The sequence below is a fragment of the Rhipicephalus microplus genome, unplaced genomic scaffold (assembly GCF_043290135.1).
Source record: "Rhipicephalus microplus isolate Deutch F79 unplaced genomic scaffold, USDA_Rmic scaffold_41, whole genome shotgun sequence".
Taxonomy (NCBI): domain Eukaryota; kingdom Metazoa; phylum Arthropoda; class Arachnida; order Ixodida; family Ixodidae; genus Rhipicephalus; species Rhipicephalus microplus.
Genome location: NW_027464614.1, coordinates 1,303,587 through 1,591,944, shown reverse-complemented (window position 1 = coordinate 1,591,944; position 288,358 = coordinate 1,303,587). Strand labels below are relative to the sequence as shown.

The 288,358-nt window shown below is 45.8% G+C and overlaps 2 protein-coding genes and 1 long non-coding RNA gene across 3 annotated transcripts; 2 read left to right on the top strand and 1 right to left on the bottom strand.

Annotated features, from left to right (window-relative positions):
• The first annotated feature begins 43,028 nt into the window (after positions 1 to 43,028).
• On the top strand, positions 43,029 to 59,414 carry LOC119186023 (uncharacterized). The gene is made up of 5 exons (XM_075884616.1): positions 43,029 to 43,154; positions 50,183 to 50,215; positions 56,767 to 56,876; positions 57,132 to 57,167; positions 59,338 to 59,414. Exons 1-5 carry the CDS (start codon positions 43,072 to 43,074, stop codon positions 59,412 to 59,414), a joined length of 339 nt encoding a protein of 112 aa, XP_075740731.1. The 5' UTR covers positions 43,029 to 43,071.
• Positions 59,415 to 128,208: 68,794 nt separating this feature from the next.
• On the bottom strand, positions 128,209 to 256,286 carry LOC142787005 (uncharacterized). The gene is made up of 3 exons (XR_012889212.1): positions 255,883 to 256,286; positions 130,980 to 131,212; positions 128,209 to 128,235 (listed from the first exon to the last, which is right to left on the bottom strand). It is a non-coding gene; the product is annotated as an uncharacterized LOC142787005 (long non-coding RNA).
• A 22,311-nt stretch (positions 256,287 to 278,597) lies between these two features.
• On the top strand, positions 278,598 to 280,142 carry LOC142786998 (uncharacterized). The gene is made up of 3 exons (XM_075884615.1): positions 278,598 to 278,796; positions 279,434 to 279,441; positions 279,759 to 280,142. Exons 1-3 carry the CDS (start codon positions 278,643 to 278,645, stop codon positions 279,984 to 279,986), a joined length of 390 nt encoding a protein of 129 aa, XP_075740730.1. The 5' UTR covers positions 278,598 to 278,642; the 3' UTR covers positions 279,987 to 280,142.
• The last annotated feature ends 8,216 nt before the right edge of the window (positions 280,143 to 288,358 follow it).

Genomic DNA, 288,358 nt, shown 5'->3' with positions numbered 1-288,358 from the left:
AGTGTTTTATAACTGCAAGAATCGCATAGGCTTCTGCTGTGAAAATGCTTGTATTTACTGAAGAACGCCGACATATGAATAAAATGAACTGGCGGCTGCGTAGTGATTTGATTTGATTGATTTGTGGGGTTTAACGTCCCAAAACCACCTTTGATTATGAGAGACGCCGTAGTGGAGGGCTCCGGAAATTTTGACCACCTGGGGTTCTTTAACGTGCACCCAAATCTGAGTACACGGGCCTACAACATTTCCGCCTCCATCGGAAATGCAGCCGCCGCAGCCGGGAATCGAACCCGCGACCTGCGGGTCAGCAGCCGAGTACCTTAGCCACTAGACTGGCGGCTGCGTATGACACACAAGTGTGAGATTTAGATGCATCCGTAAAGAACTCGGGACAGGTGCACTTGTGTTACAGTCCAAGAAGGTATGTTCGGATATGTTTAATAGGTACATGTTTCGTGACTTCCATGAATGACACATAAAAATCTATTACTCTCCACTGCCCAGGCGGGAGATTTGCTGAGGGGGCTGCCAGATGCTGCTCGAAGAGCGGCACACCCGTTTCTTCCGTCAGGTCCCTCACACGAAGTGTGTTGGGCTGTCGTAGCGAAGAGCGGTTGTGAAAAAGAGTTGAGGAAGACACGTTATTGACTATGGGGTTTGAGATGGTGATCCTTGTTTGCATTCACCTTTATGAAACATACAAATGATATGTAGGACCTCTGCAGATGAAGTGACCAGTCATTCGACTCAGCGTAGAGGCTTTCTATGGGACTATAGTGCGAAAAGCACCCGTAGTTAGGCGGATGCCTAGATGACGGACAGGATCAAGCATTTGTAAGGCACTTTCTGTTACAAACTGATAGATTATTGCCCCCGTAATCTAAGCGATTGCGAATGAGGATTTTGTACAAATCAATCTGGCACTTTTTATCACCACCACATGTGCATTGTGACATTTTAGGATAATAATTGTTTTTGTGAATTTATTTTTCAAACGCTTAATGTGTGTTATGAATGTCAGTTTGCTATACACGATTAAGCTTAAGAATTTGTACTCCGTCTTCATAGAGAAATGCTGACCATCAAGGTGGATGTCTGGGTCAGCACAAAGGCCTCGCTTCAGAAATAACAGGACGCAAGTACTTTTTTGAGCATTAAAGCTGAAACCATTCTGAACTGACCATGTTGTGATCTTGCCCAGAACTAGTTGCACCTGTCACTCACACATTCAAAGATTGCATTACTTAAAACCTATTTGCATCGTCGACAAATGCGCAATAGAATATATTTCGTGGAATGCAAAGACGCAAGGAACTTATCTTCATAATAAAAAGAGTGAAACTAAGCACACCACCCTGTGGCAAACCTGTATTTTGTACAAATGTTTGGGACAACACGTTGGCCACCCGAACACGAAATGTCCGGTTGGACAAGTAACTTTCGATTATGGTGAACAATCTACCGTGCACACCAAGGTGATGCAGGTCTTTTAATATACCAAAGCGCCATGTCGTGTCATAAGCTTTTTTCATATTGAGGAAGACTGATAGAAAATATTCATTGTGGACAAAAGCGTCTCGGATCTCGGCCGTGATACGTACCAGGTGTTCACTGGTGGATCTGCCTTCTCGAAACCCTCACTGGTACGGCTCAAGTAGTTGTTTGTTTCAACGAAGTGTATATATCATCTTCTCAAAAAGTTTACATATGCAACTTGTCAATGCCATGGGCCTGTAATTCACCTCTGAAGATAGGCACTTGCCCTGTTTCAAAATGGGTATAATGATGGCTTCTATCCAGGAAGCAGGTATCGCACCTGAACACCATTTAACATTGTAAAAGGAAAGTATGGTGCTCTTTGTTTCAGCAGGTAGGTTTCTAAACATTTCGTGAAATACACGAACGGAACCAGGGGCAGACGTGTCGCAGCAGTTTAGAGATGCCTATAGCTCAGGTAAACAATACGGTTCACTATAAGCTTCGTAATTAGTACATTCTTGCTCTAGCTTCTGCTTTTCCATTCTTGTTTTATAGCGTTGGAAGGCCTCAGAATATTGCAAAGTGCTGGACACGTGTTGGAAGTGTTCGCCCCGAAAGTTTGCCTGATCTTCCAAACTCTTGCTTTGTGCGTTCACCAGTGGGAGCGAATATGTCTATATTCTGATAATTCTACTGACCTTGCTCCAGGCTTTACCCTCGTGTGCATAGGAAGTGATACCCGCTAGAAAATTTTGCCAAGTTTCCCGTCTGCATTGTTGCCGCGTCCTCCCACCTTCAGACTTTATAGTTTAAAAGTTAGTGAGGTGTTCTGCTGTTGGTTGCGCACCAACCTACAGGCTTTGTTTTGTTTCTTGCGCGCGTTTCGACAATCGTTATTCCACCATGACACAAGTCGTTTTCCAGACTTCTCATTTGATTGTGGAATGCGTTTTGTTGCATAGTCGATCAGAAAAGCTGTAGTGTTGTCAACTGCAGCTTCTATGTTTAAGGTACACAGGTCAGTTTACCTTAACACAGTGAGGTTTCTAAACTGTTCCCAGTCGGCTGCCTCCCTCTACCATTAAGTATCTAGTGAAGGACATGAATTTGCTATTGGTGTGCTTAGAATTATTGGGAAGTGGTCACGTCCATATGGATTCCTTATAGCTTCCCAATTAGGGAGGGAAAGAAGAGACGGAGATGCAATGCTGAGTATTCGACCATTCCAGCGACTGTAGGCGGCGCGACGGTACGTCGAAATGGTGGACGAGACGGTGATGTCGCGAGCGTGCACGTGAGCGTCGCAAAGCGTGAAGAAGCGTTCATTGGTTCATAACTTCTGAGACACCGAACAACTGCGTCGCAAATTTTTACCGTGTGACAGCTTCAGAGCATGGCTGCATGGCGCCGCCTGCGTCGTCGTAATGGCCGAACTGAAGAGAATGTTCTATTTGCGAGTTTGTAATACATTGGGACATTCGATTAAAAAAAAAACACGCAGCGGAAGAAAAAAGAAATTGTTCAATCAGGCGACCTCATGCATCCAACGGCAGTAAACCCAGAGACTCTTATGTGGATTAAAGTCCCCAAGTATTAGATGCAATTCTCGTAGCTCGTCTATTAAGAACTGTCATTCATGTTTTAGATGCGGAAGCATCTGATACTCGCGCCTTGTAGTGCGCCGTCTGCGCCGTCCGCACCGCTTCTCGAACATTCGACAGCTGACAGCGCATGCGCCGTCGCGCCGTCGCCATCTGTGCCGCGCGCGCGCTTCTCCTTCGAGAACATTCAACAGCTGACAGTGCATGGGCCGTCGCGCTGTATATATACTCAAGGTCGGCGCTCGCTCGCTCAGTTGCCGCTCGTCGGTTGGTTTGTACGGCGCGTCGACGTCCAAGGTCGCGGTGAAATGAATTCCAACGAATCCACAAACACAATGATCGACGTCCCTTCGACCAGCGCCGTCCTTTCGCATACGTGTGTACGTGTTCACTCATTTGACACCCCCTCCTACAACCACGTTAACCAATTTAGCCATCGACCCAAGTAAGTCGCAATTTAACACCCCATTTCACAACCACGTTAACCAATTTAGCCATCGACCCAAGTAAGTCGCACTTTAACACCCCGTTAACCAATTATATGCTACGCATCCGCCTCAGTGTTCTCCCGAAGGAAGCTGCGGGCAATTTTTTTTTTGTAAATTGCGGTGTTGAGGTATGTAGACAGAACGAATTGTGGTGAGTTTATTGAAGATAACGGCTCAAATAGCCACTGCCTCAAGGAAAGTGTGAAGAGGCACATGTCTGCATGCTGTTCTTTGGTTAGCAGTAACAGCTACACTACTCGATAATGCCATTGCATCATCTCAATCCCTTCAAAAAATGGTATAATTTCATAAAAAAATTGCACGTTTTTCTTTCAAGTGGGTCTCTTGTACACACAGCACCTATGAATGGAGTTTGTGGAGCAGTTCCCGTAGGACATCGAGGTTTAGAAGAAGGCCTCGAATATTCCACTGCAGTATTTGTGTCGGCATGATTAGCACAGGACGGTGCTGTGTGTATTTTAATAGGTTTAGTGTACTACAGGGTTCAAGAGGCAGGACTATCGTCCGGCCCCATTATTGGCTTTTTTGTTTTTTTGGCACGGTCCAGAGAACCGCGCCAGTGTTGCTGCACTAGAGGTACCATTTTTGTTTTCGTTGCCTCCTGAGAGGCACTGGAAGGCCGCACGTGTGGGTCTTTAGTTTGAGTTTGGGGCTTCACCTAGTGTAACAAGGCCTTACGACCCGATGGCCCTGGAGTCGCCGGCCCCTGTTCAAAAGTTAGCGGAGTAGACTTAAAGAGGTGGTGACACCAAATTTGCGTAATGCATGTTCTTTGTTGTAAGCGTTTCCTTCAATTCCGGGAAGCATGATACACACACTATTTTTGCTGAACTGTTTATTATTGCTCTACTCATGTGGACCACTTTCACGCCGACCCACAATGCGCATGCTGGAGTGTTAAAACCCAACACCCGCCTATCCCACCACTACTACTGTCATGGAATGCTTCGTTCGTCGGTACGTTCCTGTCTCGCTTGGCAGTGCCGAAAGAATCCCACTCCAAGTCCTCCAGCTCCACTACAACCCTCATTTGTCCTGCCCGACCGTTTGACCGTGTTGATATCGATCTGAATGGAGCTCTTCCGATTACACCGGCTGGAAATTGCTGGGTAATCGTGGCTAATAATCACCTTCCGTGCTACGCAGAAACTTCCCCACTCTCTTCTGCGTCAGCGAGTGACGTCGGTCGTTTTATATTGGATCAGATCATTTTACGTCACGGTGCACCACGTGAACTCCTGATTGACGGAGGGCGTGTGTTTTTGTCGGACGCCGTTTAATCGCTTCTCAAGGAATGCCAAGTCATTCATCGCACCACCTCCGCGTATCATCCTCAAACTAATGACATTACGGAACGATTCAACCGTACATTAGGAGATATGCTGTCAATGCACGTCGCAACCGATCACTCCAACTGGGACAGTATTCTCCCTTTTGTAACATGCGCGCCTAATACTTTTGTCCAGGCAACCACTGGTTTCTCTCCACACTTCCTCCTTTATAGTTGCGAGCCCTCTTGCACGCTAGATGCCATCCTTCCTTACTGCCTGGATGTTGCTGAGTCGACGACGATGTCACAAGCTGCTAAATACGCGGAAGAGTGTCCTCATCTTGCCCGCTCCCTCACAAGTGCTGAATAGCAACACCAGAAGCACCACTACGATAGCCCGACGCCTCCGGCTTCTTATGCATCGGATGACCTTGTTTGGCTTCGCATCCCTTCAACCAGTCCTGGTCTCTCAACGAAACTGAAGTACAAGTATAGCGGCCCTTACCGTGTGGTTAAACAAACTTTACCCGTCAATTACATCGTGGAGCCGCTTGAGAAGCCCAATTATCAACAACGCTGTTGACTTTAGACCGTCCAAATATACCATCTAAAACCGTATTACGATCCCTCTATTGTCTCCTGCCCATGAGTCGCCAGGATGGCTTTTTTCAGGAGAGGAGGAAAATGTAATGAAGAAGATGAGTGCTACTCAGAAAGGCAGGGTGTATCACTCAGTTTGGAAGAAGACGATGTTTTGTTGTCTGGGTACTCAGGCTGGTTCCACCATTACCACTTGACTTGTCGTGACCACTGTCCTGTTTTATAAAAGAGTGCCGCTTTAAAACGCCTCATTTTAATGGGAATAACCTACCTAAGGCCTAGAAACAACCTAAAAGCATGTGTTTCAGACTTTAGAATCGCCAAGTCTCACCGCTTCAATGCTTGCGCGGCTTAGTGATAGCTTCGCCTAATATTTACAGAGGAATTATCCTGTTTCAAATTTTATTAAAATCTAATGCTCAAATATCTTGTTTGCTGGAAACCTTCATTTTGTTCGATATATTAGTAAATGCGGTATAGAACGTTAAAGGAATTTATGCACACTTTTTAAGCGAATTGTGGAGTTAAAGTTGGCATCACAGAACAGCTTCACCATAATACAATAAAGCCTGCATATACTAACACACCACGATTTATATTCTTATTTGTTTTCCCGCTTCGCAGTAAGGGAGTGGGAAAGGTTGTAGGCGAGGAATTATAGGTATCGTTCTTAATTACAAGTCAGCATCTTCATACTCAGGCAGTTCAGCGGCAGTGCACGAACCGGACGCAACGTAACAAATCTGCTTTCGCAGGCGGACGCGGGTCGCGTCGCCACCACTTTGGTCATCGTGGTCCTGCGCCTGCGCATGGAGTTTCACGTGACCTGGACGTTTCACGTGACCTGGACCTGAAAAACGCTTAAAAAGACGGCATCGCCGAGTGGACCACGCAGTTCGGCGGCAGTGCACGAACCGGACGCAACGTAACAAATCTGCTTTCGCAGGTGGACGCGGGTCGCGTCGCCACCACTTTGGTCATCGTGGTCCTGCGCCTGCGCTTGGAGTTTTACGTAACCTGGACGTGAGTGGACCACGCAGTTCAGCGGCAGTGCACGAACCGGACGCAGCACGGACGCGGGTCGCGTCGCCACCACTTTGGTCATCGTGGTTCTGCGCCTGCGCATGGAGTTTCACGTGACCTGGACGTTTCACGTGACCTGGACCTGAAAAACGCTTAAAAAGACGGCATCGCCGAGTGGACCACGCAGTTCGGCGGCAGTGCACGAACCGGACGCAACGAAACAAATCTTCTGCTTTCGCAGGTGAGAAACGGTGTTACTCACGTCTAAGTTTGTTCCTGTGCCTGTGCACTGCTGCCGAACACAGCGTGAAGTGTATTTGCTTTGAGGGAAGTGTTCTTGGTTTGCTATGGGAAAGGATTCCGCTAAAAGTGCGGGGAAAGACGCGGAAAAGAACGCAGCAGATGTAAAGGATTTAAAAGAGCTGTCGAAGGCATTTGAAAATTTCAAATGCGATTTTAGAAGTGAGATTCGGGAAATTAAAGACTGGATAGCCTTTTGCTCTGACACCTGCAGTGAGGTGGAAGATGTACCCACTGAAATTAAGAACATGAGAGCTTAAATGCAAGAGCTCATAAGACAAAACAGGGAATTGAAAGCGAAAAATAAGAGACTGTCACAAAAATGCGATGAGCTCAAACAATATCAGTGCCTAAACAATCTTGAGATAAAGGGTGCGCCGGTCGGGAATGATCCAGTGGATGTTGTAAGAAAGATAAGCGAAGCTGTCGGCACGGCAGTTGATCTGTCTGATATTGACGCATGCCACTGGATTCCCACTCCTAAGCCTGGTGTGAAGAAAATATTCGTTCGTTTTGTAAAAAGAACAAAACGTGACGACATACTGGCGAAATGTAGGAAGAGGCTCGATAGTTCTATGCTTGGGGATGACAAAAAAACGCCCATTTTTGTAAAAGAGCATTTGACGCAGAAGGGCAAGGCATTGCTTGCAGCGGCAATACAAAAAAAGAAAGAAGCCGCGTGGAAATTTGTCTGGACATCCGGTGGCGAAATCCTTGCACGCGAAAATGAAGGATCGCGAGCGATACACATTGCGGATGAGACAACCTGGCTAAAATTAGAAATTAATGTGACATATGTCATAACAAATTGAAAAACATTCCACTATGACTGATCTTGTAAATAACCAAAAGTATTACAGTGTTGAAGACTTTAATAGGGCATTTCCATCCGGAAAAGGCTTGTTTAAAGCATTGCATATAAATTGTAGAAGCATAAAAAGAAAGGTCGACGACATTGCTAATTTTATATGGTCTATAGCTATCGGATTTGATGTGCTAGTTTTCTCCGAGACATGGATTACTTTTAAAGAAGATGCGCCGTTCTTTCCAGGCTATAGTCATGAACTTCTCTGTCGTAACCAGAAAAAGGTGGAGGTCTTGCTATTTATTTTAAGGATACGCTTTCGAGTGAACTGCTTGATAAGTATACTGTTATGAATGATGATGTTGAATGCATTACAATGTGTGTTAGCCCATTCATAGTAATTGGCGTATATAGGCCACCACCTGGCCACAAAAAAATTTTATTGAGTTTCTTAATGTTGTGTTATCCACTGTTCGCAGGAATACTCCTTGCATAGTTATGGGTGACATGAACTTTGACCTCTGTTCCAATGATCCTTATGCCAAAGATTTTGAAGCGCTCTTACTTACATACGGAAGTACAAATTTTATACGTTTACCTACTAGGATTATATCAACAAGTGCTACGCTCCTTGGTATATGCGCCTCAAATTTAAGTTCACAGAATATAAAATCCGGGGTATTTGCGTATGACATAAGTGATCATATGCCCATCTTCTTTCTTACACGAGTTACTTCTCAAATTGGTCAGAAAACAGAGACATCTTTCCACCGAAATAAAAACAGCAAAACTCAGGAACATTTTTTTCAGCTAGTTCAGAACATAGATTGGACCACTGTTTATAGACAAGAAAATCCTGATGATGCTTATAACACATTCATGACGTTATTTAGTACTAGCTATGATGCGGCATTTCCACTTCAGAAGCGCTCACGTGGCAGAAATAAGAAATGCAGAAAGCCTTGGATAAATCGTGATCTTTACCGGCGCATAAAAATAAAGAATAAATTGTATCATGATTTCATCCGTTTGCGGAACACAGACGCCTTAGCTGAGTACAAGAAATATAGAAACGTTTTCAATTCAGAAATACGGATCGCTAAACAGAACTACTATGAAAGATTATTTTAAAGCATTTACAATGACCAGAGGAAGCTATGGGAGGTCATAAATGGGCTTACGAACAGAAAAAAGGGTTGTAATAGGACACAGGACCTAACAATTAATGGTCAGATTTTCAGTGGTGAAAGCCGGGCCAATGCCATGAATGAACATTTCATAAATGTGGGTTCCTTCATTTTAACGGATGAAAAGCGAGATAATGCTTCAACTCCTGATAAATCTCCTTTGCCGTATTCTATTTTTCTCGCACCCACAGATCCGGTTGAAGTAGAAAGATCAATTAGAAAAAAACTTAAAAACAATGTTGCATCAGGGATCGATGAGATAGGTTCTGTTGAGTTAAAAATGGTGTCACCATTGATATCTAAAGTCTTGGCCTATATTATCAACCTCACCCTCACTAACGGTGTATTTCCAGAGCAGGTAAAAGTCGCAAAAGTCACTACAGTACATAAAGGTGGTGATATCTATACTTTAGCGAACTATCGACCTATATCCGTGTTTCCAACAATATCAAAAATATTTGAAGGGGTTATTTATGATAGACTTGCATCCTTTTTTGATAAGCACCAAATAATAACAAAAAGTCAGTATGGTTTTCAAAAAAATAAATCAACAGAACAAACTCTACTGTAAATCAAAGATAAGATAATCGAAAATATGGAAAACAAAGATTATACTCTTGGGCTCTTCCTCGATCTTCAAAAGGCATTTGACTCGATACAATTCAAATCATTGATTCATAAATTATCAAGTTATGGGGTGCGTGGAGTTGCACTACAACTGTTTAAAAGTTACCTAGAAGATCGTTATCAATATGTAAAACTGAATAACACTATTTCTGCAAAGATAAAGTTGAACCAAGGAGTCCCCCAAGGGTCTATACTGGGGCCATTATTGTTCCTTGTCTATATAAATGATATTGTCGATATACCTCATTCTCCTGAACTTATAATGTACGCTGACGATACGTATGTTTTCTTTTCATCAGACAATCTAGTATCACTTGAGGTCAGTGTAAATAACTATCTAAGCAATCTTTCAATTTGGTTAAGGCAAAATGGACTGCGCTTGAATGCAAAAAAAACAACCTATATGATATTCCGACCTATAAACAAACCTATTAGTAACATAGCTGTAAAATTCGAAGGAAACTGCACCGCACATGTTAGGGAACAAAAGTTTCTTGGTGTATGGTTTCAGGAGGAATTAAACTGGAATACACATGTAAATCATCTGATCACCGCATTAGCGCGAATAGTTGGTTGTTTTTTAGAACAATGCACCTAATCCCATTGAGGTTAAAAATAAGTATGTACTATGCACTCTTCCATTCTAAAGTAAGTTATGGGATGTTAGTCTGGGGAACGACATCACAAGGAAATTACCATAAGTTAATAACTATACAAAAGAAAATATAGCGCTGCTTTGAAAATTACAGGGGGAATCTACAAGACTTGCGCACTGCTCCACTATTCATTAAACATTCCATACTCAGAACTGATCAATTATATCATTTTAAATTACTTCAGTTAATACAAAAGACTAAGCTATATGAAGAAAGTTGCACCGAAAGACCACACTACAGTATGCGAAAACAAAAGGAACGAGCTCCTAGAACAACAACCAAGTATAGAAAACAAAGTATTGCTTACCAGGTACCTTAGAATATAAATACCATTGCAGATCAATTGAACTTTAGGGCTAGTAGTGCGACTTTCAAGAAACAAATAAAGAACTTATTCATAACCACGGGTCTACACTATCAAAACTACGTAATGGAGTCTCATGCCTCTGCAAATGCTTGAATTGTTCATAAACTTCTATGTCAGTTATACGAATGTATACAGCGGAATTCATTGTATCGGCATGCATTTTGTGTCTGTTTTTGAGTTGTTTCATTGATATTGTTTAGTTGTGAATTATAATGAGAGTGACCTCTAATTCTTAAAATGTGCTATGTAAACTTCTTATACTATTTATGTTTGAATTTTGTGTTTACAATTTCAGGTTGCTTGAAACCAATGTATTGAATATATATATTGTTTAAGCTTTGCACTGTCACGGACTGCGGAGGGACAAGGGCCTTTGTCAGGCTGTTCGCCTTTAGCCCTTGGCCCCTGCAGTGAGCTCTGTATCCGGCTTACTGTAAATAAAAATACTACTACTACTACTACTACTACTCACCATGCCTCTTTGGATGCTGCACAAGGCAACAACGTCCGACGTCTTTTCTCTGCAGTTGGTCGTGTTGATTACCGCCTGCTTTGCGAAAACAAACCAGATCATTCTTTTTACGGCTGTCGTTAAGTTTACCAAGAAAACTGAGAAGCGTGCACCTATACTATACGATAGCCAAGACGACAAGGAATCATGGGAGAAAGCATGCAATGGCAAGCGGTCGTTTCTTGTTTCTACTCGCTCTGCGTGGGGTCCTCCTAATCATACCACTCCCTTTGGTAATACATCCGGGAAGAGAAAAAAAGCTTTCTTGTGGTACGTCTCGCGGCCCAAAATCCCATATGATGATGATGATGCCCCATATATATGGTTCACACCCACTGTGGGTGAAGAAACAAAAACTTTGATAGCAGCGATTACATAATATTTTATATATAATGCATTATGCATAAGTTGGTTAGAACACAATATTTTACTGATTCAGATATTGCCGGTCGGAACCACCCTGGTTCGATCAAGAATATTTCTACAGCGGAACTGATATTCCTGTGACAACGACTTAGTGAAGGGGCTCCCAAGGAGTGAATATTGAAAATAATAAAATCCAATATATTATATCACGTGTACTGGTTATTCCTGCCTAATTTAGTCATGATTTTTTCATAGCGTTGAAGTTGTACCACTGACGTGTTCGAAAAGACAAGTTCGAAATAAGTGATGATCTGATAAATGTGAATTTGGTATAGTCTGGCTCGACTGTGGCGTAATTTATCCACAAAGATATGTCATCTCTGAGAAGTGTATGGGAGTGATTGCTCTGAATTTTATGCTTTGGCAGTGTCCTGTGGCTGTGACACACAAAACTGTGGTCATCTGTGGTAAGAGTGTTACCCACAGCAGAAGGAGAACTGGAAACGACGGATTGCGCGCGAGAGCGAGACGAACGTGAAGCGCATGAGCTTCGGAACCCGGACGAGTTCCGTACTGGAGGTTGTTATATACCTAGCTTATAGTGTGAGTATAGCGGAAAAAAATTCTTGCTTATTCAGCAGGTGAAACGAGAACTGACGCACCAAAGAGCCCATGTGATGATGATGGTGCTCCTGAGAAAATAACGCATCTATCGGGGGAGGAATACGAAGTAAAGAATCACTGGGCTTGAGTTTTCTAGCGCTGCTGTTTTTTCGCCAATTTTGTAAGTTTTCTTACTCGTCTTCTGCATCTTACTGCCAAGATTTGGCCACCACCTTCGCGGTGCACAAGGCGCCACATCTCCAAGGCGCTGAAGCCTTATGTTAGGCTGCCACGACGTCCGAAAGCTTCGGCTACTGGTGGCGGCTATTCTTCTCGGCGCCATTCAAATGAAGCCGAAGTGATGAATGCGTTCGAACAGCTAGATAATCCCGTGTTTCACGGACCCGATGAGGACTGTGACGGCCCCTCGACGACACCTAACGCCGACGACGAGTGTGTTACTACGAAGAAGGGCGCGAACAGATAATCAAGAGGATTACAGAGATGCAACCATCATCGACTCCGCAGAAATGAACCGTGATGTAGAAGCAGAAGACAGGCCTTTGACAACAGTCACGTACAAGAAAGCCCGACCAGTGGGAATACCCGTAATTTTCAAGCTGACAGACACTAGCGCTTCGTTCTGGAAAGTCAATTCGAACAATTTGGCCAGTGAAGTAGTATCTGCTGCTAAAGAGAAAGTGGAGTCGTTTCGTGTCAACAGAAATGGCAACTTCTCCGTAAGTGTCTCTACAGTTACTGCATCCTCCAGACTTCTTGAGTTAACACATGTTGCTGTTCTTGAAGTGACACCGTACATACCGCAGTCGTATGTGAGGAACCTAGGAAATATTAGACAAGTACCAGTGCAATACAGTGAAGATCAACTGCTTGAATATTTAAGAGACAGTGGTGTAATCTCAGTCATGAGACAGTCTAAATGGCTCCGTCGTCTAGATGGCTCAGCATAGCCACATTTTCTCAGCAGTGTAATTCTTGAGTTCTCCCCCGACAAGCCACTGCCGCCTCGTATTCTCCTAGGCTTCACAAGTCATCCGGTGGAAGTGTACCTACAGCCCACTACACGATGTTACAACTGTCAACGATACGGACATGTTGCCAAATCGTGCCATGGACAACTTCGCTGCAAAATCTCTGCAGTAGCACATAATTACAAAGAATGCACATGTAAGAATCATCCGAAAAGTGCCAATCGCAATGGAGGCCACGTATCGTCATATGCTGGTTGTTCGAAACACCTGGCAGCTACTCGACTGAAGCGACAAGAAATTTTACTTGGAAGAGCTCCAAAAAAGGGATCGCCTTGTCCGTACCCTGCAACTGTGCATCCACTCTCTTTGACTTTAAAATCACAAAATAGTACATCACTACTGTCGTATGCGACGGTAACCAAGCGTGCTTCAGCTCAGAAAAACAAAAGTACAGCCAAAACTAACCGTAGAGGACGATCATCAAGCGTTCAAAGGCAGACAAGCGACAGCAGGACACCGAAACCGTCAGCAACTCAGGATAACCAAGCGTCTTCACCTTTCACCTCGCCAAAACCAAAGACCCAACAGCAACGTGCACTGAAAACAAGTGATGTGGATATGGTTATGTCGATGCTCTTCCTTGCTTTGAAGGCAATCCTGCGTGTATTTCCACAGGCCAATGACTTAGTGAGCACAGTCCTTTCAATAAAGCCTCTAGCAGTACAATAAAAAATTGTTGTATAGCAAAATGGCTATACAAATGAACAACTGTTTCCGCAACACAGCTGTGTTTCAGTGGAATGCGAATGGCCTTAGGTCCAAAAGCGCAGATTTTAGGAAGCTGGTTGCTCAATATAGCTTCCCCGTTCTGTGTCTAAATGAAACCAGCGTTTGCCCTGACCTTAGGATTTCTAACTATGTCACATATGCATGAAAAAGAAATCCAGGCTTGAGCAGGGCACTGTTATGCGTACGGCACGACATACCCTCTTTTGTTTTATACTCGTCGGAATCGGACGTGCCAGAATTTGTAGGGTGCAAAATTCAGTTCCAGAAACTTACCATCACCGTAATTTGTGTTTATTTGCAACCATCGACACGCATCTCCCAATCGTCTCTGGTTCATTTGTTCGGTAAGGCCCAGGGACCTGCCCTCGTCTGTGGAGATTTCAATGCGCACAATACCACCTGGGGCAGTACTCATACCGATTCACGTGGGAGAACACTCGAAAAAGCAATTGACTGATGTGGTCTTGCTGTACTGAATGATGGATCAGTAACGTTTTTAAAAAGTAATAATTATGCCAGCTGTCTAGATTTTGGTATAGCTCCTCCTGACATTGCACGAGATATGAACTGGTGTACAGACCTCGAAACACGAGGGAGTGATCATTACGCAGTTCGTATGCAACACCCGAGAATGCAAGTGCAAACGACCACATTGATTTCAAATCTAACTGACTGGAAACAATTTCGTCAACATACTGGACGTGACTTCATGGAAGTCAATGAATTGGATACATTTACGTCCTACATTAAAAGCAGTTACTCCCGTGCGACAAGGTTTACAGCTCTCCCAGCAGGCCATTCCAGTGTAGATGCAGACTATGAGCGCCTACGAGTAATTAGAAGGCAAGCAGAACATCGCTATTGCCGCACTGGGAGGCTTGAAGATTGTAAGAGGAATCAGGCCACACACCCAATCTAACCGACACATGCAAAAGTTAGGTCGGAAAAATTGGAATGATTTCTGCAATTCAGTGACCCCAATTACTCCACTTCCGAAAATCCAAAAATCTTGCAAACAACCACTGCTCTAAGTCACCCAGTATCTCAGCGAAACCCATTCAGAGCATTGGCCATATCTTTTGGATTATCCGAACATGATGTTTGTAATAGGTTTTGCACAATGCTGACTGGAACTGGGCAATTGGTTCACTGCTGCACTGCCTAGTTCTGTAGAGCAGCAAATCCAGGATGCATACACTTTATCACATGCTCAACTGGATAACACGTATTCTCTACTAGAGTTGCGCACTGCTCTATCACTAACCCGCGTAAGACCGGCCACTGGTCCCGACAATGTATCGTACAGTGTTCTGAGAAATCTAGGACCCAACGGCATTCCAGTTCTTCTGCGGATATATAACGACATGTGGACGAAGGCGTACGTTCCATTGTGTTGGAAGGTCGCGAGAATCGTCCCACTACTGAAGCCCGGTAAATCACCGCTTTCGCTTGACTCATTCCGACCGGTCAGCCTCACTAGCTCTGTACCTAAAGTAATAGAAGAAATGGTTGACAGAAGATTAAAGCGGCGGATTGAAGCTAACAACTCACTTCCAGAACAGATGGTTGGCTTCAGACGACGGCGATGCACCATGGACTGCGTCTTCAACCTCGTTACATTTGTAGAACATGAGATGAGCTGTGGAAACATGGCTGTTGCGGCGTTCATAGATATTAAGAAGGTGCTCAACTCTGTGAGCCACTTTTCTGTGCTTCACGGGCTTACCTCGGGGTTTACGGTCGTATCCTTCAATGAATCGCCAACTTCCTATGTAACAAACAAATATACATTTCAACCAATAACGAAGACAGCGATCGCTTCAACATGAGCAGAGGTGTACCCCAAGGAAGCGTTCTAAGTCCGCTTCTTTTCAATGCTGCAACTGCATGTCTTGCAGAATTACTGCCCGAAGCCTTGAACATATCCATGTATGCAGACGACATATGCATATGGACGTCTCACAAATCACTGGAAGTGATCGAACATCGGCTTCAACAAGTACTAGACGCAATAAGTGATTACCTCAAAGAGCGAGGCATGCAGATTTCTCACGCCAAATCTGTGGTTCTGCCATTCACGAGAAAAAGACTGAAAAACTTGAAGCTTTTTGTGGATGGCCAAAGAATCGAAATCACAAGACAGCATTGCTTTCTTGGCGTTACCTTAGATAGCCAACTCATATGGAGTCAGCATATTGCTGATCTAGAAAATCAAGTGAACAGCACCATAAATGTTATACGTGGCATCGCGGGAACGAAATGGGGCGGTACTTCAGCGTCTCTCCTTCATGTCCATTGTGCACTAATCTGACAAAAAATTGCCTACTCTGCGCCAGTTCTCCAAAACATCTCTCAGACGTCGCTACACCGACTTCAGCTGTTACAAGCACGAAGCTTACGCATACGTCTGGGGGTTCCACAGGCAACAACAAGTTCTTTGATACTGGCAGAGGCAAGAGAACCCAACTTTACAATAATTAGAAATATGGAGACATGTCGGCACCTCTTTCGTCTAGTCACGCAACACCCTTCCCATCCGCTCATATCCAACGTCGTGAACTATGCTGGAGCACAAATACAGCATGTGTACCAACACTACATTTCCCGGCTTCCTGTGTCGACAGATTGGCCACTGGACTAAAACTACTCTCCATGGCTCCTTGAGCTATCAACTATTGAGACGTCAATAGAAGGACTTCGCAGCAAACTTGAAGTGCCAATCGTTGCCGCTCAGCAGTTGGCATCACATTATCTGTTTGACAGGTACCAAGGATACACTCACGTGTGTACACTGACGGTTCCGTCACCAAAGAGACAGTGACATCAGCATTCATAATTCCGGAATTGCACGAAGAATGTGCATGTCGGTTGGGCCACCTCTCTTCTTCAACAACGTTGGAGCTCGTAGCGATTTTGCTAGCCATAAGCTTTATTAAACTATCAAGGACACCAAGAAAATGGGTGGTAATTACAGACTCTCTGGAAGCACTGGCATGTGTGGAAAGTGCCACTTCAAGACACATTGATGTGCGCATAGTATACGCTATACTAAAAGAGCTCTCAGAAGCTACGAAGTTGAATCATCTAGTGGCATTTAAGTAGGTTCCCAGTTACTGCGGAATTAGGGGAAATAAAATGGCGGATGAGTTGGCGAAAACTACTCATAACTCTACTCAAACCTGCCTCATTCCGGTATCTCAATAGTAAGTAAATAGAATTTTAAGAACAACAAAACGTGAATTATGCCTGTCTACCTGGTTCACAGACAAAACAAAGGAATCAATCCTGTATTCTGTTGATCCTAATCTTGAATACCAATTCGACCGTGACCTCCCAAAACGTATCGACACACTCATTCATCGCCTACGACTCAGAACTGCTTACACAAAGCACTTCCCACTTTGTATTTATCCTGCAACATCGCCAGCATGTTCACGCGGCCCCGACGATGAAGATATCTGTCACCTTTGTTCGACTGTCCAAAACACGACACACACCAAAGGCGACTAAAGCAAGAACTGCATAGGTTTGATCCTGAGCGACCATTCGGGTTGAATAAAATACTAGATTCATGGCCATTCAAAACAAACGGCAAAGCAATGAAGGTGCTGCAGCCGTTTTTCGAAGAAACGAATATTTGTGACGAATACTGAGTGGACCAAAGTTCAAAGTGAGCGTGTGGTTTTCGTGTTTGTTCTGCCCATATAGGAAAACTTTTGCCTTCTCTCTCTTTCTCTCTCTCTCTTTCTCTCTCTCTCTCTCTCTCTCTCTCTCTATATATATATATATATATATATATATATATATATATATTTATATATATATAGTGAAGGTATGGGATATGGCACAACGGGAGCGTTGTCAACAAGGATAAATATATTTATTTCCCAACAGTTTCGGGAGGGGTCCTCCCTTCATCAGGGGATGAGTTATACTGACATGAACTTTCAAGCTTTGTTGCTCCCGCGTCCCTCTCCCCTTGAAAGATGTTTGCGAGAGTGAGAGGGAACTGAAAAAGGAAAGATTGATTGATTGATATTTGGGGTTTAACGTCCCAAAACCACTATATGATTATGAGAGACGCCGTAGTGGAGGGCTCCGGAAATTTAGACCACCTGGGGTTCTTTAACGTGCACCCAAATCTGAGCACACGGGCCTACTAAAAAGGAAAGAAAAGACAAAAAAGGAAAAAAAAGAGGAAGAACCACTGTCAACACTGAGAACGAAAGCAACTGTACGTCCACATACGGTTCCTATCACGTGCTGTTCAGTTCTTGACGTGTGTCGGGCCACCCGAGATTGTCGCCGCGGTGGCGGCAGGGTCCGTGACAGCGTGCATAAAGAAAGGGTTTCCCCTCATTGGGTCGGTCGGCGTGCGGCGGACGTAAAGAAAGGTTTTCCCTTTAATGGGTCGGTCGGCTCTTTTACCTTTAATCTTCGTCCGTTTCTCTTCAGTGGTCATCAAGTGGTAGGCGAACGTAAACACTTTGTATGTGCATGTGGAAAAAAGGAAGAAAAAAACAGAAGAAAAACAAAAACAAGAAAGGACAGTGTACACGTACGAGTCAGTCAGAAAAAAGCATGGTCTCCAGCTATCGATCTTTGTCACCAATTTCCTCCTGGCTTACTTCTCGGAGGCAGTTGAGTTTTTCGGGGTCCTCATTGATGCCGGCTACTAATGTTCAAAATTTGAAAATAAAATATGCCTCACGCTGTTCGCGCCCGCGTCTGTTTGAGAAACTACACTGCAAAAGAGTTACGCTGATATTTTCAAAACTGTGGTTTGGCAGGCGCCGATGTCTAGATAAAGGTAGCTTCAGCAGTGAAGTGGCGTGGTACCGGTGATTATTGAACCGCAGCCGAAATGGCGTGTCTGTTTGGCCGATATATTCTTGCCCGCAGATGTTGCAATGTAGCATGTATATTACGTTACTGGAGTCACAATTAAGGTTTTCATTTATGCAGAATTTGAAATCCGAGAAGTTCGCTCTGGATTTACGTGTTGTGACCATCTGTGGGCATACCTTGCATCGAGCTTTTCTGCAGGGATAGCACCCTGATTGAAATTTGGAGGTGTTTGTCTTTGCTCTGACAAGAATGTCCTTCAGATTTTTATCCCTGCGTTACACCACGAGAGGTGGCTTCGCGAAAATAGAAGTTAGTCGTTTGCTTTGCCTGATTATGTTTAAATGGCGGCAAAGTATGTTGTTAATTCGTGGCGCTGATGAGGAGTAAGTTAGTACAAGGTTCGTTTGGGAAGGCATTTTAGACACTCTGTTTGGTCCCTTAAATATATCATTCTATAATATAGAACGGAGACAGTCAAAACTGTTATCCTAGACCAGGTAGGAGCGTAGGCCTAGCTATCAAAATCAGCGACAGTCCGGGCCGAGCGTCTCGTGCTTAGCACTGACAATGTGTGTGCCGAGATTTGCATGACCCACTACAATCATCATTACATATTTCCCCCTCGCTGAAGATGGTGCCAAGTAAGTGTTCTAAGGTGTCGTGAGGACAAGTGGTTCGTGATATGGTTTGAGGCGATTCACATGTACGATTTCGCGGCCTCGGCGACGCAGGTCCACAGTGGCCGTGAGGGGTTCGATGAGGCAGTTAACAGCGGAAGTTTGTTCTATGACGCGATAAGGTCCATGGTACCTGCTGACAAACTCTGTAGAGGTACCAGGAGCAGCACTGGGGGCACCCACAGCCAAACAAGAGAGTTGGGCGAAAATTGGTAGTTGGACCGTCCATCGTCGTGACGAAACTTCTGTAGCCCTTGTTCTTGTGTAGTAAGGGTGCGAGCTAATTGCCGACATTCTTCCGCATACCGCGCGGCTTCGGAAAGTGGTGTGCCTTCGGATGAGTCGGGTCGGTAGGGGAGAATGGTGTCAATTGGAGATGATGGTTCTCGACCATAAAGTAAAAAGAATGGAGAAAAGCCTGTCGTCGCTTGAGGTGCCGTGTTGTAAGCGTACGTTACGTAAGGAAGGATAAGATCCCAGTTGGTGTGGTCGGAGGCGACATACATAGAAAGCATGTCGCCAAGAGTACGGTTGAAACGCTCGGTCAAGCCATTTGTTTGTGGGCGATATGCGGTAGTACAGCGGTGAATTACATGGCATTCTGCAAGAAGTTCTCGAATAACATCCGCGAGAAAGACGCGGCCTCGGTCGCTCAAAAGTTCACGTGGAGCGCCATGACGCAGAACAAAACGTTGCAGCAGGAAAGACGCAACGTCACGTGCCGTCGCGGTTGGTAGAGCGGCCGTTTCTGCATATCTCGTGAGATGGTCGATCGCTACAATAATCCAGCGATTCCCAGCTGATGTATATGGTAGAGGACCATAAAGGTCTATTCCAACCCGGTCGAATGGTCGCACTGGGCACGGTAACGGCTGCATTGGTGCAGTAGGACGGCTAGGAACGTGCTTGCGGCGTTGGCACTCTGTGCAAGATCGAATGTACTTTTGAACGAATGTGTACATGCCGCGCCAATAAAACCGAAAACGTAGCCTGGCGTAGGTTTTAAACAAACCGGCGTGCGCACACTGCGGATCAGCATGGAAAGCAGCACATATGCTGGCGCGGAGATGCCTGGGTATGACGAGTAGCCATTTGCGACCGTCAGGGTGGTAGTTGCGGCGATAAAGTATTCCATCACGGATGGCGAAGTGAGAGGCTTGTCGGTGTAGCGCTCGAGATGGTGGGTGGGCGAGTTTTTCAGGTAGGTAATCCATCAGAGACGCAATCCACGAATCTTTGCGCTGCTCCGCAGCCATGTTGATGGGCCCTGATAGTGGAAGGAAGTTGTCTTGGATGGAGACACTCGCAATATCAGTAGAAACAGGCGAACGCGAAAGAGCGTCGGCATCGGCGTGCTTCTGGCCTGAGCGATAAATGACGCGGATGTCGTACTCTTGGAGCCGTAAAGCCCATCGTGCCAAGCGTCCTGAGGGATCTTTGAGGGAGGATAACCAGCAGAGCGCGTGGTGGTCGGTAACAACATCGAAAGGGCGGCCGTACAGATAAGGCCGAAATTTTGTAATGGCCCAGATAATCGCTAGGCATTCTTTCTCAGTTACCGAATAATTTGCTTCTGTTCTTGTAAGAGTGCGGCTCGCGTACGCAACAACATATTCTTGGTAACCAGGCTTTCGTTGGGCGAGTACAGCGCCAAGACCGACACCGCTAGCATCTGTGTGGATTTCTGTGGGAGCGCTTGAATCGAAATGACGCAGTATGGGTGGTGTTGTAAGCAGTTCACGGAGCTTCGCAAAGGCATTGTCGCAAGCTGGAGACCACGCAGATAGATTGCGGTCTCCCTGAAGTAGGTCTGTCAGACGCGCCATGATCGAGGCGAAATCTCGGACGAAGCGGCGGAAGTATGAGCAAAGCCCAATGAAACTACGCAGCTGCTTGAGAGACGTGGGCCTCGGGAACTCGCGAACAGCACGTAGCTTAGCGGGGTCAGGAAGAACGCCATCCTTCGACACGACGTGTCCGAGAATGGTCAGCTTGCGCGCTCCAAAGTGACACTTCTTCAAGTTGAGTTGGAGGCCGGCTGCAGAGAGGCAGCGTAGAACCTGTTCCAAGCGACGAAGGTGCGTGGAAAAATCGGGTGAGAATACCACTACATCGTCTAAGTAGCACAAACACGTGTTCCATTTGAGGCCTCGTAGGATAGTGTCCATCATGCGCTCGAATGTTGCCGGCGCATTGCATAGCCCGAATGGCATCACGTTAAATTCGTATAAGCCGTCTGGTGTAACAAATGCTGTTTTCGGCCTATCATCCGGATTCATGGGCACTTGCCAGTACCCAGAGCGTAGATCAAGGGAGGAAAAGAACTCTGCGCCTTGTAATGAGTCGAGGGCGTCATCAATTCGAGGCAAAGGATAAACATCCTTTCGTGTTATTTTGTTTAGGCGACGATAATCTACGCAAAAGCGTATCTTGCCATCCTTCTTTTTAACTAAAACAACCGGCGACGCCCAAGGACTGTTTGACAGTTGAACGACGCCTCGCTTTAGCATGTCACCTACTTGTTCATCGATGATACGGCGTTCAGTTGGCGAAACACGGTATGGTCGCTGCCGTAGTGGTGGGTGATTACCTGTGTCGATCTGGTGGCATACGGTAGATGTGCGACCTAAAGTAGCGCTGTGACTGTCAAAAGATGGTCGAAACTTGTCAAGGAGGCTCAAAAGCTCACACCTCTGTTGTGGGTTTAGGCCTTCGTCGATGACACGGTTGAAAATGTCAGTAGTGGAAGGGTCATTCGCGGAACTACAGGAGAGGGCGCTGACTTCCGATGATTCATCAGGAACGTCAAGTGTAGCGATGGTTTCGAATGATTCTATCGAACCAATACATTCGCCTCGAAGTAGCGTAATCGTGAATGGGAACGGATTCTTCACAGGCACGTTGGTCGCACCACCTTGAAGAGTAACGAGAGCGGTTGGGAGCGGTGATAGGTGGCGATGAACGAAAGCAGCGGAAGGCGTGAAGAATGCGGTAGCGTCGACGACGGTGGAACACGACACAGGTGCGAAGACAGTAGCGCGTGAAGGGATTTGGGTGTCGTCACTAATGACCAACTTCGCGTCGGAAGGGCGATCGTGCACTGGTAGCGCATCACCAAGGGGACAAAAGGCGACTTCGGCACGGGCGCAATCAATGACGGCTTGGTGATGGGAGAGAAAATCCCAACCTAAAATGATGTCATGAGAACAGTGCGGGAGTACTACGAACTGAACTGTGTAGGGCACTCCTTGAATTACAAGTCTGGCAGTACACGCGGCCACAGGCTGCACAGGCTGTGCAGTGGCAGTATGAAGACATGAACCCAAGTAAGGTGTTGTCACTTTTCGAATTGAACGGCAAACTTTTTCGGCGATGACAGAAATTGCGGCACCAGTATCAATAAGGGCAAGTACGGGTACACCTTCAAGGACGGCATTAATTACATTCGGCGGCGAACGAAGAGGGCTTGTGCTTTGCGACGAGGACGCAGTTCTTGCCTCGGGCACTGCGTCATTTAGTTTTCCGCGTCGATTGTAGGGGGGGCGTCGGCGCATCGGGGAGGGCGAGCGTCGACGTGGAGAAGGAGATCGGCGATCAGGAGCTGGTCGGTGGCTTGGACGAGGAGCGTACAATTCGGGGTCTGGGGTGTATTGAGTGTACGTGTAATCGTTTTCGTATGGACGTAGGTTTTCACGTGAGTGGAGTGGGCGGCGGCGGCACAGACGTGCGACGTGCCCAGGTAGACCACACGAAAAGCAGATCGGTCGGTTGTCGGCAGTGCGCCATGGATTAGGGACTCGGCGAATTGGAGGTCGTGGCGGCTGGGCGGCATAAACAGGAGCAGGCTGTGGAGGCGGCGCTTGGAACGTCCGTGGTCGTGGTCGTGCTGCTGCTTCGGCGTACGTCAATGGTGCATTGACTGGTGGCACCAGCTGTGGAGGAAGGACCTCAGACACTTGATCTCGTATAATAGTCCGTAGAGTAGGGCTAAGCGGTGCACTGCGCTCCGGTAGGCCAGAGATGAGCGAGAGTTGGCGGGCAACTTCTTCGCGCACGAAATCTTTGATGTGCGAGAGGAGGACGGGGTCTTGCGAGAGTTAAGCCGGACATCGATTCCTGATGTGGGACAGCACGGCGGGTGACGAGACGTTGCCGGCGGAGCTCATCATAGCTTTGGCAGAGCTTGGTAACTTGGGCGACAGTAGCAGGGCTTTTTGAAATGAGCATCTGGAAAGCGTCCTCGTCAATACCCTTAAAAATATGCTTGATGCGGTCAACCTCTGTCATGTTCACGTCGACGCGCTTGCACAAGTCAATGACGTCTTCTATGTAACTTGTAAAGTTCTCACCAGGCAGTTGAGATCTCGACTGAAGGCGCTGCTCCGCACGAAGTTTGCGGACAGAAGGACGACCAAATACTTCGCTGAACTTTGCTTTGAATACTGCCCAGGTGGGAACGTCGGTCTCATGGTTCCGAAGCCTTAAGTGGGCAATGCCACTGAGGTAAATGCCGACAGTGACCCGTCTCGTGGCTTCGTCCCATTTGTTCAAGACACTCACGAGTTCGTAAGTAGCCAGCCAGTCGTCGACGTCGTGGTCGTCAGTGCCGCTGAATATGGGAGGATCCCGCTGACGGACCGCGCCGGAGCACACGATGGCCTGGGAAGCCATAGGAGGAGGGCTTGTGGCAGATGCAGTGGTCATGACAGCAGGTAGAGTCCGGCTTCGCAACTCCAGGATTGCAAGGAGACCCAGCAAACTCCACCAATTATAATATAGAACGGAGACAGTCAAAACTGTTATCCGAGACCAGGTAGGAGCGTAGGCCTAGCTATCAAAATCAGCGACAGTCCGGGCCGAGCGTCTCGTGCTTAGCACTGACAATGTGTGTGCCGAGATTTGCATGACCCACTACAATCATCATTAAAATTCCTGTTCATGTGGCGAGCACGTAAAATGGCATCGTCAATAATGTCTTCCGGACAATTTTGTTTCAATAAGGAATGCTTTAGGTGTTCCGCGTGTCTGTCCAATTCCCGCTTATCGGTGCATATTCTTCGATACCGGTAGACCTGAGAATATGGAATACCCGTTTTGCAATGCTTTGGGTGGCTGCTGTTGAAATGTAGGCACATTTGACGGTCTGTAGGCTTTTTGTAAAGGTTTGTTGACAAGCGGTCATTTTTGACCGTGACAGTGACGTCCAAAAGTTAATGCTAGTTTTAGAAATTTTGTGCGTGAATTTTATTGATGGCTGGCACTTGCTAAAATTCTCTATGAATCGGAAAAGACTTCCCTCATCATGGTTCCATATCATAAAAATATCGTCTAAGTATCTTCTGTAGTAGAAAGGTTTCAAGGTACGTCGCTCAATGAATGGGATTTCAAGTGAAGCCATAAAGGTGCTCGCAAAGTTTGGGGTCATTTTCGTGCCCATTGCAGTGCCAGTGACCTGAAGAAAATGCTTGCCATTGAACTCAAATGGTTATAGTTTAGTACAAGTTCAAGAAGTGTAAACAGTACCTCGCCACTTACACTGGTTGATGAGTCAGATTTTACATATTCAGAAACCATAGCCGCTATTCCGTCATGGTGGGGTATGTTGGTGTACAGTGAGCAGACGTCCATAGTCACCAGAAAACTGCCGCCTGGGATGTCGAGACTTCAAGTTTCGCAGATGAAGTGGTTTGTGTCCTTTAGGGAATAGGGAATTTTTGGGGGAATGTTTTTTATTAAGGAATTGATGAATTCTGATATATTTTCTGTTGATGTGCTGTTACTGGATACTATCGGACGTCCCGGATTGCCTGCTTTATCTATTTTGGGGAGCAAATAGAATCGACCGGGAACAGAATGGGCCGGTAACATTGCTTTTAACATTTTGCCGGTAATTTTCTTGTCCCGGCGGAGATTCTTTAAGGTTATTTTATCTCCCTTTCGAATTCGGAAGTCGGGTCCGTTGGAAGTTCTTTGTAGAATTTTGTGTCTGATAGATGTCGTTCCCCTTCCTTTAAGTAGTCCGACGTGTTTAGAATTACTATGCAGCCCCCTTTATCAGCCGGTTTGATAGTAATTCCGGCATTTTTTCGTAGTTCATCAAGTGCCCTTCGTTCTGACTTTGATATGTTGTTTCGAAATGGCCGACTTGGACAATCTTGTCAAAGCAAAGACAAACACCTCCAAATTTCAATCAGGGTGCCATCCCTGCGGAAAAGCTCAATGCAAGCTATGCCCACAGAAGGTCACAACACGTGAATCCAAAGAGAACTTCTCGGATTTCAACATCTGCATAACTCAAAGCCTTAATTGTGACTCCAGTAACGTAATATACATGCTACATTGCAACATCTGAGGACAAGAATATATCAGCCAAACAGACACGCCGATTCGGCTGCGGTTCAGTAATCACCGCTACCATGCCACTTCACTGCCGAAGCTACTTTATCTAGACATCTGCACCTGCCAAACCACAGTTTTGAAAATATCAGCGAAACTCTTTTGCAGTCTGGTTTCTCAAATAGACGCGAGCGCGAACAGCGTCAGGCATATTTTATTTTCAAATTTCGAACATTAGCAGCCGGCATCAACGAGGACCCCGGAAAACTCAACTGCCTCCGAGAAGTAAGCCCGGAGGAAATTGGCGACAAAGATCGATAGCTGAGAATGATAGCTGAGAGAATGACTCGTACGTGTACACTGTCCTTGCTTGTTTTTGTTTTTCTTCCTTTTTTTCTTCCTTTTTTCTCCACATGCACATACAAAGTGTTTACAATCGCCTACCACTTGATGACCATTGAAGAGAAACGAACGAAGAGAAAAGGTAAATGAGCCGACCGACCCATTAAAGGGAAAACCTTTCTTTACGCCCCCCGCACGCCGACTGACCCGTTAAGGGGAAACCCTTTCTTTACGCACGCCATCATGGACCCTGCCGCAACCGCGGCGACAATCTTGGGGGGCCCGACACACGTCGAGAACTGAACAGCACGTGATAAGAACCGTATGTGGACATACACAGACAGTTGCTTTCGTTCTCAGTGTTGACAGTGGTTCTTCCTCTTTCTTTTTTTCTTTTTCGTCTTTTTTCTTCCCCATTTTTTGTTTTTTTTTCTTTTCTTTTTTTAGTTCCCTGTCACTCTCGCAAACATCTTTCAAGGCGAGAGGGACGCGGCAGCAACAAAGTTTAGAAGTTCATGTCAGTATAACTCATCCCCTGATGAAGGGAGGACCCCTCCCGAAACTGTTGGGAAATAAATATATTTATCCTTGTTGACAACGCTCCCGTTGTGCCATATCCCATACTTTCACGAAGACTAACTGGACCATTGAAATATTACTCTCACTATATATATATATATATATATACGAGATATAACAGACAGTAATGCCAAGGAATGTACAGGGGAAGTTATTAGAACCAATGGAATGTAACTAAGAAGAAAGAAAAGTGGATAAAAAAATAACCAGCCGTGAGCAGGAATCGAACCTACGACCTTCGAATAACGCGTTCGATGCTCTAACCACTGAGCTACCACAGTGGCCTTCCCTCCATCCACTTTTTTGGGTTTATATGTGAATTTAGAAGTAGGAGTGACAGTCAGCGCCGTGGGTTCGATTCCTGCCCACGGCTGGTTACTTTTTCATCCACTTTTCTTTCTTCTTATTTACATTCCATTGGTTCTAATAACTTCCCCTGTACATTCATTGGCATTACTGTCTGTTATATCTCATTATTATTGTGTTAAAACACGGAAAAAACGAGCCCTTGGGTATACACTTCTTTCCCTTATTTTATTGAACGAGGGTCTCGTACTGGCAGACTTGGTGTGTTTAGGTTGTATAAAGAAGGACAATTAACCAGCTGCCCGCTCATATTAAGCTCACGTGCTACGTGACGCCAAACATGCGCATATGAGTGTTTTCACACTCGTCGTTTGGCTTATAGATGGCGCTGACTGTCACTCCTACTTCTAAATTCACATATAAACCCAAAAAAGTGGATGAAGGAAAGGACGCTGTGGTAGCTCAGTGGTAGAGCATCGAACGCGTTATTCGAAGGTCGTAGGTTCGATACCTGCCCACGGCTGGTTATTTTTTCATCCACTTTTTTTTCTACTTATTTACATTCCATTGGTTCTAATAACTTCCCCTGTACATTCTTTGGCATTACTGTCTGTTATATCTCATTAATATTGTGTTAAAACACGAAAAAAACAAGCCCTTGGGTATACACTTCTTTCCCTTATTTCATTGAACGAGGGTCTCGTACTGGCAGACTTGGTGTGTTTAGGTTGTATAAAGAGGGACAATTAACCAGCTGCCCGCTCACAATAGGTTCACGTGCTACGTGACGCCAAAAATGCGCGTAAAATTGTTTCCACACTCGTCGTTTGGCTTATAGATGGCGCTGACTGTCACTCCTACTTCTAAATTCACAAATAAACCCAAAAAAGTGAACGGAGGGAAGGCCGCTGTGGTAGCTCAGTGGTTAGAGCATCGAACGCGTTATTCGAAGGTCGTAGGTTCGATTCCTGCCCACAGCTGGTTATTTTTTCATCCACTTTTCTTTCTTCTTATTTACATTCCATTTGTTCTAATAACTTCCCGTGTACATTCCTTTGCATTACTGTCTGTTATATCTCATTAATATTGTGTTAAAACACGGAAAAAACGAGCCCTACGGTATACACTTCTTTCCCCTATTTTATTGAACGAGGGTCTCGTACTGGCAGACTTCGTGTGTTTAGGTTGTATAAAGAGGGACAATTAACCAGCTGCCCGCTCACAATAGGTTGACGTGCTACGTGACGCCAAACATGCGCATAAGAGTGTTTTCACACTTGTCGTTTGGCTTATAGATGGCGCTGACTGTCTCTCCTACTTCTAAATTCAAATATAAACCCAAAAAAGTGGATGAAGGGAACGCCGCTGTGGTAGCTCAGTGGTTAGAGCATCGAACGCGTTATTCGAAGGTCGTAGGTTCAATTCCTTCCCATGGCTGGTTATTTTTTCATCCACCTTTCTTTCTTCTTATTTACATTCCATTGGTTCTAATAACTTCCCTTGTACATTCCTTGGCATTACTGTCTGTTATATCTCATAATAATGTGTTAAAACACGGAAAAAACGGGCCATTGGGTATACACTTCTTTCCCTTATTTCATTTAACGAGGGTCTCGTACTGGCAGACTTGGTGTGCTTAGGTTGTATAAAGAGGGACAATTACCCAGCTGCCCGCTCACAATAGGTTCACGTGCTACGTGACGCCAAACATGCGCATAAGAGTGTTTCCACACTCGTCGTTTGGCTTATAGATGGCGCTGACTGTCACTCCTACTTCTAAATTCACATATAAACCCAAAAAAGTGGATGGACGTAAAGCCGCTGTGGTAGCTCAATGGTTAGAGCATTGAACGCGTTATTCGAAGGTCGTAGGTTCGATTCCTGCCCACAGCTGGTTTTTTTCATCCACTTTTCTTTCTTCTTATTTACATTCCATTGGTTCTATTAACTTCCCGTGTACATTCCTTGGCATTACTGTCTGTTATATCTCATTATTATTGTGTTAAAACACGGAAAAAACGAGCCCTTGGGTATACACTTCTTTCCCTTATTTTATTGAACGAGGGTCTCGTACTGGCAGACTTGGTGTGTTTAGGTTGTATAAAGAGAGACAATTAACCAGCTGCCCGCTCACAATAGACTCACGTGCTACGTGACGCCAAACATGCGCATAAGAGTGTTTTGACACTCGTCGTTTGGCTTATAGATGGCACTGATTGTCACTCCTACTTCTAAATTCACATGTAAACCCAAAAAAGTGGATGGAGGGAAGACCGCTGAGGTAGCTCAGTGGTTCGAGCATCGAACGCGTTATTCAAAGGTCGTAGGTTCGATTCCTGCTCACGGCTGGTTATTTTTTCATCCACTTTTCTTTTTTCTTACTTACATTCCATTGGTTCTAATAACTTCCCCAGTACATTTCATGGCATTACAGTCTGTTATATCTTATAATTATTGTGTTAAAACACGGAAAAACGAGCCCTTGGGTATACACTTCTTTCCCTTATTTCATTGAACGAGGGTCTCGTACTGGTAGACTTGATGTGTTTAGGTTGTATAAAGAGGGACAATTACCCACCTGCCCGCTCATAATAAGTTCACGTGCTACGCGACGCCAAACATGCGCATAAGAGTGTTTTCACACTCGTCGTTTGGCTTATAGATGGCGCCGACTGTCACTGCTACTTCTAAGTTCACATATAAACCCAAAAATTCAACGGAGGGGAGGCCGCTGTGGTAGCTCAGTGGTTAGAGCATCGAACACGTTATTTGAAGGTCGTAGGTTCGAATCCTGCCCACGGCTGGTTATCTTTTCATCCACTTTTCTTTCTTCTTATTTACAATCCATTGGTTCTATTAACTTCTCGTGTACATTCCTTGGCATTACTGTCTGTTATATCTCATTAATATTGTGTTAAAACACGGAAAAAAGGGGCCCTTGGGTATACACTTTTTTCCCTTATTTCATTTAACGAGGGTCTCGTACTGGCAGACTTGGTGTGTTTAGGTTGTATAAAGAGGGACAATTAACCAGCTGCCCGCTCACAATAGGTTCACGTGCTACGTGACGCCAAACATGCGCATAAGAGTGTTTCCACACTCGTCGTTTGGCTTATAGATGGCGCTGACTGTCACTCCTACTTCTAAATTCACATATAAACCCAAAAAAGTGAATGGACGGAAAGCCGCTGTGGTAGCTCAGTGGTTAGAGCATTGAACGCGTTATTCGAAGGTCGTAGGTTCAATTCCTGCCCACAGCTGGTTTTTTTTTCATCCACTTTTCTTTCTTCTTATTTACATTCCATTGGTTCTAGTAACTTCCCGTGTACATTCTTTGGCATTACTGTCTGTTATATCTCATTAATATTGTGTTAAAACACGGAAAAAACGAGCCCTTGGGTATAGACTTCTTTCCCTTATTTTATTGAACGAGGGTCTCGTACTGGCAGACTTGATGTGTTTAGGTTGTATAAAGAGGGACAATTACCCACCTGCCCGCTCATAATAAGTTCACGTGCTACGCGACGCCAAACATGCGCATAAGAGTGTTTTCACACTCGTCGTTTGGCTTATAGATGGCGCTGATTGTCACTCCTACTTCTAAATTCACATATAAACCCAAAAAAGTGAATGGAGGGAAGACCGCTGTGGTAGCTCAGTGGTTCGAGCATCGAACGCGTTATTCAAAGGTCGTAGGTTCGATTCCTGCTCACGGCTGGTTATTTTTTCATCCACTTTTCTTTTTTCTTACTTACATTCCATTGGTTCTAATAACTTCCCCAGTACATTTCTTGGCATTACTGTCTGTTATATCATATTAATATTGTGTTAAAACACGGAAAAAACGAGCCCTTGGGTATACACTTCTTTCCCTTATTTCATTGAACGAGGGTCTCGTACTGGTAGACTTGATGTGTTTAGGTTGTATAAAGAGGGACAATTAACCAGCTGCCCGCTCATAATAAGTTCACGTGCTACGCGACGCTAAACATGCGCATAAGAGTGTTTTCGCACTCGTCGTTTGGCTTATAGATGGCGCCGACTGTCACTGCTACTTTTAAGTTCACATATAAACCCAAAAATTGAACGGAGGGGAGGCCGCTGTGGTAACTCAGTGGTTAGAGCATCGAACGCGTTATTTGAAGGTCGTAGGTTCGAATCCTGCCCACGGCTGGTTATTTTTTCATCCACTTTTTTTTCTTCTTATTTACAATCCATTGGTTCCATTAACGTCCCCTGTACATTCCTTGGCATTACTGTCTGTTATTTCTCATTATTATTGTGTTAAAACACGGAAAAAACGAGCCCTTGGGTATACACTTCTTCCCTTATTTCAATGAACGAGGGTCTCGTACTGGCAGACTAGGTGTGTTTAGGTTGTATAAAGAGGTACAATTACCCAGCTGCCCGCTCATAATAAGTTCACGTGCTACGTGACGCCAAACATATGTAAACAGTGTTTTCACACTCGTCGTTTGGCCTATAGATGGCGCTGACTGTCACTCCTACTTCTAAATTCACATATAAACCCCAAAAAAGTGGATGGAGGGAAGGCCGCTGCGGTAGCTCAGTGGTTAGAGCATCGAACGCGTTATTCGAAGGTCGTAGGTTCGATTCCTGCCCACGGCTGGTTACTTTTTTATCCGCTTTTCTTTCTTCTTATTTACATTCCATTGGTTCTAATAACTTCCCCTGTACATTCCTTGTCATTACTGTCTGTTATATCTCATTAATATTGTGTTAAAACACGGAAAAACGAGCCCTTGTGTATACACTTCCTTCCCTTATGTATATATATATATATATATATATATATATATATATATGACGCATTCACAAGGTGATTCTAGGAGAAGCCGACGAAGAGGAAGTGCGCGTGCATTAGAATAAACGCATGGCATCTGGACCATCTTAAGATAGAATTTGAGAATATTTATCCCTCTAACGCAAAGCAAATGCCATTTCAATATTTAAATGATCGGCTGCAGGATTACTTGGCGCATGTGAACTTGAACAACATAATTGCGACTGATGCATCCGTATCAAATGAAAAGGCTGGGGCAGGTATCTTCTCACGTTCTCATGACTGGTCCTTTTCCGTTAGACTCCCAGATTAGACACCAATATTCATGGCAGAATTATTTGCTATTGTACTGGCACTACGGAAACTTCCTTCGGGCTAATCGGAAGCAGTCGTAATTACAGATTCTTTTTCAGTATGTGCTGCTCTGTCTTCAGGAGCCAACTTAACACTTATGCACATGTTTCGACAACTCATACCGACAAACTTAAAAAAACTGCAGCTCTTATGGGTACCAGGTCATCGTGGTATATATCTCAATGAGATGGCGGATGCACTAGCGACAGTATCTCTTAGCGGTCCCATTATCCCGATTTTGCCTGATACGGCTTACGCGACAGCAATAAGGTTTAGAAACCTCTGTTTGCGTGAATACGACTGCTACTCATTGGATAAATATCGAGATTTCGCACATCTAAGATGCCGCTGGAATAGACAGTGGTGTGCAACACGGCACTTGGAAGTTACTTTTACAAGATTGCGTTGCGGAATTCCTCAACTGAATTATTATTTGCATAAAGTTGGTCTAAAGGCGTCACCTTTATGTCAGACTTGCGAAGAAATGGAAACGATAGATCACTTCTTTTTGTTCTGTCGCCGGTATTCTCATCAGCGGAAAAGATACCTGGTAGCTCCACTTGAAAAATTGGGATTAGAATTAAATGTGGCAGTAATTTTGTCGTTTGGCAGCATTAAATTCGGTTATAGCCACAGGGACGTCTGCTCTGCGGTATTTGAATACATAATTGAAACAAAGCGATTGCCATGTTAATCTGCTTATATATATATATATATATATATATATATATATATATATATATATATATATATATATATATATATATCATTTTAGACCCACCATTACCTCTGTCTCAAATCGCATCTGATGGCCTGCATCGCTCCCTGCTCAGATATACTCCTTTTTCGATTTTCGGCTTTTCTTTCTATATATATATTTTTTTTCAGCCCAAAATTACGTTTTCTTTGAAAAACCATTAGCCTTTTAGTTAAGATCCTGCCGCCCGGTTCTTGGCCGATCCCCCTTTGTGGGTGTGCGCCAGAGTGTCAAGGATCATCATCATCATCATCATCATCTGGACCACGACGTGTCTCCATTTTGTAGCGTCACACAAGCCGACAGGACCAACCTCATCAACGTGCCATGGCTAAGCCAAAGCCCCCGCTCAACATACAGAAGTTCAAGGGAACATCAGAAGACGTCCCCATCGACAAGTGGCTTCTTCTTTTCGACATGAAGGCAGCCGAGGCATCATGGACTCACCGCGATCGGGTCACTCACTTCAACGAATACATTGAAGGGGAAGCGTTCAAGTGGTACCTGGCAGAGATTTTTGGCAACGGCGAGACAACTTGGGGCGATATCAAGCGTGACATGCAAGCCCGCTTTGCTTCGACTGACGGAGATGCCTTCCGTCTCTTCATTCACTACCGACTGAAAGGAGGGCAGACCATCAAGGACTACTACGACGAGAAAATGTGACTGGGTTCCTTGACTGACCTGAAAGAGTGCCACATCATTTCTGGACTGACTGATGGTGTTCCTCCTGATGTGGAACTGGCGCTCGCCGGACTGTCTTTCAACCCGTCATTAGAGTGGCTCACCGCTGCTCAACGGGTCGAGACATCTTTAAAACGGGTGAGAGGAGTTTCCTTTACTCGTAACGCTAGTATCGCATCAAGAGCTCCACGTCTCTTCAGCAGATCGCAGCAACCGACAATAACTCTTCAACCGCGTGCCCCGCAAAACGAATGTAGATACTGCTCAGCTGCTGGTTTCCCACGACAGTTTCACTGGCACAACGAATGTCCGCGTCGCGGCAATGTGTCCGCTATTGATACTGAACAGGGAAACGAGGAAGGCGACCCAGAGTTTCATTAGTACACTTCAGTGCTCTCATCAACGGAAAGCCAGTAAATGCAATTCTCGATACAGGAGCAACAATTACTTGTATCAGCGAGGATGTGTACAAACAGCTAAAGCTTCAGTTGATGAGAGACTCCAGCATCATGGTCCAGCAAGTTGCATCAAGCATTCGAACTTAGGGTCGCGTAAACATTCAGTTACAAATTGGGAACGTCATCAAGAAAGTTTATGCACATGTGCTGCGAGGCATGAGAACGCCATTAATTCTTGGCCTAGACAGCGCTTCATACTTCAATATTTCTGTAAATCTGGAAAGCAAGTCAGTGACACAAGCACTTGAGAATATGAATCTTCCGCATCACAATGAAAAGAGAACCATTCAAGCCCCGGTGATGCGAACCCCGACTTCAGAAAACTTATCAGAGCATGAGTCTGTGGCGCTCGACTCTCTTTTAAGCAAGTATGACGAGATATTTTCGAAATCTCAGACAGATATTGGGTGCATCTCTACTGAGAAACATAGGATCGCACTTACCAATGCTGTCCTTATTCGTCGAGCACCATACCGATGTTCACAGGCAGACAAAGTGGAGATCAACAAACAGGTTAACGCTCTCCTCAAGCAAGGTGTTGTGAGGCCTTCATTATCGCCCTACGCCGCACCTGTCGTTTTAGCAGAAAAGAAAGGTGAAGGACGCACTCGTCTATGTATTGACTACCGGAAACTCAATGCCATAACGGTGCCCGACTTTCAACCAATTCCACGTATAGATGATATTCTTGACCACTTAGGAAAGGCGGAGTTTTTCACTACGTTGGACGTAACGTCGGGATACTGGCATGTGCAAATGCATCCTGACGATGTTCAGAAAACAGCATTTGTCACGTCTGATGGTCATTTTGAGTGGTTGGTAATGCCGTTTGTGTTGAAGAACGCTCCAGCTACATTTGAAAGAGCCATGAAATCAATAATAGCGAAACATCAGCTCACCAATGTTATTAATTACTTTGACGATGTGGTCGTATACTCAGAGACATTTAATGATCATATACGACACCTTGAGGCGCTATTGAAAGCTCTCAAAACCGAGAACGTAAAACTCAAACGAAAAAAGTGCCAATTTGCACGCTGCAGCATTGAATACTTGGGCCACAAAATTTCACAAGGAACAGTGACACCTAAGCAAAGTAATGTGGCTGCCATACTCAAATTTCCTACACCAAAACGAGAAAAAGATCTCCAGCGTTTTCTGGGCACTGTAAACACCTACCGTCAGTACATCCCCCACTTCAGCGATATCGCTCTTCCACTCACAAAACTACTCCACAAAGGCAGCAAGTGGGTGTGGACAGAAGCATGCGAGCAAGCCTTTCGTGAACTGAAGGAGCGGATAACTGAAGAACCTGGGCTTCGCATATACGACCCTTCGAGACCATGTACTGTGTACTGTGACGCATCTGGCGAAGGCATCGGTGCAGTGCTGAAACAACCTGATGACAAAGGCAAAGAACATCCTGTTGCTTACTATTCCCGCAAACTACTTAAGCACGAGGTGAACTATGCTATTACAGAAAGAGAATGTCTTGCCATTGTAGATGCCATTGATAAATGGCATTGCTACCTTCATGGAAAGTCATTCACTGTTGTAACAGATCACTCTGCACTCCAGTGGCTGAAGAATGTTAAAAATCCTCAAGGTCGTCTCTTCCGGTGGTCTTTGAAACTGTCAATGTATGATGTGAACATCAAACATCAAAAGGGCACAAGTAATGTCGAAGCAGATGCGCTCTCCAGAGCCCCAATAGTTAATCTTCTATCACACGACGACCTTCAGCGATGCAACAATGAGCGTCCAAAAGGAACGCACTCATTGGAAAATAACATCATCATCGTTAAAAGAAAAGGACTACGGAAAATATACGTGCCCCATGAACTACGCCCAACCATTCTGAAGAATGCACATCAACATTTTGGGCATGTCGGAGTGAAAAAGACGCTATCACTCCTGTCTCCGCAATATTATTGGCCGCATATGGTAACCGATGTTCCCACTTACATTCGGCATTGTGATACATGCCAGAGATGCAAGAAGACGAAAACAAAAAAGTTTGGGACGCTTGAATCACTGCCTCCAGCTGAAGAGCCCTTCGACCTCTTTGCAATAGACACCATAGGAGGATTTTCTGGATATGGCTCGTCAAAAAGGTTTATACACTTGGTTATTGATCATGCGACTCGCTACGTATGGGCGTTTGCTCATAAAAGTGAGAACAGTGACGCCTACATTTCATGCTTAAAAACAATTTTTTCTTCTGGAAAACCACGGAAGCTCCTTTCAGACCGTGGAACAGGATTTACCGCAGGAAAATTCAAGCAGTTTTTAAAACATAATCGTATACACCAACTATTCACCTCATCTCATCATCCACAATGCAACGGCATGAACGAGCGGACAAACCAGACTATCGTAACGAGACTTAAATGTAAGATCAATGACGAACCACAGAAGTCTTGGACTAAGCTGCTTCCGGAGGTAATTGACGAATACAACAGAACACCCCACGAAGTGCCGGCTACGCACCTTCCTTTCATATGTATGGAATTCCATCTTATCCTACTGTACTGGAACAACGAAAAGAAACCGTCGAAGAAGCGCGAAAAACTGCAGTTACCAATTCTATCGCCTACCATAATAAGAACAAAGTCATTTATGATAGAAAATTTCTTCCGATGGAGTTCCAAGTCGGTGACTTTGTCCTTTACGAGACACCATGGCATCCCAACAACGGCAAACTGAGTTCTGTTATGGAAGGACCCTACAAGATTCTACGCAAGGTCTCAACAGTGAACTATGGGATCAACCGCTCCGTGCTACCCTTACGTAGAAACTCTGACATTGTGCATGTTAGCAAACTGCGGCGTTATTTTGAACCTTCTGAACTGAGACTTTCTCGAGGGGAGGGGGAAGTGTGACGCATTCACAAGGTGATTCCAGGAGAAGCCGACGAAGAGGAAGTGCGCGTGCATTAGAATAAACGCATGGCATCTGGACCACGACGTGTCTCCATTTTGTAGCGTCACATATCTATATATATATATATATATAGTTCATGTGGTACAGTATATATGCTATTGTTTTTTATACTTATATTTGTACCAATCAAGTGGAAAGGGGTAGCCGTCACCAAGTAACTGTGTGACAAAACCTCCTTCGTTTATTTTCCATTTCAATGAAAAAACGCATCTATGATTCACTTCAAAAACGCCCTCTTCTTTTTATCGTTCTCTGATGGCTCACACCCAATGTAGGAGATCAGCCGAGTACTAAATGAAGTTGTGCTGCATTTTCTTCAGTATATTACTCATGCAAGCTAAAATTAACTAATATTGCGAATTTTAGTACGAACTATTATTGATGAGATAGCCCTCAATGACGACAGTGTATCTCTCGCATTGGTTGAGGGGGACAGGTGAGCGTCGATAAGGTGCCATGCGGCTGGACAGCGCTGCCACGAAGCGATGTAAATTGGTGGTTGACAGGGGCGCAAGCTCCATCGGTGTTGAAATTTCCCCATGAAATTCAAGCACGTTTCCTTGTGTTCTGCAGGCGCTATTCAAATCAGAGAACAACATGCATCGACGCTGCAGTGCCGATGGTATTATCAATGTCATTAGCTCGAGACATTTCGTCGCTTGGCGACACTGCATTCGTCTAAAGCAACAGTATTTTGCTGCTCCGCTCAATTTGAATATATATTTGAAAAAAAAGTTCCTGGCAGAGCTCAGTTTTTTTCTTGTCGGAGTTCCTTTTGCCGAAAACATTCTTCTTGCAACAAATTTTCTCCAGATCATTAACACCAATCAAGTTATTATTTATGGCACACACTGACTCTCATAGCCTTAGCACTGGTTTCATTATTATATTCATTTATTTTATGTTCGGCTCCCATATTCGCCTAACGTCGTCCTCATTTTTAACCTCCTGCTAACTGTTTCTTGTCCTATCCGCTATAGTGGGTGACATCCTCGAATGAAATATCATTCCTCATATGCATAGCCTTCATCCTGATTACCAAGGCCATAGAAGAAGAAAGGACTACCCACGCGCAGCGGGCACCACGGACCACGGTTTGCCACGTTACCTCCCTCAATTTTTACTTGCATAGATCAGGCATATTGAATTCCCCTATGTGCATTTACTGTAATCAAGAGGAAACGATCAGTCATTTTTTATTACATTGTTGCCGTTTCGATTTATTGAGGCAAAGCATACTAGCACCACCTCTTCAAAGACTGGGCTTGCAACTATCACAACCTGATCTTCTTTCATTTGGAGCCTCCACACTGGGTTTCAGCCATAGGGATGTTTTATTCGCCGTTCAAGAATACATCACTGCGACTAAACGATTTTCTTGCTAAATTGCTGTCTCACTATTTTTCTTTTTTTTTCTGCAAACTTGATATCGGTATTTCAAATCAAAATTAAGTTACAAAAAAATTGTAGGAATGACGCAATGCTGAAAGTTTAGGGCAAATTCACCTTATAATCAGCCAATCCCCTTCTTTGGGTACGAGCCATTTGCAAAGGGAAACAACAACAACAACAACAACACGGTTTGAGGGGTTCGCCATTTCGTCCTCAGTGAAGCCCTGATGTGCTGCCAGGCTGCCCCCTTTGCTCTGCTGCTCGACGAAACGCCCGTGACGCTGCCTAAACACTGCCTCGCCCGTCGTTCTCACAGGTGAGCTGGCAAATTCTTGAGCGACTAGCTACGCGTCGACGTACTTTGACAGCGAAGGAATGCACAGGAGCAGCACTTACTCAAAGTTTTGTTAACTCCACGCAATCTCATCGATGCAATAAAGCCTCTGATTGTTAGTCAGTGCTGCTACCATGTGTTCCTGCATGCGCTACGTGGAACTTGCACTGCTTATTTGATTTGCATTGTGAGACAAACGAAACTCGATTCTTGAGATAGTACCACTCCAACGCCACCTGTGATTGGGAGGCTCAGTGGTCTTGATCTTCTTTAGATGAAGAGATAACTCCAAAGAAACACTTGCTACGCCTGTAGCTCCACCCAAATCGCTACCAAGCTAAGGTCGCTAGGTGCTTGAATTGTTCTTTACTTGTCATGAAATCCTAGGGTAAAAAATGGTGGAGCTTCATACAGCATGCGCAGTTCCCGCGCCATGGTTTTTCGTAGCTAACGGTGGCGAAACATTAAAACCAGCTTGTGCCTGTGCTGCTGGTATTTTTTTCACATAAACGTGCCCCGCTGTCTGCTAATTGAGGTGTTTTTTATGTTGTCACGGCGAAACAAATCCAGCGCGAAATAAACGAGCTCAAGAGAAACCTACACTTATTGCTCCTACTTCTAGGTGAGAATTTAGTCAATTTTTTTCCATCAATATGTGTGAGTTCCTAGATGAGTTGGGGCCAAATGGTATGGAATTGTGAAAAAATATATTTATTTTCATTCGTTTGAGCACCCATTTTGCCTCTTGCGGGGTATATCTATACTACGATCACATTCTTTGCTTTCGCATAAAATATTACGGGCTTGAGTAGGATGCTCTGTTGCCATTTCAAGATAGGTACCTTTACGAAATAAGGGAGCTTCTATAATAAAAAAGTGGATTTATTTTACAATTTAGGGCAAGGAAACGTTTACCGTTTACATGAGTTTAACACCCATTTTAGATATGTAATCAGTGTTATAGTAAGTTGCACAGTTCCAGTTTTGTACCACGACAACGTCTAAGAGAGATTTTTTAACACACTTTCTTTGTCGTTAAACGTTTAAAGTGGTTACCATCACTCGTTCAAATTACTCCTCATAAACTCTAGAAGGTAAGTAAATATTAAGCAAGCGTACATAATGCATTTCAATCAACAATAAAACTTGCTCTTTCAGAAGTCATAAAATGTTCAGCACATAAAAATTGCTAATTTAAGGTTCATAAAAAGTATATAAGTGATATCACGTTTTGCAAAAAACAACTGAACTCTCCACATCTTGAAGAATGTGCGAAAAACTCCATCCCAATCAGGAGTACAAAAAACATGACGACCTATCTTATGAGGCTTCTAAAAATGTTATGTCGAAGAAAAAAACAACCGTGACGTGCTTTAGGTGTAGAAATGAAAGATCATCTATGTTGTGAATATATGCTTTTTAAACTAATTTCTTCCATCGTGCTCCGGGGCTTGAGCCATTGTTATTTTGAGTATCTGACATTTCTCCTCACGGTAAATGCAATAGCACGCACCCAGGTGACGATTCTTACGGTACTCTAGTCTGTCAGCCTTTTTTTTCTTTCCTTTCAAAGACGATATTCTTTCTTCGGACATCTGAACGCCAAAATTTCGGTCTGTCTGTTGGTGTCTGTGCAACAATTCATCCAGCCGGCGAAAGCTTAACCTTGTGCTCAAAGCCCACACATCTTGATCTGGTGGCTGTGATCATACTTCCGAACATTGTCAATCTAAAAGCAAGTATTACGCATATTTGAAACATGACATGAATACCTATATGATAGAAAGTGTGACTTTTCATTTAGAAAATGCATAGGTGCGTGATTCGAAAGACCGAAATGTTTAATACGTCGCGCTGACAATGTGACGCCATTAACAAAGAGGGAGTTTCCTACGCTTCCTACAAAAAAAAACAAAAAATTCAGGGGCTCAACCAAGACGAGGCAATGTTTCACCTACCAGTGGCTCTGCATACTAAAAAAAAGAGGAGCTTTTGTTTCTTCAAATAGCGCCTCCAGACAGAAGACTATCGTTTTTGGGCGTCCTTTGCAACTAAGCATGGAAATACGCGGCCATTTTTCTTAAGAGCCACCTTGTGCTTTTTAAAATAATTTTAATCGATTTTACTTTAGGTACAGCCTTGATTTTTTTGTCGTGAATGTAAACCGAGGCTTGTAAAAACAAATTGCATTCTAAATCTAAAAACTAATAGTATTCTGAAAGGTAAATCTATGCTAAATTGCCAACTGGCCTTACGTGACATTTTTTTTGTTGTAAAAAATGCAAAAAAAAACAATTCTTTGGCAAACACTTGCATTTATTAGGTAGCATCTCCCCTTTAGTACTTTTTTTTCTGCGTAATGATGTTGCGCTGACACTGCGTTTAGCGTCATCGCGAAAGTTAGGTATGGTACTTGATGTTGTTTACGTGTGGTAAATGGCACTACGTCATCGCTTTTTTTTAACGGTAGCTAAATCGCCGAAGCAGGCTCTTGAAAAGAATTTTGTACCTGCAAAACAATCTGTTGTTGCCTGTTGTACTTGTTCATGAGCTTCTGCGTTCATATTAAACAAATTAACAAGGATGTTGTTGCATGAGCCTTCACTGGATATAGAGATAACGCTAAGGACTACTCAAGCCAGATCAGCTCCAACACCAAAGTATACCGCTATTCATACTGAAATTGATCTAAATGAAGAAATATGAGCGCTCGCGAAGAACCTGGTGGTCCAGTGGAACATGCTAGATGTTTTCTGTCTAAACTTAAAACTTGGACAGATTGAAGCTTGGAAAAGTCTTAAGAACACTGCCTGGGTTAAGGCTAGGGCAAGGCTTGGGCAAGTCAGCGCCTGTCCTTCCTTCTGTCATCATACGAACGCAAGAGGACGCTCAACTTGCTACTTCAATAGCAGAAAGCGACAGCGTAATCGTGCGCCGTTGCTACAGCATTCTCTCTCGGTAGCGTCGCGCTGCTTCAAAATAATCGCTTTGACGTTCCCGCTAGGAAAGAACCGTCTGTGCTGTAACATTAGCTGTTTCCAACAATGCAACATGCCTACTGCCAACTACCATTGCGAATTGCGGACTACACCATATTTCTCTCTTTCGCGAACCAGCGAAGGGTCCACCACGCATTGTGAGAGATGAACGTTTATATAGAGTCTATGCCAATTAGGGCATCTTTCTAATTAGCGATTTCAACGATCGACAGTTTCTCCAAACAGGTTCTCGGTGTCAAACATGCTGGAGGCGTTGGGAATGCTCGCGAATGTAATTACCGAAACGTTTTTACAATTCAACTAAATTATTGACCAAACCAAAATTTTAAAAATATGCATTTTTGAAATGACTCTAAACATTTATTTTGATCTTCTGCAACATTTACAACACGAATCTTCCCACAAGCCAAACATTTTTTCACTTCGGCGAATATTACGGCGGCTTTGGCAGTTTTAATTTTATTATGGAATGAAATTTACCGCAGTGATGCGGAAACAACAAAACTTGGCATTGGCAGAGTCAGCTCGAAAAGGAATGAAACTGGGTTTCGTAATTTAAAGAGTAATGATGTTTTTGGTAAACACCCTTAACACGCCAATACCACGCCTGAAACGCGATTCCCACGTTGCGAGGCTTGCTCGACGTTAGCATACGCAGTGGCGTAGACAGAAGGTAGCACACCAGACCCGGGTGCCCCCCCGCCTCCTCTTATCTGTTTGTTTTTTTCGCAATGGCATCGAGAACGAAAGATGACCATTTCAATAGGGTGCCCCTCTCACGAAATATTTGTGCTTAAGGCCCTCAGGAAATTCTACCCATTTCAGAGACTGCGATAGCAAGTTATGCAGTTCCCTTGCAAACTTCTCTTCACATTTACAATCATGAGAATGTTGTCGGATTCGTATCAAGACTAAATCAAGGCTAACCAATATCAAACTGAGCAGCCGCTTGCCTGTTCGTAAAGCGCTAGAGAATCCTGAAATGTCACCGCTTCAGCGTTTTCCTACCCAGGAAACTGTAAGGTTCTCAATGAGGTTTTCCTTACGGATGCAGCCTTTAGGGCGCTACCGGCGATACTTCACTGTTTGTGTTCACTATACTAAAGTGTGACCAAACAACCAGAAATGAAAACTAAAAGATTTCTCGCTTTTCAGCACATGGTAACGCTGAATACTACTTCAACTGATGTCACTAAGCAACAAAGCATGCCTTCTATTCGTAGTTTACATTCAGGAGAAGAGGCTGAGAGATAAGCATTGCACACTCTTCTGGTTCCCGTGGTACTTCGACAGCAGGCAGTGAGTTACTGCGAATAACGCGAGCAATGTGGGCAAACCCAGATTTTTGTACTCAGTGTAATCGTGTTGTAGTTGAGCACCGTCCTCCAGGAAATAATCTCGGCCATGCATGTCTGAGCGTCGCGTAACTTGCGTGATCGGTGACCACTTTGCATGTTCTGTAGCACTGTCCACATATCCACAGCGATTATGTGTTACTCGTTTTTGCCGTTTTTATTTTACACGCGCAGTATTGACCTGAGAGGGAGAGGTAGGCTTCAACACGGTGACCATGACTGCTGGATCTGTGGTCAGGTTCCCGGTGTTCTCCTCTGGCGAAACCACCACCGATACTGTGAGCCCCAGCGCATACACGTGAGTGATCTTGCAGAGTTTTCTACTTCACCGCAGGGACGAGCTAGCCGCGATCAACCGCCTATGTTTGACGTGGCAAACTGTGTGATAAAAGGCCTGAGGTTAACTACATGGATCATGTTTACAAAACTGCCTTAGTTTCGTGACCTGTAAAACTACGGCTGTATTGAGAATTGAGTTGCTTCATAATTAGATACCGTTTGTTTTGTTCTTTTTCCACTTTCTCTACGTACAGCTGTGTGCAGATGCTTGTTTTTTTAGCCAATTGCGCTACGAGAATATTTTTTCACCACCTCATCAGGCACAATTTTGTCAAAGTTCATACCAAGCCCACAAGTGTTACATCGTTACTCGTGCGTCAAAGCAGGCGAACATTTCAAGGGCAAACGTAGGAACACTGACCACACGAAACATGGCAGCCGTTTTATTTTTTACATTGAGTCCACTAATCAAGCTGAAGGAAAGAAGTGTTAATTTTAGTGGTTCGTATTCTTTGTTACATAAATAACTTTGAAAACAACCTATTGTCACAATGCAGAAACAGCAGCAGTCGAATACAGAAAACTCACTTTAATTGTACCAGAACACTGGCAAAACTGATCGGAAGAGAACCTCGTCTTCTTCTCTCTCTGCGCGTGTTCTTCATTGTTCTCTTGCTGCTGCATATTAAATGTGGCATTTGCCTCCCTCCAGAGAGCAGCGTCCCGATGCTCTTCTACAAAAGACGGTGTAGTATATGTATGGTGAAAATCAGTCCGAAAAGTAGGGCTTCATTTGCACGTGCACAATTTCTAGTTTTTGCTGGCGAGTTGTCGAGGGGCTGTCAGGAACGACCACGTAATTAACGTCGCTCAGGTGTTGTAAAACTGTGTATGGGCCAAAATACTTCTTTAGCAATTTTTCAGACAGTCCCCAGTGGCGGATAGGACTCCATACCCAGACTTTGTCACCGGCCCGATAGACGACATGTCGGTGTCGCAGATTATAACGTTGGACGTCGTAATTTTGCTGCTGGGTGATTCGGACGCGCGCAAGCTGCCTGGCTTCTTCTGCTCGTTGGGTAAAAGATACAGCTTCCAAATCGATGTCATCGCAGTCGTGCAGTAACATGGCGTCAAGCATCCTCGTCACTTCACGGCCATGAAGGAGACGGAATGGCGTTCTTCGTGTAGTTTCTTGCTGCGCTGTATTAGAGGCGAACGTGATGTACGGTAGAATGTCGTCCCAGTTTTTGTGATCCACGTCGGCGTACATACTCAACATGTCGGCAATAGTCTTGTTGAGGCGTTCTGTTAAGCCGTTGGTTTGTGGATGATAGGAAGTGGTTTTCAAATGGGCTGTTCCACTGAGCTTAAGCACTGTCTTCAGAAGCGCTGCCGTGAAAGCGGCACCTCGATCCGTTATTATGATTGTCGGAGCACCGTGCCTCAGGACGATATTTTCTACGAAGAATCGTGTGGTTTCAACGGCAGTGCCACTTGACAAAGCCTTTGTTTCCGCGTAGCGCGTAAGATAATCAGTGGCGACAATTACCCACTTGTTGCCAGCATGGGAAGTCGGATATGGTCCAAGGAGATCCATTCTAATTTGGGCAAAAGGTACCGTGGGCAAGTGAATTGGTTGTAATAGTTCAGCTGGTTTCAACGGTGGCGATTTTCGTCGTTGGCAATCGAGGCACGTGCACACGTAATGCTTCACAATAGCTGGAAGTCTTGGCCAGTAGTATTTCTGTTGGATTCTGACCAATGTGCGTGTGTATCCGAGGTGACCAGACGTTGGCTCATCGTGGCAAGCACAAAGTATCTCCTCACGAATTGACGTCGGAACGACAAGTAGGTGGGTGCTTCCTCTGGGAGAAAAGTTCTACTTATAGAGAACAGCACTACGTAAGCAGAATGATGGCAGGCTCCTTGAAAATTTTCTAGGGACGGTTGTTGTCCGGCCATTCAAAAATTCAGTGAGGGGAAGCAACTCACTGTCTTCTTTCTGCTTGCATGAAATCGCAGTGGTGTCGACGACTCCTACAAACGGAATGCTGTCATCTTCTGTGTCATCGTCGCGCTTTATCGGTGACCTTGATAAGCAATCGGCGTCAACGTGCTGCTGTCCGGACTTATACACGACCGTCATATAAAACTCTTGAAGGCGTAAGCTCCACCGTACGAACCGACCAGACAGGTCTTTCAAGTTGGTCAGCCAGCAGAGGGAATTATGGTCGCTGACTACGTGGAAGGAACGACCATATAGAGGTACGGACGAAACTTCATAACCGCCCATACGACAGCAAGACACTCTTTTTCCGTTGTGGAGTAGTTGGACTCGGCGCGGGAAAGCGTACTACTAGCAAATGCGATCACACGCTCGGCTGAGTCTTGCCACTGGACAAGTACAGCGCCTAAACCCACGTTGCTGGCATCTGTGTGGACCATGGTAGGAGCATCCTCATCAAAGTGAGCAAGCACAGGCGCAGTCTGCAGGCGTTGTCGGAGATCATCAAATGCCACCTGCCACCTGTTGATCGTCGCCCCATGTGAACGAAACGTCTTCTCTTGCGAGTCATGTTAACGGCGAGGCTATGTGGGAGAAATTGGCAATAAACCTTCCGTAGTGTGCGCATAGGCCAAGGAAACGCCTGACTGCTTTCTTGTCTTTTGGCACCGGAAATTTTCTGACGGCTGCAATCTTATCGGGATCAGGTGGAACACCTTCATGGCTCACCCCATGGCCTAAAAATTGGAGCTCCTTTGAACCGAAATGACAATTCTCGTGTTTCAGTGTCAGGCCGGCAGACCTTATTGCCCTGAATACTGATAGCAGCCTGCTCAGGTGTTCCTCAAATGTTTTAGAAAAAGCAATGACGTCGTCCAGATAGACCAGACATGTCTGCCGCTTAATGCCTGACAGAACGGTATTCATCAGTGTCTCTGAAATGTTGCGGGGGCTGAGCACAATCCAAATGGCAAGACTTTAAATTCATAAGGTCCGTGAGGCGTTACAAAAGCCGTTTTTCTCTATCTCGCTCGTCGACTGTAACTAGCAAGGACGACGATACAGCATGATGGCCAGAACAAGAAGAACGATCGCTTTATTCAGTCACTGATTATATAGGCGCACGATAGCACACCGTGAGTATCTGCACATGTCACAATAACGTAGCGTTCATACCTCAGCCTGTCGAGTGAATCATCGATGCGCGGTAATGGGTATACGTCTTTCTTTGTCACTCGGTTCAGCTTGCGGTAGTCGACACAAAATCGCAAGCTTCCGTCTTTCTTTTTAAACAGCACTACCGGCAATGCCCAAGGACTTCGTGACGGCTAGATGACGCCATCATCGAGCATTTTCTTCACTTGTTCCTGGATTGCTTCACGCTCTTTCGGTGCTACGTGGTATGGGTTCTGTCGTATTGGCCTTGCCGTCTCCTCCGTTATTATCCGATGCTTCGTCAGTGGCGTTTGACTGACCCTTCAGGTCGATGAAAAACAGTCTTTGAACGAGTGAAGAAGATCTACTAGACGCTGTCTCTGCGCTGGTGACTAATCCGTGCTTACGTCACTAGGTGGTGGGGCTGACGTGGCTTGCGGCTCGTCCTGTTGTACTACACAGCACTTGCGGATTTCGGTGATCTCATCGAAGTAGGCAACTGTAGTGCCTTGTGTAATGTGTCGTCGCTCGTTGGTAAAATTCGTCAACAGAACCTCTGCTTCACCACTCGCACAACATTGACGATACTTCCGGCAATTCCAACACCGTGAGAAAGTAGAAGCGTCAATACTTGTTCAGCGATTCCTTCTCCGGTATTCTGCTCGCTGCACGTAACTGAAACAAGGCGGCACGATAACGGAGGTACGTTCACATCGTCAATGACTCGCAGGGATTTTTCGGTGTAGCCCTGCGCTTTGATCTGCTGAAAAGGTCAGTACACAGTCCGGAATATTGATGAAGGCACCATATTCACGCAAGAAATCCATCCCCAAGATTGCCTGTTTGCAACACACAGAAAGAATAACAAAAGTTGCGACGAAGGATGAATCCCCTATCTTCATTCTTGCGGTGCACTTTCCGATAGGTAGGAGTAGCTGCCCTCCAGCTCCTCTAATCTTCGGTCCTGTCCATTTCATTCTAACCTTCCTGAGCGTGTCTGCCAGACTCTTACTCATTATTGAGAAGTCCGTGCCAGTGTCGACCAATGCCATGACGTCATGTCCGTCAATCGTAATTGCAACTTCGGCAGTAACAACCCCATCTTTCGTCGATTCATTGAAAATGTGTCTCTTTTCGCTCGGCAGTATTGGGGGGTTTTCAGCACTTCGACGATTTGCAACCTTCCCCCCTGAGGTCACTGCTTTTAGTTTCCCCGGCGCGATTTGATGATTTGATTTGATTTGGGGGGTTTCACATCCCAAAACCACCATATGATTATGAGAGACGCCGTAGTGAAGGGCTCCGGAAATTTCGACCACCTGGCGTTCTTTAACGTGCGCTTAAATCTGAGAACATGGGCCTACAACATTTCCGCCTTCATCGTAAATGCAGCCACCGCAGCTGGGAATCGAGCCCGCGACCTGCGGGTCAGCAGCCGAGTACCTTAGCCACTAGACCACCGCGGTGGGGCAGTTTCTCCGGCGCGAACTAGGAGATCTCTCTCTTGGCATGTCAGTGGTGCTCCGTCTAGAGGATGGACAATAACGCCCAGGAGAGGGTGAGCGTGACCGAAACCCAGGAGCAACGTCCCGCGGGGTCATGACACTCGTGTTGACGTCAACGTCAGGTGTTCCGTTGAAATGGCGCCGAGGAACAGTGAAAGAAAACTTTTGGTACCCTGCGGCGCGATACGGGCAATACAGGACGATGTGGCCTGCTTCTCCAGAGGGAAAGCACAGGGTTCTATGATCAGGGGTACGTCAGATGTCAGTTTTGCGAAGTGGTGGCCGCCTTGGCATCGAAGTTTCTCTGTAGTAACAAGGTGCTGTCGGCGGATGTTGCTGGTGGTACTGATGTGGTGTCGGCACGTTCGCTGGCTGTCGGCGGACTACGTCTGCATAGCTTGCCCTGGGAGTGCTCGTGTTCGGCTCAGGAAGCGAGAGCGCTTGCATGATCTCTTGGCGTACAACTTCTGTTACTGAGGCAATCGCGCAGTCAATCAGTCTGGCTACGAGCTTCTCGACTTCTTTTTGTACAATTTCTCGTATTACTTGGCGCAAAGAACCTTCGTCGGGTGTTGTTGCTGTGGTTGTGGCTGCCACGCTGATCGGTGCACTGTGGGTTGGGCGGTCATACTGGCGATAACGCAGATGCAGTGCGCGTTCGATAGACGTCGCCTCCTTGGAGAAAGAATCCACACTTGTAGGCGGGTTTCGTACGAGACCAGCGAAGAGCTGCTCCTTAACGCCCCGCATAAAGTGGCTAACATTCTTCACTTCGGGCATATTTGGATCTGCTCGATGAAATAGCCGCGCCATGTCCTCAACAAACATCATAATGGATTCATTTGGTTTCGGAATTCGTGACTCGAGGAGACGCTGTGCGATTTCTTGTCTTTCAGTGCTCGCGAACGTGTCTAGGAACTTCTGCCGGAACTCGTCCAAAGACGACCACACGCGATTCGTGAACCATGTTCGGGCTCCGTCTTGAAGCGGAAAATAAACGTAGCCCAATTTCTGTGTGGTGTTCTATCCGTTACCATTCGCTATGTGCTCGAATTCCTCGAGCCAGTCATGCGCATCCTCATATGCGTTTCCGTGGAAGTAACCCCAAGTCGAGGGTTCAAAACAGTCACCTGTGTCGTGCTTGGGCTGGACATGTTGGGGCCAGTGCTTCCAGGCGCCGTCATGCTTTCTGGCACAGTCACGCTTTCCGGCAATGGACCAAACTGCCGGCTGAGGCCTAACAGGCGCCGGCTGCTGCGGTGAACGGTGGTGTCGATGCGCGGAAGTCTTTCTGGACTAGATGCGGGGCTGTTGTCAGGCGTCCCGAACATTTACCCAGCGCCTCCACTAGTGTCACAATGCTGAAACAGCAGCAGTCGAATACAGGAAACTCACTTTAATTGTACCAGAACACTGGCAAAACTGATCAGAAGAGAACCTCGTCTTCTTCTCTCTCTGCGCATTTTCTTCGTTGTTCTCTTGGTGCTGCATATTCAATGTGGCACTATGATGACTAGGAAAGTAAAGGGAATGTTATCAGAAGTAATTGTAATGCAATTGTGAAGGAAAAGTGGACAAAAATGCAACTTGCCATCAGCTGGATCCAAACATGCGACCTTCAAATGGCGCGTTCGATGATCCACCACATAGCCATGACGGTGGTTATCCTCCCGTCCTCTTTAAAAGGCATGCATGTGCGGTAAAAGGAGGAGCGTCAGTCAGCGCCGCCGGTAACCATTACGGCTAGTGGGGGACACCTTCTCTGCCTGTTGGTGTCACGTTGCACGTGATAGTATTACGAGCAGACAGCTGACTATATTAATCTCACGCATCCTACCGGAATGAATCAGAGTTTTAAGAATGGCTCCTTGGTGCTTTTGTGTGTTAGTTCTCACTAAATTGTTAAGGCTGGCCCTTCATGTTCATAATTGCGGTGTGGTTGTCACACTAAAGATTCTGTCCCCGTACATCAAAGGCAGGAATCATAGAAGTAGTGGGGCACCCAGTAGAAAAGAATATTTATTGGCGTTCACGTCGAGCAGGGCGACCGTTGCTGCATGTCTGGCCACAGAAAAATGTATATTTTTTGATTATTCACGTCTAAGGCTCAGAATGCACTATAAAATTATACCTAAAGTTTCTTGACAGATCGGTTCAAGAAAGCAGTAAACGAAAAATGACATCGCGCTTTACAGAAGTAATTATTCAAGATGACATGCTATACAAGAAGAGCGATAAAATTTTCCGGTCCTAATCGATGGTGATAGCACGTAGCAGGAATCGAGTTGAAATACGGCCTACGAGAATGTACGTGACATTGCTTTACTTGTACGATCATTGTATCATGAATTATATGTATTTTTTTGTTTTTTTATTCAGGAGGAACATCGCTGCCATTGCGCGAGAGACGACGTGAGTATAGATGTTAACTAGTAATGGCATGCAGATTACTGTCAATTTCATTATTTTTAAGTAGTTGTAGTTGTGGCAGCAAACTTTCCGTTAAGCGTGCGACGATACGTGCGGGAAGCACACGGTAAAATGTACGCAAAGCGAAAGTCTCGCTTGCTATCCGACCAATCACCTGCGCATTCTACGATCACACGTGCGATAGATACCAGGTTCTCCGGCGTAGCAGTGATACCCACTGCTACAGGAGGGGGGGGAACAAGTGCCAAAAAGTGTTTTATTTCTCAATACCTCTTCATAACTGTGGCCAAAGAATCTCACCAATAATAACAAAGCTTAAAATATCTATGTCTGGTTACAATTGCCGATATGCTTATAACGTAATACAGCATTCTTAGTAGCTTTAGTAACCAACGTTTAGGCGTTTCTTCTCTCAGTAAAAGTAACCATCTGTGCGTGCGGATCACTATAAATATCTGATCATTTTACCTCATTTGTGGTAATGAAATAAAAAAAAAGTGTTAGCTTATCGCCTGCTCAGTTACACGAAAGACATTTGAATTGACAGAAGCATCTTACAAAAAGAGCGTCTTAGAAAAAAGACAAGGGATGTCATTAGTGGTGCAATATTTTAATGCATTAGCTGGTATTTTGAGATAGCAAATAATTTAGAGACAATTGATACCAATTGAACGGTTAAGTGTGCCAAGTATCACCAGCTTTCTCAAACATTAACGTAGCGAGGATTTCAGGGGAAGTTTGTGGCCATGATTGATTGATATTATGGATTGATGGCAATGAATGAAATTATCGTGCCTAACGTTCAAAATGTGCATCAAAATGTGAATTATTTCGAAGTTAGGTGAGGTGACAGCACATTACAGACCCAAAACAACAGCAAGGCAATCATCACCAATATCATTTTTTTGTTTTTGTGTTAAAAGTTCTTGCCTGCCAAGCCGCCTTTGCTTTCTGCTGTGCTGCCGTGTCAGCCAAGTACTGTCGAGGCAGGCCAAGTGTGCTTGGCCTTGCATTGTGTGGTGCACTCGTAAAATTCCAAAGGAGTTCAGCACAATCACGCGGACTATATCGCCATCATTAAACCTAAGCGGAGCATCGAGAGGACAAATTTTCAGTGTTTGCTGGCCGAGGAAAACAATTTTTGGGGCACGCACTCCCGTATATCCGTATTACCTGTATTCTCAAAAATTTATGAAAAATGTATAAATACGCGCCTTATGAAATATCTTCAGAAGTACAATATCTTATCACCGCATCAATATGGTTTTCGCAAAAATAAAACCACGGAAGAGGCACTAATTGATGTAAAAAGCCGCATAATAGAAAATATTGAAAATAAAATGTTCACGTTAGGTGTCTTCCTTGACTTGCGTAAAGCGTTCGATTCTGTTGACCATAATATCTTACTGTTGAAATTAAGCCGCTATGGAATTCGTGGAATAGTCTCTGATTTATTTAAAAGCTATTTATCATCCAGACAACAATTTGTTAGCATAGACAGTAAAAAGTCAGACTATTTAAGCGTAAAGAAAGGAGTTCCGCAGGGGTCCATTTTAGGCCCCGTGCTTTTCCTTTTATATATAAATGATATTACAGAGGTTCAGTATACACCCGAAATTAAAATGTTCGCTGACGACACAAGTATATTTTTCACAGGCTCCACCATTCAGGAAGTAGAAGCTTCGACAAATGTATATCTCTCGAAACTTTCAGGCTGGCTAACAAAAAACAAACTAAAATTAAACACACAAAAAACAAAATTTATTATGTTCAGGCCCATTAACAAGCACATCAGTGATAATATAGTAATCTTGTTTGACAATCAGCGACTCGAACAAGTCAGCACACAAAAATTCCTTGGAGTCTGGTTTCATGAGCACTTAACATGGACACCGCACGTAAATAGTCTCTTGGTAGATCTAGCTCGTTCTGTAGGGTGCTTGAGTAAAATTGCTTTCCTCCTCCCTTCATGGTTATGTAAATCATTATATTATAGCTTGTTTTACTCCAAACTTCTATACGGAATGCTTGTATGGGGAACAACAACTAAGACCAATTACGATCGAATATTAATCTTGCAAAAGCGCGCGCTCCGTGTAATAGAAAAATATAAAGGTCACCCCAAGGACTTAGACACTCAGCCGCTTTTTCTTAAACATGGAATTCTATCTGCTAGGAAAGTATATAATCTTAAACTGATGCAACACATCCACAAACATAAACTACAGGATTCCTTTCCACGCACTGTATCAACAACATATGGCTTCAGAAATTCTACCCGCAAAACTAAGAAAACACGCACGAACTATGGCAAGCAGGCTATTGATTATAAGATCATACAATTGCTAAACCTTCACGAATCGAATATAGACTTTACTCTGAAAACTAAACAATTTAAATGTCATCATAAATCCTTTCTTCTTTTGACTAAAGACATAGTAGATCCATAGGCTTTTATATTTAGGAATACTTGTATACTGAGTTGATTTTTTTCTTACTGTGAACAATGATACTTAAACAGAATCGTTTAATACCAAAATTGTTTCCTGTTTATGTAAAACATATTCTGAATGTATATCATGTAGAAATAAGCTGTGTAACTAAATAAGATATGTATAATGTCACTTATTTGTATATGTATGTTACTGATGTGTGAATATGTGTAATATGGCACTGATGCAGACTGTATCAGGAGGTCAAGACCTCGTCAGGCTATTTAGCCTTTAGTCTTTGCCTCCCGCAGGGAAGTTTTTGTATTTTTTTCCTGCAAATAAACTTCAAACTTCAAACTTCAAACACAAAAATTCCACTTATTAGGGCTCTAAGTTTTCCCATGGGGGTATTGAACTAGTAATTCTGGATGAACTAGTTTCAGATAATTTGGCTTAACAGCCTCAATAATTGGTGCTGGAAGGTGGTCTTTATTGACGTTTACCATTCGACTGGGTTTTGTTGAATTCACACAAAGTTTCGGCGTCCTTCGGGCAAAAGCCTTGATGCCGGTACACATGGTATCCTTTGATGCCATGTGAAAGTACGTGGCCCAGACAGCCTTTCGCATTTCCCCCAAGCTGGCTCTGTCTCATGTACTGGCCAAACGGTAATAGCATTGATGCTTGCACTGACCACACCACTAAGATGTCCCAGGCTATATATACATTTCCCGACAAAAAGCTTGATGCTTCTGCTTTCTTTCGTTTTCGTAGTGCTGGGCTCATTTTCTTATGAATGTGCTAAATGCCATACACTGTAGCTTGCACATTGTAACCTCTCCATATAGCTATGATGCTTCAACTACAAGCAATATTTTTCTATGTACAGAATAGTGGCGTGGCAGGCCGCCGCAGAAGTTTTAAGATATGTTGTTTTTAGAGAAAAGAAAACGCACTGAAACAAGCAAACGGCTTACTCTGTTTAATAATAAGCCACAGATTTCAAACAACGCGAAAAGAAAAATTGATTTTTTTTCACTATTTCAGTTTGCCCTGTCCCCTTAATAGCCGCAGAAAGGGCAGTGTACTGATACTAATGAGTCATAAGTGAACCACCCAAATCCTCGTTTCTGCAAGCGCAAAGAAATAAAAAAGAAATTGTATACTTGTGATGGACCCGAACCTGCGCCTGCAAAAAAGACGTGCGTTACTGCAGTACAGAAACGACACGTGGGCAACATGTCCCACGCTTTTCGCAACGTCGGCGCATCGATCATGATTTGCCCATTATTTGGCAATACAAGGATAATAATAAATGTAAGTTTGACAGAATGTGAGATGTATGCGAACGTCCGATTGGCGGTTGCTAGGATAATTAACGCATGTACTCTGCTGGCAGGGTTCTTGCCTGCAACACCGAGTTGGGAAACTCAGTTCCAAAGCTTCACAAAAAATGACCATGTTTTCAAACTATAACACATCGTACTAAATCACCTGATACTGGCTTTTAGTAAATTTATTTTATCAGAAAGAATGTGTAAATGGTAGCTGACGTTGCGAGGAGCAGGTGACATGGTGCTCGCGTTGGGCTCCTTTATTGCAGTGAAGCACGTCTTTGTCTACGCAGATGCTCATTTTAGTTAACCACGAGACCAGTTTTTTTGTTCACTTTACGTAGTTATACTTACGCTGACCGCAACACGGCCCGTCGTCTCCTCCCCTTTGCGGCACCGTAGGGACCAGATATTGCGGGAAAACAGCCCTTGAAGCTGCCAACTAGGCGGCACAAAAGACGAACGCCGCTGACTACTTTAAAAATTCAGAGATCCTTGCATCCCACTTTTTATGTGTTTCGGTATTTCAAAAACCCTCTTTATTCGAGGAATTTTCACAGTGCCAGGTACTGTGAATTAAGGAGTTTTTATTGTGTAAACACTCTTTTACTCTATGGACGATAATTGACCCTTTCCTAATTCATAAAAAAGATCACTAAGGAGTAGGAATCTGAAAATTTCTAAGGAATAGCAGCTTGCTATGTTGAGAAGATAATCACGTGTGTTGGCTGGTTCAGAAAAAGTACTAAACAAATGTACTTATTGAACGTAAAAGGCGATTAGCTAAAAACCTATGTGTGATAGCTCGTTGCTAGCGACTTAGCTAGGTAGTGCTATGCTAGTACCATAGCTACCGCTGTACTAGACGAGTACTATGCGAGTACTAGCTACCGCAACACTATGCGAGTACTATGTTAGTACTATGCTAGTACTTTCTACCATAGTGCTATGCTAGTGCAGCTAGCTAATACTTCGGTCCAAATAATTTCTGGGGCGTCACGGTTTAGTACCGCGATGCAGTCATATTGAGTTTGAAAACATTCTGAGATATCGAATAACAAATCAAACTGTGCTGTAATCATATAGTGTAGCATGAGTACAAAACTACAAGTAACGTTTTATTTGAAAAGCAAAGACTCATTTTCACTTGTTTCGGACACCAAATTACCCAGATTCATGAAAATCCAGTTATATATCATATATTTAGGCCAGGATGAAAGCGTTCTTGCTTGGAACCGGAGTGTCACTAGAGCGAACGTGTTGTGTTGAAAGCCTACTAACATCTTGGTTTTTGTCATAAGACGTTGGGGATCACGCTGCATTCTAAAGTAGGAGTACAACTTACGTACAAGTTTACATGACTGATAACTCGTGCAACGTTATGTTAACGTAACGTTCTTGCATAGGCAGCGGTGAACAATATTTTGGTGGGGCTGGCGCTGAGGGCCATTAGGTGATAATTGATGTATCTTTTTCGCCAAATGTTTTGCTGCATATTGGATACTACATTGCTTAAATCTTCACCTCGCGTTTAGTTTCTTGAAACAGTGGCGGTGAAATGCAACCGTGAATGCTGCAGTCACTGGTGCTTTTAAATTCACAGTTACAACATATCCCCAATGCTCTATTCGCTAATACACACCAACATACCGCTTTTTACACAATAGGAGTTTTTTACGGTTAAATTTAATCGTAATATAGCTTTGTGAATATTTTCTGCAAGTAAAATGTTGAGCGATTCCAGAGCTACCACTGCTTCTACAATTGCTACCTTGCTATTCGAAAACTGTGCAAATAGTATTTGATTCGTACTCACTTGACTCAGTCACAAAATTCACTAATCTCGGACAGCAAAAAAGGGGACACACCGATGCCGAGAGCTTTCTATTTCGGCAGCCTTGAGTTATTATTCGCTTGAATCTAAATCTCACATTGGTGCAATCGGCCTGATATAAAAATCCGACTACCAGCCCCTTTGAATGCAAAAACCACTCCTGGCGTATCTGGCTCTTTGTGGCGTGATTCGTGACGCATGGACTGCGGTTCCCCCTGAAGTCATTACAGTACATACCTTAATTCGGTCGTCATATACATTTACATGATATATGAGATGTGAATTGTCTCCTGCACTGCTTTATCATGCAGTCGGCTATCCGTTCCTCCTTTTCTCGCCTTACTATCGTGCGCGATAAACTGATCTCAATTACTTCCGTGTGCTTCCGACTGCGCAAGTCGCGATAACAACATGTAGCTGACAACCGCAAAATATTGGTAGGCCTAATACTTAGCCCTGACATTGTACACGTGTTTCTAAGAAAGAAGTGATTAGGAAGAGGTATCGCCTGTAGGAAGGGTAGCGAAGGCAAGTAGGCAAACCACTTTATTAGCCTTTGAACGCGCAGGGGCTTTTGCAATGAAGCCGAAGTGGCTGGTACTAACACTCCAATCTCGGGGCTTACCATCGCGCCATCTTATATGCTAAGCTACTGTGGCGAGTTCATCATAAATGAATCGTGAATACATAAGCAGTATATTTTTCCTTTACCTTTCTTTGCTTTTAAACCTAATGACAGATCAGTAGCTGTTGGAAATGCCGCTTGGTCATGCTTAAGAGATGCATTCAAAACTTATTTGAATAAGAACGTGCCTTTTGCGGCCACGTATGTACTTTCGAATAGCCTTAAGGTAAAAAGTTACAGACAAAGCGACAAATGAAAGTGACACTGCCAGTATAAACGAAGGCATCTTTGCAATTTCTTCTTGACAGCGTAATCGACAGAACCCGGGAACGCTTCATCGTGATCGCCATGAGCACCCTACTCTTGCTCATCAGCCTCACACTCTTCTTCATACTGTTCACGCTGCTCTCCGAGGACTGTGAGTATTGCTGTCAAAATAATGACGACCTTGCTACACGATAATGCTTAGAAGCCGGACTCACGGCAATGCATTGGAAAAGTTTTTGTAGCTTTTATTTTTCCATGGTGTCCTGACTGAAAGAGAGGAGGTACAAGTTGTACGCACGGGGTGAGTTCATGTGACAGAAATGCCATGCAATGGCAGGCAGCTCTTTCTACAAGCTCCTGGCGGTGCCCTTCTGAACTCTTCACCAACTTTCTCAAATGCATGCAGGGCGAGACTTCTTCGGCGAGGAAAAGCTGAACACTCGTGAGAGCAAGCAAAGCTCCCGTCTTCCGGGGGCGTTTCGCGCTGCTCGATATTCTATTCACGAAATGTTCCGGCTATATATGTTTAATGTAATCCTATATTTTTTATGCATTGAGTTGAAGCCTGGTCGCGTTCGAAATTAGTATGAAATAAGGGGGAAACGAATTGATCACTTCACATAGTTGGGTTCACTAATACAGCCTCGTTACTCATTCGTGCGTTCTATTCAGGATACGCTATGTTTTACTCATCCTCCAGCTTGGGTTGCTATTATGCGAAATGCCACTCTGTGCCTCTGCGTTCTCTGCATCTAGTTATCAAAATTATCTGTTACTCGAGCCAAGCTAAGTTTAATGTGATTATAGGGATTCTTACTAAATAAAAAGGTGTACATTAAAAGGTGAGCGTGGCGCGTATCATTCTGAAGGCGTGTCGACTACGCTAACTATACGTTCGTTACATTGTACATACGGTAAGCCTTTCCTAAATTACACACTAGGAACCAAAGCCCCACTTGTGGTTTTCTAGGCCGGTTTAGTGAGTGCTTTGATTCAACTTTGACGGGGTGAACGTAATTATGCATTTTCAGTATCAAACTTGCACCAGCGGTTCGATAATAAGGCTGGTTATTAATGTAATGGGTTCGATGTTCACAGCTGTAGACTCCTCCACAGAAATCTTGAAGAAGCTAACCAAATGTAAAGTAGCAAAAATAATTGTTGCCGTCGTGCCACCCACAATAAGAAGCGTTTCTAAACTTGAGCAGTCGCTTGGCAATATTGACCCGATTGTCACTCATACAAAATTTAGGCGTCTTGGCACATGACCATTAAAGAATATAGCTTGGGGATAAAGAACAGGGGCGTTCAGTCTTTGCATGCTGTTCTTAAAGTGACAATAAAGAAAGATGAACGGTTTTTCACTATTTAGCGAAATACAGTTTCACGTTCTCAAAAACGCCAGTCTTACAACAACATGACACCACTTTAGGATTCCCGCACCAAACGTTGAGACGTCATAAATTTTGAAGGCGTCTTCTGAACAATTAGGGAAATTGTCACTTGTGGGTGGGATAAACCTATCAAATGAATTTTTATAATATTTGAGCCAGCGAATTTTGCGAAAATTTGATGTCGAGCGCAGAGAGTTCAGCGCCAAATTTATAAATGAAACTTCCACCTTGATTTTCACCACTGATAATAAAATCAAGGTATTAAATTATGGGGCATTGGAGCTGCGGGATTGCAGTTCGCTGCGTCGTTGCTTCATTTGGCATTCCTTTAAAATGACTTGTGGTGCCATGAAAGTGCACTCCAAATATCAAACAAGAACAAAACAAATCGAAGGAGCAATCAAAGCTTCGGAAAAGCACTCACTACCACAGTTAAACAACTTGATGCAGTCAATTTGCTGGCACCAAGATAGTCGTGGATGAATCCCACAGACTGCCACTTATTTCGCCCAGGGCTTATGCCAGCCCCCCATCTAATCGCCTTATTCTCAATAACGTAAGACATTCGCTTTTAGTATTTGCAAGGTCAAAGTATCACTGAGAGTTCTCATTTTATTGTTTTATGCCTGCTGTTTTTTCTACTTACAGTCGCACGGTTCACAACGGTAATAAGTAAGCACATACATATTTTTATCTTTAGCCATACTGCGGTATAGCGTAAGGTGCCTTTTGTTTTTGCGCGGATGGTATTCGTAACGTGCAATGAATGCAACTACGGAGAGCGTCGTTTACTGCCAAGAACAGCAGCAGGGGTTCGCTACGAGCGCTTGCCGTGTTCTTGCCGTTGCGTCTGCCGATGCTGTTTGGCAGACGCCGAGGAATCATGCCGTTACATAGACATCGTCAGCGCATTGCTAGTATTTTGTAATGTTTATTGTTCCGGCGGTGGTCCTGTTTGTACGTCGCTGTGCTTAACCGACTACTCATTCTTTCACAGATAATATGCGGCCCACGCAGCGTGCTCAGAGAGCGCTTCTGATGACATTGCATTGCCTCGTATACCGGATACGAATGCTTCAAATGCGATCACGAAGCTTCGCACGGTGTTCCGAGCTTAACATCCGGAGGGGCCGGTTTCGGCTTCCTGCAGCAAAATCTGAGGATGCGCTGAGTGGGCCGCATCCCTCTCACGAGTTCTGTACGTTGACTTCGTTGCAGATGTACTACAAATCGCCGTGGACAGCGTTGCGCTGCCTTTGTCGGAAGAGATGGCAGTTTCATCCCAAACAATATGAACAGCTCATCGTACTAGGAGTGAAATAAAACAAGAGAACTGTTTTAAAAAACTTCCGTGTTTCATGCACGATTGTGGTTGCGCAAAATAACAAAACATATCCTAAGACTTCTGTTACGGCGGCTGTTCACGTTGTTCCGTATGAAAATTGCGACAGGACGTAATGCTGCTGCAGAAAGACTTAAGGTGAGTTGTGCACTACAGCCACCACACATTACGCAAAGGAAGCTGCAAACAACGCTGCGTGGTGTGACTGAAGGCAAGTAGGCGTATACATAATTTTAAAACCGCCAGCTTCACGTTAGAGTCTGCTGCGGATTTACACGGTGCGCCTGCGCCTCCGAAGATGTAGAATTTTCTCGCCTCAGATGTTTACTCTTTCCAGATTCTAACGAAACCATCCCGTAAGTTTCCACTTATTGTGGCGTAGCATGCTCTATAGAGCTTGTAGGTTTAGCTAACCGCATAAGCTCCTATTGAAAACCAGCGCGTATGTCAGTATCCGCGCAGCCAAACTGACAGCGCTGTATACGGCACTACGCAGCTGTCGGCAGCCGCTGAGAAAATGATCGGCGGAGGACTAATACCCCTGTCACACGTGCACCCACAAAGACTGTTTCACTCCCGCGTCCTTACGACATAGAAGAGGTCTGTGTGACACGGCCACCATTACGCCAACGAAGGTAAACGGAGCTTTTCACAAAGGGCGTTCAACGATCTCCCTTTGCAGCAGAACGAGGTACTGTCGTCCCCAGTATCTCAAGGTATGAAACAAATTTCGAGCGCCGGGTTGCCACACTGAGCACAATAACTCATTTCGGCAATATGAAACTGTTTTTTGTTGGAGTACTTATTCATGACGTGTTTGTTTTCATTTATATAGGCTCGCTGGAGTGCAGCTATTCTCCACCCCGACGCCCTCCACACCGTGCCTCGCCAGTAGGGCTGGGCGCTACCATTTAAAAATATTTCATCCACGTGTGCGGTTGCTGTCGTCGCCGTGTTAAGTTTGCCCGTGAGAGGAACGACTGGCAGCGCTGCATTATCGTCAACTGCTTCGACGGCTGCAGGATTGGGTAATGGGATCCGACCTCATTCAAAAGCAACTTAGAGTGCGCTCGCGATAGCAGAAAACACACTTTCATATACACGGGCTATAAAAAACACTATTCGTCGAGAACGGTGCACTGTAAACAAACGTAGCGTTGGGCGCAAGGTGGCCAGCGCCGCTGCCTGTATCGCTACATTTAGCAAATGCATTTTCATTTGAAAGTTTAATTTTTGTTCGCTTCAGACCTACTCAATATTGTATTTTTGTAAAAGTTACATACCAAAAATCCACAAAAAAGCATTGAGAGATGAAATCCGGACACTTCTGCGAAAATCCAACAGCACTGGCTGAGCCCCTTCACGGAAACTATAACAACCTTGTCATTGCTGTGTGACACACACTCCCACAATGCAATCTCCGTCAAACTCGCTAGGGGAGATTTACGTTGACGGAGTTTAACAAAGTTCAGTGGTGGCCGTGTGACAGGGGTATAACTCGTAAAATATTCGGAACGGGATACCGAGCATATATTTCATAACAGTTGCGGCGTTTATTCGCATACAACTGGGCAGTCGGCCTGTAAAATTTTGACGTCGATAGTGTTTTCTCCACATTACAAGACCGCCAAGGGATTTAAGCACATGCGCTGAGAGCTCACCGACCGCTAAACCCTCAAGGTTTGTAAATAAGGCAGATTTTCCCTTCATCTGCTTACTTCGGGTTTCAGTAGTTCAGAAACAACCGAAAACAACCTCATTCACAAAACACACCACACACACAGCTGCTCTCAAAACCCCACCCCCACCCCATGTGTTGGTTCGCCCTCTATTTTCTACGAGGCGACTCGGCAATGCTGGCATACCGATTGATTGATTGATTGATTGATTGATTTGTGGGGTTTAACGTCCCAAAACCACCATATGATTATGAGAGACGCCGTAGTGGAGGGCTCCGGAAATTTCGACCACCTGGGGTTCTTTAACGTGCACCCAAATCTGAGCACACGGGCATACAACATTTCCGCCTCCATCGGAAATGCGGCCGCCGCAGCCGGGTTTCGAACCCGCGCCCTGCGGGTCAGCAGCCGATTACCTTAGCCACTAGGCCACCGCGGCGGGGCAATGCTGGCATACCGGTAGGGTGGTTAGAATTGGGAGGTGTGAAAAGCTCCATGGTGGTTCCCACTCGCGAACCTGTAGCGGTGGCGCTGTAGTCAGAGGCGCTGCCAGCTTTCTTCGTTGCAACGCACCCGCGATGGTCATTTCGTCGTTTTAGCCAGTACGAAAGTTTTATCAAAGTGAATATCAAACAGCAATTTCACAAATTATGAATGCATGCACCTTCCGCTGAACGAACGTTCCATCAGAGCGATGTTTTCGACGGAGCATCGTTCCGACAGCACCACTCTTTATATGCTTGGTGAAACCAAAACGGTTTTCTTTTTTGTAACTTGGAACTACGTCCTAACGGAGTAAAAAAAAGCTTACTCTAGTGGAGCGAGGTATCTTTTGCGATACTAGTTTTTCAACATTGCCTTGTGCTAACCCGCGATAGATTGTGACAAATTTGCAGCTAAATCTGCCTAGACAGTGCGACTTACCGGGTGCAGTTACGCATTGCCATGTTCTCAATGCTTGACTTGAGGCAATATTCTGAAACGTGTAGAAACTGAGACATTTAGTTTCATAACTGCAAGAAAATTTATTACAATAAGCCGCTAATGGACATTTTTTACGTGACAGAACGCTTGAACTGTTTGATTTTTTCTCGCTTTTTACTTGATTCAGACCTTTAAAAAAGAACTCTCGTCGCGCAGAATGATCTGACCACTGCTTTGTTCAATTTTTTGCAATGTTCAATGCAACCAATTTCTTGAAACTGCTTAGAGATCGTGGAAGACTGGCTACTAAATTAGAATGCAGGCGCACTGTGCAGCACACATGTGTCAACTTGGTTTCCATAGTCTCTACCAGGTTTTACCGAGACTATGACAGATACAGAAGTCTCTTTAGATCCCAATGTCTAGTCGCCTGCCTAGGCAGCTTGTCGAGTCATTCTGGTGATCCTCCGACACACTAGGATTATCGGGCCACTTCTTTGCTGCTGCGTAGTCCGATGAAGCAGCATTTCGTCCTTTTTCTTCTTTAGGCAATTTCTTCGATATATATTTGGGCAAGCTTAGATCCAAATCCCTAGTCGCCTGCCTTGGCAGCTTGTCGAGTCATTTGGGCGATCCTCCAACGTACTAGGAATACCGGGCCACTTCTTTGCTGGTACGTAGTCCGATGAAGCAGCATTTTGTCCTTTTGGTTCTTTAGGCAAACTCTTCGATATATATTTGGGCAGGCTTGAGAATAAGGTGGGTACCACATCATTTCTTAAAATAGTCTTGTCACGCTGCATTCTTGCTTTCTTTCACAATATGCACAAATTCTCGCGCGCTGAATATAAAAACCAAGCGAGAAGACACAATTTTCAGGTAAATAATTCTACTTATCGAAAAGCAATGCCCGTGGTGTTAAGAGCACCACAAAGCGTTGAATATCCTCACTTTCCTATAAATAAATCTATTTATCAAAAAGCAATGCTCGTGGTGATAACAGCGCCACAAAGCGTTTAATTTTCTCACTTTCCGATGCCGTACACGCATGCACACAAGTTATTTCTGCCCTTAAATAAAGTCAGAAAATTTACCGTGCGTCAAAATGTTTTTTGCTGACTGCAGAATTTTCCTGGAGCGCTTTGTCCACCCTTGCAATGGTGCGCTTCTATTTTGCTCACCTGTCTTTGCATGCCAGAGCGCACAAAAAAGGTAAAATTTTTCAGCCAACGATCTGTATACCGCGTTGCATCCAGGCACAAAACAAGTCCACAGTGTTTTTTTTTCTTCTTTGTAGGCGCCCTTTAGTCATTTAAGTCCAAATATAACAAAGTCGTCGCATCATGCAGAACACAAACGATGCTGAGAAGCACACACAGCGAGTCACCAGCAGCCTCCCCCGGCATACACTTGCAGCCGACTCCGCCGCCCTAGCAGCAGTACCTACGATCGCCACGCTAAATCAAGGCCTAGCGGAGATCTCGCGCACCGCGGCGCCGCTCGGCAAGGGAAAGACGGCTCGCTTTTCACACCTCCCTATTCCAGCTACCCTAATACCGGTGCCTCCGTGGTGGCCTTGACTATAGTGTACTAGAATATGGGGGAGTGTGTTCGGGAAGGAGCCGCGGCTGATACAGCTGGTATCGACGGCCGCGAGTTGGCACCACCTTAGCATGGGCTGTCACCTCACGCTTTGACTTTTATGCACTTCTGTGCTTTGATATTAGTAATAGCAGGGGTTTAACGTCCCAAACTACCATATGATTAGGAGAGACGCCGTAGAGGAGTGCTCCGGAAATTTGACCACCTTGGGTGTTTAAGCTGCACCTAAATCTAGGTACACGCACCTCAGTATTTAGGATATCAACTCATGTCACGCTCGGCGCCGTATAGTTGTCCACCGATGCCCGTGTCTATAACCACTATCGCACGAAAAAAAAAACTAGTACCAAGGACACAGTTGGGCTCAAACCCCAGTACACTGCGTGCCAACCCAGCATTCTACCACTGAGCCACACCGGCACTTAAGACGTGATCGCAAACTTGTATCAGGAAAGAAAGCGCGTTATTATGAGTAATAAAGCGTTTTATAACAGCAAAAGAACAACAAGGCGTCACACAATGTGAATATCTTAATAAGCGGGTCGTCCAACCCATTACAAAAGCTTCTTCTTGATCACGTATTAACAGTGGCGAATACCCACTTCAGGCATGGTTCCTCATGGTCGTCAGACACTGCATGAACAATTGGCCCAGAATTCCTATCAAGGGTTTAGCGCATACCGCGCTTCTCCGAACAATGACAAAAAATAGCATAGCGAATGGTGGCGCACTACCCAGAAATTATTATTAATGCAGTAGTGCGTACCGAGCAAGTGTTCTTGCAGCAGTTGCCCAATGAGCCTTTAAAAAGGCTCCGCAACGCCGCTCTTCTGGCTTTCGCTGTGACTGTGCTGCGGCTTCCGCGCAGGACGAGCGTTTTTTTCTCCGCGGTGTATTTTAGATGCGGAGCATCTAATACTCGAGGCTTGTAGTGCGGCGCCGTCCGCAAGCTTCCTCCTCCTTCTTCCACCATCTGTGCATCCCTTCCTCCTCTACACACCGCGCGCGCTTCACTCCACCATCTGTGCACCCTGCCTCCTCTACACACCGCGTTCGACATCTACAATTCTCCTGATTCTCCAGTGGACGCGCATGCGCCGTCGCGCTTCGAGAACATTCAACAGCTGACAGGGCATGCGCCGTCGCGCTGTATATATACTCAAGGTCGGCGCTCGCTCGCTCAGTTGCCGCTCGTCGGTTGGTTTGTACGGCGCGTCTACGTCCAAGGTCGCGGTGAAATGAATTCCAACGAATCCACAAACACAATGATCGACGTCCGTTCGACCAGCGCCACCCTTTCGCATATGTGTGTACGTGTTCACTCATTTAACACCCCCTCCTACAACCACGTTAACCAATTTAGCCATCGACCCAAGTAAGTCGCAATTTAACACCCCATTTCACAACCACGTTAACCAATTTAGCCATCGACCCAAGTAAGTCGCACTTTAACACCCCGTTAACCAATTATATGCTCCGCATCCTCCTCAGTGTTCCCCCGAGGGAAGCTGCGGGCAATTTTTTTTCTCTAAGGTGTTTTTTTTTCTTCGCGGTGCATCAAAGTTCAGCTTAGAGAGCACGATTCTTTTTTGAAATCCTTGAAAGCACTGCAGCTCGCGGTTCAGTGCAGAGAGAGCAGTTGATATCCTCTTTTTCAGGATACTGAAGTGGGTTTTTGATCTAACAATCAATTAAGTAGTGAGTGGACGGAAGCTTTTCTCAGAAGAAAATAAGGAGAACAATGTGTCAGCCAGCCTTCAGTTTTGCTGCACGATAAAAAGTTTGCTTTTTTAGATTATGTTCCGAGATACTCTCTCTTCTTTTACTCTGTGTTCTCGAGGTGCCACGGGTGTACTTTTTGCCTGCACACGCATGCGTTGTTTTTTGATTGCCTGCTTATATATTCAATTTCTAATAAATCGTTTAGTTGCGACAAAGCGTTTCTCCTCTCTTCGTTTCTGTTATTCGTGCCCTTGAACTGACAGTTATACCATGCTTATCCACCTAGCCCATAGCTTTCGTTTCTGACCTTTTCTATATGAGTAACGCAACAATTTCTCTGCCCATCTATTTATTTCATATTCCCTAGGCTGTCTTCAAATCTTATTTTGCTCTCAGCTTGCCCTTCTATAAACTTGTCCACCCCATATCGCCATTTACAACCTAGTTTGTCGTCTTCGCATGAGCGCTGAACGCGAGGCACTCCACGGTGCTTTTATTTATATAAATTTCTGATTGCACCTCTGACCTCATTCACACCACTCAGCTAGCAAAAGTAAGCCCCGGAACTATTGCACCTTTCGCCAGACCTCGAAGCGGCCCCCTCGTACCTATTTTATGGACATTACACTCTGTGCTAAATTCTTGCAGCATAACTCATTCCGTTTGCTGATGAGGGTTTTCGTGAGCCTCCATAACCCTCAATCACCTATGTGCTGATGTACTTGTATTCGCTCACCCTAAGTATTTTCGGACCTGTATAGACACTACTAATAGGATCATTGAATACCAATTCACACTAAATAATCAGCGTACCTAGCGTAAACTGCTGGAAACACTTCCATTTTTTATTAGACAGGTTCATTTTTCAGCCATCAATAAATGTAGAGGCGTGTTCTAAGAGCTGCACAGCACTTGATAAATGCAAATTGTAAAAATCAGTGCATCAATTTTTGTTCCCACTACCAGTAAGGTTTATGTAATCGTAACCTACAGAAGCTACCGAAAAGACGTCTTTACATCGGCACAAATACTGGTCGTCTGAGAAAACTATACAGAAAGCTGCAAATCATCTGCATATGTTAAGAGTATGAAGAAGTTGCTTTTTTGTCTACCACAACGTTCTTACGAGACTAACAAATACACTGCAAAATGATGCGTCCTATAACATTGTCCTACCACTGATAGTAGGACAGTGATAATCTCCATCGCATCGGACGCCGACCGATGTTCTTTGTGACCGACTGAGCTGGGCGTGTGTGCTGGCAGTTGTGGTTATTCGTGCGTAAACGATGCGTCTATAGTCTAATCCCGCACCAGTGTTTTTCTTTTCTTATTCGGGATTTCTCACGTCTACCGCAGTGGTAGATTAGTTACTGCGCTTGGACTGCTGAGCCGAAGAGCACGGGTTTGAAATGACATAACCGCCACAAATACCCAAAAAGGAACGGCATTATTTCAAAATTTTGAGAACTGCTTTTTTGGAACGGGGGGAAGAGGGGGGAGCATGGGGATGACTCCAGCATGGATGGGCAAATTGATATGGCTGTACCATTAAGATCCGGTTGGCGGCTAGCGCCACCTAGCCGTAATTCTTAGTGAACCAAAACTAGATTTATCTTTTTTTTTCCTTTAAATGGTGAACTTATGGACGGGTACTTTGTAGGGAAGGATTTAATTTCCACTCGTGTCTTGATTGTAGCCACCAATCAGTTAACCTCCTTTTAGTTACTTATACTCGCTTAAAGCCTATTTTGCCCTCCCTCTCCCTAAAACCCAGTATTTTGAAGAAGTCTGCACCATAATTCTGAACTATAAGGTGAAGCTCTTTACCGAACATTATCAAGTGTTCGGCAGTTTCCCCCTTTTCTACACATGCACTGCATACCGTGTCTACCCCTTCGTATTCAGCCCGATAGACGTCAGACTCTGCCCAGACAGCGCTGCGAAAAACGCTGCCACCAGCGCCCCGCCCCCATTGCCACGCCGGCCATAATTAAGTAGTGCACAGAGAGCCATCCGCTAGCGAACGTGCATAGGCCCTTCTCTTTTGTTGTCCGTGAGGCGCGGTTTTCTGAAAATCAAGGACCTGGCAAGCTTCTTCCATCAATGGTCCAAGCTCGCTTCATAGAAGTGGGAAGGGCATCAAAACGAAATCTGAGCAGAATGCAAAATATGTTTAATTTACTTCGGCGTGCTGCACTTGGCAATTCCAATGATTGATTGATTGATTGATTTGTGGGGTTTAACGTCCCAATACCACCATATGATTATGGGAGACGCCGTAGTGGAGGGCTCCGGAAATTTCCGCCACCTGAGGTTCTTTTAACGTGCACTCAAATCTGAGCACACAGACCTACAACATTTCCGCCTCCATCGGAAATGCAGCCGCCGCAGTCGGGATTCGATCGCACGACCTGCGGGTCAGCAGCCGAGTACCTTAGCTACTAGACCACCGCAGCGGGGCACCTGGCAATTCAAGTGCAAGCAGGCATTGCAAGACATCGAGTTCGAGGCAAGCTCTAAACTTGGGCATACACATGATGGTAAAGTGGTGAAGTGCATACGAAAAAAATCCATGTGATCAGTGGTACGAAGATCGCTTTATCTGGTACGAACGGCCGTGGTGATTTTCGTTTTGCAGTTGCAATCTCCATCAATTTGACGCTTGCTGTGTATTTAGGTGTTTTATTACGCATGCTCGAAATGCAGCTGTTGACAGTTGTCTTCCGTTTCTGTGTACTGCAAATGGGGATACTTGCATGTCCGCTTTCTCAGTGCACATCGTCATCATCATGATCATCATCAGCCTGACTACGTCCACTGCAGAACAAAGGCCTCTCCCATGCTCCGCCAGTTAACCTGGTCCTGTACTTGCTGCTGCCAATTTATACCCGCAATCTTCCCAATCTCGTCTGCCCACCTAACCTTCTGTCTCCCCCTAACACGCTTCCCTTCTCTGGAAATCCACTTAGTTACCCTTAATGACCAGCGGTTATCCTGTCTACGCGCTACATGCCCGGCCCATGTCCATTTCCTCTTCTTTATTTCAACTATGATATCCTTAACCCCCGTTTGTCCCCTAATCCACTCTGCTCTCTTCTTGTCTCTTAAGGTTACACCTACCATTTTTCTTTCCATTGATCGCTGCGTCGTCCTCAATTTAAGCTGAACCCTCTTTGTAAGTCTCCAGGTTTCTGCTCCGTAGCTAAGTACCGGCAAGATACAGCTGTTATATACCTTCCTCTTGAGGGATAGTGGCAATCTACCTGTCATAATTTGAGAGTGCTTGCCGAATGTACTCCACCCCAATCTTATTCTTCTAGTTACTTCAACCTCGTAGTTAGGCTCTGCGGTTATTACCTGCCCCAAGTAGACCTAGTCTTTTACAACTTCAAGTGCACTATTACCTATCTCGAAGCGCTGCTCCTTTCCGAGGTTGTTGTACATTACTTTCGTTTTCTGCAGATTAATTTTAAGACCCACCTTTCTGCTCTCCTTGTCTAACTCCGTAATCATGAGTTGCAATTCATCCCCTGAGTTACTCAGCAATGCGATGTGATCGGTGAAGCGCAGGTTACTAAGGTACTCTCCATTAACTCTTATCCCTAACTGTTTCCATTCTAGGCTTCTGAAAACCTCCTGTAAGCACGCGGTAAATAGCATTGGGGAGATTGTGTCCCCCTGCCTCACACCCTTCTTGATTGATATTCTGTTGCTTTCTTTATGAAGCACTATGGTAGCAGTTGATCCCCTGTAGATTTCTTCCAGAATGTTTATATATACTGCATCTACGCCCTGATTCTGCAGTGTGTGCATGACGGTTGATATTTCCACTGAATTAAATACCTTCTCGTAATCTATGAAGGCTATGTATAGTGGTTGGTTATACTCTGAGCATTTCTCTATTATCAGATTGATAGTATGAAGGCTATGTATAGTGGTTGGGGGCACGGCACCGCAAGAAAAACGGCGCACTCAAATATGCTGCTTTTCCAGGCGATGCTCTCCTGTGTCCTGCCCTGCTTCAACTTGGATTCGACTTCAAATGCTTGGATTAATAGCCGAATAAATATACTGGCGCCTGCAGCATTGGATCTACCCGTGCAGCCAAGTTTATTCGACAACGCGAGCCTCGCCAAGCAACCCTGGTCGTACACTGACGCGTCCATTGGGATGTGCACCGCAGCGAACACATATATACGCCCACCGAGACCAACCTTCCTTGGGCACGGCACCGCAGCGAAAACGGCGCACTCAAATATGCTGCTTTTCCAGGTTAGCAATTTCGCTAATGCTTCATGTTGCAAAAGCAATGACTACTGTCTTGTTGCGTTGTCGTGCCCACCTGAACTTTGCAGTGCTATGAAACGAGTGTTATCTTGCCTGACAAATGTGCACTCAGCGTACTTAAGGTTGTTGCTTGTGTTTTCGGGTGACGTCGAGTTAAATCCCGGGCCTGGAGCCAAAATGGAAAATATGTTGAGTAGTGTTTTGTCGACTGTACAGCGCATAGAAGCTGATTTGAAAGGCATATCGGAGAGAGTGTCAGTACTCGAAGGTAATACGGGTTCTCCTACATTTGAGCCCAAATCGGATAGTGCGGTACTCGAAACATTGCGTCGAATTGAAGCTACTCAAACTGCTTTACTTGAGGAGGTCAGGGGCATAAAACAAGGCCATATAAACACGAACGCTGAGGTAAAGCTTCTTTCAAAAAGGGTGTCGAAGCTGGAAGGTAGTCTACACTCCTCACATACCACAGATGCCACTTCGAGTTCCGCTATGTCCTCCATCTCTAAGAAACTCGTGGAAATCACATCCCGACGTGATGACACGGAAAACAAACTCAGGCGCTGTAACTTGCTATTTTTTGGAATAGAAGATGATGAAAACGATGACTGGAATGCATCTGAGCAGAAGGTGATTAAATTTTGCTCGGAGAAACTACAGAAGAATACAAGTGCCGCGCAATTTGAACGAGTTCACAGACTTGGTCGCTTTACTGTTGGCAAATACCGGCCTATAATAGCAAAATTTGCTTTTTTCAAAGATAAGCAGAGCGTTCTTGCTTCAGCTCATAAACTAAAGGGATCGACATTTTCAGTACACGAGGATTTCTCTTTACCCACGCTACAAGCCAGAAGAAAGCTAATCGAATTTGCCAAAAGTGAAAACAAGCCCTACAAGCTCGTCTTTGATCGCCTGCGCATGGGCGATAAAACGTACATATATGATAGTGCTACTCACGCAGTCAAGCTGTCTGCTAGATAGCTGAGACATAGGCGTGCGCATGTCTCTAGAGAAATTCGGAGTAAATCTGCACCGGCTGTGTGTGTTTCCTTTACTAACATTCGCAGTTTACTGCACAAGCGTGATCTCATTTGTTCATTCTTAGAAGATAGCCTAACTGATGTCCTCCTGCTCACTGAAACGTGGCTTACTCAGGATGTTGATGACAGTGAAATTCTTCACAGGAATGCCGAATATAACGTCTTCCGACGTGATCGTCAAAGCAAACGTGGGGGAGGTGTCCTTATTGTTATAAAAAAATCTATACCTACTTTTGTCATTGATACAAACTCAAACTTAGAAATTGTCTGGGTCACATGCACGATTTGTGTCACTAAAATACTAGTAGGCGTATGTTACCGTCCTCCCGATTCTGAACCATCATTTATAGATCAACTTCGCAGCAGCACCACATTAGCTATTGAGAAATGCCGCACTAATAATGTCTATCTGTTTGGTGACTTCAATTTACCACAAATTGATTGGATCAATTGTTCATCCACTTCAAAAATGTCTCTCGACTTTGTGAATTTTGCCCTTGATTTTAATTTCGCTCAAATAATCAACCAGCCAACACGGGGCAATAATATTTTGGATTTATTACTTACCTCGGATCCTGATAATGTAGGTGAAATCTCTTGCTTTGAAGGGTTTAGTGACCATAAGCTCATTCAATTATCAATAAACATTCCTCTCAAAGTTGCGGGTAAAACTACAAAAGTTATTAGAGACTACAGTAAGGCCAATTATAGTTGTATGAATTCTGACTTGGAAGAATTCTATCACAGCACATTCTTGCCCTCATTGTCAAGTCGTACCGTCGACGATAATTGGTCATTGTTTAGAGAGGAGATTACCTTATTAGTCGACAAATACGTCCCTGAAATTGCCATATCTAATGATAAAAGAAACCCATGGTTTAACAAATATTTGCGAACTTTGAGAAATCAAAAAAAAAAGGCTGTATAGGACCGCGATGCACGCTTGCAGTGCCTCTGCTTGGAATTCATATAAGGAATGTCTTAAAAGTTATACTTCGGCGTTATTCACTGCTAAACACAAGTATTTTATACATGACCTACCATCATTATTAAAATGCAATCCCAGAAAATTTTGGCAACAATTATCACCTGCTTCTGCTGTGACAGATATTACTTTGAAAGGCAAAAATCAATTACCTCTCCCAAGAGACCAGTGTGCGATTGCATTTAACACATTTTTTTCTTCTGTTTTCACACGGGAAGATCATTCTAGCATTCCTGAGTTTCCGGAACTTGATTACCCTTTCATGGCACCCATAGATATTAACATTGAGGGCATCACTAAACTAATCAGCAACCTCAAAGTTTCTACTTCTAGTGGTCTAGCAGATATCAATTCAAAGATACTAAAAAATACAATTCCCATGTCCTCTCAAATATTATTTCACATTTTTAGACAGTCTTTGTGTACCGGTCAGCTTTCTAGGGACTGGAAAGTCGCAAAAGTTATTCCCATATTTAAAGCAGGATGTAAAGATCAGGTTGAAAATTATCGTCCCATCTCGTTAACCTCTATCAGCTGTAAATTACTTGAACATATCATTGCTTCTCACATTTACAGTCATCTTGAATCAAACAATTTTTTTAGTTCCACCCAACATGGCTTTAGGAAAGGTTTCTCTTGCGATACGCAACTACTTGAATTCACGACAGATCTACAGACTAACTTAGACATGAACACACAGACAGATTGCGCTTTTCTCGATTTTTCGAAGGCCTTTGACCGTGTCGCCCATTGTCGTCTGATTTCCAAACTGTCTTCTCTTAAATTGGACTGCTTAACGCTATCATGGCTTCAAAATTTTCTTTCATTTCGTGAACAGCTCACATTTGCAAATGATTCTCAATCAGATATCGCAGAAGTCACTTCAGGAGTGCCGCAGGGTAGCGTCCTTGGTCCTCTACTCTTTTTAATCTTCATCAACGATCTGCCGATTAACATTTCATCCCGTATACGCCTTTTTGCGGACGACTGTGTCATTTATCGAACCATAACATCTCCCTCTGATCATCAGGCCCTTCAAGGTGACCTAGACCTCGTTTGCAGTTGGTGTGATAAGTGGTTAATGAGCTTGAACACTTCAAAATGTAAAATAATGTCGGTTTCCCGAAAAACCTTGATTTCCACTTTTTCATACAAAATTAAAAATAGTGAACTATCTCGAACCACATCATACAAATATCTAGGGGTTATTATTTTCTCTAAACTTTCATGGTCTTCCCACATAACTTCCATTTGTTCCAAGGCATCCAAAACACTAGGTTATTTACGTCGAAATCTCCATTGCTCCACATCGAGCGTCCGCAAATTAGCCTATTTAACATTCGTACGTCCACAGTTAGAATATGCCTCACCAGTTTGGTCACCTTATCAAAACTATTTAATACAGATGATCGAGGCCATTCAAAACAGGGCAGCCCGCTTCATCACTCAGAACTACCAATGTCACAGCAGTGTATCTCAAATTAAACGCGAGATTGGTTTACAACCATTGGATATCCGCCGCAAGATAGCCCTCCTTGTATTGTTTCACAAGTACATTAATAGCAGAAATCAATGCGCTTTCCCTCTACACACACCGGATCGCATGTCTGCACGCATGCGAAATCAGCGCAGCTCTAAGCGTATTTTTGGCAGAACACGCGCGTTCAACTTATCTGCTTTGCCACAGGCAATCTCACTTTGGAATGATCTTCCCAACGAGATAGTTTCAGTCACTAACAACAACGCGTTCCGCGAGAAACTACTCTCTCATTACATCTAGCATCATTTCATAGACATTTGTATGGAGGTGCATATACTTGGTGACTATATTTTCATTGTTCTATTACTGTGATTAGTGTCGCTGTTATGTTGCATTTATTTGTATATTTGAACTGTATACGTTCTCATTTTTATTTCTTTTTTTCTGTAAGCCCCCCTTACCCTATGCTCTAACGAGAGCCTGTAAGGTATGTTAAATAAATAAAAATAAATAAAATGTGTTCAATTGTTGAGTAGCCTGTTCGAAATCCTGCTTGTTCCTTTGGTTGATTGAATTCTAATGTTTTCTTTACTCCGTTAGCAATTACCTTTGTATATAGCTTGTATACTACAGAGAGCAAGCTGATCGGCCTGTAATTCTTCAAGTCCTTGTCATCTCCTTTCTTATGTATTAAGATGATGTTAGCGTTCTTCCAAGACTCTGATACCCTTCCCGTCAGGAGACACCTTGTAATCAGGGTGGCTAGTTTTTCTAACACAATCTGTCCTCCATCTTTCAGCAGATCTGATGTTACCTGATCCTCACCAGCAGCTTTGCCTCTTGGCATACTCTCCAAAGCTTTTCTGACTTCTTCTATTATCACTGGTGGGGTGTCATCTGGGTTACTGCTAGTTCTTATAGTGTTAAGGTCGTGGTTGTCTCGGCTATTGTACAGATCTCTGTAAAACTCTTCCACTATTTTAACTATCCTATCTATATTGGTAATTATTTTGCCTTCTTTGTCCCTTAGTGCATACATCCGACTTTTGCCTATCCCAAGCTTCTTCTTCACTGCTTTGACGCCTCCTCCGATTTGCAGAGCGTGTTCAATTCTCTCCATGTTATACCTTCTTACATCGCATACTTTACGCCTATTATTCAACTTTGAAAGCTCTGCCAGTTCTATTTTGTATGTTGTACTTGACACTTTCATGCTTTGACGCTTCTTAATTAGGTTCTTCGTTTTCTGGGAAAGCTTGCCAGTGTCCTGTCTAACTACCCTGCCTCCAACTTCCACTGCACACTCCGTAATGATACTCGTTAGATTATCAATCATAGTATCTACGCTAAGGTTGGTTTCCTCACTAAGAGCCGAATACCTGTTCTGCAGCAACACTCTGAATTCCTGTACATTCCCTCTCAGTGATAGCTCCTTGATTGGCTTCTTGCGTATCATTTTCTGTCGTTGCTTCTTCAAGTCTAGGCGAATTCGAGAACGTACCATTCTACGGTCACTGCATCTTACCTTGCCAACCCTTCCACATCCTGCACGACTCCTGGGTGTGCAGTCATAATAAAGTCTATTTCGTTCTTATTTTCGCCATTAGGGCTCCTCCATGTCCACTTGCGGTTTTCTTGTTTTCGGTAGAAAGTATTCAAAATCCGCAAATTATTGCGTTCTGCGAATTCTACTAGTAGCTCTCCTCTGGCATTTCTAGTGCCGATGCCATAATCTCCTACCGCCTGGTCTCCAGTCTGCTTTTTCCCTACCTTTGCATTAAAGTCGCCCATCACTTTAGTATACTGTGTTTTTACCTTGATCATTGCCGATTCCACGTCTTCATAGTAGCTTTCAACTGAAGCGTCATCATGGCTGAATTTAGGCGCGTAAGCCTGTACTACCTTCATCTTGTATCTTTTATTCAGTTTATTACAATACCTACCACCCTTTCATTATTGCCATAGTATTCCTCTATGTTGCCAGCTATGTATCTGTGAAGTAGGAACCCCACTCCTCTTCTGTTTGCCAAGCCCCGATAGCAAAGGACGTGCCCATTTTGTGGCACAGTATAGGCCTCATCTGTCCTCCTAGCCTCACTGAGCCCTATTATATCCCACTTAACACCCTCTAGCTCCTCGAATAGTACAGCTAGACTTCTCTCACTAGATAAGGTTCTAGCGTTAAACGTTGCCAAGTTCCGGTTCCAAATGCGGCCTGTAGTCCAGACTTTCTTAGCTCCCTCCGCTGCGTTGCAGATCTGACCACCGCCATGGTCAGTTGCTTCGCAGCTGCTGGGAACTGAGGGCCGTCAGTTATTTGACGTATGCATGTGGGAGGTAGTGGCCAGATACTGCACCAGGGTGGCCAATCCTTCTATGGTGAGGCAGTGCGTTCCCGGCGGTGGTTACCGGTGAGGCCGCACCCCAGGCCTCTTAATGCAGTTCCATCAACACCCGGATTTTTTTTCCGGTTAGGAACTGCGCGGCACCGGGATTTGAACCACGGACCTCTTGCATGCGAGGCGGATGCTCTAACCACTACGCCATCGCCGCACCCGGATTGTTATGTTCTAAATGTAGGTTTCAGCGGTGTGTCAGTCAATTTTGTGGTTATTTTTATAAAAATGTTTTAATGAAATGAGATTTATGCTGATTACCCCCTTAATTAAGGGTCTAGAGAGTACGGAGTTGGGCCTCCGATTACCCTATGAGGTGCTGTTTATTGATATATTAAGTGGACAAAATTTAAATTCGTTTGTGAGGTGATGTTACCAAATAAATATTTTAGTGATTAGGATTAATTTTTGTCACGAAATAGTTCCGGTACTATTACTCCTGTCCTGATGAAACCTGAGCAGCGACAGGTCTACAATTAGGGCTTTGCACTGTATGAGTTAGAAGTTTCCCGGTAGGTTATTAGCAAAGTTAAGAGCGATCGTAAGGGAAAAAAAACACGTGGTTCGACTTTGATCGGACGGGCGTACCTTTCTCCCGAGCAGTGAGCCACCCACCTTCTCTGAGCGAGGGAAAACGCGGGCGCCACACGTTTATTAGCGGTTTTCGCTATATTCTTTCTAGCTCTGTATCTTCCGGTTACCTTAAGCTATCAAAACTATTTTTACACGAAAAAAACGGTCTGTTGTGTTCTAAAAGAAGATATTAGCTATTTTTCGGTGGCGTTTGTAGCTTCTTTTGAAAAGTAGTTTTAATGAAATGAGCTTTTTGCCGATTACCACCTTAATTAAGGGCCTAGAGTGTACGGAATTGGGCCTCCTGGTAGCCTATGGGGTGAAGTTTATTATTATATTAAGCGGACAAAATTTAAATGCGTTTGCGAGGTGATATTACGAATTTAATCTTTTTAGTGATTAGGCTTCATTTTGATTGCGGAACAACTCTGGAACTGTGAAACCTAGCCTGATCAAACTTCAGTAGCGTCAGGTCTACCCTAAGGACTTTCAACTTCATAAGTAAGAAGTTTTCCGGTGGAATATTAACAAAGCTACAAGCGATCGTAAAAAACACGTGGTCTGACTGTTGTTGTTTTCACAGATTCACACTGTTTTCCGCTCCTAAAATTTAAAATTTTCGTTTGTAGTAGCAGTATTTGTAGCGGTTGAACTCCTTGTATCTTCACAAACAAATAGACACCACTCTGACCCTTCTAGAACCAAAATTGCTAACGTTATAGGCAGATATGTGCAGAGCTCACTTACACGTGCTGCTGACGCGGCCAACGAAAGGCAAAACCGATGCCTCCGGATAGCTCGGTAATCCCAGAGACCAACGGCAAAAAAAGAAAGAAAATAAACAAAAAAAACTGTTTGTGGTCTTGATTATTTTGCGATTTACGTGTATGACGCACGTGTTCGCATTTCCTAGTTAAAGCCGTTACTTAAAGCATTTAAAGCCCTAGTGTGCGTAATGCTGTGCGGTGGCGACAACTTCAGAATATCGGTGTTCGCAGGTTGCGCAATGTTTATCGCGGCCGGGCGTCACCTTCTTGTTCAGCTTCATATTCAAAGTTACCACGATTCTCTGTCTAGGCTACTCAAAACAATAGCAGGAGACCTACATTGTCACACGTACTCAAGCGAATGAATGTGGAGAAGGCAAATGTGCGCTTATCTAAGACGACGTGAACATGCATGTTCGCAACGGCATGTATTTAGTGCTATAGCCATTCTGCTTTGCCATAGCTGCGGAAAACAGTAAAACTGAAGTCATCTACGTTCGTGGCAATTCCCAACACGCAACAGTAGCGTCAACTGGAGTCTCTTTTGTAGAGCGCAGAGCTGTTGCGTCTGTTCTTGTTTTCGCCATCGTTTAGGCAAGTGAACTAGCAAGCACTTCATGGCGCTTTGGTAACGCGTCCAACTAGCGGACAGAAACTCGTAGCTCTTTTTCTGTGTGTTCAATACTGAAATACATCCAATATTTAGCTCAATCGTTGTTTCGTACGCTGTAGTTGCACATGGTTGCGCAGCAAACTGTGCAAGGGAGACAGGCTTTGCACTACTCAAAACAGCGTCTACAGGTGGGGCTTCGTGTCCGCAAAACTCCAGAGTCGGGCGTCTTTAAGTCTTAATTGGCTAGCAATACTCCCGTACTGGCCTCAAACAGTAAAGATCTACGCCGAGTATAATTATGGATCCTTTCCATTGCAATTTCCTGCTCAAAATTCGACAGATATCTAGTGCCGACTTGTTAATAATACCAGTTCTCCACATGTCGGTCTCCATTTCCTTCACCTTCTTCTTAAGCGATAGTTCTTTTCGTTGTTGTTGTTGTTATTGTTGTTGTTGTTGTTGTTGTTGTTGTTTTGTTGATGTTGTTCGGCCCCCAGCTGTTTCCTAAGTATTTACTCGTGTTTTCTGGTTCGCTTCTTCTGTTTTGTATCGACATTCCTTATGTACAAATAGCTGGCAACCTTCCTAGGCCAATGCTCCCCCGCCATTTCTCTCAATTGCTTCTCAAATTTTATCTTGCTCCTAGCTTCCTTGCCCTTGAATGATGTCAATGCGATGTCACTTTGTACTCCCTTACTTTGGTGTATTCCTGTGAGCTCCTGAAGCAAGCCCACCTATTCCACGTTTCTTAATTTCTGGTCTTGCTTGAACTTCTCATGTCATGCACAAGACCACATTGCCCGTCAAACCAGGAACCATGACCCCTTTCTAAATTCTTCTCCAAACATCATACCTATTGTAATTCAACAATGCCCTATTTTTTATCACCGCTGCATTCCTGTTGCCTTTAATCATTACGTATATTTAGTGTCTCTTAGGTACTCATTCCCATTGCTTATCCATGCACCCAGATATTTGTATTTTCTGTTATCTCCAGAAATCCTTTCCCAAAGATCACTACCTTCATTATCTATAGGAATCATGACTGCGGATTTTTTTACCGAATCTAAAGTCTCATAGTCTCTCCCAATACCTCAGATGGCCATCAATTTTTGCAAATTTTCCTTGTTGTCTGCCATTAGCACTATATCATCAGCGTACATCAATGCTGGTAGCGCCTGTTCAATGAGTTTTCCTTGTTTGACAAAACAGAGTTTGAATCCAAGTCCACTCCCCTCTTATTTGGCATCTAATCCTTGTAGGTACAACATGAATAACAAGGATGACAGCGGACAACCCTGCCTAAGCCCCTGGTTTATCTCTGTGGGCCTGGATACCTGTTTTTCTCACTTTATACCTACCTCGTTCTTTTATAAATATCCTTTAAAAGATTAGTGACTACATCTTCCACGGCTAGTGTGTCCAGTATTCCCCACGAGTCCTTTTGAAAGAAGCTATCGTAGGCCCTCCTGATATCCGAAAATGCTTGCCACAGGGGCCTATGTTCCTTTTCTTCTATTTCGATGCACTGCGTCAGTGAAAACAGATTGTCTTCCAACCTCCTGTACTTCCGAAACCAACTCTGCAGTTACCCCATGTCACAAAACGAGCGCTCAAAAAGGGCGCGCTGCCAAATTCTCGCGACGAAGCGCCGGAGAGACGCCTCAAGGTCAACGTTAAAAAAAAGAAAACAAGCATCCAAGGACTCCCCGGGCGCGCGTCTCTCTTCCCTCGGAAGCATAGATTCACCGACGAACCTCCTCGCATCGGCGGCCGAGCAAGCCCTAGGAAGTTCTCGATGGAAAGGGGCGTGGTGATGCAGGGTTGCGTCATCTGTCTCGCGCTTTCCTTAGCCTTCTCTACGTATCCCGTCGACGAAATGATCAGTTTTCTGGAATCTCACGGGGAAGGTATTTAACCGAGCAGCAGAGATGGGAGATCATGAGAAGAAGAAAGTACGTGCCAGAGTGCATAGGGTGTTCCACCGGGTAATCGGCGAAGGTTTTGTCCTCAGTGACAAAGCAGGAGAAGAAGGAATATTGCTCCAGAGTGCGTAGGGTGTTCCGCCTTGTCGGCGAAGCCTTTTGTCCTCAGTGACAAAGGAGGAGAAGAGAGGATTTCCACCTGAGTGGTGAAGACTCGAGCTACAGGCAAGAGTGTGTGTCTACTGCCAGCGAGCGAAGACGCGTGGCAACAGCTGCACGTGGGGAGCCGACGTGTTACCGGCGAAGAAGTTTGGTGCTTGGAGAGCGGCCAATTGATGACGCGAGGTTTCCTGGAAGAGAAACTTCGGAGGCAGAGGAACCACAGCAACGCTGGACATTGAGTGAGTGATTCTCGGAAGAATATTATTCAGACTTTTATTCCGAGGGCTTTGGACTGAATAAGTTTTGGAACTCCTTAGTCTTTAAGTGTCTTGGTTGTTCGATGCATGCGACTGCATTGTAGTGCGTATTGTTGTTTGTGTCTGTTGTTTCGAGTGTGGCTGATTGTACTGTGTAGTAATTTGTTTTATTGGTGACATATCGTATTCAACTAGTGTCGAGTCTGCATAGTGGCGTATCGTTTGGACCTGCCATAATTGAGAATATAATTTTGTTTTGTTTATCAACTCTCGGCTCTGACTTGTTCTTTGGGCCACAGCCGGCATCCGCTGGCGCACCAAATAGGACCACTTCTAAATTGTCCATGCTTTCGTGGTGCGGTTCGGGGGGCCGATACTTCGGCCCTTGGGATTAGCCCGGTGATCGCCTCCCTAATTAACGGGACCTGTGACACCGCAGCACCCCCTCTTCATCTGTCCGTGACTGCAGTCTTTCCTTTACAATCTGCATCACCTGCCTGTAGACCACTGGTGTCACTGTTATAGGATGGTAATCGTTTATGTCAGCTGTCCACCTTTCCTTTATACATCACGCTTATCTGGCTAAGTTCCCATTCATCGGGGACGTCGCCATCGATAATTGTTTTGCTCGCTGCCTCTTTTAAAGTCTGCTTAGACTTGGGACCCAATGCATTTATCAGTATGATTGAGATTCCTAGAGTTTCCTAATTTACACTAGAGAATATTCGGGCGCTAGTGTCTATGGCAGCTGCAACACACGGCGCTTCAGCGAGCATGGGAATGATGGGTAGTACACACATTTGTCTAATATTCATACTTCTGGCCTGCTTTTGGCTCCGTGTGTGTTCGTGTGGCTTGGAGCTGTTTTCTTACGAAACAACTATTAGCAGATGTTCAGGGGTTGCGCTTCACCATTTTATTTTTCTATACTTACTCTCCAAATCGGCTCACGAAGCTCATAAGGACTCAATCTTCCTTTCAAAACAAAACCGAAACACAGCAATAAACGAAGTCGCAAGTACGATTCGCCGCCAGTAAGTACGGACTAGGCAAACATTTGTACTACTCATCATTTCCATGGTTGCTGAATGAAAGTGGACAGTGCCCTCTAGTTAATTTTAGGAAACTCTATGGCCATCCGGGCCTGTTGATGTACTACTAGGGACACCCTTTTAGCCCTTTCCCACTCTCGTTGTGAAAATGGTGCCACTGCGCCACTTGATCTATCCTTGGCTATTAAGGTGCATAAGGCACCTTATTGAAATCTTTGTTGAAATAATGCAAGAAAGTGCGCCACTGCCTCGCTGAGCGAGGAAATACCTCTCTCTTTGCGCTGAAGATGCATCACTGCATATGTACATTTATTAGGCGAAACAAATCCACGGCATTCATGCATCGTTGAACTGCCGTAACAAGAAGGATGTCGACAAAGAGCAGCAAAAAGTAGTGCACCTTTTACATACTGATTTCCTGAATCTTCATAAAACGACTTTACTTGTGGCACAGAAACCCTTCAAGTCTATTTGAAGCATTGACGTGACTGGCGCTTCGGTAAATGGAGCAGTGGGAAACCCATGCACGGGAATCGCTGGGTGTCTGGGCTGCGCTCTTCAAGAAATTTCACGGTAGCGCAACTGTCATACTTCTCCTTCGGGAGAACGTTGTACCAAGACCTTTGACGGTTTCGCTTCTGGAAATGGTGCAAGTAAACATTCCTCGTTACATTATTTTTAGCACCCGAACCCGTATTTACTACCTGAAGGAAGGGGATTCACCAGGCCCGATTTCAATGTGCCAGAAGCAGAAAGCAATACCTAATAAAACAAAAAACAATGAGGTAAGCTTTTTATAATATATTGACTTGTTTAAAATAGCACTAACAACGACAGGCACGGAAGTTTAAGCAGCAATAGCAAAATCAACAAATAGCTATTACCGAATCACCTTTTCTGTACATGAACAGCCTTCTCTGCTTCGGCCAATCGTGGTGGAAAAAGTCCGTGTTACCGAATTACTTGCGCAATGCCACTGCGCTGAGATAGTAAAGATTTAGCAGGTAAATATGAAAATATAAACTATACGTTATTGATGGTCCTCCTACTTGAAAGCAGTTTCGTTGACCGCAGGGTGCAGGTAAAGTAATCGAAAAACACAGACGTGAGTCACGCGTATACAATACTGAAATTCTTCGAGGAATCTCGATGGTAATTTGGCGCTGCTAACGAGCAGTGATGTGATATCGGCCAATGCAGCGACCCTCCTCATAGTGTTTAGCAGCTTGGGTAACTGCCTCGTCTCACTCACAAAAGCGAGGCACGGAAAAATTGCGCATAACGTACCGAGGGAATCATATCCCTATAGCAGGAATTAGGGACAGATTGCAGTATTTTGAGCGTGCGTTACAGGGGCAAGTGTGCAGTCCCAGTCATAGTAATTGGCAGTGACATATAATGTATACCCCAGTATCGAATAAATGATTCAAGCCATTCATTTCATGATCGTAAGCCGCGGCCACGGTGTTCTGTTGCAAGACGCTATATTACCCTAAATTGCCTTACGACGTCCTACAGAAATGCACATTCTTTGGTCGACAAGCGGTTATCGAGGTGCGCCGTGCCGTATATTTACATGGTGGGAAATGAGAGGCAACATTACTAGCAGGAGCACATTGCAATAGTAAAGTTTCTGCCTAGCTTTCGAAGTGATTGATGGGAGCAACCATCTAGCAGTTGGTAGTACAAATCGTATGCCCATATATACATATCCTACGCAGTCCAATGGATGAAAAGCACAAGGCAGTGTTTGAAACCCAGTGAGTTCATGGTAAGGATGATTCTAGCACCACTGCAAGGCGAGTTATGAGCACGCGTAGCAGCGTGAAGTGGTAAATTCAAAGTGAACAATAGCGAAGCCGCAAAAAGGTGTAGCTATTTATTGGCCTGGCATGTGCGCACTGTGGGTCGTTACGTTGTGGAGCGTATGTGTCTGAACGTTGATATAATAAAACAAATTCATTTGGATCTACTGGAGAGATAGTCGCGTTGATTCAAAAGCCACCACGTGTAATGAACTCGTGTGCTTGACAGCTTCTTCCTAGGAAAAGCGACGTTGAATTAATTGATTGATATATGGGTTTTAACGTCCCAAAACCACCATAAGATTATGAGAGACGCCATAGTGGAGAGCTCCGGAAATTTTGACCATCTGGGGTTCTTTAACGTGCACCCAAATCTGTGCGCACGGGCCTACAACATTTCCGCCTGCATCGGAAATGCAGCTGCCGCAGCTGGGATTCGATCCCGCGACCTGCGGGTCACCAGCCGAGTACTTTAGCCACTAGACCACCACAGCGGTGCGGACGTTGAATGAAGCAATACTACTCCTGAAAGGGCCAGTCAAGAGGCTCTGCCGGAGCGCGCAGGAAAAGCTCACGCATGTTTCATACTTCTGACCAACCTTTTTCTACACCCAGTGACGTCAACTCCGCAATCGGCGACGTTGACTAAGTTACTGTTTATTCATGCCTGGTTTAGACCAATCGAGGAGCTGCGTGCTACATCACGTCACTGATCACTGAGTTGACGTCACTGCGCGTTGAAGAAGGTTGGTCACGCGCAGGTAAAATGCACGAGTTTATCCTGCACGTTTCGGAGCCTATTGACTGGCCCTTCAATACAAACAACTCAGGGTTCTTTGATTTGTTCCAGAAGCACCGTATTTTTCGGTGTATAAGTCGCGGTTTTTTTCTGAATTTTTCGTCGGTGCGACTTATACAACGGTGCGACTTATATACAGTCTAAATCGGATCAGATGCCGTGAATTAGGGCCGTTTCACATGACACAAAAGTAGCGATTTTCAGTCCGTGAATTCGCTCGCAGCGAAAAAAAGGCGCCAGTTCGCTCCCACCGCAGCGGTCCGTGGCGAGCTTCCAACATGTTGGAAGTTTTCGCTCTGATCGCAGCGGCGGGAGCGATTTTTGTTCGGGACCCGTCGAAATAGGGCCAGGCCCGTCAAGCCGTCGAAATAGCGTCGACGTGTTTGTTTTAGCAAAGATTGGAAAGTGCTCTTCGTTACCGTTCATAGAAGCTTAATAATATCGTAACGTACAGATTTTTATATTTGAAACATTCCAGTGTCTGCCACAACAAACGGTGGCAAGAAACGTTTCTCGCCGCTCCAGTCGCAGAGCGAATATCGTGGACCGTTCGCGGTCTATGTCAAACGAAACCGCCATTAGCGGCGGCTGCGAATAGAGTGATTGAAGCGAACGGAACGATTTTTTTTTTTCGCTGCAATTGCGGCATGTGAAATAGCCTTAAGGCGGCCTGGACATTGCGGCCACGCTTTCTCCGTCGGGCAGTTCGCCGTGCGCTCCCTTTTGTCATGCACGGAAACCACATTTCAGAAAAAAATAAAAAGAGTGGTAAATTACCTCCCTAGAAATAATAGTGCTTATATAGTTTTGCACAGAAAATAAATAATCATTGAGGGGCGAAAAAAAGTAGAGGTACTTAACGAAATTATAAATAATGGAAGGCAAGTTCGCATTTCGGACAAGAGCCGCTGGAGCCGCTTCGGTTGCCATCACTTCCGCCCGCTCGCCCGCCGCAGCAGTCGCACTTGCTGCCATTGTGCATGGTCAGGTGTTCTGTGGCATGGTAGCATAGGCGTAGCGGCGTTGTTGCAGCGTCCTCGTTAACCATGGCGCCACATGGAAAGCAAAGTCGGCGAAGTTTTGATGCGAAGTTCAAGCTGCGTGCAGTTGAATTTGCAGAACAACACGGAAATCGTGCTGCAGGAAGAGAATTCGATGTCGCCGAAAAAGTAATCCGGGACTGGCGCAAGGCTCACAGCGTCCTCCGGACAATGAAGTCTACTAAGAAGGCCAACCGCGGCAAGAAGGCACGCTGGCCGGACCTTGAGCGTAGCCTGCGAACGTGGGTGCTACAACAGCGAGCCGAAGGGAGAGGCCTGTCTACAGTGCAGCTGCGCCTGAAGGCGAAGGCTTTGGCAGCGGAGACCAACACTGAGGGATTCAGTGGTGGTCCATCGTGGTGTTTCCGCTTTATGCGGCGGAATCAGCTCGTCATGCGAGCCCGGACTACAGTGAGCCAGAAGCTACCCGACGACTTTCAAGCGCAGCTGGAACGCTTCAGCTCATTTGTGAGGGAGGAAATTGCAAAGAAGAACGTCAGCGCGAGCCACATCGTCAACATGGATGAAGTGCCGTTGACCTTCGACATCCCGCTCGGGAGAAGTGTTGCCGAGAAAGGCCAGAAAACTGTGACGGTGAGGACAACTGGCCACGAAAAGTCTCACTTCACCGTTGTGCTCGCCTGCTGCGCAGACGGCACCAAGTTGCCTCCCATGCTCATATTTAAACGGAAAACCTTGCCGAAGGACATTTTCCCTCCCACGGTGGTGGTTCAGGCGAACGCGAAGGGTTGGATGGACGAAGAAACAATGGGCGTGTGGCTTGACCGCTGTTTTTCACGTCGACCCGACGGATTCTTTCACGTGAAGCCAGGAATGCTGGTGATGGACAGTATGCGGGCTCATATCACCGACATCGTAAAAAAAAAGATCAGTTCGAAGAATTGTGTGCCTGTTATCATTCCCGGCGGCATGACCAAGTTGCTTCAGCCGCTCGACATATCCGTCAACCGCAGCTTCAAGGCCGTTCTGCGACGTTTGTGGGAGTCATGGATGTCGGAGGGAGAGCATAGCTTCACTAAAACGGGTCGCATGAGACGCGCTGAGTTTGGCGAAGTGGCGAAATGGGTGAGCGAAGCTTGGCATTCCATTTCTGACAAAACAATTGTGGCGGGCTTTCGCAAGGCCGGGTTGATCCCCGGCGTGGCCGATGTTGAGTCCGATTCGAGCGAGTCGGAGGACGACAGTGACGAGCCAGCAGTGCTACAACCCGAAATAGCCGCCCTGTTTGTGAGCGACTCGGAGGAAGAGGACTTCGATGGTTTTGACTTGTCGGAATAATAAAAATACTTCTGACTGGAAATATTGTTTTTATGTTTGTTGGAAGGCGCTCGCACGCGTCTGCCAACAGCTGGAAACTTGCAAAAGCGGCGGCCGCCTCAAGCATGCATTTTCGCAATGCTTTCTCACGACGCGACACTCGGCCGGATAAGCAGGTGCGACTTATACACCGGTGCGACTTATATATGTTTTTTTTTCGGAAAAACTGCCATTTTGAGGGGGGTGCGACTTATACAAGGGTGCGACTTATAGACCGAAAAATACGGCATATTGTTGACAGGGAGTGAGGGCGCATCCTAGAGGCACATACACCGCGGGGACACAAAAGGTGGTTCAAAGAGAGATACGCCACCGCATTGAAAAGATGAGTGGGACAGAGCATCTGCATCAGAAAGTTTGCGTATGGAGAGGCAAATGACGTGGTTGTCGTGTTTTAGCATGTTGCCCAAGTACCCAGACAACAAGCTGACCGGATGGATATATTCAATAAAGAGTGTCGACATAGCATCTGGTGGTCTGTTACAAGACCGAATGGGTGGCCGCACAATGCGGTTACAAACCACCATGCGGAGCTTCCTTCTGGCTCGTTAGATAGCTAGGCGCTCCTTCTTTTGCAAAGAAATAGTTGGCTTCGGTTTTGATCAGCGCAATAATGGCATAAATAATGGTTTACTCGTCAACATCACGCTTACGCTGGGCGAGCACAGCGCTGAGTTGCACTTCATTACTTCATTATAGGTGTACCAGCGAGGGCTGCAAGAAGGCGTGAGCCCCCCCCCCCTCTTTACACAGTGCTCACTGCTGTTGGCTGCACGTTACGGAAGCAACGTTGGAAAGCAACCGTAATCACTCACCTATTTTTTACGAGAGAATATTACAATATAGTGAAATTTCTGCAACATTTTTGCTGTGACGCTTTTTCTTGAAGGCTCTCGCAGTGTGGCCTCCGGTGCTTTTGCGTCTTGTGCTGCAGCATTGCAGAGCAAGCCAGCGCTAAACAGGAGCCCAATAACATAGCATAATTTGTCCACGCTTTCGTTCTGCTGTGACTGGCCGATTCAGTTACAGATGCAAATGAGCAAACTCTTTATGGACTGGTCAAACCTTCTGCTGCTTAAGAAAATTTTTTTTGATCGAAAATGAATATTATCACCGCGGCTTTGTCGAAACATCTGTGAGCTGATGAATGTTACGAATCTTATTTATGTTCTAGTGTTATCTGGAAGCGTGAGAAAAGGGTTTCCGCTTTAGTCTCCGATAAATATTGCCACAGGCATGGAACGAGGTTTAGCCATGCCAATGCGAGTATGTGCCATGGTGTGAAAGAAGAAGAGGACGGTTGGTGTGCTCGTGCTCTAACGTTCGGTTCGGCTCGACGTCCAGTGCTGCTCCTGTGAACAGACGTTGTGATCGTTCTGTAATCACGTGACATTTTCTGGTGGAGGCGCGGGGTAGTGTTGTATGCACTGCAATCAGCAGCAAGGTCCCGACCCTAGTCGTGACTTGGAAGAACCAGCTGACCTACAGCGTAGCAGGCGACAACTAGACCTACCTCCTGAATTCGGACCATTTCCAAAACTCGGCAGTAATATGGCTAGTGCGTGAACGCAAACCCAAGAAACATCAACGCTGCCTCCTCCATGGTTCTTCAACGTCCCACGAACTCCGAAGCCGTTCCACGGTGACCCTTACGAGGATGTCGACGACTGGCTTGAGGACTACAACCGTTGCGACAGCGTCAACGAGTGGAACGAGCAGCGAAAGCTTCGGTATGTCTACTTTTATCTCGAGGATTCTGCGCACACTTCGTTCGAAAACCATGAAGCCTTTATGACAACCTGGCCAGAGTTTGGCAACCAGTTGCGAAATACCTTCCGAAGCTCTGACCGAAAGGAGCAAGTGGAACGGCTCCTCAATTCCCAAAACCAGCGTCCGAACGAGAGTGTTGCCATGTTCATTGAGGACATGTCGCGGCTGTTCAGGCGAGCCGACTCCTCAACGACGGAAGAGAAGAAGGTACGCCTCCAAATGCGGGGAGTGAAAGAGCAGCTGTTCGCGGGACTAGAGCAGAACCCTCCCAGCACTTTAGAGGATTTCCTCCGCGAAGCCACGACAATGGAGAGAATGCTAAGGCAGCGTTCGTACCAGTATGAGCGTCCTGGCAGTCTTTCGTCAATGTCTTCGGCCCTGCCAACACCTGACGTCACGACTGTAAAATACCTGACGAAGCTCCTGTGCAGTATTGTGCGTGAGGAGCTGCAAAAGCTGCACGTGGTGTCTTCTCCGCCCCATGTTGGTGCTCTAACGGATGTCGTTCGCGAAGAGGTCCGGCAGCTGGTCCACCTCATGACGACTCTGCGTGCAGCCGAAGTCCAACCCATGATGGCCCCGCGTCCAGCCGAAACTCTGCTATTAACGTACGCGGAAGCACTACGTATTCCGGCACCGGCTGCTGGCTATCCGTCCCGTCCGTCCACCCTGCAGACGGCACCGTCGTTCTACTCGGGACCACCGCTGTACGGCAACCCACCCCTTACACGAAAATCCAGTGTATGGCGCGCTCCCGACAACCGGCCTCTATGTTATCACTGTGGTGAACCAGGTCGCATCTACCGTGAGTGCGAGCTACAGGCACATGAGTCTTCCTGGCTTTCTTCCGGATGCTCGTCGACCCAGAGATGGTGAGCGGCCCCGTGCTATCGCCGAATACTTGGCAAGCCAACGATCCTCAACCCTGCGGTGTCGCCAATCCCGCTCACCACCTCCACGGCGTTCCACGTCACCTGGCCAACAATCGACCTTTGCGGACGTCCTTGCAGGAAGATCGCCTAGATCCACAAGCCCGCGCCGGGAAAACTAAGAACAGCGACCTCTGGGGGTGAGGCCGCTGTTGATCGACCATTACAAGACCCTCCCCCGAGTTGCCTGCCGACATCTGACGACATTCTTTCACCGACGTGTGCCATCGACGACAAACGGGTCTCTTCTCGTATCTCTATCATTGCTCGTATCTCTAACCCGTATCTACCAGAGCGGTAACTACCCGCTGACCGCTCTGGTAGATACGGGTGCCGATGATTCTGTTATAAGCGCTGACCTCGCTGCACAGCTAAGAAAGGTAACGACACCTTGGGGACATGGAACCAACCTCCGGACTGCGGGAAGTCACCTATTGACACCGCTAGGAATGTCCACTGCCCGCCTACGAATTCGTGAGTCGACGTACATTGTTTCATTCGTTGTATTGCGTGAATGCTCCCAAAACCTGATTCTCGGAATGAATTTTCTCCGCGAGCATGGAGCCATTATTAACCTTCGCTACCTGCTCATAACGTTATCTAACGACCATACAGCCCTACGAAAGGATGCAGTTGCGCCGACCACAACACTTCGAATTGCTGACGACACCATCGCACTGCTGCCGCGAGCCAGTATGTTGGTAACTGTGGAGAGCGACTGTGACAACAAGAGTAGTGGCATTGCGGAAACTAACCTCTCGGTGCTCTTGGCTCGGCAGATTTGTGTCGCGCGTGCTATCGTCAAACTGAAACATCGGAGGACTCAGCTTCTGATGACGAATTTCGGCGGCCAGTACAAACACTTGGCAAAGCGAACAGCGATCGCGAACTTTGAAGCCATTGATGACGAAGAATGTTCCACTATCGCTCCGATTGCCACTGCTGCCGAAGGTAACACTGCATTAGCCAGTACAGTTGACGTGAATTACCAGCTATCCTGTGAGCAGCAACAGCAGATACGCATGATTTTACGTACGTATAGTGATTGCTTTGCGTCCACCTCCAAAATCAAGCAGACCCCAACCATGAAGCACCGCATTATAAAGGACCCTACCGAACGGCCTGTACGACAGCACGCCTACCGCGTGTCGCAAAAAGTACAAGAGGCAATACGTTTTCAAGTGAAACAGATGCTCGACGACGACGTCATCCAACCCTCGAACAGTCCATGGGCGTCACCCGTCATACTTGTTAAAAAGAAAGACGGCACTCTTCGATTTTGCGTCGATTACCGGAAGCTCAACAAAGTGACGAAGAGAGACGTCTACCCTCTCCCACGCATAGATGATTCTCTGGATCGACTTCGACATGCCCGATATTTTTCCTCAATGAATTTACGCAGCGGCTACTGGCAGATCGAGGTCGATGAACGTGACAGGGAAAAAATAGCATTCATAACTCCCGATGGCCTTTACGAATTCAAAGTGTTGCCATTTGGATTGTGCTCTACACCGGCAACGTTCCAAAGGATGATGGACATCGTCCTGTCTGGTCTGAAGTGGGAATCCTGCCTCGTGTATTTAGACAACGTCGTTGTTTTTTCCAAAACATTTGAGCAACATTTACAACAATTTCAGTCCGTCTTCGTCGCTATTCGATCCGCAGGCCTATCGCTAAAACCGGAGAAGTGTCATTTCGGCTACGAAGAACTAAAGTTACTTGGCCACCTTATCAGTCACGATGATATTAGTCAGTCAGTAAGTCAATGAACCTTATTTACAAATTGTCCTGAGGAGCCGATTCCCCTCAAGAGGGAGGGTCGGCTGCGGGCCGCACCCACGTGGGGACAGGAAGAGCGAGCCCCTCCACCAAATTGCGAGCCCTCTGGACAGCCCGGATTTGGACCTCTCAGTCCGAGCTGGTAATTGCCGTCCTCCAGGCAGCTTCTGTGCTGAGAGGCTCGCCATCGCGCAGCGCCGCGCATTGCCAGAGCATGTGGGGTAACGTGCAACATCTCTCTTCGCAATGAGGGCATTGCGGGTTTATGCTGTCGATAAACTTGCTGTACACTAAAGGCGACGGGTAAGTACCCGTTTGCAGCATTCTTAAAGTGACTGACTGGGCCCTAGAGAGTTGCGGGTGCAGGAGCGGAAAGCTACGCCTGGCCAATTGATAATTTTTGGAAATTTCGTTAAAGGTGAGGAGCGAATCAAGCTGCCGGATGCCATCCCCAAATTTAGATGCCGATTGCCCGTCACGGTGGGACAGTTCGCGTGCTCGGGCATGGGCAAGCTCATTGGCATTGGGGATAACAGGGTGGACATCCTTGCCCATGTGGGCAGGAAACCAGGTGATGTGGCCGTCGATTTCCGTGCAATGTGGTCTTTTGGTAAGAAGATGGGCCGCCTGCTCACAGACTGACCCGGTCATGAACGCTCGTGCAGCAGCTCGAGAATCAGATAAAATGCGCGTGCGCATGGGAATCGCCACGGCCATTGCTATAGCAGCCTGCTCTGCCCTAGCCGGCGTGGTATCTCGAAGAGATGCTGCTGTGAGGATTTTACCGTGAAGGTCAGTGACCACAGCCACGAAATTGGATGTACCGGGATACTGTGTTGCGTCAACGAACGCCACAAGTTCAGGGGTGGCAGCGGCGGAACTGAGGAGCGACCTAGCCCTAGCGGCCCGGCGGCCGACATTGTAGAGAGGGTGAACATTTCTAGGAATTTGTGAGACCGTAATCTGCTCCCTCAATTTGGGTGGAAGCTGTATTTTTTTGTCTGCTACCATAGTTGGTTCGCAGCCCAGAAACTTCAGGATGCGTCTCCCAGCTTTGGAAGAGGACAGTCGTGCAGCTTGTGCTGTTTGTTGCGCTTCTGCAATCTCACTAAATGTATTATGCATACCAAGAGCCTTAAGCTTTTCCTCATTTGTGTTGTTTGGAAGGCCCAAGACCCTCTTAATGCACTTTCGAATAATCGCATCCAGTTTCCCTTGTTCTTTCCTTTCCCACCTATGCGCTGCGGCAATGTAATTAATGTGACTCATAAGAAAGGCATGGAAAAGCCTCATGAGGTTGGCCTCACAAAGCCCTCCACGCCTGTTAGACACCCGAAGTATAAGCTTGACCATGCTCTCCGCCTTTGCCGCAATACGAGTCAGAGTGTGAGAGTTACTTCCGTGCTCCTCCAGGAACATGCCTAATATCCGAATTTTATTGACACGGGGGATGGCCTGCCCTGACCGTGTGTGAATTTCGATCCTGATCTCTTCCGGCGGAAATGGAATAGTGGTGAACTTGCGTTTCTCCGGCTGTGTGTACAGGAGGAGCTCCGACTTGGCGGTCGACAAGTGCAGCCCCGTGCTATCCAAAAACTCCTCCGTGCACCTGAGGGCCTGCTGGAGGGACTCCTCAACATCTCCGTCCCTACCCCCAGTGCACCATATAGTAATATCGTCTGCATACAGCGCATGTCCGATGCGGTCGATACGAGAGAGTTCGAGCGAGAGTTTCCTCATCGGGATATTAAAAATTAGCGGCGAAATGACCGATCCTTGAGGGGTTCCCCTAGGTCCAAGGTGAAATTCCTTGGAGCAGAGGTCCCCGAGCCGAACGGTGGCAACGCGATCCCTGAGAAAAGAGCGGACGAACCCGTAAAAGCGGGCCCCCAATCCCAACTCAGAGATCGAATCCAGTATGTGAAGATGTGAGATATTATCGAAAGCTTTCTCCAGATCGAGTGCAAGAATTCCTCGGACATCTCTGGTGTCTATGTCGAGAATTTGATGTTTAATCATTTTCATAATGCCCTGCGTAGAGAGCACGGGACGAAAGCCAATGAGATTGAAAGGGAAGAGCTCGTTTTGTTCAATGTGATGGGAGATTCGGTTAAGGATTGCATGTTCCACGACCTTACCCACGCAAGACGTGAGCGAGATCGGTCGGAGCGTGCCGAGCTCCGACCGATTCCACAGTGCCCTATTTTTATTCACTAGTGCATTCCTGTTACCTTTAGTCGTTACGTATATTTCGTGTTCCTTTAGGTACTCGGTCCCATTGCTTATCCATACACCCAGATATTTGTATTTATCTGTACTATCTAGCGTGACCTCCTGTGTCCTAAGCTCACTACTTTCATTATCATTAAAAATTAATTATGACTGCGGATTTTTTCTTACTGAATCTGAAATCTAACCTATTTCCCTCATTACCACAGATGTCCATCAATATCTGCAAATCTTCCTTGTTGTCAGCCATTAGCACTATATAATCTGTGTACATCATTGCTGGTAGTGCCTGTTCAAAAAGTTTTGCTTGTTTGACAAAAGAGAGGTTGAAGCCAAGTCCAGTTTCCTCTAATTTGGCCTCTAGTCTTTGTAGGTACATCATGAATAACAAGGGTGACAGAGGACACCCCTGCCTGAGCCCCCGTTTTACCTCTGCAGGCTTGAATACCTGTTTTTTCCACTTCTTAACTACCTTGTTACTTTTATAGATATCCTTTAAAAGATTAGTGACTCCATCTTCCACACAAAGTGTGTCCAGTATTCCCCACAAGTCCTCTTGAACCACGCTATCGTACGCTCCCTTGATATCCAAAAATGCTAGCCACAGGGGCCTCTGTTTCTATTCTGCTATATCGATGCACTGCGTCAGTGAGAACAGATTGTCTTCTAACCTCCTCTGTTTCGAAAACCCATTCTGCAGTTTCCCAAACACCCCCTCATCTTCTATCCATGGCGGCAGTCTTTCCTTTGTAATCTGCATCGCCAGCCTGTAGACCACTGATGTCACTGTTATAGGACAGTAGTTGTTTATGTCATATTTGTCTCCCTTTCCCTTATAGATCACGCTCATCCTACTTAGTTTCCATCCATCGGGGACTTCACCTTCGTTTATTATTTTGCTCAATGCATCTCTCAAAGTCTGCTTAGACTTCGGACCCAATGTCTTTATCAGCATAATTGGAATGCCATCTGGGCCTGTTGATGTGCTACTAGGAACCCTCTGCCTAGCTTTTCCCACTCTCGTTGTGAAAATGAAGCCATTGCACCACTTGATTCATCCTTGTCTATTGTGGTGCATAAGCCACTTTGTTGAAAATTTTCTGTCACCCTTGTTCTTATATGTTCAATAGCTTCGTCCCCTTCTAGCCTAGCACCTTGAGCTGTAGTTATAAACCTATATTCTGGGCTCATCTTATTTCTTATAGAGTATAGATGGTTCTAAAATTTCACAGCTGCCTTTCTATCCTTTTTATTTAATTCTGCCAGCCACTGAGCGCCCTTTCTTCTAATCTTTCCATTGATCAGAAGGTATTCTTCCTTTTTACATCTTAGAAAGATTCCCATTTTATTTCAACATCATCTGTCACTTCACCCCGCTGCTTAGCATGTTTGTGTTCCCTAGAAGATATCAAATTATGCCTTTCACACATATCCATGTTCATTTTGCCTGTTAGGTCGGTATACACATTTATATTGCAACAGCTCGAACATCGCCGAAGACGCTGCCACAATTCGCGTTCGTAAAAGCCGCCAAGCAAGTAGCAAGAAAGCCGCGCCATGGAACGCCGTCCTGCACGCGCCACGATGCTACGCCACGGGACCGGCACGAGACTCGAGGGGCAGAGGAAGAGACCGACGAAGTTGGAGTCAGCGAGCAAGAGGCATTCTAGGCTGACCATTTTTAGCTTTGAGTTTACGGGCACAAGTTCGCCCATTATAAAAAGTTTATATAGTACCAGGTGCTATAAATATTCGTAACAATCTGGTGGAGGTGCTGGGTATGATTCCAAGCCCACCACAGGCAAGAGAGAGAAGCCCAGATCCCAGAAGATTGGAGCCAGCAGAATTGACACCTGTGCACCAACGCACGATTCGCCGACTACGTGGTGAGCAGCCCGAGTTTGGCCCCCTAATTGACCCATCAAGACCTGTCGAGACCTCAAGCACAAGCGTCACTGCGATGGCCACCCAGTCGATGCCATCTCCATCTCACCTCATTGTGGATTCGCCACGTACACCAGAGGTCTTCCACGGTGAGACCTTAGAAGATGCCGAGGACTGGCTTGAAGGCTTCGAGCGCGTTGCACAACTGAATGGTTGGGACGAAGCCCGTAAACTTCGTTACGTTTACGTCGCCCTGCAAGATTCGGCACCTACGTGGTTTGAGGACCACGAAGCGTCCTGGCTGTCATGGGACGACTTCCGACGAGAGCTAATCGCAACCTATGCGAACACGGATCGCAAAGAGAAGGCAGAGGCTGCTATTCAGGCAAGGAACCAACGGAATAACGAGAGAGTGGCCACGTACATAGAAGACATGTCGCGGCTCTTCCGCCGACCCGACCAAAACATTGCCGAGGAGAAGTTGCGGCACCTAATGCGCGGAGTAAAAGAAGAGATTTTTGCAGGCCTGGTGCGTAATCCAGCGCGAACTGTGGCGGAGTTCCGTTCCGAGGCAACGACCATGGAAAGGACACTACAACAACGTGCGCGACTGTACAACAGAGACTTCGGCGTCTCTTCAGTCAGGGCGGAATCAACAACCCTCCCCACCAACGTTGATGCCCTCCGGGAAATGGTGAGGGCTATTGTTAAGGAGGAGCTCCAGAAACTGCAACTCCCCCAAAGTCCTCCAGCGATGCCATCAATCGCAGACGTTGTACGTGAAGAAGGGCGACAAGCAATTATTCAACCACAGCCTCAGGTGCCACACCACACGCAACCGGAACCTCAGCCTCAGCTGCCGTACGCGTAAGTCGTACGGCAAGACATGAGACGCCCGAGCTTTGCGCAAGCTCCCGTTATGCCACCGACCTTTCCTCGCAGTATGCCACCGCCGATGCCAGAAGCGAGACCCCGCAAATGTGATGTATGGCGCACAGCAGACCGGTGGCCCCTCTGCTACCACTGTGGGGAGGCAGGTCATCTTTATCGGACATGCCACTACCGTCGGGTCGGGCTACGTGGCTTCCCAGGGAATGCACCCTGCCCTCGTAACGGTGAGCGCCTTTGCGAAATCGAAGAATATTTATCTTCGCGCTATGCATATCCAAACACTCAGCGACATGAATCGCGGTCGATTGCACCAATGCGCCATAGGTCGCCGAGTCCACACCCATCATCTACTTTCCCGAGGCGTCGTTCACCAAGCCCTCGACAGGAAAACTAGAACCAGCGACCTGTAGAGGCAGGGCCGCTGATTTTCGGAAAACTGAAAACCCTCCATCGCTAAGCGGATCAGACGACGACACTGACACAATGACGGACAAGCGCAGTAATGGTGACGTGACATCCGATCTACAAGTCAGAATCGACGACATCGAAACCATAGCGTTAATAGACACAGGTGCAGACAACTCAGTAATAAGTAGCACGCTCGCAAAGAAGCTGGAGAAAGTGCTCACTCATTAGACCGGACCACAGATACGCACCGCCGGAGGGCATTTAGTCAGCCACATAGGAATGTGCACAGCGAGAGTGGGAATAAGAGGCCATGTGTACGTCTGCAGTTTTATTGTTCTCCCCGAATGTTCCCGTGAGGCAAATCTGGGCATGGACTTCCTGCAAGCGAACAGTGCCATCATCGACTTGCAGAAATCCCAAGTTTCTTTCTCTACAGAGAACGCTGTTGCCGTGTGTCATGCAGAGCAACCAATTGTTTCGTCTCTGCGTATTGTGGATGAAGGTGTAACTGTGCCGCCACGTAGCAGCGTGACAGTTTCTGTGAAAAGCGACGTTTTTCGTGAATATGCCAGACTAGCTGATGGAAATATCGAACTGCTACTCACAAAAGGGATACGCGTGGCGAGAGTCCTAGTGAACCTGCGGAACGGATACACTGATGTGCTATTGACTAACCTTACCAACGAGGTACAGCATGTGGCGAAGGGAACAGCCATAGCATCACTTCACGACTACGTACAAGTCTCAGATGTTTGCACCTTAGGAAAAGTACCCACAACGCCCTCAACAGTGGACAGTGTCCTCGAGAAAATAGATATTGACCGAGAGCTTTCATCTCTGCAGAAAGACCAGATTGTGGAGTTGATCAAGGAATTCGCAGAGTGTTTTTCCTCTTCATCGAAAGTCGGACGTACACCTGTAGCAAAGCACCGCATTGTAATCGAAGGGCATGTTAGACCAGTATGTCGGCATCCATACCGAGTAGCCCCAAAAGAAAGGGAGACGATAAAGAAGCAAGTACAGGAGATGCTCGATGACGATGTCATACAGCCCTCCAAAAGCCAATGGGCATCGCCGGTAGTACTGGTGAGGAAGAAGGACAACACCATGCGGTTCTGTGTTGATTACAAAAAACTCAACCTCGTCACGAAGCGAGACGTGTACCCACTCCCACGAGTCAACGATACGTTGGATAAACTGCGCAATGCTCACTTTTTTTTCATCGTTGGATCTAAAAACTGGGTACTGGCAAATAGAAGTCGACGAACGAGATCGAGAAAAGACGGCGTTTGTGACACCCGACGGACTCTACGAGTTCAAAGTACTCCCACTTGGTTTGTGTTCTGCTCCCGCTAACTTCCAGAGGATGATGGACACTGTGCTCTCCGGCCTCAAATGGCAGTTATGTCTTGTCTATCTTGATGACGTGGTAATTTTTCCACTACGTTTGAGCAGCACGTACAGAGATTGAGAACGGTACTGGACGCTATTCGTATGGCTGCACTTACGATCAAACCCGAAAAGTGCCACTTTGATTCCGGGAGCTTCGGTTCCTCGGGCACATTGTCAGTTCTCACGGTGTCTGCCTAGATCCGGATAAAATTACTGCGGTTGAAAATTTCCCAAGGCCAAGAGACAAAAAAGCTATGCAACGTTTACTGGGGCTTTCTGCCTACTATAGGCGCTTCGTTGAAAACTTCTCTAAGATTGCGGAACCACTGACACGGCTTACAAAGGAAGGTGTACCATTTATCTGGCACCAAGAGCAAGAAGACGCCTTCTCTGAGTTACGACGGCGTTTGCAGTCACCTCCCATACTCGCTCATTTGGACGAAGATGCCAAAACAGACATTTATACGAACGCCAGCAACGTTGGCCTCGGTGCTATTCTTTTTCAATGGCATAACGGGGAAGAAAAAGTTATTGCTTATGCAAGTCGCACTTTTTCGAAAGCTGAGTATAATTATTCAGCTACGGAAAAGGAATGTCTCGCAGTTATATGGGCCATAAGTAATTTCCGTCCATATTTATACGGTAGACCATTCCGAGCCATCATTGACCATCATTCATTGTGCTGGCTTGCGAACCTCAAGGATCCTTCCGGAAGACTTGCTAGATGGAGCCTGCGTCTACAAGAATATGACATCACCGTAGTCTACAAGTCTGGCCACAAGCACAATTACGCGGACTTCTTGTCACGAGCACCAGTCCAGACCTCGTCTCCTGAGCATGAACAAGACTCCGCATTTCTTGGAGCTGTGAATGTGTCGGAGGTGGCTCATGATCAGCGAATGGACCCAGAATTACTTCTGCTCATTCAATACTTAGAGGGGCAGCAAGTCGAAGTACCGCGAGTTTTCGTCCATGGACTACGTTCCTACGCAACAACATTCTCTACAAGAGAAACTTTCAACAAACCATTGAAACGTTCCTACTGCTGATACCATCATCACTGCGAGCGGAAATTTTAGAAGCGTGTCATGATGACCCATCGGCAGGTCACTTAGGCATTAGTAGGACTTTGGCAAGAATCCGCCAGAGATATTACTGGCCAAAATTGATGGATTCAGTACAGCATTAGGTAAGATCATGTCGAGAATGCCAAAGACGCAAAGTACCACCCCTAAAACCAGCAGGTCTTTTGAAACCGATAGAGTCACCGAAAATCCCGTTTGAGCAGGTCGGAATGGATTTGCTAGGACCATTTCCTATGTCATCGTTTGGAAAGCGCTGGGTAGTTGTAGCAACCGACTGCATGACCCGGTATGACGAGACGTCATCTCTCACAAAAGGAACGGCAAATGAAGTGGCTCAGTTTTTTGTGACCCAGATAGTGCTGTGACATGGCGCACCTAAAGTCCTTATAACTGACAAAGGAACTGCGTTCACTGCCAGGCTAGTACAGTCTGTCATGAAGCTAACGCACACCGACCACAGAAGAACTACCGCATACCATCCGCAAACTAACGGGTTAACTGAAAGGCTGAACAGGACGCTTGCTGACATGATCGCGATGTATGTGGACGTCGAGCATCGGACTTGCGACACCATATTACCGTATGCTACATTTGCATACAATACCGCAGTACAAGAGACAACCCACTTCACGCCATTTCAACTTGTTTATGGTCGGACAGTAATAACAACATTAGACGCGTTGCTGCCTGTCAACAGCACGAATGAAGAGGACCCTGACATAAGCGAATATGTAGAAAGGGCAGAAGAGGCGCGACAACTAGCACGGAACCACATCATTCAACAGCAGGACGTCGACGCGCACCGTTATAATCTAAGACGAAGGGATGTTCAGTACTCCCCTGGAGACCAAGTGTGGGTCTGGACGCCTGTACGTGCACGTGGCCTATCAGAAAAGCTTATGCGGCGCTATTTTGGCCCTTACAGAGTTCTTCGTCAGCTTGGCCCATTGAACTACGAAGTGATCCCTGAAGGTCAAGTATGCACAACACGATGCCGGAATCACCCGGAAGTTGTACATGTAGTACGGATGAAACCGTACTACGACAGGAACTCAACAAGTGAACTGACTCACGTCGTCTAACACAAAGACCAGTCCTATTGTTTAGAAACTGTCAGCCGGCTCTATGCATCGGGGCGATGCGTTCTAGGAGGGGGACTAATGCCACAGCTCGAACATCGCAGAAGACGCTGCCACAATTCGCGTTCGTGAAAGCCGCCAAGCAAGTAGCAAGAAAGCCGCGCCATGGAACGCCGCCCTGCACGCGCCACGATGCTACGTTACGGGACCGGCACGAGACTCGAGGGGCAGAGGCAGAGACCGACGAAGTTGGAGTCGGCGAGCAAGAGGCATTCTAGGCTGACCATTTTTAGCTTTGAGTTTACGGGCACAAGTTCGCCCTAAATAAAGAGTTTATATAGTACCAGGTGCTCTAATTATTCGTAACAATATCTTCTATGTGCGCATTCATATCTTTTAATATAATTATCTCGCACTCTTCGCCTAATTCCTCAATGTTCTTTGATATACACTTCACCATTGCCTGGCTTTCCTCTCTGGCCTTTGCTCCCGTCCACAAGTACACAAATCCAAAGAGTGTCATTTGCCCTGCCACTATCACTTTAAGGCATAAATGTTCCTTGCACTCCTGCTTGACCCTTTGCCAGTTTCTCCTTTTATGAATGAATGCCCTAATACCACCCCCTTTCTGCTGCCTTCTGTTCTATTATAATATTCTCACGCGTAGTCCGGATTGTTAGGAGCTTGTTCCATGTCCCTGAGATGTAATTCTACAAAACCGTACACCATTGGCCTCTCCTCATATAGCTGTTCTATCTCTTTCTACTTCAGCCTGTTTCTGCCACCCTGCATGTTAATATAACCTGTGTCTGAATTGGCTCGGCCCTCGTGGCTACGTCTATTTCTGCCCCAGACTCTACCTATCTTAAATACTGGTGCCACTTTAGAATCGTATGTGTCTATGCCACATGTAAAAGAGTCCCCCTCGCCGTTTTTCTCATTACTAACTATCCTGCAGCCGAAAGAGCCCTCGTGGCCCACCCCCCCGCCCCTCAAAAAAAAGAAGCTACTGCGCGTCCTGCAAGTCGCCAACCCACCTCATGACATAGCCACCCATTGGAGTGAATTCTGTCTCGTTGAAAACCACCACCTCAAAGCCTTTCTCTTGACTCATCCGCCATATTACTTGGTTTGCATGGACAACCACTCTTTGCAGATTGTGGTCACGCACTGGTACCTCCAGTATCATGCATATCACTACCTGTACATAAGGAGAAGCGGCGCGCATGTCATCAAACCGATTCGTCAGCTTGGTTGCTGGTCCTGCCGTATCTTCATTTAAGACATCGTTTAAACCACCGGAAATTGTCGCGAGGTTTCGTCTATCAGCTGTAATTTTGAGCTTTGCGCTCGCTTGCCTCATGACTGCTTGCAGCTTGCGTCCTGGGAACGTCCCTACTGCAACCCTCTTGTCACCTCTTACCCTCTCTTTGATTGCTTCTGAGCATCCATTTAAATTCGAGTCCCAGGCGATTATCACATGCTGTGACTTTTCAGCTGCAGTGTCCTGCACCTGGGGGTACTTGCACATGTGACGCCGGCTGCTTTGTCCCCTCCCAGCCTCATCACTGCTTCGCTGAAGCTGGGTCTTGCGACCATTGACTGGCTGAACCTGCTTTTTCTAAACTTGCTTGCTCTTTTTTCTCTGCCGTTCTGGTTGCTGGTGCCCTACTGTTCTCTCCGTCAGCCGCTCCTTTGTTCACCTCTGCTAGTGCTTCCTCGGCGGACTTCAGCCTTTCTCCCATAACCCTCGTTCTCTCTTGCTTTGTCGCCAACGCAGTCTCCAGCTCGGTGATTCTCATCAGCAGTTCACTCTGGGCAACCATCATTTTCGCTATGCGGACTCCCTGTCTGCGCTTCACCAGTCTTCAACTTCACGTACAAACAACTGCACGCGCCCCCACGCGGCTTCTCCTTGGAGGCTTCAGTGCGCTCCGTAGGTGACGCTACGGCTACCCACTACCAGCAGGTTTGAATCTGGGCTCGGGGGCAACAGTTCGGGGGCAACGATGAAAGCCATACTACGCCCGACATAAAAATTGCAAACAATACCTTAAACCAGGCGTTTTCAAACGTTCAGGCCTTGGGGAACCCTATCAGCTTTTACCAGAGTGCCGCGGAGCCCCTAAAGTTTTTTGAGCATGAAGACAATCCAAAGCAAAGAGAGGGGGGAGGGCATCAATGCCTTTCGACACGTGCAACCGCAATCGCTGCGCCCATTTCAACCTGTTTGTTTTTTTTCATGATATCGCAGTCCACTTCCGTTGATCTAGAACTCCCGATAATGTATAAAATAGTGATTTCCATGTGAGTCAAATAAGATGCCCCCCGACCCTGAATAATATTATTGGGGAGTATCATGCCCCAAAACCACGATATGATTATGGAAGACGCGGTAGAGGAGGCTTCGGGAGATGTTAAACACCTCGTGTTCTTGAACGTGCACCGACGTCGCACAGTACATCCCTATCATTTTGTCTCCATCGAAATGTGACTGCCACAGCCGAGATCGAACCGGCGACCTTCGGGTCAGCAGACGAGCACTGTATTGATGTGGATGCCAACCGTATACTCAGCATGCTTCAGACGCCACGGAGTGTGAGCGATGGATTGATGTAAAGGAAGCGCTGGATATACAGAGGCCTCTTTTTTTTCCAAACAAAAAAATGAGACATGCCAGTAGCACAACGAAACGATCATTGACCAGTACATCGGTCGTAAATTTATAAGCCTAAATACCAGTCAGCTGGCCCGAAGCAAAGCTTTTTACGGGTATCAAAGGGCTGTTTTCTTGTTTGGGATACGAAACCAGCACAGAAATGTGGAAAATCACCAAGTATAAAAACAGTGCCATGTGATCACCGACTCACACCATAATCCACAAATAAAGCACCAAGGTGCCCGTCGGTGTAGTTTGAACTAAAACACGGCTCATGAGTATGGAATTATCAGCACTCCACGCGTTTGGTCACCACGGTTTCCCAAATCTTGCAAGAGTCACAGTGCCCACTAAACACGACGAGTTGTTACTGCTGCTTCCACGTGGCTCTCTCATTACCCGCTGGCGCCCAACCTGCAGATGTGGCGCACGATGGCTTAGCCAGTGAGACGAAATGCATTGAAAATTTGCTTGTCTACACAAATACATTACTTACTCTTGGGGCTAACACAAAGGCTACCTTCAATCTGACCGCTCGTGGAACCCTAATATCACCTGAATTGAGGCACTAAGATGAGCTAGGTGGTTTACATTCACTTTTTAAATGCTTATTAGTGCACTTTTTACCCGGACGAATACAGGTGTAAGACGGGACGCGCGCAGCATTCATGTTTAATACCACAGTTATAAGCCTTTAAGAATCAATGCATCCTCACGAAGTGAGTACTGATGATGAAGCGAAGCAGGGTCTTAAAGTCCATAATGTCTACGTTGATATCACTGACTGGACAAACAGATGAACGTGCAGACAATAGTTATAGAATCGTTGCGTGACAATGACTGATGAGGGTTGTCAGTGTGCATATACTGCACTGAATGCAGCCTGCTAATTTTAAGCTAATAAGTAAATGTAAATTTACTTAAACATGACTACAGCATAAAGAACTAACCTCCCGTCGTCACCTTTAACATGCTGTTTGATGAAGTTAAGCGCATCATCCAGGAACTGCATGCACACATCTTCTGACCACAGTCCCTGCGACAGAAAAAGAAGTAACAGAAAAATTCTATAAAACATCTCGAAATCAAAGCACCAATACTTGTTCATTAGGCGAATAATAAGAATGAAGAATCCAATACTTTTACAATTGTGTAAGCAAATTGTTTTAGTTGCTAGCATTAAATACCCTAATTATTAGAAATTGTTCCACCGTCAGTACATGGCGTTCAAAAGGTACAGTTATGACAAGCTCCGGCTAACGTAATGTATATAACAGTAGCAGAATATTCTTTGACCTCTTATAAGGCAAAATGAAAACAGAGCTGGAAAAACGATGGTTCCGAATAAGCCACGGGAAGCAAAACGCACGTTGCATGGCAAGAAACGTACGCATTGTTGTTCGTTTTGCTTTCCTGCCGACGGACAGCACAAAGGAGCAAAAAAAACAGAAATCGAGAGTTATGCGATGGATTTTGTGTGTGTGTTTAGGATACACAAATATATGTGCCAGATGCGAGCTGCTCATATGAAAACTGTCTTTTTCGATATAGTCATTCAAATATTTTTTAATAAATACCATGACAGTCAGTTTAATCTTTCTTTAGAAAACTCATGTGTTGTGTTCTGGGTTTCAGTTTGGGACTGACATGTGAGGATGCCAGGGGGCGCCGCTCTGGCATCCAGGATTTCAAGGGGACTGTAAAATAAAACCAGTGTGTGTTGGGTAACCGTGGAGTGAGGTTGTTGTGCTTCTCTTCGCCGTTTCGCGCCAACCCGCGTGTTCGGGCTGGTCGGCGTCCCCGCCGGCCGCGTACGTCTTCGTCGGCCGTCTTCTTCTTCTGCTTCGTCGGGACCGGCGAGCCCCCAACACAGCATCATGCTATATTATTTCAGCAACGTAAATCTTAGTAGAAACATGAACTATGGAGTTCGTGCATTTTAATTTTTTAAACACACCTTCTGAATATTTGAAAGAAAAATACGAGATTAGATCTCTGCCACATCTGTTTGAGAGACAATGAAGAGTGTCACTCACAGTTACTGCTGCTACAATAATGAGAGTGACGCGCAGTCATATTTATAGAATTGGAAGTCACGTTCGCTTTTGCAGAACAGGTGTATTCTCATGAGTCAACAGTCGAAAAAACACGTCTTACAGCATTCAGCAGCACTATCATGCTTGCACAGTTCTTTTATTCATGCCATCTACGTCAGCATAGTATTTCTAATCAAAGTGGATGATTGGGTCAGTTGGTGATTCATGATTAGTAGATACTGCCGAGTAGAGCACACAGACAAATAACAGATGGGGACAAGCGCAGACGATCAACTTAAGGCTTATTTTTCGCATACTACATATACGAGTTGAAAACAGTAAGAGCAAAAGAAAAACAAGAACAGTTAACCATTAACAAACAACAAAGATTATACACTCAAGGAACAACCCAGGTGAAAATTTCCAGCTGGCTTTCGGCTGGGAGCTGCTGGTTTCTGGTGGAACCTGCAACTAACCTGTTGGTTTTATGCTGGTTGTATTGGTTCCAGCAGTGGTTGTATTGGTTCCACCTACCTAATACAAATTCTGCACAATAGAAAAATTGTGTTATTTATTTATAGGTAAAAGTTAACAAAATAGTAGTCCTATAAAACATATATTATCATCACGAATTAGCGCTGTAGTTTAGTACGGAACACACGTTACGCCCTTGTCGTGACTTGTCTATCTTTCCATTTTTGTGTTTAATGTGTTAGTTGCAAGTTTCCTCTCGAATCTGTGTGATATTAACATGTAATAGTTTATTCTTAAGTCAGTTTTACCTGTAAAAAGTGTGGCAAGTGAATACCAGCCTTGTTGAGCTGTTCTCGGTGCTGTGAAATATGGTGTCTTGATTTCTTGAGTGCAGATTGAGGCCCAGCGTGTTTCTCAGCCCTCCACCTTCTATACAAGTAAGTTGCATTATTATTTCAAATATATGTAAAGCATGCATATGCCGAATGTTCTTGTGCTTTATTAAGCTCACTGTCATTGTACATTGGTGTTTGCAATGTTAATGAATGCACGTATGCATGCCGGTCAGTGTAAGCCATGTTTCTTTGTCTCCGTGTAAGTATCTATTAAGAAAGTTCTTAATTTTAGTTTGCTGAGTGAACTAATGGGGTTGTAGAGATGTAAAAGTTAATTCACTTGATATGTATATCCTCACGCGCACTGCTTCCCGCGGTGTTAAGTAGCATTTTTTAAAGATTGATATATGCATTTCCGATATGCACGGAGAACAAAACCTTTTATTTTGTTAAGGATTGCCTTCATCATTTGGCTGCCCTCCACAACACAGGCATCTGGGGTGTGGATCAAGGTTCCTTTTAGATTTCCACCAAGAACGATTTCAAACATGGAGCATGAGCCAAAGCTGGCAGACAACCCTTTTGTAGTGTAAATACATTTTTGAAAATAAAGATGATTGATCAACGATTGTATGTTATGTGCATATTTATTGCACTTTTGAAAAGCAGCACCTTCAGAACTACATGATCTTGGTGGGAACCAACTTAATCTACTCATTGGTATCACTGTAACTCGTATTATGAACTCATATTACTAAGTATTACAAAAATGAAAAGCGACGATTGTTCAGCTGTGATGGTACTAACTTCCAGTTAGAAACAGGTCAGATTTAGCTGGTCTAATTGAGCTGTAATAAAGCTTGCAGCTGATAGTATACAGCACGAATTAGGCTTATTACCAGCTTTGCCTGCTCAGCTCCACGTCTGCGAGTTACAAGTTGGCCGTCTGTTTTCAGAACTGTGCTGGAAACTCCAGCTAGTGGTTTCATCAGCTGCTGGTTCCATCACCTACTCGGAATGCACTAATAAACCAGCACTGCTGGATCCAATAGCCTACCAGAAGAAGATTTTCACCTGGAAAGACAGACGATTAGATTCATTGCTCATGCGCACCATTTTCCAGCCAACTTTTTATTTTTCTTTTTCTCATTTTAATTATATGTATGTGGTATATATATGTGAAAATTAAGTGTTCAGTTGACAAACTGCGCATCTCCCCGTCTGCTTGTCGTCCGTGTTCTCTACCGCAAAGTATACATCGATTATGTTTCATGTCTACTCGACCGAATGAAAGCTACTGCTATTAACAAGCTAAAGCAGAGTTGATGCTATCTATCTGTCTGTCTGTCTGTCCATCTGTCCGTCCGTCCGTCCGTCCGTCCATCTGTCTGTCTGTCTGTCTGTCTGTCCATTCATCTGCCTGTTTGTCTAAAGGTGCCTATGTTGAAGCCTATCCTAAAAAACGATATATGTGAAAAGATCTATTTCACGTTCGGAGGCTCTCTGAAGGCGAAACCGATAAAAACAAAAAGAGCAAACTTAACAGCAAAAGTTGCCAACTGTTCGAGTTGAACCAACTCCCATGCAGGAATGTGTTGTTTCAAAAAATTCAAGCTAACTTGAAGTATTCAGCATTTCTTTCCTCGTATATTCATAAAGCTATCTCATAAGACAGTGAAACGCGAGTTGGTTTACAAAAGCTGGAGATGCTAACAGCTACTGCAACCTGTCAACTTTTAAAAAGAACTGACAGGTTTAGGGCAGTGTGGAGTGGACAAGCACTTATATTTAAACAATCCCAAACAGATTACTGTCTGTTGTAACCACATATATTTCAACCATTTCTTGCCGAGCCAGTGTACATCTTTAGTTTTACCTTCGCACTAAGTTTCAAAAGTATATAGTAATAATAATAGGTAGTTACAGTGATGAAAGCGACATTTTGCTTTTTGGAGCAGATTCTGGAGGGAAAAAGGGTGCTTTTAATCAGGCTCAAGTGTCTTAGCAGCAGAAAAAAATGCAACAGCTTAGGGTTGCTATTGGTATTTTTGGAGCAGTTGTATGTTCGTAATGACTCCAGAAGTCTAAAACACCACTTAACCATCAATTCAATGCTTATATTTATTATTAAATGTTCCATATGCTAGTATGCAGCTAGTATACAAGCATTATAGTTGGCACAAATCATGGGTGGGAGAAAGCGTTCAGGAGACTTCGAACTTTACTTGTGTTCAGGCTGGGGAGGACACCCCTTGCAAGGGTCCCACTAGAGATTTAGCTTTAGCACGTAATATAATTGACTCGACAGTTAAGTATAGCACAATCAACTTTTTAAAAGACTTTTTATCTTTTGCTGCATACCTGTGTTAAATGCTCTTCAGCTGTGTGAACAGCTGTGTGACCCCATGCCCGTTTTTTTAATTTCGTTTGAAAGCCTGATTTAATTTTTATGTAAATAAATATACAGCCCATATTAAAGATATGAATTGGACACCATGGCCTGATATGTGTCACCCCTTGAGATTTTTCTCGATTTATGCCACTGAGTAGCTTACTAGGATGATATTGTATACAGCTTGCTTTCCGTTTCGCTTAGGCTCACACGATGATCCCTTGTTTCAACTTCATTTTTTTTTAGTTTGCCAACACCATTTTGAAGCAGGTTCGGAATAGTTACTAGCAAATATTGCACTTCGAAGCAGCATGGAGCACCACTTCCATCACTGCAGTCACAGCTTAGAGGGCTTAGCGGAATAGCGTTATCTAAACGCGCATGTGTCATACGCTAAATGACACGTAGCCTTAAGGGTGCGCCCACTATATTTCATATAAAGCATTAACAACTTTTGTTGGTTGACATAGTACAGGACAATGTTTTTCAGTGCCCCTCAAGTAACCACAAATATCCAGTAGGCGGACGACGGGACACTCGTTTCGGATATTCCAAACATTCATCAGATGTCAATGGATGTACACAGTAAGTATGATGGACATACATGATATGTACAAAGGTAACAAATTTGTACGCTCGCTTGTCATCCATCTAGGACAGCCAACACAAACATTGACAGGCCGTTCAAGAATATATATATATATATATATATATATATATATATCAATGCCATCTGACTGTCGGATGTTTGTGTACAGTGACACTACATCCATTGTCACCTAGATACTATTGTTAGAAACATCGTTGACAGGCTGTTCAAATATATATATATACATATACACACATCAATGCCATCTGACTGTGGGGTGTTCGTGTATAGTGACACTACATCCATTGTCACCAAGATACTATTGTTAGGAACGTCAAGTCTGGTGATTTCACGAAGAAAGTGGCTAGTGTCCAAGCGTCGCAAGCTAGAGCGGGGTGCAGTAACTGGGACAATTACTACACATTCACTATTACCGGCAACACCAATAGATATCAACTGGAATGTTGAAACCGTGCCTCCGAGTGTAATTAATCTTTCTTCAGCGCAGCTATCTGCCACCGAAATCAGACTACTTTCAAAACGCCTCATGTCCTGTCTCGCTAGTGGAAAGAATTGCAGTTGTATTAAGATTTGGTTTACTTCGCCAGAAATATGCACCTACAGGAGTACTTCGATGACCATGAACCGAGTCCAACAGCATTCCCTGGTTCTCCAGCAAAAACTTGATCACTACCTGAGCAGCGGGACAGACACCTAGATATGTATATATCTACAGTACAGAAAGACATCATATCAGCTTGTTCAAAAACACGGCGCTATAGAAACAATCTCTCCTCGGAAGAGCGTAAGTCTTTGGAGTTACTAAGCCGTCGAGCGAATTTAGTAATTAAGCCTGCGAATAAGGGTGGTGCGATAATAATATTAAATAAAACTGAGTACCTGAGAGAAGGCTATCGGTTTCTCGAGGACAAGAACTTCTATGCTGAACTTGAAGACGACTGCACTCAATTATTCGAGTCAAAAATAATCTATGAACTTAATTCGCTTCGTAAGAACGGAAAAGGCATGGCTGATATGTTCATGGCACTGCAATCAATTCAGCATACTCCAGGCCGCATTTACTTGTTTCCTAAAATACACAAAGCCAACCAACCTGGTCATCCTATTGTTTCAAGCAACAGACACAGCAACAGAAAAATTGTCAAGTGCACTAGACTTCATTCTTAAGGATATTGTTCCAACTATCCCTTCATACAATAAAGACACTGACCACTTTCTCCGTCAAATCAGCAGACTCGAGGTTCCTAACGTTAGTATCCTTGTGACAATAGATGTAGGGTCACTATACACAAACATCCCACAGTCAGATGGCATTGATGCATCAGTCGCAGCTTTCAAGAAGGCCAGTGTGCCTGTGTGCTTAGATGAGGACATGCTGTCATGTTTTCTGCAGTTGATACTCAGCCACAATAACTTTGAGTTCGATAATAAGGACTTTCTCCAAAGAACAGCACAGATATGTGTAAAAAATGGCTCCTAGTTAAGCAAATATTTTTATGGCATTCATTGAAGAACCCTTTCTTGCAAGCAGATCATTGAATGAAGCCTCTCATCTACAAAAGATTCTTGAAGGATATATTCATGATTTGGCATCACAGAAAGGAAAGTCTGCTGTCAGTCATAGATGAATTAAATTCAACTCACTCATCAATCTCGTTTACACACACCTACTCCAAATCAACTATAAACTTTCTCGATGTTACTGGTCAAACGATGGAGAAACAGATTTGCACGAACCTATACCAAAAACGAATGGATCGCCATCAGTATCTTCATTTTAAGAGTAGCCATCCGCATCACTACAAGAGAGCCATTCCATACTCGCAAGCACACCAATACCGCCGAATTTGTTCAGACGTGTTAGATTTCTAAGGTCATGCCAATGATCTTAAAATGGCTCTTGTGGCTGTTGCAAATGGAGTCTACCCGGTCTCTTGTGGTAGCATTGTGTAACCGGGTGGAGGAAACGAACGCTGACAAAAAGAGAATTCGAAAAACAAACAGGTTTATGGCATTATTTACACTTATTTACAGCAAAGAAAGGTTAGAGGTTTCACAAACCACGAGCACGGTGGTTGAACTGGTACACAGTTCAGAGCCCCGTCCAGCACTCACTGGCGTCGTTTTAAGCCCTTTTGGGCTCCTCCTCTCCGACTGGAACACCAATCACACACAGAACAGGTCAGGGGGACGAGCACGCACGGCCCATGCGAACGTCCAATATTGAGTCGTGATCACTGCACTGCAAGGTGGCGCCTTCGGGGCTCTTCCTCGCCGTGTGTGTGTCACTAGTCGAAAGGTCCCACGCTAATGACAGCATACATCAAAGGGTCCGCCAATCTGTTTGCTCAATTACCGGGGCCATTTGCGGCGGCCGCCACGATCTCTTCCAAGGAAGATGCTGTCTTTGTTGTCCGTTCTCGAACAGTTTACGGCGTCATGACGACACGATGGGTGGAGAAAACGAATGCTGACAAAAAGAGAATACGAAAAACAAACAGGTTTATGGCACTGTTTACACTTATTTACAGCAAAGAAAAGTTAGAGGTTTCACAAACCATGAGCGTGGTGGTTGAACTGGTACAGAGTTCAGAGCCCCATTTAGCCCTCTGTGCCATCGTTTTAAGCCCTGCTGGGCTCCTCCTCTCCGACTGGAACACCAATCACACACACACAACAGGTGAGGAGAACGAGCATGCACGGCCCACATGAACGTCCAATATTGAGTCGTGATCTCTGCACTGCAAGGTGGCGCCTGCGGGGCTCTTCCTCGTCGTGTGTGTGTCGCTAGTCGAGAGGTCCCACGCTAATGACAGCATACGTCAAAGGGTTCGCCAATCTGTTCGCTCAATTACTGGGGCGATTTGAGGCGGCCACCACGATCTCTTTCAAGGAAGATGCTGTCTTTGTTGTCCTTTCTCCAACAGTTTACGGCGCCGTGACGACACGACGTCTCACCCTCCAGCCAGCAGGGACAATGCCTGGCGGGCATAGGCAGCCGGCCGGTCGGCTACTTGATTGAGGATTAAAAGAGCGCCGCTCCCCATCAGCTCTGACGCCGGTCACAACAGCTTCCTTCTCGCCAGATGAGTAGCTGAGGGCATCAGTCACCGCTGCTGCTCGAAGGTACGATAAAAGAGTCCGTAGTTGAAAGTCGGGAACTGGCCTTCGCTTGCCGCATGGTCTGGGTGATTGCCGAAATCTTCGACAGCGTCTGGCAGACTGGGTGCCGAAGGGGTTGAGAGCCCCACCAGTAGACTGAATTACGCACATTGGCGTCTGCCCAGATGAATTGCCGGGGCAAACCTAACAGCTCCTTCGCTGCCCAAAAAATCTCGACTGGCCAGCGCTCCCAACCGCTGGGCACGAAGAGAATGGCTGGTGACGAGGAAGATGGCCTGGTTTTGACCCTCCAGCAGCGAACTCGTAACTAACTCCCAAACCAGCTCACAATAATTGACAACAGCAAGGCGAACCACACAACACAATACCATGCTGCAGTCAAGCACATTGGACCCACTTAAAACCCTCCAGGCTTCTCAAGAAACACAAACAAATGAAAAACCTGTACACTAAAATTTTGAGACAATTTGGTGCCGCAAAAGTTACAACAATCTGGACGTGGAGATGCTTACCAAAGATGGAACAAATTGCCATGCGAGAAAAGCACACGAAGGCAAATGCAATTTGGCCCTATATAACCATGAGTATGCTCTTTCAAAACTAGCTTCCTACCATCCTTGCTACTAAGTTATAACTTTCATCCGCTGACTTATCACTAACTTAAAAAAACACAACCAACTACTTGAGTTTTACTTGAATGCTGCCAGATCTTATACACAAGGTATCTGGGCGCCCTTTTTTTCCCTCTCATTATAAACTTGCAAGGCGTAGTCGAGAGTACCTACTTTTAGGACACCCTGACACCAAGGAAAACTCAGTCGTAACAGATTAAACTGCGTCCTATAAATCCTAGAATTGTATCTCAAGCCTCAGAATTTGAAGAATGCAATGCTCTCAGCTCAAGTCATCATTAGATCCTTATAAGCAATCACTAAAAGAACAAAATGAAGGGAATAAACCTCTCATACGACACACTCATTTGTTGAATGTAGCTTCATGTCAGCCTATGTTTTTAAAGCACATGACTTCGCTGTGCGCCCGAGCACGACATCATACTATCATACAAAGAGCAATATCGTATCAACACACACCTAATCATAGGTCATTTCGCTATAACCTATAGCGAACATCACTTCAAGTTTAGGGGGCATACCAAATCTTCATCCCTGACCTACATGCTTTTAGCTCAAAGAAAACTAATTTCACGCAGTCGGCAGACTGATGCGGGCCACTGCTTCCATATAAAAACTAAACTAAAAACACTTACAATACTTTTAAAAAATCTAGAAGGGAAAAACTGCTGCTACACGAACTAGCCGGGGAGAAGACAAAGGAATACTACTTTAAAACCAAAAGTAAGCAAATAAACATGCTTCTAAGAAAATTTCCTTGGTCGCACCCTCCAGCTTATAGTTGTCCCTCACTTCCATCGCACACGCGGCGGTCGAGGTCTTGGCGGATTTTCAGAACGCCCGGCACTACAACGTGCACGTCCTACAAGCTGAAGAGCGCAGTCACGCATCATTCGCAATTGCTGTGGGCTTCTGTCAATCTGGCGGAGGGAACCCAAGCAATGCAAGGGAAAGAGTGACGGTGTTCTCTTTGGTCTAGCTCCTGTGCGGACCGATGATCTACCCATTCTTCTTTCGCCCGGCTCACCCCTACCCTTTTCTTCCTTTGCTTAGTCGCGCGCGTACGCTTCAATTTTTTATGACAACGCTTGTGACCAATCGTTTTCTCGCAACTAGGAAATTGGTCTCGAGTTGCGTAATCGGTGGTTTTACAGGTCAAGGGTGCTTCTGAACCACGTGCCCTACTACTTTGGCACTTTGATTTCTCGGCTGTGTTGGCTTGTTGGGCCAGTTCACCTGTACTGAACCTGTATTCGCCCGCGCACTGAAACGTGCAGTCGATAGAAATGAAGTACCGATGACTTTACACGGGAATGCATTCGCGAAAAACCCACTTTTCTATTTCTTTTCGTCCAGCGGCTCGGACACATGCAGAGCAGCTTGGACGCCGATGCGAAACGCCTCGTTTTGCGTGCTACGCTCAAATTTTTCGAACTTTCCTCAACACGCGTAGTGACTTTTGTCTTGCTCACGGCTCTCTGACATCTCTTGCGTCTGCGTCACTTTTTACATCTGGTTTCCAAGCCTCCCGATCGCATCTTACACTCATGAACCCTCTGACAGCTTTTGTCAGCTGTCTCAGTCGCACAGTCTAAAAGATTTTCGACCAAATCATCTTTATTCTCACCCTCTAGACTTGCAGACTGGTTAACACACTTAGGAACAATGCAGCTGCTTTCCTTCGAAAAATCTTGCTCGCAATCTTGGGAGCTGTCTGCAACTGCACTGATACCATTCTCTACTTTCGCTGCTTCTTCTGAGCTTTCTCCGGTGTCCTTGACTACTTCCACCTTGTCTGCAAGATCCACTGTCGTGACAAACAAAGTTGAGCTCTGTACCAGCTTTTCTACAGCTATCTTAGCTGTTTCGCTAGCATATAACTAGTGCAGCACTTCGTCACACTCCCTCTGGCCTTCGGCGGTCTCTCTCGTTATAGCAGCATTTTCCGCAGCTCTCACATTCGGTTGATCTGCGAACGTGCTGCGCTCTTCACACGTGCTAGCCTTCTCTTATGCTCTGGACTGCACCTCACTCATTGGATCATAGCACTTCTCCTGCACTACAGTTGCGGATGGCTGAAAATTCCGCCGCATTGCTTCAATTTTACCTTCCAGAAGTTTATTATCCAAGTCGCGTGCTTGATCACGCTCTTTTCTATCCCTTCTTTCCTTTTTATCTCATTCCTTTTCCTCTCTTTCTTTCTCCTTTTTTGTTCCATTCTTTCCGTTTCTTCTTTTTCTCGTTTCTTATTTTGTTTCTCCAACCTTTTCAAGCTTTTAACAGGTATCCAATATCCTTCTCACTGGCGTTTTGCAAAGTTAGCTCTAAAGTTTGTGACCTGCCCATTCCTTCCTTAATCTTAATACCCAGGTCATTACATAACTACAAAAGTTCATGTTTTAGCAGTGCGTATACCTCCATGATTGCCATTTGTCTTTGGTCTTGCCTCTCGCACAAATAGAGGTGATCCCTAAAACACACTCAGAACTCAGACTAGGTGATCTTCCTAACTTCGAATCAAACAATCTAGTTTATACTAAACTCACACAATGAAACCTGGACAGTTAAAGCAAAGACCAAGCACTCACCTCAACACAGCACCATGTCGCGAGGTTCGTCTCACCGCTGCCAACCAGTTGTTGCGAATGGGAGTCTACCCGGTATTTTGTGGTGTAACGTGGTAGAGGAAATGAACGCTGACAAAAGAGGATACGAAAAACTAACAGGTTTATTGCGCTATTTACACTTATTTACAGCAAAGAAAGGTTAGGGGTTTCACAAATTAAGAGGGTGGTAGTTGAACTGGTACATAGTTCAGAGCATCGTCCAGCCCGCTGCGGCGTCGTTTTAAGCCCTGGTGGGCTTCTTCTCTCCGAGTGGAACACCAATCACACACAGAACAGGTCAGGGGGACCCGCATGCACGGCCCACGTGAACGTCTAATATTGAGTCGTGATCACTGCACTGCAAGGTGGCACCTGCGAGGCTCTTCCACATCGTGTGTGTGCTGCTAGTCGAGAGGTCCCAAGCGAGAGGTCCCAAGCTCCTGACAGCATACATCAAAGGGTCCATCAATCTGTTCGCTCAATCAGCGGGGCGATTTGCAGCGGCTGCCACGGTCTGTTTCAAGGAAGATGCTGTCTTTGTTTTCCTCTCTCGAACGATTTACGGCGACGTGGCAACACGACATCTCACCCTCCGGCTAGCAGGGACAATGCCTGGCGGGCATAGGCAGCCGGCCAGTCGGCTACTTGATTGAGGATTAAAACAGCGCCGCTCCCCGTCAGCTGTGGCGCCGGTCACAACAGCTTCCCCCTCGCCAGATGAGTCGCCAAGGGCATCAGTCACCGCTGCTGCTCGAAGGGACGACGAAAGGGTCCGTAGTTGAAAGTCAGGAACTCGTCTTCGCTTGATGCATGGTCTGCATAATTGCCGAAAACTTCGACAGCGTCTGGCAGACTTGCCGCCGAAGGGGTTGAGAGTCTCCCCAGTAGACCGGCGGCTTACGCACAATAGAGTGTGCCCAGACGAATTGCCGGGCCAAACGTAACATGCAAAAGAGTACCCAGAGAGAATTATCGATGATGCTATCAGCCGGGCGTGTAGTTTAGATAGGAACAAAATTTTGTCGGGCTCGAAACCACGCCATTCAAAAAACCAAACTAACCTTGTCGTGACATACTCATTCATAGTACCACACCTCAATAATATCTTTTTAAAACATTTGAACATTGCACAGCATAGTGGGCGACTATCTTCAATTTTCACGGAGCCGCCGCGAGTGGTCTATCGCCGCGAAAAGAACATAAAAGACATTCTAGTTGGAGCTGAGACGACCGAATCTGAAAGCAGAGAATCGGGTTGTAAGCCATGCGGAAAACCATGCTGCCAAGTCTGCAAAACGGATGACCAACACATGTGTTGCCAAGGCTTTGTCCTCAAAGTTAAGGACTCACTGAATTGTGACCGCCAGAACGTGGTATATATGCTGCATAGATATGTCTGTGGCCAGCAGTATATTGGTCAGATTGGTACACGATCAGACTACGTTTCAATAACCACAAAGCCCATGCACGCACACTACGAAATCTCCTTTTAGATGCGGAAGCATCTTATACTCGCGCCTTGTAGTGCGCCGTCCGCGCCGTCCGCGCTGTCCGCACCGCTTCTCGAACATTCGACAGCTGACGCGCGCGCAGGCGCCGTCGCGCCGTCGCCCACCATCTGTGCCGCGCGCGCTTCTCCTTCGAGAACATTCGACAGCTGACAGCGCATGCGCCGTCGCGCCGTCGCCATCTGTGCCGCGCGCGCGCTTCTCCTTCGAGAACATTCAACAGCTGACAGTGCATGCGCCGTCGCGCTGTATATATACTCAAGGTCGGCGCTCGCTCGCTCAGTTGCCGCTCGTCGGTTGGTTTGTACGGCGCGTCGACGTCCAAGGTCGCGGTGAAATGAATTCCAACGAATCCACAAACACAATGATGACGTCCCTTCGACCAGCGCCGTCCTTTCGAACAAGTGTGTACGTGTTCACTCATTTAACACCCCCTCCTACAACCACGTTAACCAATTTAGCCATCGACCCAAGTAAGTCGCAATTTAACACCCCATTTCACAACCACGTTAACCAATTTAGCCATCGACCCAAGTAAGTCGCACTTTAACACCCCGTTAACCAATTATATGCTCCGCATCCTCCTCAGTGTTCCCCCGAGGGAAGCTGCGGGCAATTTTTTTCCAAGCATCTGAATTTGCCAGAACACTCATTCGATAAAATACACTCCACCCTCCTCCTGTCAGGCTTCCGGGGGACTCGTGAACGGGAACAAAGGGACATCCACAAATGTCAAACATTAACAGATGGCATCAATGAAAGCATCAGCAACCTATAGTTTCTTAAGACTTGCAGAGGAGAGATGGCACACCAATCGAGTCCGGCATAATAAATATATTATTCCTCGACATCCTCAAAGGAAGTGCCCAATAGTTATCCGGGGGAATAGACCAACCAAACATTTTCCCAAGCTCTGTTCGCATATGTATATCTTTGCTTTATTACTGTTTTCATTTATTTCAATTTTATTTATTTTTGTTACGATTTTTTACTGTTTTTTACTATATTTTACTATTTGTATTATTTTGTTTTTGATTACTGTTTTGTCTGTTTGCATTTCTCTGAGTTTCCAGAGTTGTGCTTATATCTGTCCTACAATATCACTGCTTTCATTATCTTTTGTTATTATTTGTTCCATAATGACATTTCACATTTCTTTCTATTTTTGGCCATTACATTTACCTATGTTTGCCCTATTTTTTGTAAGTGGAAGAACCCAACCAGTGCGAGCCGGTTTCAATCACAAGTGCTTCGGGGAGTGGTACAAAAGGGCTGGATACATACACGCTGTCATATTAACATATGCCTTCTAGCGAAAAATTTAGCCTGTACTTTTCAAATGGCCTTGTGTGTTTTCACCATCTTTGCCCCGAAATCTACCGCCCTCCCCCCCTCACATATGAAACATGTCAGTGTAGTCTCAACAAAATACCTGGTTCCCCTTCTTTCCTAATTGACTACAGAAAGGGCCACATCGGGGGCTCTCTCTGCAGAGTCGCCCCTTTCGCTACAAGCAATTGCCTGCCACTGAAGCTCACCAACAATGTCCCTCCACAACCTTCTAAGACGCGACCCGGAAGCCGCTCTATCCCCCCACTCTCTTTCTCCTTTCTCCCCCATTTCTTTCCTTTTTTTACATTTCTTTTTCATTTTTTTACTTTGGCTTTTTTTGGTTTGCCTCAGCGAATGAGAGGAGAATATGTTCGGCACAGCATATATCAGCATCGTAAAACAACACTAATTTGTCACCCTCTCCCATTTCCTTCTTGCACCACAATGTCGATGCGGCATGTTCGCATAGAATCGCACTTGTTCGCAAACCCTGACGAACACCGATCCACCGCTCAAAACCGTTGGAAATAAAACTAAGACAACCCCGAAGTTTCTCTCTCTCTCTCTCTCTCTATATATATATATATATATATATTGCTACGATACTGATATATATATATATAAATATATATATATATATAAGGGAAAGAAGTGTATACCTAAGGGCTCGTTTTTCCGTGTTTTAATACAATATTAATAAGATCTAACAGAGAGTAATGTCATGGGTTATACAGGGGAAGTTATTAGATCCAATGGAATGTAAATAAGAAGAAAGAAAAGGAGACGAAAAAATAACCAGCCGTGGGCAGTTTTTTCATCCACTTTTCTTTCTTCTTAATTACATTCCATTGGTTCTAATAACTTCCCCTGTACATTCCTTGGCATTACTGTCTGTTAGATCTCATATATATATATATATGTATATATATATATATATATATGTATATATATATATATATATGATGAATGGGAGACATGGCCTGGCTCATAGGCCATACTTATCCGTTTATTCCAAAGCACTTGTTCATTCTCTGCCTCTATCACAGTCACTGCCTTCTTGCGTCACAGGATTACCCCTACCGCGAAAGAATGCACAACCTACAAACTTTAAAGCATCACAAATGGAGTCTCTAAATAAAAAATATATCAGAAAATGAAGTGGTACCATGCAACACAGCAGTTTCGTGTACTTGCACAAATGCGTTCATAAGAAAGAAAGTCCAGTAATATCTAGGAGACCTCAGGGGGGGGGGGCGAGGTTGGCTGTTGCGTTGTGGAGAGCATATCCATGCCTTCAACGTGGAAAATGACGATGACACAGCCTGGATAGTAATGAAGAATGAGCAAGGCTGCGAATCCTTGTAGCATTGGAAGGTCGGATGTCTCATGCGTTGGATTCTGAGTTGTAGCTGCGACAGACGCTTTGCTTTTAGAATGCGTGATTCTTGACAGATTATGACGGCATGAAGCCTGAGTGCTGGGGGTGTGCAAGAAGTGCTTCTGTGTCCTTCTTGGCATTTTCTATGATGTTGTAGCATGTGTAATCGCAGGCGCAGAGAGCATCTGTGGTGAGGTTTCTTCATCCGGAAAAGTCTTACGTTTTGAAATAATCCTTAAATCAAATATATTATTTTTTCAGTGTTGCTCAGGTCACGAGTGTACTTCCGTTAAAGTTTTCATTCGTCGTCATCTTTTCTTGGTTTGGTGATGGCACTGTGAAAATTGCGGGTGGTCATCGATGTTGAATGAGCAGATGCTCTTGGTAGTCTCTGTGTTATTTACGAGTGGAATGTAAGCACGATTTGTGTCAAAGAAAGCAGTAGATGCCTTTTAAGTTTTATCAATGAGACTCACATTCAGTGGTGAATCCTTACGCTTTAGACTTTTGGTTGGTTCAGCTCCTGAGGATGAGATCGCAGCAAAACATGGCTTGATGTGCTTTCAATTCCGTATGTTTGTTTCTTTCCGTGACAATTGAGATAAGCGTTCCTGAAGTACAGCCACTTTCGGAATGGCAGTGGCTTGACAAGGTATGAGGCAGATATTTCAGGTTGTCTGTTGCGTATATAGCGATATCCTGAGGCGTGCCATGTGAGGGACGAGCGCCAAAAAAGCTACTTCACCCAAAACCAGGTGGTGGCTTACTTAAGCAAGACGAAGAGACAAGTACATTGGGTGCTTGAATAATGTCTTGATTTGTGTATTGTATGGAAGAGGTTAGCCTTGGCGATATTTGTGCAGATGGGAAACCAGGTAGAAGATTGCGCTTGTAGAAAAACGGCTGGGATGTCTTTCCATGAGCAGATGGCTGACTTCACCTGACGGGAACTGTAAACTTCTGCTCTGTGCTCGAATGGGTGGAGGCTGCCTATGACTGTGATTACTGAGTTTGATTTCATTATTATGGTTGGTTGTAATCGAATTTTCATTATAGTCTTGACGACACTTTTGCTGGCATTGCTGATGTTGCTGTAGAATGTCCTGCAGTGGGAGCCCTTTTTGAACATCAGCTGGTAGTCTGTAGGCTGTTGTCATACAGTTCGGGCAATCAAGATAATGCTTCACAGTTGACAGAAAGCTCTTCAGAAGCTTCTCCTACATTGTTCACTACAACGGGCTCTTGTGCCAGGCAACGTGCGAGGTTCAATGCGTCTGATCCTTCTGTTTTTCTTCGAGTGTCAAGTGTGTATGCACTGGACGGTGATGCATGAGCCCATGTGGAAGGAGTATGGCTCGACAGGGTATTTTAACGATGCGTCAGCTCCTCTATCGCGAACACGGCGTCCTTATGAGGCAACGGCTGAGTGTAAGGAGCGCTTGAAAAGCAGTGTGATGGAAAACCGGGTGGCGGATCCACGCATGCCAGATGAAGAATGAAGGGCAACAGGTGGGCGAGCAAGATCTCGTGTCGTATGCTGGAGCGACGACTTCTAAAATACCGGTTTTCGGGAAGAGAAACTTGATGGAAAGCCATGTCCCTAGACTAAAGATCGTGGACTGTGACTTCTGAGTGTGAATGTCTCCAGACGGTTAGTAATGAGGAAGTTTTTGTCATAGTCATTAAAACGGGCAATCATATCTTCTAGTAGTAGTAGTAGTAATTTATTTTATTTCTTGAAAGGCAAGAAAAAGGATACAGAAGCAAAAGGCGTTTCATACGCCTGACAAAGGCCTCTGCACCTGTAGTTCGTCACAGATGCACTTTTTTTTTTTTTTTTTTTTTTTGCAGATACAAACAAGCAACAAAAACTCTAACATGTCATGTACCACATGAGCGCTAACAAAAGAAATACAGGAATAAAAAACAAGCAACACATAATACACTTAGCATAATACAGATGCAGGAACAAAAAATGGATGCATCGTATGCCACAATGAACTACTTACTTTCTTAACATTAACATTCTTCCTACTTTTTTTACACAATATAGATTAGTGATGATAAGTTATTTCTTTTTTGATCAAAATTTCTTTAACTTGTTTTTTAAATGTCCCTAGACTGACGTCAAACTGCAAGCCATTTTGGAATTCATTTACTATTCGCGTTGATTGGTAATGCAGTGTTTGCTTTCCGTAATTTGTCCTGGTTCTCGGTAAACGCTGCAAGTTTCTTCTTGCAGGATAACGTTGGTCATTTTCTTTTTGTTTATACCACTTATTTTTGTGTACCTCTTGAAGCAGTTTAAAATAATATATTTGGTTTGCCTTTAAGATTTCATGTTTATCAAAGAGCACTGAAGTGCGCAAACGGTCTATTCTACCCTGGTAATTTTCATAACAGCGAAGTATTTTCTTTTGTAGCATTATAAGTTTGTTATAATTTTTCGCTGTTGTGGTACCCCATACTAGTACGCCGTAACAAAGTCTCGAATAGAATAGGGCACTGTACAAATTTTTCTTCAGCCACTGAGGAATGAGGGAACCAATTCTGTACAGGCATCCTACCGTTCCCGCAAGTTGCCTAACTAAATGATTAACGTGGACATTCCACGTTAAATCTTCACTGAACCATACCCCAAGAAATTTTTGATGTTTTTCTCGTTTTATGATGTTCCCGTCAAAGCTTATCTTTATGTCATATTTAACATGTTTATTTATTGGGCGAAATATGATATATGTCGTCTTCTTGGCATTTAACTGTAGCTTGTTTTGTTTAAGCCAGTTTGAGAGTGACGTCATATATTCATTTACATTTTTTTCTAGTATTTCTAAGTGATCTGATGTGAAAAATACATTTGTGTCGTCTGCATACATAATAAGCTGTGGTGAGGCGGGTATACATACAATATCATTAACATAAAGCAAAAAGAGCAAAGGACCCAGTATAGAACCCTGCGGAACTCCTTGGGTCAACTGAAGCCGACTTGATGTAGCTGTCTTCATTTGTACTAGTTGATACCGGTTATGCAAATAGTTTTGTAATAGCTTAAGGGTGACCCCACGTATGCCGTACCGTGATAGTTTCCGTAACAATATATCATAATGTATTGAATCAAAGGCTTTTTTTAAGTCCAAAAATAAACCAAGCGTAAATTTCTTATTTTCCATATTTGTAATTATTTGATCTTTAATAATCGTTAACGCTTGTTCAGTAGACTTATTTTTCTGAAAACCATACTGACATGTTGTGATGATGCCATACTTATTGAAAAAGGATAACAACCTGACGTGAATAACGCCTTCAAAAACCTTTGATAATGTCGAAAGTACTGAAACGGGTCTATAATTTGACATATTATTAATGCCACCTCCTTTGTAAATTGGGGTTACCCTTGCAACTTTTAACTGTGCCGGAAACACGCCTGTTTTTAGTACAAGATTTACTATGTAAGCAAGCGCCTCGGATATTAGCGGACATATCAACTTTAGTTCAGCTGCAGTGATTTCGTCTATACCTGGCGTCACATTGCTCTTAAGTTTTTTTATTAGGTTAGCTATCTCAGCACTGTCAGTAGGAAGCATAAAGATTGAATTCTGCATAGCTGTTGTTTCTTCGAAACACGAGTCATCTTCGCTTTCAGAAAAGCCACTGTACGCGCCCGCATTGACGAAATGACGATTTATAGCATTGGCTAGGTTCTCGCCACGCAGCACCACGTTTCCCTCTTGCATTTCTGTGATGTCATATCTTGCTTTCTTTCTCCCAGTAAGGGCATCCACTGTTTCCCAGACCCTTCTTGGGTTATCACATATGTTCTGAAATTTTTTCTGATAATATTCTCGTTTAGCCTTTTTTAAGTCTGATGTAAGTGCGTTGCGGTATTTTTTGTACTCGGCAAATGCTTCGGGTTCTCGTAGGCTTAAAAAATTTTTAAAAAGGCCATTTTTTATTTGAATACGTTTATAAAGCGAGCAGTCTATCCAAGGTTTCCGGCAAGTTTTTCTCTTTCGGAAAGAGACTTCTTTCCTAGGAAATGCCGTGTTGTAACAGTGACGTAATGCATTCAAAAAACCATTGTAGGCCTCATCAACATCTTTTATCTTATATATATCATTCCAATCTACTGCTTTGACGAGCTGAAAGAATAAGTTCTTACTTTCACTATTTATGTTGCGTCGGACGAAGGTTTCCTTCTGTTGCTTTTGGTGTTTCAATGACAAGGGTATGAAACAAAAAACTGGCAAATGATCGCTAAGATCACTTGACACGATACCGCTTATGGTCTCCGCTGGGTTCGAATTTGTAACGCATATATCGAGTAATGTTGCACTGTCCCTGGTCACTCTGGTAGGGGAGCATACATGATTTGCACAACCAAACGCAGAAAGCAGTGTCTCAAAATGTACGGCGGGCGTATCGTTTGCAGCAAGATTGATATTAATGTCCCCCATGATAACATAAGAAGTGTTGTGAAGTAATGGGGAAGATAGGAGTGTGTCTATAAACTCTAAAAAACGTGTTTTGTGCCCTTGAGGCGGCCTATAAATGACAATCGCTACAAGTTTATCAACCTTTATAGCCAGACATTCAAAATCTGTTGTGATTACCGACAGTTCTAGTTTTTCATGGGTATATTTTTCTTTTAAATAAATTGCGACTCCACCTCCTTTTCTGTCCGCGCGGCAAAGATGCTCAGATCGATATCCAGGAAAACTTGGGACATTATTATCATCGGTTAACCACGTTTCAGTGAACATAAGCATATCAAAGTTTATTGCCGCGGTGTCTAGAAAAATGCTTATGTCGTCTATTTTACTTCTAATACTCCTGGCATTCACATGTAAAGCAGAAAGGAAATTCTTATTTTGTGGATAACACGATTTTAAATCAAGAACATTGTAATACTTATGAGTTTCACTGAAAACACTCATAGTGAACAACGAAAAACAGCATTGGTACACGCAAGATACACTCAACAAACTCAGCACATTTTTTCTATGTCATCTTGACAGGTCACATTAACCACAGCAGAAGATTCATCCTTACGGGCAAGCACTCTACCACCAGAAGTCCAGACAAACTTCCATTGTTTTTCCTTTTTTCTTTGGATGGCGGCTGAAAGCAGCGCCTTGTTAGCTTGAGTTAGGTGCTCATTTACAAAAATAGCAGCCCCTGGTCTAAGACCAAGCATTGAAGTGTCTAATCTCCTCTTTCTACATTTAGCCAGAAAATCATTCCTCTTTCCACGCCTGACGAACCGAGCAAGAATGTTCTGAATTGTAGGTTTTGGCGTGCGAACCCAGTGACAAATGTCAATATCTGACGTGTCAACGGTCTCACCCACGCTATCCCCAATCTTTTGAAGAATACTGAAAGCATCACTACCAGGTGGTACGCCTTTAATCTCCAGGTTATTTGAACGCTGATACTGTTCTAGCTCATCACACTTCTTCGACAGGCGCTCATTCTCTGTCTTTAGTTTCCTGTTTTCACTAAGCAGTTTCTTCATTTCCTGCCTTACTGTCCTGATATCTTCTGCGACGTCTTTAACATCATTGCATACATCAGAACAAAAAGACACTCCCTCTTTCAGTTCCTTCATTTCTACCCGGAAATCACGTTTGAAGTTCTCAAACGCCCTGAACAGGTCACGTAACTCTTTAGAATCTGCCGTATCTTTTCCAGAGCCCTTACTTCCCATTTCCAAAATGTCATGCACAACAACAGCAAAGACGCTATGTTCGGCAGCAGTGCACTCCTATGCCAGAGAAACAAATGGGACTAGCCTCACCTGCAAAAGCAGTAGATTGAGCGTCAGAGGTACGCCTTTCTTGTGCACTGCTGCCGAACTAAGCGAGCCGCAGGATTCCGCCGTCTTTTCTACTGTTCGCCGTCACTCCCTCCGTGTCAGCTGACTTGATAGGCTCATGCGCCGAAATGGCTGCGCAGAAACGCCGAAGCGATGTCCGGGGGCCAGCGTGTCTTGCTTGTTCGTTGAAGAAACGGCAGTATTTCCACGAGGCTCGGTAGGCCGACTTGGCAGGAAATCTGCAAAAGCAGTAGATTGAGCGTCAGAGGTACGCCTTTCTTGTGCACTGCTGCCGAACTAAGCGAGCCGCAGGATTCCGCCGTCTTTTCTACTGTTCGCCGTCACTCCCTCCGTGTCAGCTGACTTGATAGGCTCATGCGCCGAAATGGCTGCGCAGAAACGCCGAAGCGATGTCCGGGGGCCAGCGTGTCTTGCTTGTTCGTTGAAGAAACGGCAGTATTTCCACGAGGCTCGGTAGGCCGACTTGGCAGGAAATCTGCAAAAGCAGTAGATTGAGCGTCAGAGGTACGCCTTTCTTGTGCACTGCTGCCGAACTCTCATCTCTTTGGTCTCTCATCTATTGCCACAATTCATCGTTATCTAATATGTATGTAAGGTAAAATTTGAATGCCTCATCAGTCACTTGGTCGCTGAAGTTTGTAACCATCTCCAATTCCGACCATGATACAGTGGTAGCGTGGAGCTCGAACAGGTCGAACCAGTCCTGTACAGGTCCATCATCTGCAAGTCCGGTGTACTTGGGGACGGGAAGGTCAGTCGATGGTTTTGTTATAATGCCGCGAACTGCATGCGCCTCAGATCACCTCTTCTGTGGTCGTTATTCATCTGACGCGTATTGCCGGTGGCTTCGTGAATGATATGAGGCTGATGAGCGGCGACCAGGTCTTCATCCCGTCAACTCGTGTGACGCTATGTCGAATGGGACACGTGGCCTGGTTCATACGCCATGTTTATTCTAAAGCACTTCCTCATCCTCGGCCTCCACTATCAGTCACTGTCTTCTTACGTCACACACACACACATATATATATATATATATATATATATATATATATATATATATATATATATATAATATCGCTTGTGTGTGTATATAGCTAGTGCGTATTCAAGAATGACCTTTCATGTGAACAATGTACCCACACAGCCTCGGAGGCCCATCTTTTTCCCACAGAAGTTTTTCTGCTGCAAATGAATTCTAAAAGAAAATAGAGTCCAAGCGGACTTTCAAGAACCATCCAATTTTTATTATCATCATATATCAAGACTAAGAAGCACATATCTCACAGGCCGCAGCCACGATTGTGAAAGGAAAGTGTGTTTGTAGTCTTCCAAGATTTCAGTGTTCAATGCCCTTACGCCTTCAAGTGCGATAACTTCTTAGGTGGCAGCAACTGCTTCTTTGTGGGTTGATTAAACTTTAAGCAAAAAGCCCAACTCCCGCTTGTTTATGGCAATGTTATTATGGTAACCGCAATACGTACATACGAACAAGCACAGGAAAATAACTGTGTGTAGCGCATGCTTTTAAAGAAGATATACAGGCACCAACAACGTGCTCGTCTAAAATCGGTTAATAGCAAGGAATATACAAGCAAATGAAGAACTGAAACATGCCACGTATTAGCAGGGCTCATACAAATGATGGGCAATAGTTAATGTGAGATTAAAATAGATAAATGTTTGATACGAGACGTAAAGAATAGATATATAACAAGTGGCCTTATCTGTTCCGTGCGAGTGAGCGTGGTTGCTGCTGCTTGCCGCGGTAATCTCTGCCAAAAACAGTGGTGAGCTCGTGCCACGTTTCGGTGCTTCTTGTAAAAAAGTCATCTATTGTAACTGCACATATTAATGTGGATGTCCACAAGAGCGAACTTGAAAAAAAAACTGCCTTCTGCGCTCGGAGCCTCGGAGACCGGCTCAGCGTACATACGTGCAATGCAACACGAACAGCTTCCTTCTTCCCGCTCCTTCCCTTTGCACAACGCTGATCAAGCAGGTTTCGGGACAATAGGCACAATGGGGCATGTTTTCTTCCAACACATCCAGAGGGGCATAGCTAGCGTAATGTGTATGTTCGAGGAATCTGAGCGACTACAGTGCACCCCTTATTCAGAAGTGTCGAATATGGTGCATGAAAGTTTGCCTACATGATGACTGCTATAACGCACTCGATCTGCATTTTCGCGATTTCACATACGATAATAATGTCACTAAATACATTGTTTCTAATGACATATGCAACATATATTGAATCAACTAGATGGTTTTGCCGCATGAAGCAAAATTATTTGGCACCCTGGAATCAAATGCATGTGCTGAAGTTTGAATGAATTTTTGAGTAGCTTTTTAATGAAATTTCATAAGATTGTCACCCGGGATTCGGCAGGTGTATATATATATATATGTGTGTGTGTGTGTGTGTATTTTTTTTCACTACACTTTAATTTTACATTAATTGAGAGCAAACACACATATTCTTGGCATGTCCTTATATGGACAGCCAGTCAACGATCAAAACTTGATGTCCAGTCGGACATCCCGATCAGACGTCCGGAAAACAGCCACACGGGACATAGATTTTCACAGTACATTCATTGGCTATCCGAGTTAGATATCCACACGGCCGGACATTTGTATTCATAATGAACAGTCAGTGGATATCCGTGGTTACTTGGGCCGCTTCGAAGTGAATTTAGTGTTGATTTGGATGTATAAACTTTTTTTGTAGCAAACTGCTGTGTAAAATGATTACGCTTGCCTTCAGGTAGCTTTAGTGAGCCAGTACTAGGCTAACTTCTCTAACATTGATTTTGAGATCACTTTGAAGAACGGTGCCAACGAATCTGCAACATAAATGTTATCGCTTTTGTTGCGTGGTTCATAATAATTTAATTTGTTGTTAGTAACATGTAATAATATTGCCGCGTGCAGGAATGTAGGCGAGCATTCTCAGCTTGTTCGCTATCACAGCTTGGCCATGTAGGCACTATCCTCTGACATTAGCAAGCTTTCGAACGGCGTATGCAAAGAATCGCACACGCTATTCATTGCAGTCACTGACATTGTGCATGCGTCATAAAGCTAACGATAATTAGCATTTGCAGTCCATCCACAAGGTGGCCGCAAAGCCCCTTTGAGATGACTTGAGCATGCGCCAGCGTTTGTAGTGAAGAAATGCTATTCTAAAGCTCATACAGCACCCACATGCAAACACTACGCCCTGGGCGCCCGCTAACTTTGCGTACACTATTAGAAAACTCCTTATAAAAGCAGTCTGTCCCCACAGATCGTTTGCAGCATGGTAAAAATATTTCCTCAATTTGCACAATTACACAAACTTTAAACTAAAACCAACATGACAGGATGTTACGTGCAAGAACTATGACGTGATTATGAAGTACGCTAAAGTGACACACTTGAAACCACCTGGGGTTATTTACTGTGCTACTGATTTAAATCTTCAGCTCTGCGCCTTCATCGAATTGCCATCTCAGCGGCCGAGATCACACCCCACGACCCTCGTGTGAGTAGTGTGACAACAGAAACCACTGTACCACTGAGACACTAAGGTATACACAAGAGCTGCTTTGCGGATTAAATTTTAGCACTGACAAAAATTTTCATAACTATGCTGTATTCAATAAAAAGTTTTTTGTTCAACGACCCACTCGGAACAGGTGAAGCAAAAGTAAAAGAAAAGGGTAAGTTGGGTTTACTTCAGTGAACACTTACTTGTGAAAATTCAAGTGGTGTGATCCATCGGAGAAGACACGGTTCGTCTTGAAATCCACGTAGCTTGCTGTAGAACCTAGCTCGCACTGAACAGAAGGGTCCACAGCTTTTACTTCTCCGGATATCACAAATGTGTGCATTCCAATCTGGCCGCGCAAGACGGTGTTGTACGAGTCACCTTCTCTCACAACATCGCCTTCCTCGGATGCCACCCATGGCTCAGCTGCGTCGGAATAAAATAATAATTTTGATTTAACACATGATCCTTCGCTTGAATCTATGTAATATCTGTAAAACAAAAAAATAGTGAGGTATCATAGTAAGTAAATTAACGTCTAAGCTCTGATTTCCTTTTCTTTTTCACGATTTGTGGTGTTTCTGCACAATGCTATATGCCTCCTTTCGATCATGTGTTCTTTCAGTTTCATGGTGATGAAAAAGTATAAACACAAAAATGGCAGATAAGCGAATGGCACTCCAGCGTGAAGTTCAGAAATTGCAAAACGTAAATGCCGACCCCCCCCCTTCTCCTAAAATATGAAAGCAATCGTACGGCTGCAGAGAAACAGCAAGGGAGAACTGACTCTACCTATGGAGTAAGTACGGGCGCTGCTTCCAATCATGGAGTCAGCACCCGTCCTGTCGCGCATTTCTTTGTCGCGTGCTCGTAAAATGGAGTGCAGGCATATTCTAAGAATGTGTGACGACCGAGCCTCGAAAAGTATTTCATCACAACAAAAATGCCACATGTTGGGTTTCATGGTGGCACCCACCATGGAACTTTACATGGAGCCATGGAGCTTTACAGCTACAAACTGCAAAATATGAAAAAATAGAAAGAAGTAGAAGTGTCGCCGCAAAGGGGACGCAATGTGAAAGCAATAAATTGAAATGCTATATGAACTAGGGCTAGTAGTGTCGATCCACCCATTCGTGTTTCGATTGAGGTGTTTCATATTTCTAGGACAGAGTAGGGTACCCGTTGCAGGCGCCTTGAAGTTCACTCATAAATCTTACTCAGCCATTTTGCAGAAGCCGGCAAAAAGCGGTGAGTGTGGCAATAGCAAGAATTTGTTTCATTGAACCATAGCAGAGGAGTTTAAAGCTGGAGTAAAAAGCCTGGTGGGTGAGCGCTCAGGCCGCCTCATTTCGTCATAAACACTTATGGCCAAGAGTCCAAATACGCGCTTCCGGGTAGGACCAGTGGCAGCCCTCCTTAGAATTTGATTGGCTAAAGAGCACCTCTCTACAGAGAAGTAACAAACACACGTTTTTTAAAAAGATGTTATTTTCGCCCTCGAAGTGGGTTCCACGACTGCAAGTGCTACTGCTAGTCCCTCGGTATGCGCTGACTTTTGTGCTCGGAAGGATAATTCGTTGACATGTTTTACCTGACGTTGACGTGCCTGGTAAACAAGAGCAGCCGCATAAAATTCCTTGGGTGTCGGCCCTACTATGTCTGTGTAGTATACACCAGTTGGGTAGCCGTGTTGTTTTTCAAGCATCCAAACCCGCGCTTGTTGCCTAGCTAATATTATCTATGTGCATGTCTATGTTAGTGGGGAGTGGAGTGACCCAGAGCACAGGGCGCCACGTTTTTGGAGTAAGTGCCTCCTCTGTAGTGCAAGTGTGTTGGATATATAAGCAGTGGAGCAGGCAGCGTACAGGGGCCGTCTGTATGAGCCCCGTGTATTGACATATAAGGTGGGCTTCCTGCACTACTTGGTAAGAGTTGAGCACACCGAAACCCTAACATTGGATGTAGCCGCCGGGAAGTCCATAGCTGCCTCAGTAGCCTTGCAGACATGGGCGTCGCTTCACCTTCCTGCTTGTTAGTGCAAAGCTATAGTATTGCGTAGAGGATCCAGATTTTCACGAAGTCATGGGTAAGCCGAAGTGTGTCCCTGCCTCGCAGGCCACCTTGCTTGTTAGAAACAACACAATTTACTCTACCTGTCTTGAGTTTCGAAACAGTAGTCTTGTTTGACGTTTGAGTGTGGTGAATGAACGGGCCGAAAATTCATATTTCCTCCACCTGCCTGACAGGAAACCCAGACAGATAGATGTGTATAGCTGAGTTGTCTTTTGTATTTGCTCTGACAAGCAGAAGGCCTGATTTGGTCGGAATCCATGAGAACCTACGATTGTTGAGATACGCTTTGACTATTGATGCGCTCCGCTGAAGGCGTTCCTGCTTTTTCCCGAGGCTCCCCTTAGTCGTTGAACCTGAGAGGTGCTAACAACGCTTGCTGATGGGTACTTTGTTTTTCGCTTCACGCCCCACATGCAGCATTCCCCCAATCTCGAAACATGAAAATAAAAGGAGGCAGAGGTGCCAGTGCTTATACTGTATGCATCAATTCTTCCAGTATTCCTATTTTCATCACTATATGTTGCTGTGGGAGCAACAATCCAAAGCTGTCATAGTAACAGTTCTTATCAAAAAGAATATTTGTTGGCAAGTGTCCCAGTGAAAAAGGGTTACCAAAAATCAAGTGAATGATAAAGACAGACACATTTGTGGCGGGAGCGTAAGTGGTAGAAGGAACACCACCACTTTCTTCCAATTTCTTTCACTTTCACATTTAGCTACAACACCACCTCACATGTGTGCATGTCTCTCACACGCTTGCATGTTTTCTTTCAAAAAAGAAAAAAATAATAAAAAATAGTACAGATAACTAGAATCGAAACTTCTGGAAACCCTCCCGCGAATTACTATGATGTTTACTTCCACAATACCATTCACCATAAATCACCAAAGTTCTTAAAAACGTTATATGGAATAGCAGAGTATATCAAACTAATTCCCATATTTTGTGAGCTCGACATATGTGGGTTTGACTTTGGGTGCGATTACTGTACTGCCTATTTGCGCACGTGCATAAATTCCGCCTTACGCTGCATGTTAGAAGGAATAACCGTAACATGAACTTTTCATCGTGTTAGGAAATACTGGACTTTCACTTGTGCTAATGATGCGGTGAAACTTGATGCCCCAGTATGTCATGCGATCCACAGAGCAGTTGTCCTTCCTCCCTTGGAGGTATTCGTGCACATCCTTCTTTGTCGGATGGACACGTAGATAGATGACGCCTCGGTGTCGGGAAGCCACCATCTGCCAGGCCGTTGTCTTGTCGTACGGTGTGCACATAAGAACACACAAGCACAACCGATGGCCGACGAAATCTGTGCGTACACTGCACAGAAAGGGCATGCATGAGTACATTGCAAAAGAATTCATGACTTTAAAAATTATTTACATGCACTACAAGAAGAAGAATTGGTGATGCCAAAGCAGTTCAAACTGTACCATTCAATGATCAGCCCACAACCAGTAACAAAAAACCAAAATTCCTGTCATAAGAAGAAAAGTTTGTACGTGAACCGCGTGAAGCCACTGCAGTCACCCAGCCAACACATCAAATGCACTTTGCCTTCTTCTGTCATGCTTGTTATCCGATAGGCAACTGTCTTTGTCTGTCGATGCCACTCTTACAGATATAATCAAATTTGTCACTAAAACTCCACCCACTAAAAACCGCTAATCCTCAACTACTGGTGCATTTTGAGATTTAGAACACTTCCCGAGAGCTGGCAGTGCTGCAAGTTCCTTCCCGCCATAACGTCGCAGAAAGGAGTGTTAAGACGGTAAAGTTAAAAAGTACATGCACAAGCTAAATGTCCCCACTTATGAAGCCCGTGAAGCGATGTTAAATTTGTTGCTTTTCTTTCGCCAACCCCCATTTTATGCAGAAACTGAAATAAAAACTTCCTTGAGACTTGACTGATCATAACCAGTTTCACTACGTTCACTGTGGCAAGGCAAAGGGCAGTGGAGTAGCCAGAGGGTAGAAGACCAGGCATGTTCCCTCCTCCCTCCAGAAATTTTTCTCTCTGTATAACAGACCCCAAAATGATACTCAACGACATTTGCCTGCCCGGCCTCCACTTTAGATGACAATTGTGCCTCTCTCCCTTCGGAAACATTATTGCTGCCTACGCCCATGCTTCATATGCGGCAACCCTCGCAAATATTCTGATAGAGCTAGGTCTCAATCAGTCTGATACAGTATCCTATAAGTTGTACGAGTCTTGTACCAGACTGATACAAAGTCTTACCAGTTCTTATAGACATTCACATCAGTCTGATACATTTTCTTACCAGTGCTACCAGTCTCATATCAGACTGATACACAGTCTTACCAGTGCTACCAGCTTTTGAATAAGGTTGATTGGTAATTTATATGGCATATATTAGTCTATATGTTTTTAGTTTTTTGTTCATTTATCGGATCTTCATAAGTTGCATTACTGTCATTTTAACGGTAATTCTTTTTTTTGAACACACTGCCCACATATATGTGATTGGTCGTTTCTGCATGTATATTAGTGTATCAGTGTTTTCTATTGAACACTTGACGACCATTGTGTGAAATATTATGATGACTCAAAGAGTGCCACTGGCAGCTTTTGGATGCATAGAATAAAATGTACAATGTTTCATGGTGGTGTATATTATAACTGAGCTTTAAATATGCAAAACAGCTTTCAGCCTAGATGAATGCTTTATTCTGTGTACAAATGCCACTGCAGGTGCCAGATAGCAACACAGTTAATGCTGACAATGATAGATGACATCTAGAAATTTCAAGATACTAGTATCCAAAGCTTATCAGATGACCGCATAAACATAACTTGAAACAATACAAACAAAACTTCTCATCACGGAGCTATATTAACATAATTTCTAAATTTTAAGTTATAGGGCCAGTAAACATTCCAAGGAAGATAACTTACTAATGAGTCAACTACTGTGAAATGAGCATGCTGATACAATAATTTTTCTAAACGGCGTGGATTCGAAAGCCTCGAGTGGTGCTGCAGTTTCTCCCTTTCACAACACAAGCCAACCCCAGCTGTCTCTCCCACATAGTGCTTTGCCTTTATTGACGAGCCACTACATTAGTGTCATAAACTATAGTGGATGAGATACTTTAAAGAAACAATGAAATGCTTCTTTGACTCATCATTATTTGACCTCATCATCAAAACTTAATGCCTCGCAAATCCACTGCCAGAAATATTTCAAAGCAACTTGAGGGGTTTTTTGCGCACTTCCACCGCTTAATTTTTTTCTCCGCGGTCCCAACAAGCTGCGCCGAAAACTACAGGGAGAAATGGCAGTAAAGAAGTGCGATATGTATGCACTCATTATGAGCTAGATTATGCTTGAAGAAACACAGCAGCTTTTTCGTGTTGTCATTCCCACATGTGAGTGTGACTATGCAATGTTAGAAGATTTTGGACAGCAGCGCCAGCATTTGGCAGCACACTGTGGCAAGAAGCACATTAGACTAAAACGCTGCTCTTGATTTATTTTGGCTATAGGCCAATAGCATGCTTTCAGTTGTTTTACACCACATACAGGCATCCAAAAATTGGAAGTAAGCACAGTCATCTATATAAAAAAAGTCTCTTGCAGCTGGAAGATTTGGCTGATATGTTGATAGCAGCATCTGTTATTCACAGGTGTGTCTTTTCACAAAGCCCAAGCGGTGGCACAGACCTGCTATATTACTTGCCTGTAATTCTCACAAGATTGATGAATCAAAAACCATGTACTAATTAAGAGTAAAGCATTTGACTGCAAAACCCACACACACAGACAGACAGACACACACACACAAGAAACTGCCTAATCACTTGAAAAGTTCTGTTGTGAAGAGAACAACAATAGAAAGGATCAAGCCAACATTTAGTTGTCCTACCTTGCTAAACTCATATTAGACTGGCTATATATGCCACAAGTTTTAAACAAGTTTGGTATATCAGCAGCATAGCAAACACATCCACCTTTCATGAGCAAATACACTGGCCACATCCTTCGGCAAAAGCACAACTTTTTTTCTCTGTTTCTCAGCAAATACCAATGTGAGATGGGTTCTTGAATAGTTTTGATGTAAGCCTCACAGACATGAGCACGCACACTGAGCCTGGCAGTTTATTGACATGCACCAGTGTAAAATACATGCCATTGTTGCATTTAAAAAGTGTCGCTCATGCCAACATTGTCGCGAGCCGCATCTGCAGTCCGGTCGCAATCGCTGAGTGAGTTTTCCTCGAAGCCGTAAGTGTCGTCGGGATCAGGATTTTCATTGCTGTCACCATGCGCACCACTCAGACTTCGCGTGTCGAAGGCCGCTACTCCAGAACATCAATTACCAGACAAAGACTGAGGAATGCTCTTGCTGAGTGTAGCTGGTTGGCCGACTACACCTCCACCGCTCCTTGTCCGAGGACTTTGCGTGTCGAAGGCCGCTACTCCAGAACATCAATTACCAGCTAAAGACTGAGGAATTCTCTTGCTGAGTGTAGCTGGTTGGCCAACTGCACCTCCACCGCTCCTTGTTCGAGGTACAACATATTGCGATCCAGGCTCCAAATAGCGTTTTTTTTTCTTTTTGATCGAGGCTGGGGTTCATCTCTCGTCGAACTTGACACCAACTTCAAATAGCGTGCTTAATGGTGTCCAGCAAACTGAGGCTGCGGGACTGATAATAAGTGAACGAGTAAAGATCAATTAGTTGATATGTAGGGTTTAACATCCCAAAACCACCATATGATTATGAGAGACGCCGTAGTGGAGGGCTCTGGAAATTTCGACCACCCGGAGTTCTTTAACTTGCACCCAAATCTGAGCACACAGGAACGGGTAAAGATCGATTACATCAACCAAGGCTTCACATTCACAACCTGCTTGCTGTGCCTTGAATGTTAAGCACGCAGCGCGGATTTCGCCGAAAACTATAACATGAGCCACGAGATTACGGTGCGAGGTCGTGAACCTTCAGAACACCTCGCGTGCTGAAGGTGTATTCTACTGTAGTCGCCACGGAGGAAGGTGGTCGTCGCCATGGTGGTCGCTGACTGCCATTATGGCTAGATGATTTTAGCGATAATGATGTGATAGATGGATAGATGAATGGATTGATATGGCTGTACCCTTCAAATTGGGCAGCGGCTAACGCCAACGCCATCTAGCCTAACCAACGCGAATATGGCGACGCAGCGCATGACCTCTGAAATTTCCGCTGCACGCCCGTCATTGCGCGTTTGCCATCTCGGAGGCTATGCACAGCGTCACAGTTTTACAATAACTGCGTTCATTGTTTATATATAATTTGCTGTGGGTTCTAAAAAACTACCCTATAAAGTTGTAAAAACATGAAGTAAATGTTTTATTGCGAATAAATATTTTTGTTTTCATAAACTAAATTGCGTTGTGTTGAGGAAGAAGTCTAGGACTCGTGATTGCATAAACTACTCGGGAGATCCAAACGGCCGATCCACAGAAGTTTGGAGATCCACAAATGTCACTGCCATCGTCATCAATAACAAGTTCGTGGCCGCCTTGGCGCATGTGTAGCGCATGTGAACATTGTTGCGTGTCCTAAATGCTCAGTATCGTGCCTGTACACTCGCAATTCTCCAAGATGTTTGGTTTCACGATGATAATTAAAAATTAATAGTCCCGGTAAGGGCATGTAAGTACATCAATCCGAAGGATACGGGCAATTTTGATCCTTACAAATGGTGCCGGGTATTCTGGAAGAATAACACACACTGCGGCCACTAACACGCTCAAGTGATTAAGTTTTACGGTAAATCCGCACCCCTTGTATTTCAATACGAAAACAAAGAGGAGTAAGCAGTCATTCTGAAGTTATTTACTGGTCATATTTTCATGGGCACCGAGGATGATGCAAGGAATACAACAGAAAAACGACCATCCATTCCGCAGACCCGATTGGGACTCCTCCGATAGCTGCAGTTTAAATGAAGTGGACAATGAGTCGTTTAAAAAGTAAGTTGCAATTGGTCACACTGCAGCTGATATACTACTTGCAGCGTAATTATTATCGACAGCCAAGTTTGGCTATCGTTGACATTGCGGCTGGTGTGCTACTGCGGCGCTATTATAATTAACAGCCAATTTTGCTCTGCGCGTGGTGCCGTGTCACACATGAAGCACCAATGCTCTGATATACTCCCCGCCCCCTTAGTAAATATATCAGAGCATCGCTGCTCCACTACTTCGCGGGTGCCGGAACGTAGTATTGAAGGTGGTAGAAAAGTTGCAGTATGCTGAAGAGCTATTTTATTTTATTCTATCGTGGTACGAGCGCAGCTTAGTCACACATTTTTGTACAACTGACTGGTTTAAATTTATTTTTGCTTGTGCGGATATACGCCCTGTTTGTGCTTGCGAACTAGCACTGACGTTTGTGTGTTGCGTTGTCTGCAGTTGTAAGAAACACGACGTCAAGCTGCTGTTAAGCAGAAGACAAAGCACGTCAGCAACCGTTTTAAGAAGCAGCAGGGAGGCCTGCTGTTTGCTGATGCTGAAAAAAAGAACAGAGAGAGAGCTTCTGAAAGAAGTGAATATATATGCGGAGGGCTCAAAATACAAAAGTATTAGAAAGAATAAGCCTACTGGAAAATGCCATTCGCAGCAAAAATTTCCAAACAGGTTTATCATTTCTTCATAAGCTGTTGTAACGCACTGCTGCTAGAGTTGTATGCAGCAGCAAGTTGCCCTATTCTTATAGCGTGCAATTTTGCTGAAAAGCAGAATGCAATGTAAGCTCATGGGTGGCAGGTATGCATGCATGTTTTTCTAATCACTTGAAAATGTGCTTTTACAACTTTCACAGTGTGATGGATATTAAAAAGAACACCACTTGGTCTAAATTTCTTGAGCCCTCCACTATGGCATCCCCTTTAATCACACCATGGTTTTGAGACTTGACATGCAACGTATCATTACACTTTAATTGCATATCTCAACTGCATGCTATGTTTATCATATATATTATTTGACCATGCACACCTAGGATGCTACCATGACAATTAAGGGTGCAATATACTTTATTTCTGCACACTCTATTTTTTCATTGCAGCAAAGAACCTTGTCCTTTGCGGGTGTTGCAGCCGCAAGCCTCAAAACAGAAACGACTAGCACCTTTGCCACCACTATGTGCTGCCACACTGGAACCACCACAGTGACCACGGACAGCCCTGAAGTAGCCCACTCAAGTGTGAGAGAGGCTGCACCGCTTATCAATTATGTGCCCACTGACAGAGAGGTATCATAAAACTCTAGTATGCTTTGTCTTGAAGATATATTGCTTTGCTTTAATGAGAAAATGTGCATTGACAAACCAATGCGTGCACATCATCTTTGACTTGTTTTATCGGTGCATCTATGCAAAGCAATTGCCGTTCCCAAGATGTTGTACAATCACACCATGGGCTTGAAAAGACGGGCCCGTTTTGTTCGTGAGGCGGCCGTTGCCATTTTTTATACAGCAGGCCTAGTCGGTAGAAGTGCTACTGGCGCAGCCTCCAATCGGTTTAAAGGGGAGGCGAAATCTCCCTCGGAGAAAGAAACATTTGCTGTGTTTTCAGGTAGGTGAAATTTTGCAATCTGACCAAAATTCATGGAAGTTGGTGGCTCCAATTTTGCATGTAATCAGCGGAGGTTTCACTGCCAACTTGTGTTATAATTACTTACTAAAGCTTCAACAATAGTTTTTGCCTACTGGAACTGGGTACTTTTATGCAAGAATACACAAACTAGATTTAAACAATATTAGAGAGGCAGACTGGTAGCACTCCTACTTATTTCCGTGCCATATTGACTCCTCTATTTAGAGTGAACATAATTGTCACTTAATAGGTGTCTGTAACTTGCTTTGTTTTTGATCGTGCAGATTTTTCCAACCATTTTTTTGAAGCACACCATTCTGATTGGAGAGGTTGAGCAAATGAAGAAGCTCCTCAATAAAGCTTTGGCAAACAAAATTAATGACTTTATGAAATGAAAAGACTAACCAAGGAATGGCACATCAAATAAAATATTTTGTTTAATTTCTGTGTTCATATTTGTGTCCTGCTTGCTCTGATGTAGTGGTGCACCTGCCAGTTGGCTAAGCACCGATTCACCTGTGGGCCTATCAGAGTGGAATGCTACGCTTATAGGCTGGTACACCAGTACCGGTACACCGATAGACTGATACACTCATAGACTGATACATTCATAGACTGATACACTCATAGACTGATACACCTATAGACTGATACACCTATAGACTGATACAACTGTCAATAACCTGATAGCCTATCAGTTTTTCTATCAGAATTTTTGCTAGGGAAGTCAGGCAGGCTCGCGATTTGCTTGAGCGATCTCAAATTGGCAAGCGCTGTGGCGCTTGTTTATATACATTTGTTATTAGGTGGTAGCACACTGCAAACGATTTGCTCGCTGACCGATTTGTGAGTAAACTTTGAAAAATGAAAATGTTCTTCGCAACCTGATAGAGGGGTGACGCGTTGTTGTTGAAATAGTTTGGCGGAGAAAATTACTCATATTTCTTTCAGCAGTGATGTTGAAACAAACCATCTAGACAGCAGGAATTTTATAGTGGATGTAGAAGGGTATGAAAGCACCCACAGTGACAGTGACGATGCACGATCAGCTGCTAATTACTCACGAAGAGCAAGTTACACTTCGTCCCTGGGTTATTGCTTGTTCACACTCGTAAGTTACTTTGATTGTATTAGGTGTATGATATCCTGGATATCAAAATAAAACAATAAAATAATTAAGCCACGAAATCAATCGAATGCAATAATTGCATGTAGCCCTATTATTGTACATATTATGGAGCGCCAACAACCTCAAGCTCAAACAGCAAATTGAAGCGGTTAGAGCTATGTAAATGTGCAGTCACAGCTACAATCTATGCCTTTTGGCTAACTTCATTCGACTTCACCGGTACCTTCTGATTGGCAGTATTGTCGACAAATTTTCGCAAAGTTGAAGAATTTACGTTGTCAAAAGCATACGCATGCATTCTTTTCAATATGCAATTTTCGATCCTATCGATCAAAGCTGCAGCATAATGGTACAGTGAATAGACCAATCTCACCAGCAAGCTTCACTATGTCACCACAACCGCAGAGCATGCTGGTAGCAGTAAGTACTCTGTACGTTCGGCTGCCTGCAACAGGTGCATCGGCAAGCTTTAACTACCGTATTTGCATAAATTGTGATAGCTGGGCTCACGTGATGCGTGCTGGGATGCAACAACAACGTCCTTAAGTAAAACAACTTGGCTTTTACGTGTTCTGAAATAATGTAAAACATCCACAGGAATGTGTGCAACAGTTAACCAAATCGGACAGAGCGGCAATTATCATGCACTTTCTAGTTCGGCGTATTTGTGAAGGCCGTGTGCATATTGCATCGTGTTTTAGCACTGCATTATTGCGGTATAACAAACTTGCCTGCGCGACCAATGAACAGGTGTAAGAAAGCAAAACTTAACGCAGTGGGCACGGAAACAGTGCGCTTTGCATGGCTTCTAACCACCGGTTTTTCATCTTGCAGAATCTGCTGATGCTCCTGATAGCGTGGTCAGCGGCAGCACACGTGTGTTCGTGGGAGATAGTGATGAAGTTGCCACCCTCGTACGGACCGGACAACAGGGTTGGCGATGAATTCTCTACAATTTCACTGAGACAGATGAACTCTACTTCGGGTTTCTAGCCGCATCGACGTCGCCAACACCTCCCGTGGTCTATTTAGGCACACGGCGCATTGATTTGCCTTTCAATGGGCACGGAAACAGTGCACTTTGCATGGCTTCTAACCACCAGTTTTTTATCATGTAGGTGTGTACAAACTTTTCTCTACGCGCTAAAAAATCGGACGACCCATATTTCGATACTGTTTCCGTGCCCAAAAGTGCTGTACGAAGTTGTATGCGACTTTTCATGCTTTTTTTGCTCCTACAATCTGAAGATGTTTAAACTAACCCGGGACCTAACAAGCGCTCTGAAAGCCTACTTGATATTGATTCATTACCAATAAATCCCGCCGAGCAGATGAAAGCGATGTTTAAACTACTCAAAGATGTACACAGCCGTTCACTCCAAAGTTCGAAAGTGCCAACCAAACTAGCTGCTGACGTTAAAGCAATTAAAAATGGGCAAAAAGACAGAGAAATAAAAATAACCGGCATACAAAAAAGACTAGACGAAGTCGAAGAAAAATCGAAAGACTTTGATCAACTTGGCAAAAGTTTATCAGAAATACAAGTGTCGATATCTGGTCAAACGCACCGAAGTAATAACTATCAAACACGCTTTGATGAGATTGAGGACAGATCTAGGCGTGACAACCTAATCTTTCATGGTATAGCTGACACTAAAGAAACCTGGAATGAAACTGAAGCTAAGCTATCAGCAGCGGTAAATGAAGTACTTGAATCTTTCTGCACAGAGTCAATTGATTGCGCACACCGACTTGGCCTGTTTGCACCTGCCAAATGCCGCCCCATAATAGCCAAATTTTCCAACTACAAGACCAGAGAAAAAGTTTTGTCACTTCGTAACCAGCTGAAACAAAAGAACATTTCAGTGACGGAAGATTTTTGTCAACGTACCCGCACTTGTCGCCAAAAACTAATTGAATTTGCAAAGAGCTATCCTGGGCGCCCGCAATCTAAACTGCGCTCTAACAAATTGCTCATAAATAATAAATGTTTCTACTACAACTTTGAACTTGATCGCAATGAAGAAATACGATCGTGTGGCAAACAATTAGGTCGCGGAGACTCCACTGGGCGAAATGCTTCACTGTAGGGAGAAAGGAGGGATAGTGGCATATCATCGCATCGTCAATCGCATCCGGTATCTGTATTCTTTGCTAACGCCAGAAGTGTTCTCAATAAATGGTATGCCCTCTCACCTATTATAGATACATGCGATGCGAAAATAGTAACTTTAACTGGAACGTGGCTTTCCGCACAAACAACAGACTCAGAAATATTTCACGAGGCAAACAACTTTATGGTATATCGCTGCGACCGCACCGAGCACAGAGGAGGAGGCGTACTACTTGCGGTCTCGAAGGACATACCATCGTCACAAATCCAAGTTAACAGTTTACTAGAAATAACCTGGGCTTTACTAACTTTGGGTAGCTGTAAACTGGTTCTAGGTACCTGCTACAGATCACCTTCCTTGCCATCTACATTTGTTAACGAACTGCACGACTCCAACGAACTGCACGACTCCAACAACATAGTAGGCTCTCGTTTCCCTTCGTTACCTATGTTTTTGACTCGGAGATTTTAACTTTCCCAACATGAAGTGGAACACAATGCCGATACGTATATCCCCCTTTTCACAGCAGAGTGAAGATTTTCTGAATACATGATCTGTTTATTGCTTGAATCAGTTAGTAACTCAAGCCACAAGAATTACAAGTAATACAGCAAGCACTCTCGACCTAATACTAGCAACGCATCCTGACATTGTCTCCGAGATTACATACTTACCAGGAATCGGTGACCACGTCTCGCTAAACTTTGTCATCAATATTAGGCCTAGTAAAAAGACTAAACAGCAGAAACACATACGATACTACCGGAAAGCTAACTTCGAAGCAATAAATAATGAGCTAACTCTATTTTACGATAATTTTGGTAGAGATTTTGAATCTCGTTCCGTTCAATCTAACTGCGATCTGTTCGCATGCACAGTCCATAAATTGATAGAGAAGTACATGCCTAATCGCACACTCATTTCCAATCCCCAAGCGTCGTGGTATTTCAGTCATCTAAAACACCTATCTAATCGGAAAAAGCGTTTCTGTCGTTTAGCTAAAAGCTCGCCTTCACCTTTGTGCTGGACAACTTACAAATCTGCTGCAAACGCCTACTTAAGAGCTCTAAAAACTGCAAACAACAACTATCTAACTAGAACACTACCTGAAACACCGAAAAATCACCCTAGAAAGTTTTGGCAAATGATTAACCCAACCACCAACAACACTATATTGCTAGAAGATTCATCTGGAAATAATATCCCCGATAACATGTGCGCATCATCTATTAATGATTCATTTTCAAGCCAGTACTCTGAATCCGCCAACATCATACTCTCTTATGCGCACCACTATAATTACATGCCCATGGATCCAGTATTTATTGAGGTAGCTGGAATATTGAAACTAATAGATAAGTTACTATTCCACTTCTCTCCTGGCTATGATGGCATTAATAACAATTTTTTTTTAAAAGCACTAACGTAGTTTGTTCAATGATACTAAGTCAAATATTTCAACAATCATTGAGTACTTGTTAACTTCCAAAGGAATGAAAAATAGGGAAGGCGGTTCTAATCTATAAATCTGGCCCCAGAAACTCACCTCTTAATTACCGACCCATATCACTAACAAGTAATTGTTGCAAATTATTAGAACATGTATTCTTCTCGAACCTTGCTAACTTTCTAGAGTCAAACTCATACTTTGCTAAAGCGCAACATGGTTTTAGAAAACAGTACTCCTGCGAGACACAGCTTGCTTCGTTTACTCATAATCTGCATCAAATCCTGGATCGATCATCTTGCGCTGACACTTTTTTGTGGATTTTAGCAAACCATTTCACAAGGTTTGCAATAAATTACTGCTCTTAAAACTAAGCTTGCTAAATATCGACACTAACGTTCTTATTTGAATAGAACATTTTCTCTCTAATCGTTTCCAATTCGTAACTGCTAACGACCACCATTCACCACTCACTGAAGTACAATATTGTGTGCCTCAAGGTTCAGTGTTGGGACCTTTATTATTTCTTGTATATATTAATGATCTAACTTCTTCAATAACTGCTAACATACATCTGTTCACAGATGACTGTGTTTTTTACCACGAAATTACCAATGTTGATGATACTAAAACACTTCAAGCTGACCTAAATATTATAGCTAATTGGTGTAATATCTGGTTAATGAAACCTAATATTAAGAAATGTAAGATAATGCACGTATCAAGAACTAACTCGAATCATAACACCTACCACCTAAACAACGTTCCTTTAGATTTCGTCTTGTCTTATAAATATCTTGGCGTGCACATCACAAATAACTTAAGTTGGACAACTCATGTAGAGTACGTGATTAACAATGCTAATCGCATGCTCGGCTACTTACGACGTAACTTCTCCAAAGCACCCTCTTCCTTGAAACTAGTACTCTATAAGTCTCTCATACGCCCCAAACTCAAATATGCATATGAGATCCCAGTCATGCTAATCTCATCACCTCTCTTGAACTAGTACAAAATAACTCTGCTAGGTTAATCCTCTCTAACTACAACAGCACTGCAAGTATGACTTCAATAAAAAATAATTTATCACTTATTTCATTGGCTCACCGGCGAAAAATTGCCCGTCTTTCACTGTTTCATAAAATTTTTTATCACCCTACACTTCATAATGACCTGATACTCCAGCCTCTGTACATCTCAAACCGTGTTGATCATCACAATAAGGTAGGAATCGCATCATGTCACAATAGGTCTTTCTTTCAGTCATTTATTCCCCACACATCTCATGATTAGAACCGCCTTCCTTCGAATGCCGCAACCGTCACTGACTTCAAACTTTTTCACGAAACATTAGCTAACAATCTATAACCAAGAAAATCTGTTACCTATGCTTATTGCTTCTGTTTTTGTATATTTGTAAATAACAATTTTTTATACAATCTGCAGAAATGGTAATATTATCTATATTTATTGTATAGTTTTATTTGTATTTATTGTATTTTTATTTGTATTTATTGCACTGTTTTATTTGTATTTTTCATGTATTTACCCACTCCCCTCTTTAATTCCTTTTTATTTATTTATTTATTTATTTACTCTCAAGGCCAAGGGCATTACAGAGAGGAGTGGGGGGTAAAACACTCTACAGGTATACAACGCAGCAGGAGTGTGATTACACATATGAAATACACATAAATAAACAAACAATAACAGAAAGGAAAAATCAAAAGGCGCGAAAAAAACATTTGCCGTACACGGGAACAACCGAGCAGAATTTACACAAAACCGCGGAATTCGCGGGGAGAAAAAAAATCAGGTAATATGGCCACTAATAGCCACCTTGAAATTGGCTGGATTAATTATTGAAGCAATGCAGGTGGGGAGGGGGTTCCAGTCCGAGCTGGTTTTAGGAATAAATGAGTTGAAATAATAGTTGGTCCGGCTGCTGGGTACGCCAACCTTGAACTGATGGTCGTTTCTTGTCGAATGATAAGTGGGAGGAAAAAGCATCGAATCTTTTAGCGTTGAATTGGCGTGATAAATTTTATGAAAAAGACAAAGTCGTGATATTTTCCTTCGAAGAGACAGATCAAGTAGGTTAAGGGAAGATTTCAAGGACGAGACGCTAGCCGTACGAAAATAGTTTGATAATATGAAGCGTGCGGAACGATTCTGGATAGCTTCGATATCATGAAGTAACGAGTTGATATGCGGGTCCCAGATCGACGACGCATACTCCAGCTTTGGCCGAACTAAACTTTTGTATAAAACGAGTTTTATATCTGCTGAAGCAAGAGCGAAATTTCGTCGTAAAAAACCGAGCATGCGGTTAGCGTCGCTTGTGATATGATCGATGTGTGTTTGCCAAGAAAGGTTATCCGAGATGTACACGCCAAGATTTTTGTAACATGACACTTTGGTTAGGGGGTCGTGGTTGAGTATGTAAGTGCACGCTGTAGTATTATGTTTATGACGTGTTACTTGCATTACTTTGCACTTATTTGTGTTCAGTTTCATTAACCATGTATCGCACCAGGTAGAAATGTTATTAAGGTCAGTTTGTAGCGCACTTTGGTCGGCGGAATCCAAAATTTCTCTGTAAATTACGCAGTCGTCCGCGAAGAGTCTAATAGTTGATGATAGTGTATTCGGCAAGTCATTAATATAAATTAAGAATAACAGGGGACCTAAGACAGAACCTTGAGGCACACCAGACGTAACAGAGCAGTGCGTGGAAGTAAAGCCATTAGCAACAACGTATTGTGTGCGGTTACTTAGAAAACACTCCAACCATTTGAGAATATTTACATCTAGATTGATTGAGTTTAATTTAGAAAGCAGTAGTTTATGACAAACGGTATCGAATGCCTTCGCGAAGTCGATAAATACGCAGTCGATAACTGAGGAATGGTCAGCGGCGCAAAATAGGTCGTTAGTGAGGCTAAGTAACTGAGTTTCACAGGAGTAATTTTTTCTGAAACCATGTTGGAATTCGCTAAAAAAGGAATTGTTTTCGAGAAAGCGGACTAAATGGCTATGGATAATGTGCTCAACAATTTTACATGGTGCACTGATGAGCGATATGGGTCTGTAATTGATGGGATTGTGAGTGTTACCTGTTTTGGGCAAAGGAACCACCTTCCCGACCATCCAATCCTGTGGTATTGTAGAAGTTTCCAGAGACTGTGAAAAAATCTTAGATAGAATTATAGCGGATAACATTTCAGCATTTTTTAAGAATTTGGGGTTAATACCATCATCTCCGGGGGAGGAAGGTTTCAGATTCCTTATCAATTTGGCAACACCGACCCAGTCTATGATTAATGGATCCATGGGTAAATAATTGCAGGCAGGGAAAGGGGACAAACAGTATGGCGTACAGGTCACAAATACCGACGAAAATACCGTATTTAAGGCTTCGCAGCACATTTCACTTGGGATCATACAGTCATCTTCAGACATCAGTTCAATTTTCTTTTCACTTTTTCCGTTGATGGTTAGCCAAAATCTACGGGGATTAGTTCTAAGCATAGAGGGGAGGGTAACTTCAAAGAAAGAACGCTTAGCCACGGCAAGCGCGTGCGCATATTCATCGGCTGATTCATTGTACGCAGCCCAATGGTCAGTTGACCTCGAGCATTTGGCTTTCCGAAAAAGGCGCTGCTTTTTATTGCGTAGTCGCTTTAGGGTCGGTGTGAACCACGGGGATTGAACGGTATTCGTTATTCTACGCAGTGGTACATAGTGGTCTACTAACTCAGACACCTTGGATTTGAACCGAAGCCAGTTTTCGTCTACAGAACGCTGATCAAAATTTTGAAACAATTCTCCGGTGAATATTTCAAGCTCCCTATTTATTGCAGCATAGTCTGCACGTTTATAGTCTCTGAATGTTTTGGAGGTTTTCTGACGTCTGGGATTCCTGTTGGGAATAGTAAAGTGGATTGCTGAATGGTCACTGAGACCAGGTATCACAGAAAGGGATGTAACATGATCTGGGTGAGTTGTGAGGACTAAGTCTAGAATAGTTGAGCTGGTAGTAGTAACACGGGTCGGGTACTTGACAAGTTGTATTAGATTGAAATCTGAGCACACACTGATAAAAGATGCGCTTTCAGACGAGCTGTAGCTAGCCTTTGGTTGGGGTAAACACCAAGAAATATCGGGCAGATTGAAGTCACCCAGAACAAAGAACACTGCAGCAGGAAATCTAATATGTATCTTATTTAAAACATCATGAAATATCTCGGAAAAGCCTGGAGAAGAGTTTGGAGGCCGATAGCAGGCACAAAGAATGCAGTCTTTGTGGTGCAGGCGAATGCACACACAAATTAATTCTAGTTCAGAAGCGACATTAACTTTGAAAGACACAAATTCATTTGATATCGCAATTAAGACGCCTCCGCCCGAACGGCTACCTCGGTCGTACCGATAAAGAACGTAGTTTTTTGCACCATGCAAAACTTCCCTGCTATCAATTTTTGCTGTCAACCAAGTTTCCGTCAGTATGATTACATCTGCCAGGCACGCATGAACAAGGGATAATATTTCGTCACGCTTGTTCATTACGCTCCTTACATTACAAAGGAGAAAGGAAATTTCCCGCTCAATAGCATCAGCTTGTGTGCGCACATCTAGCTATGTTGAAGACTGACCTTCACTTTTGTTTGGGGAACGCGATCCGGCTTGGCCCAGAATATTATGATTACTTCGGCAGTTTTGAAAGCACCCATCCTTTAGTCCAATTTCAACAACACGATCGGTAATGCTGCAATACACATAGCTCTTTTTGTCGATTACAACTTTGTTGTACTTCAGAGAAAATGGCTGGCTGGTGGCCTTCGCGAAATCCAGCAACTTTTTACGTACGATGCACGTTGCCTTACAAAAGTCCTGAGCAACTGAAATGTTGGTACCGCGTAGCTTGGACTTTTGTGAAAAAATTGACTCTTTCGTTTTAAAAGACGCAAATTGGACGATGATTGGCCGGCACTTATTTTTGACAAACGCTCCTAATCTGTGCGCGCGATTAATCGCTTCATCGGACAGTTGTATTTTGAGTTTGTCAGAAAGAATTCCCCTAATTTTATCTTCTGCTTCAGCCCACGTCTCTTCCGCACAATCAGATATTCCATAGAATACCAAATTTTCTCGTCGTGCCCTGTCTTCAAAATCATCTAGCCGTGATTGTAGTGTGGCGCTTTCATTACGTACAGCTGACGTAATCATCGCGTCCAAATTCGCTTCATCATGTAGTGCGTCAAAGGAATTTACTTTTTCTTCAACAGCGGCAAGACGCATTGTTAAGTCGGATACCTTGATGTCAAGAATTCGTTGGTTTTCTTTTACCTCATTGATAGATTCCAAGAGCTGGTCGTGCCGCTCGTCTAGGTGCTTAGTAAGACGGTTAATTGCAGACAAGACTTGGCTAGTTTCAGCGGCAGGGTCCAGTTTTGGGGGACCAGGGTTAAGCTCTACGTCGCCTGCTAGTACAACAAGTTTAACAACATACACAATGTCATAAAACTCAGACACTAAAACATGTGGGCACGGGAATAGCAGCAGGCAGATATTATCGGATTTCTTCGAATAGAGCGAGGGTACAGTACCAACCTGAACAAAAAAGCAGAAAGGGTTTTTAGCGAACATCGTCGCTGCTGCCATTCCATGCCCACTGAATTGTGGCGAAGTCGGAAGGCGGCTTAAGTAGGCCATGCTGGTTGCGGTCGATGTCCCTCTGGCGGCTTGGGCAGCGTCCCCTTGCGGAGACACGTATGGAGGCAGGCCACATGGCGCAGAATGGATCGTTGTTATCTCCAGGACCGGGCGTTTTCAGCAGCATTTGGGTGCGCCGAAGTCACGGCGCAGGCATAACGGCACGTGTGGAGAAGTGCAGCCAACTGAACAAAAAAGCAGAAAGGGTTTTTAGCGAACATCGTCGCTGCTGCCATTCCAAGCCCACTGAATTGTGGCGAAGTCGGAAGGCGGCTTAAGTAGGCCATGCTGGTTGCGGTCGATGTCCCTCTGGCGGCTTGGGCAGCGTCCCCTTGCGGAGACACGTATGGAGGCAGGCCACATGGCGCAGAATGGATCGTTGTTATCTCCAGGACCGGGCGTTTTTCAGCAGCATTTTTGGTGCGCCGAAGTCACGGCGCAGGCATAACGGCACGTGTGGAGAAGTGCAGCCAACTGAACAAAAAAGCAGAAAGGGTTTTTAGCGAACATCGTCGCTGCTGCCATTCCATGCCCACTCATTTCATGTCCTGAGGGTAATATAAATAAAATAAAGAAAAATAAAATGACATGTTCTCGATTCCCTTCGTCGAGCGACCCCGCCAGCGGAAAGAGATGCGATGCAAATTGTTTTTTTTTTTGCGCGAAACAGATATATATCTATTGTTATGGTGCACCAGCGACATGAGCAAGCATAACACTTTGGGAAGAGGATGAAGGCGCCTGTGCATTAGACGCTTGCGTGAGAAGCTATTCAGCCATATTGTTCGGCTGCCGATTCACTGTGGACGCTATACTATAAAGTTATACCTCGCCTTGTCACATTGGGTGGACGTGCTGGGTAACCGCCTTGCAACAGAACTTCGCAGCGGCCGTCGTACGAAGGGTCATTCTTTAACAATGACAGAAAGTATGGAGTCTGCATCTGCTCCTGGTGTTCCTGCAGCTGGAGATGATGCGGCGACTACATCTCCTCATGTGACCCTAATCTTCGTGCTCGAGACTCCGCGCGAGCCTGGCATGTTTAGCGGTTCTGGTGATCCGGATGAAGTGGATGTTGAAGATTGGCTGGCAGAGTACGAAAGTGTGAGTACTCAATATCGATGGGGCCCGACTCTTATGCTGGCGAACCTGTTGTTCTATCTTACAGGAACTGCGATTCGTGGTTTGAGAACCATGAAGCAGAACTTGGGAGTTGGGCAATGTGCAGGGAGAAAATGTTGGACCTGTCCGGGAAGCCTATTGGAAGAAAAATGGCCGCGAACAAAATGCTCGGGCCTAGGGCGCAGACCTCGACAGAGTCGTACGACTTAAACATAGAAGATGTGTTGGCATTGTGTCGCAAAGCCAATGCCGAGATGCTGGAGGCTGACAAGGTTGGACATATTCTTAAGGGGATTGCGGACAACGCATTCAACCTGCTCATGTGCAAAAATTATTCCACAGTGGACGCCATTACAAAGGAATGCTGGCGCTTTGAGCAAGCGAAGAGCCGGCGGATTGACAGCGTGTTTGTGAGCCTTCCGAATACGGCTGCAACGTCTTGTGAAGACCGTGCAAGGACACAGCCGCCACCTCAAGTTTCATCGGATCAGGTGACCCAAATTGTATGGCACGAACTTGAAGCCATTTTCCTTGCTCCAGCTCACACTGCTGCTGCATTTTCCTTGCTCCAGCTCACACTGCTGCAAGTGACACAACCCCACTCACTGCTAAGATGGTTCAAGCCATTGTCCGCCAAGAACTCGTCAGCATAGGTATTCCTTCAGCATGCGCTTTGCCCAGCCTGCAGTGAGCTCCATGGTGTGCACCCTCGTCCTATCACAAGCAGCAGTTTACGGCTCGATCTCACTATCCTGCTGGGTGGAGAACCTCCGACAATCGACCAATTCGCTTTCATTGCCCCCGTATCGGTCATGTCGTCTGTCACTGCAATTACCACTGCTCCTCTCTATCTCAACGTCCTCTCCCTATCAGCAGTGGCCGATGACCGATGATTAGAAACAACTTGGATTCCCATCGGCTTCCGTTATCATTTACCAATGCCCGGACAGCGTGACAGAAAAGGCCTACATGCAAACTATGGGAGAGATGGTAGCGAAAGCCTCATATCTTTTTTAAAAGTGCACGTTTCTTTTAGTTGTTTTTACCTTCTAAATAATTAGAACGAAGCAAAAGTTTGAAAAATATCTGTGATATTTAACACGGAGGCCAAGGGCTTTCCTAACACATACCGTGGTTGCTGGCCAATGCTCACAGAATTTGCCTGTTCATCAATCTTACTTCCTTTTGTGTAATAAATACTATTCGACAGAAATTCGGGGCATGCGAGCACATACAAGTGGTAAAAAAAGTAAAGCGGTTAGAGCCGATGTGTCCGTTTCTTTGGTCACTTCGTCGTAAAGTCAGACGAACAGTTACCGAAGAGCCACAGACGCTCATTTGTTCCATTCATTAATTGAGTTCGCACTGGCTTCTCTACCGAACACCTCTTCTTTGTTTCTTTTCATTCAAAGGACCAAAGTGTACCAGCAAGTGCACAGTGTGGCATTTAAACTGCACATTTTTTTACCACGCGCACACCGTTTGGCCCATGCACAGCCCTACTGCACTTAAGAAAAATAGTTCACCAAAGCTCAGCAAAGCTCACCAAAGACAGGCAATTTTCAGAAGCCCACAAACAAGAACGGCTGTATAGCACTTACGTAATAGTTCAAAAGTCACCAAAGATATTGCAATTCATTTAGCTTTAGGCCAATGTAAACGCATGCACTGTTTATGCTCACTTTCACATTCCACAGCGTGTTACGTGTATGACTGCGCGCCGTCTTCACCTCGTTCGCACGTTGACTCAACGCTTCTTCTATTGAAATGCCTGCTGCGTAGGAGAAAAATAGCAGCCACACCCTTTCCCTCTTTCATTTTAGAATGTTCTTGGTCGCTAGCGTCATCTGTGGCAGACGGTGCAACAATGCAACACTTTGCATAGCCTCCGAAACAGTGGTGTACAGTTGCAGGTCTCTAACAACTCTTGACTGACGCGCCCTTATGGGCCGCGCATGAAAAACGCTTAGCTCGTACCATCTGCCGCCGTGATAACAGTGTTGGTCGCGACCACCGCCATGCGGCGCTAGTTTAATACTGAAGCAACGCCTCCTCTAGAAAGATGCCTGAGGAATGCCTGGCGCTCCCAGCGGAGTTGGCCTGCTTTCAGTTTTAAACAAGCTCCGCACAGTGGCGCTCGCAACCGACACTATTATCACGGCGATGGACGGTACCAGCTAAGCATTTTTCATCTGCAGCCAATAGGGGCGCGTCCGTCGAGAGTTGTTCGAGACCTGCTAGTGTGCACCACTGTTTCGGAGGCTGTGCAAAGTGTTGCATTGTTGCACCGTCTGCCACAGGTGACGGTAGCGACCGAGAACATTTTCAAATTGAAGAAGGGAACGGGTGTGGCAGCTGTTTTTTTTTTCTCATGCGGCAGGAACTTTCCTAAAGGAGGCGTTTACTGAAGGCAGGCCAACTCCGCTGGGAGCGCGAGCCATTTTTTAGGCATCTTTATAGAGGAGGCGTTGGTTGGATGGACGTCATGACCATCACAGCCGTGCAGCCACGAGCTGTTTTTCAAGTTGAAACAGGAGGTGAGTAGATATCAGCGGTACTTGTATTTGTCCTTGTTCTCTCAGTGGCATATGCGAATCAGTGCTCAGGTTTACGGCGGTGAAAATAGCGCATGTGTTAAGTAGCGGGCGCTGCGTAGTCTTAGCTGTAGTCCTAGCTCGTCACGGCGAGATTGCCCATGGCGTAGTTTCTGAGGCTCTTTGATTTTCCACTTCTCGGTACCCGCGGGCTGTCAGAGCCAGCCAGAGCGCGCTCGTTTTTTTCGGGCTGCTCCATAGCCCCCGCGGCGCACTTCCGGTTGGCGTACGTTTTTCTGAGGTTGGACGGTTCTGGCGACCCGCGAGGAGCCCGAGGGTCGCCAGACGCTTTCAGGAAAATTCAGTCTTGGAAGCTTTCTGGAAGGTTTTGGGCAAGTTTCGGGCTAGCAGACGCTGAAAAGGTACGATGCGCTCTTGGTGCCATCTTTGTGAGGACTCGATGGATTGCAATGTGAGCGCTTGAGGACTGCGCCTTCGTACGCTGGAGGATAATGAATGCGTGCACTCGAGGATATTATTTCAGCTTTTTGGCGAGCTTAGCTATGTATTTCCAAGCGGACAATGCAGAAAAAAAACAACATACACACGGCGCATTGTTTTGTTTGCTGCCATGAAGGTAGAGTTTTTTTTTGTTTACGCTGGCTGTCCCAGCGTTCGATTTTGCGATCTTCGGGCAGTTTCGGGTTGTCTTGGTTTCCCCACACACCTGACTATGGCACTGTTTCCTGTTCAGACCAGAACTAGCTGACTGACCCTATGGCTAGCTCTGGCTGCCAGAGAGCTGCCTGAGGCCTGAAAATCAAAGAGCCCCACAGTCTCTTGTTACAAGTAAAAACCGGACATATTCGAAACGTTCTTTCGTACAGTGTTTGAGCACAGATTCCATTCGGCTTATTTTTCAAATTAACTATACACTGTTTTCAGGGAAAATTTGAAATTAACTGCATGGACCCGGCTCTTAAGGTCAGGTGCCCAGCTGCTAGTGGTGTTTAGGTCCGTTCGATTCGCCTGCACAACGTTAACCAGTTCACGGGGTGCTGCACTTTGCCATTCGTTTCAGCGGTGCAGCATTGACAACCTGTGAACACTGCCATTCATTTCAAAAGGTGCAGAAGAGATGCAGCATTGTTTCACGATTTTCGTGCACCTCCTACACTGATGGTACCGGCTTGGTGGAGCCGCGCGTGCAGCTGAGCAGACAACGCAGCACTTAAGCACAGACGTCGTACCCGCCTCTATGAACGCGGTGTGTTTTGCCAAGATGTTTTCGCCTCATAAAATGTCCACATGTGCAGTTTGTCATCATTCAGTGTTAGCTGAATGGTGTAAATTGAGCGAACAGAAATAAGGCCTGCACCTTTTTGGCACATCGTCATTCGTACGAGTTTCGGGGGTCGCGCTGTGCCAGCACCGCTGAACTCGCGCTGCACAATTTCTGAACTGAGCGTGCACAGCCGTGAGCCGGTTCAAATTGATGCAGGTGAATCGAACGGACCTTATGTGAACACATGCTGCGCGGCCATTTCTTGTTCGCTTCTGGCGGACTGCCTGCCGCTGACCACGATTGCATCTCGCTAATATGCGCCATGCGATTTAGCATTGACGCCGGTGCTTTGTTAGTTAATTCCAAATCATAAACTTGTCCATGTGGTCATACTTAAACGGCAAAACAGATATGAAGACTGGTGCCGAATGCGAAAAAGTCATGGGTCATCTACCATCTAATTTCAGCCGTGCCTGTATTATTTTTTCTTTTACAAAATGCATTGACGCAATAAGGTTCCTCGGTATTGTTGGGTCTACTTTAGTGGAATTGTACTTTTGGAAAAAAATAATATGATAAAATTTTTGTTTCAGCGACTTCAGGATTTCATTTATCGATATTGAGACAGTTGTCATTTCAGATGATGCCACAGTTTGAAAGTTGTGGTAAGTCAATAAGTACACTATGTTGGCGAGTGATGCTATTCTGAATGTAATGCATTTATTCATAATTTTCAGAGTGTAATCTGTCGTAAATGATCTATCGTTGCAGTATCTGGCCACTACCTCCCTCATGCATACGTCAATTAACTCACGGCTTTCAGTCCCCAGCAGCTGCGAAGCAACTGACCACAGCGGCGGTCAGATCTGCAGTGCAGCAAAGGGTGCTAAGAATCTCTGGATGCGGACAGGCCGCCATAGGAACCTGAACTTGGCAACGTTTAACGCTGGAAGCTTGTCTGGTGAGGCAAGTCTAGCTGTACTATTCGAGGAGCTAGAGGGTGTTAAATGGGGTATAACAGGGCGCCGTGAGGTTAGGACTGCTGAGGCCTATACGGTGCTACAGAATGGGCATGTTCTTTGCTATCTGAGCTTGGCTGACAGAAGAGAACTTGGAGTGGGGTTCTTAATTCACAGAAACATAGCTGGCAACATAAAGGAATACTATAGCATTAACGAAAGGGTCGTAGGTTTCATAATTAATCTCAATAAGAGATACAAGATGAAGGTGGTACAGGCTTACGCCCCTACAACCAGACATGATGATGCTTCAGTTGAAAGCTTCTATGAAGACAAGAAATCGGCAATGAATAAGGTAAAAACACAGCATACTATACTGATGGGAGACTTTAATGCAAAGGTAGGGAACAAGCAGGCTAGAAACTAGGCAGTAGAAGATTATGGCATCGGTACACGAAATGCCAGAGGAGAGCTACTATAGTAGAATTCCCAGAATGCAATAGTTTACGGATTTCGAATACTTTCTACCGAAAATGAGGAAACCGTTAAGTGGACATGGACGAGCCCTAATGACAAAAAGAAAAACGAAATAGGCTTGATAATAAGTGCAGACCTAGGCATCGTGCAGGATGTGGAAGTGGCTGGCAAGGTACGATGCAGTGACCATAGCATAGCACGGTCTCCAATTTGTCTAGGCTTGAAGAAGGAATGACAGAAACTATTACGCAAGAAGCCAATCAATGAGCTAGCACTTAGAGGGAAAGTAGAGGAATTCAGAGTTGCTTCAGAACAGGTACTCGGCTCTTATTGAGTAAAACAACCTTAGCTTAGATACCGTGAATGATAATCTGACGAGCATCATTACGGAGTGTGCAGTGGAAATTGGAGGCAGGGTAGTTAGACAGGACACTGGCAAGCTTTCCAAGGAAACGAAGAACCTAATTAAGAAGCGTCAAATCATGAAAGTGTCAAGTACAACAGACAAAATAGAACTGGCAGAGCTTTCGAAGTTGATTAATAGACGTAAAGTATGCGATGTAAGAAGGTATAATATGGAGAGAATTGAACACGCTCTGAAAAATGGAGGAAGCGTCAAAGCAGTGAAGAGGAAACTTGGGATAGGCAAAAATCGAATGTATGCACTAAGGGACAAAGAAGGCAAGATAACTACCAATATGGATAGGATAGTTAAAACAGCAAAGGATTTTTACAGAGATCTGTACAGTAACAGGGACTACCACGATCCTAATAATATAAGAACTAGCAGTAACCGAGGTGACACCCCCCCAGTACTGATAGAAGAAGTCAGAAAAGCCTTGAAGAGCATGCTAAAAGGCAAAGCTGCTGGTGAGGTTCAGGTAGCATCAGATCTGCTGAAAGATGGAGGACAGATTGTGTTACAACAACTAGCCACCCAGGTTTTACGAGGAGTCTCCTGATGGGAAGAGTACCAGAATCTTGGAAGAATGCTAACATCATCTTAATACATGAGAAAGGAGATGACAAGGACTTGAAGAATTACAGGCCGATCAGCTTGCTCTCTGTAGTATACAAGCTATTTGCAAAGGTAATTGCTAACAGAGTAAAGAAAACATTAGAATTCAGTCAACCAAAGGAACAAGCAGGATTTCCAACAGGCTACTCAACAATCGGCCACATTCACATTATCAATCAGGTAATGGAGAAATGCTCAGAATATAACCAACCACTATACATAGCCTTCATAGATTACAAGAATGCGTTTAATTTAGTAGAAACTTCAGCCGTCATGCAGACACTGCGGAATCAGCGCGTCGATGAAGTATATATAAACTTCCTGGAAGAAATCGACAGGGGATCAACTGCTACCATAATGCTTCATAAACAAAGCAGCAGAATACTAATAAAGAAGAGTGTAAGGCTGGGGGATACAATCTCCCCAATGCGATTTACCGTGTGCTTACAGGAGGTTTTCAGAGGCCTAAAATGGGAGCAGTTAGGGATCAGAGTTAATGGAGAATACCTGAGTAACCTGCACTTCGCCGATGACATTGCATTGCTGAGTAACTCAGGGGACTGATTGCAACTCATGATTAAGGAATTAAACAAGGAGGGCAGAAAGATGGGCGTTGACAATAATATGCAAAAAACAAAAGTAATGTACAACAGCCTCGGAAGAGAGCAGCACTTCGAGATAGGTAATAGTGCTCTCCAAGTTGTAAAACACCATGTGTACTTAGGGCAGGTAATAACCATGGAGCTGAACCATGAGATTGAAGTAACTAGAAGAATAAGAATGGGGCGGAGCATATTTGGCAAGCACTCTCAAATTATGACAGGTAGATTGCCACTATCCCTCAAGAGGAAGGTTTATAACAGCTGTATCTTGCCAGTACTTAGCTACGGAGCAGAAACCTGGACACTTACAGAGAGGGTTCAGTTTGAATTGAGGACCACGCAGCGAGCAGAGGAAAGAAAAATAGTAGGTGTAACCTTAAGGTACAACAAGAGAGCAGAGTGGATTAGGGATAAATGGGGGTTAAGGATATCATAGTTGAAATCAAGAAGAGGAAAGGGACATTGGCCGGGCATGTAGCGTGTAGACAGAATAATCGCTGGTCAGTAAGGGTAACTAACTGGATTCCCAGAAAAGGCAAGTGGGTTAGAGGGAGAGGAAAGGTTAGGTGGGCAGATGAGATTAAGAAGTTTGCGGGTATAAATTGGTAGCAGCAAGCACAGGGCCGAGTTAACAGGCAAAACATGGGGGAGGCCTTTGTTCTGCAGTGGACGTAGTCAGGCTGATGATGATCTATCATCAGCTGAATGTATTATTAGTTTCATATATCTGTTTTATTTTCTTGCATGGAGTGAGTTCCGCTCGTTAGACTATGTATAAATTACACAAAAACACATGATTCTTTCAGTTGTCCAACCAAATCTCTATGAAATTTACACCAAAAAATACTGTTTACAAGAAATGGGCCTAAATTATTGTTGTGTTTTGGGAATTTTATTCAAGATTTTCTACAACGAAGGCCCACTTCTGCCAGCCCAAGTACTTAGTGGAATGTCCAATGAATATTTCGATGAATTGATGCGTTTTGTTTTGGCAAGATTTTTCTTTTGTTGGCACCACAACCACTGCATATAGTAAACTTTTTCGATGCTTCTAAACATGTGTTACATTTATCAACTTTCTAATTTATGTATTGCTTTTTTTACAGGTCAGCTATTTGTTGCTAAAGAATGTCAGCAGTGCTGAATATGGTGTGCACGAAGATCTCCATCATATTGTATAATGTGATTACAAACAAGTACTGCTGGGCCACTGAGAACAATTTTTCATTTAAAAGCCTGCAAAAGTGCTGCTGCTTCTACTTGGTGAGCATCAACTGAAAAAAAAAAATAGATTGGTTTTGCTTTGCCTTTCATTTTCAATATCCTTATGACTTTTTGTTATGTCAATGCTGTGATCTTTGGTTGCTGTTCTTTACAAAGTGTTTCGATCACTAGGACCAGAGTATTGCACATACTGCATCACTGATGTTCGTTTGAAAACTTGACCTACTAATACTATTTTTTGTGTTTATATATACTGCCCTCCTGAAAAAAGCTAACTTCTGCCATCTAGAGCAAGATTAAGCATTGAAACAGTTTCACTGCCACCGCCTAAATGTTGTATTATCTTATTTCCTGTTTTACAAGCTTGCCGATTTGTGGGAGCTGGCAGCCAGAGCCCATAAATAATTTCATCGTTTAAACAGTCAGATGGATGACTAAGCGGTAGGACTGCTCAAGAATAAGCATTGAAATAAAATAGAGCATTGACAACAGAAGCTACAAGACAAAAATAACCTTCGTAAATAAAGGTGCATTGACTACCTCAGTAATGTTTATAAATATAAAGGTACGTACATACAAAAAAGAAACAGGGACACTAAACAGTGCTTCTGTGCCAATGCTGCTTCCAGAATGCTATCAGTAAAATATTACCTTTTTTCTAATTGAGAGAATATATGTTCTAGAATGTGCAAGGATAAACGGATTTCTTTATTTGTCTTCATTTAAAAATGCATATGCAGTCCAACAAGTATTTTCTTCCCGTCTGTGCAGGTGCTGTCATATTCATAGTCATGCATAACCTATTAGTTTTCCAACAAGTGTTCCTACTGTGTGTTTTGTTGAAAATTGATGAAAACAGTTGCTTATGAGGTGGCTTATTAAAAAGAGGACCCCATGATGATATTTTTTTTCTCCAATTTTCCAGATGAGACATACTCTGTTCATAAAACTTGCGCAGCTGTTCTGGACGTAACAAAAGGTTGGCTCGTGTTTGCTTCAGATCAAGAAGGTAGACCTATGCAAAAAGGCATGCCGGTACGATAGATGGCTTCAAGAGAAGCTCCAGCAACACTTCAGAATCACAAGAGCTTGGGAAATAAAAAATAGCATATTGCCTTCTATTTATTGCGTGTAAAATAAACCTGAAGCTCTAAAAATAAAATGAATAGTTTTGTTACTTCTCATGGGGGAGGAAGGGGGCATGAAAAACATACAAAAAAATTGCCGGGGCATCAAATTATAGCCAAGACAAAAAAAACTAATGAGTCAGAAATCGCATTGGGCGAAATAGTTGGCTCCCATGCCAAGAACATGCTTAGCTATTGCATGGTATTTCAACGCAGTGCCAACCATGGAAAGGGGTGTTTCCAATGATTTTCCAAGCACTGCCTTCCTTTGCTTGGCCAATGGTAGGCTTCCCAAGCACATACTTTCCTTGGCCTCCAATAACTTTCCAAGCATGGAGAGCTTGGCCACTGGTGATTTACCATGCTTGGCCCAAGCAAATTTTGCTGGTAGGGCTGAACCTCACTACCGAAAGGACAGCACCCGCTTTGCATCTGCCGCGTAGCCTTCTTCGCCAAACAACTACAGAAGGTTCAACAGCCGATCTCCGTTATCACATGGTCGTAAGTTGCGTTTGCCTCTAGGACGTCGTCAGTCGTCTCGCTCACCACAGACTCACAGGCCGTCATCCCCATTCAACCCCGCTCCTGCCTATCCGGAAAACTAAACGGTGATGCGCCCTGAGGTGACACTGCAAAATCGACCTTCTCCTCAAATCCTCTCTTGACGCGAACGACAAGACCAAGTTTGTTAGACGTTGACGTTGATGGTGTGACTATCTCTGCCCTTATAGGTAGTGGAACACACATTTCTGTAGTGAGCGCGAACCTTCGCCAACGCGTACATAAAGTGTTCACGCTTGCCGCTTCCCGCACACTTCAAGTCACTGATGGGATGACCCCTGCCATTCAAGGGTGGTGCACAGTCCGTGTGTACATTGCCGGACATTCTACATTAGTTCAGATTGCCATCATTGAAATGTGTCCTCATGACATAATACTTGGCTTGGACTTCCTGTCACATCATTCTGCGCTCATTTATTGTGCCATTGGTGCTCTTCAGCTTGAGCTGCCGCAGCTTGCCGATTTTCCAGCTGACCATTCTTCACATTTATGCTCTCGTCACCACAATCGCTTCCCTCCGCAAGCTGCTACATATGTCATTTTGTTGTGCTCACGTGATGTGCCTGATGGTGACTACCTCGTCAATCCTATTGTCTACGTACTGATGGCCCGAGACATCGCCTTTGCTCACACTGTTGTCTCCGTCACTGACAACACTGTGGTTATACCCCAACTTAACATCAGTCTCTTGACTCAAGTTATTCAGCAAGACATGCCTTTGGCCACCCTATCTCTGCTTGACAGCTGCAACGTTACTGGTTTGGACACCAATGCAACATCCCCCTGTGTTGGCCACAATTACATTCTGCCTCCTGATGAGATTAACAATAAGATTGCTCCCAATCTCACCCCAGCGGAAACCGTCGGCCTCTGTCGTCTGATAACATCCTATAGAGATATTTTCGACTTTGACCACCACACTCTCGGCCAAACAACTGCCGTGTCTCACCAGATCAACACTGGTGAAGCTAGTCCTATACGGCGGCGTCCATATCGCGTATGTCACAAGGAGCGCCAAGTAATTCAGAATGAAGTGGACAAAATGATTACTAAAGACGTCATAGAACCAGTATCCAGCCCCTGGGCCTTCCCAGTCATGCTCGTTAAGAAGAAGGATGGCAGCTGGTGCTTTTGCATGGACTATTGCCGTTTGAACAAAGTCACTCATAAAGATGCTTAACTTTAGCCTCAGATTGATCACGCCCTCGATTGCCTTCATGGTGCCCAATACTTCTCGTCTATTGACCTTTGGTCGGTCTATTGGCAAACTACCGTTGACCTCATGGATCGCGAAAAAACCGCTTTCGTTACGCTCGACGGCCTCTACCAGTTCAAGGTCATGTCGTACGGGCTATGTAATGCTCCGGCAACTTTCTAATGCATGATGGACTCCCTTCTCCGAGGATATAAGTGGTCCATCTGCTTATGTTACTTAGACGATTTCAGCCTCTTTTCACCTACCTTTGACAGCCATATCACACGTCTGACAGCCATTCTGGATGTTTTTCGAAGCGACACTCTTCAGCTCAATTCTGCAAAATGCCACTTCGGACGTTGCCAAATCACCATACTCGGCCACATTTTCAGTGCCCCCGTGTTCAACCGGATTCCGACAAGGTGCGAGTAGTACAAGAATTTCCTGAACCACGTTCAACCAAGGATGTCCGAAGTTTTGTAGGGCTATGTTCCTATTTTCGTCGATTTGTCCACAACTTTGCCGACATCGCTCAACCGCTTACTGATCTCCTAAAAAGGACGTTCCCTTCACCTGGGGCATAGACCAAGCAGACGCCTTTTTGGCTCTTATTCATCTGCTGACTACCTAAATCAGTGGTTTATTGTAAATTTCAGGGTTAAACTTACTAATGTTTGAAGTTTAAAAAGCACGACCTCAACAAAATTGTTGTCTGTTTTCGAAAAAAAACGTAATTCTATTTCCATCCAATTCCATAGAAAATGTGCCTAATTTCATTTTCATTCCATTTCTCCAAGCTCTGTCACCATTTCATTCTTATTCCATTCAGGGGTCATGAAAATGTGGAATCATTCCGGATTCATTCCCATTCCGGAGTGGCTACTCTGCAATACTGGTTTCCACTATGCGGCCATTCGTTTTTTTCTCAATAAGGGATGTCATTCAGGCTTCCTTGGTGTATATTGCCGTTACCAACACGACAAGTGGCGTCTTGTTCCAAGGTGCCGGTGGCCACACCTTCCCTGCTGACATCTCGCTTCGTCCTCAATCGGCACCTCAGCCACTCAGGGGTGCTGCCCAAGCAGTCTCGGCCAAGGATGCCGACGCAGTGAGTGCGCTGAGAGAGAAGTGCTCCATATCTTCAGACGTTACCCCAGGTTTCACATGCGGTTCGCCTGAAAGCCCTGTCCAGGTTTCCCAGACCACTGCGCGAATCTGCGTCGAGGTCAATGCCTTGAAAGCTTGGATCTTGCGATCTTCTTGCGGCCTTACCAGGGCTGCACACGACCGATGCCGCTGTCACTAGTCCCGTTAATTAGGCAGCCAATCGCCAGATCAATTCCAAGAGCTGAAGTATCAGCCCCCCGAACTGCATCATGACAGCAAGGACAATTTAGATGTCGTATTTGGTGCGCCAGCAAACGCCGGCTGTGGTCCAAAAAACGAGTATTGACCAAGAGTTGATAGCAAATAAAAATATATTCTCAAATACGGCACATCAAACAACACACAAATAGGCACATTCGGCAATAATTCAGGATGACTGCCAATTGGGCGTGTTGGTAATTGTTCATAATGAGACAAGTGCAAAAAAATACACACACTCAGATAGGACACAGACAGGCGCTTACTAGCAACTGAAATTTATTTTGAAGCGTACACTAATAAATACCACACACGCATGAACGTCATTTCCCAACTTTCCCTGTCATCATCAAAAACGTGATAATACAAAATATGCACGCGCACATAACCGGAAACACGTACCAAGAACTAAGAAAAGAAAACGTAAAAAACAAAGAAACATAAATATAAAACGTAACACAGAGAAAAACACTGGGTTACGTGACGTCCAAAAAAGCAAATTCCGCATCTGTTAGTAGAACTGACGTTTGGCTGACGCAACTGTCCCCTGCTTTTCTTATTCTATATGCTTCCATTATTTCTCTCGTCGTCCGCTTGTTGTGCCTGTCAATTATTCGTGTTTCGTAAAATTTCGGTTGGCATGTGCATTCCTTGCAGTGCATTGCTAAGTGTGAGTACGGGGCCCCATTTAGTGAACTCTCATGTTCCCGAAGGCGCACATTTACGCACCGACCCGTCTGACCAACGTATTCCTTTCCACATGTGAAAGGAGTTCCGTATACAACATCTTTCTCGCACTCAACGTACCTTCTGCCATGCTTTATGCTGCATTTTTTCAATTCCCTAGTTCCTTTCTTGATAGCTAGCCTTTCCACTGCTGGACAAATCATTGATAACTTGTTTTCGGCTGAAAAAACAACCCGCACGCCATACCTTAATGCAACTTTTTTCAATCTATGTGAAATATTGTGCAGATACGGAATCAACACTGTCCGCTCTCTTTCACCCTCAACTTGTCTCCTCTCTTGGCTTGTGCCAATGATTGCATTTTTTACTTCCCGACGATTCTTCTCACAGGCCAAAAGGATACATTCATCTTGGTAAGCGGCTCCCCTCAAGCGCTTGATCTGCGCGGAAACACTTTCATTCATTGAGTGTACGCACGATTTTATGAGGGCAGCTTTGATGCAAGAAGTTGCAATCCAATTCTTTACTATCTTCGAATGTGCCGAACGATCACCAAACTTCTTGGTCGGTAACACATCGACCTCTCACGCGCTTCGGCTGCAGAACCCACTTTCACCCAGTGGCGGTAAACACACCCTCTTCTCCTACTTGTGATACAAGCCTTCACCCTCAGCTGTAAAACCTCATCTCAACTGCTTTGCCACTAAGGCATTAGCCTTCGCTCGACGGCGGAAAAACTCTCATCACCTGCTCTAATCACGCTGGTTCAAAATGTTCTTCTCTTGATCACCACTCTCTGAACTCGCTTAAATACGTTCGTCCTAGGTTTCGGACGTTTCAGGTCGTTTCGTTCGTGTGCCGCACCTTCAGAGCTGTGAAAAGGACAGGAGCTTTCTGGTAAGGTGACGCAACTAGGCATGGCCACGCCTAGAGTGACTTAGAATATGGGGAGTGTCCAAAGCGCCGGATCCCGCGCCATGGCCGCCGAGATGGCGGGTGCGTGGCGGGTTTCTTTCCGGCCGTCCCAATCGCACGAAGAGCGCGCGTTTTATGATGTAGGCGTGTCCCGCTGCTTTCTCCGCACCGCGGCGCTTTCTCTTTCCGTCGAATCCATGGAGATTCTGTTCGGACTGGCACGGTGGATGGACGTGTTTTTTGAGCGCTCCCGATCGACTGCGCAGATAAGTGGTTTTGCATGTTTTCAGCTTGCCTTTATAAGGCAGCAGTTGAAATCTTTGTAGCACTTATTGCATTGTACGGCTTTTCTGGGGGTCAGTCACCATGTATTCACTAGTTTGAGCGTGTGTGTGTGTTTGTTTCTTTGCGTTTTTTTTCTTTTGTCGCCCCATGGGGGAGTTGCACGTACATCGAACACACAATTTTTTGTAGTATAGCTTAGAATTTCTCTTTTTCGTAGGGCAGGGATCGTGTTTTATAATTATCGAGTGAGACAAGTCATAAGGACTTGTCTCAGGAGAGTAGGCACGAGGGAGCGGCAGGCATGTGTTCGTCACTGACCAAGCCGCTGCTTTTTGTTGTGCAGTCTTTCCTGGTTGGCGCATGGCTTCTACCACAGCATGACGCATCGACTGTTCCAGTCCTGCAAGTTCAGCTGGTGCCTCCGGCGCCGATTATCGACGAGCCATGCTTTCGTCACCAACCGGATCTTGAAACCGCCTTCAAGCCCTTTCTTGGCAGGCAAGCGTCATCGACATGGTCAACACTAGACACCGACTACTTAAAGGACGGGCATCGTACGCCAGCCTTTAGTGGGCACGAGGGAGCGGCAGGCATGTGTTTCTCACTGACCAAGCCGCTGCTTTTTGTTGTGCAGGTTAGTGAAATTCCGTCACTGTACTGTAAACGTTCTTGTAACGTTTGCCTGCTGCTCTTTCCGTGCCCAAGTGTCCTTTGCGAGATGTTTTGTGAATGCGTTCTTGTAACAAAACAGTTGCTGCTTTGCGGCGATGTGGAGACGAATCCGGGGCCTAATTCGGAAGTCCTAGCAGCTATCGCCAATCTTTCCGCCAAAATGGAGTCGCGTCACGCTGACGTTTTGCAGCAATTTGCTGACCTTAAAAAGAATCAAGAAAATTTGACGCGAACGGTCTCCGAGTTAGCAACTTGGATGGACGCTCTTGAGTCAATTGTCGATACCCTTGACCGCGGACCATGTGCCGCTGACATAACAAACATTGTTTCTGCCGCTGTCCAAAGCGAAAATGCGGAATTGAAGTCAAGGATGGACGAGCTTGAAGACCGGTCCAGAAGGGACAACCTTATCTTTTATGGAATAGCTGACAATGAAACGGAGACAAGGGAGCAATCTGAAGCACACGTGTGTAACCTAGCCTCTCAGCTTGAAATTCAAAGTTCTGAACTTTCTGGTAGTATCTCGAGAGCACATAGGTTGGGCGCTTTTTCAGCCACAAAAATGCGACCCATCATCGTCAGGTTTTCTTCTTCCAAAGTGAGGGACCGCATCCTTTCACGAAAAGCCAAACTTAAAAGCTCAGGCGTGTCAGTGGGGGAGGACTTTTGCAGAACCACTCGACAGTCGCGCAAGAAGCTAATTGAATTTGGCAATGCAAGCGGTCAGCGTTTTTCACTGCGTAGCAGCAAACTTGTAATGAACAAGAAAACGTACGTATACTGCGCGGCGACCGATGAGGTTTGTGACGTCACTCCTAACCAAGTGTCGCATGCATCGAGTGGTAGCACGTCAGTGCATACTCCCCGCGCCAGTCCCCATCCATAGCTATCTTCATCGCAGCCACATGTCGAGCACGTGTCTGTACTTTTCACAAATACATGGAGCATGATGAACAAGCGGGTGCAGTTATCTTCTACAATTGATTCATGTTCAGCAGATATTATTGTTTGTACAGAGACTTGGCTGTCAGCCAAAATAAAAAACAGTGAAATATTTGAATGCGAAAAATCGTACAACATTTATCGTTACGACCGTGACGTACGTTCTGGGGGAGGTGTATTGATTGGTGTCAGCAGTGCTCTGAAATCTTATGTGGTTAATGTATCTTCCGGCCTAAAACTTATCTGTGTACGAATCTGTCTGCCAAGCCAAGATTTCATTCTCTGCGCACGTTACCGGTCGCCCACCGCCTCGCCATCGTTTTCTGACGAACTACATGATGTTTTAAACAGTGTCGTTATTAGTTACCCGAATTTGCCCTTATTTCTTTTGGGAGACTTCAACCTACCAAACATAAAGTGGCAAAGCGATATTGTAACCCTTACTCAAAATTCGTCTGAGTGTGTTGACTTCATAAACGTATGTTCTGACTTCAATCTAACCCAACTCGTACATAAACCCACACGCACTACAGCTACTTGTTCCAACACCTTAGACTTGATCCTAACAAACAAGCCAGACTTGGTTACCTCCCTTAGTTACCTTCAAGGAATAAGTGATCATTCCATGTTACACTTTAATCTAAAGGCACGTGTTTCTTCTAACAAAAGTGTTAAAACCATCCGGGATTACTCTAGAGCAGACACCAAGTCAATTACAGAAGAAAAGGAGCGATTTGTCGATGAATTCATGGCGAACTTTGAATAACGATCAATAGAAGAAAACTGGTCTGTTTTTAGAAATAAACTTTTATATTTAGCTGACCGTTACGTTCCACAAAGAAATGTCCGCTCTAATCCCCGTTCGCCATGGTTCAATGCTACACTTCGACGCTTACGCAACAAAAAGAAGCGATTGTTTCGCTCTGCCATGAGAGTAGACAGACCCAGCCGTTGGTCCGAGTATCAAAACGCTAACGCCGAATACCTCCATGAAGTTGCTAATGCAAAAAATGCTTACTTTAACGTTACTCTTCCCTCTTATGTACGAAAAAATCCACGAAAATTTTGGTCTCTTGTGAACGGTAACAAAAACAAGATAGTGCAATTAACACACTGTGGTGAACCTGTTCCAAATAATGAATGTTGCAAGCTTTTAAACGATGCATTTTGTTCAGTTTTTCTGCGCAATTTTTCGTCTTCTGTTCCAACAGCCCCTAGCCATAATTTTTTTCCTATGGACTATATTGTAATAGATTGGGTAGGAGTTAGAAAACTGATCAACAACTTGAATATGTCTTCTTCTGCGGGTCCTGATACCATAAATTCCAAAATATTGAAATGTACAGAGTTGTACTCATCACTAATTCTTTCGAAGATTTTTCATCAGTCTTTGCAGTGTTCATCCCTACCTGGCGACTGGAAAAAGGGCAAGGTGGTTCCGGTTCACAAATCAGGTAACACTAATTCACCGGAGAACTACCGTCCCATTTCATTGACAAGCATTCCATGTAAAATGTTAGAGCACATATTATATTCACATTTAGTTAGTTTTCTTGAAGAAAATTCCTTTTTCAACAACTGTCAACACGGCTTCAGGAAGATGGTGTCATGCGACACCCAGCTTTTGTCCTTTACTAACGACCTGTTTGTTAACGCTGATCAAGGTTTCGATACTGACTGCATTTTTCTTGATTTTGCGAAAGCATTTGACACTGTATCTCACGACTTACTAATTCTGAAGCTTACCAAACTCAACATTGACCCTAATGTTCTCTCTTGGATTATTGACTTTCTTTATAACCGAACCCAGTACGTAACCGCTAATGACTGCTTATCCCCCTCTTGTGCTGTAACGTCTGGCGTACCTCAAGGGTCAGTACTGGGGCCGTTGCTCTTTCTTATTTACATTAACGATCTTCCCGACTGCATCACTTTTTCAACCATTAAACTCTTTGCTGATGATTGTGTATTGTATCTCAAAATTTCTACCCCAGCTGACAACTTGAAACTTCAAACCGATCTTAACAACCTATCCGAGTGGTGCAATAAATGGCCCATGCGTCTTAACGTGTCCAAATGCAAATGCATGCGAATTTTGCGTCGCGATAATACTGCTAACACGTGCACGTATAGGCTTCATGCCGCTTCTTTATCGCACGTCGATTCATATAAATACCTCGGTCTTCATATCACAAATAATCTCTCTTGGCAGATGCATGTTGAGTATGTAACTAACAACTCTAACCGCATGCTCGGATATTTACGTCGCAATTTTTCATCTGCACCTTCATCACTAAAACTAACTCTTTACAAAACGCTAGTACGTCCGAAATTAGAATACGCATGCGCCATCTGGGATCCTTCCAAACATACTCTAATCCTCGCCCTCGAATCAATTCAAAACCGCGCAGCTCGTTTTGTATTTTCTAACTACTCCCGCCATTCTAGCGTAACTGCAATGAAGATGTCCCTAAACTTGCCTGATCTGTCGTTGCGTCGTAAATGTTCTCGGCTTTCATTTTTTCACAAAATATTTCATCACAACCCCATTTTAAAAGAACAGCTTTTCACAAACCCCTCCTACATTTCATCCCGTTTGGATCATGGTTTAAAAGTTGGTGTGCCATCTAGTCGAACTAATCTTCATTATGACTCTTTCATTCCACGAACAAGCAGGGACTGGAACCACCTTCCCGCCGCCATCGCCTCCATCACAGATGTAAATGACTTCAAGGTCATCACCCATCAAGAAGTGCTTTGAATGTATTGTTGCGCGCTTTAGTTGTGAAACCCCACTCCTTTCTGTAATGACCTCGGGCCCTGAAAGTAAATAAATGAAAAATGAAAATGAAAATGAAGGACAATTGGTGTCATAAGGACATGGTTAAAAAGACTGTAAAGTGTTCAGAATGCGGAGTGAGTTTGAAAATGAACCCAAGTGCAGAAGCAAATGGAGAAGAGGCTGACGAGAAGCATAGGCAATGTGAGGTTGAGGAAAAAAAATGGAGAAAACGATGGTTGTCCAGAGTGAACTGCTGTTGAGAATCACCAAACTGGAGACTGCGTTGGCGACTGGGCAAGAAAAAACGGGGGCAATCGGAGAAAGGCTGAAGTCCGTTGAGGAAGCACTAGCCAAAGTGAACAAAGGAGTGGCCGATGGAGAGAACAGTAGGGCACCGGCAACCAGAACGGCGGAGAAGAAAGAGCTAGCAAGTTTGGAAAAACAGGCTCAGCCGGTTCAATTGTCGCAAGATCCAGTTTCAGCGAAGTAGTGGTGGGGCTGGGAGAGGACAAAGCAGCCGGCGTCACAGGTGCAAGTAACCCCCAGGTGCAGGACGCTCCAGCTGAAAAGTCACAGCACGTGACAATCGCTGGGGACTCGAATTTATATCAAAGCGCAGAATCAATCAAAGAGAGCGTAAGAGATGACAAGAGGGTTGCAGTAGGGACGTTCCCAGGACGCAAGCTGGAAGCAGTCATAAGGGAAGCGAGCACAAAGCTCAAAACTACAGCTCATAGACGAAACCTCGTGATAATTTCAGGCGGTTTAATCTATGTTTTAAATGAAGACACGGCAGGACTAGGGACCACACTGGCGAAAGGGGTCGATGGCATGCGCGCCACTTCTCCTCTGGTACAGGTAGTGTTATGCACGATACCGGTGGTACCAGTACGTGACGTCAACCTGCTAATAGCGGTTGTCAACGCAAACCAAGAGATATGGCGGATGAGTCGAGAGAAAGGCTTTGAGGTGGTGGAAATAAACAGAGAGGTGCATAGGTTGGTGGGTTTCAACGAGACAGAACTGACTTCGACGAGCGGCTAGGTCATGAGTTAGGTTGGCGACCTGCAGGAAGCGCAGAAGCTTTTTTGGGGAGCACGCGAGCCTCTTAGGGTGCAGGATAGCTAGTAATAAGAAAAACAACCAGGGAGACTGACAGGTGGTATGAACAGATACGATTCCAAAGTGGCGCCAGTATCTAAGATAGGCAGAGTCCGGGGCAGCAATAGACATAGCCACTAGCGCTGAGCCAAGTCGACATAGGGTACATTATCATGCAGAGTGGTAGGAACAGGCTGAAGTGGGAAGAAATAGAAGAACAGCTATGAGTGCAGAGACCGATGGTATACGGTTTTGTAGAAACACATCTCAGGGACATGGAAGAACCTCCTAACAATCCGGACTACGCGTGGGAATATTGTAACAGAACAGAAGGCAGCACAAAGGTGGGTGGTATTGGGGCATTTATTCATAAAAGTAGAGACAAGAAGTGCAAGGAACATTTATAGCTAAAAGAGAAAGTGCCAGGGCAAATCAAACTCCTTGGTTTGGCGTACTTGTGGACGGGAGCAAAGGCCAGAGAGGAAAACTAGGCAACGGTAGAGTGTATATCAAAAGACAATGAGGAGTTAGGAGGAGAGTGCGAGATAATGATACTAGGAAATATGAATGCGCGCATAAGAAGATATAGATGGGTATATCGACCCAACATGCAAAATGATCATGTATACATGTGGAACACATGATTTAATCATTTCCAGAAGTACCGAGAAGTGTGAAGGGCAAAAAACAAGGGAGGTAGGAAGGCTGCAGTCGACGATAGATTACACACTGATGTCACATAGGATGTATGATAAGCACAATAGACAAGGATGAATCAAGTGGCGCAATGGCTCCATTTTCACAACGAGAGTGGGAAAGGGCTGAGAAAAGGGTTCCGTGTAGTACATCAACAGGCCCAGATGGCATTCCAATTATGCTGATAAAGACATTAGGTCCGAAGTCTAAGCAGGCTTTGAGAGAGGCAGTGAACAAAATAATAATCGATGGAGAAGTTCCCGATGTATAAAAACTTAGCAGGATGAGCATGATCTATAAAGGAAAGAGGGACAAAGCTGACATAAACAACTACCGTCCTATAACAGTGACATTAGTGGTCTACAGGCTGGCGATGCAGATTATAAAAGAAAGACTGCAGGCATGGATAGAGAATGAGGGAATGCTGGGGGAACTACAGAATAGATTTCGGAAACACAGGAGGTTGGAAGACAATCTGTCCTCCCTGACACAGTGCATCTAAATAGCAGAAAAGGAACACAGGCCCCTATGGCTAGCATTTTTGGATATCAAGGAAGCATACGATTGCGTGGTTCAAGAGGACTTGTGGGGAATTCTGGATACACTAGGTGTGGAAGATGGAGTCACTAATCTTTTAAAGGATGTCTATAAAGATAACAAGGCAGCTATAAAATGAAAAAAACAGGTATCCAAGCCTACAGAAGTAAAACGGGGTCTTAGACAGGGGTGTCCTCTGTCACCCGTGCTATTCATGATGTACCTACAAGGATTAGTGGCCAAATTAGAGGGAAGTGGACTGGGCTTCAACCTCTCTTTCGTCAAACAAGGAAAACTTATTGAACAGGCACTACCAGCATTGATATACGCATATTATATAGTGCTAATGGCTGACAACAAGGAAGATTTGCAGAGATTGATGGACATGTGCGGTAATGAGGGAGATAGGTTAAATTTCAGATTCAGTAAGGAAAAATCTGCAGTGTGATGACCTTTATTGAACCAGAGAAGTCGCAAGGAAAAATGGCCGTACGACAAGTGCGGCAAAGGCTGCTCAGGTTCTCGTGAAATCAGAGCACGGGGTTTTTCGTTCTCTTTGAAAGGCGCATATGCGTTAGTGCGTAAGCTCCTCTACAATACCCCCGGGGAGGAAGAGTAGCCATCCTGGCAACTCAGGGAGTAGGCACAATGAGGGGCTCGTAGGAGGACTTGAGACGTGTACGGTCTCGCGTCCTTGACGGCGCAAGTCTGGCGATTGTGTTGAGGGCTCGATGATGTAATTCACCAGCGATGTGGCGTCAATGACACGGTATGGACCATGAGAAGACAGGCCAGGAACGTGCGGGGGCACCCAAAGCCACACGAGGGAGCCAGTACGAAACGTAGGCGCTATGTGATGAGCGTCGCCATGTCGGGTTTTTTTGTAGACCTTGAGCCTCACTTGTCATAGACCAAGCCAACTGACGGCAGTCTTTCAGCGTATCTGGCGACTTCCAAAAGCGGGGAGCACTACTATGCATCAGGGCGGTACGGGAGTATGGTTTCGAGTGGGTGGGAAGGTTCACGTCCGTACAACAGAAAGAACGGGGGAAAACGGATAGTCGCTTGCGTCGCGGTGTTGTAAGCGAAGATAACAAAAGGTAATACAGCGTCCCAGTAGCGTTAGCGTGGTCGGAGGAGGTGTACATCCTCAGCATGTCGCCAAGTGTGCGGTTGAACCGTTCAGTGAGACCATTCGTCTGTGGATATATGCGGTAGATTTCCGGTGGATGTTGTTGCATTCAGCGAGAATAGCTTGGATGACCTCCGACAGGAACACTCGACCCCTATCAGTGAGTAATTCCCGTGGAGCCCCGTAGCGGAGAATGAAGCTGCGCAGAATGAAGAGTGCAACTTCTTGGGCGGTCGCTGCCGGTAGAGCTGCAGTCTCAGCGCAGCATGTCAGATGATCGATGCCGACAATAATCCACCGGTTTCCAGAGCGACTATATGGGAGGGAACCGTAGAGATCAATACCCACGCGGTCGAATGGGCGAGCCGGGCATGGGAGTGGCTGTAACATGCCAGTAAGGTGCCGCGGAGGTGTCTTTTTCTGTTGGCAAGTGGGGCAAGACTGAACGTATTTCTGCACAAAGCGATACATTCCATTGTTGGCGCAGCCTTTCGTAGGTTTTCAGGACACCTGCATGACCACTTTGGGGGTCTGCATGGAAATTCATGCAGATGTAAGAGCGCATAGGAGTTGGAACAGCAAGGAGCCACTTCCGACCACCAGGCATGTAGTTGCGGTGGTACAGAATGCTGTCTCGCACGGAAAAGTGGGCTGCTTGTCGGCGTAGCGCTCTCGTGGAAGGGACAGCAGATGGATCGGCAAGGTAGTCGAGTAACAATGCAAGGTATGGATCTTTGCGCTGCTCCGAAAGCATGTAAGTGATGCCTAATGGTGACAAACTGGTAAAAATGGGTGACAGAGAAGCCACATCTGGGGTTAATGGCGATCGCGAAAGTGCATCGGCATCCACATGCTTGCGACCGGAACGATATACTACACGGATGTCGTGTTCTTTCAATCGAAGTGCCCAACGTCCCAGGCGTCTGGACGGGTCTTTCAATGTGGACAGCCAACATAGAGCGTGGTGGTCTGTGACAGCGTCGAAAGGACGGTCGTAAAGGTACGAACGAAACTTCGTCAAGGCCCAGATTATGGCCAAACAGTCCTTCTCTGTCACGGAGTAATTCAATTCAGCCTTCTTGAGAGCGCGACTTGCATAGACAACCACGTATTCGTCTTGGGTGCCTTTCCGTTGTGCCGAAACCGCAGCAAGACCGATGCCACTTGCATCGGAGTGAATTTCTGTGGCAGCAGCGGGGTCGTAGTGACGAAGAATAGGTGGTGACGTCAGCAGGCGGCGCAGCTGGCGAAATGCGTCGTCACATGCAGGTGACCATGCAGATATACCTTTGCTGTTGGAAGGCAGACTCGTGAGAGGTGCGATGATGGACGCGAAGTTGCGCACAAAGCGACGAAAGTAGGAGCAGATACCGACGAAACCTTTTAGGGTTTTCAGTGATGTGGGCAGCCGGAAGTCAGCGACAGCTCGAAGCTTATCGGGATACCGAAGAACACCGTCTCATGTGATGAAATGTCCCAAGATGGTTAGTTTTCGTACTGCGAAGTGGCACTTCTTGGAGTTAAGTTGTAGGCCTGCAGAAGTTAGACACGTCTGAATCTCGTGGAGGCGAACAAGATGTGTCAGGAAATCAAATGAAAAGACTACCAGATAACACAAGCAAGTTTCCCACTTATGGGCACGCAAGATGGTATCGATCATGCGCTAAAATGTGGCAGGTGCGTTGCAGAGCCCAAATGGCATGACGTTTACCTCATATAGGCCATCTGGCGTTACAAAGGCTGTTTAGGGTGATAACATTCAGCCATTGGCACCTGCCAATACCCAGAACGCAGATCCAAGGATGTAAAGTACTCGGCGCCTTGTAAACAGTCAAGAGCATCGTCTGTTCGTGGTAGCGGGTAGACATCTTTCTTCGTAATGTTGTTTAAGCGGCAATAGTCCACGCAAAATCGAACGGTGCCATTTTTTTTTCTTTACCAGAACCGCAGGTGATGACCAAGCGCTTTGAGAAGGCTGTATGACTCCACGTTTAAGCATGTCGTCTACTTGCTCCGTAATGACGAGGTGCTCTTCAGCGGAAACGCAGTAAGGACGCTGTCGCAAAGGCGAATGTGAGCCGGTGTCAATAGTATGAGTGATAGTCGTGGTGCGGCCCAAAGCAGATTCTTGAAAGTCGAAAGAAGAGCAAAACTTGTTAAGGAGATCAACAAGTTGGCGGCGATACAAGAGGGGAAGGTCTGCGTCAATAGCATGGTCGAAGGCTGACAAATTTGATGGCTCAGACGCATGAGAGATTGCGGCAATTTGACATGGCGTTTTGTCGGGAAGAATAATATCATCAATATGGTCGACAGGTTGCACATATCCCAACGTTTCACCACAAAGTTAGCCAATGGGGTAGTTCCAGTGGTTGGTAACCAGCATTACGGTTAAAAAAGACGCAATTGTAAGAACGGCAAACGGGAGAATGATGCCCTTGCGTTCAGTAAAAAACGGAGATGGTGTAAACACGTCAGCTTGCGCCACACATGAAAGGCTTATAGGGACCGAAGCTTCCAGAGGCAAGGTGCTGTCGTCGCCAACGATGAGTTTGCTGAGCCGAGGAGACCGGTCGGGTGGTAGAAATTAACATATTGGCACAAGGAACACTTCGGCACGGGAACAATCGATGATAGCTTCATAACGTGATAAGAAATCCCAACCGAGGATAAGGTCATGAAAGCAAGATGGCAGAACAAAAAACTTTACGACGTACAAAACGTCTTCGATGACGACGCGCGCTGTACACACAGCTGAGGGATGAATGTGTTGCGCGCTAGCCGTGGACGGCACCATGCCACAGAGAGATGTGGTCACTTCAGTTTCTGACAAAATTTGGCGTTCATCACAGAAATGGCGGCCCCGGTATCAATTAACGCTAATGTGGCGACTCCCTCAACATCGACATCAACAACATTTTGCGGCGAGAACGGAGGCCTTGGGAATTGCGCACAAGTTGCAGTTCTTGCCTCCAGAACTGCACCGATTAGTTTCCCTCCTCAGGAGGTGGTCGACGACGCGTAGGCGATGGCAATCGGCGACGAGGGGATGGGAAACGAGCAGTCGATGGGCGGTGGTCCGAGCCTGAGCGCCTCTGTTCATAGGCAGACGCGGTGGCCTGCTGCGGCGCGTAGGTAGGACTTCCGAAGTATGCATTTGCAGGTGTGGGGCGACGGCGGCACAAGCATGTAATGTGGCGAGCGATGTCACAAGCGAAGCAGATAGGACGATTGTCTTGAGTGCGCCACTTATTAGATCGGCGGAAAAAGCGAGGTGGGGGCCTGTAAGCTGGAGGCGAGGCCGGAGGAGGTGGAGCCGATAAGGCGACTGAATGCGGAGGGGGCCGCGCGACCACAGCTGCGTAGCTGAGAGGTGAAGGTGGTGCAGGTGGTGCGTAGCCGACAGCTGAGAGATTGGGTGCTACTGAAGTGCATGGGTAAGGGGCCTGCACTGCAGGGAGGACATCGCAAATTTCAGTGCGTATGGCCTGCTGCAGTGTCGAAGGCAGGCTTGCGGTGGGCGTGTCGCTATGCGGCAGCAGGGAGAGCTGTCGGGCGACTTCCTCCCTGATGAAGTCTTTGATCTGGTTGGGCAGACTTTCTTGACGAACGTTGGCAGTTGCGAGTGCGACGGCCGTGATCGAATCCGGCGGTGGGACACTCTGTCGGGGGATGGAACGTTGATGGCGCAATTCATCAAAGCTCTGCCAGAGGCTTACGACGATTGCCACTGTGGTCGGGCTTTTCGCTAGCAACATCTGGAATGCGCCATCCTCGATGCCCTTGAGAATCTGCCGAATTTTCTCTTCTTCAGGCATAGATGGATTCACACGCCTACAGAGGTCAAGCACGTCCTCTATGTAACTAGTAAACGTCTCGCCAGGCTGCTGGGCTTGGTGGCAGAGGCGCTGTCAGCGTGGTGCTTGCGGACCTCTGGTCGGCCGAACGCTTCAGTCACGAGTGTCTTAAAAGAGGACCAGTTGGCGATGGCGGTTTCGCGGTTGGTAAACAAAAGTTTAGCTACGTCTGCCAAATAAAAGATAACGAGGCGAGCTTAGAGTCGTTGTCCCACTAGTTGCTGGCGCTTGCGCGTTCGTACAAGGAGAGCCAGTCTTCAACGTCTTGCTCACCACTGCCGCTGAAGATTGGTCGGTCCCGTTGGCGAGTACCACCGGGGCAGGTAGACGGGACAGCCGGTGGTGCTGGCTGGGCTGGGATAGGCTCGTTGGCGACTGCGTCAGGCATGTTTCGTGGTGGTCTCTCGGGCAACTTGCGAGAGCGGAGCTCCAGGTCTGCTTGGGGATCTGAGCAGCCTCCACCAAATGTTGATTGATTGATTTATGGGGTTTAACGTCCCAAAACCACCATTTGATTATGAGAGACGCCGTAGTGGAGGACTCCGGAAATTTTGACCACCTGGGGTTCTTTAACGTGCAGCCAAATCTGAGTACACGGGCCTACAACCTTTCCGCCTCCATCGGAAATGCAGCCGCCGCAGCCGCTCCACCAAATGTGATGACGTTTATTGAACCAGAGAAGTCACAACGATGTCGCAACAAAAAAATGGCCGTACGACAAATCTGGCGAAGGCAGCCCAAGTTCTCGTGCGGGGTTTTTCGTTCTCTTTGAAAGGCGCATACGTGTTAGTGCGTATGCTCCACTACAGCAGTCATCATTTTTAATGATAATGAAGGTAAAAAGCTTAGAATACAGGAGGTCACGCAGAGATAACAGATAAATACAAATGTCTGTGCGTATGATAAGCAATAGGGCAGGGTCCCTAAGGGAACACGAAATATGCGTGACGACTAAATGTAACAGGAATGCAGCGGTGATAAAAAACAGGGCACTGTGGAATTACAACAGGTGTGAGGTTGTGAGAGAAATATAAAAAGGGGTCATGGTTCCTGGTCTGACGTTCGGCAATGCGGTCTTGTGCATGAGATCAGAACTTCAAGCAAGGTTAGAAATTAAGCAACGTGGAATAGGTAGGCTTGCCTTAGGAGCTCAGATAATGCACCAAATCACAGAAAGAGAGAGAGAGAGAAACAATATTTGTTCACGCATCCGGCGTGCGGGAAGTCACCGGCCACGCAGGGCGTGGGTATTCCCTATTTGAAGACTATGGCTTATAGTCCTATCGTCCCAGGCCCTAGATCTTGAGGACGTTGTGCTCCGGCTAGGCATTGGATACTCGGGCTCTTCCGCTCCTGTTGTCAGGGGCGTCGGTTCCCTTCCTCGTCTGCTTTTCCAGGGCCTCCTCAAGCCGCTGGATGGCCCTTCGTTGTGTGGTTGAGTCTTGGGAGCGTATCCATGCTCCCATCTCTTCGGGATACCGGGCGTCTTGGCACTGACCATTCGCATTGTTGTCTAAGAGTACACGGTGATATGGGATGGACATCATTTGAGGGCAGGGAAGCTAGAGGCAAGATAAAATTTGAGAAGTGATTGAGAGAAATGAGGGAGGAGCATTGGGCTAGAAAGGTATTCAGCTACTAGTACATGAAAAATGTCGATGCAAAATATAAGAAGCGAACCAGAAAATTGACGGGTAAATACTTAAAAAACAGCAGGTGGCCAAACCAAAAAAAAATTATCGGTTAAGAAGGAAGTGAAGGAAATGGAATCTAAAATGTTGAGAATCGGCATGATTAAGAAGCCCGCACTAGAGATCTATCGAACTTTTTTAAAGCAGGAAATTGCCAAGAAAAGGATCCATGTTAACACTCGGGGTACTTCTCTACTGTTTGAGGTATCCGGCCAAATATTAAGGGGGTACTCCGTTCGTCCGTCCGTCCGTCCGTCCGTCCGTCCATCCATCCATCCATCCATCCATCCATCCATCCATCCATCCATCGACCCATCCATCCATCCATCCATCCATCCATCCATCCATCCATCCATCCATCCATCCATTCATCCATCCATCCATCCATCCATCCAACAATTCATCCATCCAAAAGGCTGCCTCCGGCGAAGCATCTAAGTGGCGAGAAAAAATGGTTTAGCGCTTTTGTATAACTTTGTGTTCATTTAGAAATGTTGAGTTAAGGAGTACGAGACGCAAAGTCAACGCTGGGACGTTTTATTTTCAAATAGGGTTTTTATTTTGCTGTAGATTGACGCCACCCATCTTAGAGCAGTTGAAATTGCGATGCCTCTGCAAGAGATCCGCATGTGCTCGAAACTATGCTTCAAAGTTCGCGGGCTGTATAGTAGGGGGGCAGGGCACTGGCGAAAAAGAATGAAAAATGCCAGCACGATCTGCAAGTGAGGTCAGATGAGTGCCACGTTCTATGTTTACGGATTACTTTTTACATTCGCTTGAATGGATTTTTCTTGCTATCATTGAACTAGCACTGGTTTTATTTCTCACGCTATTTCGAACATTCTCGTATACCTCCACAATGTAATCACAGCTGCGCCACGACGTGATTTTATTGCTTCTTAGAAATGGTCTTCGCTTCTTAAGCTGGTACGCCTGCCGTCCAGCCATGGTCGCCACAACTGGACGCTCCTATAGACGAGAGCGTGCCTATCTGGCACCCAGGCACCTTTGGCGGAATACCCTCGCTCCCAGATACGCCATAATTTGTTTGCAACTGCCAAGGCGCTTCTCGCTAGCATGAAATGTAGTGGCTCTGGGAGTTTGAATAGCGAAAAGCACCTGTTCACGCTGCGCCCGCATATAAAATATCATCTGGGTACCACTGGGCTGTCATCTGATGTGACAACAACCAGCGCAAGAGGAAGAGATTGCTGAGCTCTGCCTGGACCGCGCATCCCAGGAATCGTGCCGGTGCGGTGTTTCACGATTGCACAGATTTCCGTCGCTATCAGGAGGAAAAACTACGAGCCCAGTGAAGTGTACAAGTAAATATACTTATTGCGCTTATTCAAGCGCGATTCCAGCTGTTATTTGCGTGCCGTATGCCTGTGGTATGCGGCACGAAACTATTGCAGTACTCTTGCGCAGGCCGCATCTCAATAAAAGTATATACATATTACGACTCACGTGTAGATGCACGCGCGTCGCATGTTTAGTACAACTGCAATGGCCCACTATCGCGATGAAAAGAGATGTGAACGGCATGGGAAACATGGCTTTTGACTTGGCCGAACTGCGTCCTGCATTGACTGCCACTACGCAAATCTGCATGTGCTTTCGGCCGGCGTCACCGTAGCATTTTAGAACCTTGTTCTGGCTGGCAGTTTTGCACCGCGTGTGTGTTCCGAGTACCCGGCAGGACTGGCAATTGATATATATGCGGCGCATGAGAGTAACTTGGAGGCACATACTAGCGCCCAATTGACGCAGGCTTACAGCACAAATTCTGCCTTGTCACAGCCAAGGCACGCCGAAATTAACGCTATTCACGTTTCTTTCAGTCGGATAATACGTGCCTGACGAAGTTGCTTCCGCAGTCTGCAATGTACGTGCTGCAGACATTCCGGACTGTCGAAAAAGGTGTCCTAGACATTTCACACAGAATCAGCATAAATTTCTCGCACAGGAACAGCGCGAAACATGATTACAGCCACACTGGGGTTGTGAACTTTCGCGTTTCATTTGCAGAGCCTCTGCTAGCGTGGCACTTGTGGGTGTTGCTTCGCCCCGATTGCAACAGAGAGCACCACGTGCTTTTCAATATGGCAGCAAGCACTGAGCTCACTGTGTTCTGTTATATAGATGAGGCACGTTCAGTGGGCCTTCTCAACGAGGAGCAAAATGCTGTTTGGCACGCGAGTTATAAATAAACAAAATCACGGCATATGCACGGAGTGAATGATTAGCAGGGCGAAGCGTCCGTCCATGCATTCATTCGTCCATGCGTCCGTCATTTACTATTCAAGGAGGTTCTATACTATGTCTATACTAGTGGAGGTGCGCCCCGATAAGTGACACCTGTCGCCGCCTTATTGCAAAAGGAAAGACTCGGAAGCAGACGACAAAGCGCGATTTGTAGCTCTGCCCTCGCAGTCGCCTTTGGAGTTGGAGACTCTGACATGCTTTTGTAAAGCATTTAAAGATTTTACAAGGCCATGTTGACTTCATGCGCTGTTTATGGCTGCACAAATCGCTTCAAGAAGACGCCTGGAATCACTTTTAACGTGTAAGTATTCTCGCTTTGTTCGCTTGCGGTGGGCGTGTCGCTATGCGGCAGCAGGGAGAGCTGTCGGGCGACTTTCTCCCTGATGAAGTCTTTGATCTGGTTGGGCAGACTTTCTTGACGAACGTTGGCAGTTGCGAGTGCGACGGCCGTGATCGAATCCGGCGGTGGGACACTCTGTCGGGGGATGGAACGCTGATGGCGCAATTCATCAAAGCTCTGCCAGAGGCTTACGACGATTGCCACTGTGGTCGGGCTTTTCGCTAGCAACATCTGGAATGCGCCATCCTCGATGCCCTTGAGAATCTGCCGAATTTTCTCTTCTTCAGGCATAGATGAATTCACACGCCTACAGAGGTCAAGCACGTCCTCTATGTCACTAGTAAACGTCTCGCCAGGCTGCTGGGCTTGGTGGCACAGGCGCTGTCAGCGTGGTGCTTGCAGACCTCTGGTCGGCCGAACGCTTCAGTCACGAGTGTCTTAAAAGAGGAACAGTTGGCGATGACGGTTTCGCGGTTGGTAAACAAAAGCTTAGCTACGTCTGCCAAATAAAAGATAACGAGGCGAGCTTAGAGTCGTTGTCCCACTAGTTGCTGGCGCTTGCGCGTTCGTACAAGGAGAGCCAGTCTTCAACGTCTTGCTCACCAATGCCGCTGAAGATTGGTGGGTCCTGTTGGCGAGTAGCAGCGGGGCAGGTAGACGGGACAGCCCGTGGTGCTGGCTGGGCTGGGATGGGCTCGTTGGCGACTGCGTCAGGCATGTTTCGTGGTGGTCTCTCGGGCAACTTGCGAGAGCGGAGCTCCAGGTCTGCTTGGGGATCTGAGCAGCCTCCAACAAATGTGATGACGTTTATTGAACCAGAGAAGTCACAACGATGTCGCAACAAAAAATGGCCGTACGACAAATCTGGCAAAGGCGGCCCAAGTTCTCGTGCGGGGATTTTCATTCTCTTTGAAAGGCGCATACGTGTTAGTGCGTATGCTCCACTACAGCAGTCATAATTTTTAATGATAATGAAGGTAAAAAGCTTAGAATACAGGAGGTCACGCAGAGATAACAGATAAATACAAATGTCTGTGCATATGATAAGCAATAGGGCCGGGTACCTAAGGGAACACGAAATATACGTGACGACTAAATGTAACAGGAATGCAGCGGTGATAAAAAACAGGGCACTGTGGAATTACAACAGGTGTGAGGTTGTGAGAGAAATATGAAAAGGGGTCATGGTTCCTGGTCTGACGTTCGGCAATGCGGTCTTGTGCATGAGATCAGAACTTCAAGCAAGATTAGAAATTAAGCAACGTGGAATAGGTAGGCTTGCCTTAGGAGCTCACGGGAATGCACCAAATCAGAGAAAGAGAGAGAGAGAGAAACAACATTTGTTCACGCATCCGGCGTGCGGGAAGTCACCGGCCACGCAGGGCGCGGGTATTCCCAATCTGAAGACTATGGCTTATAGTCCTATCGTCCCAGGCCCTAGATCTTGAGAACGTTGTGCTCCGGCTAGGCATTGGATACTCGGGCTCCTCCGCTCCCGTTGTCCGGGGCGTCGGTTCCCTTTCTCGTCTGCTTTTCCAGGGCCTCCACAAGCCGCTGGATGGCCCTTCGTTGTGTGGTTGAGTCTTGGGAGCGTATCCATGCTCCCATCTCTTCGGGATACGGGGCGTCCTGGCACTGACCATTCGCATTGTTGTCAGAGAGTACAAGGTGATATGGGATGGACATCATTTGAGGGCAGGGAAGCTAGAGGCAAGATAAAATTTGAGAAGCGATTGAGAGAAATGAGGGAGGAGCATTGGGCTAGAAAGGTATTCAGCTACTTGTACATGAAAAGTGTCGATGCGAAATATAGGAAGCGAACCAGAAAATTGACAGGTAAATACTTAGAAAACAGCAGGTGGCCAAACCAAAAAAAAACTATCGGTTAAGAAGAAAGTGAAGGAAATGGAAACTAAAATGTTGAGAATCGGCATGATTAAGAAGCCCGCACTAGAGATCTATCGAACTTTTTTAAAGCAGGAAATTGCCAAGAAAAGGATCTATGTTAACACTCGGGGTACTTCTCTACTGTTTGAGGTATCCGGCCAAATATTAAGGGGGTACTCCGTCCGTCCGTCCATCCATCCATCCATCCATCCATCCATCCATCCATCCATCCATCGATCCACCCATCCATCCATCCATCCATCCATCCATCCATCCAACCATTCATACATCCAAAAGGCTGCCTCCGGCGAAGCATCTAAGTGGCGAGAAAAAATGATTTAGCGCTTTTGTATAACTTTGTGTTCATTTAGAAATGTTGAGTTAAGGAGTACGAGAGGCAAAGTCAACGCTGGGACGTTTTATTTTCAAATAGGGTTTTTATTTTGCTGTAGATTGGCGCCACCCATCTTAGAGCAGTTGAAATTGCGATGCGTCTGCAAGAGATCCGCATGTGCTCGAAACTATGCTTCAAAGTTCGCGCGCTGTATAGTAGGGGGGCAGGGCACTGGCGAAAAAGAATGAAAAATGCCAGCACGATCTGCAAGTGAGGTCAGATGAGTGCCACGTTCTATGTTTACGGATTACTTTTTACATTCGCTTGAATGGATTTTTCTTGCTATCATTGAACTAGCAATGGTTTTATTTCTCACGCTATTTCGAACATTTTCGTATACCTCCACAATGTAATCACAGCTGCGCCACGACGTCATTTTATTGCTTCTTAGAAATGGTCTTCGCTTCTTAAGCTGGTACGCCTGCCGTCCAGCCATGGGCGCCACAACTGGACGCTCCTATAGACGAGAGCGTGCCTATCTGGCACCCAGGCACCTTCGGCGGTATACCCTCGCTCCCAGATACGCCATAATTTGTTTGCAACTGCCAAGGCGCTTCTCGCTAGCATGAAATGTAGTGGCTCTGGGAGTTTGAATAGCGAAAAGCACCTGTTCACGCTGCGCCCGCATATAAAATATCATCTGGGTACCACTGGGCTGTCATCTGATGTGACAACAACCAGCGCAAGAGGAAGAGATTGCTGAGCTCTGCCTGGACAGCGCATCCCGGGAATCGTGCCGGTGCGGTGTTTCACGATTGCACAGATTTCCGTCGCTATCAGGAGGAAAAACTATGAGCCCAGTGAAGTGTACAAGTAAATATACTTATTGCGCTTATTCAAGCGCGATTCCAGCTGTTATTTGCGTGCCGTATGCCTGTGGTATGCGGCACGAAACTATTGCAGTACTCTTGCGCAGGCCGCATCTAAATAAAAGTATATACGTATTACGACTCACGTGTAAATGCACGCGCGTCGCATGTTTAGTACAACTGCAATGGCCCACTATCGCGATGAAAAAAAATGTGAACGGCATGGGAAACATGGCTTTTGACTTGGTCGAACTGCGTCCTGCATTGACTGCCACTAGGCAAATCTGCATGTGCTTTCGGCCGGCGTCACCGTAGCATTTTAGAGCCTTGTTCAGGCTGGCATTTTTGCACCGCGTGTGTGTTCCGAGTACCCGGCAGGACTGGCAATTGATATATATGCGGCGCATGAGAGTAACTTGGAGGCACATACTAGCGCCCAATTGACGCAGGCTTGCACCACAAAATCTGCCTTGTCACAGCCAAGGCACGCCGAAATTAACGCTATTCACGTTTCTTTCAGTCGGATAATACGTACCTGACGAAGTTGCTTCCGTAGTCTGCAATGTACGTGCTGCAGACATTCCGGACTGTCGAAAAAGATGTCCTAGACATTTCACACAGAATCAGCATAAATTTCTCGCACAGGAACAGCGCGAAACATGATTACAGCCACACTGGGGTTGTGAACTTTCGCGTTTCATTTGCAGAGCCTCTGCTAGCGTGGCACTTGTGGGTGTTGCTTCGCCCCGATTGCAACAGAGAGCACCACGTGCTTTTCAATATGGCAGCAAGCACTGAGCTCACTGTGTTCTGTTATATAGATGAGGCACGTTCAGTGGGCCTTCTCAACGAGGAGCAAAATGCTGTTTGGCACGCGAGTTATAAATAAACAAAATCACGGCATATGCACGGAGTGAATGATTAGCAGGGCGAAGCGTCCGTCCATGCATTCATTCGTCCATGCGTCCGTCATTTACTATTCAAGGAGGTTCTATACTATGTCTATACTAGTGGAGGTGCGCCCCGGTAAGTGACACCTGTCGCCGCCATATTGGAAAAGGAAAGACTCGGAAGCACACGACAAAGCGCGCTTTGTAGCTCCGCCCTCGCAGTCGCCTTTGGAGTTGGAGACTCTGACATGCTTTTGTAAAGCATTTAAAGATTTTACAAGGCCATGTTGACTTCGTGCGCTGTTTATGGCTTGTAAGAGATGGGAGGAAGATGTTGCCGGTGATGGCATCCGTATGGAGGAACTGAACGCTGACAGAGGATACGAGAAACATAACAGAGGTTTATGACATTATTTACACATATTTACAGAAAAGGTTGGGATAGTGGTTTAACAAACCACGAGCGTGGTGGTTCAACACTACATAGTTCAGAGCCAGGTTCAGAGAGCCCCGTCCAGCACTCTGCTGCTTCGTTTTATGCCCTGTCAGGCTCCTCCTCTCCGAGTCGAACACCAATCACGCACACACAGGTTAGGGGGGCGAGCATGCACGGTCCACATGAACACTGCACTGTCGTGGCGCCAGCAGGGCTGGTCCTCGTCGTGGGTGTGCCGTTAGACGAGCGTTCCCACGATCCTGGCCGCATACCTCAAAGGGTGCACTGCACAGCTCGCCCAATTAGCGGGGCGATCTGCGTGCGCTGTCCGTCGCGGTCTCTTTCAGGAAGACGCCGTCTTTGTTGGCCTCTCTCGAACGGCTAACGGCGTCTTGGCGACACGACGTCTTGGTCCTCCGGCTAGCCCGTACAATGCCTGACGATCATAGGCAGTCGGCCAGTCGGCTTGGTATTGGGGATCAAAAGGGAGCACCGCTCCTCTGTCAGCTCCGGCGCCGGCCACGCTAGCTTTGCCGTCGCCCGATGAGTCGCCGAGTCCATTAGTCACCGCTTCTGCTTGAAGCGACGACAAAAGGTCCGCTTTTGAAGGACGGGAACTCGCCTCTGCCCGCCGCCTGGTCTGGATAATCGCTCAAATACTTGACAGCGTCGGTAAGACTGGGCGCCGAAGGGATTGAGAGATGAATCCCCAGGCCAAACCTAACAGGCTGCACAAATCGCTTCAAGAAGACGCCTGGAATCACTTTTCACGTGTAAGTATTCTCGCTTTGTTCGCTGACGATCGCCCGTATTTTGTTAAATTAGAAACAATATAAAAGGTGTGCATGCGTGTAATACATGCGTATAGATTAATGAAAGGTAACTTGAAGCTTTAAATACTCGCTCACACGATGTTCTCGCTGAGTTTGAAGTTTATGGACGAAGGACTTGCAGTCTGTGGCTGCACGTATCAAACATTGGAACGAGTAGGGCGTCTGAATGTCCTTTGAATTCCAAGTTTTCTGGTGTTGTCTTACAACGCAAGACTGACTGCGTGCATGCATATTTTAGTGGCGAGTGTATATCGAATTTGGTGCATGTCTATCGAGGAATTCACAAATGTAGAGAACAATTTCATGCCGTGATTATCCGTGTTACAGGTTTCCAAAAGTCAGTGCGCTGCATTCTGCCTGGGAACGTGCTGTTCAAAGAAGTAGAGTGCTACGGACGTTGACCTCCTTGCTGTGTTGGGGGCTGGCTGGTCCCGATGAAACAGAAGAAGACGGCCGACAGAGATGTACGCGGCCGGCGGGGACGCCTACCAGCCCGAACACGCGGTTTGGCGCGAAACGCCTAAGGAAAGAACGACAACCGCACTCCATGGTTACCCAATACACACTGTTTTATTTTACAGTCGCCTTGAAACCCTGGATGCCAGAGCGGCGCCCCCTGGCATCCTCACATGTCATTCCGAAACCGAAACCCAGAACACAACAACCATCCCCTCCTCGAAAAAAGTTCACCTATACACTGTATATTTATACATGCTCGAAACATAAGTATATACAAAGTATGTACGTTAGAACACATGAAAACTCGGAGCACGGCACACCGAACTCACACACTACGAGTCCTGAAAATGCACTGACAAACAAAAAAACGTACACAACTGTTCGGAACAAGAGTTCTACATCACATAGTCTTCGAACCGACGCGGCTTCTGCCGCTTCCGCTTAGGGCGGGCCCTTTTGGGTATAGAATCAGGTGTCTCTGCACCATGGTCACTTGTGCTCTGATGTGACACATCAAAAGCAGTGTAAGATTGTGAAGGCTCTGAACGAGCGTTAAAATTCGCGGTCTCATCAGAGCTCGCAGCATGAGCTTCGGAAGAATTTGGCGGACCGAAGTCCGGTTCAACGGTCTCAGCCGTATTTGAAGGTTCGAAGTGAACCGTATGACTTGGTGTACTTGAACCAGCGACACCCACTGGTAACTCCTCCCCCCTTGAAGAAATCCCTGTACATGGAGGCCACATGTAATAATCTGATGTACAGTTGAAAGGCGCGAACGGAACGTGATGGGGAAGACTTTTAGGTGTTGAAGGCGAATCCGAATGAAAAATAACAAGGCGCGAAGCATTCCAGATGTTACCATCACTTAAGCGAAAAGAAGTGGGGCTAACCTGGCCCAAGACTTCGTAAGGACCTCGATACTTGGGGCGCTTGCCTGGCACACGAACCTTCACTAGATCGCCAGTGCGAACTTTGGACTGCTTTGCACCTCGACGGGTGTCGACATACTTTTTCATTGCTTGTTGCTGAGAAAAAACCCTGGTACGGATTTGATCAGGAGAAGACACTGCTATGTTACGAGGCAAAGAGACTATGTCGAGAGCAACTCGCGGTTGCCTACCGTGGTGAAGTTGAACAGGAGACACTCCAGTGGTGTCTTGTGGTGTGAACATGTACAAAGCTAAACATTCAGTCAAGACTTGCTTGAGGGAGTCAAGACTTGCTTGAGGGGACGGTGCTCTAATTGGGCGATCAGGATATGTTCCTGCAGAACGCGATTAAAGCGCTCGATTTGCCCATTTGATTGGGAATAGAAAACTGATGACCTCAAGTGCTGAATTCCTCGTTGTGAAAGAAAAGCCTGGAAATGTTGGGACTGAAACTGGGCACCATTGTCCGTAACTATGGCATCAGGAAAACCTCCCCGGCTGAAGATTAGAGACAGAAACTCAATGATGACCTCAGAAGTAACCGTACCTGTGAAACAAATTTCTGGCCATTTGGAATGGTAGTCGATGAGAGAAACGATAAACCGGGCATTTTGCGGAACATTATGCAAAGGACCGATGATGTCCATGCCGAGTTTCTGCCAAGGCCGATCAGGCCACTGGACTGGCTGCAACGAAGAAAATGCAGGTTTGGAAGACTTGTCAGCTGCCTGACATATATGGCAGTTGTAAACTGCATGCTCGACCTGCTTGTCTAAGGCTGGCCATCAGTACCTGTCTCGGAGATTCTGTTTGGTGCGGACAACGCCTGGATGGGCCTCATGGGCAAGCTGTATTAGCTTGTTGCAGAAAGAAGCAGGGGGAATCACGCGTTCATCGCGAAAAAGCAAGTCCTCGACACAAGACAGTTCCTGTGAAGTAAGGCGAGAATTCAGAAGCAAGAGCACATTTAGAAGGCCATCCTTCACGTAAATATTTGAGAACTTGAGACAAAGTGGAATCTGCAGCTGTAGCTGCCTGAAGCTCAGCTTTAGTATTGCAGGAAGTAACTAATGAAACAACTTCCTTATCCCGCTCTTCAGTAACTGGTATCTGAAGAGGAAGGCGCGACAGTGCATCAGCAACCACGTTATTAGAACCTTTGCAATATTGAACACCGAAATTATAATACATGAGTTTGGCACACCAACGGGAAATGCGAATGGGGCGGCGTTCTTCAGATCCTGCAGAAAGAAGAGCCACTAGTGCTTGGTGATCTGTAGGTAATGTGAAGTGCCGGCCCCACAAGTAAACATGACATCTCTCACAGGCAAAAAGACAGGCGAGAGCTTCCCGCTCTCCTACTGAATATCTGCGTTCAGCAGGGGTCAATGTACGAGATGTAAAAGCGATAGTGATCAGCTGATCACCTCTGAGTTGTTGAAACACTGCTCCCAGCGCAGCATCAGACACATCCGTCGTGATGACGATAAGAAGCTTCTCAATGAGAATACTAACAGCTGGCTTTGAGGCCAGTATTGACTTAACACGAATGAAGCTCTGCTCAGCTTCAGCTAACCAGTTAAAAGGCTGTGCTTGACGAAGTAGAGTACGCAGTGGTTCAACAACATCAGCATAGTGAGGAACAAACTTGGCATAATAACCAACAAGACCTAAAAAAGATTGAAAAGTTTTGGCATCAGTAGGCCGTGGGGCATTGACAATAGCCTGAACTTTAGATCCAACAGGTGTCAAGCCGCGGCAACTGACATTATGTCCTAGAAATTGTAACTCATTCACAGAAGAAATGCACTTGTTATTAAGTTTCATACCACATTCACTGATGCGGTTGAGAACAGTATGCAAGTTAGCATCGTGCTCTTCGCGAGTACGTCCCCACACCAAAATGTCATCCAAGTAACAAAGGGCGTCATTGCAACCCTTAAGAATAATCGACATCATTTTCTGAAACACTGCAGGGGCAGATGCAAGCCCGAAACACACGCTGCGAAACCGAAACAAGCCTTCGTGCGATACAAATGTGGTTAAGTCTCTACTGCACTCAGAAAGTTCAACTTGGTGATAAGCGGACATGAGGTCCAGCTTGTAGTAACATACCGCTCCGGAGAGCTGATGAAGCAGTTCTTCATTGTGAGGAAGTGGAAACCCGTCTACGACGATCGCCTTGTTCGGTTCTCGTAAGTCGACGCATAGTCGAAGGGATCCATCTTTTTTCTTGATGACGACCAGTGGAGAAACCCAGGCTCAATGATTCCACTGCCTTGAAGGCGAGACAGTTCCGCAGAGACTTGCTCACGGAGAAGAAGAGGAATGTGGCGCAGCTTGAGGCGCACAGGGCACACACCTGGTCGACGCATCACTTTATGCACATAACCGCACACATTCCTGGGTGAACAGGTGGTGGAATTCAGAAGGCGCGTTGGCCGGAAGATCATCTTGGACGTCGACTTGAGCACACGTCATAGACGCACCGACGATGTTGATGGACAAGGCCCTGATGGCATCACGTCCCAAAAGCAAGCTGCCATTGGCAGTTACATAAAAAGTAATGGAAGCAGTGCGACTGCGATAGGAGACCTGAGCTGTAAAATGACCTAATATATCAATCGTTTCCTTGGAGTATGTTTGTAGAACGACGTGTGAAGGCAAAAGCCGAATGTTGGAAAAATGACTATGAAAGTCAGCGGCACTGATTAAGGAGACTGAGGCACCAGTGTCCGCGAGCAATGACAAGGGCACATGGCCCAATGAAGCTACGATGCTAGGCTCGGACGTAGTGTGGAGGCCATCCACATTTAAAACAGTGACCGTATTGGTTTTTGCAGTGCTCGAAGGAGTGGACGAAGAAACTGGTTCCGGAAGATTTGCTGGACGGGAATTGCATACGGACTGAAAATGTCCGATTTTTCCGCACGCAAGACAAGTGCGGTTTCTTGCGGGACACTGCACAAAATTGGCTAAATGCCGAGCCGATCCACAACGAAAGCAATGCGCGGTTGCGCTTGGAGAAGAAAATTGCGAACGCGAGTTAGGAGCTCGGTGCTGTTCCTGAAAACCAGAATATGGCGGAATGGGGTCGCCATATTAAAGGATTTTAGTCTGTCCGGCACTCCGGTACGTTTTTGCGTATACCGGGTTGCCGGAGGGCGTAAAGCCGGATAGCGTTGAAACGAGCCTTTTGCACTTTTAGCCCGTGCCGCCCAAAATACGCCCCAAAAACGCCCGCGACGCCTTCGCGGCTGTGGCCGCCGCATGTGCGTATGCACAAAGTAGAAAGTCTTCGCAATACTGACCAAGTTTGAAAATAAAAAAAAACATTGGACAATGCCAATAAACTTTTTCGTTACAAAACGGGACTTTATGTTTGTTTTCTTTAATTGCGCTATGATTTAAACCTAACTATGAAGAAAACATCAGCATCCCGGTGATAGGCATCAGAATCGGCATCATGAGTTGCTGACACAAGTACAGTGCCTAGAATATTTGAAGTGTTATTACCGCCAAGCGGCGCGTATGGGAACCCTTGAGGCAGCTTGGCGATGTATCCGCTAGGTGGCGCGCTCTCCCGCTTACACGTCAGGCCGCCACGAGAAGCACATGTGTGCATGCTGGACTGCGTGCGTTGTGCGTGCCTTTCGTGTTGTTTTCTTCATTTAAATGATGCCTTGAGAAGCAGTGATGAGCCGACGACAGAGTGACTGTTTTGTACCCGGTTGCAAGAGCGGGTACAAGTCGTGCAAAGAAAAAGTCTCGTTGTTCGGCGTGCCCAAAGAAGCGGACGTATTTCAACAGTGGCAGCGCAACATTCCAAGAGCAGATAAGCCACTTGAGTCCAACGCAGCTGTCTGCGAGCTTCATTTCGACAAACAGTTTGTATCACGACACTTTGAACATATTATCGACGGGAAAACTGTACGCCTTGAGAGAACGCGACCGGTCCTTCTGCCTGGCGCCGTACCCACGATCTTTCCCAACGTGCCTGCCTACTTATCAAAGCCCGTTCCCAGGAAAAGAAATCCCAAGGAGAGGTTGTGCCCACCGCTTGATCTGCCAGAAAAGCGGCAACGGCTCAGCGAGGTGCTACAGCCACTGCTAGGTGAGGAGCCAGATGAGTCTGCGACAGTGCCTTCTGAGTCTCAAGTTCCTTTCAACCACAAGGACGTTGCCCTGCCGTCAGACAGCTGGGGAAAGCACGTGTTCGGTGGTGTGCCATTGAAGGTCGCGTACAGTGTGTGTTCACCGGGGCCAGACATGGGTCTCCTGTGCGCTGAGAAGCTTGTGTTGTTTACTGTGACCGACGATAGTGTGGCGAATGAAGTGTTTGTGCGCGGAGTGAAACTTGATCTGGACGAGCCTGGCGGCCCAGCTTCCGTTCTCAAGGCTGTAGATGGTATGCATGTATGTTCACGGGCAGGATTTCTTGAAGAGTTCCCGTTCGCAAGCTCTAACTCCAACTTGACAGTATGGAATGGGAGCCTGTACAACAAAAAGTGCGCAGGTACCTCACTTGAGCGGTGTGTAGCCTGCAAATATCTTCGGAGAATCCTCACCAACCAAAGGTGTCGGAGAAAAAAAACCAAGTCAAAAACAAATGTTTCTCGAAAGATGAAAACGAAAATGCAAGCTGTGCGGCGCTTGAAGGATAAAGTGAAAGCGTTAGACGAAATCATTTCGCAAATGAAAGCAGAAAATGAGAAGATTGAATAAACACTTCAAGCAAAAAAAGCATGCAAACGAAGGTGCAGCTATAACAAGAGCACATTTTAATCACTTATTCTCGAACGCCGCATGCTCGGCAAGCACCGTCACCTTCGATTTCGGCACTACAATCCATGGATCTTTGGATGAACCAGAAGCTTGATAGCGTCTGCGATTAAAATTTGGACTGAAATTGTTGCCGTGTCCACAAGTTATAGAAACCGCGATTAAAAAATAAAAGCGCGAGATCCAAAAGCGATCTGTTTCAACAAGTCACGGCAAAAAAAACATTGCTTCCTGACATTCTTAATTCACACTGGCCCAACAATAATAGCTGGCAAATGGAGATGCAATTACATATGCACGTAGCAGAATGAAGACAGTGGAATTAAACGCACGGTGCTAAATAACGGCCGATTAGCTGCGCGACAAGCAGACCACTACACGGCGAGCGGACGTGTAAGCGGGTGTCAGCGCCCCCTAGAGTTCTCTTTTCGATGCATCGCGGAGCGGCCTCAGAGCCGGCGGCGCGGTCTGCACACTTCCCCTATTCTAGACACTGTAACACAAGCGTCATGCGACTCATGCCTACTTTTCGTGTGCTCCTTTGTGGCATCGGTCGCAGCGATCCATTGATCCCGTTGAAGTGTCGGTGATTTGCTGTTGTCGTGTCTGCATCAACGATGCCGTACAGCGTATTTCACGACCAACTGCTCCTGCGAACTTTGCGATGGAACGAAATCAAAAATATGTATTTGCTTCGAACTGCACCGCGCCGTGACCTCATGATAAACGGACTTCTTGATTTGGACGGAATGGACTTTAGTACATTCTACCGCTCGTTCAGGTTCCAAAAATGAGACCTGGAAGATTTAGTGGAAGCCTTGCTGATTCCCGAAGAGGTCGTGAGCGCTTAACGGGTTCGAGTGTCTGGTCGCGAGGCGCTGTGCATGACGTTGCGGCGTCTAGCCTACCCTAGTCGTCTCTGTGAGCTGGAGCTCTTCTTTAGGCGCCACAGCTCGGTAATATCAAGTGTGGTGTCTAAAGTGTTAGCCCACATAGATTACTACTTCGGGCACCTCCTTGCGGACCTTACATTGCACAAGTGGCTCAATCTGCAATCACTGGAGCTGTTTTCTCGAGTAAGAAGGCGTGCTGTTGCGCTGCATGACTGCCTTTAGCGCTATGTTTATGCTTCGCTGCACTACATCTCTGTGTTTCGGTAGAGGTCATTAAATGTAATTCGTGCCCCGCCGTGGTGGTCTAGTGGCTAAGGTACTAAGCTGCTGACCCGCACGCAGGTCACGGGATCGAATCCCTGCAGCGGCGGCTGCATTTTCGATGGAGGCGGAAATGTTGTAGGCCCATGTGCTCAGATTTGGGTGCACGTTAAAGAACCCCAGGTGGTCGAAACTTCCGGAGCCCTCCACTACAGCGTCTCTCGTAATCATATCGTGGTTTTGGGACATTAAATCAATCAAATTTAATTCGTCATTATGAAGGGAAAATAAGGCTCTGGCTTTCTATGTTCATAGCACACCAGGCACATTAAATCGCCCCTCAACCCCACCAATGACGTAGCAACATCATCTTCTAAGTAATAATTTGCCGCATCAATTTAATACGTGAATGTGTTGTCGATTTTATTATTATTTTCTAGCGTGCTTGAAAAAAAAGCACAGGAGACATCCCTTTATTCCCAACACTATAAAGCAGTTATTTCTGTGAACCAGACACCTACTCCTTCATTATTTTGCCTCCTCATTATCATTACTGCCCCAAGAAAAACCTCATGATGTAGTCAGTGTCACAACAACTGTACTGTAACAATGCCTTATAGATCAGTTTTCTTTCTTGCTGTACCAATGCCATTTGACATTTTTCTCAGACTTTTATGCCCAACGAGACAATTTCAAATTTTATTTGTAGCTTTGTTTAATCAGTGTTCACAGAAAAACGAATTCCTTTCAAACCAAAAAATATCAGTGTTTTGTTGATGAGCAGCCTGTCTTCCAAGGTTAGCACCATTGCTCTATATAACTGGCTGTTCTGTGTCAGCAACCTACTTTTGCATGCAGTTTACTCCATTACTTCAACAGACGCAGTACCTGATGCCAACTACCAGCATAAAAGGTGTTAGTAATTACTATCATTGAATAATTATGACAGATTCACATGAACCACTTATCATTGAAAATGTGATAAGCGAAATTCATGTATGTGTCAATGAATGTTTCTTCTGTGGGAGAGAGATCTGAATTCCTGTTGCAGTGATGCTAAACATCGAGTTAGTGCCAAACACACGTCCTGTCAGGTAGAGCTACTACACCTTAAGCAGCTTCGTTTACTGCGAAAAGTTTAGCTTATACTTATTTTGATCTTGGAACGTCGTGCTATATTTTGGTCTTGGAACTTCGTGCTATGTGTTGCTTTCTGCAGCTGCCATTTCATTTTTCAGGCTGTGCACAGGAAAGGTGCTCCATTGAAGAATTGCTGGGGATTTATTGACGGAACAGCTAGACGAATTTGTCGACCATCAGCTAGACAAGAAGACTATTTTTCTGGGCACAAACGCTATCATGCTTTGAAGTTTCAGGCATTGATGTGCGCAAATGGCATAACCTGTCAGTTGGATGGCCCATTTCCAGGCCGTCGTCATGACGCTGGTATGTGAACTTTCCTCCAGTTTCTCCTGCAAAGGTACCAGACTAACTGAAATGCCCTACGGAATACTATGTTGTTAATGAAACATTTCGCTTCAAACGCATTGGCATGTCCTGGCAAGGTAGCATGCACCTCTATGATAGAAAATTCATGTAGGCTAATTTCAAAAGCATGCTACTCCGTATAATTATACCCACTTGATGCTTAACACTTCTGTTCTGGCAAGTCAATTCATCATGAAATTATGATGTACCAGCTCCAACAGACACCTTTACTTCAGACGGTACATATGTACCCGTTTGTCCATTTGTGTCTGCCCTTATTTTTTATTTAAGGGTGTTTCACTACTTAAAAATTCTAAACGAAGAACTAAACAGTGTTTTCATTGATTTGGTGTTTTAATTGAATAAATATATGGAGTTTATTCAAACTACAATAATTGCACATAACCAATGGCAAAATGTCAAAGCAACAAAGCTTGAGAAGAGCAAAAGACCAAAACTCTTATTTAAATGATTGAATTGGGAAGATACACTAATTTCACACTTTTACGGGACTACAAAGACTTCAGTCATCACCGCAATAACAAATTTTTGCTTTGAACTCTTGCGTTGCTGAAGAAAGTGTAACCTCAATTCATTACCATAACATTCATCATAAGGAATGTTATTCAAGAGCTGGTGGCAAAGTACCTCCTTTAATATTTATGTAACTTCTATGTTCATCATACAAATGAAAAAAATACTTCAAAGGCTGTATACTGCTGTATTTAAACACTCAGTTCACATAATGGTATATTTTAGTGGTCAAATATTATGACGATGTTAATTCATTAACGTGTGGATATTTGCTTGGAATTATGTGTAGTGGCACTCTACAGTTGTCTTCGAAATGGGTGCCTTTCTGTTCAACTGCTATTTGAATAGTACTCTATTCAATTAGCCATGAATTAGGTATCATCACTATCTAATGTGTATTTGTTCAATTCTACACTTCACTATGCACGCCCCTAGTTATTACCAACCTTGCAAAGACAAACGTTCAACTTGAAATGTAACTTCCTCACTAGGCTTAAAGCTGTCAAAATTTTTTATCTTTTATTGGCTTATTCTGCTCCAACCACTTCTTGCCCTTGACATTTGACAAGGTGTCTTAAAGGAGCAGTGACACAATTTTGGATGTCCTGCAAGTGACATTTTTTGATTTCTTGGTATGCGGCATAAAAGTGTACAAACATGTTTTGAGACATTTTTGCTTTCATTAGTATACAGTGTATTTAACGCTCTCTACACACTGAAGTAAGCGAACACATCCAAACTAGTTTCTTTGATTTGAAAGTTTCTATCACAGAGCAATAGGATGCCTCACTGCAATGAACATCATGTCAACTAGTCAACGCAGTTACTGAACTCTACGTTCTGAGTGCCACATAAATTGCCCAAATCATTGTCAAGGTCACGGGAAGATTTCTGTCTTATTGTTGCTAAAGTGCATTACAAGCAAATGATGGCCAAAAGGAAAGCTACAAGCCACTGCAGCGCGTGCAGTCATTTACTATCTGGAGGAATCAAAAATAGCTCCAAAGTACTAAACAAAAAATAAATGTACTTCACTGTTAACCGCGATATACTCCAAAAAGTATTTTTGTGTTTTACTACGATATTTTTGGAAAAACCTTGCTGAAAACAGTTAGACATTTTATTGAACTTTCACTTTTTGTGTTAACACTTAAATTGGCGTGATTACTTGTGTTTTTACAAACTCAATGTAGTGCGGACACATTTCTATGTAGTGTAGACACATTTCTGTGTGGTGTGGACACTCAGTGTTGAAAAATGTGCACTCATCGTGTAAGTTGTGCTATGTATAGTTGTGTTGTGCTATGTATAGCCTTAGCACAAGGCTATCTGTATAGCCTTGTGTTTGCTACTAAATGGGCGATGTCGACTTTTGTGCAAGAGGAGTAGCCGGCGCCACGCATTGGCATCAACCTCTCCTTAATACATTTATTTTTAAAAAAATACGAATCTGCTGCTAGCAAGTGACTAGTTGCTGTCTTCCAGTAACGTCAAACTGCCATGAAAAATCACTTAGAGGTCAACAGCCCTCTACCCTTTTCAATTTCACATATTCAGTCATATCTTGAGAACACAGCAGGATATATGCTGCTTCCCTCTTTGTCTCATGGTCACAGTTTTTTCTTTTTCACCTTGCCATGCTCTTCACTGTCCTGTGTCTGTAAGCGTTAACTGGACACATTACCATGATGGAGCACAGGTGTGCGGTCAAGCAGCTAGTACAGTCCAAAGGTAGCTCCACAGCTAGGGGAGTAAATCTGAAACTGGCAGTTCAGCAAGTTCTCCTTACTACACTAAATTTAGTGGGACTAGTTTAATAACACTGTTGAACCACTCATTCTTCTCTGCAAGTTCAAGTCTACTGTTTCTGTAGCAGGATACCATGACTGATTATCCCATATAATGTTCAGTATTGTTAAGCAGTTTTTTTTTTCTGGAGGTATCCTAAAGGAGACTGCCCTCTACCGCAACTTGGAGACAGTTACTCAAGGCCGCACATAGGTAATATATGGAGACCCCGCCTACCCACTTCGGCCACTGCTCTACAAGCCTTTTGGAGGTGCTTCTTTGCGTCCCCATGAGGTTAACTTCAATAAGCGCATGAGCTCAGTGCGGCAGGCCGTTGAGTGGGGCTTCGGCAGAGTCGTTGCAGACTTTGCCTTAGTTGATTTTTATAAAAGCCAGAAGATGACTCGGCAGAGGGTGGGTCGGATGTACAAAGTTGCAACATTGTTCTTAAACTGCCGTACTTGCATGTATGGCAGCCAAGTGTCTACATATTTTGATGTTACTCCGCCCACCCTCAGAGAATACCTTGTGCCATTTGAGATGCCAGCATAGCATACTGACATGAGCATACAATGGATCCTTGTGTGTTGTGCAAGGCAGTTTGCTATTTGTGCGTAGCCAAGTTTTGTTTTTTGCAGCTAGTAGAAGAGAACCAAGACGTCCGGCTCTATTTTAACTGGCTTGTTGATAACCGGGACTTAATTGACTTTCATTCTATTATCATGACAATATCTTGTACAGTCAAACTCCGCTAGAACGAACGCCGCTTCAACGAAAAATTCACTATTTTCGTCAGCAGTCCATAGGAGTCAAGGCATAAATATTGACACGTGTTTATATGAAAAATAACGATGATAGGAACGTTTTTGTAGATTCCAGCTAGTGGGTCAGGTGGTCGTTCGGGACGACAACGAAGCAGGCATCTTGCTCTACAGCTGATCCTGAATACGCTCTTTTCGCTGCCGTAAGCTGCTGTCATCTGTTGTTCGCGTTGCACTGCGACACTGGTGGAGGAGCTGGGTCGTGACGCTGCCCGATGCTTCACACTCCTAGTGGGAGCCGTTCACCCAGCCCGGACGTGCCTACTGCAACCCCTGTCCATCGATTCAGTCGTCGGCTACGAGGTATTCCTCCAGACTGCAACCCCTCGCAGAAAACCTCTACCGGACATCTCGAAATGGCCAGCACCAGCCCCCAGCCTGTACTTCTCGGCGCCAGTCCTCCCGCTCCATCCCAGGTAACTTTTTTTCAATCGCTGGAGCCTAAGCGCTTTGGTGGTGGCGCACACGAAGATGTAGAAGACTGGTTAGACCACTATGACCGTGTTGCGAAGATCAACCACTGTTCTGCCCAGGAAAAGCTCGGCCGGGCCTACTTCTATCTCGATGACAGTGCTCGTACTTGGTATGAGAACAGAGAAGGCAACCTGTCCACATGGACTAACTTTCACCAGAAGATGGTTGAAACTTTTGCTAATGTCGACAGACATGACCGTGCCCACCAACTACTAGAGCTGAGGGTCCAAAAACCCAATGAGACGGTCGCCATGTTCGCCGAAGACATGACACGTTTATTTCGGAGGGCCGACCCGCAGATGACTGAAGATAGGAAGTTGCGCTACCTCATGCGTGGCGTGAAAGAGCAGCTGTTCGCCGGACTTCTGCGCAACCCGCCAAGCACTGTAGAGAACTTCATCAAAGAAGCGTCGGCTATCGAGCGGGCCCTTCACCAACGCTGCCGACAATATGACCGCTTGTGCAGCAGCCCCCAAACTCAGGCCGCCGCTGTGACGTTTGACAGTCATAGCTCCTTACGGGACATGATTAGAGAGATAGTTCGTGAAGAATTGCAAAGGCTGCGGACTCCGGTAGTGGATACACCGATGGCATCTCTCGCTCAAGTCGTCCGTGACGAAATCCGTCAAGCATTCTCGACAGCTGATCCTGCCCCCGAACAACGTCCCATGACGTACGCCGCCGCCCTTCGAAGCTCCCCATCCGCTCCGCCTTCATACTACCCGCCACCTGCAAATGTTCCTTGGTCACCACCACAAGGGGAGACATCGTGGCGCCCATCCATCCAGCCCCCCTACGACCAGTCGTCTTCTGGCTTGCCATGGCCTTCGTCGCGTGAGGAGTCATCACGGCAACCACAGCTTCGCCGAACAGACACCTGGCGCACTGCCGACAGGCGTCCTCTCTGTTTCAACTGCGGAGGTGTAGGCCACATAGCCCGCTATTGCTGGCACCGCGCCGATCCGTCTCGCCCTCTCAGGCCGCGGTTTGACATTCGACATGCAAAAGAGTACGTATCCCGCCGTGGAGATGTCGGTTCTCAAGGACCTCCGGTACCTCGACACCCCTTCGATGGCCGCCGTAACAATGATGACGAGGCTATAACTGATTACGAGCCGGTCTTCCGACATCGACCACGCTCTCCTTCTCCTGCTCAGTCACCTTCGTTGCAGCGCCGCACTTTTGCCGACACCAGAGGAGCGAGGTCACCCAGCCCACACCGGGGAAACTGAAGGCGGCGACCTCAGGGGGTAAGGTTGCAGGCTGTCAAGACGAAGAAAAAAAGCCCCCATTACTCCCACCTCAAGACGCTGTAAAGCCGACAAGACGTAATACCGACGAAACTGTGACCCCAGGCCTTACCGTTCTTGTGGATGGACAGCAAGTCAAAGCTTTAGTCGACACCGGGGCTGACTTCTCTATTATCAGTGATGACCTTGCCGTACGTCTCAAGAAAGTAAAGACAGCGTGGACGGGACCTCACTTAAGGACGGCAGGCGGCCAATTACTGATGCCTCTCGGAATGTGCACAGCAAGGCTCGACATCGGTGGCTCTACTTTCGTGGCGACGTTCGTCGTTCTCGCTTCATGCTGTAAAGACCTGATTATCGGAATGGATTTCTTGAGAGAACATGGCGCCGTGATCAACATCCCTGACAGTGTCATCACATTTCGCAACAACAGCCCTACTTTAGTCGATTGTTCAGAGCCGAGGCATACGTCTTGTTCAGGGCCTTTGCGTCTGACGGATGACGATGTGGTCGTCCCGCCACGATCGTGTACGCTTGTTTCGGTGGCAGGGGATGAGCCGTTTGACGGCGACGGCATTGCTGACCAAATCAGCTCACTGATATTTAGCCACGGTATTTCAGTTGCTCGAGGTCTTGTCAGTGTCACTGCTGGACGCACAAACTTGCTGCTCACTAACTTCAGCACTGAGCGCCGACATCTCCCGAAGGGTACAGCCGTCGCTTACTTTGACACTACTGCAGAAATCCAAGGCAGTTTATCGGCCCTAGACGAAGCACCTCAAGAAGAATCACTACCTAATCTTGACGTTGGTACTACGTTGTCAAGGGACGAACGAACGAGACTTCTCGAGCTGCTAGCTGAATTCCAGGACTGCTTTTCATCGACATCACGGGTCGGTCGAACGCCGCTAACAAAGCATCGAATAATTACCCACGACGCAGCAAGGCCTATACACCAGAATCCTTATCGTGTGGCTCCAAAGGAACGGGAAGTGATACAGCAACAATTCGCTAAAATGCTTGAAGATGATGTGATTCAGCCATCACAGAGCCCGTGGGCATCGCCTGTAGTATTAGTAAAGAAAAAGGATGGTACCCTGCGTTTTTGCGTGGATTACAGGAAGCTGAATCAAGTGACTAAGAAAGATGTGTATCCGCTTCCTCGTATTGATGACTCCCTCGATAGGCTTCGAAACGCTCGCTACTTTTCTTCAATGGACCTAAGAAGTGGATATTGGCAGATCGAGGTAGACCCAAGAGATCGAGAAAAAACCGCTTTTGTGACGCCGGATGGTTTATATGAATTTAAAGTTCTACCGTTCGGTCTGTGCTCAGCGCCCGCTACTTTTCAAAGGCTCATGGACACCGTACTTTCAGGGTTAAAATGGAAGACCTGTTTAGTTTATCTAGACGACGTCATAGTGTTTTCCCCAACTTTTGACGAGCATCTCGAGAGGCTAGAAGTTGTTTTACGAGCCATACGCTCCGCAGGCCTTACATTGAAACCAGAGAAATGCCACTTTTGTTTTGAAGAACTGCTGTTTCTTGGTCATGTCGTCAGCTGTACCGGCGTTCGGCCTGACCCCGAAAAACTTGCAGCCGTGGCACAGTTCCCAGTACCGTCCGATAAGAAAGCTGTCAGGCGCTTTCTGGGCCTATGCGCCTACTATCGCCGGTTCATCGCCGACTTCACACGGATTGCGTCGCCGTTAACTCGCCTCACTCGAGACGACGCCACCTTTGAGTGGAATCACGAACACCAAGCAGCGTTTATTGACCTCCGCCAACGTCTTCAAACACCTCCAGTGCTTGCTCACTTCGACGAACAAGCGCCAACAATGCTTCACACTGACGCAAGCAATGTAGGCCTTGGAGCTGTGCTTGTGCAGTGGCAAGAAGACACGGAACGAGTGATCGCTTACGCAAGCAGGACGCTAACACGCGCTGAGGCCAATTATTCAACAACTGAAAAAGAATGCCTTGCCGTGGTCTGGGCAGTTATGAAATTTCGCCCGTACTTGTATGGCCGCCCTTTCAAAGTTATAAGTGACCATCATTCCCTCTGTTGGTTGACTAATTTAAGAGATCCAACCGGCCGATTAGCACGGTGGAGTCTGAAGTTACAAGAGTTTGATATGGCTGTCATACACAAGTCTGGGAAGCGCCATACGGACGCCGACTGCCTGTCTCGATCACCAGTACAGTCAGCTTCTCTTTCTGACGACGACGATATGGCCTTCCTTGGTGTTCTCGACGCGTCCACGATTGCCCAACAACAACGAAGTGACCCTAAATTGCTTGATTTGATTAATTACGTGAACGGACGTTCTTCGAGGGCACCTAAAATCTTTGCAAGGACATTATCGTCGTTTTGCTTGCGCAATGGCGTCCTCTACAAGAGAAACTTTTCGTCCATCGGAGCTCCCTATTTGCTCGTTATTCCTGCACCCCTTCGAACTGAAGTGCTCCAAGCATGTCACAATGAGCCGACGTCGGGTCATTTAGGCTACACTCGCACGTTGGCAAGAGTACAGCAGGGATACTACTGGCCACGACTCACAACAGCCGTCAAACACCACGTTCACACTTGCATCGATTGCCAGCGACGCAAGTCACCTCCAAAGAGACCCGCCGGTCAGCTGCAACCAGTTCAGGTTCCACGTACACCGTTTGAACAGATAGGAATGGATATTTTAGGACCCCTTCCTACTTCTACTGCAGGGAATCGCTGGGTTATAGTCGCAACAGACTACCTAACCAGGTATGCCGAAACAAAAGCTATCCAAAAGAGCACCGCAGTGGAAGTGGCGAGATTTTTCATAGAAAATATTGTGCTACGCCACGGTGCTCCGACTATCGTGATCACGGACCGCGGAACAGCATTTACGGCAGCTATGTTAGACCACGTCCTGATGCTTAGTGGAACGACTCACCGTAAGACCACTGCGTACCACCCGCAAACAAATGGACTAACGGAGCGCCTCAACAAGACGATTGAAGACATGCTGTCGATGTACGTGGATGTCCAACATAAGAATTGGGACGAGATTTTACCCTATATCACGTTCGCATACAATACGGCTAAACAAGAGACGACTCGCATGACTCCATTCAGCTTGGTTCACGGACGGGAGGTACGGACTATGCTGGATGCGATGTAGCCACATGAATGGGACGCTACCGACACAGGCGCTGACGTGTTCACTGAACGCGCGGAAGAAGCTAGACAGCTCGCCCGCTTACGGATCCACCAGCGACAAGACTACACTTTACTACACTTTGATCTTAGCCAAAAGGCCGAGACTACGACGCAGGCCGCTACAATGCTCGCCATAGAACTGTAACGTACAAAATCGGTGACAGAGTGTGGATTTGGACACCCGTACGAAAACGTAGACTGTCCGAAAAGCTGCTAAGGCGATATTTCGGGCCATACCGAGTATCGCGCCAGCTAAGTGACGTCACCTACGAGGTTGTCTCCGACAGTCCCCAATGCCCGAGGCGTCGCCAGCACCAGCCTGAACTTGTTCATGTAGTGCGTATGAAGCCGTATGTGAGTGTCTGACTGCACGTTAAAAAAATATCCTGTGCGTCTGAATCAGCATCGGGGCGATGCTCTTATAAGAAGGGGCAAGTGACACGTGTTTGTATGAAAAATAACGATGATAGGAACGTTTTTGTAGATTCCAGCTAGTGGGTCAGGTGGTTGATCGGGACGACAACGAAGCAGGCATCTTGCTCTACAGCTGATCCTGAATACGCTCTTTTCGCTGCCGTAAGCTGCTGTCATCTGTTGTTCGCGTTGCACTGCGACAATATCTTGTACAGTCAAACTCCGCTAGAACGAACGCCGCTTCAACGAAAAATTCACTATTTTCGTCAGCAGTCCATAGGAGTCAAGGCATAAATATTGTCGCCACTACAACCACTTTTTCTTTGATCGTACCGCTTCAACGAAATTTTACGATGCAATTCGAGGCTCAGATACTTATTGCTAATCAGTAAACCCAATCTTTAACATTTCGATGCATATTCAGAACCTGAAAATGCGTCAACGAAGTCTAAAACACATGTTGGCACCACAAGGACCGGGGCTGTTCAGCAAGCATGGGCGCCACCATTGCTCGATAGCAGTGGTAATGAGACTGCCCTGATAGTAAACTCTAGCCCTGCTTTTGCAACTGGTTTGCTTTTGAGCTGCAGACAATCCGAAGCTGAAGCTGCAAAAGGCGCCGCTCCACGATACCCTGCCTCTATCTCAGTGTTGTCGGATACTTTTGATGACGGACAGCTGCTGGTGTTAATGAGGTAATGCAACTGTTTGGTTCGTTCACTAAGGGGATTTCAGGTGTTGTTTCAGTGTGCTTTTGACCATGGCCTCGCTAGCGAACATGGGTGAAAAACATGTCGTGTCGCTGCTGGGAAAAAATAGGAAGCAGCGGGCATTTTTTTTAAATATTGAAAATAAACATTTCTTTGTTCTACTGGCTCAGATCAACTATATTTTTTTTTATTTTACTACAACTAAATTTTTTCCGTGTCCTGTCAGTTTCGTTGTAGCGGGGTTCGACTGTAGTAGCTTTGATGCCCATGTCATGACTTAAAGATAAAGAGGCTACAAAGTCTGAAAAAAAGAATAACATGAGAGTGCACAATAATTTCTTGTACTTGCAAAAACAGTCTTCCTTAACATTATCACCTTCAAAGTAGTCCCCTTCAGCATTCACACACTTCTCCATACAGTGCTATTATGGCTGGTGATAGTTTTGCAATGAGGTTTTTGGGAGGCCCTTCAGGAGATTCTTTATTTTGACTGAATCTCTTCAACTGAGCCAATGATAGGTTCTCTTTCAGCAATATTTAACTTTCACAAATAAAAATGAAAACATCAAGCGAAATTAAGCGAATAAAGTGGGTGTGATGCTCTTCTGGCTATTGCACCTATTTCTGATTGTGCTCTTGCCATTAACTTATATACAGGTACCAAAATGCTTTGTTTAATCATAGATCATGGACAGTTTTCATTGGCATAGAGCTGTACCATGTGGTCGAGTTTTTCAGTGTGACGGCAGCCCTGCAGTGCCAGAACCCAAAACCTAGTGGCTAAAAAAGGCAATAATAAGACGGCATCAGTGGATGGGTGGACGTGAGTGGGCGCCAGTTTCCGTTGACGTTTTTTCTGCTCAGCATGCACATGTATGGGCATGCCTTTTCCACTTCCATTGTTCTCACCTCCATCATCAACATTCACTAGTAACGATAGAAAAATTGAGGAATATGGAATCGTGGCATGGCAAATGATTCTCAGTTCTGTCCTGAGCTGTAATTCTGCATACAACGCTGGACTGAGCAGTGATGAGGCAGCTGGCAACGCATGTTTGGGCTACTCTGGCTGGTAACACATACGAACGCTGCGTGATTATTACCTCGCAAAGATCGTAGCTTGAAATTACCAAGTCGACGCTCACAGCTCCATGATAAATCACCCGAAGCAGCATCACAAAAACGCAGAACTCACACGAACGCGCTGTGGACAGAGCAAAACAAAGCACGTGAAGCCGTTGCCAGGCATGATGTCATCGCTGCTCGCTCGAAGTCGCTCAGTGCCTGAGGCATGACCTACGAGCTTGCTGAACACTACAAAACACTGTCGATGTCTCATGGCCTTGATTGCGCCATTGAGCCTTTGGACGCTCTTTGCGCTAAAAATAGGAATAGAATCGAATGAACGCCGCATCTCAAGTTTGACATTGGGTGGCTCTGCTCCTTTAAAATGCATTGAACAGCTTTTCCTGTAGCAACTACTGCATGAACACTTAATCTCCGGTCACCAAAGATCACCCGGAAACATTGGAAATGTTTGGATCTGTAATCGCTGACCTTAGGCCCACAGAATGTTCATCATCTTCCACACTTACTTTCCCCTGAAAGCCACTTACGCCATTCAAACACATGCATGAGACGTTTCATCTCTATAGTCCTCACTTACTATTCGACATGTTTTCATAGAAGATTTTTTAAGTTTCACAAGAAACTTGATGTTGAGCCTCAGTACAGTTTTTACATTACACTTTTTTTTTTTCAGAGCACAGTTGTATGTGTTCACTTATGGCACTGCATTCACAACTGGTGTGATCGGTGTTAAGCCCAAACTGGCCACATGGATAGAGGGTGTGTGTGGGATGATGTCAGTAAAACAGTTCTTTTGAATTCCATTCTTTTCCAGGTTCACACTTAGTCTCATTCTTTTTTTTTCGAACCTTTTATATATGAAATACTGCCCAACGTGTACAACCATTTCAAGATATGTGCATTTTTTAAACTATCACAATAAAATTGGATTGCACAGCCAGCTTACAGAGATGCTTTTTTTTCTATGGGTCAGTTCAAAAACTATAACATTTTATTTTCATTAATAGAATGTTATGTTTTAGAAGTCATCCTGTAGGGATCGTGTAGGCACGTCCTCATGTGTAGTTCGCCATCGTTCAGTGTTAGCTGAACGATGTGAATTCAGCAAACAGAAATAAAGCCTGCAACTTTTCGGCACCTCGTCATTCGTTTCCGGTGTTGCGCTGTGCCAGCACTGCTGAACTCGCACTGCACAATTTCTGAACTTTGCATGCACAGCCGTGAACCGATTTCAAGTGGTGCAGGTAAATCGAACAGACCTAGAGCTCTTGTGTTTGTTTTAGTTTGTATGGCTACCAAAGAGAGAGTTTCAGAGGCGCACATTGCAACTTTACTAGTGACGATTCCTGTGACAACATGAAATAGCTTAAACGCATACCATTACACACAGCTGCACCAACAATTCATGAGTTATAGTGCACAATGTATTATAATATTTCTGGAGCTCAGAGAAAGATAGGAGACATGACACACAATATACATAAGGTAGTCGTGCCCTGCCATGGTGGTCTAGTGGCTAAGGTACTCAGCTGCTGCCCCGCAGGTCGCGAATCGAATCCTGGCTGCGGGGGCTGCACTTTCGATGAAGACAAAAATGCTGTAGGCCCGTGTTGAGATATGGGTGCACTATAAAGAACCGCAGGTGATCGAAATTTTTAGAGCCTTCCACTACAGTGTCTCTCATATTCATGTGGTGGTTTTCGGACGTTAAACCACACATATCATATTAACATAAGGTAGTCGTAACCACTTTCTGTCCCAGACAGTGACTTCTATTGGTTGCAGGTTTGGGAAGTGTCGTTAGAGGGACTTCTTCAATACATAGCAACTTTAAGAAAATGCATACTGACTCGTTTTCAGAAATCAAACTATTGATAATATAGTTTATTCTTTTTTTCCCTGAATGAGTTCTTTGATCAACTGAAGTTGAGATGCTTGGTAAGCTGCGTTAGACCGCCTCTCTTCAAGCACTGCCACCATTTCCATTCTTCTCATTTCCATTTCAGCTTCCCTTAATCTGACGTCGTCGGCATGCCGCTGGTGTAGCAGCTTTATCTTGTCGTCGTGCTGGCGAATTTTGAGGTCCAGCTTTCTTTTGTCAATCTGGTAGCTGAGGAGGCGCATTTCCAAGTCTTGATTATACCTGGCCTCCAAAAACGCCAGTGTAGCCTCATTTTGGCTTCTCCCTGCTGCAAAAATATGTAAACAAGAAACATTGGACTTGGCATACTGAAGTACCTAAAGAGATACTGAATAAAATTTTTGCCACTGTAATTTCCAAGCAAACTGAAAGATTGGCTCCTGAAATCAATTGATACAACCCTCATTTGGCAAAAACTTTGCCTGCCTGGTCAGCCCTTCAGATTTAGGTGGAGACTCACCGCCGCCCCCCAACAGACACATACTGAAATAAAATTCTGCATACACCCTGGTTGCATTGCTGAGATTGTGGAGTATTCCTCACTTGGAAGATACGACAGTGCTTAGCTGTGCGTCAGACAAAGTGACTACATTAATCATCGAAGCTACACACATTGAAAAAAAAGGAAGGTGCTTGTGTTAGCATGGTGTCATTAAAGAAAAAAATTGAATTTCTAGAATTGCATTGTTTGTATGAATAAGTGTTCACTATGAGCGGACGAAAGCAAGAGTTGATGAACAGCTTTTTATTTTGATGTGTATGGTATATATATTTATGCACTGCAGCAAATAAAAAATAAAGATCGGGTGTGAGTTAGCGCTCATCTGTGTGCCCAGTGTGTCCCTGTTTTCTTGCACTGTTTTTTCGTTACAGTGCTTGCAAACCAAGTAGCCCCCTGACAAGCATCGACAATCTAGCATCAGCTGAAGAAGACGAGCACTCTTGCTGGGGTCTCAGTATCATATACAGTAAACGCTCGGATTTAGAAACAAAATTTTTGCAAACAACTAAGAATTACTTATGCTTTTAGGAAACCCCGTTTGTTTTTCTATCTGTTTTGTGCAAAAATGTTTCGTTTGAACATAGCTGAATAGCAAACATTTCAGCTTAACGAACTTTATTACTGCAATTCTCATTATATTTCTGAAATCAGTTCAATACATTTTTGTGTTCTACTATGCTGGCAGTGGCAGACTGAAATTCCGTAACTTTAACCAGCTCTACAATCCCTTAGAAAGTGGTAAGGCTTTATGTCTCAGCAACAAGCTATGCGACAGAAAGTGCACCAAACATTAACTCTCTGGACAGCCTTGCGACTTCTATAGTGAATAAGTTATACATGATCTATTTAATAAGCTAAGGCTGCTTTATGCTGCTGAACAATACGCCCATAAGATACGAAGTATTACTCTAGACTTCAAAGATTGACTGTTGCATCCATATTTGTACTTGAGCTCAAAACCACACTGTAGTAAAGTCAAAGTTGGTGCTGTGATTGCACAATGGCACATATTACTTTGCTGTGATGAAATTAATTCTTTCCTGGGTGCTATCATGGTAGACAAGCCCTTTAAGCTCTAGGTTCATTTGAATAGAGCGAAAACTTTGTTATGTACCTCTTAGTGGTGTGCGTCGTCGAGGGGTCTGTTCTGCTGATGCAGCCAGTTGTGCTTGTGCACTGCCTCTAGGCAGTGGCTGTGGCACATTTGTTGAAAGCTCTGAAAATGCACAAGATTGTCACGTTTATTGCTTTATATCTACTGCCGCTGAAAATGTGCACTTCAGACACTAACTGAAATTGATTTGTCACGTGAATTTTAATTGTAACCACAAAATCAGCCTATGTTTGGGGAGTCCAGTATTTCTCATTGCATAAACCACAGCTTGCTTGATGACACGTAGTGTTAGAAGGGCTGCTTCAATTGCTCCAAATTGCTCCAAAAGAGAAATGCTGCTCTGAAGTGTATTCTTTGTTACTAATTGCTTCAAACCTGCTCTGAGATGACACTGAGTATGAGAATGCTGAACTTTTACTGTTTGACCGACACACAAGTCTTAAAGAAACTAAAAAGAATCTGCCTACTACCATCCCAGTGTGTTACTAGTGTGCAGCATTATTGGCTCTGATCTCACAAGTGCGACAAGAATTGGCATATGAAGCATACAGCTCCTAGGTCTTTTTTTCTCAGCTAGACATGCAGGCTACAATGGTGAAATTTGAAAATGAGCAGGACTGCTTTTATCTGATGCCAATTATCTACTGCTTATTTGGCAACAGTTAAATGGGAGTGTGGTTATTTCTAAAATGCAGTGCTCAGCTTTTCCAGTTTGATATCATATCTGCCACACATGGTAGTATATTAAATTGCAGCTTATTGCACAGCTTATTTTGGACAATCTGCTATTGTACGATACAATTAACTTATAATGACTGTTGTCTGTTAAATATGTTTAATCAGAAATAATACTTTTGAGCTTATTCGACAATGCTCCGAACTCGTACTAATGTACGGCAAATTTAATATCTTCTAAAACACCGATAGCTGCTCTGAACTACCATTTTTTTCTGCTCCGAAAACAACTATGGCTGCTCCAAAGTATGCTCCAAAAAGTAAAAATGCACTTCCATCACTGGACATCTGATAATAATGGAAGTGTCTAAAAGATTCCTGTAAAATATGTCCAAATGGCATCGAATATTTGTGTCTCTGTATGGCCTCACATTAAGGCACATCGAATATAGTTTCTCACAAGCTGACAAAAAGTATCCATATAGTCAACAGGCAGTCATGTTTCATGAATCGTATTATGAATCATTAAATGCTGATAATCATACTGGCAGCAGTGGGATGCTCATTGCAAATACTGACTGCTTTCTTTATAAGAGAACAAACAAAACATAAAACAAGCTTAGTTGTTGAACTGCCTAATCTAAGGTTGTAGGTTGAATTCTCGGCCGCTGTGGCTTCATTTCAGTGTGTGCGAAATGCAATGGCATTCGTGTACTTAACTGAGGTTGACATAAAAGAACTGAAAGTCGTAAAGATTAATGCCGAGTACGTACATTACAACACACCTCATACTCATGTTGTGGGTTTCGCAAGCGAAATCCCACAAATTGTAGCTATTGAAAACATAACAAACAGGGATATAAAGTTAACAAAATGATGTACCTCGCAATGGTGTGCGGTTATGAGTGGCTTGGGAAGGCCCATCCGCACTTGTTGCTGGCGTGTGGCTTGCCTCATTGGCCGTGCCAGGTGTTAGCTCAGGCTCTGAAAAAATTGACCCCATCATTGTCACATACGGGACTCTTCAAAGTGATGACATAATTTTAAGTCAGCCTTTAATTGGCTTGTTACACTAGGCAACATTAGGAAAAGCAACACATTTACACCAGTATACTTGCCCAAGTATTCATCATGCTATCAGCTGTGCTCACAAGCAAAGAAAAAATCGGTAAATTTTACATGGCACATGAAAACCCACTAATAATTGCTATTAAAAACATAACAAGGAAACAACAATAATAATATACCTGGTGATGGTGTATGGCTGCCACGAACTTCTGTTGAGGGCCCATCAACAGTTGTTGCTGGCGTGTGGATCCGCTCATCAGCCATGCCAGCTGCGCTCATGTTGGGAGCTAGAAAAATTGACCCCATTATGGGCACACATGTGATTCTTCAAAGTAATGGCATAATTTCAAGTAAACCTTTAGTGGCTCATTGCATTAAGCAGGGTGACACGAAGCAACAAAACACCTGCACCAGTCGGATTGCTGAAGTATTAATAAACAACGTAGGAAAAAATATTCACCATTCTAGCGGTTGCTACTGGTGTCTGGGGAAGTTATCACAACAGAGAGCGAGGACATTTATTCATTAAAAATATCCATTCAGTGCTATGAGATGGTATGGCTGCATATGCTCAATCAACAACAGCGAATACAAAACAGTGTTATGCGGTGAGCTATATAGATGATAAGAACAATGCAGAAGATGTGGCAGATTATCACGCTGTTCACATGCTCGGGAACACTGCTGTGCAAAATAAGTGAAGGCAGTTTTATCTAACAACGGCTTTTACAGGTTTTCAAGAGTATGCTGGCAAAAATGTATATAAGTGCCTCACCAATTCTTTGTTATAGTGAATTATGTTGAAACTCGAATATTTTTACACACATTGTGCCTGAGCTGATAAGGGCCAGTCAAAATGGCAGTGGGTGTCTGGATCATCCACATCATTTGCGGTACCTTCATTCTCCCTTGCATACATGCTATGCAGCAGTGAAGCCGCTGGGGTCACTGCGTCACCTTGTACAGATGGAAAATATTAAAACACATGAAATCGAAAACCAGTGCCTCTTTAGTGATGTTAGTTACACAAGTTTCGCCCTGAAATAGGTGCATATTTGCTTTCAATCAGGCTGAACAACATGAGTGACCCTAAACGCTAGAAAGCATTGTTGCAGCACATCATTTGCAAATTTGTGAATGCAGTTACTTGATGGGACCGAGAACCAGTTGAAATGTGACTACATCCAAGCATAAATAAAAAACAAACATGAAAATAGTGACAGATTACAGCAGCCTTTTCGCATTGTAAGTAGGATTTATATTTTGAATATTTTTTTAAAAGCACCAAAAAACAGGTATGTCCAACAGCCCAGAAGAAGACCCTCGCAGCTAGATTCCTGAGTCTATTGCTGCTGTATGCAGTTGCATATTCCCATGCTGTCATGAATGCCATCATCAAAATTACAGCACGTATAACAAAGACTGCTCTATTCTGTGTTTTATTTACTAGGTAAAAGGAGTTGCACCGTGAGAAGCGGTGCTGCCTTTTGAGCAGCACCTTGTTTTGAGCAGCACCTTTTACGCAGAACCTTCTTAAGCTGCTGCGTAAGCGCATACAGTGTGCACATGCACAGTGTACTGCCTTGCTCGGACACGAACCACTATTGCGCTCACTGTTTGAGGCATGTGTTGTCACGTGCATCTGCAACCGCAAATTCACTGGAGATAGAAACAAATTATTACAAATGTTTCACAGCATTTTACTTGTTACTATTCTGTGATTAGACACTCTGACTATTAAGCTTTTCATTGTGCTAAAAAATAGGTGCCATAACAATAGGTTGTTGTTCCCTTTGAGGTAGTTAAGAAGACGGATTATCAGATAATTGAGGAGCATTCGTAGCGACCGCAATAACAGTGTCATCGTGGAATTCACTCCAAAAACTTTATCAGGTGAAAATAGCAATTATCTCGTGCATATCAACTGGAAATGAAAACTTTCAGAAAGTCACACATTGACAGATTTAAGTGTGAATAATAATGTTAACATAAATGTATCATATGGGTCAACCAATACGGAGTATATATGGCCTAAAATTGTGCAAGTGAATTTGATTGAATGATGCAGATGAGTGCCAATGTTTCAGAGCTTCCTTCTCCACACCTTATGAAACAAGAAAAAGAAAAAAAAGGTGGAGGGGATTGTAGCGAGGTTCTTACCAGATTGATTGCTTGTCTCCGCTGCTAATTCAGCAGCATAGCACTCCAGCGCGGCGATGTGGCGGTCGTCCCGACTGGCCTGCGCGGTAGGTCTGACCCGCTTAGCAGTCGACCCCGACGCAGACTCTGACGCAGTCTCTGATGCGGAAGCTGGAGTGTTTTTCGCACCGTGCTTCCGAACAGCCGACCGTGGTGGCCGATACGAATATTCGGCGGCGAGGTCAGCCACGTGCTGGAGGAGTACGTCGATTGCCGCGTATTCTTCTTCTGTTCCCGATCTAGTCAAGCAAACAATCACGTTTAGAAAGTTTGGCCACAACGTGGTGGCTTGAAGATAACGTGAAATATACGGTCTACTTACTTTTTTCTGCTTTTCACGTCATTCCGTATGAAGTGGGCCAGGAGAAGGTCTACGCGCTCTTTAACACTTCGCGAATTAGGTGTTCGCCGCAGCAGCATTGCCACTCTCTCGGTGATTGTGTGCCACCGAGAAGCATTTTCGTACGGGTTAAGTACAAGAACTTCTTCGAGTATAATTTTATCATCTGCATGCGAGTAGCGTGTACGCGGCGCCATCTTGGTAGCAGGCCTCGAAGTAGCCATCTTGTTCTTTTACGTTTCTGTTAGGCTCGACTTGACTCGGCTCAAAGGAAAGGGAAGCCGGTAATGGCAACCTTGGAAGCATCTCGGGCGTTTGGGTACAGTGTACTAGAAGGGGGCAGTGGGCTCACTCTCCGGCGGAGGGTATGCAGAGGGGTGGCTCCAAAAATGTCACACGTTTGTGGTTCTCTGGTCTCGCGAGCGGCGCCGCTGGCATCGCCATCAATGGAAGAAGTTTGGAAGGGACGTTGCGGCTGAGCATGTTGTGAGCCGGTCAAGTCCTGCAGAGCAACAGAGTTTGAGCCACGTTGTGTGGCTGTGGACATTGTTGCGCTGAGTTTTTGCCGTCAGCTTCGAGCGTTACGCACCACGCAAGATGACAGTATGCTTTACAGTGCATACTGTAACCATGCCGCGACAACGGCAAACTCACTGTTAGGTGCTTGGGTGTCTAACAGGCAACAAGTTTGTGAAGAGTAAGCAGGACATGTCATTGTTTGGCGTCCTGAAGGATAAAAACAGGCCGAAAGAATGCGGGAAGAATAAGCATAGAGCGGACAAGCTTCTGAAAGACGCCAATGCAGTTTGCGAACTCCACTTGCAACCGCGTCTGTGCATATTATCGATAGAAAAAAGTGCGCATACATCACCCATTATCCAAGCCGAGGCTGTTTTCAACTTGTTCGGCTGACCAACTTTTGTGACCGAGGAGGCCTACTTCATCCCTCAAGTCAGCTGTACAGCTTCATGAAAAAGCTCGACGATATCTTCACAGAATGTTTTTGCCAGAGTAACCTGCACTCTGATAGCATTATGAACATACTGACAATCGTTCAGCGCAGACTCTCGATTGAAGTTGGTTGCATTGGGCACGCAGCTACCCTCAAAGTGAAAGTAATTACTTTTTACGTTTTCTCACGTCTTCATTGAATTTGAAAGGACTGAACACTGACAATTAGGCAAGAAAGCGGCAGAGGGCCAAGCAGCTGAAGATGAGCCACCACACATGAAGTGAATAAGGTGTGTAAATCAGTGGCTAGATGGTGTACTTCAGTTCTTGCAAATAAGAGCTTCATGTCGGGAGCAGAAGCTTCGTGTGTAACTTTATTTAATTTTTCACTATGTCGCTCTACATATGTCTAACATTCGTGTTTCTGCATAATTTTGATTATTAATAACCCCCAGAAAACTGTTGTGCCATGTTCTACAACCGAAGCAGAACAAAAATTATTTAAGCACTACAATTTCACTTTATAATAAAGGCGCAAACCCAGCCAGCACGCCTGCATGTTAAAGCTTTTCTAGGAAGTGAATGTGCACTGTTTTTCTAATTATGTCGTGAAAGGGCGGGCATAATCTTGTTGCAAATTCTTTTTAGGTTCGGTCTACACAACATGAACCGTACGTTTGGTCAATGTATCGGACAATATAATTTGTCGGATGCATGATCCTTTTGGACGAGGTGTTATATACGAAGAAACACAATTTGGGCTGAACAAATTTAGCGCTTATCAGGAATACTCAACTAACTCAAGCACACACCCTCCGAAACCCACACACACACACAAAAAGCGTTAACTGCGTCGCACTGGAAAGAAGAATGCGCAGACTGCGCTGGCTGCCATCGGACTAATTTTCGGGAAGCTGCATCGCAAAAGAAAAGGAAAACATTGCGAAACGAGGGCACCACAAGCTCTTAATATAATCAGAGGGCAGTCAAAGCATACAAGTTTATTACAAATATCGAATAAATGCACGTTCCAACTTTTACGAGTGGCCATCGGCGAGCAGCTTCTGCAGGTGAAGCTTCCATTGAAGATGCCTGTGGCGCCATCTCTCTTATGCGACGCCAAAAGCGTCAGAGTGGCTGCGGAGTAAGCCCACTGCCCTCTTCTAGTACACTGTAATTTGGGCGTTTGAGCGTGTCCGGTAAACGCCCGTAAGGCGCGCGTGCGCAGTTCAGACCCGGAAAAACCGGTATCCGCAAACTTTTTTTTCCGTATAGCAGTGCGCCGTACAGACTAAAATCCTCTAATAAGCTCGTCCTCTCGCGCAATCGAGAGCGTTTCGGATAATGAAATCGAGGAGCCTTTTTGAAGCGCGGTAGCGGACGTTTTGCGAGGCGACCCCGGTGAAAAGCTGATGGCGGATCATATTGTCACGGGGTCGTGACGTGGCCGAAGCCAGGAAACTTCGTGTTGGGATTTAACTGTTTATTTGGGCGAACCTGTGCCCGGTAAATAGAAAGTCTAACTACAGCAGCAGTCTTGCACAGATAGCAGTCTCGGCCTGATAGCGGCGAACGCAGCGTCGGCCTTCGATCAACAACTGACAAGCGTCGAAGCGCGTCCGCATTTATACTCTTGCCGTCGAATGTTCTAGCCTTGTCGCTGGCGGTGGCGTAGGTTCCAGAACAATCTGTACCGTTCGCACAGTGGGCGTGATCTTATCGAAATGATCTACTACAGTTCGGAACCTTCTAGAAAACTGCAGGCGCGGTTTGCGCTGAGGATCCTGTGGTGTTTTGGGACGATAACAAAAACTTGGGAAATCGAACGTGGTATTGCCCCCCTCTGAAAAAAGGCATCGTCCCGATGCTTTAACTAAAGACGAAAGTACAATAATAATGCAAGAAAGTACAATAAATAAATTACGATACAACAATAATACAAAAAAACTGGTTCAGTTTGTTAACGCGCATGAAACGGCTTGAGGCGCGCAACATGGACGACTTCAGGTCGCGATCGGCGTCGTTGAGAGTTCGTGATGCCGTCGGGGACAACCTCGTAATCAGTGGGCCGAGACGTCGAACCACCCTGTACGGTCCGAAGTACCGTCGCAGAAGCTTTTCACTTAGTCCACGTCGGCGTATCGGCGTCCACACCCAAACACGTTCACCGGGCTGGTATTCCACGAAGCGTCGTCGAAGGTTGTAACGGTGGCTGTCGGTCGTCTGTTGATTCTTGATACGGAGACGCGCAAGTTGTCGGGCTTCTTCGGCGCGTTGAAGGTACTCACTCACATCGAGGTTTTCCTCATCGGTGACGTTGGGTAACATGGCATCAAGCGTCGTTGCCGGGCTCCTTCCGTAGACCAATTTGTATGAAGATATCTGCGTCGTCTCCTGCACCGCAGTGTTGTATGCGAAGGTCACATACGGAAGAATGGCGTCCCACGTCATGTGTTCGACATCGACGTACATTGACAGCATGTCGGCGATCGTTTTGTTAAGCCGCTCGGTGAGGCCGTTGGTCTGTGGGTGGTACGCTGTTGTCCGGCGGTGGTTTGTTTGGCTGTATGCCAAGATCGCTTGAGTTAAGTCGGCAGTGAATGCCGTTCCTCTGTCGGTGATAAGGACCTCCGGGGCGCCGTGACGTAGGACGAAATTTTCGACGAAGAACTTAGCTACCTCGGATGCACTGCCTTTTGGCAAGGCTTTTGTCTCGGTGTAGCGGGTGAGGTAGTCGGTAGCTACCATGATCCACTTGTTTCCGAAAGCCGACGTCGAGAACGGCCCCAGTAGGTCCATACCAATCTGCTGGAAAGGTCGGCAAGGTGGATCAATTGTCTGCAGAAGTCCCGCTGGCCTTGTCGGCGGTGTCTTGCGTCGCTGACAGTCCCGGCATGTTCTCACATAACGAGTGACGTCGGAGGTAAGGCGTGGCCAGTAGTACCTTTCTTGTATCCTCGCGAGCGTGCGAGAAACACCGAGGTGCCCTGCCGTCGGATCGTCGTGCAGGGCCTCCAGGAGTTCTGGTCTCAGAGGTGAAGGCACCACAAGGAGGCACTTCGCTCGAAGCGGTGAAAAGTTTTTCTTTTGTAGAAGACCGTTTCGTAGAAAGAACGACGCAAGTGCGCGCTTGAATACCTTCGGGACTTCGGCGGTCCTGCCTTCGAGGTATTCTATTAGGGCCTTAAGTTCCGGGTCGGCCCTCTGTCGTTCAGCGAAGTCGTCGGTAGTTATCGTTCTTAAGAAGTAGTCGTCATCCGGGTCGTCGGGTAGCGGTTGGTCGACAGGCGCACGAGAGAGACAGTCGGAGTCGGAGTGTTTTTTGCCGGACTTGTAAATGACAGTAATGTCATATTCTTGAAGTCTCAGGCTCCATCGTGCGAGGCGACCTGAAGGGTCCTTCAAGGTGGCTAGCCAACGCAATGCGTGGTGGTCGCTCACAACTTTGAAGGGTCTCCCGTAGAGGTAGGGGCGAAATTTCGACGTAGCCCAGATGATGGCGAGGCACTCCTTTTCTGTTGTCGAATAATTTGCTTCTGCTTTGGATAGCGATCGGCTGGCGTAACTAATAACCCTTTCAAGTCCGTCAGCCTTCTGCACAAGAACGGCGCCAAGACCTACGCTGCTTGCGTCAGTATGTATTTCTGTCTCGGCGAATTCGTCGAAATGGGCAAGTAACGGAGGTGTCTGGAGGCGATGTTTAAGCTCCTGGAAAGCGTGTTCCTGCGGCGTTTCCCACATAAACTCCACGTCGGCCTTGGTAAGGTTAGTGAGAGGATCGGCAATGCGGGCCAAGTTTTTCACGAACCGCCTATAATAGGCACGCAGGCCCAGAAATCGGCGCACGGCTTTCTTGTCAGTGGGCGGCCGGAAATCGGCGATGGTGGCTGTTTTCCGTGGATCGGGACGAACTCCAGACTTGCTGATAACGTGCCCCAGAAATAAGAGCTGCTCATACGCAAATCTGCACTTTTCTGGCATCAGTGTGAGTCCGGAAGTCTTGATGGCTTTAAGTACAGCTTCAAGGCGTCGAAGATGCTCGTCGAAACTCGAGGAAAACACGACGACGTCGTCCAAGTAAACAAGGCAAGTCTGCCACTTCAATCCTGCCAGTATTGTATCCATAACGCGTTGAAAAGTTGCAGGCGCTGAGCAAAAGCCGAAGGGCATCACCTTAAACTCGAAGAGGCCGTCCGGTGTTATAAACGCCGTCTTCTCATGGTCTCTTTCGTCGACTTCGATTTGCCAATAGCCAGTCTTGAGGTCCATTGACGAAAATTACTTGGCATTATGGAGCCGATCAAGTGCGTCGTCTATTCGTGGAAGAGGATACACGTCCTTTCTTGTGATTTTGTTCAGGCGGCGATAATCGGCGCAGAAACGTAGGGTCCCATCCTTTTTCTTCACTAACACCACGGGGGATGCCCATGGACTCTTGGACGGCTGGATAATGTCATCCCGCAGCATTTCATCAACTTGTCTCTTCATGGCCTCACGTTCTCGCGTCGAAACCCTGTACGGACGCTGACGGAGTGGTCTGCCATTTTCTTCGGTTATGATGCGATGTTTCTTGATTAGTGTCTGCCGAATTTTCGATGACGATGAAAAGCAATCTTCGTATTGCAGGAGCAGGGCCTTGAGCTGTTCTTGTTTATCGTTCGGATGTCTGGGATTGGCGTCGAAAGCTATGGGAGGGGCTTGGTTCCTCTGAGCAGGTTCCGCAGAATCGGCGAGGGCGAAAGCACTGGTGGCTTCGACAATTTCTTCGATGTATGCGACCGTTGTTCCTTTGTTCACATGTTTGTACTCATTGATGAAATTCGTGAGAATAACCGTTGAAATTCGTGAGCATAACCCAGCACCTCCACCAGATGTCACGGGGTCGTGACGTGGCCGAAGACAGGAAACTTCGTGTTGGGATTTAACTGTTTATTTGGGCGAACCTGTGCCCGGTAAAGAGAAAGTCTAATTACAGCAGCAGTCTTGCACAGATAGCAGTCTCGGAATGATAGCGGCGAACGCAGCGTCGGCCTTCGATCAACAACTGACAAGCGGCGAAGCGCGTCCGCATTTATACTCTTGCCGTCGAATGTTCTAGCGTTATCGCTGGCGGTGGCGTAGGTTCCAGAACAATCTGTACCGTTCGCACAGTGGGCGTGATCTTATCGAAATGATCTACTACAGTCCGGAACCTTCTAGAAAACTGCAGGCGCGGTTTGCGCTTAGGATCCTGTGGTGTTTTGGGACGATAACAAAAACTTGGGAAATCGAACGTGGCAATATCGTCCTCGAGCGCGCCGAAGCCGCACGACGCGGCGAGCGTTCAAAGAGAAGTAATGAACTCGGCGACTGGCTCACCAGGCAATATTCGTCTTTCTTGAAATTTAGCGCGTGCGAGATAATCGCACGAGACATCCTTAAAATGCTCATCGAAAAGAGCAACAGCCTTCTTGAAGACATCGCCTGACGCTGACGTCAGCGACGCGTTGGTGGCTTCCAAAGTATAAAAGAGTTTTAACCCGGCAGGGCCCAACGCGTTCAGCAGCAGGGCCTTGCGACGCTAGAGCTTGCTGGCGTCCTCCCCGGCCGCGTCTGCGTAGGCCTGAAAGACCAATTTCCAGTCCGCCCACGGAAGTGGCGGATCTCTGGGCAAATGAAAAAATAGGGGAGGTGGAATAGGAGACGCCATTTCAAGCAAGAAGAATGTACAGGTGCTGACGAGAAGAAAATGCCACCAGTACACTGTTTGAAGACGAAGGCAGAGGCGGCGTAGCTGAATGAAGAAGAAATGAAGCGACGCAGCACACAGCAGCCACCTTGCTGGGAACAAAGAGCGTCTAGGGTTGTCAGGGTAGGTCCGTTACAAGCAAGAAAACGACGAACACGGAGAACGAAACGGGTTCTTACAGGTCCTCGTCGCCATTGCTGTATTGGGGGCTGGCTGGTCCCGACGAAGCAGAAGAAGAAGACGGCCGACGAAGACGTACCAGCCCGAACACGCGGGTTTGCGTGAAACGCCGAAGGAACAACAACCGCACTCCAAGGTTACCCAACACACACCGATTTTATTTTACAGTCGCCTTGAAACCCTGGATTAGGGAGCCTACATGAACGGCCGTTTTACGGTGATGTCAGCCTTTGACCCACTACATGCCGCCAACGCACCGCCGCCCACCAAAACACAATGTTGCCAGACAGCAACGCCGCGCTTTCGCCCCATTTTGGTGCCCGCACTGCGTCTACGCCCGGTTGCGTTTAGTTCTCAATAATACGGCGTCGAACATTGCGGTAGCGTGTTAAACGGTGCCAGTGAAGCCTTAGAATGCCTGGATGCTGCGTACCGCTCTGCACTAACCACAACAGAAAGGGGGTGCGAATGTTCCGCTTCCCAGCGAGCCCTGGCCGACGACCACTATGGCTGGCTCAAGTGAAGCGAGACGGCTGGGAGCACACCAGTGCGTCTCGTATTTGCTCTGTGAGTACTGCGTACTTCGTTCACTGTTTTTTCCTGCGGCACACGTATATGTGTTTCGCGGTGTTCGCGAATGAGTAGATAACCGAAGTTGTCGTTGCTGCGTCCACTCATTGCGAGTAGGAAGCCCACAAACGGGACGCGTCCGCACGTTCGTACGGAGACGCGCTCGCTAGTCTGAGCTGTTGCCACGCTTGCGTTCGTGTCAGCGTAACCTCAGTATTATGTCACAAGTGTTTGTGTGTGGGCTGCGAATTTCTTCGTGCGCTCACTTTGAGAACTGGGTCTCTTACACGGTTGGCTCCTTTTTGTTGCGCCGTACTTCGCGTTGCTGGAGGAAGCGGCGGCTGGCTCCAAAATGGCGGCGCACAGAAAACAATGCTGAATTTGGTGGAAGCTGGCAACAGCGTGCCCCGTTGCCCGCTGGTTTTGGCTGAGTTTCTTGAAGGCACTTGTTAAGATGTCTCCACCCTAAAAACGGCCGTTCATGTAGGCTCCCTACCCTGGATGCCAGAGCGGCGCCCCCTGGCATCCTCACATGTCATTCCGAAACCGAAACCCAGAACAAAACGCTCCTCTGTTCTATTCACTCCGAAGAATTCTGCTTCGACAGAACGGAGCAGACAACCAGACGGCGGCCTGGCAGTGCACCTTTGATTTTTTCTATTTTTATTTTTTTTTCTTTCCGAGCGCATCTGCAAAAACCTGTTCGTTTCAACCTCCTTGACGCTGCTTCAATAGAATGTAGTCACAAAAATAAGCAATTGCGTCTGAAACAAGATGAGACACCTTTGAAATCCGTTGTATCTTGCCGACGAAACCGAAACCAAAACACCGACAGACGAGAAAGAGACTGAGAGAGAGAAAGAGAGAAAATACTTTATTCACAGGATCTTGCGTGGGGTAGGTTACGGCCTGACAGGGCGCGGTCTATCCTTCTGAAGTTCTAGTCTATGCAGCCCTTGAAACACTGGGCCAAGAACTCGAGGGTGGAACCTCACCCAACAGAGGAAACTTGGGGTCCCACGCCTCACGCTTGCGGGTCAGAATGAGTGAGTCGCGTTATATCAAACATCGAGCTGCCTCGTTTTTAGGCTCTGAAGGCTGCGCTTGCCATGACAACACACGTCGCGAACAGACGTTGATAGATATTATGCATAACTTACGTCACTGCAATCGTTCTTATAAACGGTGCATTTGGGGTACGTCTCCTGGAGTTGGTCGGTTGCACGCGACATCGATGCTTCGGTTTTGGTTCCGCCTATAAGTTAATGAGAATTCGATTAATTTAGAAAAGCTACTGGTGACTACCAGTTTACTTAATTACCTGTCTTTTCTAACTTTAGTTTTGATTACTTCAACTTCCTTATATATATTTTCTGGTAATCTGCCGACACACACACAAAAGCACATATATGAAAGAGGCGAGCAAATGTTGCGTTCCCCTCGATCTTGAGTATCTGCAGGCACATTTCTTAAAGCTCAAATATATACTACAACCCTTTTGTACCGCAATAGTGCGCCAGAAAGCTCGATATGCGAAGCATCCCTCGACAACAGATTGATCTGAAAGCGTGCAGCTGACAATGGATGCATAAAATCATTTGTTTTATAAACATGAAGAGGCATTCATTCGTTGGTGTAACCAGAAAGTGGTTTCCATCTCATTTTTTTTATCGTCGAACTTAAAACTGACGCGCGCTGGCCGCCGGCGGCTTCACTTGCTCCCGTTGGCGGCGGCCGGGACTGCCACTCCAGAGGTTCTATATAACGTCCTTGCTACTATCACACTACAGCACGCATCAGATGAACAAACGCGTTGCCGGGCCCACTCTTATAATTTACTTCGTGGATATGCTGGCTGCTCTCAATAAAAGGACGACCGACTAAGTGAGCCTATAAATAGCTTCATTTCTAAAAGCAATGAAACTACGTTGTGCTACGCGTCGCAGCTGTGATTACGTCAGCGCGCCTGTTATAATTCTCTAAACGGTGTTACAATCTAAATCAGGGGTAGTTCCACGAAAGGAGCAAGAAAGTGACACATTTATTTGCGTGTAACCCGTGTTTGGAGATAGCTTGTGGATTGGGCTGTCAGTTTGTATTAAATGTGGAGCACTTTACAGTCGCACCTACTCGCGAATGCGACTTCGGTGGCGCCGCCGGCACCACTCACTGCGCTGCGCACACTGGCGTCTCGTGCCCAAGTTTTTTTGTCTATCTGACGTGCAAAAGGGGGCACGCACCAGCATGACTATTCCTGAAATTAAATGGAATAAACAAGACCTGACGTCACTTTCTCTAAGAGGAGAAAACTACAGCACTGATATACCAATAATTGTATAAACGGTAACCAGTGGGCAATTTAATTAATAGGTTACTACTGTTGAATAAAACATTTGTTTTTTTCTTCAAAATTTTCTTTCCTATATGCAGAATGCCAGCGACGCATGCACGCAAGGTAACCACACGAACGCTGCAGCATGAGTGTGTTTCGAAGAAATAACACCCACTGGAGATGAACAGTCTCTGAGCCGACCAAACTCGGCGCTCAGCATCGGCAACTGTCTTGCTCTCTTCTCGCAACGTGCCGACGCCGCCGATTCCGACGCGACAGCCACGCTCTTAAAGCATACAACGCTTGGCACTCACTCCCGAGGCTTCCCCAGTTTCTCTTTCCAACTACCTTCCGTCGCGCCGCAGAAGCAGGAGACAGGGAGGCGGTCTAGATTACGTCTAGACTGAACGTCACCGGCTCTGCGATGACCACGGGCTGGTTACAGGCACGCTTTGGTCACTTATGGTCGCCCATTCAGAGTGTGAGTACGGTGGGTATGTTGAGAATGTAAGAACGAACATCGAAATCTTTTGCTTGATGTAGAAGAACGCCGCACGCGTTCAGAGTTCCGTGTATCTGGCATGAAACACTACGCTTTACATAGCAGTGACAATTCACACTTTTTATTCTCCAGTAGTTTACCTCGACCAATACTTGGTTTTCTGAAAGAGGCCGTTCGGCCGCATGTGCGACCCTTTGATTTGAATGCAGTAGAGATCACTGTAAATGAACAAGCCCCTGATATTGCCATTGTGCTACCAAAATATAATCAAAATACAGATGACGAAAAAAGGAGGCGATGACAAGGCGAGCATTTTCATGGTGAAGAACGCAGAAGTAAATGTAGGGCAGCTAATCGTAGCCTTTCAGAATATTTCGGCAAAATTACTTATCACATCAAAGAGGCATGATCAGCGTACTTCATTATCTAGAGCGTAAGTGGCACTCGGTTGACCACCTGAAAATATCCGTACGCGATAAAATAGAAAAACGATTTTTAACGATAGGAGGGCCATATGATTCAACGACAATAACTAGCCTAGTGTTCACCCACATACGCGTCTCCAGAAAGGAGGAATGCTAGACTGCCTCTGACACCGACAAAATACCTCCTTGCAATGATCTATATAAGAAAAATTCAGTAGTTGGCATGCTTTATTTCGCCAATTGGACCAAAACAAAAGCAATAACAGAAAAAAATACTTGACTTCAGTGCATCCAGGAGATTTTTCAGGGATTTTCGCTCACACACGGGAGAAAAAAAACAAAACCTGCGCGCTCAAATTTTTATTATATATAATATATATATATATATATATATATATATATAGGCAGGCATGGTGGTTTAGTGGCCGCAGCGTTGCATATAGTCTAGGAGATCCTCCGTGAGCGGTCACAACGTGGTTTATTTCGACGTTTCGGCCTAGAGTCTGGCCTTCATCAGGAATAAAGATACAGTTTGTCGGTGCTCAGCTTTATACAATCTCAAATCAGAGGGCAAGGAAAGAGGGGAAAAAAGGAAAGAAAAAAAGAAAAGAAAAGGAAAGAAAAAAAGAAAAAAGAGAAAAATAATATACGGTGGACGCGCCTCGGGTGCCCCCCTTCCACTTTCCCCTCCACTTCCCCCCCATCTCTCTCCCCCCTCTCCCCTTCACCTTTCTGATGTCAGCGGTCTGTGTATGTTTCCGTTCACTAGCGCATTCCTCCCGATCAGACGGCCCCTCCTGGCACTGGCGGTTCGGTGTGGGGCAATACGCGGCCCCCATTCTTCTACGACGAATTGTTTACGGGACCCCGAGTAGTTAAAGGCTTAGGACTTCCTGAAAAGCTCTTTTTTGCCCCAAGGCTTCATACGTGGTAAGCCCCAAGGCTTACCAAGGCTTCATACGTGGTGGAGGTGGATTTTCGGTCCTTTGACCTCCCGCAGCCCGCTCTACCCCTTGGAGCTTCGTTCAGGCCGCCGCTTGTGCCCATTGTCAGGCAGCATGTCCCAGACCAAGCCTGCCGGCGCTGATGTCATCAATCACGCACCGCCGCAAGCTGCCCCTCCTATTTACATACACGGACATCAGCGGGAACCCCGATCTTCGCTGGTCTTCGAGGAGAAGACGAAGAAAACTGGCTCGATGACTACGACCGCGTAAGTGCCGCTAATTGGTGAGACGAGGCCGCCAAACTGCGTTACGTCCCTTTTTATCTGACCGGAGTTGCGAAGACATGGCATCTTAACCACGTCATTGACTTACCCGACTTGGCTACCTTCCAGCAGCAGCTGCGACAAGTGTTTGGGACACCAGCAATTCGATCCACCGTCGCGTAGAGGACACTCGACACTCACCGACATGCCGGTGAATCGTACACTTCATACATCGAGGATGTCCCCGCACTGTGCCGGCGTGTCAGTCAATCCATGTCGGAATCGGATAAAGTGCGCCACATAATGAAAGGCATTGGGCCTGTTGCCTTTAATGCCCTCGCTGTGCAAAACCCAGCTACCATCGCTGATGCCAGCGCCTTAATGCGCTGGACTCCGTTCGTCTCCAACCGGACATTGGCGACCACCACTCCACGTCTTATGGCCATCTGCGTGACCTCGTCCGGGACATTATACGCGAAGAATTGCCGTCTATGGGCTTCACACCTCCTACACCGCGTCCTACACAGTCGTCAGGAGTGTCCTTGCGTAACATCATCATAGAGAAACTTACATCCCTGGCCGGCTCTGCGCCCGTTCAGCCACCTGCTTCTCGCCCCATATCCATCTACCCTCAAGTTGCTGCCGTGCCTCCCAGCGACGTACACGCTGCCATCCTACGCGTCGGTTGCTACCACTCCCCCCGTGAACTGCCGTTCGATGCCCCCTGACCTTTCTTCGGCCCACCTGACCGTGCTATTTCCAGGGGCCCCGGACGCTTTCTACTCCCCACCCTGGCGCTCGTCCCGCCCTGTCTGCAACTACTGCGACTATCGCGGCCACATATCTCGTTTCTGCCAAAAGCGCCAGCAAGATGAGCCTTGGAACGACATGCACGAACGGGATTTGTACACTGGGGCCTCTTATCAAGTTCGACGTTATTCGTCTTCCCTGCATCAGTCTCCATCTCCTCCGGCATCGACTGCACCACGAAACAGCCAAAACACGAGACGCCGCTCGCCTTCGCCCTTCCGCCGTTACACTTATCCACTTCGGCCCGCCTAATCCTCCTCTGATATTCAATCGGAGAACTAAATTATACAGTTTGGGGAGGAAAAACTGCATTCGAAATTAGAACTGAAATTCCTCCATCAGACCCGTGCAACATGGTTTCTTTGGAAGTGGAAGGAGTGCGAGTCGACGCTTTGGTGTCTGTTACACGTGCTGATTTGTGTGAACATTTAAAAATTGAAAAGACGCCTTACGATGGTCCCATGTTAGTTGCTGCCCAGGGGAACGTCATTCGTCCTTCCGCGTTTTGTACTGGGCGTGTTTTCATCGACGGAATCCGCCATCATGTCCAGTTTGCTGTCCTGTCCCGCTGCTCTCATCAACTAGTTTTAGAGTGGGATTTCCTATTATCTGCTTCCGTGGCTATTTGTTGAGGACAACGCGTCATTAACCTTACTGACACTGACTACAGGCTTCACGACGACAATCAGAAGCCACTTCGTCTGGTAGCTGCGAAAGACATCGAACTGCCACCACTACAAGAGCAAATTGTCAGCATTACGTTCAATGACATCTATCACTGTGATGTATTGGTCTCCCCCATCACCACTTTGCATTCGTAAAGGCATAGTTTTTCCGTCTAGTGTCGTTCGTTTTTGCGATGGTCCTGCACTTGTCAACGCTGTAAACTCTACACCGAAGAATATCTTACTGCCACAGGGCACTACTGTGGCCCGTGTTGCCGACTTCGAGCCTGAATTTGTCATGCCACTTCATTTCATCGCATCCAAAGAACGTTCCCTTGGTGAGCAAGTTTCTTCCTCCATCTTTACCACCGCTATCAGTAGCGACTTGACAAATTCACAGACGCAGCAGCTGCTCGCATTGTTACAGAAACACGCAAATTCTTTCGATATTTGCTCGTCTAAGGTGCGCCGGACTACTATACAGCACATCGAATTCAAACAGTCGGGACATCTATTGTACACCGTCGACCCTACCGCGTGTCTCTAGCTGAACGAAAAATTATAGAAGAAAACGTTGCTGACAGTTAAACGGGAAGTCATCCGTACTTCGTCTAGCCCTTGGTCGTCTCCTATTGATTTGGTCCGTAAGAAGGATGGTCCCTCTGCGTTTTTGCATAGACTACCGGGCGTTCAATAAGATCACACGCAAGGACGTGTACCTTATGCCACGCACTGACGACGCCCTTGATTCCCTACAAGGCGCGGAATTCTATTCAAGCGTCGACTTGCGTTCTGCGTACTGGCAGATCCCCATGCATGAAGGCGATAAGGAGAAAAGGGCGTTAGCAACCGCCGACGCGCTATAGGAATTCAACGTGATGCCTTTCAGGCTCTGCAACGCACACGCTACTTTCGAGCGCATGGTAGACACCGTGCTGCGCGGCCTGAAATGAAAGAGTTGCATTTGCTATTGTTCGAGGTATAGCGCATCGAGGACGGGACAGAGAAGAAAACACAGAACACATACACGGCGCTAGTAGAAAAAAGCCCGTTGAACTAGAAATGTAGTCAGCTAAGGTTGCACGGCGGGCTTGTTGGTTATTATGTGTTCTGTGTTTTCTTCTCTGTTCCGTCCTGGATGCGCTATACCTCGAACAACATGAATAACCAACAAGCCCGCCGTGCAAAATTAGTCGACTGCATTTGCTACCTGGACGATAATATTATCTTTTAGTCCACGTTTCCTGAGCACCTAGAACGATTGAATCAAGTTTTGACGTGCCTCGCCAGCGCCCGGCTTCAAATAAACACTAAGAAATGTTCTTTCGCTAGCAAATCTATCAAGGTCTTAGGACAGGTCGTTAGCAAAGATGTTATTCGGCCCGACCCTGACAAGACTGCTGCAGTCCTTTACTTTCCGCGTCCCGAAAGACCAAACGAGCTCCACAGTTTCCTTGGCCTCACCTCCTATTTTCGCCGGTTTATCCGGAACTTCGCCTCTATTGCCGCTCTATTACATCAGCTACTTGCTTCCAACGTCCCCTTTCGGTGGTCTCAAGAATATCAAACGGCATTCAACCTGTTGAAGGGGGCCCTCACGTTTAAACCGCTGCTCTGCCACTTTGATGAAGCCGCACCGACTATCCTCCATACCAACGCTCGCGGCCTTGGTATAGGAGCCGTTCTTCTACAACGCGACAAGTCTTTCCTAGAGAAAGTTGTTGCATATGCCAGTCGCGTACTCACCCCTGCCAAAAATAACTACATGATAACTGAGCAAAAGTGTTTGGCTGTGGTTTGGTCGGTGCAGAAATTCTGTCCCCATCTCCACGGCGCTCAGTTCATAATTGTTACGGACCACCATGCTTTATGCTGGCTTTCTACACTGAAGAACTTGTCCGAACACCTGGGTCAATGGATACTACGCTTGCAGGAGTACGACTTTGACATAACTTACAAGTCAGGTGCCCCGCGTGCAGTAGTCTAGTGGCTAAGGTACTCGGCTGCTGACCCGCAGGTCGCGGGTTCAAATCCCGCCTGCGGCGGCGTCATTTCCGATGGAGGCAGAAATGTTGTAGGCCCGTGTGCTCAGATTTGGGTGCACGTTAAAGAACCCCAGGTGGTCGAAATTTCCGGAGCCCTCCACTACGGCGTCTCTTATAATCATATGATGGTTTTGGGACGTTAAACCCCACATATCAATCAATCATTACAAGTAAGGTAAAAAACATCAAGACGCCAACGCCTTATCTCGTTGCCCGCTTCCAACTACCCATATCAGCGTTGGTGAGAACTCTACCGCCACCTCAACCTAAGTTCATACGCTCGCATCAATAGGGCAACCCTTCTCGGACGATGAGCCAACGTTTATCTCCCGCCAGTGGTCCGAGTCATACTGCAGACACATGGTGGACCACCTTTCGGGAGTTCCTAGTCCACCAAACGCATGACGTCGTCGTAAACTCCTGCACTTTAACCTGGACAATGGAGTTTTCTACCGCCACACTTGCCGCCCTGACGGTCAGCGCTGCATTCCTGTACTGCCACGCTCTCTTCGACTTCTGGTTCTCGAAGCCTTCCACGATGGCTTGACTGCTGGTCATCTCAGTTTTCAAAAAACCCTCGACCGCATACGATGTCGTTATTACTCACCTGGCCTTTTTTTCTAGCGTAGCGCGGTACGTCGGTTCCTGCTACTCATGCCAGCGTCGTAAACTCCCGACGTCTGCACCTGCTGGTGCCTCTACAGCCACTTCCGTGCTATTCAATGCCGTTCGAGGTTGTAGCTGTCGACCTTTACTTTACGGGCCTCTCCGCGTCACATCTGCTGGCAAACGATGGATAGTGACCGTTATGGACCACCTGACACGCTACGCAGAGACTTCCTCTGTTATTACAGGCTCAGCTGTGGAAGTTGCAGACTTCATTATTCACGTCATAATCCTGCATCATGGGGCTCCTCGACTACTGCTTAGTGACCATGGCAAACTGTTCCTGTCACAAACAGTAAATGATGTACTGCGCGCTACTTCAACTGCTGACAAGACAGCTTCAAGCTGCCACCCTAAGCCAAATGGTCTCACAGAAGGATTTCATCGAACCCTTGCTGACAAGATAGCTGTTTACGTTCAACCCGACCACAAAAACTGGGATACTCTTTTACCATTCCTGATCTTTGCCTACAACACCGCCATGCAGGGATCAACTTGCTACTCACCGTTTTACCTCATGTACGGACGCACTCCGACTACCTTTCTCGAAATCTCCTGCTATAACAGCCATTGTAAGTCATGTCAGTTTTCTAGCGAAGAATACATTTCCCGCCTGGCCCAGTCTCGCCATCAGGCTCGCATCAATACTGAAGCGAGACAGCACGAGCGGAAGATCACCTATGACACATCCCATCACGTTGTGGCCTATCCAACCTGGTGACGAGGTGCTCCTTTTGATACCTATTCGCACTCTTGGTCTCTGTGACAAATTCTAACCGCACTTCATCGGGCCATACATAATTTTAGAACAGACTTCGCCGGTCAATTATTGTGTGACACCATTTGTCGCCCCAACAGACCGCCGTTACCGAAGCACAGAGATTACCCACGTTTCTCGCATGAAACCTTTTACGCGACGTTGCCCGTCACATTGACTTACGGCGACCAAGGTGCCCGCTTTCCAGTGAGAGCAATCAGTGTGGGCGTTTTCTACTTACATCGTTCTCATCCCTGCTTTATCCATAATCACCATCATCCGCTTGTCTGTTTGTCCTGATGTCCACTCTGTAGGCAGAAGCTTTCGGACGCATTGCGACAATTGGACGATCGGCCACTCTCTGTGCAGATGCTACTGAAACACCGTAATCGCCTTTCGTCAGCTCAAAAAGCAGTCAAAGCTAACTTGTGCTTTTTGAGGACTACAGGCCTACGTGACCACCTTTAACTTTTCTGTAGTGCCACCACTGCATACGCACCAGCCGATTAATTTACAATCCTCTTTTTTCTCTCTCTCTCTCATTCTCTTCTCTTTTCTCTGTCTCATTTTTATGCCTCCTTCCATTTTCCAGCGTAGGGTAGCAAACCTGGCATGTGCCTGGTTAACCTCCCTGCCTTCCCTCTTATTGTTTATCCTCCCCCCCCCCTGTGTTATCATCATCGTTATCGTCTGTGTACTGGCTTTGCCCGTTTGGTTTGCGAGGTGATTCCTCAAATAAACACTGTCGCAACCCAGACTACCAAAAATTCATGACATATATATATATATATATATATAATGAGGAAAGTAGTGTATAGTTAAGCGCTCTTTTTTCCGTGTTATCACACAATATAATGAGATCTAACAGACAATAACCCCAAGGAAAGTATAGGGGACGTTATTAAACCGAATTTTATTGTAAGTGTGATGAAATGTGTGTGAAGATAGCTAGCCGTTAGCAGGAACCATACCTGCAATATATATATATATATATATATATATGTATATATATATATATATGAGATCTAACATACAATAATGCCAAGGAATGTATAGAAAAGTTATTAGAACAAATGTAATGTAAAATAAGAAGAAAGAAAAGTGGGTGAAAAAATAACCAGCCGTGAGCAGGAACCTACAACCTTCGAATAACGCGTTCGATGCTCTAACCACTAAGCTATCACAACGGCCTTCCCCCAACCCACTTTCTTGTGTTCATATGTGAAGTTAAACGTGGGAGTGTTAGTCAGGGCCATCTATAGCCAAACGGCGGAGCGTAGAACACCATTTTGTGAGCCTGGAGGCGTCACGTAGCACGTGAACTTATTACGAGTGGGCAGCTGATCAATAGTACCTCGTACACACCCTTATGACATCAAGTCTGCCAGTACGAGACCCTCGTTAATGAATAAGGGAAAGAGGTGTATACCTAAGGGCTCGTTTTTTCGTGTTTTGACACAATATTAACCTGCTCACGGCTGGTTATTTCCTCACCCACATTTCTTTTTTCTTATTTTACATTACACTTGTTCTAATAACTTCCCCTATACATTCTTTGGCATTATTGTCCGTTAGATCTCATTAATATTGTGTCAAAACACGGAAAAACGAGCCCTTAGGTATACACCTCTTTTTCTTTTATATACACCATCTTATATATTGTAAGATGGTGTAATATATATATATATATATATATATATATATATATATATAATATATATAAATATTATATATATATATATATATTATTCGAAGTTCGCAAGTTCGGTTCCTGCCTACGGCAAGTTATTTTTTCACCCACTTTTCTTTCTTCCCATTTACATTGAAATTCGGTCTAATAACTTCCCCTATACATGGTATTATTGTTTGTTAGATCTCAATAATATTGTGCCAAAACACGGAAAACGAGCCCTTAGGAATACACTTCTTCTCTCTCTCTCTCTCTCTCTCTCTATATATATATATATATATATATATATATATATTGTTACGTTTGAAAGAGACTGGTAGATGTTGAAAGGGGCCGTTTATTAGGTCGCGAGGGGCAGCTCAGAAGCGGCCGACTGATTAACGATCCTCCTGATTCTCTTCTTCTTCTCTCACTCTGGGCGACAAGTGCGTTCACCGTATACGCTTCTTTTTCTTCGTGCATGTACGCAACATTCCTCTCCGCGCAGACGAAGGCCGCCGGACGAGTCAGTCGAGTTGTCGTGGCGTGTACAGTTTCAGGCGGGCAACATGAACCACTTGAGTTTTGGCAGCTCGTCGACCACTCGCCGTGAGACGAGCTATTACATAGTTGACCTCTGTGAGTCGGTCGACAATCACAAAAGGTCCATCGTAAGTGGCCAAAAACTTTTGGCATAACCCGCGCTTGCGCATCGGAGTCCACAACCACACCAGATCACCACGGCGACAAATCACTGGTCGATGGTGAATGTCATAGCGTGCCTTCGCCTTGTCTTGCAATGCCCATGTGCGCAGTAGAGCTATGCGACGCGCCTCCTCGGCGAGGCAGAGAGTCTCGGCGACAGTGACGTTGTCGTGGTCACAGAAAGGCAATATCGTGTCGATTGTGTACCTGGGCGAACGTGCATAAAGCAAAAAGAAAGGGCTATAGCCTGTAATCTCATGCTTCGCGGTGTTGAACGCGTAAGTAATGAAAGGGAGTACGTCATCCCAGTTCTTGTGGTCGCTGGAAACATACATAGACAACATGTTGATAATGGTGCGGTTGGTACGCTCCGTCAGCCCATTAGTTTGGGGGTGGTATGGTGTCGAGTGACGCAGGCGGGATTCACATAAACGGAGTAGCTCCTCCACGACATCCGCTGTGAATTGTCGTCCACGATCACTGATAATCAGGCGAGGTGGGCCGTGTCGGAGGATGACGTACTGTAACAAAAATGACGAGACTTCACTGGCAGTTGCGGAGGGGACGGCCGCCGTCTCGCAGTAGCGTGTGTGGTAGTCGACGCAATCAATTATTCATCGGTTGCCCTTAGCCGATTTTGGGAAGGGGCCCAGAAAGTCAATGCCCACTTGTTCAAAAGGTGCGCCTGGAGTAGGCATCGGCTGTAGAAGACCAGCTGGACCAGTTGATGGACGTTTGTGACGCTGACTTTGCATGCAGCTTGCCACATAGCTCTCAACAGACTTCTGCATACCAGGCCAATAAAAGCGCTCTTTAGTCCGGTGAAGCGTCCGCGCCAAACCTAAATGTCCAAATGTAGGGTCGTCGTGCATGACACTCATAATGACTGTTCGCAGGCTCTCCGGGACCACTAGAAGGAAACGCGCGCCACTGCTGGAGAGGTTCCTTTTGAACAACAGTCCATCACGCATACAGAAACGGCGGGCACTAGTAGAAGCGGATGCAGTGGCGAATAATGGTGCCAGTTTAGCGTCCTTCCGCTGTTCTGCTCTGAAACTGGGATAGTCCGGGAACGTAGGCGACACAGACGCTACAAGCTGGTCAAGGTCATCGGATTCACAGTCTGTTGTACTAAGTGGCATACGTGAAAGACAGTCCGCGTCAGCATGTCGACGACCACTCTTGTAAGCGACGGTAAAACTGTATTCTTGTAGCCGGAATGCCCAGCGCGCAAGGCGGCCACAAGGGTCACGAAGGTTGACAAGCCAACACAACGAGTGGTGGTCGGTTACGACTGTGAATGGGCGTCCGTACAGGTAAGATCTAAACCGCTGAATTGCAAATAATACCGCCAGGCATTCTTGTTCAGTAACAGTGTAGTTTTGTTCCGGCCTGCTTAGGGAGCGACTTGCGTATGCGATGACGTGTTCGCGGTCGCCGTAACGTTGTGCTAGGACGGCTCCAATACCTATGCCGCTAGCATCCGTATGAAGCTCTGTCGGAGACGAAGGACTGAAGTGCTGAAGGACGGGTCGTGACGTCAGCAAAAACTTCAATTGACGGAATGAAGAATCGCACTCCGGAGTCCACTCAAAGGAATTGTCCTTTCGTAAGAGGCATGTGAGAGGATACGCCACTTCGGCAAACTTCGGAATAAAGCGGCGGAATTACGAACAAAGCCCCAGGAAACTACGAAGCTCCTTGACGGAACGCGGCGCATTGAACGCCTCAACTGCTGCTGTCTTCTGGGGGTCAGGACGGATGCCATCCTTGTCAACGAGATGCCCGAGCACAAGCGTCTGGCGGTCTCCGAAGTGGCATTTCTTCGAGTTTAAAATTAGGCCAGCGTTTCGGATGCAGTTCAAAACAGTATCCAGACGAGAGTTGTGTTCACTGAACGTGCGGCCAAAGATGATGACGTCGTCGAGGTAGCACATGCAAATGTTCCACTTCAAGTCACGAAGAATGGTGTCCATAAACCTCTCAAACCTTGCCGGTGCATTGCACAGTCCAAATGGCATTACGTTGAATTCAAAGAGCCCATCAGGGGTTACAAAGGCAGTCTTTTCCTTGTCCTCTGGGTGCATCGGAATTTGCCAATAACCGGATCGTAAGTCTACGGAGGAAAAATAAGAGGCCGAATATAAGCAGTCTATTGCGTCCTCTATACGGGGCAGCGGGTATACGTCCTTTTTAGTCACGGCATTCAGTCGGCGATAGTCGACGCAAAATCTCCAAGATCCATCCTTCTTCTTAACAAGGATTACCGGTGCTGCCCACGGACTGGCTGACTCTTGTACCACTCCCTTTTGCATCATTTCCTGCACTTGGTCGTTGATAATTTGTCTTTCTGACGGGGAAACACGATACGGTTTTTGGCGAATTGGACTTGCCGCGCCAGTGTTGATGGTATGGAGCGTTCGAGACACGGGGATAGGGATTACTTTGCCCTTCTGCGCAAAGTCAAATACCGAAACGTGCTTCAACAGCACATTCATTAAAGTTCGGCGCTCGGTTGAGCTAAGCGACTTATTTATCGTTGCCATAAGCGCCCCGTCTAAATTGTGACTACCAGTTCCATCACGTTCTTCCGGCACGTCTGTGAGCTCGACCACTGATAAGGTCGCGTGTTCTTTGCTGAGCGAAGCTAATTTCAAACCATTGGGTAGGGTCACGGGCTCAAAGGAACAGTTTACAGTCCATAGGCCAGTTCTTCCGCCATCAATCGACACCACACAATGGGGAGCCAACACATTCTTCTTCACGCAGTTTATGTGCATTGGTTCTACGCTCGCATCGAAGCTGTCAGAATCAGCGCCGCGACAAACAACAGGAACACGTACGGTAGACAACGCAGGTATGAACGTATCGCCACAGACACACAGCGTAGTTTGGTCATTCGCTGGAGTTTCCAGAAGTTCTGAAGGCATCTGGCCACTCACAAAGACTTTCCCCGTGCGACAGTCTACAGTGGCACCACATTCTCGCAAGAAGTCCATGCCGAGAATGACATCATGTGTCGACCGAGGAATAATCGCAAACTCCATCGTTATCATAAGGCCTCCCAAAAATGCCTCAGCACTACACACACCAATAGGGCGCAATGGCTCTCCACTCACTCCACAGAACGTCGAAGTTTCATCCCAGGAAAAACAACTTTCCGCCCTAACACGTCTTTAAAAGAACCACTCATCACGGAAATTGTTGCACCTGTGTCCACCAACGCCATCACAGGCACATGATCCACCAAAACACGCACTTTGTTTTTAAACATACACACAGGAGGTATTTCTCTTAGTAGCACGTTTTCAGCGACCTCACCCCCATTGGCCGCGCTGGCTAGTTTTCCGGTGGCGAAGAGGGCGCTTTGCGACGCAGCGGTGAAGGAGAACGATGAGCACGAGGTCGCGGTGGGGGCGTTAAACTCCTGTCAGATGCCGGGGAGTGGTTGCGGAAGTTGCTGGGCCAATAGTTGTCATCAGGTGGTATGTGGGCCGGCCACCGGACACCATGAGGCTGTTCGAAGGATCGTGAAAAATCGCATGGTTGGTGATACCGAGGAGTCACCCGACGGTTGCAAAATCGCGATATGTGACCTGGCACACCGCAGGAATAGCACACCGGCCGAGGTCGAAACGTCGGTCGCTCGTCGATGAATAGAGCGTCATCATTTGCTCTTGTTTGACGAATGTACTGGTTGGGTGCGTCGTATCGAGACGTCGGGTGTCGAGGAGGCATGCGCTGAGAGCGTCGGTCTTACCGTGACGCGGGAAATCTGGTTGTCATTCTTGACTGTGGGGCTGGGCTGTACTCCACAGTTGCCGCGCTCATCGTCGGTTGCCATTGGGTCAAAGGAGGCACATCCATAGCCTCACGTGGCAGACACAACTCGCGATGGTCAGCTGTCGAACACGACATTTCTCGGTGGGACAGTTCCTCACGACCAATCTGTCTAATGGTAGAGAAAAGGTCGAGGCCAGGATTCGTGTCCACACTGGCAACAGTTGTAACGTTAGCCAGCCGACCAAACTTGGGCGCAATTCGACGCATCTTGAGCGTTTCAAATGTTCGGCAATGCTGAATGACGTCGGACACAGAACTGAGGCTTTCTTTTCCAATTAGAAAATTATACACGTCCTCAGCGATCCCCTTCAGCAGATGTCCAACTTTGTCCTCTTCCGACATGGTAGCACAGACCACCTTGCACAGCCTTAACACTTCTTCTATGTAAGTGGTGCATGTCTCACCTGGTAGCTGTGCCCGTTGCGACAGTGTTTGCTCAGCCCGCTTCTTTCTAGCAACCGAGTCGCCGAAACACGTCCTGAGTTCTTCAACAAAAAGATCCCACGTCGTGAGTGCGTCCTCGTGGTTCTCGTACCATACCAGTGCGGTGTCGGTCAGGGAGAACACTACGTTGGCTAGCATAGCGGCTGCATCCCAACCGTTGGACTTGCCCACACGTTTGTACTTGGTGAGCCAGGCGTCGACATCTTCTTCGGCTTTTCCTCCGAAGGGCGGTGGAACTCGGTAGTATGGAAGCGGGCCAGATGGTGCCGTCCTGGAAACGCCTGCTTCTTCGGGCATGTCGAAGTCACTCACGGCAGATGGTGGGAGACCGGCAAGTCGACGGCTTCGTCGAAGCTGTGGCAGTGATCGTTCCGTAGTTGAAGCGCATACCCAGCTCCTCCACCACTCTGTTACGTTTAAAAGAGACTGGTAGACGTTGAAAGGGGCCGTTTATTAGGTCGCGAGGGGCAGCTCAGAAGCGGCCGACTGATTAACGATCCTCCTGATTCTCTTCTTCTTCTCTCGCTCTGGGCGACAAGTGCGTTCACCGTATACGCTTCTTTTTCTTCGCGCATGTACGCAACAATATATATATATATATATACATAAAAAGAGATCCAACAGACAATAATGCCAAGGAATGTATAGGGGATGTTATCAGAACCAATGTGATGTTAATAGGAAGAAAAAAGTGGGTGAAAAAATACCTTCCCGTGTGCAGGAATCGAACCTACGACCTTCGAAGAAAGAGTTCGATGCTCTACCACAGAGCGATCAAGACTCACGGCGTCATAGCTCAGTGGTAGAGCATCGATCACGCTGCGGTGTCTCAGTGGTATTACTGAGCTATCACGCCTGAATCCGTGATATATATATATATATATATATATATATATATATATATATATATATATACATATATATTTACATCACACTTGCCCTGACGACGGCCGGTCCCCGGCCGTAACGTTGGCAATAAAGCATCGTATTTCGTTTGCTCCTTCGCTTCTTCTGGTGACTTATAACTCGACCCCAATCCAGGGAGACTTTCAAGAAATAAATAAATAAATAAATAATATATATATATATATATATATATATATATATATTGTAAGATGGTGTCGAGTACCCTCAAGACTCTTTATTGTCTCGAATATATGCCCCAAAACCTAAGCGGGATTGGTGATGATGATTATGTACAAATGAAAAGATGGAACGAGTAATAATGCTCGCACTTATTTTCCCCGCGCACATGAGCGGCCGGCCCGGCCGAGACTTAAGCGGGAAAGGTACAGCGAACAAAGCGTTTAAGACGTGAAGCGTGGGCTATCTCGGAGGCACGGTAACGACGGTCTGAGGAACTCTCGACGTAAGTGACAAGGTAATTGACAGAAGATGTTCTTTCACTAACAAGGTATGGTCCGAGAAAGCGTGACTGAAACTTTTCACACAATCCGGGGGTACGAACAGGCGTCCAAAGTAGTACTTCATCTCCAGGACGGAAGGTGACGTCTCGACGAAAGATGTCATAGTGTCGCTTGTGGTCTAGTTGACTGGCCTTCGTGTTGAGTTGAGCACGTTGCCGTGTTTCAGCGAGCCTGGAGGTGAAATGTTCTGGCGTAGTCATGGACGTTTTTGTCGTTGCATTGTAGAAAGGGGCATCAATATTGAATGTCGGCGCAAGACTATAGACAAGGAAGAAAAGTGAATACTCGGTGGTTCGTTGAACAGCAGTGTTGTAGGCAAATGTTATGAACGGCAAGATTTTGTCCCAGTTATCATGGTGCGGTCCGATGTACATGGATATCATGTCGATTAGAGTCCGGTGGTATCGCTATGTCAGGCCATTTGTCTGCGGGTGGTAAGCGGATGCGTTCTTATGAACTGTGCCACAAGTTTTAAGAAATTCGACAAGAATTGTCGACATGAAGGTTTTGCCCCGGTCACTCAGCCACGTGTGAGGTGCGCCATGACGCAACAGAATGGCTTCTAAAAAGAAGGTGGCCACGTCTGATGTGGAGCTGGTGCGTAGAAGAGCGGTCTCCGCGTATACTGTGAGGTGGTCGACGGCTGTGACGATCCAGTGGTGGCCCACTGGCGTTACGGGAAGTGGTCTGACGAGGTATATTCCGACAACGACAAAAGGTGTATCGGGACATGGAATGGGTTGTACTGATCCAGCAGGAGCAGAAGTTGGCTGTTTCCGGCGTTGACAAAGTGCACAAGAAGCGACATAATTAGCCACAAAGGTAGAAAGACCAGGCCAGACGAAACGGCTCCTAACGCAGTTGTAGGTCTTCTGAAATCATAAGTGTCCAGCTGATGGGTCATCGTGCAGTGCTTCAAGAACTTGTTTTCGCAGTGAACGGGGAAGTACTGGCACCCACCGATGCCCATCCGGATTGTAAGTATAGCGCTGCAGGACATTGTTGTCTAGCTTGAATTGCCGTAGCTGACGACGTAGTCTGGTATTAGGTGGAGAAAGCGAGTCATTCAAGTATCCGATGATGCGGTTACATAATGGATCGTCACGTTGGCACGCGGCAAACTGCGCACTGCTGTTTAAAGATAGTGACCCAGCAACTGCCAGCGGTGATAACGTGAGTGCAGAGGAAGCCGCTTGATCACCTGAGGGGCATCGAGGATGCGTGATTGGAGACGAAAGTGGCAGAATGCAGCGACAGAGAGCGTCGGCATCCTGATGCTGTTTGCCAGACCTGTACACAACGTCAAAAGTGTACTCTTGCGAACGGAGTATCCTGCGGCTGAGGCACCCAGAAAAATTCTTCAGCGGAACAACCAGCATAGAGCATGGTGGTCGGTAATCACAGTGAAGTGGGGTCCATACAGATAAGCTGGAATTTTCTAGATGGCTCAAACGACCGCAAATCATTCCTGCTCTGTTATCGAGTAGTTCTGCTCCGCAGGTGTTAGTGCGTGGCTGGCATACGCAACTGCTCGCTCACGTGAAGTGTCGTCACGCTGGAAGAGGACAGCACCGATTCCGTGGCCGCTGGCGGCATCTGTGTGCAGGAAAGTGGGTGCACTCTCATCGAAGTGATGGAGGACGGGGTCTGATGTCAAAGCACGTTTAAGGGCTTGGAAAGCACACTCACACTCGCCAGTCCAAGTGAAGGCCGTTATTGACGTCAGAAGCTTGTGTAAGGAATTAACTCAAGGGGTGTATCACGCGTCTTCACAGCCTCGCTAGTCCATCGCAACATCACTGCCATTCAGCATTCCGTAGATAGCAGCAGGGAAGACTAGGTCCTGCTACAGATTTTGCCTAAACGAAAGTATGAGATGAGTCTGTTTTTACATAATGTGTATAGTTCTCCAAAAGATAAAGCATTGGGCTTGCCACAACTCCTGATTCAAGCTCAACGGTTAGCAGCTCGCACTCCGCTTGCAGTGGTAAGAGATTTCAATGCGCCTCACCCGGAGTGGGGTTATAGTCGAGCCAGCCAAAAGGGCAATTGGCTTTGGCAAGTTGCCCGGGATCTGCGATTGACGCTGTTAGACAATCCACAAGATAATACGAGGATAGGCAACAGCATAAGCATGGATACTTCTCCAGACCTTACGTTTTTTTAGAGGCATCAGTAATGCAAAGTGGATTAACACGGGAAAAGCACTAGGAAGTGATAACTATATCTTTTTACGACATTTAGCGCTGCGAAGCCTAAAGACAAAGTGGAAGGCATAGAAATATAGATTGGAACATATTTAGGGAAAACAGAGCAGACAGTGTGAACGGGAAAATTAATTACCTGGGTAGAGGCGCTCAAGGAGGATGTAAATAATACCACGGTAGAAGTGCCAGTCGAGCAGGAGGAGTTTACCGCTGTTTCTAAACTATTACACATGTGGAAAGCGCACGCGAGTATCTTGAAAAGGTGGAAGAAGCAAAAACATAATGGCGTCCTTCGCAGAAGGACTGCCAAGTTAGAACGTAAAATCGAAAATTATACAATTGAGTTGTGTCGTGACTGGGGGAATTTGTCGGGCCCGGAGCCATCCAAGGGTCAGGGCGAAGACGGGCCGAGGAGCCGTAGCTGATAACTTGAACGATTTATTTACACTATATTACATGATGTTGAAGGTAGCGTGTTACATGGAGTAAGCATCATACTAGATGATGGAAGGAAGCTCTCTCTCCGAGCGTCTTGCGCTCGCGTTTTTATGCCCCCGAAGGGAGAAAGTCACACCGCCTCCTTTCCAACCCAGGAAGGGAGGAGAGGCCCGCCCAGTTCTCTGCCCGGCGAGGGTGTAACACACACAATACACGACACCACTGGCACAGTGCGAGAACGGGGAGTCGTACGCGCCGAGATGACTCTTCGAGGAGACATCGCTCGGGAAAGGCGCCATGGAACGTGAGGAATGTCCCCGAAGATGGATACAAAGCGCTCGGCTCATTGTCCGCTGAATGTTGACGACCCAAGCAATGACCACTCCTTCTAGGCAGCCCAGACAGCGAACAGCCCCCCCTCGGTAATCCGTCGGTCGTGCGTGCCCAAAGGGCTTTTGGCAAGACGAGCCGACGACTCTAAGGAATTCGCAGTACTACTGCTGTGTTGTTGCCGATTCTGGACGTCTCAGGACGCGCTGCGAAGCCGGAACCATTCCACGCGTCCAAGCGGCGCCCAGACATGGGGGCCGATCACAACAGCTCGTCCGCCGCCGGGAAAAGGACTCGTAGATGGGCAGCCCAACGCTGCACCTTGAAGAGGCCTGGCAGCGCAGCAGCTCTGGAACGGCTGCGGCTCAGGTTTTCTCTCTCGCTCAAGTGGGGTCAGCAGGTCCGTAAGTAGTGCTTCTCCGTCGAAGGGGCCCCCGCAGGTCGAAGGCTGGGACTGACATTAGTGATCAAATCCGCACAGTACCCAAGCAGCGACAAGGCGGTACACCACCCCTCCCGAGATATGCCAGGCTACTGAACTCTTAGCCCGTTGTCGGCATAAAAGCAGCCACACTAGAACGTTGCTCGGAACGTCCCTAAACAAAGCAATATGGCAACGCTCCTAAAGTTTTGAAGAATTTACCTTAAATAAATTGCACTCAAGCCGCAAGTCGCATAGCTTTGAGGCAAATGGCGAGTGAGAAGTGAGAAGGTCGGGAAACTCAACTAACAAATTATATCCCTTTCTCAACGTCTGGCCTTGGCAGGCAGACTAAGTAACAGGTTCACCATGCAGTAAAGGTTAAAAAAAAAAAATCCAAAACGAAAAACGAAAAGATACACGGAATGACATAACAAAATAAAAACACTGGCTGTCGTAACTCAATCGGAATGCGCTTGCTCCTTATCACAGGAAGCCTCGGCTGAGAGCATCGGCATTTCCATTATCCCGCCCCTTTTTGTAGCGGATCTCAAAATTATGTTCTTGCAGTGCCAAACTCCATCTCAGTAGGCGGCCATTTTTAGGCGACATATTCCGAAGCCATGACAAGGGACAGTGATCTGTCTCGACAAGAAAGGGCGAGCCGGCCAAGTAGCACCGAAGCTTGTGAATAGCCCATACTAAGCATGCACACTCTTTCTCTGAGGTGCTATAAGCCTCCTCACGTGTTGAAAGCTTACGACTAATGAAAAGCACGGGGTGCTCCTCTCTACTTTCATCTCGCTGACTCAGAACAGCCCCAAGACCCCTTTCACTAGCGTCGCACTGAAGTACAAAAGGTCGGTTATAATCCGGAGCTCGTAAAATCGGTTGAGACGTCAGTGCTGCTTTCAAAGCCTGGAACGAACTTTCCCTTAACTCGTCCCACTGGACCTTAACGGGCTCTCCCTTCCTTAAACTGTCGGTCAGAGGACTGGCGATCTGTGAATAGTTGGGGATATAGTGTTGGTAATATCCAGTGAGGCCTAGAAAGGCCCTGATATCAGTTTTAGTGACAGGTCGGGGATAGTTCTCGATGGCGGCAAGTTTTACCTCGTGGGGCCGCCGGCATCCTCGCCCAACAATGTGCCCTAGATACTCTACTTCCGCCTGTCCCAATTGACACTTTTCTGCTTTAACAGTGAGGCCCGCGTTCCTTAAGCGCGTCAAGACGTCCCGCAAGTGGCTCAGGTGTTTTTCCCAGCTGTCCGAAAACACTGCAATGTCATCTAGATAAGGAACAGCGTAGTTCTCTGCTCCCGCCAGCACACGATCCATGAGCCGTGAAAAGCAAAAGGGCGCGTTTTTGAGCCCAAAACTCATGACCAGGGGTCGGAAAGTGCCCAAGGGGGAGATAAACGCTGCGTATTTACTGGCTCGTTCGGTCATAGGCACCTGCCAGTAGCCGCGTGTGAGGTCTAGCGTGGAGACGTACTGAGCCCTGCTGACAGTTTCCACTCTCTCCTCTACGTTGGGAATAGGGTACAGCTGGTCTCGCGTGACAGCATTCAGTTTCCGATAATCGATGCAGGGTCTCGGTTCCTTCCCGGGTGCTTCCACCAGTATTAGAGGGGAGGTGTACTCACTCTCCGACGGGACGATGACACCAATTTCCAACATTCTTTGAATCTCGCGTGCGAGAATTTCCCTTTGCCTGGGTGACACGCGATAAGGCCGTGAAAGAATGGGTTCCCTAGAAGTTAGTTCAATGTCGTGCTCAACTAAATCGGTTCTTCCTGGCCTGTCGACGAAAGCTCCCTCAAACTCGCGCAGTAGGTTCTCCAGTTCTCTTTTCTGTTCTGCATTCAAATTCGAGTTACTGGTGACCGTGTCTAGCAAGATGTCGAGGGACTGAGAATTAGAAGCCTGCCCGGGAAAAGGAAAATCTGTCTCTAATTCTTCCGGAACGTTAAGCGCGAGTTGAACTACTGCTGACCGCTGGTGGTAAGGTTTCATCAAGTTTGAATGGTAAATCTTTACCTCTTTCCGCCTTCCCGGTAGTTTGACCACATAATTGGTGTCCGACAACTTCTGCATAACCTTCGCAGGGCCCTCCCACTGAACCGCGAGCTTGTTCGCTTTAGATGATGCTAAAAGCATCACCTGATCTCCTTCTGAAAACGAACGTTGACGTGCGTTCTTATCGTACAGACGTTTTGCTTTAAGCTGCGCTATTGTCATGTTCGCCTCAACGAGTTCTCTGCAGGTCTGAAGTCGCCCGAGTAAGCCCAACACATACTCGATCACAGTGGGATCCTCACCTCTCCCTTCCCAAGATTCTCGCAGCATGCGAAGTGGGGTCCTTAGAGATCTCCCATATACTAGCTCAGCGGGACTAAAGCCGGTGGCCTCGTGCGGCACAGACCTCAGGGCAAACATGGTGGCTGGCAAGCATGCTTCCCAATCTTTCCGATTCTCGTAGCACAATGCCCGTAAGACCCTTTTGAGAACCGAGTGCCATGCTTCTACTGAATTGCTCTGAGGGTGTCTGACGGAACTGTGTATTATCCTAATGCCACACCTCTCCAAGAATGTGGTAGTTAGTGCGCTAGTAAACACACTGCCCTGGTCGCTCTGTAACTCTGACGGGAAGCCTACTCTCGAAAACACTGAAAGCAAAGCATCCACTATTTCTACAGATGACTGCTCCTTCAAGGGAACCGCCTCCGGGAATTTTGTGGCAGGACATATCAAGGTTAAGATGTAGCGGTACCCTGACTTTGTCACAGGCAGGGGGCCCACAACGTCCACGACAAGGCGGCGGAAAGGTTCACTAATGAGTGGCACCAACTTTAAGGGCGCTTTCTGCTGGTCGTGTGCTTTGCCTATTCTTTGGCACACATCGCAGGATTGCACATACCTCTCGGTATCCTTGAAACAATTGGGCCAATAAAACTCCCTAAGTAGACGAGTCTTCGTTTTCTTTTTGCCAAGATGGCCCGACCACCCGCCACCGTGACACAGCTCCAGTACTTTGGCTCGATATTTCTGTGGAACCACTAATTGATCATAGTGCACCCCCTTCGAGTCTTTGTACTGACGGTACAAAATTCCGGCGCGGCGGTGCAAAAAGACGTTCTTCCGCGCCAACCCCTCCTCCACCATATCGCTCAACTTTTGCAGCGTTTTATCCTCGGCCTGTTCCGCAGCGATAACCTCCGGGCTTACTTTCGATAGCTCCAAGAACCCGCCCATGCAAGGTGGCACGGAAAGAAGGTTAACTTCCTCGCTGGCCTCACTGGAACTCTTAAAGCTGCTTTCGCCATCGCTCGGGACGTTCTCCTGATTCGCGTCTGCCCTTGTTTCGTCGGGGCCCTGTGCCTCTCTATTTTGGGAACTGCCGAGCTCCTTTGCGATCTCCTTTGCCTTAGACCGCGTTAGAGCATGTACAGTGTGTTCTCCAAAGCTCAGACCTTTCTTTCTTAACAGGTCCTCCGAGTGGTTAGAAAAAAGGTAACCGTACTGCTTCGGCAAACTTTGTGACACGGCAGCCTCTGTTTCCAGTTCTCCGAAGGGACCCTTGATGAGGACTTTGGCCACTGGCAGACACACACTGTCTTCCTGCGCTACCTGTCTGATCCACGCGCAGTCTCCGGTGAACCCATCCGCGGGCACGTAAGATGGGTGTATTACATCCATAGTGGCCGCGGAATCGCGTAGAACCCGGCAATTTTGCCCATTGACAGTCATCTCTCTTAAGTACGGTTCAAGTAACCTCATGTTCTCATCAGTATGGTTAAAAAGGGAGAAAACGAGTTTTTCCTTACGGCAACCCACTGCTAAGTGCCCCGGTTCATTACATCGATAGCACACAATGGGTTTCTTTGCCTCAAATGCTCTGTCGCGATTCTTATCCTGTTCTTTCTCTTTGCCAGCGCGTCCACTCATGGTCGATTCCCCGTGCGTGTCTTTTTCATTCGTCCCTCCTGGTGCAATAGGGGCATAACTGTTGCGCTCAGACTGCTTAAAATTCTCACGGTACGGTTTCTTTGTGGGTTTGTTGCGCTCTCTTATTTCCTCACGCCTCATGGTGTACTCTTCAGCCAGTTCTGCGGTACGCTCCAAATTCTTTTCCCCGGGCTGATCTAATACCCATAAGCGTGCTTCGTCACTTAGAACGTTCAGGAATTGCTCCGTGCAAATCAACTCGACTACCTTGTCATGGTCTCCAAAAGCTCCCTCGCCCTTAAGCCACTCAGTGAGATTGCACCTCAGACTGTATGCAAAATCGGCAAATGATTCACTGCTACGTTTGCTACTATTTCTGAAACGTCGTCGGAAAGCTTCAGCAGACAGCCGATACCTCTTTAGTAGCGCACGCTTTACAATATCGTAGTCATTCGCCTCCTCTCGCGGCAAACGAGCCAGTACATCCGCTGCCTCGCATGGAAGCACGGTCAAGAGCATTTGTGCCCATAACTCACGCTCAAACTTGCCTTCGCAACTTCTCTCAAAATTGACCAAAAATAACCCGATATCCTCTCCCATCTTAAAAGGATTCAGGAGGTCTTTTATTTTTGGTGCCTTACTTACTGGAGCATTGAGTGTTGCGCCTCCTGAGGTAGTTGCCCGAGCTATTTCTAAGTCTAGGCGCTTTTTCTCCAGTTCGTGCTTGCGCTCGCGCTCGCGTTCCTGCTCTTCTTTATGGCGCTCTTCCCTTTGGCGCTCGCGCTCGCGCTCCTGATCTTCCCTTTTTTTTTTTATATCCTCCCACAACTCCACGATCTCCTCGTCATCTCTGCTTGCCTCCATAGCCCTGATGACTTCCGCCTTTTTAAGATGTTTCCCGCAATCAATCCCGAATTCCCCGCATATCACGTCTAGGTCCGATCTGTGCAACTTTCTCCAAGCCATGGCCGCTACTTTTCTGCCGACAAGTTTCTCAAGGGAAAGCGTTGAAGCAAGGTTCCCGTGAACAGGCTTCCAACACTCTTGTTACCAGGAAGAACTAATTTAAGCCTGGCAACTCTCAAGGAGAAAAGGTCGTGCACTCACCAAGCCGGAGTCGAATTCCTGCGCAGATCATCCCACCGCTGCCATCCACTGTCGTGACTGGGGGAATTTGTCGGGCCCGGAGCCATCCAAGGGTCAGGGCGAAGACGGGCCGAGGAGCCGTAGCTGATAACTTGAACGATTTATTTACACTATATTACATGATGTTGAAGGTAGCGTGTTACATGGAGTAAGCATCATACTAGATGATGGAAGGAAGCTCTCTCTCCGAGCGTCTTGCGCTCGCGTTTTTATGCCCCCGAAGGGAGAAAGTCACACCGCCTCCTTTCCAACCCAGGAAGGGAGGAGAGGCCCGCCCAGTTCTCTGCCCGGCGAGGGTGTAACACACACAATACACGACACCACTGGCACAGTGCGAGAACGGGGAGTCGTACGCGCCGAGATGACTCTTCGAGGAGACATCGCTCGGGAAAGGCGCCATGGAACGTGAGGAATGTCCCCGAAGATGGATACAAAGCGCTCGGCTCATTGTCCGCTGAATGTTGACGACCCAAGCAATGACCACTCCTTCTAGGCAGCCCAGACAGCGAACAGCCCCCCCTCGGTAATCCGTCGGTCGTGCGTGCCCAAAGGGCTTTTGGCAAGACGAGCCGACGACTCTAAGGAATTCGCAGTACTACTGCTGTGTTGTTGCCGATTCTGGACGTCTCAGGACGCGCTGCGAAGCCGGAACCATTCCACGCGTCCAAGCGGCGCCCAGACATGGGGGCCGATCACAACAGTTGCAAGCCAAGCATTGGGGCCAGATTTGTGATCGCATGAATGAACAGTTTGGATGCAAAAAGACATGGCAGCTGTTAAGGCATTTTTTGGATCCGGCAGCAACAAAATCGGCGCAACGGAAACAAATGACTCGGTTAATGCATCAATAAGAAGGCACAATCGAAGAGTTTATACAGGAACTCCGGAATCAGTACATAACTGATGGAGTAGACGGTTGCTTACCACACTACTTGGGGGTGGAAAACTGGGAACTAGATGAAGAGTTCACTATTGCGGAGGTGGAGTTTGCCATGGGGCAGCTGCGTACTACGTCTGCCACAGGTCCGGATGGGGTTACAAATAAAGTGCTGAGAAACCTAGATTTCAAATCGGTCGGGGCGATCACTGACTTGATAAATGAATATTGGGTGGCAGGGGAGATCCCAGCACAATGGAAGCATGCTAGGTTCATATTTATTCCTAAGCCTGGCAAGAAACTCTGCTTGGAAAACCTGCGCCCTATATTGCTGATATCACGCGTGGGCAAATTGATGGAGCACGTGGTTCTCAACAGACTTCAGAATTATGCAGAGGACAAGGCCAATTTACCCCCTACTATGATAGGTTTCAGGGCCAATTTGTCCACACAGGATGTCATGATACAGTTGAAACATGATGTAGTCGATCCCGGGCATGGCACGGGCACCAAAGCTGTATTGGGGCTTGACCTGAATAAAGCTTTCGACAATGTTTTCCATGAGGCATTATTGAATGACCTATCGGAAATTGGCCCAGGGGTCAGGACATTACGCTACATCAGATCATTCTTGGAGGGCCGAACCACAGACATTTCAATAGGAGATATCAAATCGGACTCATTCGCGTTGTGTGGCAAAAGGACGTCTCAGGGTTCAGTTTTGTCGCCGTTTCTGTTTAACCTAGCCTTAATTAAAATACCGCCGAGGCTGGATGAGATACCGGGACTCAAACACACATTTTATGCAGATGATATTACTCAATGGGTAACCAGGGGTAGTGACGCGCATCTGGAAGAAACACTACAACAGGCAGATAATATTGTCGAAGAGTTGACAGGGGAGGCGAGACCTTCATGCTCTCAGCCCAAGTCCGAGCTCTTTGTGGTTAGGGACAAACCCAGAGGCCTACATGCAAGACACTATATTCCGCTACCGCCATTAGAGGCAGAGGTAAGGTTTAGGCCGATAGCTGAAGCTCAAACTATTAGAATTCTTGGCATATATCTGCCAACTAACAGGAAGAATAGGGTGGCCCTTGAAAAACTTAAGACCACGGTCAATGCTACTGTCAGGCTTATCAGAAGAATTACTAACCGCAAGAGTGGGGTTAAAGAAAAATAACTCTGTAAGCTGGTACAGGCGTTTGTGCTCAGCAGGATTACTTACGCAACACCTTATATGAAGTTGGATGCTGCAGAAAAAGGCAAGGTCGAGGCTACGATCCGGCAAGCTTACAAAGCAGCGCTTGGGTTGCCTAACAAAGCGCTTACAGAAAGGTTGTTTAAACTAGGGGTACACAACACCCTGGATGAATTATGGGAGGCGCATCTGGTGATACAGCACGCTAGACTTTCGACAACCAAATCGGGCAGGATAATATTGGAAAGAATTGGCATTGGATCAGAGGCTCCCACTGGGGACACTAAAATTCTGGTGCGGTGAGAGTTACATACGTCCCTGTATATAAAGCATTCGCCCAAAATATGCATCCCATTCACCTTACGCAGCGCTGGCAGGCAAGAGCAGAGCTTTACACGTTGAGTACGGCGAGTACAAAGCGGCAGTCTATACAGATGTTGCGGAATACGTTGAGTACGGCGAGTACAAAGCGGCAGTCTATACAGATGTTGCGGAATATAAGGACAAAGACGCTTTTGTGATTGTGGTGGTGGAAAGGCGGGGACGCTTGGTTGCCTCTGGATCGGTCAAAACCCGCTCCTCAGAAACTGCAGAAGAAGCGGCAATAGCGCTAGCTATAGCTATTTCGCAGTCGGATCTGATTCTCAGTTATTCAAAGACAGCCATCCGAAATCTGGCGAGGGGCAGAATATCGGCGACCACCGCACCGTTTCTGCATCGGGCCATGGGCCGAGAAATTAGAGAAATAGAAATTGTCTGGGTACTAGCACACTCTGGGAACCCTGGGAACGAGGTGGCTCAGCTGAATGCTCGAGGTTTCGTCAGCCGGGTAGGTGAGCCGCCAGTTCCGGGGAGGTCCGCGAGAGATGGGCTGATGTCCTTTCATGACATAACGAATCATTATAAACTGGAGCGGAGGTTTTATCCGCCCCCGCACAAGCGGTTGACTAAAGCGCAGGAATGCGTCTGGAGAAAATTGAAAACGCAATCTTTTCCCAACTCTTATGTGTTGAACAAAATGTACCCGGAAAAGGTTAAACCGCATTGCAAATGGTGTCAGGCTGTGGCAACATATGATCACATACTTTTGGAATGTAGCATAGTGCCGCCGCCGGTGGATAGTGATCCCTCTCTTGAGCACTGGGAGGCCGTGTTGACCAGCTCAGACCCAGTCGTCAGGTTAAGGGTCGTGGAGTGGGCCACACAGGTCGCCACCAACCTTGGGTTGATGGCCATCTAACACGGAATCATCCGCATTTGCTTTCTGACGAAATAAAGTTTTACCATCCATCCATATATTTCGACATGACGCGGTGCGCGTGCTCACCGGCGCAAATTTCGTCGCGTCACGCCGGCGTTGCCACACCAGGCGCCGGTTCTGCCATATACTCGCAGAAGCACGTGCGCTACGTTCCTTTGACCCATGCGCGTTTCAGGATATCCTGCGTCCCTCCGTCACGAAAAGAGGGAGACGCAGTGTTGTCTGGGTAACGCATTGGCGTGAAGTGCAGCATGTCGCATTTCGCGCCGGTTGCCGTCGGGTCGCGCCGACGGACGCTTGTCGCGCCTAGCGTCAGACCATAAAGTGCTCACGTTTTCCTAACGTAGCGTCGCTGTGCCCAGCGTGCGCGCGCGTCTACGCTACGTTGGAGTATGTCGGGCCCTTCATGATGCGCTCAAGGCCGTTTGGCTAGCTCTACATACACCAAATTTGGTGTTACGTGACGTCAATGAATGACAAAATATATGAGTGGCGCAAACATGATAAACCTAACGCGCGTGTCCCATAAGAACATGACAACATACCACGTTTATAGCGTGCTCGCGGCTGTTTCGCTAGCTTCATACATAGTAAACTTGGTATCACGTGACGTGAATAGATGACGAAGGTAAACGACACAGCCAAACATGATAATCATGACACGGAAGCCATGTACGCCTTCATTTACCTCCACTTCGTAACGTTGTACTGATTTTACAGTAACATATCAACATTTCTCATTTGTGCTTCATATATCATCGATTCCGACTGTACGTAGGATCTACCAATTTTAGGGGCGAAGCTCCTTAAAGCAGCACCCGTTCGTCCCTCGTACTCGTACTGTGTAACCAGTGTTACATTTTGACCTGCAAGGTGGTGCCGGTGGCAGATTTCTCCTGTACTTTGTTGAACAATAAAAAGTTCGCGGCATGCACGTTAACTAAAAACCGAATGCTCCTGTCTCTCATTCCCCATTAGCAGCCGTCGGCATGTACATTGAGCACTATCTGACAAGAAAGCGTTGCGACGTTATACTCGCTGGGTGTAACCTCCTTAGTTTTAGAAAGGTTTAGCGAGCGTTGGGCCGCAGTGCCGTGAATACAGTGAACTAGTATATACCATGAACTCGAGGTGGTTAATGGTGGGAAGTAGACCCGAAGCGCAAGCCGTAAAAAAGTGTGCGTGTGCCACCTCTCGTTTAGTCCTAGGAATGCCCGCTGGATGATGGTGCTTCTATATGGGGAATATATGATGAAAAGATGCGAGATGGTGGTACTTGGGGTGTTGGATAGATGGACGAACGAACACACAGACAGATGCATGGAAGGACGCATGAACGGACGCAGGGGCGGATGCATGGACGAACGCAGGGAAGGACGCACGAACAGACACACGCACGGACGGGCGGATGGACGCATGGACGGTCACACAGACGTATCTATCTATGTATCTATCGACGTATCTATCTATCTAGAAATGCGAAGCATTTCTTAGCAAACTTCGGCAACTTTAAACACTACCTACCTACCTACCTACCTACCTACCTACCTACCTACCTACCTACCTACCTACCTACCTACCTACCTACCTACCCACCCACCCACCCACTCACCCACCCACCTACCTGTCTATCTATCTATCTATCTATCTATCTATCTATCTATCTATCTATCTATCTATCTATCTATCTATCTATCTATCTATCTATCTATCTATCTATCTATCTATCTATCTATCTATCTATCTATCTATCTATCTATCTACAACTTTTTGCTCTGCTGGCCATCTCGATAATGGTATTGATACCAAACTTGGTATGGCATAACATGAGTGTATGAGGAACACATTTAACTGTTCATAACGTGAAAAACCTAAGTATGTCATGAGTATCGTGATTTACAATTTATGGTCCTGCAGATCTTGCAGTGGTTTCGTTCACATGGCATGCTGCAAAACTGGTTTGGTATGACAGGATTGCATGGCGAACACAAGCTACAGACCCTAACATAAAATTCATGACATGCGTGTCATGTAACGCCATGGCTATATGCCACGCTCATTATGCGCTCGCGGCCGTTTCGCTACCGTCACATACACCAAATCTGGTATTACGGGACGTGAATGAATGACGAAGCTACACGACTGGTCAAAACATCATCATCATAAAATGCGGTGTCATGTAAGAACATGACTACATGCCACGCTCATGATGTGCTGGCGGTCGTTTCGCTAGCTTCACTTATACTAAGTTTGGTATTACGACACTTCAATGGATGCCGAAGGTATGATATTGGTGCAAACATGATAAACATGAAATGCGTGACATGTAACAGAATGACTACATGCTAGGCTCATGATGTGCTCGCAGCCATTTCGCTAGCTTTACATGTACCACACTCAGTATTACGCGATGTGAACGGATGACATAGGTAAATGACACATCCAAACATGACAATCACGACACGTATGTCACATAAAAACATGACTACAAGCCACGCTCATGATGCTAGCTGCACATATACCAAATTTGGTGTTACGTGACTTCCGTGACGTCAAATGATGACGAAATGTATGACAGGTACAAACATGATAACGCGGACACGCGTGTCTTGTGAGAACATGACAACATACCACGCTGAAAGTGTCCTCGCGGGCGTTTGACTAGCTCCCCATATACTATATTTGGTATCACCCGACGTTCATAGGTGACGGAGGTAAATGACGCATCCAAAGATGGCAATAATGACACCGGAGTCATGAACGGCATCATTCACCTCCACCTCGTATCTTTGTGCTGATTTCAAAGTGACACATCACCGTTCTCAATTATGCTTCACATATCATCGATTCCCACTGTACGTGGGATTTCACATTTTTTTTTTAATCTCTGGCTTTTGTCCCTGTCCAGAAGTATAGAAATCGCAGAAGCGTCATCTGCCCTGCCACTTTCCCTTTTAGTCATAAATGTTCCCTGCACTCCTGCTTGACCCTTTGCCAGTCTGTACTTTTTTGAATGAATGCCTCAATACCACCCCCCTCTCTGCTGCCTTCTGTTCTATTAAAATATTCCCATGCGTATTCCAGATTGATAGGTGGTTGTTACATGCCCTAAAATGTGTTTCTACAAAACCCATATATTAGCTTCTCTTCCCTTAGCTGTTCTTCTATCTCTCCCCACTTTAGCCTGTTCCTGCCACTCTGAATGTTCATATATTCGACGTCGGAACTGACTCAGCCCTCGTGGCTACGTCAATTTGTGTCCTGGACTCTACGTGTCTTAGATATTAGTGCCACTTCAGAATCGTGTCTGCCTCTACCACCTGTCAAAAGGTCCCCCTGTTTGTCCCCCTAGGAATCCACAATAAGCACGCTCCCTTGCGGTAGCCGGGCACGTGAGGCGATGATCGCTGGTTTTGCTGGGGAGCGCGGTGATTGGGACGGCCGCAGAGAACCACGCCGCGCACCCGCAATCTCGGAGGCCATGTTCCAGTGGACGTTTTGCGGTGCGGGGAAAGCGAGGGGCGTCCGCTACGCGCGGTAGTTTTTGAGCTGTATTTGCACGCAGGGCAATTGAAGTATGCTCAGCTTCATTATTGAGGTGTGGAATGGGGCTCACTTATCGCCAAGAGTTGTGTTACTGCCTGGGGTAGCAAGAAGACGCAAAAACAGATCTTTGAAACACCATCAATGCTGTTATGTTCTGGTGCTAGAGTTCAAGTACGCTGATTTGGTAGCTGTGCGTGCGCAAAAACGCATAACATGAAAGGAAAGAATGAGAACAACCTGAATCGCACGGGCAAGGGAATAATAACACCATGCATGCAAGAAATATGAGTAATGAATAAAGTAAATTTCATTTCCAGACACCTGAAATACTTAACTGCAGTGACCTTTCGGCTCAACAAGGCGGGTTTTTTAGGCACGGTCGCCGGTGGTTCACATCCACACACACACATGTTCTATTAGATAACTTGTTAGCCTCGACTACTACTTTTTCAGAACATAGAAAAGCTAGAAGAGAACATGACCGTGCCACCGCAATATCGTTCAACTTATTTCGTTTTAGACCTAGCATACAGCAACAAAGATTGCCATGTGCCAAGCTTGTTTCAATTCAAACATTCGAAAGAAGACCAGTGCCAGAATAACACATTTTATTCCATGTTTATGCAATAAATACGTAATATAGAAAAGTGCCTTAAATGTACCCACAGTACGTTAAATTAAAGATACAAAGATCAGCACTATCGCTGTGCAAATTAACTTACTGTAACAAAATACGCCGAGCAACTACAAATGCAAATTTGTTCCATCACTTTAGGAAATTGTGGTAATACGCATTTCCCACATGCCATATCCTTACAAAAATGTTCCATGCAATAACATATACTTTAAACAGGTTGCTTGAAAAGCAACAGTTGCTTGAATAGCAACTGTAAGTTTCGGTGCGATTTAGGGTCACTTATGCGCCGGGATTGTCCTTATCTACAGGGATCGAATCACCATAAAATTTTCGAACAAAGTAAAACAGGAAAAGAATGCTATTTGTCGACCGTTCACATAACTTGAACTATTCGATTATTGATAGCAAGGAATATTACGAAGCACGAAACATCGAGTATACGAAATAAATCTTTTAAGGTCCATGTTAAATTTCACCGAGTGTTACGCTTTTCTAACACACGGCGAAAGCTGCGTCAATAATGCCTCACGTACGCTTGTTTTGCTGACGTTCGCTCGTAACATGTTCATTTACTTTATTTGTGTTGTTTACCTGCATAACTTGTCGTTGTACAAATTTTACGAATGTGCTCAGTTCTTCCAAATCTAAGGGTAAGTTGTAACGAGATAGGTGATGACCACGTTTCCATCTTCTGGTGGAGACAAATCATACCACCCGTAATATTTTAGAACGAAAGCATCAGATTCTTCATAAAACGCGCAAATTGAGCGTCGACGTTGGTGTCGCGCCTCGGCAGCGACGGCACGTACGAGGGCGTACACACACAGTTACACGGTTCCCCGTCAGGGGGAAGAGGTGAAGATTCATCGCACATGACATATTTATACGAGTCCGAACGATATGTCTTGGGCTGACACGGCTAAGGGAAGCGTAGCGTCCCTGTGGTGGCCCATGGTAGAGTCGACGCACCATAATCAACTGTGAAAAAAAATAATAACAAGGGTAGCGCCCCGCCTGCTGCGACTCTATTCAGTTTCCTCGTCGTCCCTAATACTGAGACGCGATATCTTAATTGCACAGCTGCGCATACAACAAGAAAACGTGCCCCAACTTCTGCAACACGTGGTTCACTTCGTTAATTACGTCACACACGCACTCGCGAACAAGTTCTGGCAAAATTATGTTTGGATTCTCATACCCCAGTTCCCAGACCTTGGGGTGGTTGTTTCCAGACTGCCGCCAAATTTGGCAGAGAAATTCACCCCTGTAGTTGTGGCTTCTCCGTGTGAGTGTGGTGTCGTCCGCGGTGCATCTTGCGAGTGCGCTAGCTACGTTGGCTGTTTTAATTACGAAATGAAGGTAAAACGCGCGTCGCAGAAGTCGGGGATCGTTCTTGTGTTGTGAGAGCTGCTGTGCAAGTAAAAGATTGTGTCTCAGAATTAGAGAATCAGCGACGCGTCGCCCGCCATGCACTTCGCGCGTGCGTGTGCGATGAACTTGTCAGCGAGTGCGTGTGCGACGTTGGCCCTTTCAATTGACGGAATGATTCGCACGTTCTAGAAGTCGGGGCGCAGAGATCCTGTCTCAGTATTAGGCACGACAGCGAAACTAAATACAGTTGTAGCAGGCGATGCGCTGCCCCCCCCCCTTTTTTTTTAGGGGCGAAGCTCTTTAAAACGGCACCCGTTCATCCCTCGTCGTAGTCATAGTGCGTAACCAGTCGTTTTTTTCTCGCGCCGTATCGTATAACATCATACCACATATGCAGGCTCATGGATGGAAATGGGTTCGCACACCATTCGCGACCAGCGAGCATCACCAACAATCGCGATCTAGGGCCTTCTATCACCATGGAAGATCAACCGTGTAGTCAGGAAAGAGGTTCTAGGAGGTTCACGTACGCAAACATACGACGGAGCGAGCTAGTTCGATCCCAATAGTCTTCGCTAAGTGCGCAGAAAGCAGTCACAGCTTCGGAAATGACTACTACGAAAAAAAAAAACTCCAAAGCTGTCTCCATGCGTGCGTAGAACGTGTACTGCATAACTTTTAAGGCATGTGCACGACGCAGTCAACAGGCAACAGTTCACCGCGTTGTTCACAGGAGGAAGCTTCCCGGAACCATAACAAATGCGATGAACAGTAGCTTTAAACACTCGTCGCCATTCGTAATCGCCTTATTTCGCAAGGCGGAACAGGCTTTAGAAGATAGCGCCACGCGTAATGACAAGCGAAGGCGCAGTTCTCAAGCGCCCACATTACAATCCATCGAGTCCTCACAAAGATGGCACCGAACGCGCATCGTACCTTTTCGGCGTCTGCTAGCCCGAAACCTGCCCAAAACCTTCCACGACTAAATTTTCCTGAAGGCGTCTGGCGACCTTCGGGCTCCCCGCGAGTCGCCAGAACGTCCAACCCCCAAAAAACGAACGCCAACCGGAAGTGTACCGCGGGGGGGGAGGGGGGGGGGACGGAGCAGCTAGAGGAAAACGAGCGCGCTCTGGCTTGCTCTGGCAGCCCGCGGGTAGCCAGAAGTGGAAAATTGAAGAGTCCCACTGCTGAAAGTTTTCTGATGAATTCTCTCTGCCGAAGACTTCGGTAAAACTAACAACGCACCACTCACCACACACAACACGGCATCACTCATCTGGGCGCGGAGAACAATTCGCTCTGACACCCGGCAAGAAGCGAATCGCTTGAAGTGTGCTGCCATCTATCAACGAACCTAAAAATCCGGTGGTGCAGCATTAGCCAAGGTTAGGAAGAGCAAAGCGCGAGCCTGCGCTACATTCCGAGAAATATAAATCTTATGTGATTTATGCACTACAATATCACTGGCGAATGTAATACACAAGTAAAAGAAGGTAATTTTCGGCTGCGAAGATCAGACGATAATATTTAACTATCCAAAATGGCTCCAAAAAATCTTGAGAAGCTGATATGTGCACTCTGCAGGCTGTATGATCGAACGTGCGAGTTGCCTCGGGTTTTCACGAAAGCTTGCCGTCTCGCAAGAACGAATTGAATTTATCACTTTATCACGTCACGGACTGTCCAGCTTATTTACTGACGCAGGAAAAATAGAACGTGGTTTGTGTTCGTTTCCTGCAAACGCGTTCACACTGAGGCTAGCACAGCCGAACAAAGGAAGGTTTGCTACTGATCATCTTCGAGCGGACACTCCTAAATATCGCTAGGCGGCGCGACAGTCTATGAACATTCCGAATACAGGGTGACTGGTATGCACCATACGTGTCTGGAGGAGATGGTGTGACGTCGTACGTGACGGGATTTACACATTGTTCATGTTACGACCAGACAGTCATAATCACCGAACCCTTTTACTTTCCCATACTCATTCTGGTCTACCGCAAGGTGCGAGATAGATAGACAGATAGATAAAGATAAAAAGAAACGTGCGAAGTGTCTGAGGTAAGCAAAGTATTTCGTATGCAATGCTTGATTTAGTAGTCGTAAGTACACTGTAGGAGAGCGCACCTACCGTTCTGACTGTCTTTCACTGGTCGAAAGCGCCACCACCTTCTCTTTGTTGCGAATAATCCAGCGGAGTAGACATTCTGCCGGTGTCAGGCTAATCCGATTGGCGTGCAATGCTTTCGCGTATCCGTCGTTCAGGTTCCATATGGGACAAAACGGAATCCGCCTTCGCAGGTACCTCTTTGCACCGTCTCCGTCCACGAACTTAAAGTCATCACCGTCTTAAAGTACAGAGTAGTGCCCGATTTCACGAGGCAGGGCGTATCTGGGTGTGACATCTCGACGCGACGAGAACGCTTCCCACACGGACATTGCCGCAACTTCTTCTCCAGCTGAATCGCCACAGAGAACGTGATAACGAGGGTCAACCCCAGTACTACTGCAACAACTTTCCATCTTGCAACTGCAGCTATCACCGCTCCCTTCAACGAAGCGCGTACACTAGGCGCATTCACGCAACTACCGAGCAAGTCCCTGCGGGGCGCAACGGTGTTCGGCGGCGCAATGACGGCAGAGATAACGCGCGTGGAGTTTCGGCACATGTATTCATGCGCGAAATAGTCCGAAGGAGTGTAGAGCGTGTTTTGTTTTTTCTTTCTCAGCTTCGCCAATTGGCTCTGCACCTATAAGGAAAGGCGCATTGTCATCGGTTGAAATACAGTGGAATTGGTGTTTATAAGCCATTCCGCTGTTTTATTATAAAGTAAGTAAAACACGCAAAAAGTTTCAGGAAATAAATAAGCACTTCTGTGTGACGTTCAGGATTATGCGGCGATGGAAGGGCCCTGCCTTTCGTTGCATTGCAGTGACAGTGAGACGTCCCCCGCTACGCCATCAATCGCCAAAAAGAGGGAAGAACACTCAACCCTTTTTCTATATGGTTCTCTCTTGGCAACGTGTCTCAATAACTTTCCACATACAGAGATTCGTGCTGGGGTCGGGAAATAAGAGATGCTACGCCCTATTCCTGTTTACTGATTCTTTTAATTTATTACTAACTGCAAACACCGTATACGCTCGTACATCAACCACTTCACAAAATTATAACACATGACTTACACACTCGCGAAGTGCGACGCAGGATATATAAGGGAAATAACTTTCACAATAAAATGGTGCGACGATACAAAGTAGACGCATCACGACACAAATGGTAAAGTCATTAATGAATAAAACCCCGCTATGTCTCAACACGCTACCTCCCTTTCCGCAAAGCTAATCTAAATAAGATGCATAAAGTCCGTCTCACGAAAGCTCCAAGTTGACGGGGGCCTCGGAGCTGGCTGTTCGAGTCGGGGCTCAGGGCTTCTTCCTGGGGTCATTGTCCGATTCGTCGGTGCCTCCATCGTCTTCTTCATCGTCGCCTTCGTCGTGCCTCTCAGTGATTTCCATCTTAGTCTTCTTTCGTAATGCTCTATTCACTCGCCTCCTATCCCTAACTTTCATTTCTCATCGTACCGTCCTTGCCCCAGTCATCATCTCATCAGCCCTCATCGCTATCTCTTCGCACCGTTATCTTCCTTTTCCATTCCGTCTCTCTACCAACTCGAGCTCGTCGTATCGTCTCTCTGCCCCTGTTCGCATCGTATCTCTCTCTCCTGTATCGGCTCGTAGTCCCTTTTTGTAGGACCCGACTCCGCCCTACCGGGGCACCAAACCAGTCGCCACTATCGACGCGGCATATTTTCTTGTTAGTTGTTAGTGGTTCATGAGGAAAAGGAAGAAGGCACCTAATTTCTGTCTGCCTACAGGCGACACGGCGCAGTGCCTAGGAGTGTGTCGTCTTCAACGGCCGCTCCCGCGGCCAACAGCAGTAGAAAACCCTCTCCCAAACAAAGCCGAGCAAGTAACAATGTCCAAACTCAAACGTCAGGGAGAGTGGTGGGCGAGCCGTCCGAAGACACTTTAATTACGGGCGAACAATGGTCCCGATGCTACCGGTACTTGGTGAGCCGATGTCCAGACCAAGTCTCAACGTTTCCATGCAGCTCGGTGTCTCCCGCGAAATTCTCCGTAGCCGCCGCTTCTTCGTCTTTCACCGCCGCGGGTGGTCATCCGCGCAGAACGCAGTAATGAGCCCTGGAGCCACTAAAGCTGACGGAAAGTCATACTGGACCCGGCACATGCGCCGCGGCAGCGTCACATTCCCCGAACCAACAAAAACAAAAAGTGCTCTCCTGCTCCCCCATGCCACAAATCTGAAGGGTGCGCGCGGATTATCTCCACCGTACAATGTCACACGGTCTGTAGACGACAAGGCGCCGCCCGGTCCTCATGTTTGCGCGGGGGAGCCCGTGAGAATAGTAGAAATAATCCTCCTGGTACTTCACTCCGGAATGCCCATTCGTTACACCAAAGGTTTTCTTTTCCTTTTTTTTATGCGTGGGTTTGAGAAATGAGCGAAAACATCTTGAAAGGATCGGGGTTCAGTCCGTGTTTGCGGGGACGTCCCAACAGTATACCACTCTTCTGAAAAATAATATGAACATGTTGCAGTTATTTTCGACAGTGCACTTGAGTACGTTTCCTTAATGGCCGCTCTAACTTTTGGCGGAAATGCAATATTGTTGAACTTGGACGAATTGTCACGCCTTCACAGCGCGCTACGTGTTCGCTGAAGCCGTGTGGCGCTCTCTCATGGGCTGCCGAAATAACCATCATTTCACTCTACATTCACGTTCGCGCCAGCGATGTCTCGCGGGCATGAACGATGCACATGTGCGCTCAACTTTAATACACATTGTTATTACCACAAATTAAAAGCTAGAGTGTCGTGATTTCTGACTACTAGCAAAACCACGCATGTCATACGGTTTTCCCTCTTGCGCGTCACCTCACATGTGATGGATGACAATAGCATAATGTACTTTATGTGATTAAATTAACAAAAAAAGTAAGTGAGACCTCTTCGTCACGGGAACCGGCATTGCACGAAAGTAAAGCCTGTCCTTGTAGAAATAGTTGAATTTTTACTGTACATTGATATATAAAACTTGCACAATTACTATTGTTGTTTTGCTGCTATTGCACCGTTTACCGTGAAGGCATTCAGCTGAACGCTTGGTGGATACATCTTCATTCCGGCGACTAATGTTTATGATTAATGGCTAAACAAAAAATTGTGGTAACTTCGGTACTTAATGGGTAATCATTAAACGTGGTGTGATAGAAGAGCGTCGACGACTAGACGGAGACCCTGGGCTAAGGCCACCATCTTATATGGATTTTAAAAAGGTATATTGACACCACGGCTGGACTTAAAGCGAAACGCAACGCGCCCGTGTTTTCCTTTTTGTCCCGTCTGCGATTTACGTCGACGCGAGCGCAGGCGAGTAACAGTTGTTACAGCCACACAAAGAAAAAAATGATCAAAAGAGGGTTATATCATGCTGATCCTCTTCGCGTACTGACTTGGAAATCAGACACACAAAAAGAGAGTTGCCATTTCTAAGGAGTGACAGAAACCTCCTCGAAGCGCCCTTCAATTGCCTCACGTGTCGAAGCCTCGAAGGCGTCGTTGTATACGCCGCACATACCACGCGTTTGCCGTTCGGCGTCATTCTGGCTGACTCCCCGGGAGCTTACCCCGGCGACGGGATGTCGTGTATCGCCGCCGGTGTGGCGCCTTCGCCTCCGCCTGCCCTCTCTTTATCTCCTCCGTCTAATGCGTTTTGTTGGTTGCGTTCGTTACGTGTCTAGTTGCTCCCTGTTTCGAGCGCACATGCGCATCATGAGGGTTGGTCGCGCCAGGCTCCCTGCTCGACTTCACGCATAGGGTAAGAAATATTCATGGAGCTTCGGACATGGACAACGTGCGCCGGTTAACGGTGAGTTTACTGTTTTTTGTAGGGTACCAATTGCACAGCGCTAGTATGGCGTCTGCAGCAACTATGTGGAAGTAGGCTGCCAGCCAGTTCCAACAGTAGCATCGGTCCCCCGCAGAGCTGTTGCAGAAGCCTATTTAGAAACGCGCAGCACAGTCATAGCGAGAGCTGAAAGAGCGGCCTCTTAGAGTCTTTTCTAACCACTCTTTGGGACGCTAGAAGCTCACTGCTGGGCATAGGTCGGCACTTTGAGAGACTACTCACACCCACTCACCACAATTCTTTCAGCCTTCACCCTCACTCACGTTCATACTCACGCCTACTCACCCTCACTCCTACTCACTCACGTTCATACTCACCCCTTCTCACACTCAAAGTACTCATTCACGTTCATACTCACTCCTTCTCACACTCAAAGTACTCACTCACGTTCATACTCACTCCTACTCGCACTCATGAGTACTCACTCACGTTCATACATCTCCCTCCTTGTCACACTCAGTGTACTCACTCACATTCATACTCACTTCTACTCACACTCATGAGTACTCACGTTTAAACTCACTTCTACTCACACTGAAAATACTCATCCACGTTCATACTCTTACTCATACTCATGAGTACTCACTCACGTTAATACTCACTTATACTCATACTCAGAGTACTCACTCACGTTCATACTCCCTCCTTGTCACACTCAGAGTACTCACTCACATTCATACTCACTCCTACTCACACTCATGAGTACTCACTCACGTTTAAACTCACTTCGACTCACACTGAAAGTACTCATTCACGTTCATACTCACTCTTACTCATACTCATGAGTACTCACTCACGTTCATACTCACTTATACTCATACTCAGAGTACTCTCTGACTTTCATACTCATTCCTACTCATACTCATGAGTACTCACTCCCGCTCAAACTTACGCCAACTCACACTCTAGGCCCTCACTCACGTTCATACTTACGACTACTCACACTGATGAGTACTCACTAATTTCATACTCACGACTACTCACACTTGTGAGTACTCACTCATGTTCATACTCACGCCAGCTAGCACTCATAGGCCCTCACTCACGTTCATACTCACGACTATTCACACTGAAGAGTACTCACTCACGTTCATACTCACACCTACTCAAAGTCACTCAGGTTTATACTCACGCCTACTCACACTCATTGTTCATGGCTCACGTCCATACTCACGACTACTCACACTCTTAGAGAAACACGGACTGCTGGGCGAGTTGGTAATTAATTTTAACTGAGGTGCGCGAAAAATTGAAGTACAAAAGGAAGACACACCAAGACAGTGCGCCGCGCCCAGGTGTCTCCTTTTTGTACTTCAATTTTTCGTGCACCTCAATTAAGACTCAAGTTACTCAATCACCTTCATACGCACGCCTGCTCAAGATCATAGGCCCTCACTCACCTCCGCACTCACATATGAATGTACCTTCACACTTACACCTACCAATATTCAGGCGCACTCACTCACGTATTTCCACATTCACATACTCATCATCATCACAGAAGGAAGAAGGCCTCTCCCCTGCTCCACCAGTAAACTCGGTCCTTTGCTTGCTGTTGCCACTTCATACCCGCAAACTTTCTAATCTCATCTGCCCACCAAACTTTGTCTCCCCTTTTCCCGCTTTCCTTCTCTTGGAATCTACAAAAAAACAGACAGAAAACAAAAGTAATGAACAACCTCGATAGAAAACAGAGCTTCGAGATAGGTGGCAGTGCACTTAAAGTTGGAAAAGGTATATGCGCGTCTACTTAGGACAGGCAGTACCTGCGGAGCCGAGCCACGAGACTGAAGTAACTAGAAGAATTAGAGTAGGATGGAGAAGATTCGGCAAGCAATCTCTGCTCATGGCTGGTAGATTGGCACTATCCCCTCAAGACGAAGGTATATAACAGCAGCATCTTGCCGGCACTTACCTACTGAGCAGAAACCTGGAGGCTTACAAAGAGGGTTCAGCTTAAATTGAGGACGACGCAGAGAGCGATGGAAAGGAAAACAGTAGTTGTAACCTTAAGAGTCAAAAGAGAGCAGAGTGGATCAGGAAACAAACCGAGGTTGAGGATATCATAGTTGAAATCAAGAAGAAGAAATGGACATGGGCCGGGCATGTAGCGCATAGGCAGGATAACAGCTGGTCATTAAGCATAACTGACCGGATTTCCAGAGAAAGCAAACGGGTTAGGAGAAGACAGTAAGTTAGGTGGGCAGATGAGATTAGGAAGTTCGCGGGTACATATAGGCAGCAGCAAGCACAGGATTGAGTTGAGTGGCGGATCATGGGAGAGGCCTTTGTCTTGCAGTGGACGTTGTCAGGCCAATGATGAATATTACCGTTGAAGTAGCGTTACGTGTACTCAGGTTACTCAAGAAACAATCGAGCTGAACTATTGTCGCTTTCTTTAAGGGTCGGTAGGCTGCACAAAGAGGCAATGACTCAGCGCAATTACGACGCACCTGCACATTCATTTGTGCGCCATGACGCGTAGGAGACACTGAGACATCGTTTAGGATCTCCGTAATGTGTTACAAGCACTCAAAACGCACTTTCGTAGGCTACGACGCACGCGCGCGAAATAGAGACTCTCTCGACACCTTCAGTATACTACACCGCCACCGCTATGATTACCTGCCAGAACCCAAGACGTTGAATCCCGGCTGCGGCGGTTGCATTTCCGATGGAGGCGGAACTGTTGTAGGCCCGTGTGCTCAGATTTGGGTGCACGTTAAAGAACCTCAGGTGGTCTAAATTTCCGGAGCCCTCCACTACGGCGTCTCTCAAAATCATATAGTGGTTTTGGGACGTTAAACCCCACATACCAATCAATCAACCCAAGACGTTGCCATGCCATCCGTATTGGCCGCTTCGTTCGTTCCACTGCCCCTAGCCCCTTCTTACTGCACTAGCGGGACAGGCGGGCGCCGGGGCCACGCCGCCACGTCGACGCCGCGGCCACTCCGGCCGCCCGGCCGCGAGTTTACAGAGGCGATCGGATAGACGCACCCACAATGCACTGCGCCAGGTGCTTTTACAAGGCTCTCGGAAGCTGCGCGCTCATTGGTTCAGGCGTGATGTCGTCAGCAAACAAGGCTGCGCCCAAGACGATGTTTCAGGGGTTCGTGTGTCGGGCGGGGGCGCAGCTGATGAAGACGCCGCGACGAAAGCGAGAACAAAGTTGACGCTCGCACGCGTACTGGCAAACCGTCTACGATGAATGGGAAGACGGCGCTATCAAGTACTTGGTGCTACCAAGGTGCTACAGAAACGCTGTGCGCACGCCTGTGTCGACGCTGCCGCAAGACTCGTCACTCCGTTTGCAACGATCACCGAAAGCATCTAAGTTGGCACAGATGTGCAGTGAAAAATGGATGATGGCAGTGAAAAATGGATGATGACGGTTTGAAGAGTTCATGTGTGGACTATATAACAATAATCGTAACTCGATAAGCATTTGTTGCAGCTAAAGAGCCGGTTTTGGAGCACTTGAGTGCCTACATTGCGCACGTCACTCGATCGTTCAGCTTCCACTCACTCTGGCATATCTTAGGCCACTCGTAGTGAATGCAACCGCTACTGATTATGATAGCGATGCCAAATGAGAAGCACGAATATCTGTAGCAACTTCTCGATAGACCTGCAAACGATTGTCTTCGTAGTGTCACTCTATCAACACGCCAAGCAATTCATTCATATGAGGAGCGAGAGGCCGCGCTATAATTATAAGAGAAGGAGGCGTGTCACAGCGTATCCGCTCTACGCCAAATGCACTTCGAAATCTACTGTATGTTGTAGATATCGCCGCCTCAAGCCAGCGTTTTTTTTTTTTGCTCACTTCACCGCGATACACGCATGTAGAGCGGTGAAGCGTTGACAGCATGAACACTGTTGTACTACAGACGCGCGCAAGCAAGTGGTTTGCGAGTCGTAAATTTTAAAAGCGAATTCACTATGAATCCAATAACGGTATAACCAAAAATAGTGCTTAAGTTAACCTAATACTCCTCTGATAGTTTCCAAATAGAAAGGAAAACTTTTTAAAAATAATCCTAGAACCTAAAAGAGTTTATTTGAAATAAATATTTACGAGCTGTCACCAAAGAATACTACAAATATGAAAACTGTGATAAGCTTGTATACAGCAGCTACCAGAGCCTTCAAAATACTTTTCAACTGTATGTCAAACTGCCTCACCAATTCCATTATTCTAGTTAAAACTCTGCTGCCAGCTTTTCAGTAAAATTTCAGCGTAAAATTAATCTAAACAATTTTGAGCCGAACAGCGTGCATTCAGCTAAATATTTATTGGAACAGGCAAAATTATCACAACAAATACCCTGGCACAGAAAGCATGTAAAATGAAGTGTTTAAAGCTGTATATGTAAGAAAATTCACGTGAACAAAAGACTTACTGGCATATGTTTTTATTCGTGAAGCTAAATGCAGTCATAGTCCCTAACTTCAATGATGAAAACTGGAAAGGTATAATGTGATGCTGTTCCACCACAGTAAAAACAGAGTAAAAGTGCAGTTTGCGGCGAAAATGCTTTATCTAGTAATGATTATAGAATCAATAGTGCTGCCAATACTTGGGCTGCATTTATTGTGGTAGTTCAGATATTACAAAAAGAAAATAAACCTTCAGCTGAACACATGTTTTGCTGCTTCAGGGTTGTCCCATTGGGGCTAATTATTTTTAAATATTGGGTATTTCATGTATGTACAATTAAAGTTCACTCGCGAAGGCTATTTGGTTCGTTATTTAAATATTTGCACACCCCTAGTAGTGTTTTGTCTACCAATGACCCACCATCTTTTTGTGTGGATGTGATCGGGCATCTGTAATCATCACGAGTGCTTTTTGTTTTTTGTGCTGTATTGCATCTCTCATCGAACACACCCTTGCACAAGCCTCAAGGTATGTATATGGAAAAAGGAAAACGCACCTGGCTACAAGTGATGCCAGTTCGTGACATGCAATGCAAGTAAAAACATGAGTGTATTTGGTGAAAGTTGTTCTTAATCTTGCCGTCCATTAGCAAGAAGGACAAGTTTAATTCACATCTTTTTTTACTCTCAGCTTACATCAGTTAACTAAGCATATGCCTGTTCATAAGAACTTACTTGTTTATTATTTAATTATTTTTGCAATAACGACAAAAACAAAAGGTCAGACAGCACAAATAACCCTGCTGAAATAGGAATAAAGTTAACTAAGCAAACTACAAAAAAGTACATTTCAATATTCAGCACATGCCAGATAGAAAATGCAGTGAGTGCCAGCACATTGGCTAAATTCTTGCCGAAATCGCAAGTGGCAACCTGGGTAAATTATAGTTGTTAATATTGATAAAATATATTTTTTGAGAAGCTTTGGAAGCATCCATTTTCTGGCACAAGTTGAGTCAAATGCTTACATACTCTGAGTGCTTTGTTCCAAAACAATAATAAAAACAAATGTAAAACCTCACATCAACATTTCAATGTTGTCCTGAAATAAGAAAAGAAAACGCCATCAGTTAATTGTTTTTGCCAGAGAATTCTGGATATGAGAAGATGAATTAGGCTGCCATAAGATGTGTTGAAAATTAAAAAAAGGTACTTGCCACTTCAAACTGCTTGGGGAATGTGAAGTTCACGTATATTGTTATTACACGTATGTGTGTTGCTTTATATATTTCTCACAGCAATAACACATGCAGCACAACACGCCATATTCAGATGTTTTTTTGGCCTATCGGTATAAAAATATCTTTTTACTTGGGATAAACTTAGCAAATAATTGACAAGCCTGACAACTAAGTACATGCGTATTGCCACGTGTGTTTCATTTCGATAAATTCAGGTTTCACCAACAAAGACTCTAAGCAACACTCGTCGCAGCAGTTTTTCAGGAGCTCCTTGATAACTTGATGTCACACAGTTAAGTTTGTGGACAAGACGCGAATAGTCTAGTGCTTACGCAGCTACCAGCAATAACTCCAGAATTTTCAATAGCACTTGTATGAAAGCAGATGCACTGAACTGCTTGTCCGAATATTGATGGCCGACACACTGTTTACCGCTATTAAAGCAGACTATGTATTGCCTGTAGTTTGGCTTTCTATACTTCAGGAAAAGTTTCGCTAAAATAAAAAGTTTGGGCTCAACCCCGCCGACTACTGCAGTCTTCAACATCATGGCCACGTGACAATATTAGTTTTATGTCTCTCCAAGAGATGTTTACATCTGCAAATCCAGAAAGTTGAAATTTCATTTTTTAGAAATGTGCAGGTGTACAACTGCAAAATTATGAAGTCTGCTACGAACAGCTACCTTTTTTGTTTTATTGTGAATTCATTTGGTCAAGCAGAGCAGTACACAAGTGCCACTATTGATGGAGACTATGTGACAAAGCTCATTGATCCTTAAAGCAGCTTGCATCTCACGCTGCCTGGCATGGTGAACGAGTGAAGATTTCTAAACGAATTTCCAAATGAGGCAATTGTTGTGGATGATTCCAACCGCGCGACAACAAGTAGGAGAACCAAAGAAAAAGAAAAAATGGGATGGCACGAGCGGTTGAAATAAACATGGACGTTCTTGGTGTAGGGCTCTGGTCTTGAATACGCCACAGCAATGATGTGCTGGTCACAATGGCCTGCTTGTGGTCCCCCATTTTCTCAGAGTAGCAATGGGATGTAAAGAGCTCTTATAATTGCACAGCAGAAATCCTTGGACACCATTATTATTAAGGAACTGGTGCACAGCTAATGGTTTAGGAATTCACACAGATAAAACACAGTTCATTATCTTCCATTTGAGTCATAATGCTCTTTCACCTACCCCGGCTATTACTATCAAAAGCCACAGACATATTTGTCCCAATAAGTTCCCATTTTTGGGAGTACTCCTAGATGCTTATCTTTTTACACTTTGTGACCGCCTGCATTTTCCTACTTTATGTTCTTATACACACGAGAAAAACTCTCTTATCGCCCTTTATTATCCTGTATTTCTTAAACAAGAACAAACTGCTTTCTGCGCGCTGCTCTAAAATATTTTTGGCTACGTGTGTGCTAGGTCTTTTTTAGTAAGTGTATTGCGGATATTTATTCTCCTCCCACCAGAAATGTTCCGATGTGTAACTTCAAATGACTTTTTGTACATTTTCTCTTTAGTGACATATAACGCATTATTTTTTGTTGAGTTTTTTCAAAGTTTGATGTTTCTTTACGGTTTTGTCGCGACACTCACCCTTTGTAACCCCCCTTACACAATGCTCTGCAACAAGGGCCAGTAAAATATTTTAAATAAATAAATAAATAAAGTACTATCATCACATTTCACTTATTTGATGGCTCATGGTATCAGAACATTATTAAAGACTGACCATGCTTCAACTTTGCTCAAGCTACACTACGCCATTATCCTTAGTCATATTACCTACTGCATCACGTCCTGGGCAAACACCTATCCATCTCATATTCTCCCACTTCGACGTCTCCAAAACCAAGCCATTCGCATCCTAACATTCAGTACTCTAATCACCAGCGTGCCCCCGCTTCTTCAGCAACATAGTGTACTAACAGTGTGTAATTTATGCAAACATACACTGAGGATTCTGGTATTGAAGTGTTTTAACACTTCCATAACAGCCAATGTCTTGCGAAAATTTAGATTGGTAAACGCTAATCTCACCAGGTTCGCCTCTAACAACAATTGTTTACTACCACATACACGAATTAACTACGGCGAACACGCCACCATATTTGCTCGCATATATTTATGGAATTCAATACCACTATTCACTAAACAATTGTCATTCAATACTTTTAAGTAGATTTGAGATGTGTGGTGTATCATTAATTGAAGTCCCTTTTGTTCAATATTCTACGGCCATCTTTTTCATAGCCATATACAATTACTGAAGATTGCTTTATTACCATTTCAGCTGGAATTTACATTACAAGTTTGCCTTGTCTTTATTTCTATCATAATAACTTGCCACTTTTTAGTTGCCATTTTTCTACAGTTATCAACATGTATATTTTTCACAGCAGCCTTGAGCCTTTAAGCCTTGTGCTATGGGACCTCCTTCTGCAGATACTAATCCATATTCGTTTACGTAGTTTGCAACGCATACACAATTTTTACCAAGTGACCTACATGGCCATAACACAGCACACAAATTGACAGGACAGACCAAATGGCTGAACCTATGGAAGTTTAATAGTTTAAAATATCACCAGCAAAAAGCATTTCAATTCAAGAATTATGAACGTGCTAGAAATCGAAGTCATTGCAGAGTGGAAAGTACACCCAGCCCTCGAAAAGGTGGGTTCGACTATGACTTCACCTCTGATAACAGACAGTACTGTGGTGTAACTGTGCTTGCAGATGACCTAACAGACCAAATTTCGCTTGTTTTAGATTAAGTGAAGGCAAAAACATCTAGCACTACAAACATTATTTGCGATTTCTTTTTATTCAAAGTAAATACAATGTCTCCATGGGAGAAGGTTTGCTCTGGCGATTCATGGATTCATTTTACATTATCAAATGTTAGCAAAGGTTATGTTGCACAACAGTTTTTTGTCAAGCAGAATGAGAATTTATGGGTACTAAACGCCTTCAGAAAAAGTCCACAAAGGCAGATGCTGTCCTTATTGCAGTACTTGTCCACACTGAGCCGAGCAGCAGTACGTGGCAGCATCCCAGCTCCGGTCACTGATCCACATTGCTTCAGAGGCCAGCCTAGAAGTTGCAGAGGATAAAACAAGATGGTTTTAAATTTTGAGTTCAGCAACCTGCTGTCTAGCAACATTTATAGTTCTTTTTTAGGACAGTTGCATGCAAAGAAGTCCGCACATTTAGGTGTGTCAAGATCACAGAGCAAGTCACAGAGATGGCAGAGCATCAAGTACAAAACCGACAGCTGCACAGGTGGCTAAATCAAAGACTGAACGCAAGGAGTGGAAGCAAACAGAGGTTTGCATTGTTAAAAATATTATGTGACATGATCCAGTATTTAGTCTACTAGACAGCTTCACCAGTCAACCTGAATACACATGAATCACAATAGTGAATAGGAGCGATACTCTAATAGCGACATGAAAGACTGCCAAGTAGTTTCTAACTTTGTGTCGTTGGTTGCCACAGCTACACGTTTAAAAAAGCGAGAGTGAATTGCACTACAACAAAGAAAGAAGCGCTGGCCATCCTAAAGGCACCCAGAAGCTTCCAGGAAAGATGGCGGTGCAGTGTCTGTATTGGGGATCCCACTAGCTGAAGTATAAAACAGTATATGCTGTCAAGCTTTGAGAAGAAACTGAAACTCTAAAACTGACACAAGCAGGATTGATCACAGTGCCATCCATGCTAATCAAAAAACATTCAATCACTATCATACCTGCTGTCATTTGGGTGGTCATGACGGCATCCAGTGGACATACATGAAGCGAACCAAGCAGTTCACATTATCTGGCATAAAAGAAGAAACAACGAGATAATCATATCATGAGTGCCAGATTAATAATGTAAAGTTTAGGCAGCTGACTCAACATATGGTACAATCACAACACTTTTCTGCACCGTTGGAGGTCACTCACAAGGACTTGGGAGAACTTAAAAAAAACCAAAGGTTATGGCTTGTAAAATTGTAAAAGGTTGGTGGCAGCAAAAGCAGAAAAAACCATACCAACAGTCTGATTTCCTTTCTAAACTAAATGATGTCTAACAAAAAGTCAGTATTAGTGAGACAGTGAACCAGATTCACAGAGTGATCAACCCAATAAACGGGCAAACCAACAGCGAATTGCAATCAGGTTTACTGCTCCATGTCATTCAGCAGTTAATGGGCATATTGTAATACTTAAGCATGTGTCCATACTTCCCAGAAGGATGGCAGAGCTGCCTTTAAATGACATAGCTCATCGTGCACAGCCCTAAAAAGCATCTCTTGGGTGCAAAACTTGTACATTTTTACATACTGCAGCCTCAATAAAGCTATTGCCAGAGTGGGAAAAAAACAAGAACAAAAACATTCATGAACAGACTTTTGACTGCTCCTGCAAAGCAACATATTTACCAGCCAACGTGGCTGTGAGTTGAAATGATGATAAGCCTGACAGAAAAGAGAACTAAAGCGGGTGAAGGTAAGTACAGAGAGAGAGAGAGAGAGTGAGAATTTATTAGAAGGCAGAGGGTCGGCCTGAGCTAGTTTGCTCTAGCCTGCTACTCTACACAGGGGATAAGGGAAAGGGGAAGGAAAGAGGGATGAAGGGCTAAGTACAGAATGAGAAAGAAAAGGAACTTTGACAAAAAAACAGAATACAGCTGTATTAAGTATTGAAGTTCGGGACTAGGTGCTAGCGATGAAAGAATTGCGAGACTCAGCAGCGAGTCACAGAGAGCCATTCTCTTTTCTCAAAATGGCAAGCCAGTAGGGACATTTAAAGATTGCCTGATACGTTGGCCTCAATAGCTCCTTCAAATTGGCCTCCACAGCCAACATTCTAAATGAGTACGACACCACTTTTCAAAAGTGAGTTTACCCTGCCATGCGAATTTTATGGATACAAAGGTGACTCTGAGCAAGTGAGAAGCAAATAAAATTGTGATGAGATATGGTATTTCTTATATTAAAGTCTGGTTTCCCGTGGCACATCAGGCAATTCAAGGAACTTTATGCTGCAATCTGGCTAGTTGTGATGACATTAGGTACCAAAACGGCTACTCAGCGTCACAAATTCTAACAAAATGACGGCTTGTGGATTGGCAATAGAGCCACAGTGCGTAGCAGCCGAGTGAGTTTCACGATTTCTCGCACAAGCACATGCCGAGGAGCTCATATTGTGTTACGATGTCAGGGCACTGCAGATATGGAAACAAACTTTCAAAATGATACTGTTATTACTTTTGCGGAGCGCACTCGCACTTTGCAGTACATTTTCTAGATCTTTGAAGGTTGGGCCTTTCTTTTCACGCAAGAAAATTTAAAAAATGTGCAGTTAGTACCCCTTTATCATCCGGAGAGGTTTTAAATCAAGTGCTGCAGAAGTGAAGCAAGCTTACGCAGTTGCAAAAGACAAATGACTTCTTGCATATGCAACTAGGAGGACTGAGGTATTAAATAATAAAGTTAGAAATTATGACAAGAAGAGAATGTGTCTCAGTATTATGTGCAGTCTTTTTACATACCACCTGTTAGCAACTTGTACGATAGGCCAAGGTTAGTCTGCATTGAAAGAAAAATCTGAACTAACTTTTGCAAGATCACCTAAATTTCAGTATGTTTTTTTAAACAATGCATAACAAACATGTGTCAATAGCATAGCATTGTGCCATTTTGTTAGTTACACCTTTGAGTATAATTCTTGTAATAATGTTAGCATAATCTGTACAAATCAAACATTACCTGTCCACTTGAGGTGTAATGATGTTTTTTTTTTCATGGAGCCAAAACTAGCAGTGTTCCAAAGGGCCCAAGTAATTTCTCAGCAAGGTGCTGCAAACAGATTATAAACTGTTCATAAACTGATCATTCACAGCCCTACAGCTAGTGTAGCACTCCCTGTCACGTGCACTTGGCACACAATCATAATTCATTTGCCTTACGCGAGCGAACATGCATTCTCTGTAAAAGGGAATGCCAAGGAGGGTTCACTTTTTTCACTCTGTGCGCAACTTAGCTGCAGCTGGTTATTCTCTTCATTCAAAGGACATTTGTCAATTAATTTACGTGTAAAGAATGCAAGCTCAAACCACTATCGATTCCGGATCGCAGTTTTGATGTACACAGTGCACTCTTTCCCGCACTAACTGCAGTTATTTGCAACATGATGTTTACTCGGGGCACGCGAACTTAAAGATTCCCACATGCATTCCCCAAAATACAAAGCAGCTCTGCGGTGAAGCCTCAAGTAACGCGTGCGTACTTTTTTTATTATTCTATAGCTTTCGACAAACACTCAAAGCTGTGGGTTGCAGTTTAACTCTCTTTTTGTTGTGGTCCAATTCATTCCGCTGAAGTCTATGCGCACTAAATGCGCTGTGCAACAGCAGTGATAGCCGTGCTCGCGCTGGGTAGCATAGTAACCGAAGCTGTGCCTGCCCGAGCATCGTTTGCGAACTTGAGCGCACCGAAGGTCTCGTAAGCAAGCATTTTATGGCTCTGTTCGGAACTGCAAAAAAACCTTACCGAGACCAGCATCTCGACGTCTTCTTAATCTTTACTGGATACGTCGACCCACTTCTTGGTGTCTCCTGCAGTCGTTGAAACGGACCATGACTGCCGGCGGCAGTGAAGTGCAGCTTCGGTAGAGGCACGCTCACAGCGTTTCTCGGCACACTTGAAGTTTCCACGCGTCCCTCCGAATGTTCGGAAGGCGTTTTTCTCAATCAAGATCGCCTCAGCAAACACAGCGCGCGCGAAGTCTTGCCTGGCAGCTGCCTGCAGCATAGTCATGGGTGCAGCCATGTTCGCTGACGACATCACGCACGAGCCAATGAGCGCGCAGCTTCTGAGAGCCTCGTAAGAGCGCCTGGCGCAGTTCTTTGTGCGTGGGTCTATCCGCTCGCCCTTTTAAACTCGCCGCCCGGCTACTGGTAGGTGTTCTGTGGCCCGGCGCGACCGTCGAGATGGCGCCTCCCCTCTCTGCCTCGCCTTCGGATGGAATGCGTTGCGTACGGCAGTTTTGCATTCGAGAAATTGTGCGCATCATCGGAGATGTTTTCCTTCCTCTGTGGGTCGCGCTCACGTGGAGACTTCGTTGGCTCCGTGCCGGCACTGACGATATCAGGGGGCCTTATTTATGGATGTGCGGACGCGGTTAACGTTCATTGGCAGTGTGCGTACGCACGGTTATCGTGGACAGCCGAATGAAACGGTAATTAACGAGTTGCGGTATGTGTGTTTTTGTAATAGCCCGCGTTATGTGAATGATAGGATAAATTATCAAGGGTGATTAGGCGCTTATTGCACATTGTGCCTGCACTGTTGAAGGCATAATAAGCCGCCTTTAGATGCGGTTTCGTCTAAGCTTTAATAAATTTTGCGTCAATAATCATGGTGCAGCGTGCGTCCACTCGCGCAAACGTGGGAAAAATATGACCGTGTGGAGAACACATCGACCTACTAAATAAATATAACGATTTTATTATTATATGTGATATAGCTCCAGGTGAAGACTTAGTAGGGCATAGTAAGTATGTGGGAAATTGAATAAAATGAACAGGCCTAGCAGGGAAAGTAAAGAACTATGATTATGCAATTATGCAATAACGGCGGTGCGTGGTGCCAGGGCCACCACCATGCACGTTTTAACCCTCGTTTGTGGTTGATATTTTGGGGGTTTGTCTGCTTCCGTGGTGACTTTCTGCTTAGTAATGGAATAGAGTGAATGAATGTGGATTTGTGCAGGGTATTCACAGTGATTCTATAGCGTACATAAAGTGATGATATCCCAAGGGCTCTAAAGCATGACGGGAGAGGGGGTGGCAGAATGGCGGAAGGAAGGGCTTATATTGCTAAAACAGATAAGTTCACTTTTGACAGGGGAGCTGTTTTAAGGTTGGAGTAAGTCCGCGTAGTGTACGCCATGGTCTGCCGTCTGGTAACTCACGCGGGGAAAGCCACAGAGGGCCGTTCGCCCTGTAAACCAGGCACTACACTTTCCTTGGTTGGAAAACTCGGCGAAGGAAGAAAAACGGTTGGTAAGGAGCCTCAACAAGCCTCGTTTGTTATTCAAGACAAGCCCACATCAACGTGTCCTGCAAATTTGTTTCCGGTTGGCATGTTCCAAAACAACAATTTCCAGGTTGTGTGTCACCCGGTATATGAGTCATGCCTCATGACAATACATAGTTGCTTGCAATGTCTGTTTGTTGGTTTGTTTTGTCTTTTTACTGTGTCCAAGTAAAGTTCTTATAGTGAAATATTTTTAAAACTATTGCTACAGTTTCGTTTCCTCGCCAAATTGTTACGTCCTGTTCTACACAATTCATTCTTCATGGCTGCTTTCAGTGATTAGGAAAAACAACAGATCAAGTCACAAGTCTAACGCCTCCAGCGATCATCACGTTATCATTTATCCGTAATGACCATAAATAAATATGGAAACTTCTTGCAGATTTCTGCCATGTCTTTCGCAGCATTTGACACGCACATCGCAGTCGCACTTTATAGTTGGCTATGGTGACACACGTGTATACAAGCGAGACATACCTTGACTGCTTAACTTAAAATCGCACAAAATCTTTTCGTACTTCGCATTTTTCTCTGTCGAATAGCTCGGTGAGTTATTTGGATGTGTTTTGTTAAAATAATGCCGAAATTGAGCTCTTTCTCCCTATGTCGCTCTTTTTGCAGAGGCCGCACGGATATTGTTATCGGACTTGCTCACAATGAATATTTCAATATTTTTAACAGTACTCGCGCAAAGCTGGCGCATGAGTCAGTTGAACAGCTTGAAATAGTTGTAGAACCACTTGCTACTTAGAGTGTGTCATTTGACGCACTCAGCAGAGTTACTGGCAAGTATTCTAACTCTAAGCAGTGGTAACACGACCTTTCAGATAAGTGTTCGTACACTCTTTAGATTTGGTTAGAAAGCAGGTCAATAATTACATGGTGTATATAGATTTCTCACGAGAAAAGTTTCCGCCAATTCGAGCTTCGGTTCCAATTTCCCAGCCATTCCGCAGCCTCTCAGGCTAGAAATATGCCTTCATTAATTATTTTTGTTCGTCATCTATACTTCAGTATCCAAAGAAAGTGTTCTGCTGCAAGAAGGCGCGAAAACGAACACGAGCATACCCTTCGCGTCAGGCCTGTTTTCCCGCGTATATAGGAGCAGCTTCTTCAACATAAGTTTTAGGTACGATTTCAGCAACAAAAGCACGCCACCGTTTCGTTACGCTGCACAGACAACAACCAAGCACGATGAGCATCTTCTTCAATGAACGAGCGATCGAATTCAACTAAACTTCAAACGTGCATGTTCTTTTTTTGAAAATAGCTATGTTATCTTCGCGATCCCGCTCAATACTTTCTCTCGGAACATACATTTTAACGAAGAAGGCAGAACCCCGTCTTGTAATAGGCACACGTTTTGCGCCAATGACAGGAGAACTGATGAGTGACGCGCCGTCTCTTAAGCGCCGTACTATACCTGTGCCTCAAATTAGTTTTTATAAAGAAAATTTATTCAATTTATTTAGAATGTCGGGGTGTTGTGCAAGCTTACGGAATTTTTCCAACGTTTGAATGAGAGGACGCAAGCTGCGCCTTGAATATATCGCAGCAAATGTTCTTAAGGCTGACAATAACCACTCTTCAAAGCGACATATTGTACCTTCAGCAGTGTAGACGAAATCTGCAATCAGCAAACAAACGCCCTTGATGAATGATTGTGTCTCTCATATTATGACAGCACTGTAAAAAGACGCGCAAAGTGGTTTAAACTCGTCGATAGACAGTTTTAGCTCAACAGCCATGCGTGCGCAGGCTGCCGTTGGATTAACAGGCGCACGTATAGATGATTTCTAGGCGCACGTTGTCCGTGTCATGGAGCCTCCATCTAGAATTAATATGTTCACAATAAAGAGTTAAGTCACGTTACAAGGCATGCAGGCGGACATTTTGGCGGGGGGAAGGGGGGGGGTTGCTACACCTTTGCTACGCCACTGCACGTTACGCTAATACGATAAGTAAATACGGCACGGGTCTGTGGTAGTGATCCTCCTCTCCTGCTCGTTCTGCTTAAAGTGAGTCCTGGAATAGGTCTGAGGGCAAAATAACTAGGTATGCGAGAAAATGACTATACGAGCGCTCTTGTATTATTTCACTAAAGTACCTATCCCAATCGGAAGGTGTATGGTAAACAATGCGAAGGCTGACAGGCAACAATACGGCGTGACGCCTTGCATAGTAGTTTTTTTAAAGGCCTTCGTGGTGTTTCGATACTTTTACTGGAGTTACGAGCGCCGAAAGCACAACGAACGAGAGAGGAAGGGTGTACCGACTCTAATCTACCAAGTCTCCCATACAGTATTTGCGTTCCATACCTTCCTAACTTTCTAGTTTCCACAACTATTTCTCGAACGCAGTACTACCAAACAAGCAGCGCACTCCACAGACAGAGAGGAGGTGCCGTCGCCGCCGCGCCGAGACAGGCGCCGACGCAATCGTGTGCACTGGCGCCAGGACCTACAGGCACAGCGTACCGGGACGAACAACGAACCAAAAGCATGCCACCAGCCGCATGATCTTTGTGGTATTTTACACGCCAGTGATGTGAAATGGGTGCCTCCATTCCACTCCAATTCCGTTTTGGAGAATTAAAACATGCCGCAATTCCATTCCTTTAAATTCCTCGGAACTAAAAAAACTTTGGCCATTCCCACTCCGGGAATGGCCAGGCTGTTCAATTCCATTCCTGAAATTCCTTAACGTCGGAAAGGCATATTGACAGTTTTATTGAGTTAAGAATGTACGCCCCATAAAGCTGACGTCAACCGATGAAACAAAAGCTGCAAAAAAAATAAGCCTTGCCATTTTTTGGGCGTGTTGGTAAACAAAACTCGAAAACACACTCAGAGCTAACATATTGAGCGCATTGCTTTGTCGTCTGCCTTACATTGTTTGTGAGCGCTCTATATGTTTTCAAGCGTTTATTTCGTGTGAACAAATGTATGCACCTTGGAAGGGAAAGGATATCGCGAATTCGCGCCCGGGTCTATAGTTCGAGTTTGCATAATCACGCAAAACCCGTTACCAAGGTCTAGGGCTAGTAGCTTGATGACGAATTTCGTGCAATAGCTCACCCTGCTGATTCCCGTAGGGGCAGTTCTATCGCTACCCATAGTATTTGCATAATATCGTTTAGGCTTGAATATATCACTCCAAAAGTGAAAGCATAGCGTATTTTTCTGCCGACCAAATCAGTGTGTGAGAAGACTAAGCAATTTTTACAGATGTGTGAAGTGGTCGTGAATATGGAGAAAACCAAGATATGCTTAAACCGGAGCAAGACCCCCAAGATCTGCTTGTATCAGTTGGAACAGGGCACTGTTCGGGCACCTTGTGCCTTTGCATCGATTACGCAACACTGGACCGCAGTAGTCACGCTTGTCAAGCGCACCTCGCAAGCATGAATGAGGTGAGAACTTGTGTTCGCCTGTGCGCAGGTATGGAATCTCTTCGTTTGTCGCAAACGTCTGTCGGGTACTAAACTGCTGATGGGATAAAATTCAGGCTGTACCGAGAGTATACGCCACTTTCGTGTGGGTGTATCCTTAGGCCAACGCACATGAATTACTTGTTTCTCCCTTCAATGTCTGCCGCACTTGTTTATACACTAACTTCCCCTCGGTTTCTCTTTTACAAATACGCAGATCGTTCATATATACTTTTACGTCATGCCTACCCTTGGCTCTGGCTTGGCTCTGGCTAACTGAAAGTGCAGCTAGAGAATGCGAAGTGATCTTTGACTTTAATACTAGTTATTCACGTTGAACGTCTCAAAACCACCATATGACTTTGGGTGACGGCGTAGTAAAGGACTCTGGAAATTTCGACCACCTGAGGTTCTTTAACGTGCATTTGAATCTAAGCATACAGCTCTCAAGCGTTTTCACCTCCTTCGAGAAAATGCGGCCGGGATTTGATCTCGTGATCTGCGGCTTAGCAGCCAAGTGCCTTAGCCACTAAACCACCGTGGCAGGCCAACCTTCGATTTCATTAAAACATGTACACAAGCCTACACGACTAGTTTTAGCATGATAATACGTAGTAGCAATTGAGCGTATAGCAAAATACGTTCCTCTTCAATGATTCCTGCTTCGCGATGCGCACATGAGTATGCTCCGAGCCCAGCCAAGTGAGGAGCAGATGCGAAGAAAAAGGATAACGATAATTTTCAATTTTTATATTACTGTAGTTTATATTCAATATAGAGACTATGCTGTGTCCTATATGAACGGTAAAAACAAGTATTGCACTCTCTGTTTTCAAGTACGTTCTTTATTTTTATGAATAATTATTACTCGAAAAGCCAAAGAAAAAAAACGCCAGGCCTGCGTGGAACGTGCAGCACAGTCACAGCGAAAGCTGGGAGAGCAGCCTTAAAAGCCTTTTCTAAGCACTCTTTGGGTAAATGCCACCACTTGCTGGGTACCCACTATGCCATAAGTAATCATAATTTTTGTGGTTGTTTGGTTGTTTGGTTGGTTGGTTGGTTGGTTGTTCCTCAGAGTTCTGGCGCAACCCACCACAGTGGGTTGGCCATGAAACGGACGGACCTCATTTGTGAAATCGAAGTGTTTTACCATCCGGGTTGTAAGCCAGCACTCACATGCTATCCTGCGTCGTTCTACGGAGAAGCGTGGTATCCGCTACCCACTTGCTAAGATTTTGTTCAATGTCTTTAAGCAGTAGCTGATGATGAAGAATTATGCCTGAACTTGGTATGTGCCATAGTAATAGCTTATCAAGAACAAGTTTTATAATTTGTTGGAGCATTGGACGACCCACTCGTTACGCAATTCGCATTGGGTAACGCCTGGTTGTTCGTTCGATGTTCCAAAACGCTTTATTACTCATTAAAACAATTTCTCTCCCAACATCAATCCTGCCTAAAGCCTGTTTCACATGCGAGCGATTTTGGTCCAAGAGCGGAGCGACAGCCGCCGCGCAAGGCTAAAACAGGTTTTTACCGCGGCGACTAGACGCCCTTGTGAAATTCGCCCGAGTTGGAAAAAATCGCTAGCGGCACAAGCGGCAGAGCGACCAGTGACGTCGTTTGACACGTGATGACGGGGGTGGAGTCGAGAAGCTGACGCGCGCGCTGCGAGGAACTGGTTCCACAGAACAACTCGCTCCGACTGAGTAGCAGACGACATCCGTCCTCTCCCCAGCCCACAAATGTCTCGCGCTACTTTCAATGAGTTGTTGATTGCTGAAGTTGCTAAACGGCCTATTCTTTGGGACGTAAAGAGTAAACATTTCCGGAATAAGCAGAAGAAGATGATCCTCTGGGAAGAAGTTGCCGAGATTCTTAAAGAAGTCGATGGATCTCGTAAGTAAACAATGTCTTTTTGAGATTATACGACTATGTGTGCGTGTGTGCAATACTGAAGAACCAAGCATGGAGCTATGGGGTGGCACTAAAGTCCATCAATTCATCATTTTGAATGCTCACACACGTTCCCATTTGCTTTTATAAAATTTAGGAACGAGATGCGTCACGTGTCACATGGAATTATTTCTCTACCGTTCGTGAACATTTTCTTTTCGTACACGTTGTTCATGTAAAGACTTATGTTTTTAACTTATAGTTTCCAAATAGATGTGCCAGGCATATATCATTCTAAAAAGTTCGCTCTAATGTGAAATTTTTCTTATTTAGTGACAGCAGACGAACTTCAAGAACGTTGGAAGAACCTCAAGGACACATTCAGGAAAAAAAAGAAGAGAAAAAAATCAAAAAGAGCGGCGCTGCAGCTCCATCGAAGACAGCATATTGGCCACACACTGAACAGATGACTTTCCTCAGAGACGTATTGGAACCTAGGCAGTACGTGACGTAATCGTAAATATCAGGTGGCAATATTAAGCACGAGTTTTATATAGCCAATGTAACATAGTACTCGTATGCTTGCTGTCGTCTTTGTAATGTATAGTCATTTATTTACTGAATTATACATTGCTTTCAGGAGAATCAGTAACATGGATGCCAGCGAGGAAACAGTGGTTCCAACATCCTTGCCTGTGGAGCCACTCGACCTCCCATCGCAAGCTTTCCGGAATGGTTCAGATGTTGATAACTGCCGCGCCACAAGAAATCCGTTTGAAATTATATTACAAGAACCTAGCGTACCAGAACGGGTTACAACACCACCTAATCCGCCACCCCACCATCCGCCTCCCGGCAATCCACCGCCTTCCAATCAACCACTTTCCAAACCATTACAGGGTGCCAGCTGCCCAAGAGAAAGTGAGGAAGTTTCATCAACGCCACAACAAAGGTCAAAGCGTTAGCGAAAAAAAGAATTGGAAACTGTCGACGACGAACTGAACGCAGTGCGCAACGTCATTGCGGCTCACAAGGCGATGGACGCTAACGGGTTATTTCTTTTGTCTTTGAAACCATACCTGCAAAGCACGCCACAAGAAATGCTCACAGATTTGAAGATGGATCTACTTCATATTTGCTCCACCTATAGCGAGGGGCGCCGTCCTCTTTCACTGCGTTCATACGATTGGTGAGTGCAGATTGAAAATAAAATAGAAATAGGCAGTGAACTTCATGCGTCAGTATCTGTATTTATTGAATGGCCAATTCAAGCACATTGGTGTTCAAACTCGCGTCCCCACGTCCCCTACTGCGCTGCACAGCGCTCAAGCTGGCAGGCTGTCCACAAGTCCTGCGGCACTGGCCAGTTTCTAGTGACGGAATGCGTGGCCGGCCAGCAAACATACGTTGGGTAGCGAGCACAATGTACAATGCACAGATTACGAAGAACAGCCGTTGATTTAAGGCACCAGTACAGCAACACATGCCTAGGAGCATGCATTTAAGTTACACGGCCGAAGGTTACCAATTGAATGTTAAATCGCTGAAAGCAAAAGCAATGAATCGGAAAAACATGGGAAGTGCTGTGCAAAACACGCTCGCGGTTACTAATCATTCACCTACCCGGAACAGCTGTATAATAAAGCCATACAAGCAAACTCTTTATTTTTTTTTGCTTCTCTATGGTCGGTTATATGAGCGCGCAACACGAATCATACCTGAAAAAGACAGAACAAAACAAAAAAGCAACTGCAAACGTTGCTTATTTGTTGTAAGATTCGTGTTACAAATAGTTCAATCAGTGTACAGACGCGTAAAAGTCGAGCGGCTATTGATGATGAACCTCGTAGCACGGGGCGCCAAAGGAAGGACACTTGGAGGAGAGCGCGGCTTTCAGATACCACTGAAAACAGCGCTCAACCGGCGGATTTCGCGGACAACACTGCCCGCTAGAGCGGCGGGCGTCGCGGAAGAGCAGCGGCGCATGTGAAACGAACGCGCGTCCGCGCGTCCTCCCGCCGCTAATCGCTGCGACCGCCGCCGCTCGTTCGCTCGCATGTGAAACAGGCTTAAGAGCGGTATCGGTCGCTCGCCGCTTTTCGAGTTTAAAACAGGCCACCCACAACTTCATTCATTTTCATCGGCTTGAAAATCTTTCTACAAGACTAACAGCCAGGCAATTGGTCACTAGTTCTTTGGCAACCACTACGTCGTAAAACGTGCTTAGGTGTCGCCGTGATTTTTAAAGGCTGCAATAACAATCAGTGCAATTAAAAAAAGATTTATTTCGGTTTTATTCATTGAAGTTTTACAAGCAAACCTTACGAGCTCAATGGGCGTTTCACCATTTAGTTTTCTAAAACCAGAAATCTGACGACTGCTAAGTCTTTAAAGAAAGAGAAAAAAAATGCTATGATATTGCGTATACCTATGGCTGCGAGTTTCGCTTCACAAACATGAACTGCTAGAAAGAAGTGCTTGACAGCCGGTTTCGCTTTGCTGTCATCATCAGGGATGCCTTAGAAAAAAACGTGTTTCACGTCATTCACGCTGAAAACTGCCCTTGCGATGCGGGAAAGCAGAAAAAAGCGGCTTTTGTTCGCTTTTCAACAGCACAGGGGTTTTACCGCGTCTGCACAAGTTCCTTTTGCCAGATAAAGCGAAATTTTTCCTGAAATGGATTCAGGCATATAGTCTTGGTGGGCACTATCACTTTGCCTGATATTTTTTTTAAACATCAACCTGCTTGGCTCTGCTTCAGTGTCTGCATTCGCGACGGTGCTGGCGCTGTCTTGCCCTAAAACAAAGGTGTCCCCTCCCCAGAACAGCTAAACGCATTTGCTCGGCTGTTGCAGATGAACACCACGAACAGGCACTGTTCCGTGCTCCCTACCGGGCTTGAAAAATTAGGTGCCTTTTTCGTCTTCTAACCACTACCGCCACCACACCACGAACACTTGAACCGTGGGTCTAGGAGGGCTCCCATAAAAAAACACACACAAAAAAAACAGTCAGCCCACATGCTTGCGAACCGCTTTTCAAGGCTACGTTGTAGGCCTTTAGCTGTCCATTTGCTAAGAAGTGCGCTTGTGCCTTTGTTCAAGGTTTCCGCGAGGCAAACTTCGATATTTCACCACGCGGGAAGTAAAAGCCCGGCTGTCTCATGCATTTCATGCAGCATCTCCGTAGCTTCCTCTAATGGGGAAAGAAGCTCAATCAAGTCTGTCGAGAGCCTCAGTTCATATTTATACAGTTTAACCTTCTTGCACGCGTGCAGGGTATCTGTCAGTCCTGGATGACTGGAAAGAGTGGTAACAAGCTTTCTCATGATTCGAAGCTGCGAGTTCCACCTCGTTGCGTTGTGAGATTCCAAATGCAGACCGGCCCCATTAAACACTTTTTCCGTGTCGGCGGTGCTGTTGCGTATAGATGCAATGATGGCACCACATTTTTGTACGACTTCCTCGGCACTTAGGTCCTACAATAAAGTGAAAATGATAATTAGTAAACATTGACATTGCAATTACAGGTAACGCAAACGGTCAATGCAACAGAGTTCCAGAAAGAGAAATACGACATATGCAGTTGAAGGATATTAAACGAGAAAATACCAGAGAGCCCAAAATACAAGCAAGCGAAAATAGCTTAAACAAGGAATCAACCTAATCCAAATCTATATAGTGTATAGCTTCCGAACAACATGGGCATCCTTTGCGTGATGTGCGGTTTTGTTTGTCTTTCTATGCACTTCAGAACAGTTTATTAAAGTGGTGAGAGGAGAACTCGAACTGGCTACCTGGTCTGCGGCAGAAAAATGATTCGCGGCAATTAATTGGTGGCAAGCAGAGTTCGTGACCTCGATCACGGCAGCGAGTGCTCCACAAATTCCTGAAATAAAGTAGCGAAACACGCACGAAACTTTAGATAGACATCGGGTGCGGATATCTGCATAATAAAGCTTCCGTGCATCAAAACTGTAATAAGTACAGTTGTCCGCCCTTTTCAAACTACAATTATTATGTTCCTATATTGTCTGCCCATGCATTCATGGCAAATTATTTAACGAATCTTGGCTATATAAAAATAGTAGTGAATGGACGAAGTATCTATTGATGCATATAAGATGAAACAATAATATTATTTATCAGCACATACCTGCCGAACGGCGTCTTTACCGCTAAGCTGCAGGATGTGCGCGGCGCAGTCAAGTCGTATTTGCTCCAATTGATGAAATTCGCTAAAACTCATTGGTAAAGTGTTCCGGGCAGTCGTCAAAACTGCCCCGCCGTGGTGGTCTGGTGGCTAATGTACACGGCTTCTGACCCACAGGTCGCGCGATTGAATCTCTGCTGCGGCGGCTGCATTTTCGATGGAGGCGAAAACTCTGTAGGCCCGTGTGCACAGATTTGAGTGCACGTTAAAGACCCCCAGGTGGTTGAAATTTCCGGAGACATCCACTACGGCGTCTCTCATAATGTTATGGTGGTTTTGGGACCTTAAACCCCAGATATAGATCAGTCGTCAAAACTGTCATCTTCATCGTGCTTTTCAGTTTCCCACCGAGAATATTCAAAAGCCTTTCACATCAATCAAACCTTATCTGGCACCACGCAGATGACAAAGAAAATGAAATCAGAACAGTTAACGCAGGCGAAAAAGTGCGAAAACACATATTGGACTTAGTCAGGGATGTTCCACTTCTGCAAAGTAGCGTTGTACTCGCAGCGGATCCGAGCCCCTGCGTTGCTCCCCATCAGGCGAGTGAAAATGAGCAGGTACGTGTCAGCCGCGAAGTTGCTGTCCACGAATGTTGCTTCGACAGCCAGGAAACCCGTCATGTTGAGTGCGATACAGACGTACTCCGCTCACGCCAAGGACGATGATATTTTGGTCTTCAGCACTTATACTTACTCGGGCAGCAACTACTCTGAGGTCATCGCGCGATGGCAACTTGTAGCCAGGGACGGTGACCTGGATTTGACAGAATTCAAAGCAGTTACTTTGATCAAAGGCGGCTTATAAAATTGTAAAACTTACGTTTACGAATTGTAGAAATCCCTCCCTCTCAATGACACGAATAGGCTCCATGTTTGTGCAAATCATATTCAGCATGGCGGCGTCAAGAGTAGGCACGGAGCCAGAGATGAAGACGGACGTCATTTTCGGCTGGTTTCCCAGCCCTTTCTCTCGTGTCTCGTGCTTTCTTTTATAGAGCCGAATCAGAATCGATGATACTCTGAATACAGCAGGTATAGTTTCGAAGCAAAGTTTGGAGCGTGCAGCTTCTTTGTTTTCTCCACGCGTAATTTTAAAATTCTGTTTTGAGTGTGCCATTTTCGCGTACAAAAACTGCGTGCGCCAGCAACTGGGCGCAGGAGCCAGCGTGGTTGTGCGTTACGGTAGTGCTTCCCTAGCCGACAGCGCCACCCGGGCTGCCCCCCCCCCCCCCCCTAGAAACAGAGCGAGCGAACGTGGGTTTTCTTCGGTGAGAATCGTGGCGTCGGGATTCCGCAGAGGCGCCGCCGTGTCCATGCATGGTTACGTGTGCTGTCCTGCATCGTCTCGGAACCTATGCTTTGAAAGGTTTTTTCTCTTTTCCTCGTACGAAGGAAGATACAACACGGTTCATCGTATACGACTGCGCTGCGCTGACCTGCAGACCTTCGCCGGCTGAGTTTCCGGCAAAGGCGCCTATATGTCTAGACAGGAATGACAGCACTGCTAAAGGGTGTGTGTGAGGGGGGAGAGGGGGTGTATGAGGGGAGACGGGGTGCAAACTGGTATACGAATACTTGCAGTCAACACGAGTACTACGTCAGTAGTACCAGTTCGCATAAACCAAGAAAAAGAAGCGCTTTTTCGTCCCAATCGTGTCTGGCGACAGAAGCAAGCAGAAAAAAAAAATGAAGGGCGGCGTGTGAGCTGGCGGCTGAGGCCAGCTTATAAATGTACCATGCTTGTAATCAGCCAAGCCATTTTAAAACTTCTGCTTTATTGCTAAATTCGAGGCTCTAATTTACTAATGTATAAAATTTAATAAACAGTGCGTGGATGAAAACGTACTCTAATTTAGGAAAAAGACGCAATTCCATTCCGCTCAAGATGCGCTCAACTCAATTTTTATTGTAATCTTCCAAATGTTGCCCCCCCTCCCCTTCTATTCTCATTCCATTCCAGATGTGCGAAAATGTAGAATAATTTCGGATTCATTCCGGAATAATTCCACTTCCGCAATGGCAACGCCGCAAACAGCGACACGCTCGCCGATCGTAACGCGGTGCACGAACGACAGTTATCTCTTGAAGAAAAGTCAAATATTGTCATCATATTGCTAGTTATGCTACCTGTTTTTTCTTCAACATCCACCCTCCGCTATTGGGCTTACACGATATCAAATTAAACCTTTTTTGTTGCCTCATAGCGCTTGTCTTGGTAACGACTAGCACCATTCGGGCTTCTGACTACCTCATTACGACCACTCACTGTTTGTGTCTCACTGAGTTTTCCGTGCGGCATACCGACTCGCGCTTATGAGTACACACTCACGTCCACAAACACGCACAGTCGATTACCCTCATGTGGGCTCACTCACGTTTACACACGACTACTCATACTGAGTGCTCAATTACGTCCACTCACACTGACCAGTACGCGCTCACGTTCGTGCTCATGACTATTCTCACGACTGCTCACTCGCGCTCATACTCACGCTTAAGACAGCAGAGGATTCTTACACGGAGGAAGGAATATCGTTCCTCCTTGAATTTTCACGTGCCTTAATACGGTGATTACTGCTCGCTATCTGCTGCAGTGCTGCAGTGACCTAAATGAGCGCCATGAGAGCATCGCTTCAACGTGTCTGTTAACTTGTGCTCAAATGTGCGTGCACGTTAGAAAACCCCAGGTGGTCGAAAGTTCCAGACCCCTCCACTACGGCGTCTCTCATAATCATATGGTGGTTTTGGAACGTCACACCCCATGTATCATAGAAGTGTTGTGGTTTTGGCTAGTTGGTATGACATGAAGATAGCTATAGTGCGAGAACAGAACGACTACAAAGCGACTCTTTCTTGTCCCTTTGATGATGATGAGGATGATATATGTTGTTTTGTGGCGCAAGGGCCATTGATGGCCAAAGAGCGCCAGGAAATGATATCGGATCGGAGCAATGGTTATGTGAAATGGCTGTAAAAGGGCCTAAGATTCTGCTCTCTTAGGTGCGTAAGACATATTTGTTAAAATCATGAAAGTGAAGTGAATAATGCCTGGTGAGAATGAGTCTTAAGTAATCATGACACCATAGAATAGGAGTGTTATATTAGCACCGATACCTCGCCAGCGCCCTAGGTCACAAGGGCCGGGAGACAGGTGCTCTTTTCGGATGTAGCATCCGCAGCAGCAGCCTCCTTTCAGAGGCCGTGCTACCGATCACTTTAGTAGATACCATGAAAAGCATTTGCTTCCGTTACGAATGCATTCAATGCATTATATTTAAAAAGAGGTTCGCGACCGATAAACATAGCTGGATGAAGGGGTATGTGTTTTTTGTACGCTAGTGAAAAATGTTTTTTCCTGGAAGCCTCTAGCTCAGAGCATTCAAGGAGTATGTGGAGTATGGTGAGGGGATGACCACATCGGTGACAGCTGGGTGGGTCACCACCGAACAAAAGATGTGTGGGCGTGCTGTGTGTGTGTTATATTCTAAGCCGAAAGAGGCTGACCTCTGTACAGCGCGTTTTCGACGTGGGTGGCCAGTTACCGAGGTGTGGTTTGATACCCGTGCTTTCGTACCCGTGCGTTCGTTCGTCCGTCCTTTCATTCGTTCTTGCTTCCTCCGTCTGCGTGACCATCCGTGCGTCCATCCAGGCGTCCCTCCATATGTCAGCCAGTCTGTTCATGCGTCCATCCGTCCATACGCCTACTTGTCTGTGTGTCCGTCGGTCCGTCTGTGCATCCATCTAGTGAACACTCCGAGTACCACCATCTCCCATCTCGCTCCCTGTGGCACATACTACAACATATATACAAGGGATGGACAGACCCATGCCTTAAGAAGCTTCGCCCCTAAAACGCTATTTAAATAAAAGCACCAGAGACACATTCGAATTAAAACTCGAATCGGCTGCGTGCTAGCCCAGTATTCAACCACTGAGTCGCGCCGGTGCTTAGAACTTCTTTCTAAACTGGCCCTAGGCAGGCTTGCTATCGGGAAAGGAACCGTGGTAATATGAGTAATAAAGTTTTTTAGAACATCAAACGAACAGCGAGCAGTCACACAATGTGAATTGCATAACGAGTGCGTTGTCCAATGCATTAGAAAACTTATTTTTGATCACCTATTAACTGTGGCGCCAACCAAATTCAGCCATAATTCTTGATCATCGACAGCCGCTGAATCAAATAAATTGCATGACATTTCTAGCAAGTCTGCAACGGATACCACAATTCTGTAGAGAACGACAAAGGATATCAAAATTAATGCTGGACTACTGTAGAAGAATTGCGAATGTTTATAGTGTAGCAGCTATCCAGCAAGTGTGCTTGTATCACCTACCCAAAGATTGTTTATAAAATACTCTGAAAGACCGCCCTCCTAGCTTTCACAGTGACCCTGCTGCGCACTTCAACATCAAAGTGCTGAGGATGCTTTTTATCTGTCTCTGAGAAGTACACTCGAGTAATTTCAGGTACTTAGCAGAAATGGCTATAGTTGCCGAACATGTGGCGTCAAGGACATGCGACATAGGATGCTAAATCACAGAGGTGAAATACTAGAAGCTTGTGTTCTCTGCATAATCTGACAAGTACATTAATGGTTGGCCAAATGAGGCTTTCTTATTTTTACGCAACTTCATTAAGCTTAGATAACTTTATCATGAATTCACCGAGTGACGTCACTAGAAGCAGATGTTTGTCCACAACTCACAAGGACTGGCGAAACTTTCTAATAGCTTCTCTAATGAAATATACATTGACTTTAATTCGGCTAGAGACTTACTATCTGCCAATTAGCGAGACATTCATAATTCAATTGGCCCGTCCCTCTTCTTTGATTTGAATCCTTACCGTGGCATTGTCGAATATACTAATTTATAGGTTATCTACACGCGCTATATAATTGCTAAAAACGCTAAATATCAAACTTTCAATGTCATCTCTTCCATAGCTTTCACTTGATTGTTTTACTCAGTATATTGAAAAAAGTCTTGATCAGTCCCAAATACTTATCATAGGTAACTATCAGAGTAATATTGATTTTATCTCCGGTGGCAATTACATACATTCAATGGCTGATATATTTCATGAACACGTTCTTGTTTAGAAAAAGATTTCTAGTTCAACCTTGAAATAAATTAACCGACTATTACAAGTGATTAGTCATACCGTGAGGGTTCAGATGCACATGGATGTCTTCGAGGGAATCTCAGTTGCAATGTACTGGGCGCAATCGATACTTTTGATAATGAAGAATACCAATTAAACCTTACGCCAAATCACTAATTATCAACACACAATACTTCAATCTGCATTTATCCTCCCTGTCTCCACTTTCATTTGATACATC

Coding starts and splice junctions, on each gene's coding strand:
- LOC119186023 (XM_075884616.1), top strand. CDS start 43,072: ATGACTGCTGGATCTGTGGTCAGGTTCCCGGTGTTCTCCTCTGGCGAA. Junction 50,216..56,766: donor GCCATTGCGCGAGAGACGAC/GTGAGTATAGAT, acceptor TCTTCTTGACAG/CGTAATCGACAGAACCCGGG. Junction 57,168..59,337: donor CGAGGAAAAGCTGAACACTC/GTGAGAGCAAGC, acceptor ACTTCGTTGCAG/ATGTACTACAAATCGCCGTG.
- LOC142786998 (XM_075884615.1), top strand. CDS start 278,643: ATGTCTCGCGCTACTTTCAATGAGTTGTTGATTGCTGAAGTTGCTAAA.